Source organism: Ictidomys tridecemlineatus, chromosome 4, assembly GCF_052094955.1.
Source record: "Ictidomys tridecemlineatus isolate mIctTri1 chromosome 4, mIctTri1.hap1, whole genome shotgun sequence".
NCBI lineage: Eukaryota > Metazoa > Chordata > Mammalia > Rodentia > Sciuridae > Ictidomys > Ictidomys tridecemlineatus.
This window is the reverse complement of record NC_135480.1, coordinates 53,424,829-53,713,186: the sequence shown is the minus strand read 5'-3', so window position 1 is coordinate 53,713,186 and position 288,358 is coordinate 53,424,829. Positions and strand designations below refer to the sequence as shown.

The 288,358-nt window shown below is 43.5% G+C and overlaps 5 protein-coding genes and 1 pseudogene across 11 annotated transcripts; 2 read left to right on the top strand and 4 right to left on the bottom strand.

The window, feature by feature from the left end:
* Positions 1 to 308: 308 nt before the first annotated feature.
* On the bottom strand, positions 309 to 3,758 carry LOC106144936 (olfactory receptor 10A3-like; annotated as a pseudogene).
* A 14,738-nt stretch (positions 3,759 to 18,496) lies between these two features.
* Nlrp10 (NLR family pyrin domain containing 10) lies at positions 18,497 to 49,563 on the bottom strand. Its single transcript, XM_005326863.4, is given in 5 exon segments — positions 18,497 to 20,960; positions 20,963 to 21,568; positions 21,571 to 22,668; positions 42,285 to 42,698; positions 49,401 to 49,563. Coding segments are annotated over 4 exon segments (2,031 nt in total). The 5' UTR covers positions 42,574 to 42,698; positions 49,401 to 49,563; the 3' UTR covers positions 18,497 to 20,922.
* Positions 49,564 to 49,667: 104 nt separating this feature from the next.
* Eif3f (eukaryotic translation initiation factor 3 subunit F) lies at positions 49,668 to 57,361 on the top strand. Its single transcript, XM_005326839.5, has 8 exons — positions 49,668 to 50,081; positions 53,166 to 53,236; positions 53,481 to 53,560; positions 54,001 to 54,138; positions 55,684 to 55,775; positions 56,192 to 56,328; positions 56,456 to 56,569; positions 57,131 to 57,361. The coding sequence occupies exons 1-8, from the start codon at positions 49,703 to 49,705 to the stop codon at positions 57,206 to 57,208; spliced, it is 1,089 nt and encodes a 362-aa protein (XP_005326896.1). The 5' UTR covers positions 49,668 to 49,702; the 3' UTR covers positions 57,209 to 57,361.
* Positions 57,362 to 93,889: 36,528 nt separating this feature from the next.
* Positions 93,890 to 164,424, top strand: Tub (TUB bipartite transcription factor). Its single transcript, XM_040284808.2, is given in 14 exon segments — positions 93,890 to 93,940; positions 93,943 to 94,061; positions 94,658 to 94,705; positions 148,424 to 148,475; positions 148,992 to 149,154; positions 152,428 to 152,571; positions 153,835 to 154,002; positions 155,031 to 155,152; positions 155,595 to 155,792; positions 156,084 to 156,196; positions 157,049 to 157,166; positions 158,752 to 158,850; positions 159,081 to 159,252; positions 159,713 to 164,424. Coding segments are annotated over 14 exon segments (1,686 nt in total). The 5' UTR covers positions 93,890 to 93,904; the 3' UTR covers positions 159,847 to 164,424.
* Positions 164,425 to 165,675: 1,251 nt separating this feature from the next.
* Positions 165,676 to 204,330, bottom strand: Ric3 (RIC3 acetylcholine receptor chaperone). Of its 4 annotated transcripts, none has more exons than XM_005326835.5 (6): positions 204,129 to 204,330; positions 191,516 to 191,739; positions 190,416 to 190,488; positions 188,307 to 188,400; positions 179,252 to 179,400; positions 165,676 to 169,454 (listed from the first exon to the last, which is right to left on the bottom strand). In XM_005326835.5, exons 1-6 carry the CDS (start codon positions 204,250 to 204,252, stop codon positions 169,018 to 169,020), a joined length of 1,101 nt encoding a protein of 366 aa, XP_005326892.2. In that variant the 5' UTR covers positions 204,253 to 204,330; the 3' UTR covers positions 165,676 to 169,017. The 4 variants fall into 4 exon arrangements, with proteins under 4 accessions (XP_005326892.2, XP_005326891.2, XP_040140743.1 ...); XM_005326834.4 differs by having other exon boundaries at positions 179,252 to 179,397; positions 204,129 to 204,329; XM_040284809.2 differs by lacking the exon at positions 204,129 to 204,330 and having other exon boundaries at positions 190,416 to 190,549; positions 191,516 to 191,652.
* A 43,013-nt stretch (positions 204,331 to 247,343) lies between these two features.
* Lmo1 (LIM domain only 1) lies at positions 247,344 to 287,267 on the bottom strand. 4 transcript variants are annotated; one of them, XM_021727385.3, is made up of 5 exons: positions 287,069 to 287,266; positions 282,411 to 282,669; positions 252,484 to 252,697; positions 249,233 to 249,358; positions 247,344 to 247,752 (listed from the first exon to the last, which is right to left on the bottom strand). In XM_021727385.3, the coding sequence occupies exons 2-5, from the start codon at positions 282,433 to 282,435 to the stop codon at positions 247,647 to 247,649; spliced, it is 471 nt and encodes a 156-aa protein (XP_021583060.1). In that variant the 5' UTR covers positions 282,436 to 282,669; positions 287,069 to 287,266; the 3' UTR covers positions 247,344 to 247,646. The 4 variants fall into 4 exon arrangements, with proteins under 4 accessions (XP_021583060.1, XP_005326890.1, XP_077902659.1 ...); XM_005326833.4 differs by lacking the exon at positions 282,411 to 282,669 and having other exon boundaries at positions 287,069 to 287,267; XM_078046533.1 differs by lacking the exons at positions 282,411 to 282,669; positions 287,069 to 287,266 and adding an exon at positions 282,754 to 283,006.
* Between the last annotated feature and the right edge of the window lie 1,091 nt (positions 287,268 to 288,358).

Below are 288,358 nucleotides of genomic sequence, written 5' to 3'. Positions count from 1 at the left end.
CTGTATACATGTTTTAAAATGTCACATTATATTATAAGTATGTATAATTAACATGTTCTGATTTTAAAATATATATATGTTTTTAAAAATAAATAACACCAAAAACAACAATAAGAAGAAAACTATGAATAGTGGTAAAGAACAATTGATTATGAATGTTCCCTCTTTTCTCTATATATTAAAAGACTAACAAGTAGGACTTAAGCGGTTGCTTCTTTCCTTAGGTTTCAGCCTGCCAATCATATATAGTTAGTGTGGGACTTATTGACAAAGTTCCCTGAATTTCATGATTAGTGCATGCAAAGTCCTTATGCCTGTACTATGGTCTGCAGTTTTCTCTGAAAAACAAAAAAAAAGAAACAGACAAGCATCAAACCAAAAAATCTTCTGATTCAAATGTTTCAGCTGTGCCTACTGATCCCTGAGGCATGTCTTCAACAGCATCATCAACCCTCACTGAGAACTCGCAGCAAAAAAAAACCTTTAACAAGTACACAAGAAGGAGCTGCATTGCCTTACCCACTGACTCTGACTCTCATTTGCCTGTTACTTCAACAGCACTTTCACCGCTGATCAAAAGACACCTGTTCATATATGCAATTCAGTGGTTCACTGCACTGATTTTTAACCTCCTATGACACAGAATCATGTGCCCCAGAGAATCCCTCCAGAGAGAACGTGGAATGCTTCCCACAGACCTTCTCACATTTTGTATGAGAGCTACAGAGAATTGAAGAATTCAGTTCTGGGCAGGGAAGAAAGCTCAAGAGAACACACATGGAGCGCCAGCCCTCCATGTGTCCACAGGGATTGAAGGCCTTGTACACATGAGACTCAACTATAATGTGACTTCTCCCAGTAGGAGTTTTGTGAAATCAGAGGGTGAATGAATGTTGTAAACAGGGAAAGAAGGGAGGAGTCAGGGGAGGTGTGAGCAAAGGCAGGTAGCAGGTGGAGGATTCAACTGGACAGAATGCACAGTTTGGGCAATGGTGGGAATTAAGTAAAGCAAGAAGACTGAAGCTTTAGTATGTTACAGATGTCATCATGTATGTGAGTGCCAGTTCAAATTCCATTTCTTACCAAGAACAGAGAAATTCCTAAGTTTTAAATTCAGTAACCCAAAGTTGAGTGATCTTCCAATAAACTTGGAATTCCTCAAGGGCCAAGACTATTTCCCCAGAGACGTTCACATTAATCCACTCCTAACAGAATTGATTTATGATAAAAATTAAAAACTAAAAATTATAATAAAGATGTATCTTTCATTTTATTTTTGTTTTGCAGTGCTAGTGATCAAAGTCAGGGCCTCACACATGCCAGGCAAATGCTCTACCAATTGAGCTACACCCAGCCCAAAATGTGTATTTTAAGTTGTACATTGTTCTTGGCTTTTTAGCTTTCAAAAAAAAATTTTTTTATTTCTTAATAGACTCATTTCATTGATGTCTTTAAGAGCAATGAGAAAATTTCAGGACACCAATGGACAGAATCCAAAAACCGAATTGGCTAATAATGCTTACTGAAGGCTGTGATGGAAAGAATATACAACATTCAAATATTACTCAGACTGGTTTCAACCTTCTGATGAAATTGCTTTTAGTGAAAATCCAGTTCGTGTTATACCTCCACTTTTAATTTTGGGCAGAAATACTTGTAAATAAAGATGGCTTTCCCCGTAACTGAGTGAGAGCAAGAAAAAGAATTGTTTTACTCCTTTGTTGCTATCCCTAAAATTAAGGGCAGTACAGCTGATTTGATAACATAGTTGATAAACTGGTCCCTCTCTACTCTCTAAGAGAAACATTGAAACAGAAAGCAAGCATGAAATGTTGCAAATTTTGTAACCTTGAAATTATGCATTCTGAATATGTCACAAAATTAGTGATGGAACACAAGGGCCACAATTAATCAATTATATTTGCTTCCCACAATAAACGTCAAAAAAGAATTATTTTTTGTTATAAACAAAATATCTGAGGGCAATTGAAATGGTATGGTTATACAAAGAAAATCTCTAAAACAGTATGTAAGTGAAAATGATACCAACACTGGCAGGTGAGAACTCAGGAAACTTCCTATGTAGTTCTCTAATCAACAACATTACACAAAAATTCATAAAAGCACCAAGAGAAATATAGATTTAACCCCCCCCCCAATAAACATATTTTTAGTCTTTTCTGGAACCAAATTTTACTCCAGAAATAAAAATCACATCACCATGTTGGTCTCTTGAAGCTCTGTCAGTGAGGATCAGTAGGCCCTCAAGTGAAACTGAAGTAGTGATAATCATTTTGAAGATTAACCTATTACATTTCTTAGTACTCCTAAAATAATAGCTATTAAAATATATAAGCACCAAACTACTCATCCTATACATCCTATCAGTCCATCACACAGAAATAAAAGCATCAATACATAGAAACCTATTGAACTAGATATTTATTAAAGCATCATCTTAATCACAATACTCTGATAGTAACCTTGATGCCCATAATAGATAAAGGCATGAATAGACTGTTGTATCATGTGTTGTGCAAACTTCTTTAACTTTTAAGAACAAATGACAAGGGGCTGGGGATGTGGCTCTCTCTTTAAAAAAAAATAATAATAATTTAAAAATAAATAAATAAATTTTTAAAAAAAGAACAAATGACAAGATTACAGTATTAAAAGAGAAGGATCTCCTGATATATTTTCAAACTCAACAAATTCAACAGTGTGAACACACTAATATCAAGAAATGGAATCTGTTTTCATCATTTATTAAATTCAAATAGAGTTCACTTGGGGAATGAGCAAATCTCACATGGCTTCTCAACAAGTCAGACTGTAAAACCACCGCTCTCGGCCATAATTTCACCAAAGCTCTTTTCATCTCATGGTTTCGCAGGCTGTAGATAAGGGGATTCAGCAGGGGTGTAAGCAATGCATAAGCCAATGACCTCAGTTTCTTGGTTGCTGGTGAGTAGCTGGATTTGGGCTGTAAATAAGTCATACTGGCTGTGCCATAGAAGAGGGTGACTGATGTGACATGAGAGGCACAGGTGGAAAGGCCTTCTGCCTCCCAGTCATTGATGGCATCTTCAGGATGGCAAAGAGAATTCGAAGGTAAGACAAGAGTATCAACAAGAAAGGAAGCAAAACAATCAAAATGGTGCCTGTGAAGGCATAGATTTCAAACAAGAAGGTATCTGCACATACCAGTTCCAGCACTGGGGGAGTCTCACAGAACAGATGATTGATTTCATTGGGGCCACAAAAGGGAAAACTAAATACCCATGTGGTCTGCACAGTAGCCACCATGATCCCTGAGACCCATGAGAACATGACTAATTTCACAAACACTCTCTTGTTCATAATCACGGGGTAGGTCCAAGGATGGCAGCAAATCGGTCATAAGTCATTGCCCCTAGCAGTAAACATTTGGTCACACCAAAAAATAGAATGAAATATATCTGTGCAAAACAGCCCACAAAAGAAATTATAGTTCTCTCAGTAGTCAGGACCACCAGCATTTCAGGCATGATGGCTACACTGAAACTCACCTCCACCACAGATAAATTCTGCAGGAACAGGTACATGGGGATGTGGAGGGTCTGGTCCAGCAATATGGCAGCTATGATGATGACATTTCCCATCAGGGTCACCAGATAAATGACCAAGAAAACCCCAAAGATCTGCTTTTGGAGTTCAGGAAAGTTACAGAAGCCCAAGAGGATGAATTCAACCACAGAGCTTTGATTTTGTCTTCTCATTGTACTGCTAGAGCCCTATATTGTTTTTGCAGACATAGTAAATGAAAATTGAGATCACAGTCCAGTTGCTGAGAAATCAAGCCTGTTCTTTGAGTCAGAAGATATAATGACACACACACATTTTGAGAGAACATCAGATTGGCAGTTTTGAAGAATGGTCAATAACTCATAACAGTGGATCTTTAAAATAAGAAGTGAAGAATTTTAGCTCAGAAATCTTATTTAAAATGTACAGAATAATAGCAGATATTCTCTGGCAACTTTTTTGCTTTGAAGCAAAAAATTAAATCTATTCTTAAAGCATTTATGAATGTTGTATTATTTAGAATCCATTGTCCATTACATTCATGTATGCATCTGTGTTCTTTTTTAATTTTATCATCATATGTGCATTTTAAAATACAATTTCAAATTAGACAAATAGCAATAAATTCAGAAAAAATATAATTAATGATAATCCCAATTTTGAACACTTTTTTGGTCAATATTTATTATAAATACCAAAGTTCAAATGCATTTATATTACCTTATTAAACATGAAAAATAAAAATAATATACCCAGATATAAAAACGTTCAAAAGGAGTTGAATTGAAGATTTACTTTTCTTAGGTGAACATAAGTAAAATGGCTTTAAGGATATTGATTTTTAGTCAGTCTGGACTTGGCTACTAATATTGACATTTGCCTCAGTGAGAAAGTTTAGAGGTCTGTTCTCTATAGCCTATCAATAATTATGTCATAAGGTGAAGGTGGCTTTTAGAGCTACAGAAAATATCATTTAGGATCATTCTGATCCTGTGGTTTAATCCCTCTCTTTCCTTTTCTCTCTTCCTTCCCCTGTCCACAGCCCCCTGCCCATATATTAGGAAGCTCATTAATCATTACCTGCCGCAGTCTGGCTGGGCACAATTCAGGAGCCACTTGTCAAAAGAAACTAACTTTATTTTTACAACTACATACGCCAAACAAAACAGCTCCTCAGGGAAAAACCCTCAGAGCCCAACTGCCACCACCGGCTTCCACACGCCTCTCCCCCCCACACCAGCCTCTCAATCTCCCACAATCCTCCTGCACTTGAGGCCGATTGGCTGGGTTGCGTGGGCAGAGCCAAAGAAGTCCCCCAATGAGCAGCTCCGTGGAGGAGCCAATCAGCTAGATGTTGCTGGGGCCGCTGTGAGCCAATCATCAGCTGGCAGTCTGAAGGGCAGGGAAACAGCCCAATGAACATCACTGCAGAGGAGCCAATCAGCTAGATGTTGCTGGGGCCGCTGTGAGCCAATCATCAGCTGGCAGTCTGAAGGGCAGGGAAACAGCCCAATGAACATCACTGCAGAGGAGCCAATCAGCTAGATGTTGCTGGGGCCACTGTGAGCCAATCATCAGCTGGCAGCTGGAAGTTTGCTGGGGCCCCTTTGGCTGTGGCTCTCAACAATTACCTACTCAATGAACACTGATTTAGCAGCTACTGCAGAGGGCCTCTGTACACTTACATATAAACTTGTGCCATAAACTGAATAGTAAGGCCTTCCATGACCACACTGTATGCAATAGCAGCTCTTAATTCCCATCTCCCTGGTTTATTTTTCACCATAACACTCACCAACAACTGAAATAAAACATATTTATTTGAGTTTTTATGTTAGTATCTAAATCTTCCTTCTAGAATGAAGTAAGCTCCAGGAGGACAAGAACTTCCTTCTAATCCTTGCTGCCTTCAGAATGCCTACACCAGGTAGTAGATGACATAATAGAGGCTAAGCCAATATTTATTGAATGTATGGAGAAATAAATATTGAAATTTGGAAAACCCACACTCTAGCCTTTAGGAACATAATACCTGAAAGAAATCAAAGGCATTCATAAAAAGAGATTACATGTAATGCCAGGTTCTGTAGATGTTTGAGGGCCCTTGTGTGGTTGGAAATACTACTGAGTTGAGAGCCAGTCCTGTCTCTGCCATGACCTCCAAGATGAATCTCTCCCTCTCCCTCAGGCAAGTTTCCATCTGCCTGACTGGAAGCAGCCAAATAACCCTAAACAGGCTTTCTGGTTCTAATATGAGTATTTCTGATTTGTTGCTTAAAAAATATGCAGCTTCAGGGCCTCTGCTGCAATTAAACAGGGGTCAGGCTGAAGGGAGGATGGAATGGCAGTGAATGAGCACTTAGGAGGCAAACAATGCCTGAGTCATCTTGAACCAGCCATTCCCACACTGAGCTCACCATTATTCTCCCAATCTACTGCTCTTCCAGAGCCCTACTCTGGGGGCTGAAGATGGTAGAGCATAATCCTAGCATGCATGAGGTCCTGGGTTTGATCCCCAGCATGTATAAAAGAAAAGCCAGAGGGCCTTTCTCAATAAAGCTCTCCATTCTTCCTGCTATCATCCAGATCAATTCTTCCTGTCCCCAGCCTTCTCTTCACCCACAGGGCCTCAGCAAGTCAAGCCCAATCTCCCTGTCTCCTTCCCTTTCCCTTCCCTTCCTCCCATCTTTTAAGGAAGCCCCAACTGACTTTCTATGTTTTGTACCTTCTCCTACAATCTGTACCTCATAGCTTCATCAAAATAATCTCACTCCCCTTCCTTGAAACTTCAGGTCTACCCTGATTGGTAGAGTTAAATGTCCCCTTCTCAGGCTGGCACTTAAGGGAAACCAGAGTGATAATAACTGTTTTAGAAATTTAAATGAGGAAAAATTAATTCTGAATGGAAGACAAAGGCTTCATCACATGTTATCATGGAGAGAAGGTGAGTTAGCTTTCCATCACTGTGACCAAAATAACTGACAAGAACAACTCAGAGGAGGAAAGAGTTATCTTGGCTCACAATTTTAGAGGATTCAGTCCATGGTTTGCCACATCTAAGGCAGAAACATCTTGGAAGAAGGGCATGATACAGAAAAGCAGCTCAGCTCATGGCAGCCAGGATGCAGGAAGAGAGGAAGGGGCTGAGGAGAAGATAAATCTTTCCAGGGTACATCCACCTGCTTCCTTTAATGAGGTCTCACCTCCAGTGGTCTATTGAGCTATCAAGGATTAATCCACCAAATGGACTAATCTACTGATGAGGTCAGAGCCCCCACGATTTGATCATTGCCTAAAAGCCACACCTCTGAATCTTGTTGCCTTGGGGACAAGGTTTTCAACATGTGAGCTTTAGAGGAGAGATTCCAGGTCTAAACCATAAAAGAAGAGCCAGTAGGTAGAGACGAAAGGTTTAGGAAGGAAGTCTGGCCACTTAGGTAGAAGGTATTTCATGATATCATGGAGGCCTATTGACCTTTTTGTGAGTCTTTTAAAACCTGAAGAAATACTGTGTGGGATATAAGAAGCCAGGGACCAATCAACTGAAGACATGAAATGTCCTAAGTGTAGATCATTAGGACATTAACAGAGTAAAAAACAGATTGATTTATTGAGTACAACCATGATGATACATTAAAATCAAATGTCTGTAATAATATAGTGGGGATGTCAAATAATTTCCTAGAATAAGTAAAATGAACTCTGTAGGAAAACAACCTTTACGTCTGATTTCTAATAGACAAAAGGATACATTCAATTTCACACATATAAAAGAAAATAAGTTTGTAAAATAAGAAAATTTAGACCATTATTTAGGGGGCTGATAAGGTGAAATTATGAAACAAATCTAAATTAATGTCTTCAAGAGTGATTTTTTTTAAAAAAAACTGAACCTGAATGCTCCATCTTTTTCCTTTACCATGAAGGAAATGCTAATTTAGCTAATTCAATGACATGTTCCATGGGCTCTAGCATCAACTTTCTTTATAATCTTGGGCAAATAACTCCCTCCTCTAGGATTTATCTTTCTACATGATTTTCCTTGTGTCTTACCACTCTCGTCCTGTCCCTTACTTATATTCCACTATGAATTGATGATTTGTGCAAGCAAACTATCCTACAGCTCTAATTATTATCCAAACTTTATGTGAATATGAAAGGTAGAGCAATTGACCTTCTTAGCTGAACATTGAGTTATCACTTGATAAGTAACTCCAATTATCAGTAAGAGGATCTATAAATGGTAAACCCACTAAAGGTAAACAAGCAGAATCTTGGTTCCTTACCTATTGATTTTTTCATGATTTCATCCCATTTAATCAATTGTTTTACCTCTTTAGTTTAGAAATACTATCATAAATGCAATTTAGTGATTTGTTGCATTGATGTTATAACACTACATGGCACTGAATTGTATGTCCTGGGAAAAACTTTCCCTGGAGAATGTTATACTTCATTTATACAGACTTTCCTTTATGCAGATAAGGAAGCTTGCTTGGCTGCACAAACATGGAACCACTCCTCCAGATTTTTATAGGGAAAAATAAACATGTCTTCACACAAGATACCCAATTTCATCATGACCTCCCTCATTAAGAAAATGAAACCAGTGATTGAATGAACGTTAGTAAATAGGCACCAGGGAGAAGGGAAAAGGGAGGAAAGGCTGTGGGTGGGAGCAAGGACATGGTGGTCTAGAAAGAGGATCCGATTTGTTGGGTGGACAGCTTATACAATGATACCAAATGTGTGAAGCCCAGGAAACTGAAGTTACTTTGTGAAAAGCCTCGGTGTCATCATCATCAAAATTTTTATAATTTCTGATAAGAATATGTATGGAACACCAAAATTAGGGGGGGGGTCCTTTCAGAGATTTTTTTATAGGAGGAGCTTTTTAACTTGAAGTTAAAACATTAGGGCTAGCTTTATGATTGTGAGCAATTCATTTAACTGCTCTGGCTCTATTTGGTGGGGGAGGAGGGTAAAATAAAGATAATGTTATTAACCTCATAGGTCTATATAAGAACCAGGGTACTCAGGATTCAGCCTCAACCCACTCAATCACTCAATGAGACCATTGGCTCAATCACAGCAAAGTGTAGGTATAAATTGTCTGCAAGTGTGGCTTTATCCAAAGCTCAGGTAATGTGGCCAGGACCTGAGTTCCTTTTCTCTATTTCTAATCTTTGCTTTCCTAGAGTGGGTTCCATTCCCAAGATTTCTCCTAGTGGCAACAAGGCTGTCAACAAAACTTGCGGATACATCCTCTTTAACCATGTCCAGTGAAAAATGTACAATTCATCCTGAGGGAAATGGGTTTTCATTTACAAAAACTAATCCAAATATTCCTATTCTTCACTATGTTGGGATTATGTGCTCATCCACGAACCAGACACTGTGTAATTTACATAACTTCTACCCCATAACTGAGTGTGGCATCATTTCCAACTATAAGTAGCTGAAAATATTTAATGAAAAAAACACCCCCAAGAGAAATGAAAGTACTATTCATAGAGGAAGGAGGTCAATGAAAGATAGTGACTCAACACATTAATGACCTGTGCAAAGAGAAAGTGCACTGTATACTTTAAATTATTGTATGAATGCAGGAAGATAAGATAAAAGCTGAGGACCCATAAATCCACATTAGTAGTTTTTGCAAGAGAGAATTGATCGGAAATGTTAGATGGAGATAGGGCCTGGGGAAGGGATAGATAAAGAACACCCCTTAGGGCTCTCAGCTCCACCTAGAGCTCCTCAGTCCCATCTAACACACTGCCTTGACATTCTTTCTGTGAGGAAAATTGAGTCCTCTTACAATTAAAGAGAGGAAGTTAACAATCCACAAGGGGAATTCAAGCCCCTGAGGCAAAGACCCCATCTTGAACCTAGCTTGAGGGGCTGACCTAAGTTAACTTGTTGCTAGTTAACATATCATTTAGCATTGTGTTTGATCCCCCCCCCCTCTGTGTATTTTCCAGGGGAAAAAGAAATTTATCCAGGGGCAGTAGAAAAGAAATTATGTCAGTTGTCGACCAAGGTGCTAATCAGTCCCAGATCCACCTAAAAGAGGAGATCTAGCACAGCTCAGTAAAAAATGAGCTCCACCGTGTAGACAGGGCAGCTCGGCTCACTGTTCTCCTTGTGTTTTCTTTCACTTTCAATAAACCTCAGCCTGTCTGCCAACCTCTTGAGTCTCATTCAGTTCTTTGCTCAGGACCACAAAAACCTCAACCCTGAATACTCTTGCACTTAACACTGGTAACAGAAGTAGAAATAGGATGAAATGGATCCAGTAAAACAATAAATTTGCAGAAGAATTGTACGTGGAAGATATGAATGTAGTAGGTTAAGAAGAGAAGGTTTCAAATGCTGGCAAAAGAGAAGGTGAAGAATAACTAGAGACAGGGTCAAGGAAGTCTGTAAACAAATCACTTCAAAGGCTTTTCAACCCTTTGGAGTGATGGGGAAGCATCTTAAACAAAGTCAAAGGGTAAATAATTATATACTCCACGAATGAAGAAGTCTTTTTTGAGTTGACCTTTATTGAACATGCTGAAAGTCTGATTGTAGAAGGCATTCTATGAGCAATGTAGATATGTTCCAGTCCCCTTCTTTCATAGTAAGAAATTCCATTGGGACTCTTGAAGTGGGCAATAGTAAGAGTAACACACAGAAATTATCATCTTCCTTATGAGTCTCTGGTAAGCAAAGAAGGAAAGCATCAGGAGTTAGTCCCATCAGCAGGCAGCAAAGCGGGATCAGCAGCAATACATGTGGAGGGGGTGCATTTCTGTCAAATATGTAAAAAAAAAAAAAAAGAGGATACCCAGATACCCACGTTTATAGCACAATTCATAATAGCCAAACTATAGAACCAGCCTAAGCGTCCACCAATGGATGAATGGATAAAGAAAATATAAAGTTTTATTAAGCCATAAAGAAGCATAAAGTTATATAATTTGCAGGAAAATGGATGCAAATAGAGAACACTATGTTAAGTGAAATAAGCCGAACTCAGAAAGTCAAGGGGTATATATTTCTCTTATATGTGGAAGTTAAATAAAGGAAAAAGAAAGGTGGGTGGTGGAGATCGCATGAAAATAGAAAGGAGACCAGTAGAATACAGGAAAGGGTCCAGGGGGAAGGAAAGGGAAAACACTGAGGAATTATATTGAGCAAGTTATATTGTTATATCTTGTACATTATACAAATATTTAACAACAAATCCTACTATTATGTATAATTATAATGCACCAATAAAAGAAATACAGAAAAAAAATTAAAAGGAAATTCTAACTTGTTCAGAAGAAAGTATTGTCCAATAATGACTGTGACACAAAGGGATATAGAAAATTTCTAGTGCAATTCCAGAGCAGTCTTTAGATAAATCTCCCATGATTTTACTAGAGTCTGGTAGATGTTCAAAATGACACCCATACCAAGCACCAAGAATTGGGTGTAAGAGGGATGCTAAATTTATATGCTAAAGCCTTTTCTTAGCAAACTCTGATGGGCATTCAAGTGGTCAGAGAGCATCAGTAGATAAGGTGAAAAGTAAGAGAGAAGATGAAGAAGGAATTTATCAAAATAGATTAGAATGTGCAATTTAAAACCGTTTTAAATATCTTCCTCTCCTGTGTCATATGAAATGATTTCCTGTCATGGAAATTTAAATGATCTAATTCTATTTGGATTTTAAAAGCAGCAATCAAGAGCAGCAAGAATGCATATTAGGGAAGATTGTCTCTTCAATGAAGGGTGATGGGAAAACAAGAGAATGAAATAGGTCCCCTATCTTACATCATACACAAAAATCAACAAAAAAATGGATATGAGACTTGAATGTAAAAATCTGCAAACATAAAACTCCTAGAAGAAAATGGGGAAATCTCCTTGACATTAATAGTTTCAATGACTTTTTATGTTGCATCAAAACCTTAGGCAATGTAAGTTTAAAAGTTGACAAGTGAAATTTCATCAAACTGAAAAGCATCTACACCACAATGAAATGAACCAACCAATGATGCAGCCTATTGATTGGGAGAAAATCCTTCCACACCTTATATCTGAGAAGGGATTAACATCAAAATTATTCAAGGAATTCACATAAGTCAATAGCAAAAAACAAATAACTTGATTTTAAAATGGTCAAAGAGCTAAATAGACACTTTCCCAAAGAACACAAGGGGGCTAACAGATATACAAAACAGTGTTGATCAATATCATCAAGGAAGTGTGACTCAAAACCACAATGAGATACCGACCGCCTCGCACCTATTAGAATGGCCACTATTTAAAAGGTAGCCAGACAAGTGTCGGTGAGGTTGTGGAGAAAAGGGAACCCTTGTACGTTGTTGGGTGTGTGTGAATTATTACAGCCACTATGGGAAACAGCATGGAGGGTTCTTAAAAATAAAAATAGATATTTACCTACAAGAATATACAAATAGATTGATAGAAAAGAATAGCACATCAAAGCAGACCCATGCTGTTCCCTCTGCAACCTATCCCACTGCCCCAGCACAGCTGGGATGTGGATGAGATGAAAGGTAAGTTCATGTTGAGTGTTCTCACCACCAAAAGAGAAGAAAAAAAGGGACAAAAGGAAACTTTTAGTAATACTGCATACATCTCTTACCTGCTTTTGGTGATGGTTTCACACGTGTGTGTATGTCCAAATTCACCAATGTGTACACGTACAGTTTATTGTATACCAGCTGTGCCTCAGTGTGAGAGGCTGAGTAGCACGTGACTGGGTCCATCTCTCCTGCTGAGCTGTGTGGCATCCAGCAGCAGTCACGCTGCTGGATAGCCGGATCTTCTAGGGTTCGAGCCACTGTATCTCATGCATGGGCATGCCTTCCTACATCCCCATGGGTGGAGCTATGCTCACCGGTTTCTTTGTAGTATTACTTCTTGCCCTGTTTGGTATAGAATGTTCCATGGAATGCCTTTTGTGTGTCCCCTTCTCTTACTGTGCCCTTGGGTGTGGCCTTCCTAGATGTCAGTCAACCTGCTGATAGCAGACATCATGAAGCTAGACTCAGCCCCTTGAAACCTGACCCCTTCCCTCATTTGAATAGCTTCTCCTCAATAAAAGGGGTCCCCACTCGCTCGCTCTCTCTCTCTCTTTCTGCAGACCCTTAAGGTCAGAGTAGCCGTCACAGCACCCCCAAAAAAAGGTATTTCTGTCTCTTGTGTGGTTATTTCATGTGGCCCAGTTGGCCCAGTTCCCCTGGAGTGACCCCTGATGTTTTAGTTGCAAGCAACCCAGCACCTCAGTAAAGCTGTATTTTTTTAAAAGAATGTGCAAAAAGTTCCTATATACCTTCTCCACTATCACCATTTCTGCATGGATTCCCCTGTTACATGTATCTTGCATTAGTGTGGCACAGATGTTTAAGATTGATGAATGAATATTAACTAAAGTCCTCACTTTACATTAGGGTACACATTTGATTGTACAGTTCTATGGGTTTTGACAAACTTGTGATGTGATGTATCTATCATTTTAGTATCGCAGAGAATAGTTTCACTGCTCTCAAAGTGCCTGGATTGTCACCTCGTCACTGCCCACTCCCTGAAAATCTCTGGCGACCACTGATGTTTCTACTGTCTCCAGAGTTTGACTTTTTCATGTCATATATTTGGAATTATACCATATATTGGGTTCCAGAATGGCTTCTTTACTTAATAATTGCATTTAAGGCCCCACCATGTCTTTTATGCCTAAATAACTCATTTCTTTTATTCACTGGATAATATCCATTGCCCTGATATACCACATTGTGTCTATTCATTCACCTATTGAAGGACATTTTGGTTGCTTCCAATTAAGAATAAAACTGCTACAAATATTTGTATGCAATTTTTATTTGAACGTGTTTCCAATTCATTTGTGTAAATATCTAGAGGCATGTTTGCTAGATCACATATATGGTAAGATTACATTTGGCTTTATAAGAAACTGCCAAACTGTCTTTGAAAGTAGTTACATTATTTTTCCTTCCCACCAGTAATTAGACTTCCTATTTATCCACATTCTCAGAGAATTATGGTATTCTCAGCCTTACATATTTTAGCCATCTTTAATTCATGTTGGGGAAAAGTAACATCTTTATTCCAGACTTTGAAAAGGGATAATGAATAGGGGCATAGATATCCTGTCCATCTGCTTCCTGCTGAAAGGGGTGAAGTAGAGGGACCCTCCACCCCCTGCCGCCTTCAGAGTTCTAGGAGAGAATATGGAGATCCAGGGACTAAGGCTGAGGATGGGTGTATGTGGGAGGAAGACTCCAAGTCATTGGAGGCAAAGTCCCCTTTTTTTGTGGTTTCAGGGAGACAGATTGTGAGCGCAGGAGGAGAATGGCTTTGATGTGTTCCTGGGAAGCTGTTTGAGCTCAACAGTTCAGCTTACTAAGAAGCTATTTCTGTATAACATTAAGAATACAGAGGAGGAAGGTTATTATGAGAAAGATTAAGATTAACTGGCTTGCTAGTGTGAGGGAAACATTTTTCCCAGTGACAAAACAGGATATGTTCTCCTAAAATGCCAAGAAACATACACCTAAAGTACATAGCAAGTAATCAAGAGTCATTATGCCACACTCAGATTCAGGTTGCACTCTTTATGATCTCAGGAGGTTAGGTACTTTGAAGCATAGCAAGCATAATTAATTTAGGAACCATATTTTCCTGGTGGTTTAAACCTCACCATCCTGCTTAACAGATTATGTAAAACAAGAAAAGAAATAAAATTAACAGTACAGTTACACCTAGTACCCAGCTGCATGTATAGAAAAGTATTTAAAATGTGTAAGGGAAAAAATCCCTTTAGCCAAACTTCCCCCAAACCATTTTATTATCAAAATAGGTGTTTTTGCAGCCAAGTGTGGTGTAATTCCAGCAGTTTAGGAGGCTGAGGAAGGAGGATCATGAGTTCAAAGCCAGCCTCAGCAACAGCGACCAACTCAGTGCAGTGAGACCCTGTCTCTAAATAAAATACAAATAGGGCTGGTAATGTGGCTCAGTGGTCGAGTGCCCCTGAATCCAATTACCAAAGGGAAAAAAAAGTAGGTGCTTTTGCATTAGCCATGGCCAGGACCTGTAATTTTAACACATCCAAAGAAGCATTATGAAAAGGATCAAGCCCCATAGTAGGATTAATGGGCTGACCCATTTTTCTTAACTGTCCCTCAGTCATATCTGTTGTTTTCTTGACCTGCCCCCATAGCATGAGTTGTGTCTTCCAGGTTCAAGGCATTGACATTTTTGTCTGAAAAACCAGATTCCCACTGAATCCAGTAACAGCTGTTTCACTTTTCCCATCCTCTCCTCTTCCATGATAATGTTTGATATTATGACCTACAATCCAAACACAAGTATTTTCATGGTCAACACATGCCTACCCTGACCCATAGTTTTAGGATCTGGGATGCCTATCACTGCAAAAGAATCTCCCTCAGGACTATCATAATCAGCTAGTTCTCATCTCCACTGTTCCAGATGGTCCTGGAGCCATATAATCTTGTCTCTTAGCATTCATGATTGGTTTACATAGAAACAGAATTCTTCCTTGACCAGTTTTTCAGGATGAGAGATGCCAGGGAGTCCAACTGATTTCATAAAATCAGTACTAAGGCAGAAACCTGTTGGATGTCTTCAATAACCTGTTGTGATAACTTTTTATAGCAAGAGAATAACTTGGAGGGCTCTCCTACATCTGGCGTGTGCTGTTATTGGAGTGGATAGGCTTTGGTTGTTTAGGTCAAATTCAATTTGAGGAGTAAGGAAGATCAAGGTAGAGAGGCCAGTCCAATTTTTGGTAGGCAGCGGTAAATATAAGCCTCACAAAGAAAAAAATGCTTCAGAAATTCGGAGGCACCAGGGCTGTGGAGCTGACACAAGTTTACATTTTAAGTTCCATTAAAATAACTATTGTCTCTTCTTTTAAATGTTCAGGTATGGCTGTATTTTGGTTATAACTATTTTTCTAGGTGTTCAAAACCAATCTCATCAAACTGACCTTGCTCTTATCTATTATTAAGAGTCACCTGAGTTGCTCCCTAAATACTACAGCACAGGGAGAAAAGATGGCATGATCTCATATATACACGTTTTCTTTACTTTGAGAATCTTTACCTAAGGATTTCAGAGCTCTCTCATTTTTCCAATATCTGAACTGACTGTAATCTGAGCTCTTAATAATAGATAATGCAGAAAATTATTCTCAACTTTGAATAACTATTTTAATTTCAGGGAGGACATTTGCCAGCTTGTTGTGCCTTAAAATTTCTTACATGTTCCCTTTGTCCTTGGGGGTTCTCCTACTCACAGGACCATGATTTCATTTTATGCTCCTTAATTTGAAGTGGGAAGCAAGCCTGCTAGTGCCCTGGTTATCTTCACTTGAGAAAATAAATAATTTATATTCCTGAACTAGGACAGATGAGGGGTAGTTTTACTCTAATTAAGTGAGACAGATTTTCTGGTCTTCTTCTTGCCAGATGAGAGGAATGTGATTTTAAAGTTAGAATAGCTCTATCTTGAAAATCTCTCATATGAGTCCCTGTTTAAGAGGCAGACAACATGGACAGAATTGGGGCAGAAGCAGTCAGAAAAAAAAAAAAGGCCGATAGTTGATATTTGTACCCCTGAGGGCTCTCAGGGTCAGACTCAGGACATGAGCTCTTCAAGTGGCACCAGGGAGTGGCCCTGGCCAGCTGCCTTCAGTTTTCCCAAACCTTTCTCTGTCCAACACCAAATTTCTCGTACAGAAAAGAAACTGAAGCAAGTTAGGACCAACATTCCCAACACCTTGGTGAAGAGGAATCCATCCCAACTTTTGACTTTAAATTAAGAAGAGGGCTGGGGGTCGGGACCTTATCTAGGGGGTTTATGGAATGGGGAGTCAGTGAGAATTAATTGTAGAGCAGAGCGGAGCTGGCTTAATGAGCACTATGAGTGAAGGTAAGAGAAAGCTTGGAGGTAGGAAACCTCAGACTATTTGTCATTTTGATGGAGAAAATGGTCTAAATTTTGGAAAATTTTTGGATCAAAGTTCCCAAATTCTGAATTTGGACTATGGAATTAGGGGTCTAATTTATACTGTGGCCAGATCTGAGTACTAAAGTTAATGAGGCAGAGGTTCTTAAAATAATTTATGAAATAACCTAAGAGGGAGTCCTATGGAATGGGGGCTCCCAGGATGGAGAAATTTAACCAGGATGGCAGTTGAGATCAAAGCATCCTTTGAAGTCTATCATCACTGGAGCAGTTCCACCAAAGAATGAGAGGGTGTTCCCTGATACAACCTCTGTGGTACGGGGACCCCTGTGTCCAGACAAGCCAAAGGCAGAGGTCTTAGGCAGGTTGCCTCTTTGAGAGCCTCCAAGAAATCTTACTTCTCTGAAGAATAGGAAGGCTGGTGTTGCATGCAGAAACAAAGTGTCAAAAAGCAGTCTCTGATCCAGAGGTTTTAAGTGCAAGGAAGAGGTATAAGTACATTGGGGAATTGGAAAGGAGAGGATTAGAAGGAGGATGCCTCCAAATCCAATAAAGGACCCAATACAGATCCTTGCTCCCTTCACATAGCAATAAGGCAGTAAAAATATAGCCCCAAAATGGGGCCAGTTTCAGGTCATGTAACAGCCACTGTTTAGTCAAAGTGGACTGCAGAGAGTGTGAAGGGTCTCCTATAAAGGCTGTGGGGGAAGAGAGGGGCAGTCATTCTGGGAATTCAGCCATAGCTGTGCAAGCAGTGGCTGGGAGCTTCCCCAAACTAAGATTACCACAGAAGCGCTGGATGATCACTGGTCATTTTCCAGGTCTCATCAGCCATTTAACATGACTGTTAGGGAAGAGGTTGCTTAGGACAGGAAGGGATAAAGACTCCTTACTCCCACACCCGGTTTCAACACAATAATGATAGCAAAAATAACTGACACAGGGACAGACCTCGATGGACTGTTGATGCTTTATTAACTGCTGGAGGAGCACCTTTTTAGGAGAGAAAATTTCAACTGGTTACAAGAGGGGTCTGATTTTTATAGGGTTTAAGTGAGACTTGAATCATAGCAGAATGCATCAGTTGGGCAGTCAGAGGGAGCAGTTGTGAAAGTTCAAAGTTCATTGTTGCTGGGAAATGGTGAAAGTCCAGAGCCCATTGTTTGCCTTCTCCTGTCCCCCCTGCCCCAGACTCATTGTCCTCCTTTCTCTCTGGGGGTTGTTGTTCTCTTTCCTCCTGGGGGTTGTTGTTTTCCATCCTTCAGGGAATAGAGAGGTAAAAGCTCTCAGGAACAATAAGAACCATGTGTGATTTAGATATGAGGTGTCCCTCCAAAGCTCTTGTGTCAGTGAAGAAACATTCAGAGGTAAAATGATTAGATGATAAGAGCTGTAACCTAATCACTTCATCCTAGTTTCAATGCCACCAGGTCCTGAGCAATTTCCTTCCTCCACATCCTTCCCCTATGCTGTGCTGCCTCACTCTGAGCCTAGAGCAATGGAGTCAGCCCACCACAGACTAAATCTCTGAAGCCATAAGCCAAAATAATTTTTTCTCCTCTAAATTGTCCCTGCCAGGTATTTTGATCACAGCAACATAAAGCTGACTAACATAAGCCACAACCATGGATGTCTTACTCCTGTGGCTCATAGTTGCTGCCTACTCGACTACTAAATCTCCTCCACTTAGGGATTGCTAGATGGAGCAAATGGAAATACAGGATGCCTAGTTACACTTGAACTTTGAAATCTGGATAAACAACAAATCATTTTTAATATAAGTATGCACCTGCAAATATATATACACACACACACACACACACACACACACACACACACACACATATATTCACTGTTTATCTGAATTCAAATTTAATTATATTTCATTTGAAAACCTTCTTTCACATTGACACTCTGGAATCCCATTTTTCATAAGGGAGTCCCATAGTTGTTCCCTAAGGACAGAGTTTCTTCCTTTTGATCATGGCTACCTCTCTCCCTACCATCCAGAGGAGTCTAAGCAAGGAATGGATGGGCCCAGCCTCTCTGCACCAAGAATCACTCCTCCTTTTAACCACCACATTCAGTAGCCTGGTTTGAGAATCCTTCTCACCCCTTCTGCCCAGCCTAGTCCTCAGGGAACCCCAATTCATTCCATACTTGTATCTGTGTGACAGGTATTTTGAATGCCTTCCTTTGAGAAGCCATCCTTTCTCCTTCAGCCCTGGGGTTATGGCCATTTATCCAGAGGATATGATCATGTGACCTGAGCTAGGAGATCCAGTTCTAGCTGGTCAGGGAAGTCCATCTTCCAGGCCACAGTGTTTGAGGCTTGGCTCCTACCCAGGGGCAGGTCAGAATCCTCCCCTAACTTCCCTGCTAGAGCCATTGTAAAGACTATTCTCTTCCTCTGGAATTGTTGGCTGTAAGGATGGTTTAAACTGAGCGCAGATGCCATCTTCTCTGATGCATAAAAGTGGCTGTCTGGAATGAGGGTTAAAAGCAACTATAAAAGCAGCAGCAGAGAGACTAGTATAAGCCCTGATGACATTGTTAGAAAGAAACAGCCATACCCCAAACCAGAAATCAGATGGCTGTTTTTTTGTTTTAAATTTTTTTTAGTTGTAGATGGACACAATCCCTTTATTTTGCTTATTTATTTTTATGTGGTGCTGAGGATCAAACCCAGGGCCTCATACATGCTAGGCAAGCACTCTACTAATGAATAACAACCCCAGCCTGTTTATTTGTTTTTAGTGAAAGTTTGGGGTCATTTAATTTTTAATTTTAAATGAATATGAATCTTAAGTGAAATACTTATTGTAACATGCCTAATCCCCAATTAGATGTTAGATTCATGTTTCTTAAAAAAGGCCCCCTTGGCTCCAAGAAAAGCTCAGGATGTAGTTGAGCACTGTTTTATTACTCCCAACTTCTCCAAGACATTCAGGGACATTCAGAGGTTGATCTTCTGAGAACATCTGAGTCCTTTAGAAGGCCACACAGCCTAGATCAATGAGTGCTGATCTGCTGCTTTGGAAATCCAAAACAAACTGCTCTCTAAATAAGTATATGGAAACACACACACAATGTTTTGTAAGACATGTTTTATATCTATACCTGATTCATGTATTCAATGTGTCATTATATAATTATCAAATATCAAGCCACCAAATTTCCTGTGTGAAGAATAAATAGTAATAATTAGTATCATAGGGTCTCACATTGATTGACCATTCAAGACTGAGTTCCCTTGGAGTCAGATGTCTGGGCATGTCTAACAGATCGCTGGAGTCAAAAACATGTGGAATCACATGTGGGAATCCCTTACTGCAATTTAAAAAATGTGTTAAAAGCAAAAAGAGGAACATCTGTAGCCTCACTGTAGGGCCTGGGGGGACCTATCACAGCCACACTTGGGTCAGCAACAAACACTAGGATGGGGTAGGATTGGTGCCTGCACAGAGACTTTGGGACCTCTTTGAGACCAAGAAAAGCTCAGGATGTAGTTGAGCACCGTTTTATTACTCCCAGGACATTCAGAGGTTTATCTTCTGAGAACACTATTAGCTGAGGTATGGGAAGCAATAGATTTCTCTGGGGAATGCTAGAAATGAATGGGGCTCTTGACTGTACCTCAGTTTCCTCATCCATGAAATGAGCATGGAGAGTTGATCATACCTCCACCTAGAATCTCTTACTCCTTCTTTTCTTATACAGAGGAACCCAAATCAGAAAAAGATACTATTAGTCAATTCATGGAACAGACGAATCTTTCCAAAAAGAAAAGTCAGTTAATGACAAAGCTGCAGATGACAGTGACATGTTATTGGTATAAAATTAAGTTACAGTAGAGCTTCCAAGATCAAAGTTCAGGTCTGTGACAAGCAGTGGCTTATGTTCAACAAATGTAAATTCTCAAAGCTTCTAGAAAGAACAGAAGGCTGCTCTTTACTTAAGCAGTAGTTGACCACAAATACAGAGCCAGAGAGACATCCCATTATGCCACAGTATATTTCCCTTAAAGTGTGGACACAGATATGCTCCAAATTAATTCACTTCATGCTTGATTATTTTAAGTAGCTTATTTTATTTTTAAAAGGAATCAGATGCAGAATCAAAGCCTTGGTCATTGGCATTAACATATAAGAGAGCTACTGAAGGAGGACTCCACACTATAGACGGTCATAAACAGCCCCTTGAGGGAGGGGTGCTAATCAGCTATCCATGGTAAAAGATGATTGTTCCTAAGAACTCAGTCCACATGACCTCTCCCCAGATGCTATGCCAAGCCTTCAGACCCTCAGCAATCTAATTCTCTATTTGTTTCTCTGTCCTTCACTCTTTCTGCTACCCCTTAGTCTCATCTCTCATTTCTCCATCTTTTCACTCTGCCCTTCCCCATCCTCCTGTTTCTCCATCCCGTGATCCTTCTGATCCTTCATCTCCACTGTCCCCTTTTTCCTGCTTTCCATCCTGCTGCTTCTAACTTCTGAGTCTCGTTCCTCTGTCCCTCTGCATTCACCCTCAGGATTGCATTTTTGTTCCACTTTCTGACCTTTATCCAATCTGGTTTTGACAGAAAACAGCTTCCCGGTAGGTAATTTCCTTTCATTTGAATGTGACAACTTGACTTGGATGTCACTCAACTGAACAACTTTTGAAAGATTCTTTATTTTGGTATTATACAGGGAGAATTCAAATTCCCAACTCCTCTGGTGCTTTATAGATTCCATTTGTTCTTTAAAATGCATAAGATCCTGCAATACGGAGGGAGAAACTTCAAAGCAGAACTGAAGCTCCAAGGTCAAGAAGCTCTCTTTTTTCAATATGTCCAATAAAAACTGCGTACTGAGGGTCATCTCTTCATTCTTTTTCTGCTCCTTTGCTTCCACCAGTCTTTTCACTTCTCTGGAGGATGCTTCCCCCAGTTGACTTTGGCCTTCCTTTACCAGATAGGACATTGCATGAAAAAATTCCTGGAAACTAATGTGCGGAAGCTGTAGTACTTCTTGATGTCAAGTTCCTCTTGGTAATTGCTGCTGCTCAGGAAAGCAACAAGCCTGGAGCCATCTAAATTGTGCTTCCTGAGCTCATCCTCTTTAAATAGGAACCTCTGATGCTCGATCCCCTCAGTGGCCAAGGAGCACAGACCCCTCAGGACCCTGTGCCTGGTAAGCTCAGAGGAGCCCCCACTGTCATCAGCGGGCAGGAAGGTGGATACGTAGGCAGTGAAGATGTCGGTGCTGCTCCTGGGTGTCTCTGAGATTGCCTGGCCTCTTTCCATCTGCTCCTTCAGCCAGGAGCAGACCATCCAGCAGATGCCTGGAACCTGACACGCTGTGTACAGAACATCATTTCCTTGTACAAATTCAAAGGCATGTTTGGCTGGCTCTTCATCCTTAAAATAGAAGCTGAAATACTGCCTCCTCTCCTCCTCAGAGAAACCTAAAACATGAACATGGCGCCTTTGACCCAGCATGGGCTCCAGACTCCCCAAAGCAGGGGGCCGCGTGGTAACGAGAAGGGAGCATGTGGGCAGCAACCGTCTCCTAATCAAAAGGCGCAGCACGTTCTCCATGGGACTCCCCACCCTCTTCCCCAGCTGTCCATAGGGCCTCTGTAGCTCATCAAAGCCATCCAGGATGAACAGGAGCCGCTCTGGCTGTTTCAAAATCTCTGTGACAGGGGCTTGGTTATCCCCACAACACCAGAAGAGGAGCTGCTCCAGTTTGCACCCCTGCAGCAGGACCACTTCTCTGCAGCTCACATAAAAGACATAATCAAACCCGCCTGGGTACAGGGTACCAGTGGCCCAGTCCAGCACCATTTTTCTCACCAGGGTTGTCTTTCCGGTACCAGCAGAGCCTTGTAGCACCACTAAGGATGGGGCAGGGGAGGGCTTTTCCCCGAGATCAAATAAAGTCTCCACTGTAACAGAATCCAGCTCTTGCTCCAGGTCTGGGCTGGGAGGTGATCCTGGGTCCCCTGAGTTGGGTGTGGCCACCAGGAGCAGCTGGTTGTAGCTGTGGTTGACTCCCCACTCTTGGCTCTCCTCTAGGCCGCGCAAGTGCTCTCGGTATATTTCTCTGTAATCTGAGTCAGACAAGAGAGGTTTCAGATGAGGAAACAGAAAGTAAAAAGGGGAAATATACCCTTCAAACTCTAACTCAGTTCTTCAGTCTTGTAGAAGACAAGAGTTCTGGTTTCACAATAGATGGACTACTGTAAGTGTATGTGTGTGTGTGTGTGTGTGTGTGTGTGTGTGTGTGTGTACATATCTTTCTGAGTGTGTTCTGTGGGTGAACATTTGTGGGGTCTGAGTGCATGCCTGTTTCCACAGGTGTTCATGGGAATGTGCCAATGGAAGCTTCTGTATTGTGCAGGGAAGTCATGTCAATGTGCATCAGCAATACTGTGACTCCAAAAGTCTGTGTGACAGTGTGTGTGTGTGTGTGTGTGTGTGTGTGTGTGTGTGTGTGCTGGTTGAGATCCAACTGGAAGACTTGCATATGCTAAGCATGTGCACAACCACTGTGCTCTACACCCTTCCCTTGTTTATATATTCTAATTGTTATTGTATAGTTACTTCTTTAAATTCTTTTTAACTAATTCTGACTGACCTGAAGGCTCACTGAAATTCACTAACAGCTGTAACCTCAAGAGACCAAAAAATAATGGATGTGATTTTTTTTTCTGGAGAGAAAAATCTTTTCAACAAGTCAGTAAGAAAATGAATTATTGTTTACAGGATGAAATGAGTTCTACTTCATGGACTCATACTGGGATCATCCAAAACTGTATTTCTCTTGGTATTTATATATTTATGCAGCAATGCATATATTTTCTGGATTCTCATGTGGCAATATTAACTATTGTTTTCACTTGTGGCCACTACTTTAGAGACTTTTTTTTTATCTTCCTTTGTAGGTCAAAATGCCCTCAAATTGTTTATAAACAATTTTGTTTTGTTTTTTAGTTGTAATAGATCTTTATTTTATTTATTTATATGCAGTGCTGAGAACGAAACCCAGTGGCTCTCACATGTTAGGCTACCGCTGGGTCACAACCCCAGCTCCAGCTAGTGGTTCTTTTATTATTTATTTTGGGAAAATAATATGATTCATGAGTTATGCCTATTTTCTAGAGTCCTTGCATTTCCTGACTTACAGTGTGAACTTTTCAGAGTGAATAATTTCACAGGTGCAAAATCTGGAACATTTCATACTTTGTACTAATGTTCGTTCTATCTATCTATCAGATAGATAGATAGATAGATAGATAGATAGATAGATAGATAGATAGATAGATAGATAGATAGATCGATATAAAAAACCGGCATTGAACCCAGGGGCACTTAATCACTGAGCACCAGCCCCAGCACCTTCCCTGCTTTATATTTTATTTATAGACAGGCATTGCTGAGTTGCTCAGAGGCTTGCTAATTTGCTGAGGCTGGCTTTGAAGTTGTGCTCCTCCTGTCTCAGCCTCCCAAGCCACTAGGATTACAGGCATGTGTCATTGCACCTTGCTAATACTTTTTATTTTGTTTGTAGTTTATTGTGCATCATAGCTGTGAAGGAAAAGAAAACATAACTTGAGCATAACAATCATATCAGATCAGGAAAGTAGTGAGGATATATTCCAATTAAGTTTCAACATATAGATTTAGTATTGAATATTCAATGTTATTCAAATTATCATGGCTACTAAAGTATAATTTGAATAAAATTGGTAGTGTGATATTAATTAAGATTAGGCATACAGATTCTGCTACATGAAGGGTTTCTTATAATTTGCACTTGTTATTTGGGGATAAGCCATTCATACTTCTACTCATGAAATATCTATACTGTTCTTTTGGTTTATGATAATTAACCTAGACTAAATTATTATTTTCCCCTCATTCCTTTTTTATTTATTCAGCAAATATTTATTGAGTAGCAGTGGTAGGATAAATACTGTTTCAAGTACTGAGGATACAATGGAGCTCATTTCTCTACAGAATTGGTTCACCTGAGGTCTGATCCAACATTCCAAGACAGCTGGTGTGAAAAGTCAGAATGAAGTAAAGAAAAAGAGAGTAAATAAGAAAATGTCTTTTGAGGGATATTATAGAGTATAGAGGGAAAGCTGTAATGAAAGAACAGAATATAAAAGAGAGGGAAAAACAAGGAGAGGGTAACAGGGAGAGAAAGAAGGAGAGAGAGCTCTGTCAAGGATTTTGTCTATCATTCTGTTTAATTATGCATTTTTCCTATTTCCTTAGAACAGACTGTGTCTAAGTTGCAGCTCACGCAGGGAGCAGCAGTACCTGGCAAGACCCCTCCCTATGTGCATACAGCCTAGGCAAGAGTCCCGGAGGTAGGGATGTGAGAGACAGCCCTGGTACTCATCTGTCCATTTTAAGATGAGGCTTAGGGAGAGAGAAAAGGACACAGGAAGGTCGCTGTGTCTCTTCATCTATCCTCACCTCAGCCCCTAGGGAGACCCATTCTCCACTCAGCCTGATCAGCTTTCTAGGACTCGGCTGGAGGAGTGATGGACAGGAAAAGAAACAGAAAACAGAAAGAGCCAACCAAGCAGAGAATATGGGGAGGATGTGTTATTTTCTTGAGTATCACAGAAGTACATTCTCTTCAACCCTATTTCCCTCTTGATCTTTTTCTCCCACTTTCTATGTCATATTCACTGTGGGATAGCACAGCAGGAAGGCCCTAGCAAAATAAGGACTCCTTGACCTTGAACTTTCATCCTCCAGAAACGTAACAAGTGTCTGTTCTTTATGAATTACCCATATCAGGGATACTGTTATAGAAGCACAAAATGGACTAAGACACCAAGAAAGAAGTGACTCTCTTCTTTAGGCAAAGTAAACTTTCCTCTTTTGTTGGGAATTGCATACCTGTTGTCATCTATTAAATTTGAATGACCAGGCAAGTCCTCTTCTCCATCTCTTTGGGATCATTCTCAGTACACAAAAACTTTCAAGCCTTTCCTATACTTAAGAATGCCTCTCCTAGGGAGTGTGTCATTCAAGTGGCTTCTCTCAGGGGAAAAAAACAAATGGATAGGTAGAAATGATAACTAGGAAGGTTGTTTTCATTCTTTTTTTTAAAAAAGCCACTCCTCATTCTATTGATCCTCTCAGCAAGGCTCCATCTGCATTAGTTAGAATAAGCTGGGTTATGCTACTATGACAAACAGCCCCAAATTGAGCATAGAAATGCCCCAAATCTTTCTTCATTTAGGCAAGGTCTTCTACAGACTAAAGTGACTCCTTAGAGCAACTGTCCTTGATGCAGGGACCCAGAAATGCAAGCTACTCTAATCTAATGTGCCCACCTACTTCTCAAAGCCAGGCTTCTTCTACCTCTTGCCACAGCAGGAGAAGCAGTAACAACTTCTAAATCCAAGGGGCTAAGAAATGTTTTTCCTGTGTGCCAGGAGCAAGAAAAGAACAGAAAATAGATTAGAGTTTTACCAACAGCCTTAAATGCACATCCATTGTCTGCTGCCCTTGCTTTCTACTTCTACCTTAACTTTGCTTTGGTTTCCACCACTTGCCCTTCAGAGTGTGCTCACTCTCCCAGTGACTGATGGTGAACCTGGGAAACCTGGCTTTTCTTCTGGGATCACAAGAAGTTAGTCACCTATAGTATCCTCTTCCTGGACTGTGCTTTAATGATTTATTTTGGGCTTTTTTCTTTTCCTTTTCTTTCTTTTATTCCTTTCTTTTTTTAAAATTTATTTAAAAATTTTAATGGCCAGGCATGGTGGTGCACACCTGTAATCCCAGCAACTAAGGAGGCTGAGGCAGGAGGATCACAAGTTAGAAGCAAGATTGAACACATTTTGGTATGAATGTGCTGGGATTTTCTTTTATCATGGTAAACATACCTAACATAGAATTTACCACTTACACTATTTATAAGTGTCTGGTTTGCAGCATAAAGTACCTTCCCCTTGTTAAGTAACCATCACCACCATCCACCTCCAGAACTTTTCATCACCTCAAAGAGAAACTCTGTGCCCATTCATCGCTCCTCCTCCTTCCCTCTACCCACACTGCTCTACTTCCTGTCTTTGTATGACTATACTAGGGATCTCAGATAAATGGATAAATCATACAAGCTATCCTTTTGGGTTTGGTTTATTTCATTAGCATAATAGTATTTTCAAGTTTTGTCCATATTGGAGCATAAGTCAGAATTCATTTCTTTTAAAGCTGGATTATAATCCATTCTATATAGATGAATAAATAATATTCCACTCTATGTCATATTTTGTTATCCATTCATCTGCCAATGAACATTGCAGTTGCTTCTACGTTTTGGCTACTATAAATAATGTTGCTGTGAACGTTGATATGCAAATACCTGTTCAAGTCATTGCTTTTAATGCTTTCAGATCTATCTGCAGTAGTGGAATTGCTGGATCATATGGGAATACCTGCTTAATTCTTGGAGGAATTGCCATAATGTTTTCCATGGTAGCTGTACCATTTCATATTCCCATCTACTATGCATGGAGGGATCCAATTTCTCCACATACTTGATAGCACTTTTTGTTTGGTGGTGCTGGTGTTGGTTGGTTGGTTGTTTGATAATAGCCATCCTAGTGGGTGTGAAGTGGTAGCTCATTGTAGTTTTGACCTAAGTATTGGGTTTCTTTTTTAGTTGCAGGATCACTTTTTTAAAAAGAACAAAATTATGGCATTTGCCAGTAAATGGATGGTAATGGAGAATATCATGCTAAGTGAAAAAATCCAAACTCAGAAATTCAAAGGTCAAATGATTTCTGTCAAATGCAGAAGGTAGAGTAAAAATAAAGGGGAATGGAAAGATAGGATAACATAAAGAACCAACCAAATATAAATGAATACATGTTAATGTTTTCAATGTGTTTATTGCAAACATGTTCTCAGTTTTGTTGTTTGCCTTTTAAATTTGTGTAAAATTTTGAATGCAAAATGTTTGTTTTATGTGATCAAGTCTATTAATCATTTTATTGGTATCATCTAAGTTTACTTCTGTTTCCCTCTCCTTCAAGCTGATAAGTATTAGGTATATTGTTTCTTTTTTCTTTCAATTCTTTAATCTATCTTAAATTAATGTCGGGTAAGATGAGATAACAGTCTAATCCATGTGTGTTCCCCATGGTTACAATCAATGTTTCCAGTATGACTTATCAAGTAGATTTCATTTCCCGGATTCATGACCAACACTTAAACAGACACTGAGTTCTTCATATACACTCAGATCTGCGGAGTGGACCCTGTGAGGTGCCTCCCAGATTCCCCTCCAGAATGAAGAACTTACCTGCCCAGCTGCTGGAGTGTGGGTGGGAGATAGCCCCAAATCTGGGTCCTGCCTCCCCTTCTTCCAGGGACAGATTGTATCCAAGGAGTGGTCACTTCAGGCATACAGGCCCAGCCACTGTACCCCAAAGCAGGACAATTTTGAAGGGCCACGTGACCTTTGGGTTTGCTGAGCTTTTGTTGGGCCCTTATCTCAAGTGACTCCCCTCTGCTCAGTCTTGCATATTCTCCTCCACTTCCCTTCCTTCCAGGGGTGTTTATCCCCAAATCATTCCCCGTAAACATCCTGCATGTTTATCTCTAGAGTCTGTGTGTGGACATTTTGTTTCATTAATCTATTGATTTTAGCACCATGTATTTTGAATTTTTTTATAGCTTTCAAATACAAAAAGCTTTCTGAATTCTTGGTTGTTACCATCTGAATCCATAGAATTATGTTATGTAGTAAACAAAACCCCATACAAGGACTGGTGTCATGCGTAAGTGGTAAAGCGCTTACCTAGCACATGTGAGGCAGGCCATGGGTTGGATCCCCAGTACCACATTAAACCACCCCCCACACAAACATACAAACCATAACACAAAAAATTTACTTATGAACTCAAACATCTTCTTTCATTTAAAATTGGCATCTTGAGCCAAGCATGGTGGCATAGGACTGTAATCCCAGCTACTCAGTGGCTCAGGCAGGAAGACCACAAATTCGAGGCCAGCCAGAATAGTATAGTGAAACACCATCTCAAAAAAACAAAGCAAGGGGCTGGAGCTGTAGTTCAGTGGCAGAGCACTGCCTAGTATGAGTGAGGAACTGAGTTTGATCATCAACACCTTATTAAAAAAATAAAATAAAGGTATTGTGTCCATCTACAATTTAAAAATATAAATTTTTTTTGAAAGCAAAAATACAATAAGCCAATCCCAGAAAACCAAAGGCTGAATGTTCCCTCTGATATACAGATGCTAACACACAATAAGAGGGGTAAGGAAGGGAAGAATAGAAGTTCATTTCCCTTTGTGCTAACACACAAAGGATAATGAAGGGAAGAGAGGGAGAATGGGAAAAGGAAAGACTGTGGAATGAATTGGACATGACTTTCCAGTGTTCATAAATAAACACACCACCAGTGAAACTACACATCATGTACAACTACCAGAATGGGGAGTTACACTTCATGTATGTATAATATGTCAAAATACACTCTACTGTAGTGTAAACCTAAAAAAAAAACCCAAATTATTAATAACAAAGAAACAAAGCAAAACAATAACACACTAGCATCTTCCTTTCCCACCAATCTCAGCTGCCACATAAAATATTTTTGCAATGACAATATATTACAAAGTGAAATTCTTGCAAGAGGTAGTATTTCATAATGTCAATAGAACTGATACTAGAATTGCACTTAAATTCTTAAAAACCAATAACTAAATAGAATCTAGTCTAAAACAGCTAAAGGTAGTAAAGGGGAAAATCAACAAGATTGACAAACTAGTAGGCTCTTCTAAAGAAAACTATGGGATCCCTGGTAAATTCTACCAAAACTTTAAATAGACACTACTCCTTCTCTAAGTCTACCAAGAAGTAGAAGAGGAAGGAACAATTCCCAACTCACTTTACAGGACCAATATTACCCTGATACCAAAGCCAAACAAAGACATCACAGGGGAAAACTAAGACTAATACCCTTTATGAGTATTAAATACAGAAATCTTTTTTTAAAAAAAAACCTAACAACTGGGGTTGTGATTGTGGCTCAGCGGTACAGTGCTTGCCTAGCATGTGCGAGGCCCTTAGGTTCGATCCTCAGCATCACAAAAAAATAAATTAATGAAATAAAGGTATTGTTTTCAACTACAACTAAAAAATAAATAATTTTTTAAAAACTTAACAACCTAAATTCAGCAGCATGTTGAAAATATTATGTATCATCGGCACTGGGATTTATCCAAGAAATGCAAAAATGATTCAACATTTAAAAGTAGAGTATAGCTGGGCATGGTGGCACGTGTCTATAATTCCAGCACCTCTGGAGGCTGAGACAGGAAGACCATAATTTTGAGGCCAGGCTCAGCAATGTAGTCAGGTCCTCAGCAACTTAGTGAGACCCTGAGACTCAATAAAAAATAAATAGGACTGGGGACAAATCTCAGTGATAAATCATCCCCTGGTTAAATCCCTAGTACACTCCCCCCAAACCCAAAATGTTTTATAGGTGATAGTCTGAGACAACATTACCAAACTGGAAACTGGGGAGATGGCCAAGACTGACTCCAGCATCATTCAGGATCACCTTGGTGGTGCAATGAATGAAAGACACATATCAGACCTTGTCTCATCAGATCATTGTAAGAATCCACACTATTGGTAATCACACTTGTGATTGGGAAAAAACTACTCCAGACCCTAAAAAGCAGGCTGGGGTGAAAGAGTTTGAAAACAGAAATGATAGTTGCCACACAAAGGAATTAAAGTTTGCTAGTAGTTTACACTGAAATTTGGAATACCATTTTCCTAAGCTAAACATGGTTTCCTGCAGCTAACTACTATGTGTTGAAAGGTTTTATATTATAATGCCCATTCTTATCACATACTATGTAGTTAGTTTATAGAGTAATTTCCCCCCAGTTTCTTGAACATAGTGTATATCTTTGTGTCTTGGACCTGGTCAGTCAAGCTATTAATTATTAAACACTAAAACTTGTAGAAAATGTCAATTTGTAGTACACCACATTAATAGTGGAAGAAAAATATCATACATGATCATTTGGTGCAGAAAAAGCATTTGACAAAATCTAATACCTTCCATAGTTAAAAAAGACACACACAGAGATAAAAGGTAATTTCCTCAACCTTATGAAGGGCATTAATGAAAAATCTTATATTTATTAAAAGTTTTAGCCACAGAAATTAGGCATGAAAAATATTTAATATCCAGGTGAGAAAGAAAGAAGAAATCACTTGCAGGTGGAAAGATCTTGCATATAGAAAACCCTAAGATAGTCATGGCAGTTAACTCTTGTAACTTGGGAGGCTATGGGGGAGGCTGAGACAGGGGACCACAAGTTGGAGGCCAGCCTGGCCAATTTAGTGAGAGCACGTCTGAAAATAAAAAAGGGCTGGGGATGAAACTCAGTGGTGGAACACTTGCCTACTATGCATAAAGCCCTGGGTTTGATTTGATCCTCAGTACACACACAATCTCTCTCTCTCTCTCTCTCTCTCTCTCTCTCTCTCTCTCTCTCTCTCTCTCACACACACACACACACACACACACACACACACACACACACACAATTAAAACTACTAATAAATAAGTTCCATTTCTATTTTGTGGAGTAGTCTGAGGTGCACTTGGTATTATCCAGGCTGGTCAGTTTTCTCTCCTCTCATCTCCAGCCCTTGCCAGGAAGCCAGCCAGGTCAGTCACTGTGATTATTACTGTCGCCATATTTTAAGGAGGAGAGAAATGCTAAGTGTCTTACCCAAGGTCAAAAAGCCAGACAGTATTGGTTCCTGAGCTTGGGTCTCCAGAGAGCAAGGATCTTCTCCCCTTCCAGGAGGGCTCTGTCCCAGCCTGCCAGCCCTCATAGCCTCCCCACACCCACAGAGAAACACGCTTCTCTGAACATAGAATAAACAGGCAGAGAAGCGATAAAAAGCAACAAAAAATATATTTTATAAGGATTAGATAACTGTGGAGGTCATGGCACCCCAACAGGGGATTGAGTGGGGGGGCTCAGGCCCACGAGACCTCCGTGTAGGGCTCACATCCTGGCATCACCGGGTGGGATGTTGTAGCACTGGGCTGATGGGAAGATAAACACAGAGTCAGTACCTTGGGGGCTCTCTCCCTAACCTCCACCCCACTGCTCACAGTCAAGTCCCTCAGCTCCACGAGGCAGGAAAAAAGAGAGGGTTGGCACCACAAGTCATTGCAAGGGCCCTTGGGGGGCACTGGGGGATACCCAGCCCACTGCACTCCTAATGCTCCATTCCATCTGTTTCACATGGGACTGAGTAAAAATTTCCAATTAAAAAAAAAAAGAATCTCCTTTAAAACATTATAAGCTACTGGACTAGTCTCAGACTAGGAAGGTAAGGGACTGTCCCAAGGCCAACCAGCTAGTTAGCAGTGCAGTCTTTTCTCTTTCTCTATCCAGGGACACCTGGGTGTGCTCTGAAGCCCTGTGACCTGGACCCTGCACCTTCCAGGTCCATAATCTCACTCCTTATGCTCCACCTGCTTCAGCTTCAGGGCCGGCCCAACATCGGGGGCTTCCCCCCACACATATGCAACCACAGACCCCCATGTTCCAAAGCTCACCCCATACCCCTTACCTTCTATAAAGGTGCAGACTTACCTTGGGGGGCCTGGGTTGCAGACCTGGGCCCAAGGAGGTCTTTATGATGTCAGGTTGGCCTCCAGTTGGTGTCCTGCTCCATTTGAAGGTACACAGCCTCGGACATGTACCTGGGAAGCAACAGGCCAAATGCAAGGAGTCACTACCCACCTTGGCCTGGTCTCCCTGACCACACTCAGCCCTCAGCTGGGAAAGCACAGAGCCCAGGGCTCTCATCCAGGAGCCTTATCCAGGCTGCCATTCCCCTCTACCACATATCTTGGGGCAAGAACCTACAACACCAAGGAAGAGTGAAATTCCCAGAAACTCCCAGAGTGCCCTGGAGAAAACCCCAAAGAAAAGGAACAGGAAGTGTTAAGGCCTGGGAGCTGCGGACAGAGACCAGGGAAATAGACCCAGCTTCACCCCACCCCACCAGCCCCAGGGTCCACCACTTGAGCCCTTGGTTTACCAACTCACTTGGGTCCCAAGGATGCACATAGCGTGTTGTAGAAATTCCTTGTGCAGCCCTGGTTATAAGGGTTATCCTGCTGGAGGGAGATGAAAAAGGGAACAGGAGCTCAGAATCAGCAGGACTGGGCAAGGCCATCTCCCAGTGACCCTTGCTAAGTTGGTCAGTTAAGTCAGGGCTCAACCTGGGCCCGTGGCAAGGCTCTAAGAGTGACCCAGGGCCTCCTGCCTTCCCAGGCTCCTAGGAAGAGTGACCTTCCTCAACCCACTTGTGAGCAGCAGTCCACAGACAGTGCTGACCCAACACCCACCTCTCCTGCCTTCTCAGGGCTCCTCATCCCCTTGTGCCTCCCTTTGCAGGATCCTTGCTCTGTCTCTATTGGCCACACCTGTCCTCTCACCTCATCCTTCCAGGTACCTTTTAAGATCTTTCTAGTGCTGTTCTGCTCAACTGACCCAAAGATGGTGTCACCACTTTACTCTCTTACCTCTTGATTTTTTCTAAAAATCTACCTTCATTGAATTTCACTCTCTGGGAGGCCAGTGGCAGCAGGGGATGCCCAGACATATTTCCCTAGTCAAAAATCAGATTTTCCAGGAAAATCTGAGCTGAAGACCTTCAGTACACAAAGCAGGAAAGGTCAAGCTCAAAAGTCATGTCCTTCCCTGGACACTGACTGGCTTCTCCTCTCCCTTCTTCTACTTTCTCTTTCCCCTGAGTCCATTTGTCAGCCTCGACCCCTCCTCCTTCCAGACCAGGTTTAGTTTCACCCCAACTTCATAAGCTTTAGGTAGAAAATACTCTGTTATAATGGCAAGTGGCCCAGCAGCACTTCTATCCACACCAACTCTCCCATGGCCTACACATGAAGACTTTCATCTTCAAACACTCTTGTCCACCAGAAGGAAAGACGATTCCACATCAGAACAGCTCTGGAATATGTCCATAAAGCAACATGAATCATTGTCCTCTATGAGGTTCTGCCTCCTTTAAGGTGTTCACAGCACTTAAGAAATGAGTATACCACCAGGTGCAGTGGTGCACACCTGGAATCCCAGGGACTTGGGATTCTGGGGCTGGAGGATCCCAAGTTCAAGGCCAGCCTCAACAACTTAGCAAGGCCCTCAACAATTTAGTGACACCCTATCTCAAAACAAAATATAACAAGAATTAGGGATGCAACTTTAGTGGTAAAGCACCCCTGGGTTCAATCCCTAGTACCAGAAGAAATAAATTAATTATTGGCAGAGTATTAAAAAAAATCACAGAATTTTTAAACTTAGAGAAAGAATGTTTGATTAGATATATATCATGTATAGAAAATACTGATTGTACATAAAGTGTAGAAAATGCTTAAGGAATGATAGTTAATAAATATCTAAGAACTGAGCAGTAAATTTGAATACCTTCCTCCCCCCACATGGAACCCTATCACACACAACTAGAATCCAACAGCTCTGAGGCACCCAGACTAGCCTCTCTCACTGGCTCCACTCCTGGGGCTCCTGCTCCAATTCTGTGTCTCAAAAACCCTCACACTCCAGAGGACCAAACTCCAGCAGCATCTTCTTGCCCCATTTTCTGCCCAACTTCCTGCTGCCTCTCCTTCTTCTCCTTATCTTGGGGGATCAGGGCGCCAGGCTTCTCTCTGTTCCTTTCTCTCTTTCCTTCGATCCCCAAATGTTGATTCTTCTGTTTGTTGGTTCACTCATTTATTCAGATTTCTTTTCTCTGTGTGCTGGGAATTTAAAAATTCAGGGCCTTGCACATGCTAAGCACACACTCTACCACTGAGATGCACCCTCAGCCAGAAATATTTTAGGGCATTAAAAATGCTTCTGTCCAACCAGGCACAGTGGCACACACCTGTAATCCCAGTGACTTGGGACACTGAAGCAGGTTTGAGACCAGCCTCAGCAACTTAGTGAGACCCTGATTTACAAAAAGAAAAGTAGCAGGGACTGGGGATATAGCTCAGTGGTAAAGTGCCCCTGGGTTCAATACCGAGTAGCAAAAAAAATAAAGAATAGTCACTGCACTGGGGATGGATAGCATCCTGCAAACAGCATGACCAGCCTACTTTCAGTGGTGAGGGCAGCTGCAACACGAGGCACTGAGCACCGTGGGGAGTGGCCAGGGTAGAGCAGAGAGAGGTATCATGGGAACCATGTAGGCAACCCAGATCACAGCACCCAGGTGCATGCAGAGGAGAAGCCCAGAGAGTTAAGTGCTGAGATAGCTACTTCTGGTTTCAGAGGCTGTGTCCTCTGAAGATGTGTGCTGGTTTTGGCCATTAATGAGAGCATCATCCTGACAGCAAGGGCTGGGCTGACCTGGCCCAGGAAGTGAAGGGGGAGCTAGTGAACAAGGTCAACTCTTTCAGGAAATAAGGCCCAGAAGGTACAGCAGGTTGAGTGGAGGCCTGGGATATTAAGGCTGAGACTTGTATGGCTTTTAAGATGAGGCACAAACATGTGTAGATGACCACGGGAAGTAATGGTAGTAACAGTAACAGAAGCACATAGGGCACTTTCTGGTACCAACCACTGTTCTATGTGGTTTACCTGAATTAACCCACAATTCCCTGTTTTACAGATAGGGAAATTGAGTGACCAGGGGCTAGGTAGAGTGTCCCTGCTGGTCAGTTCTAGAGCTGTGATTTGAACTTATGTGGTCTTCACCAGAGTCTTTGCCACCAACCACCAAGCAAGTAACTCTAGGAGGAGTTGAAGTCAGGGAATGGAGTATGGTGGGAATGAAAGTTGGAGCATGGGATCAGTGCCTGAAATTAGTGCTGCCAATTATATAAAGGAGCCCTGTGTGGTGAATCTTAGTGTGCAGACCACATTTCGGTCCCTTGAGACTTGGGGATCCTGGACTTGGAGGGCCTCATTCTGAGTAGAGGAGGAAGGACAATGGCCTATGGCCTGATCTGGGGCTGGAAAAACCACAGAATGGAGGAAGGAAAAGGCTGCCAGGCAACTTCAATGATGGAGTGAAGCTGGAGAGAGAAGACAGGCAGACCACAGGGCTGAGGAATAAGGGCCAAGCACAGGAGTCACAGGTGGGAGGGAACCACATATGGTAGTGGTGGGGTGCTGACCAAAATGATGGGAGGTGATGAGCAGAGAGGATCCTCTGTCTTTTCAGCTGTCTTGGGGTCTGTAGCTTCCCCTCCCCCACTGATGCTGCCCACCAGTCTTCCTGAAAGAGCCTCTAGTCAAGTGAATGCCATACTAAAGGAATCCCATGGCAGAGACGCCCACTCCTATCATACCTAGTGGACGCTCAAAGAAAAAACAATAAAGACACACAGATGGGAAAGAAAGCAATAAAACTGTTCCCCACACAGGACATGAGGTTCCATTCAGAGTGAACAACAATGAATGCTGGGGAAGAAGCTCAGTGGTCAAGCACCCGATTCAATCCCCAGTACTGGAAAAAGAGCAAAACTAAGGACTCCTGCTCTATGGAAGATGCTATGAAGAAAATGAAATGACAAGCCATGAATTGCAAAAAAAGATTTGCAAAACATAGATCTCAATGCAGTATAGAGAAGTCCTGAACTCAATAAGAAAACAACACATTTTTTTTTAAATGGGCAAAAGATTGGAACAAACACTTCACCAACAATATACCCATGGCTGAGAAAACATGAAACTATGCTGAACATCATTAGTCATTAGGAAAATACAGACTGGAGCCCTAATGAGATACCACTACTCATTTATTAGAAGGCTACAATTTGAAAACAAAGAATAGTAACAAATGACAGTGTCAAAATCTAGTGAGGATGTGGAGCAATTGGAATTCTCATTCATTACTGGTAGAAAGTAGAAACGGTACAGTTGTTTCCTAACAAGTCCCCCAGGTTTACCTTATGATTCAGCAATGCCACCCTTAACAATTTACCCAACAGAAATGAAAACTTATGTCCACATGTCTATGCACCAATGGTTGTTGTAGCAGCTTTATTTATAACTGCCCAAAACTGGCTGGGCACAGTTCCCCATGCCTGTAATGGCTTGGGAGGCTAAGGCAAGAGAGTGGCAAGTTCAAAGCCTCAGTAACTTAGTAATTTAGCAAGGCCTTAAGTAACTTAGTAAGACTCTTATTCAAAATTTTAAAAATTTTTCAAAAGGAAAACATATGGGTGCTGGGGGTGGAGTGGGGTGAGGCTGGGATTATTGCTCAGTGGTTAAGCACCTCTGGGTTCAATCTCTGGTACAAACAAAATAATAATAAACCAACAAAAATACTGTGAAAATCTAGATGCAAAGTAAAAATCCTTCAATTGGTGAATGTATAAGTAATCTGTAGGGAAATACAATACTACACAAACAAAAGACAATAAACTACTGATCTAAGCAACTACATAGATGAATCTCAAATGTATCATGCTCAGTGAATGAAGCCAGACTAGAATGCCCACAACGCCATTTATGCATGATTCTGAAAATAAAAACCACAAGGACACAGGGAGAGAAAATTACAAGAGATGAAAGAATTTTCTGAGGTAATGAAACTGGTTAACCTTGATCTTGGTGGAGAGTACATGATGTCATTTGTCAAAATCCCTAACTATAGGCTAAAAAGGGTGAATTTTACTGTTTGTAATTACCCCTCAATAAATGACATTTTTACAAAATTTTACCATGGCTCCCAGGTTTCCACTTCTTCAAAACAAAATTCCATGCTTGGCTTTCTGGGCCTTTCTAATCTTGACCCCCATGGAGTCAACCTCATTGCCCATGCTACCTTGTGCTTGAACTAGCTCGTTTCTTCATCATTCTGTTGACACCCTATTTTTGGATTTCTGAGCCTTTCTGCAAAATTGTACCTCTCACAGTCAATGCCCTCCTGTCTGCCTCTCCAAAAGCACACCTAGGACACAGAGAGTGCCATGTTCTACTCTGCAGCGTGGACTTCACCAAACTCCCAGTTTCTTCCAGTCTACTACACCACTCAGGACTGACCCCTCGCTCAGAGTGTTCCCGGTGTCTCCGGTGTTATTCTGATGGCTGGTTGCTTATCAACACAAGTGCATGATGCACTTACCTCTATACCCATCCCTTAAATAACTGCCACCTACCACACCCAGCACACAGTAGGCTTCCAATGCAATGCACCCAGGAGGGAGAATGGCCACCAAGATCCAGCATATAGAGATATCTGAGCTGCATCTTTAGGGGTGGGTCTGGAAGAACTCATGAGGCACCATCAGGGCCAAGGGCAGTGGAGAATGCGCACAAAGTGCCTAATTCCAGAGGTGCAAGATGCCTCCACACAGCCAAGGGCACACGCACTCAGACCACTTACCTGATCTTCATAGGGTCGCCTGGCAGTGCCCACCGCCACTGCCTTGATGAACAACTGCACGATGAGAGGGAGCAGGAGGGCCCCAGCGGGTACAGCCACTAGGATGCTGTGCACAGGCTAAGAAGGGAAGCCATGGAAGAGCTCCTCCCTGGCCCCGCCTTTCAACCCGACTCCTCCCTCCCTCCCTCCTGCCCCAGCTAGCACAACCCACCAGCTCTCCCTCCCTGGACTGGATAGTTAGTCCAGTACACTCAAGGGAAACCTCACTCCACCACACTGTCCTCCCACCTTTCCCTTTCCAACTTTCATTACCCTACTCTGTGCCCCCCTAGATTCTTAACTCCACAGGCATCCTACCCCGCCCATGTCCCTGACCCCACTGGCCTTCCACATGAACTTCACAGGTCCTCTCAAGTGAGTTCTCCCTCTAGCCCCGCCCACGTCAGCCCCGCCCCGCCCCCCACCAACTGTCACTCCGCCCCGACCCCCCCCAACTGTCACTGCTCCCTTCCTAGGAAGTTTGCCCCTCCCTCCCCACCAGACCAGCTCTTCCCAGTGTGGGCCCTTGAGACTGTGTGGATACGTCATAGTTTGGTCCAGAAACGCCGTGGGCCTCCTGCGTATGATGAAAAGCACGCAGGTGGCCAGCACAGTACCCAGATAGAGGCACAGGGACACGAGGACTAGCAGGTAGAGCCGGATGTTTCGGTGCCCCACACAGTTATTCACCCAACTGCAATGGTGGTCGAACTCCTAGGAGAGAGGAATGAGGACTCAGAGTCCCCTTGCGACTGGTCTCCATCACCCCCTAATCCTGAGGCCCATCACCCCCTATTCCCAATGTAGCCCTCTAGGCCACCTGCTCTTGGCCCTACATACTGGTTCCCATCTCAGGGAGAACCTGGCATTTCCATGGTTAGAGCACAGTTAGGACCCCATGGCTCATCAGGACACCTGTCCTGCGTGAGGTCTTTAGAGACAAAACCTGCCTGGTGTTACTTGGAGCAGGATGGATAAGGATGAAAATAATCACCCTTGCCCTACCAGCTGTCTGAACTTGTGAACCCGAGCAGGGTGGGCACATCAGAGAAATGCACTCAGAACCCAGGAAACCCTCCAACTGGGACACCCAGACCAAGACAGGCAAAGATTCCCAGGACAGGGCAGCAGTCAGCGTAAAGGGCTGGGGATCTAGTATCAGCAAGCCAGGAGAGGGGACAGTCACTGCTTTTCCTCCCCCTGACTCCACCAGGCTCAGCACAGAGGGGATGCCCTTTGCATGTCAGCACCTGTGCAAGTAAGGCCAGCCTCCCTGGGCAGGTGCAGACACTGAGGTGTTGACGTCTCTATGCCACTAGAAGCAGTTTGAGAAGATGGTCTCATACCCACCCCCCGGCCCAGTCATGTCGTGCGGTTCCTGGTCCTGGCCAGGTGCCTGGGGATGGGTTGATGAATGGACAGGGAGGAGGAACACTCACTTCCACACAGATGTCACAACTCTCGCAGTGGAAGGTTCGAGGCAGGCGGTGAAAATTACAGGTGGGACACCACGGCATGTCGTATAACCTGCCATTCACTCGTGCCCTGTACAGGGCCTCAGGGTCCTGCTCGAAGGCGCCTGGCAGGGGAAGAGGTTTGGGCAGTGGAGGAGGCCCTTGTATCACTCTGATGCTCGGGGCAGCCCCATAGCATCATTGGGCAACAAGAAGGTGGGGAGGAGAAGGGCAGGGGAATCCCGGTCCTTGTTGAGCAAGCTGACCACTCAGATGGGCGGACAGAGACAAGGGCTTTCCAGCCACAAGAGCTCTACGTGGAGCTCCCCCCTTTGGAATAGTGATCAGTGCTTGGAGTCGGGTGTGAAATGGGAAGGAGGAAGGGTGAACTGCCTGGTTGGAAGAGCCTGCTGCCTCTCTTGCCAGGTCCTCCCTTCTAAAGCAACTGGAAAACCTCCAGGATTCTGTGTTTTCACACTTCAGTGGCTTGGGAAAGGAAGTGCCAGGGCCCAAGTAATGATAACAGGGTAAGAAGGGATCCTGAGGCCACAGGTAGGGTCAGCCCTTTAGAAATGGCCCCTGTAGGCACCAGCCCTTGGGGTGCCACCTCCCTCTCCCAGGGGTCTGAGGTCTTACCTCTGTGTAAAATTCCTGGGTCTGAGATGTTCATGGAAATGAGGCTATATAAACTGAGTAGGCAGAGAAGGCCTGAGGCCACTGGAAAGACCCACTCTCCATTTTGCACCAGTGCTCGGCATCTGAAACCAGGACCAGACTGAGTTCTAGTCGGGGGCAACCCGGAGCCCCCATGAGGCTTAAGGAGACAGACCCCATTCCCTCCACCAAATGTCACCAGCATTACCAGCCTCCCACAGTCCTCCCAAAGCCTCGGGCTCCCCACATCGCTGTGCTTCTCACTAAATATCCTCCTTCCCCTCCTGGCTTCCTTCCTCCTCCCTGCCTCTGCACTCTCACTGTCTATTTCTCATCTGTCTCTTGGTGAGAAACCCAACAGCTGGCTCAGAGACTTACGTGAAAGTGAAGTATATGGTGCTCAGGGACACCAGGGCTGCTACCATCACACAAGCCCAAAGGCTTGCAAAAAGCCAGGATCTGGCTGGGGGTTGGGGTGGGGACAATAAGTCGTCTGATACAGTCATGCTTCGCTGCCTGCTCTCAAACAAATGAGAGCCAACCGCTCCTTCTCCTGGGTTGGCACCCAGAGTACCATGACTACAAGTGTGACATCACAGGGGTTCCGGAATGGGGGCTCTGGCTCCTTCCAGTGCCCTCTGATATCAACCCTCCTCTGCCCTCACATACACACTTGTAGACTGAGACATCCTGCTCTTACACTGGTGGCTTTGTTGGAGCTTGTGAGGATGGGATGTAGTTTGTCCCCCAAAGGTTCATAGGCTGGAGGCTAGGTCCTAGGTGCAGCAGTGTTGAGGGGGTAGAACTTGCAAGAATTGGGGCCTAGTGGGAGGTAATTCGGCCACTGAGGATGAGGCCCTTGGAAGGGAGTAATGGACTTCTCATGGGCCCCCGTTAGTTCCTGTGAGGGGGGGGGGGTGTTATAAAAAGAACAAGACTTATCCTCCCCAGTTTCTGGCCATTCAGTCTCTACCCCTTGCAGGTCCTCCCACCATGATGCCATTCACCATGTTGTGATCACTCTCACCAAAGGTCAGTCTCAGGGGCTGCCAAATGTTGGACTCTTGAGTTAAATTAACCTCATCTCTTTATAAAGTACCCATTCTTGGGTATTTTGTTAGAGCAACAGAAAGCAGCTAATACAGAGACCATGTAATATGGTTTATGGGGAGACGTTTGGTGATGGTTATCCCCCTTTCAGGCCCAGTGCTAATAAAAGTAGGCAGTGCTCATTGCTGATCCTAGCTCCACTTCTTACTTTTTATTGTGACAGAACTCCAGTTTTAGAAAGGAGGTAGCAATCTATCCAACTTAATATCTTCCCAGTTTCCCTCACTTCTATGGTGGGCTTCATGACATAATTCTGTCTCAACATAAAAAAGAAAATGGGCTAGGGATGTGACTCAATGTTTAAGCAACCCTTGGTTTAATCCCTGTTGATGATGATGATGATGATAACAATAATAATAATAATATTGTACATATTTATGGCATACAACATATTTTGAAACATGTATACATTGAAAAATGTCTGAGTCAAGCTATTTAACATATACATTACTTCATATTCTTATTTGTGGTGAGAACCCTTAAAGTCTATTCTCTGAGTCATTTTCATGTGTATATAACATTATCAGCTGTACTCATCATCAGTCCACCAGCTCCTTGAACACAGGGGCACAGAAGACTATCCTCTGTGAGGAGCAGCCTAGCCCTCTGCCAAGAAGCAGCAAGAGACAGGTCTGACGCCACACCTACACCATTTGTTCTGCTTAGTAGAAAAACCTTCACCAACACTGCCTCCCCCATCTAAGCCCCTTTCTTCTCTCCCTCCTTTTCTGGCACAGCGACGGGAGGTAAGAGGTAGGGTATCATGGTCATAAGATATGAGGGTCTTTCTATAAATAAACCCCTGTTGTCCACTCAGGAGCTTCGACCAGCATTTGTGGGAGCCCTCAGATGGAGACCACCTGGGACCCTTGGGCACAGGGGACTCTCAAGGACGGAGGGCAGAGTGAAAGGAGGCATGAATTATAGACCATGGGAGTCTGTGGAAGTACCCCGGGGGACAGTTCTGGCACCACATGACCTCCCTTTCCCCTACCACACTCACCATTCAGACAAATGTGGCTGAGCTGGTCTACAAGTTCCAACAAGTTCATGGCCTTCAAGCCCTTGAGCACCACTCTCACAGCCTCCTGTTCTCCACACTTTAAAATCAGTCGCGATGCCAGGTCCACCCGACTCAGGCCCTCCAACTCCCCTCGGGCCAAGAGGGGCTGGCCCTCAGCCAGGGTCACATCCCGCAAGTGAAACTTTAATATCTTGAAATTGTCCTCCTCGAGGTCACTCAAGGCCCAAAGTAATGCCTCCCGAGGACTGCGGGCCAGGGCTGAGGCCATGGTGATGGGAGGTGGAGGTCAAGTTCAGACCAGCGACCTGGAGAAGGTGTGGAGAGGAGAGGTCCACCACTGGAGGAGAGCACTTGAAGGCCCCTCACGGCCTGGCTTCCTGTGCGCTTGGCAAGCTGTGCAGCAGAGACAGGAAGAGAGGTGATACATGCAAATTTCCAAGAAAGGGGAGTGAGTGAGCTAGCAGGAGGAATCCATCTAGTCATTCTCCCCTGCCTCTGGGTCAGACAATATGTGTGATCCTGTCTGCTGGAACCCAGGTAGGTATGCGGAGATGTTCCTCCTGTGTCTCTCCCTCTCCCCTCCTTTCTTCCAGTCGCCACCTCTGCCTCTCTCCTGCCTCTCTCTCACATGCACTCTATATTAGGCCTTGTGTGGTTCCTTGAACAGATGGGTTCAGAAAAAAAAATTATTTTTAGATTTTTTAAGTTTTAAAAGTCAACCTATTCCTGACCGAGTGAATGTTCAAATGGTGCACATTTGCTGGGACAGCTGAGGGGCAGTAAGAAGGTAAGGAGTATCCACCCATCATTCCACCAGCCCTCACACATCAGCCTCCTGGACTTGGTCACTCACAGGTTCCAAAGCTGGAGGTCTTCCAATTCAGATGAGGGGACAAGTTTAAATAAGAAGAAGAGGAATGGGCACTCTTGTGTGCCTAATTTGTGCCAAATAATTTACATGTATTATCCTTTTTGATTATCACAGAAATTGTCCCAGGTATTACTCCGGAGGAGAAATTTGGCAGTCAGAGAGAAATGATCTTTCAGAGTTTTCCAGAGGTAAACCACTGAGCAAAGAGACAGGATTTACACTGTGGTCTAGGACTGAGTAGAAGGAGACAGAGGAACTCAAAAGACATGGAAGGCAGACCCAGAAACAGAATTTAGGCTAAATACTACTAGAAACTAGAAAGACTTATAGATTCTCAAGTATCAGAGAAAGAAGAGTAGGATTTTTAAGAATGTTTAAAATATGGAACTAAAATGTAGGCAGGGCAGAGGTCTTTGAAAGAAGAGAAAGCAACAATTAACAAAAAAGCTTTTAGAATCCAGAATTATACCTGTTATCTAAGGCCAACGGGGAAATCCACCTCAGGTGTATGTCAGAGAATGCTCACAAGAGTATCTGGGAACAGTGAGGGCCACTGAGATTCAAATATCAGCATTCTGACTACATTATCAATAGGAGACAGAAAATGTTAGGAATATGTTAAGATACAAGGGACACGGGCTACAGGTCATAGGCCAGTCTGGGAGAGCAGAAACTACTTACCACAAAGCCTCAGCCTACTTGAGAAGACTCAGGGTTCCTCTACAAAGCTCTAATATCAGCAAAGCTAATACAGGAAAGAAGAGAAGGCAACACCAGAACGTGACAAGAAGATTCCAGACCAGCCTGTTTACCTCAGCTCAGACTTGGGGAACTGGAGGTGAGATAGGGATGACTCAGCTCCCTGGACAGAAGCCCAACAAACAAGGTGCTGAGGAGAATTGGAACAGACCCTTGATAGTAAACAGACAGGCCTACAGGCCAAGCCTGGGTCTTCTTTGCCAAAACCTACTAATCCACCGGTGGTATTCATATTTAAAATATAAGTGTGACCACCCCAGTGCCCACCCTTTGATTCCTAACAGGCCTAGTGCATGTGGAGCTAGAAGAGATGAAGGACCTTGCTAAGGCTTTGTGAGGCAGAAACATCTGTCAGTGGCATGAGCAACTGCTCATCAGGGAGAAACTTGACCTCATTCCTCCCAACACTGAAGTTAAGAAACAAGGGAGGAGCTGAATGCGTGAACCATTCTGTCTCCAAGAGAAAGAAAACCCACCAGATTCTCCATGTCCCTCCCTGAAACCTTTAGTCCTCTCTACAACTTGGCCCCAGTCCAGGCTGGAGCAGTTTGACTAGATGACAAAAGAACTGGATCATTGTCACCAACACACAGTCAACCGTTGCGCCATTTCTTTTGAAAAACCAGCCTCTATCTCAGAGCAAAGCCTGTCCAAGGAAGGGACATGGCCTTTGTCCTTGGAAAAACCCACAGAGCACTCCTAGGCACATTCCCACCCGGCTAAGTTATTTATCTACAAATAACAAAGAGATCTGCTGCGCCAGGTGTCCCTGACTCAGTCAGGCTAGGTGGGGACCCATAGCAGCCCCCTAGCAGCCACCAATCAGCATGAGTCAGGGAAATACCTGGGATGCCAGATGACCCTCCCAGTAGTTTATGGTGGTTGATAACATATTGGGAAACCATGTAGTTCAGCACGTACACCCCTCTTGGCTTAAACCAATCAGTTCAAACGAATACCCTTTTTGTACTGACCAATCACCCCTACCCAACTTGTTCCCGCCAGTGAATGTGCTAATCATGTTTTAGAGTTGTTATTTGATTTTCCTGCAGTGTGTGATGATTTGCTATGATGTATGTGAAGTCCCTGCCCTCTCCAAAGAATGTATAAAAATGCTGCAAACCCTGGGCTCCTGGGCTCGGGGCCTCTCAGCGTCACCAGTTGCTGTGTGTGTGCGCGGAGGACCGAGCTAGCTCGCAATAAACACCTCTTTGCTGCTTGCATCGATCTTGGGTCTCTGGTGGTCTTTGGGGATTCCGAATTCGAGCATAACACTTTAAGCTGGTGAAACTACTTCAGGATCTGCTTCATCAAAATGAAAAGGGAAGAAGGTGGGAACTCCATAAAACAGGAATCGAATTCTCTGGCCAGAGAATTGAGAATCCCCAATAGCCCTGGCAGAAAGAGAAACAGGTTTCTCAGGAAGAATGTCTCCAAAAGATAAAGAATAAAGACTTAGCAGTTTAGCTGATGCTAGGAGCCTTCTGAAAGAGCCTACAGAGAGATTAGCAGGAGGAAGAAAAACTAGCAGCAAGTCCCCCAGAAAACTCTATAAACAGAAGTAAAATAAGGAAACAAAAAAAAAATCAGAAAACTTGATAGCAAACTGTAACACTCATATGTGATAATGTTTACCTAGAAGTAATAATAGAACCACCAAATACTGATCTAACTAAAATTTATGACCATAATGAAAGGAAAGATGGTGGTGGAAAGTACTAAAGTCAATAGGTAATCCCTATAATTGAGATCTTAAGGTAGCAGTAAACACATCCTACTTAGAAATGCAGAGATGTTAGAAGAAGTAGTTAGAAATCTAAAATAGTTGCCTGGGGGAAGAGGGATGAGGATAGTAGGAAGGGGGACTACTATTGGGGGGCATGAGATTTCAAATGCTAGTTGACCTTGCAAACCACAAGCATTTATTATTTTGATAAAATAAAACTTAACGCAGCCAAGAAAGAATAGGAAGTAACCTATCCACTAAAGAAGTAGAGTTAACCTGTATAGACAAATCCTTCAGGAAGCTTGGCAACAGAAGGAATCAGAAGGTAATATGGGAAATGAAGCGTTGAGAAGAGCTCTGCTTTGTTTTCACATAGGAGGGAGGGGAGGAATATTAATATCCAACAGAGAGGTCAGGCTAGAAATTCAGGTGAAGGAGACACAAACCAGAGTGAGGACTGGGATAGGTTTCGAAGCAAAGACAGAAGATTGGCCTTTGATGTAAGGTGAAGGGAACATTCTCCATCCATATGTGATGAAAGTGAGAGAAAGGCAGATGTGTGACCTGTGGTCAGAAGATGAGCCTGGGCATTTCTGGTGAACCTTATATTCTGCATGAAGTAAGAGCATTGCCTAAGAGTGAGAAGACACCAATTAGCTGAAGAGAGGAGAGGCCATAAGGTGACTACTGCCAACTGTCTCCATAATTTCCGTACATTTCCTTCTCCTCCAAGACCTCTCATCCCCAATGCTCAGCGAGTACTCCTAGAATCCAGGAAGACAGGCAGGAATGGGAATTGGTCTTTCCCACAGCCTTAACCAACCTCAGGCTAGAGAGAAAACAAGACAACCAAGCACCAAGACCAAAAAACCAAGATAGAAAATAAAGAATAAAACACAGTCACATAAATAAGGGGATAGAGAGCAGAGAAGCCACTTACTGCAAAGGCTCCAGGTTTTGAGATCACAGGAGCAGAGATTCTGAGTCACACCTAAGAAACTAGAAATGAGCTGCGCAAGAACCGATTTTAATTGGATAGCGGAGGTAAGAGATAAAAATCAGCCCTCCCTTTCTGCTAACCCTGTCCTGGCTGGAAATAAACCTGGAAACTAGAGTAACTGAGCCCCAAAATAGAAGGGGTAGAAACAAAAGAATCAGAGACCAAAACACAGAAATCAAGTCAGGCAAAGTTAGAGAGAAACGGAGCGGGGGTGGGGGAAGCTAGCTGGTGTGTATAGCTGTCTCTTTCAGTTATTGATATGGGATGGGTCCTGTAGGTTGCTCTGAATTATGACACCATCAGCAGAGATGACCCTGATCTTTTCAGGCAAAACTATCAGGCATGTTTCCCGGGACAACCAGAAACTCATGTGCAATGGTTAATTTTAGGTATCAACAAAGCCATGAGGTGGCCAGGCATTTGGTCAAACATTATTCTGGGAGTGCCTGTGAGGTTGTGTTTTGGGATGACCATGATATTTGAATTGGTAGACTGAGTAAAGAAGATTGCCCTCCCTAATATGGATGAGCCTTACCCAATCTGTTGAGTGCCTCAACAGAACAAATGGGCCCACTTTCCTGCCCTCAAGAGGGACTCCCCTGATGCACTGATTTGAGATGGGTCGTAGGCTTCCTGACTCAGGCTGAAACGTTGGCTCTTCTTAGATCTTAAGCCTGATGGCTTTCTGACTGGAACTAGTACCTTCAGCTCTCCTCAGTCTCTCTTCTTGCTGACTGTAGCTCTTGGGAGTTCTCAGCTTCTACAATCACAAAGGCTAATTCCTGTAACTCAGAAGGTTCTTAATGATGTGCTGCCACCCTCCTGATAAGGGGTTCATCCTGCTACTCTCTCTTTTCCTCTTAATACTCTAGACACAAAATAACCTCCTCAAACACACAAGGCCTCCTACCTTAAGGCCTCTACACTAGGTGTTTCCTCTACTTGAAGGGCTCCTCCCCAAAAAAGCCCCAAGTGATGACTACCTACTTGAACCCCCAAGTCTCCACTCAATTTCACATTCTCATTGGAACCCATCCTGACCCCTCAGAACTCCTGATTCCCCTTACCCTTTGCTGAAACCCCTTAGTAATTGTCGTATATGATAGCACTTTTTAATATAATATATAATTTACTCATTGGTTTTTTTATCACCACTAGAATATAAACTTTTGCCTGTTTTGTTCACTTATATATTCTAAGCACCTAAAAGAGCATGGGACACATATTAAGCACTCAAATTGTAGACTAAACCACCCTATATACACCTTATGACACTGTCAAGAACAAAGCCCATTTAGCACTCCAGCATGTCAGCACAGAAACCGACTTCCTTAACAAGACTCCTAAAGCACAAGAAATAAAATCAGAAATCAATAAGTGGGATGGCATCAAATTTAAAATGTCCTGTACAACAAAGGAAACAATTAAGAGCCTGAAGAGAGAGCCTACAGAATGGAAGAAGATCCTTGCCACCTGTTCCTCAGGGCATTAGTATCCAAAATATTCAAAGAACTGAAAGAAAAAAAAAACTTAGCACTAAAAAAAAAGAATCCAATTAATAAATGGGCAACAGAACTAAACAGACACTTCTCAAAAGAAGAAATACCGATGATCAACAAATATATGAAAAAATGTTGAACCATTAAGGAAATGCAAAGCAAAACTACATTGAGATTCCATCTCACTCCAATCAGAACGGCAATTACCAAGGATACAAGCAACAACAAATGTTGGCAAGTATGTAGAGGAAAAGGTACACGCATACATTGTTGGTGGGAGTGCAAATTAATTCAACCACTCTGGAAAGTAGTATGGAGATTCCTCAAAAAAATTAGGAATGGGAACCATCATTTGACCCTCAGTATATAGCCAAAGAATTTAAAATCAGCATACTACAGTGATGCATTCATACACTGATGTGTATAGCACCACAATTCACAATAGCCAAGCCATGGAACCAACATAGATGCCCATCAAGATGAATGGACACAGAAGAGTATTAGTCAACTATAAAGCAGAAAGAAATTATGGTATTTGCCAATAAATGGATAGAACTGGAGACTATCACACTAAGTGAAATAAGCCAGTCCAAAAATGTCAAAAGTCGAATATTTTCTCTGATATGCAGAAGCTAATACAAAATAAGCAGAGGATGGGGAGTGAATTCCATAAATATAGAGGGAAGATCAAAAGAGTAGATGAAGAGGATTGAGGGAGAGGAAGCAGTGAAGAGAAAAGGGAAGAACAGTGCAATGAATCTGACTGAACTTTCATATGTACATACATGAATATATCACCCAACATCAAGTATATTCACAAGACACTAATTTTTTAAAACTATAAATAAATTGCAGAAAGATCAGTAAAGGAAGAAGAGCAAGAGGAGGGAGGAAGGATAGGGGGAAGTGCTAGGGACTGAATTAGACCAAATTATATTCCATGCTTTTATGACTATGTCAAAATGTACACTAATATTATATGTAACTAAAAAGAATCAATTTTTTAGAGACACTTTGATCCCATTAAAAACTAAACCAGGGGCTGGGGATGTGGCTCAGGCGGTAGCGCGCTCGTCTGGCATTCGTGCGGCCCGGGTTCGATCCCCAGCACCACATACCAACAAAAATGTTGTGTCCGCCGAGAACTAAAAAAATTAAATAAATATTAAAATTTCTCTTTCTCTTTCCTCTCTCACTCTCTCTTTAAAAAAAAAACCAAAACTAAACCAGGAATTGATACCTTTGCGCTACTCTCTGGCTTCATCTGGCGGCAGCTATGCAGAATATGTTTCGTTGTTTCCTAACATGGTCCCAAGTTTATTAGGAACAATTTGACTTGGCTTTCACTGTGCATCGGACCTAAAACAAGAAGCACAAACTCCGGAAGACATTACGAACAGCCGGAAATTGTCGCGCCCCAAGAAGTGTCATTGGTAACCAATGGGCACCGACTCCTCGTTCACGTGGTACATACTCAGCCTATGGAGTTTCTAATACTCGCAAACTCACTCCCTTCCGCTCCAGGTTTCCTTTCTCAACAAGATGGCCACACCGGCGGTACCGGCAAGTACTCCTCCCGCCACTCCGGCCCCAACCCCAGCTCCGACCGTCGCTCCAGCCCCAGCCTCAGCCCCAACTCCCTCGCCAACGCCTGCTCCAGCGCCAGCTGCGGCTGCAGCCCCGACTGCGACTCCAGCTTCACCTTCCGACGCCGCGGCTGCTCCCGCAGCACCAGGCCAGACCGCGTCCTCCGCGCAAGCCCCAGCGCAAACCCCCGCGCCCTCCCTGCCGGGTCCTGCTCTCCCAGGGCCCTTCCCCGGAGGCCGCGTGGTCAGGCTGCACCCGGTCATTCTGGCCTCCATCGTGGACAGCTACGAGCGACGCAACGACGGCGCTGCGCGTGTTATCGGAACTCTCCTGGGTGAGTGGTCAGATGTTATTCCGCACATCTCATGTTAACTGTTTCATCCCCCAATCCTTCTTCCAATCCACGCTGATCTTTTTGTTACCTATTTCTCTATCGCACTTTCCGGCTGCGACTTATCTTCCCAGAGGGCTTGAACACTCCCCTCTCGTGCCGGATCGATGTACTTCAAGCAACGCAAAATATAACAAGGAGTAGTTGTCATTTAATGAATAGCATCTGCCGAGTGACTTCCGTTTTTTTATGTGGTGCTGAGGATCGAACTCGGGTCCTGCCCGTGCTAGGCGAGCGCTCCACCGCCAAGCCACATCCCAGCCCCCGTTTTATTTTTTAATATTTCCAGCAGCGTTTTATGTCAAGAATGATAAGCCTCATTCTGCCAAAAATGAACTCAAAACTCCCAGTAGAAAGTAAACCTTAAACCCAGTGACCATATCCCACCCCCCTTTTATCCAATGACTGAATGACTTTGTTTTCCAGATGTTCACAAAGTTTTTTTTTAACCATTTGGCAAAGGATTGGGAACAACTGTAAAAAGGTTACTCTCAACAAGTAAGCTGATTTGCCTGGAACTTATTTAGGATTTTGTAGTATTTTGTTTTCCTGAACTTAGCCTGATCCTCTGTCCCTCCATCTCCCCTAATATTAGTTCTTAATACAATAAGTACAGCCCGGTGCCCTCTCTGATTTTACAATTAGATACAGTTTTATTATCTGTTTATAAATCTGTGTTTATCCTTCAGATTGAAGACTATATCTTACCTGCCTGTGTTACAGATTTGGGAAACAAATATTTTCTGTTAAAGTGGTTTGTAAAACTGGAAAGACTAAAGAGGGATTGCTGATAACAAATGCCTTTCTCCAGAAGCTGCTAGTTCCATTAAACTCATTTCTATTCTCAGTGACTGTTTTCAAACCCCTTTGTAAGTCTGCTCTACTTGAATGCATCATTTCTTTTTCTTATTCTTGACTTTGTAATAGGCCTTACACTATAGAAGACAGTTGGTATATTGCAAATAAGATGAAGATATATAGATAGATTTCACCAAATAGTAGCCATGTGCCTTAAGGCAGACTGCTTAAAGTCTAATTCCTTCAGTGGCTGCTTCAACAGAATTTTAGTGAGAACTCCCATCATTACAGAAAGCATCTAGCTGTGCTGAAACACATCAGTTACAGGTATAGGTTGACATCTACCACATCAGGCCCATGCTGTCCCAAGTGCTAGGGACTGAATTAGTCCCTGGTACATACATACATTCTCTGTCTCTGACCATGTAGCATTTTATAGAAACTTTAATTGATTCATTATCTTCTAAACATTATTTTTTCTCAAACCAAACCTTTATACTCTGCCACACATGCCTTCCTTGCTCTCCCTTATTTGTTTAAATTCCATCCATCCTCAAGGTCCCTAGCAGAAATATTAGCATTAATCTTCCATCCAATATACTCACCCTTACTCTATCCTTATCCTCCCACAATATGAAGACACTCTGTAAGTGCCCCATTGTAGACTTCTGCAGCAAATGATTTTTACATTACTAATATAGCATTTGACAGATACTTATCAAATTTTCCAAATTCACTGGAGCTATTTTTTTTTAAGATAGAGAATCTTTTTTTTTTAAGAGAGAGTGAGAGAGGAGAGAGAGAGAATTTTTAATATTTATTTCTTAGTTCTCGGTGGACACAATATCTTTGTTGGTATGTGGTGCTGAGGATCGAACCGGGCCACACGCATGCCAGGCGAGCACGCTACCGCTTGAGCCATATCCCCAGCCCCTCACTGGAGCTATTTTAAGAGACAATCTTATACCCATAGTTTATGCTAAAGTGCCCCAGTTACTACAATGACACACTAGTCAGATCAGCTGAATTTAGACCTTTAGATACTTTTGCAAACTGAATCATGGTACAGAGCTCTTGGTGTTAAGCATTTAAACTTTTATTAACAAAAACATTTTTAGGTCAAGGCCTGACCTAGAAAAGAAGCATAGAGTAAAAGATAGCAGAACTAAGATAGAACCCTGTCAACTGGAGAAGTCCCTGGAAGAGCCAACAGAAATTTAGAAAGAGAAGGAAGAAAACTAGAGACTAGTGTCATATCCCAAAGAAAAGAAAGTGTTTGTTGTTGATGATGATGAGGGGCTTTACCACTGAGCAACATTCCCAGCCCTTTTTATTTATTTATTTATTTGGGCGGGTGGGGGGGGCAGTGTCTCACTAAGTTGCTTAGGTCCTTTACTTGCTGAGGCCGACCTCAAACTTGCAATCCTCCTGGCTCAGGTGGTTGGGATTACAGATATGTACCACCATACCCAGCAAAAAGAAAGTTTTAAGATGAAGTCGTCAAGTTTTTTGAATGCTGTTGAGACATCAGATATCTATTGAGTTTAAACACATAGTTTGAAGAAGAGAACAAAAATCAGTAAATTGCATTAGACAAACTCTAGTACCCACTAGCAACATTGAAGTCTGTGGTGGATAGGGAAGCAAAGCACTTGAGGCCTAGGGCAGGAGGTGCCAGTAGATTAGAAGAAAGTAGAAAAGTCAAAGAACTAGTTGCTCAGTGAGGTCAAGGAATTAGTGTAGTGGGATATGTGATATCAACTAGAAAAACAAAGTTTGTGGTAAAGACTGACATTGATATTTAAGGTTCACGGATAGAGGGTTTCTGATAGAGTTAAATTGTGCTGACAGTGTGAAATGAGGCTGTTTTATTGGCAGTAAAATCTTCTAGGTAGCTGTGCAGATTAAATTATCGGGCAAGAGTCTACAGGCTGAAAAATGAAGATCAAAGAATAAAGGTCTAGGAAAGGCTGGTAATAGAAAGTAAAAGAAAAAAAGGAAATCTTGTGAAGGAAGAATTAATCCTGTTTGGTGATAGAGGAAGGAGTTGATCATTCCAGAGTTTTAGTTATCTGGAGAATCCTGGTTCTGTTGATGCTGAACTTGAAGCCACTGAGTTGGATTACTGTTCGCTGGCTTTGAAGGACCTTCTAAAGCATTTCAACAGTAGTCAGACTCTATTGGGAGCCCTAGAATTAAATAACGCATGGACAATTCTCTTTTTCACAGGAACTGTTGACAAGCACTCAGTGGAGGTCACCAACTGCTTTTCAGTGCCACACAATGAATCAGAAGATGAAGTGAGTAGGAATTTGAACTGCCCCTCTGCAGTATGTTGCTGTGCATTTGTCAGGCTCCCCTCAGGGACCCTCCTGCACAATTTATTGTGCTTATAACTTGAGCTCCTACAGCCTAAGAGTTTCATACCGTTGTATGTACTTCCCTGGTCTCTTCTGTCTATTGGGGCATGAGGGTCTGTCCTTTTTATTCAATTTTTCTATGAACTTCTATCTTCTTAGCTTCCTTTCCTGCCTTCCCTCTTAGGTGGCTGTTGACATGGAATTTGCTAAGAACATGTATGAATTGCACAAAAAAGTCTCTCCAAATGAACTCATCCTAGGCTGGTAAGTTGGGGAAGGGCAGGGCTGGATGGAAAGTCTCTCAGTGATTGCCAGGCTCTTCTGCCATCAGAATAAAGCTTGTCTTCCCCTTTTAGAGACAAGAGTATTAAAATTGTCTGATCTCAAGAAGCTATGAATTGACTCAGGAGGCTGAGGCAGAAGGATCACAAGTTTGAGACCAGCTTCAACAACTTAGTGAGGCCCTAAGCAATTTAGCAAGACCCTGTCTCAAAATAAAAAGCACTGGAGGTGTGGCTTAGTGGTTAAACACCCCTGGGTTCAATCTCTGGTCCTTTGAGATCAAAAATATTTATTTTGAATTTCAGCTTTGATTTGTAAGTCTTGTTCCATTAAGTATAACTACCATAGGGTTATTGAATACCCAGCCCACCATCGTGTTTGATGTTGATGCCATGAATCTACAACTATGTTTTATTTTCCAGGTATGCCACAGGCCATGACATCACAGAGCACTCTGTGCTGATCCATGAGTACTACAGCCGGGAGGCCCCTAACCCTATTCATCTCACCGTGGACACAAGTCTACAGAATGGTCGAATGAGCATTAAGGCTTATGTCAGGTGACCACAGAGTCTTGGGCCATAAGGGAATAAAAGGCTATGCAGCCCTCCCTAGATGACACCCCACCCTACCTCATGCAGGTTTAATTCCTTCACTGTGTATCTCACTGCTTCTTCAGGAAGCTCATTTCTTTCTCTTAGAAAGGAATCGGAAAGATTTCATTCTGAAGCAAAAACTGTCCCCATAATCTCATCTGCTAATCCTCCTGTACTCTAGATACCCCTTCCTCTTAACCAATTTTAAATGGCAACCCTTTAGGTATTTGAGCAAGTTTTCACGTTTCATGTCATCTTGTCTAGAATAGGCAGTCCTCGCTTGATATTCTTGTGATTCATGTTCATTATTCTGGGTTACTCTTTAGTTGTCAATCCTAGGACTTACTATTTATGGATTAGTGGGTGACTGTCCTTATTTTTAACACATCTATTAGCCCGGGATTGTATGCAGTTTTGGTGACAGTAACATTACAGTGTTTACACATTGAATTTTCAGGTCATTAAATTTCATGGGGATTGTTGGGAAAGGCCCTAGTGGCTTACTGAAGACAGGTCTGCTATGAGAGTTAGAAGAATTGTAACTTGTGGTTAGTGAATGCCTTTGTTAGTGCATCTCATTTGCTGTTTCATTTTGTGATATTTCTTTGGTGGGCAGGAGTCTGCAGAATGGCTGCATGAGCATCAAGGCCTGTCATGTGATCATTGAGTCTTGGACCATAAGGGAATAAAAAGTCTGACACTCATGTAGCCAGTTAACTGTTGGGCAATAAGACAAAGATTGTGGGTGCCAACCCCTCGTATACCAACTGATGTACCATTGAGCTCTAGCCACTGCCTAAATTCTAGTCTTTCCAGATAATTCATACTCCTCAAAATCCATTTGAACATATAGAGTCAACATAGTAAAGACATCTTTTTTTTTAAGAGAGTGTGTGAGGGAGAGAGAGAGAATTGGTTTTTTTGTTTTTGTTTTTTTTTAATATTTATTTTTTAGTTTTCGGCGGACACAACAACGTTGTTTGTATGTGGTGCTGAGGATCGAACCCGGGCTGCACGCATGCCAGGCAAGCGCACTACCGCTTGAGCCACATCCCCAGCCCCAAAGACATCACTTTTAATAACTTTATTTGTAGCATCCCAGTCTCGTCCTGATGGACCAGAGTCTATTTGTTTTTTTCAGTGCTGATGAGAGGCTCCCAGAAAAGATCTCTCTAGTCTCCATTTGCTGGGGGTGAGTGGGTGTCTCTGTAGCTGGCTCCACAGGGAAATTGAGAGTCCTATCCTTTCTTTGTTGACATTGCAATGTATGAAGTCATCCTCTAAAGGGACAGGCCAGTTCCAAAGGCTAAAGGTCCTTCTGGTGTATAGAATGAGCTAAGGGGAGAGATGAGTTTTGTTTCTTTGAAACCACAGATTCAAGTGGTCCCTGCCTTCTTGCCTCAGAAACTTGGAAGCAGTATTCTTGTTGTAACTGCTTTTCCACGCCAGGCTAGGTGTGGCAACCTTGCTGTCTAAACCATCTGTTTACCTTTTTCCTTCCCTTCCCAGCACTTTAATGGGTGTCCCTGGGAGGACCATGGGAGTGATGTTCACACCTCTCACCGTGAAATATGCATATTACGATACTGAACGCATTGGAGGTGAGTAACCTTGCCATCCACTCCTTAAAGACTTAAGCCTTTTCAAGTGAGGGGGCTATTGCTCTCTAACAAGGCTGAAGGCCTTAAATGACTTGAAGAGATTGATTTAAGGTTTGTGATGGCTTGGATTTCAAGAATTTTTTGAGAAATCGTTAGAGGTGGGAAATTATCAACTAGAGACAACTTGACCATTTGTATGAGACCAAAAGCAGTGATTAGCTTACTAGGTAGAGGAGCTAAGCTCCCTCCAAAGGAAAAAAAGCTAATAAGGACTGAGCAGGGAATTTGGAGAGCCAAACGAGTCCAGAAGAGGTTCAGGGAGGGTTATCAGATTAGTTAGAGACCATCTCCTTCCTAATGGCATGACTAAATTCCCTGTCTCTTATTGTCTACCCCTACCCAACCCACTCCCACAGTTGACCTGATCATGAAGACCTGTTTCAGCCCCAACCGAGTGATTGGACTCTCCAGTGACTTACAACAAGTGGGAGGGGCATCAGCTCGAATCCAGGATGCCCTGAGCACAGTGTTGCAGTATGCAGAGGATGTGCTGGTAAGAGGGAAAAAGGAGAAACACGGGAGGGGACGGAGCTCCACCTTGAGATCACCGAAGGATCTGCTGTTAAAATGACAGTGCCCAGTGGTGAATATTAACTATTCCTCTTTACTTTGGTGCTTAGTCTGGGAAGGTGTCAGCTGATAATACTGTGGGCCGCTTCTTGATGAGCTTGGTTAACCAAGTACCCAAAATAGTTCCTGACGACTTTGAGACCATGCTCAACAGCAACATCAATGTAAGTGCTAATCCTGGGTCTCTGGAAGCCTGCCTCTTCCTTCTACCTCAGCATAGACACAACTGTGAAAGGAGTTGGTGGGGTGGCTCAGAGTAGGATATGAGGATATAAGCTCCACCTTTGGCCACCTTGCAGACCAGGTTGGAGGGAATATGTACACATATTCAGAGGATCTCATCCTTCTGCTTCTTTGATTCCATTGTTTTGGGTACTGCTGATACTACTGTGACTTGTTATAGATTTACTATAGAAAGAAATACTAAAATTCAAAGATAATGAAAATACAGTTTCTTATTTTCCCCATCTTTGTTTATAGACCCCACCCCCACTCCTCTCTCAATCTTCCACTTGTGAATCTTACCTAAAGCACTGCTAGTCTGTAAGTGCATTGATAAAGAAAGAAAAGTATCTCCAAGCATTTCCTTCCTGTCTTCCATGTTTGACTCCTGCTCAGTCACTCCCAGCTGTCATTTATCCAGGATTGTTCTCACACCCAGTGTCCACAAATAGCTGGCCAGACCAGCCATTGTGCTCACTTATTATTTATTCTTTGTCTTTTAGGACCTGCTGATGGTGACTTACCTGGCCAATCTCACACAGTCACAGATTGCCCTCAATGAGAAACTTGTAAACCTGTGAATGGGCCCCAAACAGAACTCCTGCCAGTCTGACTTTCTACCCTAGGACTCAGGATGAAGTGAAGGAGAAATGGTTTCTTTGTGGTCTTGAGTCACACTGAGTCAGTCAGCTGCTTGTGACTCTGAATAAACATAGCCTACCTTTTGTAATTGAGTTTCATCTGATGTGAGTTTATTGCTGGGTGGAAGGGAAGAAACTATTCTAAAGCTTACATTTAAAAGCACTGTAGGTAGAAGTTGGTTATGTTTAAATGACTCATCATCAGTAGTTGTACCCACTGCCCAAGCCATTTTAGCTTCTCGGCACACTAGTTTTACAGTGGCATTTTCTTATCACTCTTTTTTCTGTGGTCAGAATAGTGATGAGAGAGAATAGAATAGAAAAAGGAAAGAGACAGATTTCTAAAAATTTGAGAAATGAGCATAGAAAAGGTAGTTGAAAGAAAATTAGATGGTAAAACAGTCCAAATGCATCAGTAGGCACAATAAATAAAAGGATTAAATTAGCCAGACGGGGGAATTTGAATATTAAAACAAACCCCCATATGCAGTTTACAGAGACATGTGAAACAAGAACACAGAAAGTTGTCCTGTGTGGTAAATAATAGTAAGGATGGATCTTAATGTTGAGTAAAGAGCTAGTCTCAGAAGACGGTGCATAAAGTTCAAAAACAAGTAAAACTAAACTATTATTTAGTAATATATGTAAGGTCAGTTTTTGTTGCCTCTGGTGGTTTGTTGTTTTGTTTAATTCAGTGGTGCTCTACCATTGAGCTATACCCCCTGCTCAGTTCATAACATTTCCTTCAACCAGTCAGTAAAACAACCTTGCTTCATGTGCATTTATGTTTTAAAGGCCTCTCATTTTGAGATACACATATGCACTCTTTGCCTCTTGCCATGTGATACTCTGCAGCTTGGGGACATTGTCAGCAAGAAGACCATCACAGATTCAGCTCCTTACCTTGCACCTACAAGACCATGAGCCAAAATTCACTTGTTTTCTTTATAGTGTTAAAAAAATTAATATAAACTCAGGGCCAAAAACTTGAATACTTGAATGAACCTTATCTCACATGTGTGTTTTCTCCAGAAGCCACATTACAGCACTTTTGCATTAAGAATGCTAGACAACATGCTTGGAGGACATTTTAAGCAGCAAAATCAGCAGACAGAAATACAAACACATGCCAGGCCACAGTAGTGCATGTCTTTAATCCCAGTGGCTCAGGAGGCTGGGGCAAGAGGATCATGAGTTCAAAGCCAATCTAAGTAACTAGGTGGCGCCCTAAGCAACCCAGACTCTGTCTCTAAATAAAATACAAAGGGCTGGGAATGTGGCTTGATGGTTAAACATTCTGGGTTTAGTCCCCCAGTACCAAAAATAAATAAGTAAAGATATAAAGTAGACTGAAAAGAACACTTGTTTATGAGAGCTGAAATAGCTGATTTTCACCTGGAAAATCATGAAGCACCTCAGATTTTCTCCATTTTAAACATATATTTATAAGTGAATGCAAAAGTGCTGATTAGAGTTATAAATCAATTTTAGCAAATGGTGAACTTTCAGATACAGAATCTGAACAGTGAAAATTGACTATGTAAAGTTATGCCACTTACATGTGATGTATATGTGATAAAACTGAAAAGCAGAGAATGATGAAAAAATTTGCAACCAGGTGCGATGGCACATGCCTATAACCCAGGGAGTTGGGAAGCTGAGGCAGGAGTACTAAAGGTTTGAAGCCAGCCCGGGCAACTTGTCAAGACCTTGTCTCAAAATGAAATTTTTTAAAAAAAGGATTGGGGATATAGCTTGCAAACAAAACCCTTGTATTAAAAAATCGTAGTGAGTGTTCATCTTGGAGGGGAAAGAAAGCAAAAGGAGGTAGATAAGTAGTGTAAGTTATTGACAATGATCTAGTTTATTTTTTGTTTTGAGGTGGTTTGTTGTTTTGTTTAATTCAGTGGTGCTCTACCATTGAGCTATACCCCCAGTCCTTTTTAAAATTTTGTTTTGAAACAGGGTCTTGCCAGGTTAGCAAGGCTGGTCTTGAACTTGCAGTCCTCTTGCCTCAACCTCCAGAACAGCTGGGATTATGAGTATGTACTACTATGCCCAGCTATAATGATCTAGTTTGAGATTGGACAATAGGTTCATGGGTAAAACTAGTCAAACAAACTTAACAATGACAGTGTGGTGTGTTTATCATTATTATTTAGCCTTGTTCTAGATTGATTACATTTAATCAAGAAAAACATTGATGCTAAAAATATAGTGAAAAAGAGGAGGATTTTTTAAATTATTATTGCCCAATTGATATTGTGGAAGAAAACTTGAAAATGCCAATAAGAAACATAAGAAGCAATCATTTGAAATGAAAAAAAAATAGGAAGGGAAGAATCATTTGAAGGCTTATCACATTATTCAATAACATCAACATTGTTTTAAACTGTGTCAGTTTTCCCTAAGTTAAATTACTTATTTTTCATAATTCCAGTAAAGTACAAAGATATCTTTTATTTGGGCAAGCTGTTTTTAAATGGGAAAATAAAATGCCCCTTTAATAATCCTTTCAACAAAGAAAAATTAGTCCTACCAGATAAAAAAAGTATATATTACCAAACTACATAACTGAAGCCATATGGTACTGGTACATAAAAAGACAAACCAAATAGGCAAATAGATCCAAAATGCATATACAATGTTGATGAAAACAAAAGAAAAGGAAACTCTTGAACACTGTTGGTAAATTAGTACAATCATTATTAAAACAATATGAGTCTCTCAAAATATTAGTATGGTTACCATGTAATCCAGTAATCGCCCTACTGGTTATATGTCCAAAGAAATGGAATCAAGTGTCCATCAAGAAATGAAATGGATGAAGAAAATACAGTATATAAACCCAGTGTAATCTCACTTGTTTCCAGCATGAGTGAACTTAAAAGATGTGCTAAGTGAAATAAACCATGTGATACCACATGTTCTCACATGTGGAGCAAAGAACTTTGAATTCATAGAAGTAGAATAGAAGGTTGATTCCACAGGCTCAGGGAAAGGGTACATAGGGAGCTGTTTGTCAATACTCAGAGGAATAAGTTTTGGAGACCTATTGTACAGTGTGGTGACTACTGAATGTATGCTTAAAAGTTGCTAAGAGATTAGACCTTGAATCATAAGTATGTGAGGTGATGGACATATTAAATAGTTTAATTTATTCCTTTCACAATATATACATGTTTCAAATATCACATTAGCCCTGGTGTAGTGGTACACATCTCTGGTTCCAACTACTCAGGAGGCTAAGGCAGAAAGATTGCTGGGCAGCATAGAAACTGCCTCAAGAAACAAAAGTAATTATACACCATTAATATGTATCATCTTTGTCCATTTGAAAATGTATATGGGAACTTTAGAATATGATAAAGTTGCTTTTTCAAATAAGTAAAGATGGATTAGTTAAGTAAGTGGTCATTTGGAAACAGTTGATTCCTGTTTTATGACTTGCACTAAAGTTATTCAAAATGGGCTAGAATGCTGTGGTTTGAATAAGGGTTGTGTTGCCTTACCATGAGTCCAAGCAATGTACCAGTGGATCAGGGACTGAAACCATGAGCTAGAATAAACCTTTCCTCCTTTTTTAGTTGATTATCTCAGGTATTTTGTCACAGTGACAGAAAATAACACAATGGAATAAAAATTTTAAGTATGAAAAGAACATGTAAATAGGGGAAAAGAATAGAGGAAAATGTTTTATTTCCTACGAATTGAGAATCCAGGAGTATTTTTAAAAAGATTGAGGGGGCTGGGGTTGTGGCTCAGTGGTAGAGTGCTCGCCTAGTATGCTTGAGGCACTGAGTTTGATCCTCCACACCACATAAATGTAAAATAAAGATATTGTGTCCACTTAAAAAACTAAAAAATAAATATTTTTTAAAAACCCAAAGATTGATAAAGGCAACATCTTTAAAAATCTTACAAAATGCACATGTACACAAATAGTCTATACAAATATAGAACTGGGGAAAATCTCACTGATAAAAATATAAAACTACCGTAAGATGACAGTTTTATTTATCAAATTGAGAAAGGGGAAACAACCCAGGCATGCCTTGCTGATGGGAGTGTCTTCTTCTCTGGAGGCCATTTTGAATTTGTATTTGACAAAATTAAAATGTACCTACCCTTAAGCCAGAAATTTCACTTCTGCTTATATATTCTACAGATAAACTGGCTTGATTGTGACATAATATATAAATAATTGTTGCATTATTTTGTTATAATAGCATAAAAATTTTGGTCAACCCAAAGGACTACTACCTGAAGATAGAGTAAACGTATATGTCCATAAAATATAATATTATGCAGCTGTTAAGAAGGAGACAATTCTCTATGCATTAATATGTATGGTATTCAGGATGTAGTAACTGAAAAAAAAGGCAGGAGAAAATGGTATCTATAATTTGTTCTTATTGCATGCAGGAAAATAAATGGTAGTAATGCCTAGAATATTTGTGAAAATATATTCAGGTAACTGCTGTCAGTGGCTGTGTTGGGAGAAGATACTGGATAAAGCACAAGGAGTGGAGAGATTTTATTTTTTATACTTGTATACCATGTTTATCTAATACTTTTCAAAATATAAAAATGTGAAAAAAATACATTTATGCAATAAAAAGGAAACATGCTAGTGAATGATCAAATCAAATTCAGGGTATTGACTTGGGGGAGCAAAGAAGGAAGAGGAGATGGTATTGGTTTCAGCTATATCTGTAATGGCTTTTCTTTTAAAAATTGGAAAACAAGAAGTAAATATAACACAATATTATATCTTTATAAAGCTATGCAGTGGATGTATAGGTACTTGTTATATTACCTTTCATAATTTTATGCAAGCGTATTTAATAATAAATGCTTGTTTAAATATTTTAGGACCAGGGTGCAAAATTCAACCTTCCCCCCTTTCCTTAGAGGCTACTCAGAACTTGGTAGACACTGATCCTTTTCTTCTTTTACCCAAGTCTGTAACTAACCCCCTCAACTTCCCAGAGAACTTGCTTGCTAACCATTTCCCCAATTAGAACCTCAAACTAATAGGCTTTATTTTCCTAATTATAGGATGAAGAACTGGGACCCTTACTATCTCTCAAAGCATGTAACTTGTTCAAGCCAAAAGTGACCAAAATCAGGATCTCTTCAAGAATTGAGACTATAAACTGCTAGAGAAGTCATGGGGAAGGTGAAATTCACTGGAGAGGTTAAATGAGCCCCTTAGAATAGAGCTTAAAGAGTGGCCTGGAGATACACCTGGCAGTGACAATAGACTAAGCAGGGCAGAGATAGGCTGTGGCCTGTCCTGGTGAAGAAAATGATAAGGAAGTGTCTGCCAAGTACAGATAGGGATAGGATGGTCTGTGAAGCACAACAACACAGGCAGCTTACGAGGACCCCTAAAAAGTTTTGAAGAGTGCCAGAGGTTCTTGTCAGGACAGTTGGACTAGTGGCCATCTGGAAAATGGATTTTAGTGGTCTAAATAAGCAGCAAAGGTGTCTTGAATTAGCAACAAGAAGCCCTGGAAATGGAGAGGCAGAAACATGAAGACAAGACAAACTTGCCACTTGCTCTGCCTGATGGTTCTTCATATCTTCCTACTCCACATTGGCTGGAAAGTGGAAGCAGTGAGCGGTGAGAACAGTTAAGGCTAAGATGGAATGTCCACAGGCTGAGGGAGAAAATGTGACAATCCTTCAATACCTATATCTAAGGTACTGCTCCAGAGTTGCCTAACTCCCCTTCCCACCCCCTGTCCACACTATCATGCTAATTTCCCTCTTCAGGGCTCTTCAGCAGTTTTACCCAAATCTGTAACGAACCCCCTCAACTTTCCAAAGAACTCCCTAGCCAGTCATTTCCCCAGCTAGGACCTCACACTATAATAGGCTTTATTCCTCAAATCATCCTCTGACCTGAGCTACCTAAATTAATGGATCCATTCAACTACTCCCACAACCATGCCAAACATCCAGCCCTTCCAAGCCTCTACCCCATTTCTTACTCTCTTCTCTACAGAAGTTGTTCAGCACCAGTTAACCCGTGTCTATGAACTTGATTTGATAGTTGCTGTAATGGAGAACAATAGCTTCATAGGCATAAAAAGTATATTCCTGTACTTCCCCAGTGGGCTCTGATTTACAGCAGATCACAAGAATGGGAATCCTTATCCAATGGATGGGCTGACAAAGTGATTTCATAGAACTCTGACCTCATGGGCATCTTGACTGGTGTGTGAGCAAGGCTCTGCTGGTGTCCCCAAAACATCAGGGCTTTGCTCCTAAGAGACCAGAAAAATCATGAAAAGCCAAACAGAGGAATCTCTAACAAGGTCCAGAAAGCTATAAACTTTGTGAAGAATGTCGTGCATAGAGTTCTGTGGACCCTTAAGGGGAAGCAAGTGTAGGGTTGTACTGGATTCTTGCTCTGGCCAAGGATTGAAAAAGTTAAGTTGAGTGTTCCCTGCCATGAGGCAGGAGAACAGGAGACAAGGAAATGGAGAAACCATTTCCTTCCAACACCTACACAACTGCCAACAACAGCACCAACAAACCTCATTAGTCCTTCTTGGAGTATAAAGGAATCAGTTCTTAACTGCAAATTTATTTGACACAGCATCTATAATATTAGGTTCTGGACATATCTAATGACAAAATTAGCATTCTCTCACTAGCCATTATTAGCTATTCCAGTAGTGTTCAAACAGGCCCCAAGTTGTTTAGGATAGGAATCTAGTTGCTTGTAACTGCCTTGCTTCTTAATGTGTAGGAATTTATGTACACTCAGTAACACAGGGCTAACAAAATTCCATTCATCCCCTCCCCCTTTCCCCAGTGATACTTCCCAGGAGGCAGTGAATTCTGTCTCCTATGGCAATGAATTATATCTGTCTCATGATGGTGAGTCCAATCTATCTTGGTCTGTCAGTCTTAAGATGGCATTTTTAAATCTCATTGGAATATCTTAGCTCTGTACTTACCATTTTGTTCCAAGATGATAGTTACCACTCTTATCACGTTCACTCTGTTTCATGGTGTTGATCCTTCTGTCCACTATAATGGGCTAACAGTCCTATAAGAAGCATCATTATGTGGCTGAGGTTTTCTCAGTTATTACCACTAGAGGGAACCCTTATGTCACATATAAGCCTCTGAATGCCACTTTCTTATTCTCTAGGGGCCTGAGCAGTTTTTGTTGTTGTTGTTTTTAACTTTTTAAAAAATTTTTATTTGTTTGTTTGTTTCTTTGTTTGTTTGTGGTGCTGAGGATCGAACCCAGGGCCTCACACATGCTAGGCAAGTGCTCTACTGCTAAGCCACAACCCCAGCCCTGCCTGAGCAGTTTTCTAAGGGCCTGCCTACAATAAGTACCTTTACCTTTGGAGACCCTGGAAGAGTGCAAAATGAGTGACCAAAGCTTCTGGAGATATTTCCCCTGGCCACCATTGAGCTACAGAATGATGAAGCCAAAATATCTTCTTTTATCCCCACCCCAAAGTCACTCCAAACAAGCGTGTATTTGAATTCAAAACTTGGTTTGGAAACAGTGTTGAGTAAGTCTCCTAGGATCCATTCCCCTTCCAATCTGATTGAAACCTACAAGGCCCTCTGAAGCTGCAACTTTCCAGGAGCAATCCTGCCCAGGATCTGACTGTCAAAATGAGGTTTCTGGAGATTTCCATTCAAGAAAAGGATGGTGTGGAGAAAGTACATGGCGTTGGGACCCTTATAAAAGAACTTGGCCTTTCCAAGTGGTACTAGAGTTTGGGGCAGGTAATTGAGAACCTCTTACCAAATTCTGGTGATTGGCCAAGTGAGAGGTACAAGATAGGATCAGACTCAGCAGTCCGAGTAAAATTGTGAAATTGATTGGGAGTGCAAGAGATGGACTGAAGTAAGGTTAACTGAGAATAGAAGTCCAGGTTTAAATATAAATTTAACTGTGTGGGAACACAGTTTGGGTCCCCTGAAAGCAGCACATGTAACAAGAACTAGGGGCAGAGGGGCAGGGGAATAGTGTATGTGCAAGGTGATCTGCATTCAATTCTGTGGCAGCCACAAACTTGATGGCTTAATACAACAGAAATTTCCTTTCTCATAGCTTTGGAGACTAGAAATCTGAAATTTAAGTATTTGCAGAGCTCTATTGTCTCGAAGGCCTTCTGGAAGAAGATCCTTTCCTACCCCTTCCAGTTTCTGGTAGCTTCAGGCATTCCCTGGCCTGTAGCTGTAGAACTTGTACCTCAACCTCTATTATCACATGGTGTTCTCCTTGTGTGCCTGTGTGCAAATGTCCTTCTTGTAAGGTCTTTAGGATAGGAATAAGTCATATTGTATTAGAGCCCACCCTAATGAGCCCTTCTTACTGTGATTGCATCTGCAAAGACGCTATTTCCAAATTAGGTCACATTCACAGGTACCAGGGGTTAGGATTTCAACATATCTTTTGGGGAGACACAATTGAACCATAATATGATCTAAGAAGCAAAAGTGAATGGAGACAAGGGCAAGAGAAACCTAATACAACTTAAAATATTAAGCTGTTATCTCTGCTGCAACAGGGACTCAGTTCCACTGAGGAACCTCCAAGGAGCCATGTTAAATACCCTTCAGAATTCTCCCACTGAAGTCCTGGAAGGCATTTAGCCAGTCCCTTGCTGGTTGAAGATTTCTGAAGAATGTTAACTTTCTCAGACAGGCTGCATCTGCAGGTGGGCTGGATCCTACCTAGCTAATTAAAGGACCCTGCTGTGGGATGTGAGCAATGTGCATGGACTATCCTTCACCACTGCTGCACTTAGGTCAGAAAAGAATCACAAGTGTCTGCAAAGTATACCCCTCACATTGCTCAGGTCTATAAATGCCCCCCAGTAAAAAAAAAAAAAAAAAAAAAAAAAAAAAAAAAAAAAAAAAAAAAAACTTCCAACAGGAATAAACTGTAGTCTCCTGGAGCAACTAGTCTTCAGTCATAATACTCATCAGCTTTCTTTCCCTCCACCTATTCTAGATTTCTCTCAGCCCTGGTCAACACTAAAGCTGTTCTGGATTGCTCATCCTGATAGTCTGAGTTCTTGTTTAGCCATTGTCACGCTTTGTTGACAGTGATTTCATATTCACTGTTATCACCAGACCTGAAAGGACCAAGAGATGGTCCAGCACCAGTTTCAGAATAATCCTCCCTAGCCCTGTTATGCAATAACATCCTTAGCTCTAGACATTCAGGATTAATTGCCCTCTTCGATATGGTAACTCTTTTTTTTTACCTGATAGTCCATTGACATTGGGAGCCCAACTAAAGTGTCCCAGCAGGAGATTCGGCTTCCTAAGCAAACCAGTGTAAGACTGTGTACTGGGAACCAAGGTTTTAAATCCAGCAGAATCAGTTACAGAAATGGGAAGCACAATTTCTGCAAGGAACTGGCTGAAGTGACAATGAAAACACACAATCCTACTTCCATCCCTTGGTTACTCTGGCCCTGTATATTCTAGGGAGGAACACAGCACTATATGTTGTCTGATCATTTAATGCATACATTTCATCCTAGAGGACGGAGACCAGTCATCTACTGTGTCATCTCAAAGCTGGTTCCCCAGCTGAGCTTTAATCAGCCATTCCCACTTTCTACCTTTTGCTTCCAGGTGATATAGGATATGGGAAGACCATTGTCACAACCCATTAACCATAAAACAGGCTCCTGAGCTAAGACTTTATTATGCAGATCTATTAACCATTGGGGAGGCACTCTGAACTTGGAAAGTGGAAGATAAACCTATATTAAGAAAAAGTTTCAGTAAGGATAAATTTCTCCCCTCTCCATTGTGAAAGGATTCTGATGTAATTAACTTACTACCAAGTGTGAAAGCAGTCTTTGCACAGAATGGCACCATAAAGAGGATGAGCAGGCACACTCTGCTCCTGCAGGTTGAGCATTCAGCAGCAGCAGCAGGTAGGTCAGCCCTGGTGAGAAGAGTTCTGTTGTTGGCCCAGGTAAAGTTTTATTCTTGCCACATTCCCACTTCACTTGTGAGTCCAAGTATTTAGTTGGTTAAGAACAGAAACTGACTGAGATCTACTAGATAAGTCATTGCATATACCCAGTCACTAAGTGCCTCCTCCACAGCAGATGCTTTCTGATGGACATTGACATGAGACACAAAGATCTTCACAATCTGATACCATTCCTACTAGTTCATCCATATGTCTCCTCCCCAGACTTCTTTATCCAACATTTCAATCTTTATGCAGGCCTCTGACCAACCAATCAGGTATATGAGTATTCTGACCTCAGATCATGCCTCCCTTCCTACAAAGTTGATAGCCAAGGGTACTACCTATGTGGAAGATGTCTCTCACCACTTACCTTAAGGTTTTGCCTCAACAGAGCCAATTGTAGTTGGGTATGGAGTATAGTTGCAATTCATTTTTTATTCATATCACTGTATCAAGACAACCCATCCATATGCTATGCCCAAATATTTTTCTTCCTACAGCAATGGTGGTAGAGAACTCTGCTACATGCATGAAGTCATAAATATCAGCTGAGGAAATAGGTTGGTGTGACAGGGGTATACATCATGGAGCCTCAATCGCCTCTGCATGAAATTTACTTGTGCCCTCTGTACCTGTTTGGATCCAGTTCTAAATGTACCACTTCATTTTACAATGAATTGCTAGCTTGTAACTGATGAAGTGGTAAATATAAATCACCCAGTTATGGCAGGGTAAATGTTCAACTGGTGTCCCAGACTACAATGAGTAATTTTAGTACTATAGTGTCTTGATGCACCACTGGCAGGTACCCATACTCCACTGGGGCCCAGTCTCATTATGAGCTCCTTTTTCAAAATGAGTAGTTATTTGTCACAAGGCATGGCCTAGCTCCTAAATTTGGAAGTCTACACTGCTTTCCAGAGACTCCACACGGTGCTGCTTTCTAACACAGATAACCTAACACTATTGAGTTGTCAGGTCATAGAACCATGGAGCTGCAGCCACCTCTTGAGCCTCTTGACAATGCCTTTCTTGCTTCAGTCCACATTTAGAAATTAAATAGGTAGTGGGTTCTCTGCTGTCATATAGTAAATTTATTCCATCCACTTCCCTGAGTCTTAAGGCCCTCAATAAACTATCAAGATACTTCCTTTCTTAGGTTAGGTTTTCCAGAAGCAGACTCTGAAATGAATACTCATATACAATGGATTTTTAAAGGAAGCACCCCAGTGGTATGATGGTAAGTGGTTGACAACTGGATATCTGGAAAGAAAAATAAACCTTTATTTATAGCATTTTTCCATTTTCTGTGAATACTCCATGGTGAATTCTCCCACCATGACAAATTTAAATCTAGCAACATGTTGTCTCTGAACATGGAATTTGGGAAGAGTTGCTAAGGATCAATCAGTTCTTGGTACTAGCTGGCTCTAGAACCACTGAAATGCTATTGAGGAGACAAGTAAAGTCCTGGATGCAAGAGAACAGAAATAGGAGGAAGTCATGTGTAAGGGAATGATCTCAGGAAAAGTTCCACAGAAGTTAGGGTCAAGATGTTCCTACAGGGAACCCCCGGAGTACTTTAGCGTGGTCCCACCCACCAAGGCAAGGATGCTGCCCTTTCTTGCTCCTGAACATGCAAGTATTAGGCAAGGGATATCCCTTCATGGAAGTAATTCCTAAGTACCTATTGCTCTTTGTATAGTTAAGCAAAGTGGCTCCAGAAGTCTTCTGTAGAAGAGGTGCGAATGCTGGGTTTTCTGGGCCCTGAGAATATCCTATATGATAAGAGTGGTTTTGTATACCTGAGGCTTTGGAACATGCTATACTATACCAGTTTGACCACATAAATGTATCCTAACAAAATGTTTTATGATGAACTCTGGTTTTTGCTCTGGGTGATGGCAATTTACTATGGTGGCTGAGGTCAGTCATGCAGGCATTGTGTGTCCACATGACTGTCTCTTCATTAAGACTCCATGTCTTGAGGGAACTTTCCTGACTGGCAACACCTCACATGTGTTGTCACATATTGTTGCTGGGGGAATTGAGTCTTCATACTAACCCACTGTGGGGAGTCACCTGGACATTTGTGTGATTTCTCCTATTTTCTCCCACAAGCCCTTTGAAAACAAACCCTTTACTGACTTTAGTCTCTATCTTTTCAGTATAATAAATCATAACCATGAATATAACAGCTTAAGCACTGTGAGTCCTCCTTGTGAATCATCAAATGAGGAGTGATTTCAGAGACCCCTGATACTCCCTTCTTTTACCAAACTTCTAAGAAAGGATTTTCTGTATCATTTTGATGCCTAGGGAAAGTATCTGACCCAGAATCATCTTCTCCATAAGAACTGGCTTGTCCCATCTGTTCCTTGTCATTCCTGTCACCTCCAATCAAACATTACCTCTCAGGGCACCAGGCCCATGTACTTTTGCATCCTGCTCACCCAGACATCAAAGTCCACTTGGGCCTACCACTCCTCCTAGCCATCTCATCTCACAGGGAGTCCAGAACTTTCCATGGTATTTTCTGGCACCAAGCCAAGGAAATGAAATTCTGTGAAGTTCTTGCTTTTAGAACCTTTAGCCCTTGTTGATTTCTCCAACATCTAGCACCATGCTGAAAGCAGGGCACCCATAGGATTCCACAAACTTTATTGAGGTTTATATTTTCCTAGATCTTCCTATTGTTCTGAATTTTATTATTTACATCTAAATATTTGCAGTTCAGACAGAAAATAGAGTGCTTTCCAAAGTTATCTAAGTAATTATTTTAATATTTGAATTAACCACTCATCTATTTTCAGATTAAACTTTTCAAAAATTTTAAATAATAGCTACATTAAATTAAGAACTTTCACAATCGTCATAAATATTGCAGCATATGATCATGCAATTATAAATATATGTGGTAGGATTTCAACCTAGAAAGCATATGAAGTGATTTTTCCCTCCAAGTTCTACCTAGAATGTTTGCCTGTATTTGAAGATATTTAGATAGTAATATAATAGCATATATAAATCCATATACATAGTAATATATATAGTATATGATAATAATATTAATATATATAATATATAATAGTAACATAAATCCAAACATCACACCTGTTCATACTATGGCAATTATACACAGATTAGTGGTGATGGTAGCCCACATGATCAAGTGGCTATTGATCATTTACAATTTCCAGGATGCCAGAAATGGAACTTAGTGACCTGAACTTTCAACAATGCTGAAGCCAAACTGTAGTCTGTAGATAGTTTCTGTCTCTGTTCCATAAAGTAGGAAGAAAAAACAGTAATAACAGAATAAAAAGGCATATAACAAGAATTTTCTCCTATTTTTTAAAAAAATTTCTTAGTTGTAGTTGGACACAATACCTTTATTTCATTTATTTTTATGTGATGCTGAGGATTGAACCCATTGCCTCACATGTGCTTGACTGCTTAGCCACAACCCCAGTCCTTATCTCTTATCTTTTAAGAAATGCAGAACCTTAACTCCTCATCCTTAAGCCTCTTCACTGCATAAGCAGTCCTATCCCTGCACTTGCTCTAAAAATGCTTAGTTTTAAAAATTATTGCCTCTATCATGAATTTTAAGATCTCCCCTCTTCTCCTGTGAACTAAAGGCTGAACCTTGATAGTGTCTCCTATCTTCACTCATTCAGCTGCCAGCCCCGCCTGGCCCTTTGCTGAGGCTTCCCCAGCAGGCATTGTCCCCACTCCCTGAGAGCTCTAGCTATCATGTGTGGAGCTACTTCCCTGGGGAGATCTGAAGTCCTGCTCCTTCTGCTGCCTCAGAGAGAAGAGTTAGGTGTGTCAAGGAAAAGTGCCTAACAGTCTGTGTGGACCCTTCAGATACCTATCTCCACCCCTTTCTAGCCTTGCAGAAAGTCCTCCTCCGAAGACTTGGAGGAGGGGAACAGGGAGCTCTGTGTGAAGAACCTCCTGCTACTGATGATATTTGGGGTAGAAACAATAAGAGTCAGGGTTGGCTTAGTCCATTGGAGCTGCCATAAAAAAATACTTAAGCCAGATGGATTGTTTCTCATAGTTCTGGAGACTGAAATGCTCAAGATCAAGACACTAGCAGATTCAGTATCTGATGAGCACTTTCTGGTTCACATATGTCTTCTTGCTGTGTCCTCACATAGATGGGCTAGGGAACTTTCTCAGGACTCTTTTATAAAGACATTAATTTCATTCACGAGGGTACCACCCTCATGACCTAATCATCTCCCCAAAGGCACCTCTTCTTAATTTGATCACTTTGGGAGTTGGGTTTCAACAAATGGATTTGGGGTTGGTGGTGGGGAAGGGACACAAGTATTCAGTCCACAGCAAGGAGATTACAATGTGGGTGTGCACTTGGGCCTATGGCAGTGAAACTCACTCCTTTGAGTGTGGAACTGGGAATGGCCTATCAATTGGTTGAAGTGCTACCTGGAGACAAAGTCAACCTCTCAGAGCAGAAATGGGCATCTTCATCTATTGACCTTGGGCATGCCACATGTCAGGATGTTTAAGGAAGAAGTCCTATAGAAAAGTCCATTTGAAGATGGCCGGAGGAATGATGCAGTGTCCTGAATTCTGCATTTATGTATTTTATGAAGTGGTTGTATTTTTTTCCTGTTGTCTTTCCTCTAGAATTAATGAGGTTTTTAAATCCTAGTTGCACCAAGGGAACACAGGATTGTATATGCCAGGGCCAGAGTGATAAAGGGGGAATAACTCCTCTTAGGGGTAAAACACAGTATAGCAGTGTGAACAGAAACTCAAGGGAAAGAGTGAGTCTTAGAGAAATGTAGAATGTTCTGAGCAGTAGTACTTTTTTCCAGTAATGCTGTGCTGCTGAGTTTTACTCTGGAGAGTATGGACCTTGTTTTATATAGGAAGTTATTTCCCTTTATAGTTCCTCATCTCTGCTGCACCAGAGGATTATTCCTTCCAGGTTTTATTCCATGAGACATAAACTCCCAGGTACTGTTCCTCCTTTTGCCATGGTGGACCCTTGACCTGGTTTTGAATTTCTCCATTGCTTGTCTGCTGTCCCCAAAACATGCTGGACAGCTTGGCCTTGGTAAGGCTGAGAAATTCCACCTTATTGTAGGGTGGCCAGGTTCCTGGTTCCAGGACTACCAGTCACACATCTTAACAGATAGGCCTTCCATCCTTCAAAGATTACATTTTCCTTTAAAATCCTAATAGACTCTAGCCTGCCTCCTTTTATTTGGGAAAGTCTAGTACTCAAGGATTTTCAAGAAAGGCTATGCTCTCCTGGCCTCCTTTGCCTTTATATTCCTGCTCCTAACTTAATTCTCAATCTCCAACAAGCCAATAAGTTTCCTTCTACTTCACCTTGCCCCACATGTGGACAGTATCCCACTTTTCACATTCCCCAAATCATCATTCATAGGAGGTGGCTATTACTGAAGGTTTGGAGATAACAAAGCAGCACCAATAAGCAAGAGGCAACTTAAAATAGAATGTTAGACATGTTCATTCTTTGATTTCCTTGGCTATCTCTGCCCAGCTATTTTCCATCTTGGATTCTAGCCTTCACAAGTTCTACTCAAGTCTTTCTCATGCTTTTTTCTATTCTCCAAACAGAGGACAACTTATAAATTCCTATTGCTTTACTTTGCATAGAAATCTAGTTTTCTTGTTGCAGGTCTCCTACACAGACTAATAGGGACCCTTCCTGTCTTAACCAGAAGGCTCATTAAGCATCTTTCAAGGAAAAAAGATCAGTTCCTCTAAGATGAGTTCTGTCTACCTGGCTATCTATGGCATAAAAACAACCCGCATTTTCATAATGATCACACATTCTATAGGTCAGGGAAGGCAGGATGCCTTGGAGCAAAGATGACTTGTCAATCCTCTATGATGTCTGGGGTTCAGCTGAGAAGACTCAAACATCTGGGGATGATCGGAAGGACTAGGGGCTGTAAACATCTGAAGATGTCTTCATTCATATGCCTGGTACTTGGTTGTAGTGACTTGAAAGCTGGGCTCAGCTGGGACTGTCAACTGAAGCACTTACCTGTCTGTTAGTCTCACAGTTGTCATGGTGGCTTAGGGCTCCAGTTGACAAGGGGACATCTGGGAACTTTGATACTTGACTAGAAATTGCACCACATCCAAGTTTAAGGAGGGTAACATGAGTCTAACTTCTCAATGAGGGTAACATCCAAGAATTTGTAGCCATATTTTAAAACTGCTATATGTCCTCTCCCACAGAATGCTGGTATATAACTAGCACTGATAAAGGTCAAAGGTCCTTTCTCTGAGGCTTTATAAAGCTCTTAATCTGCCTAGTTCAGAGTTATTCTTGCAATGTCTAGAAAGTAGCCTTTCCACAACTTCCAGCTCTGGCTCAGGACCTAACTTTGAGCTTATTTCTACTCCTGTACTATCAGAATATGAAGATAGAGGTCTGGGAGCTCAGTACACCTGATACTAGCTCTTATAGAATGATTATCTTGTGGCAACTAAAAGATTTCCTGGGAAGGCAGAATCTGTGTTTCTTACTACTACCTCCAGTGGCCTTACCCAGGACCACTGCAAGGGGCCTAGCAATCAGTGCTTAATGTCAGTTTCAGGAGACCTCTGTGACTGCAGGTTATGAGATAGTGTGGGTTGGAGTAGGATGATGCCAGAGAGCAGGATCTCTCTTCTGGAGGGAGTTCCTTCCCAGGTCCTATTACCTTTCTACCAGCCCTGTGGAAAAGGACTTCCTTGGGGCTTTCCTTAAAATACATGGGTCAGGAGCAATGGCTTCTTTTGTAGGTTCTATGGGAGACCTTGCACACTTCAGATAAAGAAGCTCCCCTTTCACCCCTTTCGAACAATGAAATAAGATACCACACAGTGACAACAATTTGGTTCTAGAGTCTCAATCCACTTCTCCTGAAGTCATAGGTATGTCAAAAATTTCACCAAGATGTGATTCGGAAACCATGGTTCTGTGTGGGAGCCATGGCTGCAGGTCAGTCTGTAAGCTCCACAAGGGGCAGTAACAGCAACTTCTTGGTATATGCAGCATTTTGCAAAGTACCTGGTTTGGGGCAACTCTGAAGGTTATTAGGGAAAATTCAATGGTTATAGAGGTGACTGTATTGTGCAATAGAGGCAAATTCAAAAGCAACAGGGACCAAGTAAATTATATGTGAGAAAAACTGGCCTGGTGGGTTCTGAGGCCAATAAAAGGAATTGCTCCCTCCCTGTCAGAATAATAGCCACTTCCTGCACTACACCTGCCATTCTGAAGTGAGCCCCAGAGTTGCCAGATTTTCTTAGAATTCAAGAGAGGGTGGAAAGCTGGATCTGTTAAATCTCCTTAGTTGTCAATTTATTCAATGAAAAAACACTGCAGGAACCTGACACCCTGGTGCATGCCTGTAATTCCAGGGACATGGGAGGTTAAGGCAGAAAAATCACAAGTTTGAACCCAACCTCAGCAACTTAGGAGGCCCTAAGCAACTTCATGAAACCTTGTCTCAAAATTAAAAAGGGTTGGTGATGTAGCTTAGTGGTAATTCATACCTTTGGTATTGGTATCCCCAATACCAACCAACCAAACAAACAAAAAACCACATTGCAGGACAAATACATTTACATATTTGAGGGTTGCAATGTCAGCAGCAACTTCTATAACTCATAAGACTCCCTGGAGCTTGGCAGGATCCTCAGATTAGCGCAGCTCAAACCCTACCTCCCTGCACTGCACCTCCAGTGTGCGTTGGCACCCCCACCCTGACCCTGACCCTGAGGAGAAGTTAGCATAGCCTTTCTACAACAGCTGCCCCAAAGGTCCTTCTTAGGCTTCTGTGACCTCTGCAAGAAGATTATACCTCTAAATCCCTGCGGCCAGCAGTCCAGGGTGGGGGAAGGGAAGGGAAGGGAGAGGGGCCTGGCAGACAAGAATGCCCCAGCAACTTCTCCCCGCTGCACCTGCCCCGCCCACGCGGCTCCTCCCTTAACTTTTCCTGGGTCCCCGTCAGCCAGGTCTAGACAAAGAAGACACTCTCCCTTGGGCCAAGACAACTGGATATTTTCCAAAGGATTTTTAGTAGTAATGAGGAGATAGCACAAAGGGATATAAACATAACGAGATGGCCTAGAAATGGAAGTGTTTACAGAGCCTTGATATTTGGAACCCAAGAGGGCCACGATATGCTAGGTAGCGGTGCCCAGGGAATCCAGTGGGGAGAGAGTGGATTTCACTTCTGGCAAAGAGGAGGGCAGCGTGAAGAGAGGAGGGGGCGGTGGTGAAAGAATGACTTGGCCTTTGGGGAAACAGGGGCGAGGAAATGGTAGAATCTAGAAAATTAGGGGATGTATTCCCATTCTCGAGGAGGTAACTTGTCGGCGGCAGGTGAGACGGAACAACGATGAAGACTCCCACGCCAGAAAGGAGGGCTCTCTCTGCAGAGGGGGGATTGAGTAGAGAGAGCGTATCCGGGATTTCCACTCGAGCAGAAAGAACCGCCTCTTAGCAGTCCCTGTCCCGGGAAGGTTTGAAAGCAGCGGTGTCCTAGTGACGCCAGAAAAGATGGAGCGGTTGCCATGGAGACAAGCAGCACACTTCGGAAATAAATAAATAAGCAGTCAGGCTGCCGCAGCCGCGCCCCCGCGGGACCCGCGCGCAGGGGAGGGGTTCCCACGGGCCCGGGTCCCCGCAGCCCGCGCGCTCTTGCCATTGGCAGAGCCGGAGGGGGTCACCCCCCGGGGGGCGAATGGTACAGTCCTCCGCCCGCGCCCCGGCCGGTAGCGAGACAGAGCTGAGCCCCGCGCAGCCGCTACCACCGCCCGCGAAGCCAGAAACCGAGGAGGCAACGATGGAGGGAGTCAGCAGCCACCGGACCCTTTCCTACAGCCGCTGGAGCTACGATAGGTAGGGCGCGCGCCGGAGGATGGGTTCCGCCGGGCCCCTCAGGTGGCGCCGCGTGGGCGATGCTGACGCTCGCGTTCCCGCGGGAGCAGCCGACATCCGGGGGTGAGAGCGGGCTTGAGCTCCCAGACCCGCTAGGGTAGGCTCGGGCGCTCGGACCCCCAGGCTGGCTTCCAGGACGCCGGGTCCCCAGGGCCTCGGATATCCAGAGCAGGAGCTCAGGGAGGAGAGTGTCCTCACATCTATAGGGCGACCTGACCAAGTAGTGCAAGCGGACACTGCGCCCTGGGAGCGCCGCCCCCGCCCCCACCCCCCCTGCCCTGCCGGCGTCGGTGGGCGCCCGAACCGCGCAGATCGGTGTGGTGGGGCTGCGGGGCAAGGTGGGGCTGCGTAGCGCGCCGGGAAGGGCGCCCCTAGATCCAGGCCATTCCCCGCCAGGCACTGCCACGGGTCTGCGCCCCTCTGGCCCTCGAGGGGACAGAGGCTGGTCCCTGCCAAGTGCCAGGCTCGCCGCCTCGCACCTACGAGTCTCAGTCTCTTGGGCCGGGTGGGATGGCAGCCCAAGGCCGGCTGTCTGGGCGCAGAAGGGGCGCCCGGAGCCGCAGGGTTGCCGGTTCCCGCCCGCCCCAAGGGAAAGCTGCTGCCAGCGTGGGCGGTTTGGAGCGTCTCTCCCCACGCACTTGTCCTGGAGGATGGAATCATCTTCCATGGCGACATGAGAAAAATAAGGACAACCGAATGAGTTGGTGACAAATGGAGATTTATTCTGAGATTAATCCATTGTTTTTTGGTGTGTTAAACGCTGCCCCTTTATTTACACTAAAACCATGTCGATAGTAGGTAGTAGTTATTAAAAAAAAAAAAAAAAAGTTCACAACCCCAGGACTATCTCCAGAATTCTGGAGCTAAATTTTCTGATCCTTGGCCCTAAATGGTGGAGGCTAGAAGAGAAACTTCATTAACTGGACTACGTTTTCTTGCTTAAAGTGTGGCTTCCTGATGCTCTCCTTCCCTTGACTCTGAGAAAACACACGCTGAATCTCTGGCAGCCCTTGTTTTCCTGGGTTCAAAGGAAGTTTCCCTCCTTCCCAAGGCTAATTCCCTTAGGACCCCCTTTTCACCTTCTCTAGGGCTGCCTCCCATTGATCCCAACTTCCCTAGAGTGATGATCTCTCAGCCTGTAAAGCAGCCCAGTTTATCCTGTCTCCCTCCTCAAGATAGGGGCACCTGGGCCACCTCTTTCTTTTCATTCATTACCTCTTTTGGGGGAAAATATTGTCAAAATTGTCTGATTTTTTTCCCCTCTTATCAGCCCTTAATGAATGCACAACTCTGGTAATCTGCTCTTCACAATTCCAGTGAATTTGCTCATTTGAAAAGCAGTGTTCTCTATAGAGCACTCTAAAATTATTGGAAGATTAAACTTAACAAAACCCACCAGCTTGTGTTCAGATCACAAATCTCACCTTCAGCTACTTAGTCAACATAATATAGAGAGAGTACAAACCATGTGCTGGGCACTGGACATAAGGAGATAAAAGACCTAATTCCTTCCCTGTTATGAAGTCAGGATCTAGTGTCTGTTTATATTTATATTTCTAAATAGTGTCAGTTTATTCGTCTGTAAAATGGGAAAATATATGTGCATTAAATGAGGTCCTAAAGGGCTTAGCATACTCCTCGGATCAGGAACCATGCAATTAGTGGTAGCTACTGCTCTTTTTTTTATCTGGGGGAGGGGGGGGAGGTGTACCCAGGATTGAACTCAGGGGCATTGGAGTACTGAACCACATCCCCAGCCCCATTTTGTATTTTTATTTACAGATGGGGTCTCACTGAGTTGCTTAGCACCTTGCCATTGCTGAGGCTGGCTTTGAACTGGATCCCACCGTCTCAGCCTCCAAAACCTCTGGGATTATAGGCGTCTGCCATCCTGCCAGCCTCTTTTCTTAATATATATTATAGATGTCTCTGAGAACCCTAGTATTCAGAAGCTTAGTTTAAAAATCCTTATTCTCCTTTTTAGACCCCAAAATAAAGACATTTCCTGGGGTCTGTCTTCAGAACTTTTTTTTCTCACATTGACAACTTCAACACCTGGGAAGCTATGTGAAAAAAAAAAAAAAACAGCTTCTTTGCCCTTTGTTCAAACTTAATTAGAATATTTAAGGCTTTGACCCTGGACTCAATATTCGTGTATAACTTCCCAGGTGATTGTGATACAGTTGGTTAGACTGTTCTCTGGAAATACTGGTCTATATTGCTCATTTCCATTTTCTAATTATACTTGGTTTTTAAAAATTCTAATTTGTTATATATGACAGCACGAACACATTACATCAGAATGAGATGGACGTCATTACCCTAAGTAATTGGTTTTTAATACATGAATATTGATTTATTCAAAAATTTATACAATTCTTAATAAAGTTGTTAAAAATATTACACAAACAACACAAGTATAAGGTACAGAAATACTAAAAGTAAAACTTTGTGATTCTGCTGTCTCTTTCCCAACCCCCAACCCTAAAAGTAACCACTGTAGTTAAAACACATTTTCCAACTCTGTTCTGTGGCTTCTCCCTTTCCATCTTTGAACCTGAAAACCACTCTTCAAGTCCCTGTCCAATTTGACATCCTTTTAATGTTTTTATTTAAGCTGCTTTCCCCTTGCTTCTGGAGCCAAATGTGTTTGGGTTATCTATTGCCGTGTAACAAAACACTCTTAAACTTAGTGGCTGCTGACACCTGTTTTAGTTAGCTCAAGCCATGGATCTGCAATTTAGCCTGAGCTCAGTGATAGTTTTTATGGTCTGGTTCAGGCTCAGCTTTGCTGGGCTAGATTTGCTTACATATCTGGTGCCTCAGGTGGGAAGGTCAGAACAGCCAGGGCCTCTCTCCATGTGCTCTCTCATCTTCCAGCAGGCTTTCTCTGTTCATATGGTGGTGGAAGGGTTCCCAGTGACAGATCAGAAGGTAAAAGGCTTCTTGAGGCCTTGGTTTGGAACTCACACTGTGTCGTCTTGTATTGGTCAAAATAAGTTATAATGCCATCCGTATTTAAAGGTTGAGAAAATAAGCCTCACCTCTGGGAGGGCTGCAAATAATATAAGACCTTTTTACAGCCCACTGCAATATGCTTCCTGCATTTTTAAGTAGCTGACTCCTTTTGGTACCCATTGTCCAGATGAGAACACATGGCAAAGTTCTCCTCTCTTCCATTCTATTCTCAGTCCTGTCCGTTTTCACCTTCATGCTTTTAACAAAGAAATCCATATCTTTAACCCCAAACTTTGTGCTGAGTCTTAGCCTTAGATCTCTAAGCACCTGTACATATCTCCATCTAGATATTCCACCAACACCCCAACTCAGCCTGTTCAAAATCAGACCTTTTGCAGATCACTTGCTATTCTCTCTTCAATATCCTCATAGTCCAAGATCTCCTTAACACTTTGACCTAGGTGGTGAGCTCTCCAAGTCTAGTTATTTTGTCTATCTGTTCTTATCTATGATGTCACTAATTATTATGAAGATAAAAATGAAACAATGTATATAAAATGACTGACATAAAGTAGTCCTTGGGTTTTCAGCAGCTTGGCATCATTTTGTCTTCACTCAACTCCAGGTATTTTTCTTCAGTGCCCATGTCAATGACCAAACTTCTTCACTTGCAATTTCTGGACCATTCCATTCTAGAGACTTTGCTCCAGTTATTCACATGATAAATTCCTAGATGTTGACACCTGGAATTGCTTCACTTCTGACCTCACATACTGTGATAGTCCATTCTCTAGCCTCAGGCACTGCCCTGTGGCATTGCTCTTGCCACAGCATAGGGCTTTCTAGTGCCTTCGTCTCTGTATTTACTCCTGGTCTGCTGGCCTTTTCCTGGTCTCTCTTCTTCTTCTCCTAGCTTGGACCACACAGTAGATTATTTGAATCACTCATCTAGCAGTTTATGTTTTCTTGCATATGCTCAGCACAACTCCAGCCCTCCATGGATCAGTGTTCTTATCCTGGCACCACAACACTACCACAAAAATGACACAGCCGTCCACATTGTCACCACTTCCATAATCTTCATCTTTAGTGGGCTACCTGCACCATCTTAGTCTTTTCTACTTCTTGGTAAGCTTCACTCCCTTTGCCCACAAAAGCTCTTCCAAACCTCCATCATTCTCGAGACCCCTTCCTGTGTGACCCTGCCACAGACTCTAAGAAAATGGCCTTGCCTCCTGCTCTTTAGAAAAATTGAACCATTGGACTTGATCTTCTGCCGCTTCCTGACTCAACATCACTTCCCCTCCAGTCACTCCCTTGGGGGGACTTTTTGTCATATTCAATTCTTTGCTATTATAAACAGTTCTATCATGAACATGATTGCATATGTAATATTTTCCTCCTTCCATCTGATTATTTAATTAGAACAAACTCCTCAAAAGGAGGTTGTTAATTTCAAATTTTGGCTGTTATCTGATTGTCTTCTGATTGTCTTCTAGAGGAACAAATTTGATTTCTGTTCCCATAGGCAGTCATTGTAACTGCCTCATTTTGAGCCCTTCCTAAATGCCAGGCAATGTTTTAAATACTGGAGACAAAGCAGTAAACTAGACAGTTGCTGGTCTCATAGTTCTTACTGTTCAGTGAGGGGAGATTGATTTAGACGATTATATATATATTACATGATATTATATAATATATATTATATATGATTGTCTATAATGTATCAGTGCTAAGTGACTTGTATAATAAATGCAGAAAACAAAGCAGAGTAAGAAAGAGTTCACCTGCAATGGGGGATAGTAATGGTGGCAAATTTCTCTGTAATACAGTGTGGTCAGGAAAACTTCTGATAAGGTGGTATTTCAGCAGAAACGTGAAAAAAGTGAGAGAATGAATCAGGTGGCTAATGGAGAAGAATGTTTCATGGAGTGGGAGCAGCAAGTAAAAATGTCCTGAAGTAGGAGTGTGCCTAAAATTTTGAGAACACCAAGCAGGCCAGTGTGCCCTTGCAGGCCAATGTGTCCTTCCTACTCAACTCCCAACTCCCACATCCTGGGCCAGATCCTCAGAGAATCACTGACTGATTCGTTTGCATTTCCTAGAATTTTGCATAAATGGAATCATGCAGTATATACCCTTCTTTTGATATTCTTCCTTGTTGCATGAATCAGTAGATCATATTTTTATTGCTGAGTACTATTTTATTATTGGGCTATACCACAGTTCATTTATCCATTCATCTGTTGGTAGACATTTGTGTTGTTTCCAATTTGGGTCTGTTACAAATTGAGCTTTTGTGATATTTAAGTACAAATCTATGTGTGAATATATGTTTTTATTTCTCTTGAGCAAATACTTGGCAAGGCGAATAACCAGATCATAAAAGTGTACATTAACTTTTTTTAAGAAACTGAACAATTTTTCCAAAGTGGGTATACGAACTGCTGTACATTCTCATGAGCAATGTATGAGTATTTCCAGTTCTCCACATCCTTGGATGAACTATTACAGTCAGTCCTTTTAACCTTATCCATCCTAAGAGGTAGATATGGAACATCATTGTGATTTTTATTTCCCTAATGACTAATGATGGTGAGTGTCTTTTCATCTGTTTATTTTCCACCCATTTATCTTTTTATTTGGGGGAAGATGTCTGTTAAAATATTTTCCCTTTTTTCAAATTGAGTTTTGAGACTTTATATATTCTGGATATATGTCCTCTATGTATCAGATATATAACTTGCAGTATTTTCTCCCAATTTGTTGCTTTCTTTTTATTCTCTTATGTGTTTTCAAGTGTAGAAGGCTTTAATTTTCATGAAATGTAGTTTATCAATTTGTTCTTTTATGGACTGTCCTTTTGGTTTTATGTCTAAGAAATCACTGCCTAATTCAAAGTGACAAAGATTTTCTCCCTAAGAATTTTCTAATTTTATACTTAGGTCTGTGCTATATTTCAAAATAACTTTTTGTATATAGTAGTTTCATTAAAAAATAATATCCCTTGGGGCTGGGACTGTGGCTCAGTGGTAGTGTACTTGCCTTGCATGTGTGAGGCACTGGGTTTGATTCCAGGACCATGTATAGATAAATAAAGTGAAGATCTATCAACAACAAAGGGAAAAACATCTAAAAAAAATATCCAATCTTTTCAGCACCATTTGTTGAAAAGACTACTTTTTCTACTTTGAACCTTTATTGAAAATCAAGACTAGGCATGTTGCCACAAGCCAGCTACTTGGGAGGCTGAGGCAGGAGGAAAACTTGAGCCCAGGAGTTGAAACAAGCAGAGGAAGAGGAGCCAGAGGGGTAGGGGGAAGGGGAAGGGGAAGAGGAGATTAGTTGTACTTATTTTCATTTATGTCTACACTCTCTAGTCTGTTCTATTATTCTGTTTGTCTTTAAAATGCCAATAACACACTGTCTTAATTACTCTAATATTTAATAAGTCTTGAAATCAGGTAGTTTAGAACCTTACTTTATTCTTTTTCAAAGTTGTTGTGACTGTTTTAAAATTTTTTCAATTTCACATTAACTCAACAATAAGTTTTTTTGCATGTACAAAAATTAAAAAGCCTGCATGGATTTTATGGAGATTTTGTTGAATATATAGAGCAATTTAGGAGGAGGTGACTTCTTAATAATATTCGGCCTTCTAACGCTTGAACATGGTATTAACTCTATTTAATAGATAGAGTTAGATATTAATTTCTCAGCATATTTTATGGTTTTCAGTGTATAAGCCTTACCTCTTTTTAAAGATTTATTCATAAATATTGCATATTTCTTGATACTATTATTATTTTTAAAGGGTTTTTAGTTGTAAACAGACACAGTACCTTTATTTATTTATTTTTATGTGATGCTGAGACTTGAACCCAGTGCCTCACACATGCTGGACAAGCACTTTACTACTTAGCTACAACCATAGTCCCTATTTCTTGATTATAAATGAAATTTTAATATTCTAATATTCCAGTTGTTTATTGCTAGTGTATAGTAGCGCGTCTGGGGTGTTTTAATGGTGGTAAAGTAAATATAACATAAAATAAACAATTCCAATGCTTCCTAAGTATACAATTCAGTGACATCAGTTACATTCATAATGTTGTATAAACCATTACCACTACCTATTTTCAAAACCTTTTCATCCTGAACAGAAACTCTACCTATTAAGGAATAACTCCTCATTCACCCTTCTCCGTATCCCCTGGTAACCTCTAATCTACTTTCTGTTTTTATGAATCTTCCTATTCTAGATATTTCACATAAGTGGAACAATATAATATTTTCCTTCTTGTTTCTTATTTCTGGTTTCTTTCACTTAGCATAATATTTTCAAGGTTTATCCATGTTGTAACCAATATGAATGAACCTCATTTCTTTTTGGACTGGAATAATATTCCACACACATATATACCACATTTTATTTATCCATTCATCTGTGGATGAATGCTTGAGTAGTTTCCACCTTTTGGCTATGTGAAAATGCTGTAATGAATATTGTTGTACAAGTATTTGTGTCTCTGTTTTCAGTTCTTTGGGGTATTTATCTAGGAATGCAGTTGCTGGATCATATGGAAGTGCTGTGTTTAGCTTTTTGGATAAACCATAAAACTGTTTCCTACTGAGGCTCTACTATCTTATATACATCAGCAATGTGCAGGGGTTTCAGTTTCTCTATAGCCTCCAAATACCTTTTAATTTCCGTATTATTACTCTAAAGTGGATCCCTCTTGTGGTTTTGATTTGCATTTCCCTAATGTAAAATAATGTTAGGTATTTTTTCTTGTGTTTATTGGCCATTTGTATCTTTGTGAAATGTCTGTTCAAGTCCTCTACCCATTGTTTTATTTTGCTTTGTTCTGCTTTAGTACCAGATTGAACCCAGGGTCATTTAATCACTGAGCACATCTCCTGCCCTTTTTATGTTTTATTTTGAGACAGTTTCTTGCTAAATTGCTTAGGGTCTTACTAAGTTGCTAAGGCTGGCCTCAAACTTGTGATCCTTCTGCCTTAGCCTCCAGAGTGCCTGGGGTCATAGACGTACACCACCATGTTTAGCACCTTTACCTACTTTTAAATCAGGTTGTTTGTCTTTTTGTTATTGAGTTGCAGGATTAATTATATATTCTGGATATTAAACTCATAAGATGTATGATTTGTAAATATTTTCTCCCATTAGTAGATTTTCTTCTTACTTTTTTGATAAGGTCATTTGAACACTTTTGAATTTTGATGACAACCAGTTTATTTTCTTCTTTAGTTGCTTATGCTTTTTGTTGTCATATGTAAGAATCCATTGCCAAATCCAAGGTCATGAAGATTTACCTTTCTTCTGTTTTGTGGTTTAAGAGCTGTCTTTAGGCCAGTGGTCTATTTTTAGTTAATTTTTGTGTGTGGCATGAAGTGGGGGTCCAATTTCTTTTGTGTGGAGATCCAGTCATCCCAGCACTATTTGTTAAAGAGACTGTTCTTTCTCTGAGTGGACTTGGCACACTTGTCAAAGATCAACTGGCCATTGATGTTTAGATTTATTTCTGGAATCTCAATTCTGTTTATTGGTCTTTATACATATCCTTACTCTACTACCTCACTGTTTTGATTACCGTAGTTTTGTAGTTAAGTTTTGAATAAGAAAGCAATCTACTTTCTGTTTTTATGAACATGACACATGTCTAGGGAAGGCTGAGACTGCTGAGAAAGTGGACCCCTGAGATGGCACAAAGGGACACTAGAACCTGAATCTAGGTATTAGATCTGTACACATCTCAGCTACACCTCTTACTAGCTGAGTAAATATGGGACAGTAAGAGGCAATCTTATTACTTTGTTGATTTAAAAAAATCATTTTTCACCTGTGAAAAGAAAAGAAACAAAGGTCAAACAATTTAGAAGTATATCAAATAGTTAATCTATAGTCTCAGTTTCCCCACCTATAAAATGGGGGTGATGAGATGTTACTTACAATGAAAGGCCTCTGTGAGAATTCAATGAAATACTGCTTGTGGACCTTTTCAGGTGGGCTGTGAATTAGCAGAAAGTGACCACACATAGCCACTGCAGGATTAGGTGAAGTAAAGCTTGAGATTTAATTAGCCTGGAGCTTATTGGTGACAAGGGAATCACACTGACCTACAACATACCTTGGTATAGCTTTCCTTGGCCTCTTGGTTTTCAAATAGGGTGCACAGTTGATGGTGCACTCCTTGTGCAGGCCAGTTTCTTTCAAGTTGAGGAAGTAGACAAATTCTGATGGTAAAAGTTGCCCTTTTGTACCATCTTGAGTTTACCATCTTGGGAGAAATGAGCACTAACAAAATATGTGCTCCTGTTCTCTAAAATTGGGTTCACCATGTTCTTGAACCTGATTTGGCACCAGCAAGGCCACATACTTTTGGCTAGAGGTAGGGCTGTGGTAGGAGGAGTTGGTGGAGTTCAGAGATGTTGTAACAGTGGTTCTGCTTCTGCTTTCTAGTGTTCCAGAAAGTTGTTCCTTCACAGTGTTCAGGTCATTGCACAGAGCATGTGCGACCTTGGGAAAGCTGCTTAACTGCTGTAAGCCTCCATTTCCTCATCTTTAAAATGGAGATGATGTGTCTCACAGCATGTTTTAAGGATTAGATGAGTGACCAGGTGCAAAGCTTAATAAATGCAGAGTACTTAAGACAGTGTCTGGCACATAATGAGTGTTATTTGATTGGTAGCTATTGTCATTATTACCTGGTACATGACAGGGTATACCCACTAATACCAGGACTTTTCTGGTTAAATCTGAAAGTTAGACTGCTTTTAGATACAGAGAGAGGGATGGTGATTCAGGCAGGCCTTTCCCCAAGGAAAATCTGTGTGGAGCGTGGGCAGGAAGGGGAGAAGGCTGAGAATATGGGGACTATATTTTGGAAAGTGGTCCAGAGTTTGAAAATGCATGAGAAAATGTTGAGATGGGTGAGAGGAGCACAGTAGTAGGGCCCCCAGGCCAGGGATGAGAAGTAGGGTCAGATGGAGACCCAGGGATTGGGGACCTTGCCAATGCCTGAGGCATGATGACAAGGCTCAACTCCTTAGTGAGGGACAGGGAGAGTGCTGTAGATCAGGACACTGAAACAGACCCTCTGTTCATAAGACTTGGACCCATACATAGCTGTTGAGAGACCACCACAGAAAGATATAAGGATGAGCCCAGCTCCCTCTCATTGCTGGAGAGTCAGAATCAGCAGAGGAGCTTGAGGGGACTGTAAAGCAGCAAAACAAGCCTGGGGACAGTCAGGCTGAGCACTTTGGCACTTGGGCTCACAAGCAGCTTATTTGGAGATGAAGTGATGAGGCTTTTACGTGCACTTGGTTTAATGAAGCAGGAAGATATCTTGGAAGGAGAACTGACTGGTAAGGGAGTCAGGAGTCTAGCATTTGATTCTGGCTCTGAGCAAGTCTTTGGTTTTGAGGGAGCCTGTTTCCTCTGAAGTTGAATAGGCTAGACAAATTGACTAAGTACATTGTTTGTTCTGATGTTCTCTGAGTACATGACCTGTGGCCTCACTATGTGTTCTGTGATTGGAAAGGCCAAAGAGGAGGGACAAAGATAGGACAGGCTGGGCTTGAAGATCCTTGCCATTACAGTGTTAGCTCAGAGGTTACTGGCAGGAGAGGCCCCCAGAGGTGGCTGAAGGCCCTGTGGTATTTCAGAGCCTTTGGAGTACAGGTGCTTCTCTTCAGATGGATTTTTAGGACCAAGACCATGGGACTGGGTGGGCAAATGGGAGTGGTGGTACATTGGTTCATTGAGGATTAATTTTAAAGGGCAGTGAGCAGGAGGATCTGTCTCCTTTGCTGTTTATCCTGAGCAGTTTTGACTCTCATAAAGGTACAGCAGTTAGATTTTGGGATTTAGGAGTGTGTTCCCAGTCAGCCTCCCTGGTCAGCTTTGGGCAGGTATCCTGGTCTTCTTATTGGAGATGAACAAAGAAAACTCTAAGGGTAGTGTGTTAGATTTTACTCGGAAATCAGCTGGCTTTAGGGAACAGCCTGTTCATGCTATTGCCCCAACAGACAGATTTCTACAGGTAAATAATGTAAGAAAATGGGAACTTAAGTGTCAGAATGAGGGGCACAGAGCTCAGGTCAGGGGGATGAGATCCCATTGTCTGGGGAGTCTTTGGAGTCAGGGAGGACTGGCACCAGGGTCATGGTAACCCAGGATTATCTCTTTATAAAGTCACATTCAGCAGACTGAATCCCAACCTAGCTACTCCTCCATGCCCCCTCTGGCACTGCAGATCAACTGAACACCATGCCAGGAATATCACAATTTATCAAGGGGGCACCTGCCCCCTCCATGCACAGCCTGATATTCTGAGTGGTATTCCCCCTCTATCTCCAGTTTCAGAAGGCAGTCATAGTGAGAAGTTGGGCTCCTCTGGGAAAGGCTTTTATGAGTATTTACATCTGTGTGTGCATCTGAGTGTGTGTACCTGGAAAGGTACATCTGAGGTGTGTATACACTGAGTGCATATTGATGAGTTTGTGGACTTTTGGGGAGAGGTTGTGTGTGCCACCTGGAGTGACCATGTGAATGTGTGCTATTGGTGTATTTCTAAGTGGAAGCAGGTGTGCAGGGAGAATTGAGTGTTTATGTAGTGAGAGACTGGCCAGCTCCCTCCCTCTTTTGCTCCTGCACTAAGTGGGAGAGAGGGTGGGATTGGAAAGTGGGGGATGGGTACACTGCTCTTCCCTGCCCAAGGCTAGATATGATGAGGGACAGGAGCTTGCTTGAACAGTCAACTTTTCTTCTACTGCTGGTGTTCTCTAAAAGTGCCGGTCGGCTAAGCAAGGTCCCAAAGCACCAGAGGGAACTGCTTAGATTGCTGGGCTAAATAGTCCCAGTGGGACCATAGGCAGTAAACTGCAGGGTGGAGGACCCTGCTCTGTCCACCAGGCCCATCCCAAAGGAGCTGGGAGAGCTGCTGTGAAGGGCTCTGGAGCATAGTGTCTGCTATGAGGGGCTCTGGGGGCAGTCCAGGCCGCATCAATGTTGTATGAGCCCACGCTGCCACCGTGCGGCCTGGATACCATCTTCCTCAGTCTCACTTTTAATGTAACTGGAGAGCCTAAGCTGGAGACTGGCTATCTTCTTGTTGCGGCGCCACCTGTGGGGGATAGGGGCTGTGTGGGGAGGCTGGTTCAGGCCCTGCCTGTGTTCTGGGGTCAGGGTAAGGGCTAGAGGGGCCCAGCCTCACGTGGCCCAGCCTCGTGGGGCAGGGGTCAGATACAGCCTGGCGTCTCCTCAGCCCCTGTCTCCGGGTGCCATGTTACACCTCCTCCCCCCTCATGCCACCTCTCCTTTGGGGTGTCATCTGTCTGGTAGCTTGTCCTTGGGGCAGTTCAGTACTATCCCCCTGCCTGGCTCTGGGGGTTTTCTGGTTGGGAAAGGGCTGGAGGGACAGCAGCCAGACGGAGAGAGACCCCCCAAGGGAAGGAGGGGGAGTAGCAGCAACAACACAGAGCCTCCCATTGCAGGTGAGTGTCCCTGACTTGAATGCTTGGGGCAAGGCTGAGGAGGGTAGGTCTGGCCAAGCTTCTGGTCACTCTTACATTCCTGATCCAGACCCAACCTCTATGCCTGGCATACCCAAGCCCCCACCCCACCCCACCCCACTCCACCCCAAGCCTTAGTAAGAGGCAGCACCTGGTCTTTGTTGGCAATGGTTATGGTGAGGCTATTACTGGTCTGTGGTCTCATTGGTCCAGTGGGAAGTGGGCAGTATTTGTGCTAGATCAGTGAACTGGCAGCCTATTTTTGTAAATAGCTTACTTGTAAATATTTTTATATTTATTTGTTCAAATATTGCCTATGGCTATTTTTTCTCTCTAACCTTGGGGTTGTGTATGGTTTATAAGCTGAAATATGTAGTCTCTGGCTTTTTAAGATAAAGTTTGTGAACTGTGAGAGGTTCCGAGTGCTGCCCTGCTACAGTCTCCCTTGTCTTTTCCCACCCCTATACCTGAGTACTTTCTCTCCCTTCTCCCGGTGCATCCTCCACACATCTGGCACACCCCACGCTGAGTGCTCTCCCTGCCTGGGAACATCACTTTAGGGACTGCTTGTCTCACATCAGGAGACTCCTTGCTAGCAAGAGAGGAAAATGAATGGGGCAGCAAACATACTAGAACCCAATTCCAGAACCTCTACTGAGGGCTGGAGGAGGACCCTTGCCTGACTCCAAGTTGTTAAGGGATCCTCTTCCTAGCCACAGGAGTCAGGTGAGTTCACGGATGGTGAGCACAGGTTCTCTGGGACCCCCACATCTCTCATGGCATCTGTAAGGTTAAGAAGTCCAGTTCTGGGCAAGTTTTCCTTTTACTTCTCCTGTGGGCAAGGCCTGGGCTGATGACAACTGCAGAGTGAGAAGATAATTTGAGGGCACCAGTGTGCCCTGGAGGGGAACTGGGAGTGCCAGAGGCTAGGTCCCTCCGGTGCCCGCTGCCCTGCAGTTCCAGACCCTGGGGCCCATTGTGCCCTTTTCCTCCAGGACCTATACTTTTCTTTTTTTAATTTAGTTTTTTAGTTGTAGTTGGACACAATTCCTTTATTCCATTTATTTATTTTTATGTGGTGCTGAGGATCAAATCCAGGGCCCCATGCATGCTAGGTGAGCACTCTACTGCTGAGCCACAATCCCAGCCCCAGGCCCTATACTTTTCAAACAAAATTAAACACTCTTTCTTGATTCCCCTTTGCCCATCTGAGTTCAGGTAGGCCATTTCAGGGACTGGGCAGGAGCAGAGGGAAACTAAGGGGCCTGAAGACGTTGCTTCTGCATTCCTGCTATTCTGCCACTAGGTGGCGGGCTTGAGGTGTCTGCTCCTTGTGCTAGGTGTTCTGACACTTGCCACATTCACAGGTCCAGGTGTAGCCTTGAAAGGCTGTGGTTACACACTCTGAATCCCATGGGCCTGACTAGCTCTGTCTGCCCCCAAGTCAGCACATCAACACCTCCAGACTATTTTTCAGGGTATTCTTACCTGGTTGGAAGGGGCCACCAAGGCCTATCTGCAGTTGCAATTTTTTGCTTACTGGTGCTCCCCCACTATGCTCTGAGAACAGGGACTTCTGTTCTGCTCTGGGCCCCTTGCCCAGTACAGGCCTGGTGCAGCGAAGAGGGTAGAAAGTGTTTGGTGGTGAATGATATGTGAACAGGAGAGAGCGTTGCCATCCCTGGTCATATCACCTTTGTTGTCCAGTGAATGTTCTTTTATAATCCATCTACCCTGTGGGAAGCCAGGGAGAAGGACCCAAGCATGAGTGTACCCCGGGGAGGGGTCAGTTCAGAGACAGGAGCAGCCTCTGGCCTGATTCTGGTGGTGCCAGCATTTTAGGGATTCCATAAACAAAATGAGAGGCACCAAGGAGACCCAGGGAGGTCTGGGCTAAAATAGTCTGCTATGAGGGGCTCTGGGGCAGTCCGGGCCCAAAGAATGCTGCTTAATTCCAGGTACAGTTTTCAGCTTCAGGAAAAGAGCACAATGGGCCCCAGGGTCTGGAACTGCTGGGCAGCGGGCACGGGAGGGACCTAGCCTCTGGTGCTCCCAGTTCCCCTCCAGGGCACACTGGTGCCCTCAAATTATCTTCTCATTCTGCAGTTGTCATCAGCCTGGGCCTAGCCCACAGGAGAAGTAAAAGAAGTCAGGAGCAAACAGGGACCAGAGATAAGAACTGGTATGGGCTCTAGGGCTTTGTCTTCCCAGTCTAACAGGATATATGGCTGCCCAAGGGTACCAGACATAGGCTTGGAGGGTTGCTGTTGTGTTGGGAAGCAGCCACTCCTCCATCAAAGCAACTGCTCTGACAGCTTGGGGTAGTGTCAACAAGGGATCTCTACCCAGCCCAAGAAGGATGACAGTGGGAATGAGGCCTGAGGTTGGACTGTGCTTGGAGACTGCAGATGGTGAGTAGGTTCCCTTGTGCACAGCAGGTCCTAGGAAGAAGTGTAGGTATTCCTATTGGCTGTGTCCCATTCAGTTGGATGAGCCTATGCTAACTTGTGCTCTTGAATGTAAACCCAGAAAGGTGTCTTCCACTGACATGCAGGTGCCATTTTCCTGCCTAGAACAGGCTCTAGAGTAAAAATGGCATCACTCACCAGGGTAATTACTGGTTTGGGTTCGATTTCCATTCAAAACAGTAATCCCAGCTGAACTGGGTGTCAGATCTGAAGGTTGATTATTAGTAACATTTATCAACAGCTTCTCAGCTTCAGGCAATTACAGCTAATCTGCCATTCCTGATCCTGGAGACTGCCAGCTTCTTCCCTGCCAGCCCGCCCCCTTCACTCCCCTCCCTCTTCTTCCCCCCACCCTTCACAGACAGCCTGAGGGAGGGCAGGAGATGGGAGCCACCTTATGAGTCACTGTCACCCTGTGTGTAGGGGGCCCTTGTGCTTGCTAGGCACCTGTGCCTCCCAGTCTTCATGTTGCAGAGTCATGTGAAATATGAATCGGATTCTCTCAGAACTGAGAGGAATCTCTGCATTTTATCAGACATAAACCAACCTCCTGGCTCCTTGACATACATTTTCAACTGTATCAGCGTTCCTCCTGCCCCTGACTCAGACTGTCCCCTGCTTCTAGGGCTCAGAGTAGGTGAGACAAGGGAAGCATTTACTTCCAGTGCAAAATGTAGGGACCTCCAAAAAGCTCAGTAATCAAGATAAGTAATATTTCAAATGCAGTCTTTTTAAAAAATCAGAATAATTCAAATGCATCCATAACAAAATCAAAATTTTAACACAGGCAGGACACAGCCCTGTACTTGCAGGCCTTGACCTCACTTGCTTCTTCCCGATCTCAACCCTGTCATATCCTTCCTTTGTTTAGAATGTTAATCTTTTTGCTTATCATGAACATTTTAAAATTATATCTCTCCCACTGAATTTTTGGACATGTCCTTAAATTCTACATCAGGTGAGTGCTTTATCCAGACTACCTAGCCCTGGCCCTGCTGCCCTTACTCCATCTGGGCCCTGACCCAGCAGCTCCCTTCATCTCTTATGCCTACTGCCTTGGGTAGAGTGGTTCAGCTTCTCTCTGAGCAGGGGGCCAGGGTAGCAAGGGACCAAGAGGACCCCCTCCAGGGTTTTCCCTACTGCCCATCCCCAACTTCATCTCTCTGCACCCTGATTTAGTCTTCACACACCTCAAAGAAGGCCTGAGGTTGCCATGGTAACTGCTCGGGGGGACAGAACATGCTGGTCTTGCTCCACTCTTATAATCACATCTAGCCAAGGCAGAGCAGGCACATCCGACAGTGCTCCTGACATGCTAATCTAAAAGGAAGCTGAGGCATCACTGGATGTGTACGGAGGTGGAGAAAATTACATCTGCCTGAATTCCTCCCAGGAAGAGGACAGCATGTGGCTGAAAGAAGAAATGTGATGATCTGTTTGTGACAGGGAGTGATTTGCTGAAGTAGACATGGGTGCCTAAGCAGCTTCCTGCAGAGGGTGGGTCTCACTGAAGGGCTCCTGCTGTGCTGTACAGGGTCTGTTAGCACAGGCACCCTAGGCCCCAAAGAACACCCTATTCTCCTGGTGTAACCCTATGGACCAAGGTATAAACCTGAGAGCTTGAGCACGAAGGGACCAAGGAGAACTTGAGAAAGTGCTGGCCTGAGCATCAACTTTGAGAGGCCCATTTACTGGAAGGATCCATTATGGCTGCAGCAGGACAGAAGACACCTGAGAGAGAGAGTTGGAGAGACAGAGGGTTGGGATCTTCAATTCCAAGTGCAAGCACACATACCCTGCCTCACCTGGAAGCTGCCCATGTTCGGTGATTCTGTGCAGTATTGGGAAACCTGGTTCTGTCTTGGTTCCAACCCTCCTCCCTTGGAACCTTATTTTGCCACCTATAGTATTGTCTCGGCTGACAGACTGTGTTCTGATGACAATGAGAGTGCTGTAACAGAGACAGAAGATACAAAATTAATGGTCAGACTCACAGGAAGTCCAAAACTTCATTCTTCAGTATGAGATGCCATGGGACCATCCAGAGTACTGTGTTCAGAGAACAGCAGAGTTAAGGAGAGGGCTAGGCCCACCATGCCTTATCTTGGATGTCTTGGATGTTCTCAGTGTAAGGGTTGGGGGAGGTGAAGCCCTGTGAGAGGGGATGGCATCACCCAGGTGCACTTTTTGATGGGGAGGAGGCAGCAGTCTGAGCATGCAGACAAACAAGTCCTAGATCCCCCATCAGCCTCTAAAAGGCACAGTGTGTGTACCCCCAGCACAGAGCCTGACCCCTGGTACAGAGCTCCCTACAGAGAGGGCAACAGAGAATGTGTCCTCTGGTTGTGGTTCCTCCAAACTAGGCCTTTGTCCTCAGTGCACTTAGCTCTGCATGGGTTGCCATAGTAACCTGCAGAAGCAAGGATACACGGTCTCCGTGTTGCCATGGAAACTAGCATTTGGCTGTCCCTGTGTGGCATGGCTGCTGAGACCTTGAGGATTCAGTCTAGTCCTGAAGGGTTTGGGAGGGGGACAAGAACAGCAGACAGGTTTCCATGTCCTAATTAATCAGTGATGGTGGTTGTTAGTCTGACTGTTGCCATGGTGATGAAGGGAGACACCTGAGTGGGCTTGAGCTGGCTTCAGTCCTAAGCTGAATACAAGGCATTTCAACAGGCACCAGGTCTTCAAGTGCAGCCTGAAGCAGGACCAACCCCCAAGTACTTCATCCTCTGGCCACCATGGGGGCTAGGACAACTTTATCTTCTTTCTGGGTTTGCACTCTTTTGCCGAGACAGGGATTTTGTCCCCAGGAGGCATTCCCCAGCCCATGGGATCTCAGCATTCAAAGCAGCACAGGAAACCTGGGCCCCTGAAACGGGGCCACCGAAGAGATCGGTAAGCACTCAACACCCTCCTACCTTTAGCCCGTGTACCCCACCCCTGTATTAACTCCAGCTACCCACCCTTCCCTTTGCAGTTCCAAAGCCTCCTCTGCCCCAGGTGCTTCTCCCTGCTCACCATATGGGGCTCCCTGCCTTTATCCCCAAGCCCCTGAGGCTCTAGACTGGTGATCAGGGTGCCTCATTACTTCAGAATCTGCCCAGGATCTCAGGGGATCCTCACCATTGGAGTAAAAGCCTCTCCCCCTTGTTTCAAGTCATCTGGCTGCTCCACAGTCCTGCCTCCATGCCTCTTCTGGCGGGCTCCTCCTTCCAGTCTCTTCCTGCCCCCACCCCCACGCCACACTTATTTCCACCGCCTGAGCCATTCGTGCCCTCATTCTGGCCTGCCTGCCTGCTGTGCTGGGCCCAGAGGGAGCACCCTGTGGAAGTCCCTCCACCCCAATTCATCACTGAACTCACTTCCTGAGGCAGCTGAGACCAGGGCACTGAAGGAGGCCTTGAGTGATCACACTGTGCCCAGACAACAGGTGGGGATGATGAGGTGAGGCTGCAAAGGTGTGGAGAATCACCCCTTCTTTTCCTCCTCAGGAGAACAACCAGGAGGAAGTACTGGAAGGAAGGAAGGGAGATCGCTGGGTGAGCTGTCAGGGAAGGAGGGAAGGGAGGATCATCTTCAGGGGATTGTGAGGGGAGGTGTGGGGAGGGAGTGGGTGGCTTGATGGCTATGGACCCCATATGAGCTGGGGTGTGTGTGTGTGACATGGGGTTAGGGAAGGGTGTGACCTCTAGGCAAAGTCTGCACTTAGGGTGGCTGTTGTGGGCTTGGTTAGTTCCTCTCAGATCCTCCTGTGCTCCTTTGCCCTGACTCCAGCCAGGTGGTGCTGACCAGAGCCCAGAGGTATGGGCTCTCTTCACCAGTCTGTCCTAGGACTCTCAGCCAGGCCCACCCAAGGAGAGGGTGTCTTTCACATGTGATCAGGCTATGGCCCCAAACCACTGAGGAGATAATGGTGCGGGAGCATCCAGCCTCATTATCCAAGTACCCAGGTCTGGATACGCCTTATCTCTAGGTGGCATCCCCAGGCCTGTCTTCTGAGGACAGAAGTTGGGTCTTTCCCAGGGCTCCTGAACAGAACCTTATTTGTAATTTATTGATGTTGGAGTCCTTAGGATGTATTCCTTGGCCCAATGGGATGGTCAGAAATAGCAGTCCTGGGAAGGAGAGGCTCCTCCCTATGTACAGATGAGGCAAGGTAATGGAATTCCCTCCCTCTGTGGAGTGGCCACTAGGGTACACAGCACCTGGAGGATCAGCCTGACCTTCAAGGTCCAGACAAAGAAATAGGGGACACCTAGGGCTCTGGTTTGGCCCCCCGCCCAAGGTTGTCAGTCCTGGAACACTGATGGGATTTGTGATGATGGTAGCCTTTTAGTTTTCTAAAAGGGAAACTCTGTGAAGAACCATAGGTCTCAGGTGTGACACTGTGTCTCTTTTTTTCTACACACAACCTCAGACCAGGTTGATTTTTTAAGCCTAAAGAACATCTCATGAAGACAAAAATGTGGTGGTGGAGTTTATCACTTGAACCTGGTGCAGAGGTCTTAGGGAGGAGCGGGGGTATTAGTAGTGTACTTCAGAGAGAGGGCTCTAATGAGACTTGAAGATTTTAGCTCATTTGTCTTTTGCAGCAGGTGCAGTTTGAATGATGTGAGATGATGAGTCTTTTTCCTGTATCTGCTAACCCATAGGCTGTGTCAAGTCTTCAAGAGCCTTTGAGATCCTATATCCAACCCTTTGTTTAATAGAGAAAACTGAGCCTTCAGGACAAAGTCACACTGCAGGTTCATGGTAGAGTTAGAACTAGAATTCAGGCCACCTGCTTAGGGTTTTTTATGTGTGGTAAAGATGAGGGAGCCTGCCTCACTTGGGAATCAAGAGGCTTACTGGGAGCAAGTGGCCCTTTGGCCATAACTTTACTTATATAAATGGAGGCCCAGTGCATCATGTGGACTGTATGTCTAAAGCTTATGACTGGATGTTAGGGATCCCTGGCCATACTGGGTTTCTGGGCTGGCATATTTCTGAAAGTTGCTACCTCCCTACTTTGTCCAGAGCCTCTAGTACCACTTTGGGTCTTCCATGTTGAAAGGCTCTTCTAGTAGCCCTTAATGTCAGGCAAAACTGCTGAATTCAAGATGGTACCAACAAGCATGACATTTCACTCTTGGTGACCTATTCTGTGTGGGCATACAGAGCTGTAAATAGATGGACAAAGGAATTGAGGAGAACTCAAACAGCCTCAGATTTGAGCGCTGAATTATAGGGACACATCACTATAGGTTGGGAATAGTTGTAATTGAAGGCAAAGTTATATGGTCCTTAGGGATATGGTGAAGCAAGAAAGACTGGACTCTTGGCTTGTGGTGTTTCATCTAGGTTTTCCCACCATACTGGGCACTTCCATGACCATTAGGATGGTGCCTCCATACCCCAACCTCTGAGGCCCTTGTCTTCAACTTGTTGAATGCCACCTTCATTTCATTGACCCATTACCAGCATCTTGTTGAAACTCTAAAATCTTAGTCTTTTTGTACCTCCTATGCAGTCTGTTCCCCCTCATTGCTACTGTGTCAGCTCAGAAAGACCTTCACCCTCAGTTTTTCTCCTCGCTTTGAATCATCTCTTGTTTCGATCCTATCTGAACCCTATAGCTTGTCTCTATAGCTGCTCACCATTTGCCGTCTGTCCCCTTAGGCATCCACCCCAACCTTAGAGTGTGGGAATGGTCTGCCTTCTCTAGTACTGGTATAGAGGGGTGAAGGGACCCCTTTGTGGACTATACTGGTTCAAATTCATGCTCTACAGTCCTCAGTGGAGCTGCCAGCAGACCTGCTGCTCAGGCTTATTCTAACCCCACAGCCACTTCAGAGCTCTCACATGACCCTTGATTTTTTCACACCACAGCTCCCCAACTCGTTCTCAGCAGTCAACCTAGACTCTGATTTTACTGAGAAAAGAAAACTTTTCAAAAGGAAGCTTCTTTAACCTCGCCTGTGCTCCAGACTTACCCATCTGTGCCTATCTATGCCCCTGGCCCCCATCATACCGAGAAATAGGTGTTCCTCTTCTGGTTAGTCTCTTAACTGGGGATCTAATAATCCTTCCTACATCCTGCCCCCACCCCAAGTACCTTGCTCTGTTGCTTATCCCTCCCTCCTTCTCTCCCTTCATCCCTCCCTGCTTACCTTTGTGTCCCCACTCTCCTGTCATCTTCCACTGAAAATTAGTTTAAAAAACAATCCCAAATTTCTTGACTTTACAACCCTTCCTCTCTCCTGTTCTTTTTCATCTATTGAAACCAACATCATGTCTGTCATCTCCACTTCCTCAGCTCCTGCTGAGTCCTCAGTCCACTACAGCCTGGTTTCTGCCTCCACTTCACCACCCATGCAGCTCATGCTAGTGACTCATATAAATCCAGCTGAAGCCTCTCAGTTCCTCCTCTACCTCCCAGCCACACTTGACATAGAACACACCCTGTCTCTGGTACGCTCTTCCCTTGTCTTCCATGACCCTACTTCTTGTTTGCTTTCTCCTATTTTGATTTCTTAATCTTTGTGAGAATTCTTTTTCTATCTTCATCTCTTTTCTCCCTTACCTGGGTTTCTGGTGATCCCATCAATGACCATAGCTTCTACTTCCATCTCTAAGCTGAAGACTAGAACTGCTCCCCAAACCTTTTCCTTAGTTTCTATTTTTTTAGTTTTTGTAGCTCATGTACTGAAGTTCCTTCTTAGGTGCCCAAACATTTAGGATTATTATGTGCTTTCAAGGAGTTCACCTGTTCACCAATACAAAATGTCTTCTTTATCCCTGGTTAAAAAAAAATTGTTTTGAGGTCTACTTGGTCTGATATTAATGTAATCACTCTGGATTTCTATTGATGACTCTTTGCATGGTGTATCTTTTCATCCTTTTACTCTGAGCCTCACTGATTTTATATTGGAAGTAGTTTTATTTTAGACTGCATTTAATTGTGTCATTTTTATCCAGTCTGATAGATTTGGTATTGGAGTGTTTAGATAGTCTAAACTTACTATTAGTATCAATAGAGTTGAGTTTACTCCCACCATCTTGCTATCAGTATTCTATTTGTTCCACCTATCACCCCCCACTTGCCACTTTTTTTGCTTTCTTTGGGATTAGCTATTTCTTTATGATTCTATTTTATCTTTCACTTTTATCTTATTGTCCATAACTTTTTAATGTTTCTATTTGTTTTTATGGTTGCTGTAAAGTTTATATATCTTCAATTCATACAGTCTTTCTTCAGATGATGATATCATGAATAGCATAACAACCTTGCAACAATATAATTCCATTTCTCCTTTGAGCTATTATCATCATGCATTTTGCTTCTGTGTGAAAAACCCAACAATACAATGTTATTGTTTTTGCTTTAAACATCCAATTACCTATTAAAACTAACATTTTTATTGGGATGTAATTCATCTATTTATAGTGTACAATTCCATGGTTTCAAGTTGTGCAACCATCACTACAATCAGCTTTTGAACACTTTCATTACTTTCCTTCCCTGTAAAACAACCATGCGCATTAGCAGTTTTTCCTTTTTACTACCAAGCCCAGCCCTAGCGAACTGCTCCTCTATTTTCTGTTTTTAGAGATTTGTCTATTCTGGACATTTCATATAAAGGTCATAATAAAATATATGGTGTTTTGTGATTATCTTCTTTCCTTAGTGTAGTGTTTTCAAGGTTTACCCATATTGTACCATGTATCAGTACTTCATTTCTTTATAATTGCTGATAATATTCCATTCCATGTATATGCCACATTTGTTTATCCATACATTAGTTGTTGAACATTTGGGTGTTTCTACGTTTTACTATTATAAGTAATGCTATTATGAGTATTTGTGTTCACATTTTTTGTATGTACATATGTTTACATTTCTCTTGGATATATGCTTATGATCTGTGCTCAATCTTCTGAGGAATCGCTAGACTCTTTTACATTCTGATTTTTCTATCTACATCTTTTCCAATGCAAGTTGTTATTTGTAATTTTAATTATAAGCATCCTAGTCAGTGTGAAGTGGTGTTATATTTTGGTTTTGAGTTATATTTCCCTAATGAATCATAACAACTAATATGCTTATAATCCATTTGTGTATCTTCTTTAGAATAATATCTATTCAAATACTTTGTTTTTTAAGTTGGTTGTCTTTTTTATTATTGAGTTGAAAGCATTCTTTATATATTCTAGATACAAGACCTTTAGTAGATGTATAATTTGCAGATATTTTATTCCATTTTGAAGTTGTCTTCACTTTCTTGACAGGGCCCTTTGCAAGAAACCTTTTGAAAGAAATCATTGCCTATTACATGATCACAAAGATTTTTGCCTATATTATCTTTGAAGACTTTTATAGTTTTAAATCTTATATTTAATTTATGTGTTTGTTTCATTTTGAGTTAATTTTTGTGTTGATGTGAGGTAGGAGTCTGTGTTAGTCAACTTGCTATTGTTACAATGAAATACCTGAGATACTTAACTTATAAAGAGAAAAAGGTTATTTTGGCTCATGGTTTTGGAGTTTCCAGTACAAGATCAGGTGGACCCATTGCTATGGGCCTCTGGTGGGTATACCAGATGCCAAGAGTGGTTAGCATGTGGTGAAACAAACTGCTCACCTCAGGAGCTAGGAAGCAAAAGTGAGAAAAGAGACCAGGATCTCACAATCCTCTTTAAGGGTATACCCACTGTGATAAAAGACTCCTCCTTCTATGGGTCCACCAAACCTCACATTCAATATCCAAACTATAGCTGGATCCAAACTCATTCTTTGCATGTGGACATTCCATTGTCCCAGCACCATTTGTTGAAAAGACTCTTCTTTACCCCATTGAATGCTTTTGGCATGTTATTGAAAATTAATTGACTATTAAATGTGAGCTTCCACCCCAACTCAGGGCTCTCAATTCTATTGTATCAATCAATATGTCCATCTTTAGACCAACACCATACTGTCTTTATTACTATAGTTTTGTAGTAAATTTTGGAAGTGTTAGTTTCCAACTTTGTTCCTTTTCAAGATTGTTTTGGCAATTCTGGGTTTCTTGATTTTTCCTAATGAATTTTAAGGTCAGCTTGTCAAATTCTGTGAAGAATCCAGCTGGTATTCTGATGAGTATTGCATTGGTTATGTAGATAAATTCAGGGAGTCTTGCCATTGTAGCAATATTTACTCGTCTATCCATAAATTCAGATGTCTTTATTTATTAAGGATGACTTAAATTTCTTTAGAAGTTTGTAGTTTTCAATGTCCAACCTTGTACTACTTTTTATGAAATTATTCCTTAATATTTCATTCTTTTTGATGTTCTTGTAAATTGAACTATTTTCTTTATTTCAGTTTTGGATTGTCCAATGAAAGTATATAGAGATATAACTTATTTTGTATGTTGATCCTGCAAACTTGCTGAATTTTTCATTAGTTCTAATAGTTTTTTGCTAGATACTTTAGATTTTCCTAAAACAATATCATACCATCTATGAACAGAAAATTTTACTTTTTCTTTTCTACTCTGGATGCCTTTTATTTCATTTTCTTGCCTAATTATATTATATAGAACCTCCAGTAAAATGGTAAATAGAATTTGATCTTAGGTAAAAGTTCATTCAGTCTTTCACCTTTAATATGATGCCAATTACAGGTTTTTCATAGATTATCCTTATCTCGGTGAGGAAACCTTCTATTCTAACTTGTTAAGTATTTTTTTTAATCATGAAAAGATGTTGAATTTTGTCAAATGCTTTTTTTGCATCTATTGAGATGATTATGTGATTTTTGTCCTTTATTCTCAATATATTATGTATTCTATTAATTGATTTTGGGAGGATAAATCAATTTTATATTCCTGGGATTGATTCCAGTTAGTCAAGATATCTAATCTTGATGTTACTAGATTTAATTTGTTTGTTTTTATTTTTATTTTGGGGGGTACCAGGGATTGAACTCAAGGGCATTCAGCCACTTAGCCACATATGCAGCCCTATTTTATATTTTATTTAGAGACAGGGTCTCACTGAGTTGCTTAGCACCTCACTTTTGCTGAGGTTGGGTTTGTACTCAAGATTCTCCTGCCTCAGCCTCCGAGCTTCTAGGATTATAGGTGTGCGCCAGTATGCCCGGCTGCTTGTTTTTTTGTGTGTGTGTGTGTATAAGAAAAAAAATACTTTATGTGCGCCTATATTTTTTTTACCATTTCTGGTATTCTTCATATGTATATTCAAATTTCCAGATTATCAAGAATCATTTCCTTTTTTCTGAAGGACTTACTGTAATACTTCTTACAGTACTGATTAAGTCTGTTTTCTTGTAGGAAGTGGTCTTTATTTTGTCTTCATTTTATGAACATAAATAAAATTTAAATTGAAAGGATGTTTTTCTTTCAGTACTTTCTGATTTGCTGTGTTTCTGGTGAGAAGTGTCTTACCATTCTTTTCTTTGTTCCTCTGTTTGCAGTGCCCTGCCTATGCTTTTCTGGATGCTTTTACGATTTTCTTTATTACTGGTTTTCAAGAATTTGATTATGAGGTATCTTCATGTTTCTTTGCTTGAGATCTTTTGAGTTCCTTGAATTTGTGAGTTTATAACTGTCAAGAAATTTGAAAAGATTTTGGATATTATTTCTTCAAATATTTTTTCTTCCTCCCCTCTTCCTTCTATGCCCCCAGTGGATCTTTAATTATATATATCTAGATTGCTTGATTCTGCTCCATGGTTCCCTGATAATTAGGTTTATTCTTGTCAATATTTTTCTTGTGTTTTATTTTGGAATATTTCTATTATTATTTAAATTAACTAATCTTTTCTTTGCTGTGTGTAACTCCATGCAGTGTACATTTTTGTTATAGGTATTGTATTTTTCATTTAGAAGTTTGACTTGGGTCTTAATTGTATCTGCCATTTCTCTCTCATTATATTTGTATTTTCCTCTACATTGTGTACATGGAGTAAATTTATAAAAGCTCTTTTCACATTTTTGCTCACTCTATCATGTGTGTCATTTTTAGGAAAGTTCCTACTTATATTGTTTTTACCCATGACTCTTCTAATACCAAATATGTGTGTTTTTTCCTATACCAGCAATGAATTTGACAACTTCCTGGATGCCAACAGGGCATCCTACAGTTCAATTCAATACTGACACTAACTGCTTGGAGTTAGTACAGATCCCACAGGTTAGTAAAAGTCTTAGTCACACAAGACTACCCCAATTTCGGGTATTAATAACAAGTCCCAGGTTGCCTCCTGTACTTTTATCCAACTGGCCCTAAATTAGGCATTCTCATGGTCCCCCTCCTCAAATATGAAAATAAACTAGAATGGATCACAGAACCTAGGAAAGCCATTTACTATTACCTGTAATTATCAAGGATACAATTTAGAAAGTGTCAAATTGAAGAGATGCACAGAGCAAGGTATACCGTTTACCTCTGCCATGCTCCTAGATGTGTTCACCAACCCAGAAGCTCTCCAACACCTATTGTTTAGGGGTTTATGGAGGTTCTATTACATAGGCATTATTGGTTAAACCACTGGTCATTGGTGGTTGAATGCAATCTCCAGTCTCTTTTCTCTCCCAGTGGTCTTGGGGTGGGATTGAAAGTTCCAACCTTCAATGGTTGGTGCCTTTGGGAACCAGACCCCATCCTGAAACCATCTGAGGGCCCACTAAGAATCTCTGCATTAGTAATAAACCCAGGTATAGTTGAAAGGGGCTTTTTATGAATTTTAAAAATATACTCCTAGCTGGGTGTGCTGGTGAATACTTGTAATTCCAGTGACTTAGAAGGCTGAGGCAGGAAGATCAAAATTTGAGGCCAGCCTCAGCAATTTAATGAGATTCTGTCTCAGAATAAAAATGTAAAAAAAAGACTGTGAATGTGGCTCAGTGGTCAAGTGCTCCTGAGTTTAATCCCAAGTACCAAAAAAAAAAAAAAACCATACACACACATACACATACACACACACACACACACACACACACACACACACACACACTTCTGTTATTTAGAAAATTTCAAGGGTTTTAGAAGCTTTATGTCAAGAACTGGGGACAAAGATCAGATATAATATATATATATATTTCTTTTTATTTTATTTTATTTCACTTTGTTTTTTATTTTTTATTTTATTTTTTTTTTTTTAAAAATGAACATGTTTCTTTTCTTTTTTTTAAGAGAGAGTGAGAGAGGAGAGAGAGAGCATTTTTAATATTTATTTTTTAGTTCTCGGCAGACACAACATCTTTGTTGGTATGTGGTGCTGAGGATCGAACCCGGGTCGCACGCACGCCAGACGAGCGCGCTACCGCTTGAGCCACATCCCCAGCCCCACTTTGTTTTTTAAATTAAATTTTTTAAATTTAAATTTTCATTTAATTTCATTGTTTAACCTGATTTAATTTAAATTTTTTTGTTTGTTAATTTATTTTTGAGACAAGAGTCTCACTCTGTTGCCAGGCTGGGCAAGTGATCCTCCTACTTAGTCCATCAGAGCTGGAATTACAGGCACTTACCACCATGCCTGCTGTATATTTCTTATTGTATCACTTTTGGGATTGATTTTTCTTCTGGTTATAGTTCCTATTTTCTTTTATTTTTTTCATGCCTGGTAATTTTTTTATTAAAAGATGTGGTGAATTTCTTTTTATCTCTGGGTACTGGATTTTGTTCTATTCCTTTAGATAGTGTTAGGCTAGGTTCAGTTAAATCACATAGAATTAGTTGACTCTCCTGAGGTTTTCTTTGTAGGGCTTTATAGGGCAGGCCCAGAGCAACCTTTAGCCCAAGACTATCTTGGCCCCCCTACTAAAGTAGTTCTCTTCTGAGAACTCTATTAATGCCATGAGTGTCAGGAGGTGGCCAGAGGAAATAAAAATTATTCCCTTCCTTCTGAGTATCTAGGATTGTTTCACCCACTCCTCTCTAGTGATTTTTTCCCTGACCTTAGGTAATTTTCTCATGTGTGCTCTGCTTTCTCATACCCTCTCAGTCCTGCTTGCATTCTTGCTCCCTCCCTCCCTCCCTCTCTCCCTCCTCCTCCTCTTTCCTTCCTCTTTCTCTTCTTCCTTCTCCTCATCCTCCCTATATAGCTCCCTCTTCTCTGATATTTTGACTATCAAATTCTAGTTGTCTTGGTCTCCCTGAACTCTCACCTCTATCTCCTCAACTCAGTGAGACCACCAGGCTCTCCTTTCTTCACTCCAAAAGCTGAGACCTGGAAACACTTTCCAGGTAGCAATTTTGGTCACATGTGTGGCTCACCTTGTTGCTTTCTGTTGTCAAGTGTCTGGAAACTATTGTCTCACATATTTTATTTGGCTTTTAAGTTTTAAGGCAGAAAGGTAAATTTAGTTCCTGATACTTCATTGTGGCTGCACGTGAAATTTCCTTCGGTTTAGGATCCCAAATTCAACTGCCTAGCCTGCATCCCCATCTAGCTATCACATAGACTCAATGGTTTAAACCAACATTACCATTCTCAAAATCATCTCTCCTCTTACATTTTCTATCTCCATCACCCCAGCTCCAAATTTTAAAGGCCACCATGACCTCTTCTTCACTTATCCCTAATATATGAATTAATTCTTTTCAATTTCATATTTCTGGTTATTAAATCTGTACCTGCCTCCCTCCCTCCCTCCCTTCTTCCCTCCTTTTCTATGCATCTCTATCTCTCTGTCCACAGATTACTTTAGACCTTCACTGTCTTTAGTCTAAGTTACTATGTAATAGCCTGAAAATGGCCTCTTTGCCTCCAGTCCTGTTTTATTACAATCCACTAACCACACTTAAGTCAGAATTATTTTCCCATAGTGCAGATATGATCACATTATCCCATACTTATCAGTTTTTAGTGGCTTCTCTGAAACCTTCGGGTAGAGCTGAGCATTTTTCATGGAGATAAAAAGGTCTTTCCTATTTGATTCCATGCTCTCCAGCATCCTCTCATGTCCTGCCTCTCCCAGTTACCATGTACACCAGGCCGTGAGCTCACATGCTCCTTTCCATTTCTGGGCTTCACCTGTGTTTCCTACCATCTATAAGATGTGTAGTGTCCTTTCCTGTCTTCACCTGGTAAACTGCTCATCATCCCTTAGGACTTGATATCATCTCCCCCAGGAAGCCTACTTAGATGTCCTCAATCACACGCAGTGCTAAACTCTTCAGAAGTCTACTTAGTATATTTACTGTAATCATGGATTATATCTGGCATGGCGGGTGGAAACAAGGAGACCCAATGCCAGTTTCCCTCCAGTGGCCTGGGTGTCAGCAGAACTATCAAGCCCAAAGCTGAGGAGTACTGAGAGGTTGTGCTATCTTCCTACTTCTTGCATAGGCTGTCTTTCGATGCATACATGTGTGCATTTCTGTGAGATCAATGATAGGAATTAAATTGTTATGCAATTATATGTAACATTAAATATAGGGTAAAATTAAATATAATACATATAGTATATATCATTGTAATATTACTATGTGCCAAACTCTGTGTTAAATGTTTTCCATATATCTTATTTAATATTCACAATTTTGTGAAATAGGTGTTTATAATCCCTGTGAATTCAGTAACACTGGATGCTGCCAGTTTTCCAGAATGGTTCTGTCAATGCATGTTCACCAGCAGGATATACATCCTGGTTGCTAAACATACCCAACAAAACTTGGTCTTTCTTGTCTTTTTATTTTAGCTATCTTGCTGAGTATATAGTACACAGTATTATGGTTTTACTTTGCATTTTTCCTAGAAAATAATGAACTTTAGTATCTTTTCATTCACACATTTCTTTAGAATATTTTACTTATATGCCCACTCCTGATAACCCTTAGTTCATTAAAACAAGAAGAAGGGCTGAGGTTTTGGCTTAGTGGTAGAGTGCTTGCCTCATATGGGAGAGCCACTGGATTCGATCCTCAGCACCACATAAAATGAATAAATGAAATAAAGGTATTGTGTCCTTCTACAACTAAAAAAAATTAAAAACAAAACAAAAGAAGAAAATGAGTAAGGCCAAAAAGCTGTTACCATAAAGCAAAACTATCCTGGGTAAAGAACTATTTTATTTTTTTCTCTTCAATGAAGTTTGTCAGCTTGAAAATAACTTTTGGTCTAATTAGTGGACCTTAAAGAAAATGTACATTTGTCACTTATTTTGTTCCAAGCTCTTTGTCAACTTAATTTTAACTTGTCCCACATACAGCATTTGCATCTTTGTTGGAATGCAGTGTAATGAGACATTGCATAGAACAAAGGAACAGCTCAAACTCAGGGTGAGGAAGGAAGCCTTTAGGAGCTAATGCCCAAGAACCAGTGTGTTTCCACTAGGAACTATCAGGAGGGAGTGGAGTTGTGAGCACTGCAGAAGAGATTCTAAAAATAAGGGTTTTAGAAATTTGTTTTGTGTTGTTGTTCTTCATTAGAATATGTTAATTGAAAAATGGGCTCAAATTTTACTTAGGTGCTATTTTAAAAATCTTGGGTTTATCTGAAAACTATATGATAGTCTTTATTTCCAAGTAACAGTTATATACATTTATGTGCATACATCCTAGTGAAATTGTGTGAACTGTTACCTAACTTTTTCATGTAACATATTTTCCCGTAATATTATTGGACAAATATTGTTTTTAATGGCTGTATAGTAGTTTTATGGACAATGAAATACATTGATTCATCTCCTTATCTTGGTTATTTCTATAATTTCTAAATTCTCAGTGATGAACATCTTGGTTCATAAATTTCCATGCTCTTATGACTATTGTTTTAGATAGTAAAATTAAAGGCTCTCAAAGAATAAAAATCTGTAAAGTTCTTTGATGATATGTTTTCGTATTTCTTTCCAGAAGGGCTGTCAATCAACTTCCGAGCACTATCTGAAATGCCTCCCTCACTGCATGTTTGCCAATTTCACATTCACTCAGTAATGTGTCTCTTGCCTAAGAGATAAGATTTTTACTTAATAAAAATCAATGCAGGGGAGTCCAACATGGCGGCGGGCGCGGAGAGATCAAGTCTCTGACCTCTTCAGCTGTGCAGGCATAGGGAGTCGTAAACAGCCTAACTCTGTTTGCTCAGGATCACTAGGCAATGCTGAGCTGACGTGGATCTGGAACGAGCAGTCTGGGCCTCTCAGAACACACACTGAACCTGGATCGGCTGAATTCAAGCTCCCGTTCGCCTGCTTCCCGCAGACAAACAGCTGTGACTCAGCACTAATCCATCCGGCTGAAACAACCGGTCAGCCCTTCTGATCCTACGGAGGTAAATGCCAACCGAGCCTTCATAGGTAGTGGCCACAGGTTTGAAACGGGGCTTGGGAGAGACAGTAAGGACCCACCCGTTGCATTGGTCACCCGGCAAAGGGAAACAAACTGTCGCCATTTGCAAGAGATACCACCATGGCAAACAACTGACGTCATCAGACTGTGGCGGAGGAGATAACTTCATTGAAACCTGCGGCTACAGGTGTGTGATTCGCTAGCCTTCCCTCTCCACACATCGGGGAAACCTTAAGGGCCAATCTCAGCTCTCCTGTAAGGGCCTCTCCCAGCTCTCCCGTGAGCACGGTAGCCAGACAGAGGGAATTAGAGGTGGCGCGGGACCCGCCAGCGCGGGACTACCGCTCCCACCAGTGCAGACAGCTGAGGTCTCTTGCACCAGCTACCGGGGGTGTGGCTACCGGAGGGGCAGTAAAATTCGCTGAGGATTCTCAGCCCCAAGCTCTACAAACTTAGGGTCTGAGGGAATGGCAAACTGGAAGAGTGTGCCCAGTCATTCATGACAACAGGGCTCCCGGGAGCAGCAGACCTGGTGTGTACCCAGTATTGTGGTGAGCGGCACCCGTGAGAGGGGCCTGGCTAGAGGAAAAGTGGGGAAGTGACTAGACACAAGAGGATGCCCTAGGCACCCAGGATTGGAGACTCGCCCAGTCTGGGAGGAGGAGCTGCTGCACAGTGATTGGTTTCCGCGTATTGATAGGAGAAACTTGGCCTGGTGGTCACAGCGCCACCTACTGGAAGAGAAGTTAATCAAACTCTAAGACTGCATTTATTAGTTTTTTTTTTGTTGTTGTTGTTGTTTTTTGTTGTTGTTATTGTTGTTGTTGATGTTGTTGTTTTAATTTTGATTTGGGGTTTTCTTTCAGTTTCATTTTTCTTGTTTTTTTAATTTTTTTTTACAATTTTTTTTTAAATTTTTTTTCTTCCAATTTTAATTTTTTTTTTATTATTTAAAAAAATTTTTTTTCTTTTTTTATTTCCTATTTTTTTTCTTTTTTTGTCTTTTCATTTCTTTTCAATTATCTTATCCCCCCTTCCTTGAATTCTACCTGCTTACTCTCATTCTCTTTAGTGACTTTTTCCATTCCCTTCTAATACCTTTCCTCCCAAGCATCAAATAAATTTATAGGAGTAAACAGTAACTCAGCAGTCAAACAGAACAAGAAGTAACATGAGCAGCTTCAAAAAGCAAGGAAGAAAAGGAGTACAAACAATGCAGGACAGCCTAAATATTCAGGAGGACCTAGAGTCATCAGAAAAATGGTCATATAAAGAACTCAAGGAACACCTTAGACAGATGGAATGGAACCTTAAAGAGGATACGAGACAGCAAATTCAAGCAGCAAAAGAACACATTGAGAATGTATTACACAAACAGATAAAAGAAGAAGTTAAGCACCTTTATCAGGAGATAGAGATTATAAAAAAGAATCAAACCATAATCTTGGAAATGAAGGAAACTATAAACCAAATTAAAAACTCAATTGAGAGTATCACTAACAGAGTGGAGCAAGTAGAAACCAGAACGTCAGATAATGAAGACAAATTATTTCATCTTGAAAAGAGTCTAGCCAACTCAGAAAGGCTGGTAAAAAATCACGAGAAAAACATCCAAGAGTTATGGGATAACATAAAAAAGCCAAACTTACGAGTCATCGGGATAGAAGAAGGTACAGAGATTCAAACCAAGGGAATGAGTAACCTGCTGAATGAAATAATTACAGAAAACTTTCCAGAAATAAAAAAGGAAACAGATATACAAATTGAAGATGCATACAGGACACCGAGCACACAAAATCACAGTAGACCAACGCCAAGACACATTGTTATGAAGATATCCAATATAGAGAACAAAGAGAAAATATTAAAAGCTACAAGAGAAAGGAGACAGATTACATTCAGGGGTAAACCAATAAGGTTAACAACGGATTTTTCATCACAGACACTGAAAGCAAGAAGGTCATGGAACAATGTATTTCAAACACTGAAAGACAATGGATGCCAACCAAGAATTCTGTATCCAGCAAAATTAAGCTTCAGGTATGACAACGAAATAAAAATCTTTCATGATAAACAAAAGTTAAAAGAATTTGCAGCCAGAAAACCAGCATTGCAAAGCATTTTGAGCAAAACACTACACGAGGAAGAAATGAAAAACAATAACCAAAACCATCAGAGGGAAGTGCCTCGGTAAAGACAGAGGGCGAGGGGGAAAAATAATCATGGAAAAACAAACTAATTTTTTTTAAAAAAAATAAAACGATAAATAATCAAACATGGATGGAAGTACAAACCATATATCAATAGTAACTCTGAATGTTAATGGCTTAAACTCTCCAATAAAGCGACATAGGCTGATATCATGGATTAAAAAAACAAATCCAACAATATGCTGCCTCCAGGAGACACATCTGATTGGAAAAGACTTACACAGGCTGAAGGTGAAAGGATGGGAAAAAATATACCACGCACATGGTCCTCGTAAGCAAGCAGGGGTGGCCATCCTCATATCGAATAAAATCGACTTCAAGACTAAGTTAATCAAAAGGGATAAAGAAGGACATTATATACTGTTAAAAGGAACCATTCACCAACAAGACATAACAATTATCAATATTTATGCACCAAATAATGGCGCTGCGACATTCATAAAACAAATGCTCCTCAAGTTCAAGAATCAAATAGACCACAACACAATAATTATGGGTGACTTCAACACACCTCTCTCACCTTTGGACAGATCCTCCAAACAAAAGTTGAACAAGGAAACTATAGAACTCAATACCACAATCAATAACCTAGACTTAACTGACATATATAGAATATATCAACCATCATCAAATGGATATACATTTTTCTCAGCAGCACATGGATCCTTCTCAAAAATAGACCATATATTATGCCACAGGGCAACCCTCAGTAAATATAAAGCGGTGGAGATAATACCATGCATTTTATCTGATCATAATGGAATGAAACTGGAAATCAATGATAAAAGAAGGAAGGAAAAATCCTACATCACATGGAAAATGAACAATATGTTACTGAATGATCAATGGGTTACAGAAGACATAAAGGAGGAAATCAAAAAATTCTTAGAGATAAATGAAAATACAGACACAACATATCGGAATCTATGGGACACAATGAAAGCAGTTTTAAGAGGAAAATTCATCGCCTGGTGGTCATTCCTCAAAAAAAGAAAAAACCAACAAATAAATGAGCTCACACTTCATCTCAAAGCCCTAGAAAAGGAAGAGCAAAACAACAGCAAATGTAGCAGAAGGCAAGAAATAATTAAAATCAGAGCGGAAATTAATGAAATTGAAACAAAAGAAACTATTGAAAAAATTAACAAAACTAAAAGTTGGTTCTTTGAAAAAATAAATAAGATCGACAGACCTTTAGCCATGCTAACAAAAAGAAGAAGAGAGAGAACTCAAATTACTAACATACGGGATGAAAAAGGCAATATCACAACAGATGCTACAGAAATACAGAAGACAATTAGAAATTATTTTGAAAACCTATACTCCAATAAAATAGAAGATAGTGAAGACATCGATAAATTTCTTAAGTCATATGATTTGCCCAGACTGAGTCAGGAGGATACACACAATTTGAACAGACCAATATCAATGGATGAAATTGAAGAAGCCATCAAAAGACTACCTACCAAGAAAAGCCCAGGACCAGATGGGTATACAGCAGAGTTTTACAAAACCTTTAAAGAAGAATTAATACCAATACTTTTCAAGTTATTTCAGGAAATAGAAAAAGAGGGAGCTCTTCCAAATTCATTCTATGAGGCCAACATCACCCTGATTCCGAAACCAGACAAAGACTCCTCAAAGAAAGAAAACTACAGACCAATATCTCTAATGAACCTAGATGCAAAAATCCTCAATAAAATTCTGGCGAATCGAATACAAAAACACATCAAAAAAATTGTGCACCATGATCAAGTAGGATTCATCCCTGGTATGCAAGGCTGGTTCAATATACGGAAATCAATAAATGTTATTCACCACATCAATAGACTTAAAGATAAGAACCATATGATCATCTCAATAGACGCAGAGAAAGCATTCGACAAAGTACAGCATCCCTTTATGTTCAAAACACTTGAAAAACTAGGGATAACAGGAACGTACCTTGACATTGTAAAAGCTATCTATGCTAAGCCTCAGGCTAGCATCATTCTGAATGGACAAAAGTTGAAGGCATTCCCTCTAAAATCTGGAACAAGACAGGGATGCCCTCTATCACCACTTCTATTCAATATAGTTCTCGAAACACTGGCCAGAGCAATTAGACAGACGAAAGAAATTAAAGGCATAAAAATAGGAAAAGAAGAACTTAAATTATCACTATTTGCAGATGACATGATACTATACTTAGAAGACCCAAAAGGGTCTACAAAGAAACTACTAGAACTAATAAATGAATTCAGCAAAGTGGCAGGATATAAAATCAACACGCATAAATCAAAGGCATTTCTGTATATCAGCGACAAAACCTCTGAAACGGAAATGAGGAAAACTACCCCATTCACAATATCCTCCAAAAAAATAAAATACTTGGGAATCAACCTAACAAAAGAGGTGAAAGATTTATACAATGAAAACTACAGAACCCTAAAAAGAGAAGTAGAAGAAGATCTTAGAAGATGGAAAAATATACCCTGTTCATGGATAGGCAGAACTAACATTATCAAAATGGCGATATTACCAAAAGTTCTCTATAGGTTTAATGCAATGCCAATCAAAATCCCAATGGCATTTCTTGTAGAAATAGATAAAGCAATCATGAAATTCATATGGAAAAATAAAAGACCCAGAATAGCAAAAGCAATTTTAAGCAGGAAGTGTGAATCAGGCGGTATAGCGATACCAGATTTCAAACTATATTACAGAGCAATAGTGACAAAAACAGCATGGTACTGGTACCAAAACAGGCGAGTGGACCAATGGTATAGAATAGAGGACACAGAGACTAATCCACAAAGTTACAACTATCTTATATTTGATAAAGGGGCTAAAAGCATGCAATGGAGGAAGGATAGCATCTTCAACAAATGGTGTTGGGAAAACTGGAAATCCATATGCAACAAAATGAAACTGAATCCCTTCCTCTCGCCATGCACTAAAGTTAACTCTAAATGGATCAAGGAGCTTGATATCAAATCAGAGACTCTGCGTCTGATAGAAGAAAAAGTTGGCTCCGATCTACATATTGTGGGGTCGGGCTCCAAATTCCTTAATAGAACACCCATAGCACAAGAGTTAATAACAAGAATCAACAAATGGGACTTACTTAAACTAAAAAGTTTTTTCTCAGCAAGAGAAACAATAAGAGAGGTAAATAGGGAGCCTACATCCTGGGAACAAATTTTTACTCCTCACACTTCAGATAGAGCCCTAATATCCAGAGTATACAAAGAACTCAAAAAATTAGACAATAAGATAACAAATAACCCAATCAACAAATGGGCCAAGGATCTGAACAGACACTTCTCAGAGGAGGACATACAGTCAATCAACAAGTACATGAAAAAATGCTCACCATCTCTAGCAGTCAGAGAAATGCAAATCAAAACCACCCTAAGATACCATCTCACTCCAGTAAGATTGGCAGCCACTATGAAGTCAAACAACAACAAATGCTGGCGAGGATGTGGAGAAAAGGGTACTCTTGTACATTGCTGGTGGGACTGCAAATTGGTGCGGCCAATTTGGAAAGCAGTTTGGAGATTCCTGGGAAAGCTGGGAATGGAACCACCATTTGACCCTGCTATTGCCCTTCTCGGACTATTCCCTGAAGACCTTAAAAGAGCATGCTACAGGGATGCAGCCATATCGATGTTCATAGCAGCACAATTCACAATAGCTAGACTGTGGAACCAACCCAGATGCCCTTCAATAGATGAATGGATAAAAAAAATGTGGCATCTTTACACAATGGAGTACTATGCAGCAATAAAAAATGACAAAATCATAGAATTTGCAGGGAAATGGATGGCACTAGAGCAGATTATGCTTAGTGAAGCTAGTCAATCCCTAAAAAACAAATACCAAATGTCTTCTTTGATATAATGAGAGCAACCATGAACAGAGCAAGGAGGAAGAGCAGGAAGAAAAGACTAACATTTAACAGAGTCATGAGATGGGAGGGAAAGGGAGAGAAAAGGGAAATTGCATGGAAATGAAGGGAGACCCTCATTGCTATACAAAATTACATATAAGAGGTTGTGAGGGGAATGGGAAAATAAACAAGGAGAGTAATGAATTACAGTAGATGGGGTAGAGAGAGAAGAAGGGAGGGTAGGGGAGGGGGGATAGTAGGGGATAGGAAAGGTAGCAGAATACAACAATTACTAATTGGGCATTATGTAAAACTGTGGATGTATAACCGATGTGATTCTGCAATCTGCATTTGGGGTAAAATTGGGAGTTCATAACCCACTTCAATCTAATGTATGAAATATGATATGTCAAGAGCTTTGTAATGTTGTGAACAACCAATAAAAAAAAATTAAAAAAAAAAAAAAAAAAAAAAAAATCAATGCATTTTGCCTAATAAAGTATAGTTTCTGGATTTAGAAATAGGATTAGATAAGTTTCCCCATTTACTGCTAAAGATGAAAATATTCTCTGATGTTTTCTACTTGTTATTTTCTTTTTTACGACTAATCTTCAATCTGTTATTTGTATTTGTGTATAATATGAAATAGGAATATAACCTTTTTTCCTCCACATGGCCAGCAAATTGACCTCTAAACCATTTACTAAATAATCCAACATTTCTTTCATGTTTTAAAAGTCCACCTTTATCATTAGCCAGTTTCCTCTGTATACATTGACCTTTACTATATTGGTACTTTTGGTCATTCTTATGTCACTATCACTATTTTGGGTACATATTTCTAGTACAGATGAAGATTATTATAGATTTATAATATAGTTTGATAGCTGGCAGGGCAACTGCATCCTTGTGTTTCTTTTGCAAAATGTCTTGTGCATCTTAGAAAATTGGTTTATTTTCCTAGATGAATTTTGGAATAAATTTGTCCAGTTGAAAAAAAATCCTACTGCAGTTATGATTTGAATGACATCAAATCTATACATTTATTTGACAAAATTATAATACCATACAGAAACAGAGGATCTGTCTCCTTTTATCAGGGGTGTTTGTGTATGTAAAAATTTGTAGTTCATTCTGTCAGAGTTTTCATGTATGTCTAGGACATTTCTTGTAAAGTTTTCTAGATGTGTTCTTTTACTGTGGTGCTTTTGTGAATAGAATCCTTTTTTATTATTTTTAACTAGATGTTTCTGATATGTAGGGAAACTATTTATGAATAGCTATTCTGTAATTAATCAACTTTACTGACCTATTCATGAGTTTCTTAGATTTTGCAAGGTAGTCCATCATTATACACAAATAGTGACCAGTTTATCTTCTGTTTTCTGTAAGTATGTGAAAAAGGATTATTGATAGCATTGACTGGAACTTATAAAACAATGTTGAGTTGTATCTGAGATAATCTTCATCCTATTAAGTAAATATATTTCTGTTCCTAGTGTACTAAGGCATTTCCTATAATTAGAAATGAGTGCTGAAATTTTACAAATCTTGTTATCTGTTTAAAACATATGTCATCTTATTAGGCTTATTAATGTGCTATTATTATATAAATAGAATTACTAATTTAAACTATCTAATTCTATAATAAACTCTATTTGATGCATATTATATTTTTCTTTTGATTTACTCTCAAATTGATTTGCAAATGTTTTAGATTTTAAATACACTTTTAATAAGTGAGGCTGTTTTATAGCAGAATTTTAGATTTTGAGGGGATTGACTTTGCAAAATTAGTTGGTCCCATCTTTTTTGTGTGTTTTTGAATTATTTCTCTAATCTAGTAATTATCTTACACCCAAATTTATCTTAGTTTAGCACCTTTCTTGTATAAAGCTCTTTAGCATTTTTAGTTTCTACTGTGGTCATTAATCTAATCAACTTTGTTTCTCTTTAAAGTTTATGTTTTCATAGGAAATTCATTTTGTGGAAATTTAAAAAAATTATTAGTCTAGAAATAAAGTAATATTCAGATGTATGCAGTCGTTTCTGCATCTGTGATTAGTCCCTTTTCAAGGGCTTGACTCTTTTAAGACATTCCACCTGCTCTTCCTTGGGCCTGATCAGAAGCAGGGACACAGTGTGTGCATGTGCATGTGCATGTGTGTGTGTGTGTGTGTGTGTGTGTGTGTGTATGTGTGTGTGTGTTTGGAAGTATATGCCTGTGTAAATGTTGGTCTTAGCAGTTATGTAGATTTTCTATTTTGTATAAACACTGTGTACATGTTCCTGAGTTCATGCACATGCATGGATCCCATGTGCCTGTGAAAATGTTGCTGGTAAGCATGGCTTATACCTATCTGGCCAAGGGGTGTCAGAGTTGTTCAGCATAACCTTAGTATTTTTGTGGCTTGTTTTCTATCATTTTAAACAGCTCAAAAAGGGCCAAAAGGTGAAGAGGAATGAATGAAGCTGGCAGGGCAGTGTGGGAGTGAGGAGTGAGGTGGAGTGTGGGAAGGGAAGGGAGATCCTTTGCTGATTGTGGTTTCATTTTGGAAATCCTCTCAGGGGAGGCTGGCTCAACCTAGAGTTGGTGAGTCTGAGCTGACAAGTTGAGGGTAGCTTTATTATCACTGAGCATACAGAGACACTGTGGCAAGAGGGTTGGGACTTGCCCTGGGCCACAAGGTGAGTCATGGCCAACCCAAGACTCAAGCCCAGGCCTGGATGCCCAGCTTGTATCCACTGGAAAGCTCTAGGCTAGATAGAGAGGAAGGAGAAGGGCTATTATAACTCATCCATCACTGAAGCTGACTGCTGTTGCCATGGAAATTTGAAGGCAGCATCATTTGGGAGAAGCAGGCTGTAGAATACAAAGAGATCAGAATGCATTAGGGGGGGCCAGTCTGGAGTGACCTGTCTCTGGAAGAGGAAGAGAGAATGAGAGAGAAGAGCTTTGAAGAGGGAGGTGCCCACTTCAACATTGCCCTTTAAGACCTCAGCCATTATTCTAGATTATTGTTGGTAGAAGGGGTAGTGTGCCATTGAGAAGGCTTCTCTATGTCCAGCAGGACTCACTCTGAGGCTATTAGTTTAGGCTGGGAACATCTCAGCAGACATGCTGGCATCTGCCTATTACAGGCCCCAGAACCCAGTCAGTATCTAAAGCACACTGGTTCTTTCCTGTTCAGATGAAGGGGTGGCCCAAGAGAGAGTCTTGGGGTAATAGGAATAGAGACAGACCCCCTCACTCCAGAATGCATCTCTGCTACTGACAGACTGGGGCTGGGTGTGGGTGAGGACAATCAGGGCAAAAGTATAGGATAATGGTCAGAGGACCCAGACAGGGCCTGCCCTTAAGTGGAGCTGAGGATTGGGACAGCCAAAGACAGCATGCCTCAGTCTGGCAAATTTTAGTAACTAAGGACACCTAAAGTCCCAGGTGTCCTGTGAAATTTGTACCTGGGCCCCTGACCTCCTTGTTCACCTTCTCATAGTCCCTGCCCTGCAGGATCCTTGCCTCCCTGAGTCAGGGCTGCTGGAGCTTGGCATTCACTACTACCTGAGCAAGGCCCTCACACTCCTTAGAAGCTTGTCCTCTACTCTCGCTGGTATGGAAGGTGCTTCAGGAAGCAGATGGGTATCTTCCTTTGGGACTTGGGTCCTAGAGAAAGCAGGAAAGAGGGGGGCTGCTGGAGCCACCTTCAATGCCTGGGACCAGATCTGAAGTAGTAAAGGTGATTGATTAGCCAGGATTCCTTGTTGCCTCTCTTGGCAGTCCTTAGTAGTCGCCCTATGCCTCAAGCCACAGGCCTGACCTCCACAGAAGCAAGATGACACTCCAGGGAAGTGCACCCCACCTTTTCTGCCTCATGCTGTCAGTATTTCCTTCACTGCTCCTTGATCTGGGGTGTGGGCTCAGAGGGCTGGCAGGGAGCCTCCTGTCCTAGAACAGGGGTGGGGGTTGGGGGACAATATGGGGACATCACAAGTGTGAGAGCTCTGCATTAGGATAGCCTGTGTGAGTGCCTGAGACATGTGAGTGTGAGGAGGAATGTAGGCAGATGGTGGACAGAAGCATGGTGGTATATGTGCTTATGCTGGGGGTGGGGATGTGTGTGGGGGGCATGTTTGGAGTGTTGGGGAGTGGCTGTCAGGGTAAGGCATCATTTACATGTGAAATGGGAGAGGTGTTTAGTGAGGGGAGCATGCTGTTAACTTTTCTTCACTCTTACCAAAATACCTGAGAAAAACAACTCAGAGGGGGAAAAATTTATTTTGGCTCATGGTTTCAGTTTGTGGTTGGCTGGCTCCATTGCTTTGGGTATAAGTGAAGCAGAACATCATGGTGGAAGGCATGTTAGAGGAAAGCTTCTCAACTTATAGCAACCAGGTAGCAGAGAGAATGCACAAGGAAGGGGCCAGAGACAAGATATATATCCTGCCAACACTCACCCTCAGTGACCTACTCCCCCAATTAAGGCCTCACCTCTTACAGTTTCCACAATTTCCCAATTATGCCATACTCCAAATCAATGGAGTAAGCCACTGACTAGATCAAAGCCCTTATGATCTAGTCTTTTCCCAACCTATCTTTGAACACTGCTGTACCTGAGTCTTTGTGGGATATTCCAGATCTAAACCATAACAGGGGGTATGTGTATATGAATTTTGTGAGGGAGTTCCAGGTACATTTGCCTGTGGGAGTATTTGTGTTGTGGTGGCTTGGGTATGTGGAGAAAGAGTATGTATGAGGCAGAGTTGGAGTGTCTGAAGTGGTGTGGGGGGAGGCAGCTGTCTATAGGTCAGCTAAAGTGTACATAAAGTGTGCCCACTCTGGTAGCAATAGCCCATACTTTGTTTTTGTTGTTAATTTAAAAAAAAAATAAATTTATTTATTTTACAGTAGAATGCATTTTGACATATTGTATACAAATAGAGCACAACTTCTCATTCCTCTGGCTGTACATGGTGCAGAGTCACACCAGTAGCGTAGTTATACAGCTAGGCTCTGCAGTATATGAAGGATGATATGTTAATTGTATGTGGTATGGTTTGAGAGGGTCAGGTGTATGTGTGTGCCCAAACTATGTGCATGGAGTATCCAAGTAATGTGTATGCATGCTGAGGGGTGGGGGAGATGATGGAAAAGATCTAGACTGTGAGTGTACTGAGTGTATGTGGAGGAAGCATAAGTGGGAGTCAACTTTCCTACACTTCATGAGTTGGCAGATATTAACTCTCCCACAAAGTTGAAGAGCCTGAGGCCTGCATAGTGGAAACACACTGCCTGGGTCACACAGCAGGGTCAGTTAGGCTCTCTTCTGTTAACACATGTTAATTGTACATGTTAACTGGGTTCAGTGGGATATTTCCACACATGCATAAAGCATGTCCACCCTGATAGCAACAGCCTACACATTGTTTTTGATTTTTTAAATTTTTTAAAAAATAAATTTATTTATTTTACATTTTGCATATTGCATTTTGACATATTGTACACAAATGGAGTGCAGCTACTCATTCTTCTGGCTGTACGTGGTGCAGAGTCACTCCAGTAGTGTAGTTATACATGTATATAGGGTAATAATGTCTGTCTCTTTCTGCTGTCCTTCCCATCTCCACAACCCCACCTCTCCCCTCATTCGCTTCTACTCAAACCAAAGTTCCTTCATTATTCCCTATCCCCCGGCCTCCGCCCCCTCAACTATGGATCAGCATCTGCTTATCAGAGAAAACATTTGGCTTTGGTTTTTTGGGATTGAACAGTTTATACTTTGGAGCTGTGGGGGAGGTAATGAGCCTCTCTGGTGGCTGGTTGGGTAATGCAGGTCATGTTTGCTTCTTTAGGATTATTGTACTGGAGTTGGCTCCAGTGACTCAACAAAATTCAGTTGCACAATGAAGGAAAATGTTTATAACCACCATTAAAGAGCTGTCACTAAGAATTTTAAACTATATAAAATGAAAATAATGTATGTTCAATTTAAATAACTATAAATCATATTAGGGTAACATATTCAAACCTATTTCCAAATTATTTTACTTTTTACCACATTAGTGCTCTTGAGGATGCCCTACTGTAGCTGTGAAGTGAAAATACTGTTAAAGCCTGCTGCTGTGCATCTCTCCCCCACTTTGTGCCCAGTCATGTCACAAAATTGGCCATGAAGAGAATGTTTAGACCAGAGAAGTCAGCGAATCCTGTAAATGAAGACTAGATTTATTGTTTTGTTGATTATCTAGACTTTAAGAAAGTGATAGAAATAAACGTTACCAACACAGAATAAATTTTAAAATGTTGTCATTGTAGCTGCTACACTGTGAATAGCACAAGGCATTGAAGAAATATTCTTCCAATATTCAAAATCATTAGCCAAGTTAGCAGTTACTCAAATCACTGTTAAATGAGTGAAGTTCTGTCTTTGTTGTTTCACTTTCCTCTTATATGTTAAACACAAATATCAATCAGCATTTAAGTCAGAACTACACTCATTTGTCATTGCAGCCATATGTTGGCCAAAGATAGGCAGAAATCAGAAGATGGATTGATTTATGGGATAACCAGTTTGCTGTATGGAACACACAGTAAACTGTATGGGATACTTTATTAGTATTTATAAATTGATATATAACCTTTATGTCAACAAAATTTAAAATAAACATGTTTTTATGCATGCAAACAATTTTTGGAAAGCTGATTGTTAAATATCACTGTTTAAAGTTACCCACAATCCCAGTATGCCACCTTTATTGTATGAAGGATGGGGTGAAAGGGAACAGGTGTCACTTGCAGAGGCACTTCTGTGTTTCCACAAGCTATGACTTGTTACTAGATCACCTATGACCTCCTCCTGGTTATGGTCAGTGGGGCTCATCTGAGGGTCCTATTCATTCATCACTAAGCCTCTTTTCTATGCCAAGGAGGGTAGTTACAGGTGGGGAAAGACATAGTCACTGCCTTTAGGGAGCTCACAGCCCAGCAGGGAAGACAAAGATCACTGTCAGCTTCACCCTAGAGAGTTTAGGGGCAGAAAGAGGCCCAGCTGGGGTAGGAGGGAGGCCAGGACAAGAGGCACTGGCTAATGGAGTGGTGCTTCTGAACATTTAGAACCCCTAGAATCTATATTAAAAATGCAGAGATCTCTTTCAATAGGTCCAGGCAGGGCTGTGTCTGGGAGTCTGCAGTATGATAGGGGATGATGAAACAGGTGACTCTCAGGTGACTTGGAGAAACAGTGATCTGGGAAATGAAACAGTGTGTGCAGAGTCAGGAGATGGTCAAGATGAAGCTGTGTGAGGAGCTCTGTAGGGAGTTTGAGGTTATCTGGAACACAGACTAGGCCAGGCAGGGTAGCCTAGAGGGGAAACGGCAGAGAAAGGAAGGAGTCAGGGCAGACCCTGCGGCCTTGCCAGCCTCGTGTGTGTGTGTGTGTGTGTGTGTGTGTGTGTGTGTGTTGGGGTGGTGGGTGTTGTTTGGTTGTATCCTGTAGAACAGGGCTGTGGAGGAAGCCTTGTTAGCCCACAGTGATATACTTAGACTGACTGACTTGTCAAAGCGGGATGTTCCTGGAGTGGTGGTACTGGAGGCAGGGAAACTGGAAGGAGGCTGGATACTGGAAGACAGCGTGTTGGGGAGGTTTTGCAGATCAAATCACAGGGCTAGTAAAGAAAAGGGTTAGGATGGCATCTGGGTTTCTAGAGCAATAGCAGTGGATGTGGGGCTGTTCATGTCACTAGAAAATAGGAGGAAGAACAGGTCTGAAGTGAGCTGAGGTCAGTCTTGGACCTGGACAGTTAGGTGTTGCTCTGCAAGAGCCGAGAGACATTTGGAATTCAGAGATGCCATCAAGAAGTAGACTTGGATGCCCTGTGGGTAGATGGGGGAGCAAATGGAGTAAGTGGTCACCCAGGGAGAACACAGGATGAGAAGAGTCTCTGAACAAGCTTCTGGATCTAGTCCTGAGGGACCAGAGCTTTGGTACCCAACTTGGGTCTCATTTCTGGAAGAGGTGGCCCAGATACCAGGTCCCTCTGTATAGTAGAGCCAGAGAGTGGGTGGGAGACAGTCGGAGAGAGAAGTTCATAGCCATGGGCAAGGTTGCTGGCTACATTCAGCTAGTACTGGGGGTATATGCAGTAACCTCAGTGGTTAGGAGTCACAGGGCCAGTCCTGGCTCTACCACCAACTTGCTGTGTGACCTTTGGCCAATCACTACCCACTTCGGGCCTCAGCTTCTTCATTTGAAAATAAGAAGGTTGGATCAGACCAGTGATTTTCAAATGTCATTTGAAGCTCCAGGATCATCCAGAAGTATTTCCAGTGAAGCATTGCGGGGAAAGGGAGAGGATGCGGGCATGGAACTCCAGCCACTTGATTATGTATTTTCTGTCCACCCCTTACCGTGAAAGGGAGTACTCTAACTGAAAACCACTGGGCCAAAGGATCTCTGAAACTATTGTACATATTTGGGATCTGTGAATCCTTGTTAGCAGAGATAACTGAAGAGTAATCAAACATAATGAGAAAACCAGATATCCTTCCTGCAGATACCATGTGAGGCTCTGGGCCCATTCCCAACATGGTACAGTCATGGTTATGTCCCTAGTTATGTTGGACTCAGCTCTGCCTATTCATGGGTGATTTCAGCAATTGATGCAGCTCACTTTACCTCCTCCCCCTGGTTGGCAGGCCACTACCACCAGCCATTAGTGTGCCCCGGGGTGACCCCATATAACACTGAACCCTCTCCACTGTACCTAGGGCAAGTACAGTGTATGGCTGGCTAAGAAGCAGCATGTTGGCCTCTCTGTCCTTTGATGTTCTCTGTCCCTTGTCTTTTCATAGGCAAAGATTCTCTGAACAGGACACCAGATAGTTCTTCCTTGGGCCTGGCATCAGTGAGGATGCTGTGTGTAGGAAAATTCCAAGGATGATGCCCTGGCTCCTCTCCAGCCTCACCAGAGCTTCCCTCAAAGCTCCCTGACAGCAGGGCGCTATCAGTGAACTGAGGTCAGATTGTTCCTGGACCAGTGTGTGGAGGTGTGTAGTGGGGAGGGAAGAAGATGGACAAGGCCCCAGGAGCAGAAATGTCCTTTCAGAGAAGCCAAAGCCTGGCTTCCTCCCCTTAGGCAGGGCCTTCTAGTTGGGAATAAACAGCTTCTTCTCACTCTTTTTCTAGGATCCTGTGGTGAGACAGTAGGATAAGTATAGTCAGCTCAGCGGCTAGAGATCATGTTGGTTTGTCCTGTGCCCCTCAGCCGCAGCTCATGTCCCAGGATAGATTGGACCTCCCCATTTCCTGAAAGGTTGTCCTGTTGTGCTTCTATCCCCTAAGAAATCCAAATCCTCAGACCAGGCTACACTAGGCCCCAGGATCCCACTCTCCAAGACAGTGCTTTTGAGGAGCTCTAGGATCCCCCAGCTGTCTTATTCCCTAGGAACAGTTTAGAGGGAGGTCCCAGCATAAGTGGATTTCTTCCTTGACATCACCTCCTTGACATCTCTGATAGGGCTTGGAAAGTTGCCTTAGGACCATTGGGAAGAAACATGCCTACAGGCCCTCCCTGTTCCTCCTCCTCTGCTCTCTCCATTCCCAGGACCGCAGAGCTCCCATCAGTTCTCATTTGGCAGGGAAGCTGGATGGGGGCAAGGTGACGACTCTCTCGGTGTTTCCTAACAACAGGCCGGGGGACTCAAGCACCAATGTGAAGCTGAAGAGTGTCGTGGAGACAGGGGGCAGTGAGACGGAGTCTGCCCAGGCCACGCCAGTGGCCGGGGTGTGGCCCTGGGCCTGGGGAGGGTCGCTGTTTGAGAGGAGGACGCAGCTTTATAAAATGACTCCGTAAGTATAGCCTGGGTGGGTGGGGCCACAGGCCCCCACTGCCCCACCTGGCATGGTGGGCATGGACCAAGAAGTACCTGCAGCAGGCAACCCTGCAGCAGGCTGTGGGAGACCCTGAAGAGTGTGGGTGGCCACCGTCCCAGGGAGATGCCAGTGCCTGGACTGAGGCATAGGCTACTCTTGGCCTTTGAGGGATGAGGGAGCCCAGATGCTCTCTGGGGCCTGTGGAGAACCCTCCCCAATATTCTAGGTATAAGCTGAGTCCTTTTCTTGCATGGTTTGTGTGTGTATACATGGGTGTGGGTGGTCTCTGCCATGATTCTGGCTGCAAGCTGGGTAGTGCCTGATGAACTCACCAGCCCAGAAGGGCAGGCTTATGACTTCTTTCTTAAGCAACAAGACTCTAGAATTGTGGTTTGCATCATGGTAGCCACTGGGGGTGTTTTAAAAATATATATTCCAAGACTGCCCCTAGAGAGTTCATTTGGGGCCCAGAAATCTAGTGGGTGGCATGTCCTGGGCCTGTCTGCAGTGTCACAGTTGGACACTCATATTTTGGCTCTGAAAGATGTTCTGGTCATCTGGACTCTCATGACAGTCTGCTTTTCAGTAGCCTCTTCTAAGGTTCAGGAGAGAAAGAATAGAGTACAAGGTGAGCCCTTGAGACTCTGGACGGGAAGGCCAGAGCATTGGCAGGGATAGCTATGGCAGGATGGTGTCTGGACTCAAGGAAGCTGAAGCCCTTGCAACTTCCCAGGGCCCAGGGCATGGATTCCACACCAATCCCGGCACTGCCCCTGTGCAGCCACAAGGGTGAGCCTGGCTCCTCTTGCAGAGACACAAGGAAGGAGATTATATTCAGAACTATAGGAGATAAGTCTGCCCAGGAATCATTAGGATATCTCCTTGGTGGAATTCCTTTTCAGCATTTTAAATATCTTCTTTAAAAAAAGAGCTCAGTTAATTCCAAATGACCTTTAGAAAAAGATAAAAGAAATGACCTTTAGAGCCCTCATAATTGACATGAAGGCTACTGACTTACTGAACTAGCATGAAGGCAACATGGCGTCACTGGTTGTACATTTCCATGGTGGAAGCTGAGTTGGTTTATTTCCTAGGGTCGTGTGTTCATTTCACCTGAAACTGCACATGTTCGTTCCTCCTAGCTGGAGAGCATCCCAAGGTGTTCACTTGACCCAATTTACTTAGTCAATCCCCAAGTGCTGAGCCTTTGGGCTCTTTCCAGCTTCTTGCTATTATAAATATCACAGCTATGAATATCTCTGTACAAATTACTTTCTTAGTATTTTACTGGGAAGCATTCCCCAAGTGGAATTTCTAGGTCAAAGGGCATGAACAATTTTATAGTTCTTGTCACATATTACTAGATAGTTATCCAGAAATATTGAACCCCTTTACCATGAGGCTGATTATGTTTGCCTGTTCCCCACAGTACTCCAATATCAAGATTCATCATTTTTGTTTGTCGAAAGCTGTTTTACTTGTTTATCTCCCTCCCTATGCCCTGCCATTTTGCCATATTGGTTAGGAGTAACAATGTAGAGTTGTTTTCTATGTGTGTTTCTGTAATAATGGGTGAAATTGGATATTCTCTAAAGAACCTTGAGAGGCTCATGGGTGTCATTTGTTCTCCAGGGATTATGGTGGGGTTGATCCTGAGCCAGAGAGCTGGGCCAAGGCCACAGGGCTATGTTGGCAATATTCTTGTATTTCTAGCTACTAGCGAGGCCAAGGCTGGAGAATCCCTTGGTCCCATGAGTTTAAGACCAGCCTGGACAACACAAGGAAGAGACCCTATCTCAAAAACAAAAACAACAACAGTAACAGATGAAATAGGGCTAGACTTACTCAGTCCTCAGCCTCCTAAACAAGAGGTCAAATAATGTGGTTTTGAAAAAACATCACTTGTCCCAGGGTAGAATACTAAAATGATGGAAGAGGGGAACCCTATGACCTTGTGCAGTTCCTCAATTTGGTGGACTGTGCCTGAATTTTACTAGGGCCTGTACAGCTAGCTACCGAGCTGTTTCCCATGGGTACATAAATCATCAGGTGGTGCGTGTAGCTATGGGAAGGAACCTGTAGTATACTTACCTGGGCTATGGGAAGGAAGCCTGTAGTATACTTACCTGTTGACACTAATGACTGACAGGGAATGTCATCAAGAGTTTATCTAGTACTTTTCAAATCACAGCTCTGAAGATAGCCAAAGAGACTGGGTAAAGCCAATAATGTTAGTTGAGGTCTGAACTCTTATGTCATGGTTGAAGTCTAAGAATGGGAGTTGTAGACAAGGATGGTATTCAGGAATGATGATACAGTAAGGTTTAGGGGCACAAAATCCAGTAATGGAAACTGGGTACCATAGCTGTTGCAGGCAATACAGTGGGACTTCTGGAATCTCAGAACAGGCAGTCTAGAGGGGAAAGGACATGGCTAGTCAGAGCAGACATGGCTCAGTGAGGCAAGAGGAATAGCCAGTCATGAAGTTAGCAGCTTAAATCATGTTTTCAAAGGACTCAGCAAATGAGAACAAATAAATACAGATTTTCAAGGATATTCTAGATAGAATGGAGCAAGAGGGTGATTTATGCAATCAAGGGGGTCTTATAGGCTGAGTGCCAAGGGCCTTTCCATGTTGAAGCAGGTCACTGGGGGTGGGAGGATGGGGTCAGCATATATACAGACAGTAAGGCCCAACATATTCGAGGAGAACTAGCAGAAGCTGGCTAATGGATCAACATCTGGACTTGGGTAGGGATGCTGTCTGTCAAGGACAAGCCAGGATCATGGACACCAGGCTGAGTGTGAAGTATGCATGTTGCTGGGGTGACAGGTGTCTTAGGCTCACCAAGGTCTTCCAGGTTTGGGGCAGGAATAAAATCCCCTTTCCCTCTCATTCTTAGCCTACCGTTCATGGAGTCAGGGCTGGTCCTGACACTGTACCTTAACTATGTGACTTCTGTTAATATCTCTGAGCTGTAGCTGATGCTTCTGTAAAATGGGGATATTAATATCCAACTTATAGGGGTTAGAAGATTAAATAGAAAAGAATGCATGACAGTGCTCAGCATGGGCAGTTGTTACTCATTTAATACCCCTTTTCTTCCTTTTGCTCTCCTGGTACCTATAGTAGGGTTGAATATATCCTAGTCCCAGGTAGAACTCCAGCCCAGGCCAAAAGGGCCTTGGGCTGGGAGTAGGGAAATGGGGGTGGGGATGGAGGAAGGGACAGCATGTTCTCTGGGAAGCCCAGGGGGGAGAGCTTGAATAGAACTTCAGCTTCTGGGTTAGTATGACTGGGGGTAAGGGTGAATTTAACCAGATGGATGTACATACAGCATTGAAAGCAGAAAGTGGATGGGTTAAAGACCAGCAAAATTCTGAGCCTGTGTGGTACATGCTTGTGATCCCAGTGGCTCAGGAGGAAGAAGCAGGAGAATCACAAGTTCAAAGCCAGCATCAGCAACTTAGCAAGGCCCTAAACAACTTAGTGAGACCCTGTCTCAGAATAAAACATAAAAAAGGGCTGGGCATGTGGTTCAGTGGTTAAGCTCCTCTAGCTTCAATCCCTGGTACAAAAAGAAAAAAGAAAGAAAGGGATTGGAGATGGGAGATAATTCTGAGTCTCAATTTCCTTCTCTGAAAAGGGTACATTAACATCTCAGTTCCAGAGGTCAAATTCCCAGGGCTCTGAATCACAATGTATCATCTGCAAGCTGAACCCGAGGCAAACCTAGCTTATTTGATTCTTTATGTTCTCTGCAAAATATCCTCATATGTCAGGCACTGTGCTGGTGCTGGGAGGGCTGGGAGGGGGCAGAAGGACCTGGTCCCTGGGCCACAGAACTTGCACCTAGGAGAAATTCTGGTGCTTGAGGACTTTCCAGGACTTATGAAAACACTTTGAAATGGTGTGAAACCACCTGGACAAGCTTAGTCCCTGCAGGTGTGCAGTCCCTAAACTCTGCAAATGGCCTCTAGTCCCTGTCGCTTTCAGATGGCTCTGGATCTGTTTGGACCTGCTTGCATCCTCTGGGTAAACTGTGCAGCCCACCATGTCCCCTGAATGCACACGTGTGCTTATACACACACAGCTATCACTGAGGAAAGATGATTTCTTTTTGAGATGTACTATACCTCCCAGCCCTGCTGACTGTACTCCTCCTCCTTCATCTCCTCCCATGCTCCCAGCATCTTGTCTCCACCCATGAGACCTGCTTCCCCAGTTCACACCTCTGGCTTCCCATCTTCCAACAAGATATAATAATAGTCATTCTTTGTTGACAAGGGAATTGGCACTTACCCAGCTGTCGCCCAGGTGTCAGAGGAGCACCTGCAGGGAGACCTGGAGCCCTGCATTTGGCCCTGGCTCCTTCTTACTAGCCATGAGAACTCAGCAAGCTTTTCTACCTTTTGAAACCTGTTTTTCTACCTATAGAATAGAAATAAGAACAGCACCTTCTCTATAGGATTGCCCTAAAGTTCAAATGAGCCCTATATGTGCTATGTTTAGCATGGTGCCTGATAAGACAGTAAACATTTCATAAATGTTAGCTACTATTATTATTTTGTGCCTAAGAAAGTATTTGGAGTGAGTGACTGGAAGAATTATCCTCATTTATTCACTCAGCAAATATTTATTGAGATTCTCCTGTGTTCCAGGCATTGCTCTAGGCACTGGGGTTACAGAGGGGACATGACATGAAAACCTCTGCCTAGAGGAGCTCACTTTCTCCTAGTCCTATAGCCACATGGGTCTTTACTATGGGCCTTTCTCTTCTTTCTTCTCTGCCTTCTGGCCTCCTGTGTCTCCCTTGTCCTCCTACCTTCACTACATGCGCCATCTTCAGCCTCAAATTGCCATTTCTGCTGCAGAGCCCTGTGTAATCCCCAGCCAGACTCTTTTGCTCTTTCCCTTGAATCCCCACAGTACCTTCACCTCTGTCTGGGCTGACTTCATGCTACCTGAGATTATCCTGTGTTGTGTCTGTGTCCATTGTTGTTCTCCACTAACCTTGATCTTCTCTGGCCAGCGCCTTGCCTCATTTATCCCTGAATCCCTCCTTGGTAGTATTAGGGGCCCTTCTGCAGCAGGAACCTTGATACTGAATAAGCAGAGCCAGCCTACAAGGTCTCCTGGTGATTTGGGGCCAGGAAAGGCCCAAGCTCATTATATGCTTCTATCTGGTGCTGCTATAGAAACCAGAAAAAGGGGAGTGATTCCTGAACTGTGAATCCCAGAAAGCTGAGTTGGAAAGGCCACTAGAGGTCATCTGCATTCATCTTTTGCCATTAAAATGTTGGGCCAAGGTCCAGAAAAGGGAAAGACCTGGCTCAGCAGGGGGCTATATCTGGAACTCAGACCCCTAGCCTCTAGCCCAGGCTCCTTTCTGCTTTGTCGCACAGAAAACCACATGACAAATTAACTTATACCCTTGGCATAAAAATTTTGCTCTCTCATTTTCTTTAGTATTCCTTTTTGTAATTAACATTTTAAGTTTTTATAGAGAATCAAGTTCTTAGAAAGATTATATCTCAGTATTGCTTATTTTCTGCCATTGACATTTCCTGTGAGATTTTTGTCCATAACCATACTGTTTTAGTTGTTGTTTTTGTATTTTAACATCTAATGGGACTGATGCTCCTCTCATTGATCATCATAATCAAAATTTGCTTTTCTCTTATCTTTTTTCTTTTTTTGGTAGTGGGGATTGAACCCAGGGTCCTTTACCACTGAGCCACATCCCCAGCCCTTTTTTTGTATTTTATTTTGAGACAGGGTCTCGTTAAGTTGCTTAGGGCCTTGCTAAGTTGTTGAGACTGGCTTTGAACTCAAAATCCTCTTGCCTCAGCCTCTCAAACTGCTGAAATTACAGGTGTGTACTACTGTGCCTGGCTGCTTTTCTTTTCTTTTCTTTTTAATATATTTTTAGTTGTATTTGGACACAATATCTTTATTTATTTATTTTTATGTGGTGCAGAGGATTGAACCCAGCACTTCGCGTGTGCTAGGCGAGCGCTCTACCGCTGAGCCCCAGCCCTAGCTCCTGCTTTGCTTTTCTTACCTGTGCCCTTTCATTTTTGTTTTGGTTTATTTTTTCCTTCCAGATAATCTTTACTAGGGTTATCTAGAGGAATTAGGGACAGGAAAGTAGTTTATCTAGGGTGCTGTGATCCTGGGCATCTACAAGGTCAATTCAATTCAGCATTCTTAATTCATGGGTTGGAAGTATGGAGCCAACTCACCCACTTTCCTCTCCACTGCCATCCTGGCTCAGAGGGCAGATGCCCAGTCTGTGCTCAGCAGGATGTGGCTGATGTTGTAGTCCCTCAGGGACTGTGACTTTGCCTGAGAATCAGACCTCTGCTTAGACTACAAAATCATAGGAGCAGGATGGGCTTATATGTCCTCTGTACTAGTATTGCCACCTCTAGGCAAGGGTCCAAGCTTACCATAGAAGGGTTTGTCCCTCATGGCTCATCCTCTCAAAGTTATTTAAAAAATCAACAACTGGCTTCTTATTAGCTTATTTATTACTAAAAACACTCACTTGAGGTACCAAGTAGACACCTAATTATAGCACTAATCCAACTGCTTTGTGAGACAAAATTCAGTAATGTGCCATTCTGGGACACAGGGCAGGATGCCCAAACCGTGTAGGCATGCTCCTGCAGCTAGTACTGGTGATCCACACTAGGCAGCAAGCCATTGGGCCACCTTGGCTTTCTCATCACAGAGCCCTGTTCACAAATCATCTGGGAGCTTACCCTCCCTTCCTTAATCACCAGGAGATTAAGAAATCTCTGTATGTTATCAAGTTTCAGAATCCCCTTAGAATTTTTCTTTGAATAAAACAAAGTCTCATTTTAGGAAAAAAATACTCTTTAAAATCACCTCTTTATCATGTAGAAATATATTAGGAATCTCCATTATTCAAGTTCTTTTTATAAATCTGAGTTATATTTTCTTCATAAGGATCACAAATTAGTCTCAATATTATTTTAAAACTTTTTCCTTATACATAATCTTTCCATTATAATGAGATACCTTTTTCATTTTGTTCTGTGAATGATTATTATGTTATATAGAAATGTTTTTTACTATTTCTTTTTATCTAGCACTCTTACTAAACTTTCTGATTCTGTTGATTTTCTTGTTGATTCCTCCAAGTTTTCTTGGGATCCCAGTACAGTGTGTATATCATTTTCTATAATAAAAATCATGAATCCTCCTTTCTAATATGGTAGACTAATGACTTCATCAATTCCCCCCTCAGAAACTTTAAGGAAATACAGGTATTTGGGTCCCTGTTCTATCCCTCTGCTTTCCTGAACCTCAGCCTCAGGCTCAGCTGTAGGACTTGGATCAGGGAGGGTGGGCATGGGAGATAGATTCCAGGCCCTGCAGAGAGCATTGGCAGCAGTAGACAGAGTGAGAGTTTGGCTTGTCTGAAAGCTGACCATTATGGCTGAAGAAAAGAAACTCGATCCACTTTGTAGGCACTTTTAAAAATTTGGTCTGTGAAGGATTTTAAGCAGCAGGTGCAAGGACAGATTTGCATTCTGAAAAGATCACTCTGCCATGTGAGAACAGACTGCAGGGGGCCCAGAGGGAAAGGGGGTGCGGATCATTATGTAACAACAGCTAACTCACACAGCCTGTTACAAGTGGTTTCCATATATTAACTAGTAAGTCTCCAGGACACACCAAAGTAGCTCATGGCAGAGCTTGGCTTGAACCTAGCAATTCTGGTTCCAAAGCCCACCCTGATGCACCAGATTATCATAGACAAGGATGGTGGCACTGGAGATGGTGAGCAGGACTTAACATCCTCAGAAACTGGTGATGGATTGTGTATTAGAGGAAAGGAAGGGAGAGGAGATATCAAAGCAATGTTTACACATACTCATTGGCTATTCAGAGTTCTTGTGTGACCTGTGTGCTCACTTTTCTGTTGTGTTATTCACAAGTGCTTATCCTTTATCCTTCTCCATGGAGGGGGAGGAAGGCCCACATTCTGGATTGCATCATGCACCTCCCACCTGTTTTCTGGGTGTGTGGTGGGGTGAGGGGCAGGTCTCTGTCCATCTGGTCTTTTCTTGGGTCTGAGCACCCCTTCCTCTTTTCTCTCTCAGGGTAGTTGGTAGGGGGAGAAGTATATATCCTTTTAATGTAGATCATCAGATGGGGCCCTTGATAATGGAACTGTAGTGACACTGGAAACCTTAGAAATTATCTAATCCAATTCCCTTATCTTATAGCTTGATACACTGAGGCCAAGAAAATTGAGGAAGGATGTGTCTATGGTCATAGAGGCCAGGGACTTAGACCTTAGGTTTCCTGACACAGAGATATTAACAGTTATCTTAAGAGCATGTGTGGACACTAGCTAATGACATCAACAAATGTTTTATTGCCTGTGAGGGCCAAAGTCTGTTAGAGCCAAGAGGGTAAGACGGGACACATTTACAGATAGTTTGAATTAATCCAGAAAAAATGGAAAATGGAAACCAGGCAGGCTGACATGCAAGTATGGTGAGCTGGGATACAATATAGAGACCTGAGGAGTGGCTGGAGCAGTGGTCAGGAGTCTAAGCGTAGTCTGAGCTAGAGGAACACATAGTGCTTCCAAGGACCCTTCCCATAGGGGATACAGAACTTTGAAGTCCATTCTGAGACTGGCTGAGCTCGCCAGTCTCCATGGAGACACTAGAAGTCCTGACAAATGTGAGGGATTGTACAGGGCCAGCTGGCTCCAGATGTCCAGGTCAGAATTGGGGAGTGACAGGACAAAGAAGGGGTAGGCTCTGTGATAGAAAGGAGCATGGTGACTGCAGAGCAGACACAAGGACCTGGAAGGAAGGTGGACTCTGATGAGGACCAGGAGCCAGGGAAAGAGTAGAAGGAGGTGGGCAAGGCAGAAGTGGCTCCTGCCCCATCCAGCCACCAGCTGTGCATCACCTCCTCCAGGTGCCTGGAAACACTGTGGCCCAGGCTTCCGTTGAAGCTGATTAAATCCTTGTGCTGTGACCATACACAGTGCTGTGTCTTTCTATATAATAGCTCCTCAGGTGGCTGTGAGCAATCCGTGAGGTAATATAAGTAAGTGCTTAGTATAGTGCTGGTCCTACATGAGGGCTCAGCGAGTGGGAGCTCTAATTACTATATGTTGTCCCATGTCTATTGTGCTCTGGACTTTTAACAGCATTCACAGGCTCACGTTCCTTCTCTCGGTTCAGCCTCACACACCCTGTGCAACAGGTAAGGCGTTCACAGTCTCCTTTTAATGGATAAGAAAACTGAGGCAAGCCAAGGAGAGTGGTCCCTCGTCCCCCAGTGAATTAACAGCCCAAAGGGGACAAGAATTCAGCTCTCCTAGGTCTTACCTGTCTACACTTCTGTGCATTTCTTCTGTAAGATGAAAGAATCCTATCCTTATTAAAGAATTGAGCCAAACTACAATGATTTTTTTCATCTCCTAACAGCCCTGCTGTAGAGTCAAAATATCTGAGAAAGCTAATATTGAAGAGTCTTAGAAATCGTCCTGATTTTCATGAGGCTTAGAAAGGGGACTTACTCAAGGTCACATAGCAATTAGTAACAGAGCCAAGACTGGAGCCTGAGACTGGTGTTCTTTCCTCTAAACCCTCTGTCTCTATAGGTCTTGGAACTTCTATCACCATTTCAGAGATGGAAAAACTGCCAGAGAGGTAAAAACTGCCCCCTCCTCCAGGTGCCTGGAGACAGGTGCCTGGAGCTTGACTATAATCCTATAGCTGTACAGTTCAGGCCTCTGTTTAGAGTCTAATGTGTATGAATTAGCAGCTGCTACAGGAAAGGGCCATGGAACAGAAAGATGGTATATTGTTGGTAATAAACTTTGTGAATAGTTTAAGTTGTATTTCAGGAGCTGATTCCTCTAGCTAGAGAGATTAGTTTAAGAATTCAGAGAAGGATTGTTTAAAATGCATTTCACATTTTAAATAACCTTGGTTTTCTTAGATGAAGGGGGAAAACAGGTCAAAAACAAACTCACAGGCTTTTCTGAAAGGTTACAAAATAAAATGTCCTTTGCTAGAGGATATAAAAGAAATGGCTCTCTGTTTGACAAAGGAGAGAGCTCTGCTAGATAAATCCTGCATTATGAACAAATGGGAGCTCTCTCCCTCTCTTCCTGATCAGCTTAATTCCTTTTTGCTTATCTGCAAATCCAATAATGCCAGTAAAACAAACCCTCCTGGAGACTGAGCAAAGGGGCCTGGGCCTCAGCCTCTGAAGCCCTCTTGCTATTTAAAACACCAGCCTTTGCTCCTGGAAGAGCTGGACTTGGTCGTGGGTGGGAGAAGCCGGCAGAAGGACTTGGCTAGGAACAGAAAGTGCCTCAGGTCAGGGACACTGTGTTTCCCTATGCAGGAACACTCAGCAAAAGCCCCCAAATGGTGAAGGGTAGAGTGAGTGAAGAGCAGTATCAGATCCAGCATCCTTCCTGATTCCCTCCCCTGCAAAATAATATCCAAGCTAAAAATTGTATGTTTCTCATGCCCACATGCATTAGAATATGGCCACGAAGATGTCACTTGGTAATATGTTATAATACATTAGATGACCAAGGATACTTCAACATGTGGCTTTAAAATTTTTATTGATTTATCAAATTCATTGTGTACCAACAGTATGTGTTTATCATCTAGGGATGTTGTCTGTGCTATTTAGGGGTCACTAGGAAATCTCAGGAGCCAAAAGCTAGAGTAAAGAGGAGCTCTGAACCCCTGAAAGAAGGGACCACAGGGAATGGAGGATGTGGTCCCTAGGGTGGCATAACTGATGACGCTAGATTGTGTCTCCCTCACACTGAGTGACTTTTTGTGAGACCAATCACATTGCCAGCTTGTAGAGCTTTTTAATAGCACATAACACTTCTCTACAATCTTATCCCATAAAATAGTATCATAAAACTGTTGCTCTGCCATTCAAAATCCCCCATAAAGGATGCTTAGTGATTCATCCTGTGAACTTAACCATGTTCCAATTGATAGACATTTTGTTTGTCCCCACCTCTGTTAAATTCCCCTATTAGAAACAAAACTTTAACGAATATCTCTCTGTTTCAATTTTTGACTTCATTGTGTGTTTCCTTTGGCTAGATTTCTGGAACAGGAATTAATGAATCAAGAACTAAGGCTCTTACCATTTGATTTTCTCTACAGGATGGTAGAGAAAACCTGTAGAATTCTCCACTGCCTGAGTTTGAACTCGAACTCTATCACTTACTATCTATATGACTTTGAGCAGTTTATGTACACCCTTTTGGTTGTTTATCTGTAATATGGGGATAATAATAGTACCTGCCTCATAGTACAGTGGTGAGGGTTAAGTAAGAAGAGCCATGTGCAATTAAACTGAACAGGCATGACTCATGAGATATCATCATAAAGCAAACTTTTTATTGTCTCTTACCATCTCTCAATTTATTTTTATAGGGCTCTTTTCCCCCTAAAATTAGATTATAATCAGGGTGAATCCCCAAACTTTTCTGGCCATATTTGGTTTCCAAAAGTCATTCTATTAGTCATTTACCTGTACTATTTAATTTTTAAAAATTCTTGAAACTTCAGAATCGCACCAACTCTTCTTACCCCACAGTCTGCTGTAGGGAAGCTGCTTATGGGGAGAAGGTCTAGCTTACAAATTACTGACTGACCCTTTTGAGGGCTCAAAATGGAGGGAGGAAGGAGGGGAAGCCAGGAGGGGCAAAGCAAGTTCTTCAGTGACTCTTTCCAATGAGATGCTATACATCCTCTGACCTTCTGTCTCATTAGGGTGCTTTTGTGGAATTTCTTCCTCTACCTCCTTTGATGTGGGTGATACTCTCTCTCCATAGCTGCTTTTCTCATTCCTTTCTCTAGGGTTGGGTCGTTTGCTTGCCTCTTCCTCCGGTATCACCTCCTCCCTCTAGGGAGTCCTTTTGCCCTGAATCTAAGCCAGTGACCTCTGATTCTCATGTTGGGACCCACAGGAACCATTCTTGTATCATTTGGCCTGCCAACCTGGGAGCTCACATCCTGAGTCAGCAGTACCTCTCTGCCATTAGGGCAGCAAACTCTTTGGATTTGTCAGGTATGAATCAGATGCTCATCCACTGTGGCCCAAGCCCACCAGAGCCACAAATTAAGCTCACTTAGGATTCTCTGTAAAGCCTCACTCTGTAGATTTGACATGAAGGCAATATTTGCGTCTCCTATTTTATTAGGGATCATTGGACCCCAAAGGCAATTCCTAAAATTCCTCCTAAACTTCCAACAACCCTCTTTTCAGCCTCTCGGAAGAGAGGTACAGACCCAGGCTTTTCTAAGTCCTGCTGGGTGTCTCCTACTTCACTTTGGAATCTGACATCTATTAACTCAGGGCTTCAACTGCAACCCAGACTGGAAGAGTTCCATTTCATCATGCTGTTGCCCAAATTTGTTTTTATGAAATACACAGAGGAGTGCCTGGCAAAGAGCATACACTTAACAAATGATGGTTATGTATGATCCAAGCTCAGTGGCTCTCTATTTATATTCATTTCATAACCATTATATTTGGTTTTATTCCCATTACCTTGTTTTATACTTTATGAGTCTCGTGTTTCCTGAACAATATGCTTTTGAGTGTGTATGTGGAGATTATTTGCTATTATATTCAGCAGCAATTTGGAAAATAGGCATATTGTTTTCTACTGATGGTTACTTATATTTTTTCAAAGATAGCCAAGTGCATATTTATTTCATTTTAATCATTTACAATGGTCTTTGTATATGCTGTAATTATTTAAGTAGGGATCACAGAGGACACTGTCTAGCCACTGACACACTACTGTCTTACCCTGATATCTACCCAACAATTTTGAAAAGATATTGGACTTTGGTTTAGGGCCTGCTCATCTGGGTCCTGGTGTTCAAAAGGGCATTCAGTTCTCTTAAACCTACTTCATTCAAAATTCCCAGCAAAGGCTGCTTAGTGAGCCATCCTCTAAACATAGAATTGTGGACTTATCCAATTCCCAACAGAGAGACATTTTGTTCCCACCCCTGCTTTTTCATCCTTCCTACCCCACTTTTCCCAGTAGCCATCTAGTGATTTCCAGTACCACTAGCCTTGTCTCCTCTCACCCTACTCCTAATTCTGTCTTTCTAAAGGTTACATCTGGGCACTTGATTCTTAAAACCCTATAGTGATTCCTCATTGACTATAAGACAAAATCCAGCTTGGGAAGCAGGGTGACAGATGATCTGGCTCTAATTTAACTTTGTAGGTCCACTTACTGCCACACCAAACCACTCACCCACATGGCACCAAACTGATTCCACCCTGGTTTTCAGGTACATCGATCATGCACTCTCATGTCCTCATGACTTTGTTCATGTCCTGCTTTGGAATGAGCACAGTACATGGCCAACCATAGAATCTTGGTGACTGTTAAGTTTCCCCCATCCTGTCTTGTCAGCCTATGAAAAGCCTACTCATTCTTCAAGGCCAAACTCGACTGTTAACCTTTTCTATTTATAGGCAAGGCTTCTCCTAATGTGACCTAACTTCTTCCAGTACCACTGACTGCCCCTCCGTATGTGTACACCTATGTTATAACATCAACACCTTGATGCTGATATGGTTGCTATTTCTCCCCATCTCCATTGCCAGACTGAAAGCTCCTTGAGAGCAGTCCTGCACCTGACCTCTGCCAAAGCTACCTCGGCCCTGCATTGGCCTTTGAGTCCAGTATAGTTTAGTTCATTTTGATTTGAATTGCCTTCCTCAGTCTTCAAGGCTACAATGCCAAACTACCATGTGTGGCCAAATCTGAATAGATATATTTATTATTCATATCCCTTTGTTTCCTAAATTGGCAAGAGGTGACCCACACTCAATAAAAATGTTACCTTAGGGATAGAAGATGTAAGCCTACACATGAAAGTGACAAGGTTCCAAATGCTCATCACCTTCCCTGGGGGAACTGGTCTTGTTGAGGTGAGTTGGCATTGGTATCCTCAAATCCAGGTGACAGATGATAGGGTGTCCTTCATTCTCCCTCCCAAATGATTGCCATGTCTGCAGATACCTAAAATTCAATGGGAAAAATTTAAATCATTACAAATATCTCATTCTTGCAAGATTTGGACAGGTGGTAAGGAAGGTGTGTTGGGATAGCTGTGTGGTAGTGTTCTAGCAGAGATGACCTTGTTCCTGGGGCTTATTTTGAAAAGTTTGGACATCTTCTTCAAGGTCACCATATAGCTCAGTTGTAAAAAATGCAATGTTTAACTATAGCCTAATATAATAATTTTCATATGACTTTATGGAACTTTTTGGTGGTAGGGATTGAACCCAGAACCTAGTGCATGCAAGGCAAGCACTCTACCAACTGAGTTATATCCCTAGCCCTCTGGAACTTTTTGATAAAGTCAAGGACATAAACTTAAAATGTCAACCAGGGAAGCCATGTGAGTGAGAAAAAATTTGAGTTGAGTGTGCACACACACTCTTAGAGTATGCACACCTCCCCCCCCAACATATATCAATACATGTTCAACAAATGTTCATGTTCAGACCTGTTCCAGTTGCAGGACCATCTCTCATACACATTCATGTATACTCTTATCATATAAGCATATAGTCCCCCTGGCTCTCTAACATCCCATGTACATACACATAGGCCTTTTTGCACATGTGTGCACACACATATGCATTTACCAGCACACAGACCCCTTGTTCCCTCACATCCTGTGTGTGTACATACAGCCTCTGCATGAAGGGACATGGAGAGCTGTCTTATTTCTGCACCTCTTTCTACCTCCAGATTTTGCTCCCTTAGGACAGCCTAAAGTGTCTATTTAATAGATTCAATTATTCCAGGCTCCTGAGACCTTCCAACTTAATTCTGATTGCTTTAAGGTGTCAGATAATTTGGGAATAAAGGGGTGAAAACAGACTCAAATTCTTGAAGAGAAAGTCTTCTAGGCTGTAATCATCTCTGAAGAGGTAGCTGCTGACTGCTGCTTTGGGAGGATTGGCCTGGAGAAAAGGGTCTCCAGGGATCAAAGCAACTGTCTTCTTTCTTTTAGGCATGCCTCTGTCCTGAAGAACAGAGGCTTCCAGGGAGGGGTTTTACTGCTGTGCTTTGGCCTCCAAGGCAGGGCTTAATCTTTTCTGCTACCTTTCCAGGGAGACTGGGTGAAAACAGAGGCAAGGCAATGGCCCTGCTTTCTGCACTGCACCCTACTCCCACGTGGTTTATTTTGTCTGTTCTTTCTGCAGTGACAGTCATGGCTCTTGAGGCTAATAAATAATCAGAAATAACAATGTTTAAATAATGTCACTGCTGTGCCAGACAGAGATAGATCAGACCAGTCCTATGCTCGAAAGCCTGGAGAGGAGGCTCAGGGTGTGTGCATGTGCACTTCGTGGTCTGATATGCAGGAAGAAGCTGAAAGTAAGGGCTGTGGACCCAGACTCCTTGCATGTGAATGCTAGCTTCACCATTGACCAGCTAGGTGACTTTGTGCAAGATCCTTGATTTCTTTGTGCCTCAGTTTCCTCCACTCTAAAAGTGAGATGATAATAGTACCTAGCTCTTAGCGTGATTGTGAGGATTAAACAAGTTATAGTGTGCAAATAGCACCTAGAACAGCTTCAGTTCCTGATGCTCAGCAAATGTCCAAATATGTTGATTATTGTGTTTGATAGTTAATGGGCCAGGCAAGGCAAGGCTGAAAAGCTTGGGGAGTCCTGGGGTGGTGGGGATGCTGGCTTGGCCCCAGGGCAGGGGATGAGACCCCTCCCTCAGGCCTGCTGGCAGTTCCCACACTGTTTTCTACCCGGTCGTGATAGCACCAGAAGATCCCCCACGGAAACTCTTCTGGCATGGTTGGTTGCTGAATCCACGGTGATCATGAGGACACTAGAATGTTGTGCAGGAACTGTGTTCCTCTACAAACCCTTCCCTAGACCCCTGCTTCCTACCCCCAAGCCCCTGGCAGGCCCCTCAGCCTGCTGTGTTGCTGAGTGCCTGGCCTCTCCTCCCTGCTTCCACCACCCTGACTTCCTTAGAAATGCCTTGTCTGGTATTAAAAGGGTCCTATCACAACCCGGACCACATCAGCACTCAGACGTTAAGTGGATCTTTGCTGTTTTTCTTCCCATCAACTGACCCTCAGAAAGGTCTTTGGAGGGCAGAGATGCTGGTTCAGTTTCAGCTCCTGTCACTTCCTAGCTTTATGTCCTTAGGCATTTTAACAATCTTGGGGCTTTATTCTCTGGGAAATGGGTAAAATATTTACCTCTCAAGGGTATTGTGCTGATTAAATACTATCACTTTGTAAGAGCTGACAACGCAATAAACCTTGACTGCTGCAGCTTAGATGTAAGGTAGCCCTGCTTGAGGAAACACCTTCTTTGGCTTTGGCTCCCCAGGTGGGCAATGTGAGACATTCTTGATGAGGAGAAAGCCCGCCTGCCTGTGTGCTCCACCTGGAGGTTCTCAGGACCTCTCTTTGCTCTACCGGCGTCCCCTTCCCTTACCCCCTGCCCCCGCCCAATCTGAGCAACGGTTTCTCATCCCTTAGTGGAGATATGTAGGTTTTCGAATCCTCCCGCATCATAGAGGAAGAAACTAAGGCTCAGAGGCCTGGAGACCGGCCTGATGCTGGCAGAGCCTTTATTAGCCCTAGATGGGCGCCGGCGCGGTACGCGAGCCCTGATCCCAGCGATTTCAGGGAAGGGGCTGAGAGCGGGCCTGGGGGTGGGGTCTCCTCCAGGGCGGGGCCAGGGAGGCGGGGCGGCCGCGGCTGCCACGCAGTGCTAGGGCCCTGGGCGCTAGAGGGGGTGCCCAGCGTTGAGGGCGGCCTCTCCCGCCTCCACGCGCGCTCCCGTCAGCTCCCGCCCGTGAGCCTGCTGCGGCCCCGCGCACTCCCGCCGCTTTGCCCACCGCGACGCGCAGACAGCCGCTCGCCAAGCCCGCGGCTGGGGCCCTGGCGTGCAACGCGGGCCTCGGCGGGGCCCAGCGCCCCGGTCCGGGAGGATGCGGCCCGAGGCGGCCGAGGAGCTGAGTAGGGCCCCTGCGTCGGCCCCTGCTGGTCCCGGCTTCCAGAGCCGCAGCCGCCGCCCCGCCCCCGAGAGACATGACTTCCAAGCCGCATTCCGACTGGATTCCCTACAGGTATGCGGGCGCCGGCCCCCTTTCTTTTCAACTCGCGGCGCGGGCAGGCCCACCACCCTCCAACGCTGAGGGCGTGGGGCGGACCGAGGGCGCCTGGCCAGGGTCATCCACCACCTCAACTTGGGACGTGGGGCCGGCTGGGGGTACTGGGCAGCGCTCAGGACACCTATCTCTCCGCATCCTTTCCAACACTGGGGACGCGGGCTGGAGGCACTAGTCTTTACTATACCCCAACTTTGCCCAAGCCCACCTACCCTGCTTCACTCCCTAATCGGCCCTGGATGCTGGAAGGGGCCCGTGGCCTTGTTGGGTCCAGCATGTGGCCGCCAGGAGAAGGAACGCAGACTGCTGTGAGCCCCCTCCTAGGCCTGGCACCCGGTTCACACGCCTGTATAGCTTGCATGCACAGACCCATACATCTGCATGCTTGCACCTACAGGACATCCTCGCTTTGAGCCAGAAATTTTCCTGCTTTTTATATACTCAAAGCATGAATTTTATATACTCAAAGCATGAATTTGTGAAGACAGCTATTCTGAACCCAAACCACATGGGTGTTCATATGCACATGCACCTGTATATCTCTACAGACACCAATTTTGGGGCTCACACAGGTGCATGCCTACCTATCTGTGTGCATACACATCCTGTATCTGGAGAATACTTGACACTTATTATCCCTCACAAGTATTACCATGTTTCAGGGACTTGTTAAAAGGATGATACCTGGGTGCACACCAGCTCACAATACATAGAACTGCCCTAAAATGCACAAAAGCACTAAAGAACCCAGGTACACTTAGGGAAGCCAACCTCCCTCTGTTCCCAGACACTGTGATCTGACCCAAGGATGTCCTGGCTTTTCTTCTTGTGAGAGGGTTTGGGGTTAATCTGAAATCCTCACACAGTTTCAGGCTTTCCCCATCCTCTCTTTTCCATTCTATTACCAGGGAAAGGAGCTCATTGCCATGGTAGCACCAGATCCTTGTCTACCCATTGGCTCCTTGGTTGCCATGGGCTACGGGGCTGTCTCTAGGCCTCCTGGAGAGGCAGGAGTGTAAAAAGGGTGCTGGTCTGCTAAGGCCCACTTTTTATTGCCAGTCCAGGTGCACCTGCCTTTAGGGATAGGACCAGACCCTCAGGACCAACATTATAACCCGCTGCTCTAGGAAAAGAGCCTGGATTCCAGTCACTAACAGAGAGTAATTCTGACAGCTCTCTTCCATGAGTATCCAGACAGTGTCCCAAATAGAAACCAGCTGAAACTGCCTGAGGCTTGTTAAAAGCAGATCTTTCTGCAAACAGGCACCTGTCACTGGCTTGAGAATTCAGGATTTCTCTTAAGAATTGTTGTTGGCCTCCAATCTCAGCTCCTGTGGGGGTTTCAGGGCTTACCAGGTTATTTTGCATCCCAACACCAACACACACACACACACACACACACACACATGCCAGGTGTCACCCATAGAATCTCCTGGAGACACGTACATACACATCTCATTCTCACATGCATCAGGGAGACATGGAGCTGTGCTGACTCAAAAGAGCATTTACCCTGGACAGACATCCAGTTTAGAGGCATAGGTAGTCTCTAGATTATCCTGGCCTTTCTTGGCACATGTGGGTGGAGGATCTTGTAGAAGATGAGTATTGCTGATCATTTTTAAGCCCCACAGAAGTGCCTTGGCAGTGCCCATGGCAGTGTTGTGGAAGAAACCTGTGAGGGAATCCAGATGTAAAGTGGTGGCCAAAGACTGAGGAGAGTTGGAAGGGACAACACATGGCTATAGGGATGATAGTGTGTTTAGGATCTGGCACACTGAAGGCTGGGCTGAGCCAGGCCAGGTCACAAAGAAGCTTCTTCCGGGAAGCCAGGGACTAAAGTAATTTGTAGAGCTAATGCCTGGTTCCTTGGGAAAACCTGCCTCATTCTAGGGAGGTTTTATCCTGTTCCTAATAAAGGGGACCCCATGGAGGTAGGGAAATGACTCTGTCCTCCAACAAGTGCCTAGGACACTGGTATCCTAAACAAGAAGTAAATGGCACTTGATCAAGCCCAGGTCCAATTCCTCCTCCCACACTCAGCCTAGAGCACCAAATCTTGCCATCCTAGAAGCCTAGCTGTGAGGAGCAGCTTGGCACCTTTGCAGTCCTACACTGCTTGCTTTCCTTATTCTTCTGCCATCCTGCTGTCTTGTTATGCAGTAAGGAGGTAGGTATCAAACTGGAGGTGGGCTGTAGTCAGAAGTTCCAGGATCCCTCCTGCCCTGCCTGCTGGGTATTTCTGGGAGTAGAGTCTGGAAAAACATTGAACTTGGGGGGTAGAATTCTGCAATGGAGAGACTTGTACTCAGAGAAGGAGTTTCAAATTGTCTCTTACATTAACTGGGCTGCTGATTGCAGGCAAAGCCACAAGCCTGTCTGATCACAGAGAAAACTGGGGCAGAAAACAGACAAGACATTTTATTTGTAGCTGGGGGTGGGGCAGCTGCATGTGTGCATGTGCTTTGACTGGCACGAGGTTTCCCTAATGTCACAGCTTGTCAGAATTGGAATGTGACATTTTGTTTGGGAGAGAAGGGTTGGCTGACATCTTGTTAGCTCTGCTGGTGGGGTTTTACTCTCTCTATGGTGGTTGCATCTTGCATTCCCTGGGTCTAGCTCATTTTCTTGAAAGTAGTGATAATTGGTGATAATCTTCTTATGGGTAATTTTAACTCAGTTTATAATGATCATGGATTAATCTCACATTCTGACTTAAAGCCGTTTAGTTTATAAAGTTGAACAAAAAGAATTATATTTTGCCTTTTGTTTTTTCTACTACTATAGTAATTTTCATTTCTGCCAGTTTATTTTTACCTGTATCCTTTAAAAAAATTTTAGAAATTTTGGTGTATTAGTTATACATAATAGTAGGGTTCATTTTGATATATTCATCAATGCATATAACATAGTTTTTTCCCATTTCTTGAGGAGTATTAAATGCCCATAGTACATGGCTTTACAACTGTTTGTAAGTTGTAGGTGGATGTCTCTCTGAGCATGAAGAAGGACTGTGGCCATAGATGTCTTATGCTGAGTGCAGTTGATGGCCAACTCTGTACTCTTGTCTGCATGGTCTTGAGGCCAGTGTGTGGTGTTTCCCTCATAAGGCCATGAAATCCTTGAGATCAGGGATATTACATTGTTCCTGACTGTGTCTCCAACACACGTAAGATGGCCTACTTCTTTGAATTAATGTGGCATCCCCAGGTAACTTTTAGGGCTCCTCACCTCTCCTGGCTCCACATTTGGGTTTTCTGCACACCTGAGGGATACAGTACTTTCCCAGCACAGTAGGGCTACCCGGAACACTGCTTGCCAGGTATGGCTCTAGGTCACAGAGACTCTCAGGCCAGAAGCACCCATGCAGATCGTTTTGTTCTTTGTGTGAATGCCCCCAGTAGCATCCCTGCCAAATGCCTTCTACCAGCTGGCTGTGATGGTGGAGAGTTCTTCCCTTGAGTTGAACCTGAGCATGGATCTGGGTTCCTCCTCTTTTGGGCCCTTGTTAGGTTCCTCCTTCCACTTGCTCACTTTGCTTTCTAGGGAGCAATATGATTCATTGCTGGTTGAGCAAAACTCCTGACTACTATAGTTCTGCTACTAGGTATAGCCTTAAAGGTACCCTGCATGTTTGGGGTTACTTCTTTACCTCTGGCAACTCCTTCTAGCAACTTCCCAATTTTCTGTTCTCTAGAGATCACAAGCTGTGTCTCATGGTTTCTTTTTGCATGGCAGAGTGTTAGAATTACCTATGGTACTTGCTTAAAAAAATAAAAGTGAGTGGGGAGCGCACTTTGATTCTGGGGCATGTTCCTCAGCAGTTCTGAATTACCAAGTCAGGGCTAGTGCCCCTTATAGTTTTAATGCACCTGATATGTTTAGGAACTACCAACTAAAATGGGGACAGCCCATCCTAGAAAGCCAGAATTCCTATGAACAGCATTGCCCTTTTTCCTTCTGGAGCTGGCCCCATTCTCAGTGTGTTCCAAGCAACTGCAAAGTAATGGAAGTCACAGATGTGGACTTGCTGGGGTCTGGCATTGAGCACAGGGTTGCAATCAGATACTCTGAGTGGCCTGCTTCCCCAGACAACCCACTTCTTGGATCCCTGGGTCCGGCAGGGGCAGCTTCTACTGTGACTGGGAGAAAGAATAAGGACAAGAAGAGGGGAAGTTGAAGTGGGCATGGAGAAAGTATCCAGATGGTTAGGTCTGTCCCCAGGCCTCTGGCTAGCACTGATGAATTAGATGGAGTTTTTAAGTATAAGAAGAATGATAGAAACAGATTTCCTAAATATGTTGGCCATGTCTGTTTTTTTTTTTTTTTTAGCCTACACAAAAAGTGCCCCTGTACTTTTTATCATCTTTTTGTCAGTCATGATTCACTCCCCAGGAATCTGTCAAGTACCTCTGGGAGAACTGAGTGGAGGCAGCAGGCCCTGGTCCTGAGTAGAGCAGTTGGATTGGTAGACATTGCAGATGAGATCCAGTGGCTGGTACTTTCCTGCACCTCCTTGGTCTGGTCCCTAGCAGAAGGTGACTGTAATGAAGGAGTCTCCAGGTTCAGCTGGAAGACCTATTCATCAGTACCCTATCTTTGTCCGAGCCTCCTGGCGGGGCTGCAGCTGGCAGCCTGGGTTTGGCAGTAATTCCATTGTTGGAGCTCTAGTGATTAAAAAACCATTATTGTCTCCTTGCGTGGTTTTCATTTAGTGCTGCCTAGAATGGTGCCCATCAGAAAGAGGCAGGCTGGGGAGGTGTTTTTGAGAGAGATCGACCCTTAGGAATGGTGCTGCAGTGGAGATGAGGAGGCAGGGCTGGCTGTGGGGGCGGAGAGGGAGCAGTGCCTGTGAGGAAGAGAGGAGCTATGGTCTTGCTCTCGCTGGAGACGGCCATCATTGTCATTGATCTCCATGACCTGCTGCCATCTGCTGGGGGATTCTTTGATATTCACCCGGGAGAGACATTGTGTATTTGGATGCATTGTCCTTAGGCAGGAACACCCTTCTAGTACAAGCTTGTCACTGCCAGGTGAGTGTGGTCTTTTCATAAGGAGCAGCTCTCCAAGAAACATGTGCTTCCCCAAGAACCTGGTTTCACCCAGTGTTGTGTCCACTCTCAGGGACTCCTAGTATCAGTGGATTTATCATAGGCCTCCCAGGTGGGTCTTGCTCAGTCAAGCACATGTTGCTTCCCTTCCGTCCTGCCCCTTCCACGCATACTCCCTGCCTTCGAGGGTATTCTTTCATGTCTGGTGTCTAGTGAGGTGGTGAGCAGCTCTTTTGGGTACTTCTGAGATATCTAAAGTTTATAGAATCTCTTTGAGAAACTTCACCCTTGTGTTCATCCATCTTACTCTGAAGGCCACACTGTTTTTTCTACCTGTAATTTTATCTGGTGATCAGTGTTATGAAATCCTATGGCTCTCTGTCCTTTTTCTCCTAACAAAATGGAGATGGGTACAGAGAGAGGAAATAATGTATTCATGGAAAGCAGTCTCATGCCTCAGACATAACTATGTGAAGTCCATAGAAGTGACAGTGCTGTGGTAGGAAAATGTCCCCTTATTAGGGGCACAGAACAGTGAGACTTCTGTTTCTGGAAACAGTTCATGTTTCTCAAGCTACTACTGTAACCCAGCATTTCTGGAGGTGGCTTTGTTGATGTGACCTTTATCTCTCAGTTGGATGGCCCCTTTTCTAAAGGACTCTACAAATACACATATGCACTGTGGAAGGTATCTTCTTTGTCCTGCTCAGCCAAGACCACTGCTGTGGATGACCCAGGTGACTGCCTTATTCCTTGGCACTGCCCTCTGAGAGTATGTATGACATCCCAGTCAGCTATGAAATGCCCTGTCCCTCTGGCACCAAGGAAACCTTGCACTGTCTTACTGAGGTCATACAGAGACTTCTGTGGCCAGACCACTAGCACATGACTGTGAGGAGTTACAGGATGTCCCAGGCTCCGGCCCAAAGCTCAGCAAGCAAAGTCCAGCTGATTTTCAGACCATTGCTCCTGTGAGCCAGGTGCAATGAACAGAGCCCAGACTGCATTTTAAATCCGTATTCTGGAATTAGGGGAGTGACTGTGCACTGCTCATGCCATGATGCTCAATGAGGTTTGGAAATCAGTCTGTGAGCAAGTACTTTGCCCTTGGGTAACTCAGTCAGGCCTTTGACTTGAGGTACAGAGATGGTGGATAGCTGTGGCCTCTCAGACCTGGCCCAGGTGCTAGAGATGCCCTCAGGAAGCTCCAGATGCAATTGTCCCCTCTTAGGGCTGTTTTTTTGGGAGACTAGTACCTAGAAACATGTCTTTTGAGCAGTGTTTTCTCCTGTGCTTCAGCAGCTAGGGTTTGGTGAACAAAGATGTTGTGCACACAGCCCTACATGACAGTTGGGGCTCTTCTTATGTGCATAATAGCATAGGAAAGACCTTCCCAGATGTCAAATAGGTAGGACAGATGCCAGCTAAAAGGATGCATAGCTCTCAAAGGTTGTTGTGGGTGAACTGTGATATGTGGACTTCCTTCCATCCTCTGGCTGGCTCCCTCAGAGATATGAGTAGTTCAAAGATCATATAAGTCAATGTTTGTTCCAGCTAGAAAAGGCTAGCTGTCAGGGAGTAGAAATGGCTTTACCTTGTCTTTGAGGTGATAGGTCTCTCTTTCCCTTCCACACACCATACTCACATTTACACAGGTGTCTGCATGCATGTTTGCATACATACACAAGATGTACTCACACATTCCTCGTAGACCACAGGAACTTAATGCATTGGGGCCTGCCTGAGCAGGGACCCACACAGAGGTCTGGTTTGGAGAAGGCTCCCGCATAACTGCATCAGGGCTGCCTGGGACTTCCCAGAGTGCAGGTTCTTAGGATTCATTTCCACTCCATGCAGCTGTCCTGACTTTGGCTTTTATAGAATTTGGGCCTAGGGTGTCTTGGGATAGCCAGAAAGCTAAGTGGTTTGAGTTGCCAGCTTCCTACTCATGTTCTGCCTTCCTGGGAAGGAATGCCAGGCTGGGTGAGATGAGGCTTCCTATCATAAGACTGGTCAGCTCCCTGTGCTGTTTATGCCACATCTGTGACCAGGGAAGAGCTGGTGCCTGATTGCTGGGCAGACATTGACCTACTGGGGCCATCCTGAAGACATCCCCACCCAGCCCTAGACCTGCTCTGAGAGAATAGTGGATTTCTTAGCTTCCCTCTCCTAAATGAGGAGGACACTCTACCCTCTAAAGGAGAGTGGGAAGGTGGGTGGTGTCTGCCTACCTGGGAGCCAGGAGTTTGGGATGGGAGAAGGGAATCTATCCCAGAGGACCCAGCCTTCTCCATAAAGGATAGAAAGGAGGAACAGGAACTGGTGAAATCACCATAGGAAGCTGGAGGGAGCAGGCCCCTGGTTTGAAGGCCAGTTCAGGTCTAGATTGTGGCTGATGCTTCTATGTGGGTTTCCTAGGTCTTACTCAAGCCTGCCCTGTTTTGGGATCTGAGAGGAGAGGCTCATTATATTCTTATTGGGTCTAGGCTGGCTGGGAAGTCCTTGGAGCAGTTAGTCCTATCAAGAGATGAGCTCCTGAAGTGTCAGAAATATGACTCACACCCTTCAAAGTGGTTCTTAGATGGCAGCTTCCATGCTTCCTCCCTCCACCAGTTGGCTCATGGAATGACAGAGCCACGACTAGAGGGATTTAAAAGACTCATATGCTGTGGGGTGGACTCTACTCATATCCTGGTACCGGGTGGATGGGCTCTAAAGACCCCTCTCTCATTCTGCAGTGTCTTAGATGATGAGGGCAGCAACCTGAGGCAGCAGAAGCTTGACCGGCAGGTGAGTGAGGCTGGGACTGGGTGCAAGGGCAGAGTCTGGATTGGGTATCCTCAGGCAGAGAGGGAGGGCTCTCTGTCCATGGTCCCTGGATGTTCCTATCAGATGGGGAAGAAGGGAGCCTGGGAGACTCCTGCATTGAGGCTCCACACCCCAACATGGCTTTAGAGAGTCCCTCAGGGGCTTTCTGCTGACCTGGGTAGGTGAGGGGTTTATCCTGTTGGGTTTGTCCAAGCTGAGTATGTCACCCAGCCTAGGTGAGGCTTCTGCCAGGGAGGCAGCCTGGACAATTGCATTTGGAGGGCTGAGTTGCTGTGCTGTGGTCTTCCAAGATAGCCAGGCCTGAGTTGTGCCACCCTTTCCTGGACCCCAAGTTTAGGGACGCTGAGGACATGAGGCCTTGACACCCAACCCAGTCAGCAGGGCACTCTCTCTTACCCCGCTGTGGGAGCCCTCCTGGTAGAGGCAGGGGTGGGTGGGGGGACAACTCACCTCTGTGTCTTCCCCGTGCCTCTATAGCGGGCCCTGCTGGAACAGAAGCAGAAGAAGAAGCGCCAGGAGCCCCTGATGGTGCAGGCCAATGCAGATGGACGACCCCGGAGCCGGCGGGCCCGGCAGTCAGAGGAACAAGCCCCCCTGGTGGAGTCCTACCTCAGCAGTGCTGGCAGTACCAGTTACCAAGGTACACCCTGCTTCCTGCCCCAGGGACAGCCAGCCTGGGAGACTCCTGCACTGAGGCTCCACACCCCAGCATGGCTTTAGAGAGCCCCTCAGGGGCTTTCTGCTGACCTGGGTAGGTGAGGGGTTTATCCTGTTGGGTTTGTCCAAGCTGAGTATGTCACCCAACCTAGGTGGACAGCTGAGTGGGGTGGGTTAGAGACACCGAGCCTTTGACCTTGTCAGATGCTGGGGCCAGAAGGCTAAAAACGAATCTGGAAGTTGAAATTTCCAGGTTTCTGATGTGGAATATTTGAGATCAGGAGGCAGCTCTTAAAAGTAGAACAGAGCCTGCTTCTCTCCTCCATTCTCTTCTGAGAGGAATCTCTCTCAGCATTGAGCACCACACCAGCTAGGGTATCAAGGCACAAATACCTGTTTCCTTCCCATCTTGAGCTCTCTATACCTTCAGTCTATCTGACTTCTGGCCTGTAGGTCACAGTCCCTGGCTCAGGACTTCTTCAGAGCTGTAGTGACCTGTAGTCTTCTGCTCCCCTCCTTATACTCTCTGTTCTCAGCAGAGCCCACTTTGGGAGAATTCCCTACCACTTATCCTGCAGAGGGATGGCTCCCTTATATCCCTGCACCTAGGACCCTCACTTCTGCTTGGGTTAGGTTGAATATGCCAGGCCAGATAGTGGGTTGGTCTCTGAGATAGAGGAAGACTGAGTTGTCACTGCCCCCTGCTGGTATGGTGCTGGTCATGCAGGTGGCTATTCCAAATGCAGTAGTACCTGTGAGAAGATTGCAGGCATCTGACTTGTAGGTAGGAAGAACCTTAGCAACCATAATGCTCCCTCCCTCTGTGGCTTCTTTCTGACCTGGAGCCTTCAGCCACATGTAGCTTCTGGTAGTTTCCTTATCTCAGGACTAACCTCCATCTAACTGCTGGCTTTGTCCTCCTGCCTCAGAGTTTCTCAGGTTCTCTGTGTTACTATAACAGCCCTTAGCTCACCACACTCCCCTAGTCTGTGCTTTAGAGGGCAGCAGCCATATGAGTTAGAAGAAAACCACTTCATTTTTAATCATAGAAGTTGTCTTTGGACATTTGCTAGGGCTAAGCATGGGGCTAGGTGCTTTACCTGCATTATCACTTCATTCTCAGTGACTCACTAACCCCACGTTTGACAAGGCCTGGGCTTGGAGGGGCTCCACAACATGTTCACAGTGTGCTGCTGGTCACAGATTAGACTTTGGTACTAAAAGGTCTTTCCACCATGTTATGTTGCCTCCCTGTTAAAATACTCCTTCCTGGTAATTTCCCTGTGTATAGCATCCTGGCCACACTTAAAATATCTGTACTCCATGCGAGAGGCCCTTCAGGATCCCCCTCAGGGACCTCAGCCCAGCTCTCTCAGGCAGCCCCAGCTGCTCCTCATGGAACTGGCCCTTCCTGACAGCCTCTTCTCCACTTCCCCTCTGAGTGCCGTTCCAAGATGGTGCCCTACAGAGAAAGCAGCCACTGTCCTGGGTTCTATGGAGCCTCACCTGCTGCCATGTAGGCATCACAGCTCCAGCCTTTCCAAGCATCTGAGCCATCAGGATTACATGTGAGATGGGAGCCTGCACCTATGATTTGGGGCCCTGAAACTTTGTGCCAGAGGCTACATTTTGAGGAGTCCCTGATATAGAGGCCTTTGGCAGTGTCTTTTAAATCCTGACTGGGTGAGGTGGTGCCAGGCTGGCAGGAGACTGCAGTAAGAGCAGGGGAGCACCTCTGGGGTCATGCATGGCTAGAACAGAGTTTCTGGTCCTACTTCTCCATTACCTGCTCACTTGTGACTGTGGGCAAGTCACTTGTGGTCTCCAGGTCTGTATTCTCCGTATCCAATAAGGAAAAATCTGTCTTAGGACTTTGAAAATTGAAGGAACTGTAGTGTGTTCCAGCATGTCCAAAACCAGCTGATTGCTGTTCTCTGCTGACTCCAGGCCAGGGCAGGCCTCCAAGGGCCTTCCCTACAGGGACATTTGATATCTGTGAAGTGTGTTCCCCTGTGCTTGACTGGGGGCTGAATCTTTCTCCAGCTCTGAGTGGTAGACAAAGCTCTGGTAGGCTGCTATCAGCTGGTTGGCTGCCCTGGGCACTGGTTTCTGAGACTACCCCCACCCCTCCAATGGCATCAGCTCTGCCCTCTGCTGGCTCTTGGTGTTAACTACAGGATCATCCCAAGGGAGTTTGACATGGTTTATCCCAGTAAGGTGTTTGACCTTATATTGGCTGTATTTGTTCATTCTACACATTCATTCATTTCTTAAATATTTATTGAGAAACTACTTGGTGTCAGGCTCTGGATTAGAGACAGTGGTTTCCAGGCAGCACAGGTGGGTGTAGTCCTGCTCTTATGATCCAGGTGAGGAGAGTGTTAAATAGGTGACAGCTGTGCTCTGTGGAAAGAGATTGGCTCAATGAGGGGATGACGGGGCAGCTGCTCTGACTAGGGAGCTTGGGACAACTTCTCTGAACTGAGATCTGGAGGATGAGTGGGAGTTAATCAGGCAGCAAAAGCAGTACAGGTAGTGGGGACAGCCAGAGCAAGGGCCCTGTGACACAGGGGAGTACAGCACATGTGCATGAGAAAGCCTGCTGTGGCTGGAACTCCTGACTCCAGGTGGTTGAATGTGTGGTTAGACCAAGGGAAAAGGAGATGGAGGAGCCAGATGTGCAGGACACTGTTGGTCTTTATCTTAAGTTCAATCAGAAACTATTTGTGGATTTCGAGCATATTGGAGTTTTGCCATGTGGAGAACATGGAGGCCACCAGCTGTCACCTTTCTGAGACTTCCTCCCAGGTGTGTGGAGCTCTTTGTATCCCACAAGTGCTCCATATTCCATGTTCCCACGGGCCTGACACCTGAGGGCTTGTGCAGGATCCTTAGAGTACTTGCCCTGGCTGTGGTCCCTGCCAGAAGATGCAGCCTTTGCATTCTCCTCTGCCATTTTCCCTGGTGCATATTTTCATGGACACATTCTACATTCAGAATAGTGTGTTGGACCAGAACTTTGCTGACTAATCATGGCTTTGGCCTGTCATTGACATCATCACACTGGGCTGATGGTGGCACCAGCACGCCCTGCCCAGCATTTTTGCATGGTAGAAATGAGTGGGTCTGACTCTGGGCACAAAAAGTGGCACAGGGGCCCAGGTGGGAGTAGGGGTAGGAAGTATATTCCAGTGGAAACTCTAGCCTCACCTAATATCTGATTCTTTTTCTCTGTTTTGGGTTCTCTCCTGAGCAGTTCAAGAGGCCGACTCACTTGCCAGTGTGCAGCTGGGAGCTGCCCACCCAACAGCACCAGCCTCAACCAAGAAAACCAAGGCAGCTGCTGCATCTGGGGGCCAGAGTGGGGTCTCTAGGAAGGAGAAGAAGGGAAAGCACAAAGGTTAGCTTACCTGCTCCACAGTCCTCCCCAATAGGCCTGCCTGCCCCTCCACCACCGCCATGAGGTCAAGGGTAGCTTCCCTTCCTAACTTGGAGGCAAGGTCTGGGGTGAGCAGTCTCAGGGATATAGAATGGCCAACAGACCTTGTCCAGTTCATGGGGTATGTGGGCTGGCCTATGAGTATGGGCAGACTCTCCATACTGCCAGGAACTGAAGTTCAGTTCAACTGTTGCCCAGGATCACCCCTTCCTTCTGCCATGCTTTGACCCAAGCTCCCTCCATCCTGATGCTTAAGCCAGGACATTTCCTTCAGTGGGGGCTCACTGTATCTCTTGCAGCCTGCCTCATGCTTGTGCAGCATTTGCTATTTGCTCTTGCACTCTACTCCTTGCTCTAGCCCCAGTTCCACCCTCTGAGCCAAAGAGCAGTCTGTTCCCTCTGCTCTTCTCTGTACAACAAAGATCCCCAGAGGTCATGGACAGTGATGGCAGCTCATGCCCCAAGTCCTGGCTCCTGGCTAGACACCCCATTTCCTCAACTCTGGGTGATGGGCAGTGATTTCCAGGCCACTGCATCATAGTTGGACAGTGGTATGTCAGGGTCCATGGGCTTCTGGAGCTGGCTGCATGACCTCAGCTAGGCAGGGCAGCTGCCACCAGTGTAGGCTAGGCCTTGCTTCTGTGTCTGAAGCTGTCGTGCAGCAAGATTGATGTGGGATGGGAGATCCTCTGCCTAAAAAGGCAGTGTATGAAAACCAATCTTTTCTCAAGGGCCCTTCTATGTTTTTAATGATGTATGTGAGTTACCCTAAGTGTGTGTGAGAGAGACAGACAGACAGACACAGGCAGAAACAGAGTTAGAGAATATAAGCACTGATAACTTGTAGCTGGCCATGTCCGTGAGTGATTGTTGGCCTCAACTATGAACTGTGGTCTGGATCAATCCTTGTTCTCCACGTTGTTTTTTCTACTGTGCAATTGGTTTTGTAGATGGCTGCTGTCTGTCTTAAGCATGTGGGGTATTTCAGATCAACTCTTGGTAATTAATGTGGGGAAGAGCAGAAGAATTAAAGCCCATATCCCTTCACAGCTTACCAATCATTAACAGGCTGACAGCAGTTGTTAGTTTTTTTAAAAATCAGTTTTGTGAGTAAAGTTTTGCAGAGGGTCTTCTCTCACTCACCCCTCACTCCCTTCATGGACGTCTGAGAATCCAGGCCCTCTTCTCCCTCCTGGAAGTGACTCAGGAGTGTCTGGCCTACAGGCACCGGCGGGCCAGCAGCACTGGCAGAAGACAAGTCTGAGGCCCAAGGCCCAGTGCAGATCCTGACTGTGGGCCAATCAGACCACGCGCAGGATGCAGGGGAGACAGCAGCTGGTGGGGGCACCCTGTCCAGCCAGCAGGACCTGCGTGCCACGATGCAGAGGAAGGGTGAGCCCCGTGGGGGCCCAACTGGAACCAAAGCTCAGTCCCAGTTTCTCAGGTGCACCCTTCTCTGGGAGCATGGCCTTCCTGGGTCAGGTCCAGCTCCTCCCTGACCATGGGGGAGGGGACATGCCTGGGGACAAATGACAAGTATGGGACAGGGGCCTTGATAAGGCCAAGTTAAGGGAAACTATGAACTGGGATAACCAACCCACATTCCAGCCCTATCTCATGCTCCCAGGAAGCCCAAGTTTGGGGGCAAATTTTCTTTCCCTTTTGTTTCCTAGAAAAAAATTTTGAAAGGAGTTGCCCCTTTGTCTGTTGAGCTAGAGGGAGCAGGGCCAGGATGCTAAGAGGCAGGGTATAAAACCTGCTGCCCAGTTTCCCCACCATGAGCCCTGGTGCAATGTGGCAGACAGAAGAAGCCTGGCAGTGCCACCCACATTGTGAGAAATCAACTCAAGGATAGCTTCTTGGAGAAAGAGCTGTTGAGACAATTTGAGAGATGGGTGGCATTCCAGGCAGGGGAGGGGAATGCGGAGAAAGCTGAGATAGAGGCTCAGAGCAGGCTGGGAAAGGTAAGTATGTGGCCCTGCACACCATGCTGAGGGAGAAGCTGAGGCCTTTTCCCTGGCAGAGTCTATGGCCCAATCCAGGCAAGGCCTCTAATAGGCTCAAGGTCAGAATAGAGGTTCCCTGTGAAGGCGCAGCGCAGATAGGCTGTGATGCACAAGAGATGGGGGCAACGCTATTGCTAGAGTGGAGAGGGGAGCTGACACAGGGACTGAGCTGAAACTGGGTGGTGGGGATGTATCCTGAGGATTGTAACCAGCCCCAGCTCATGTGTGCATCTGAGAGAATGTTCCTCATGTGTATCTGTGTGTGTGGGAGTACATGTCACTATGTGTGTGTACATATGGCTGTGTGTGTGTCTGGGTACAGATGTCAGTGTTTGAAAATGTCCACATGTGACGAATCTACTTTGGAAGGTAGATCCTCCTCACTCATCCTCCCTGTTCTTCTGCTCACCTCAGGCATCTCCAGCAGCATGAGCTTTGATGAGGAAGAGGAAGATGAGGATGAGAACAGCTCTAGCTCCTCCCAGCTAAACAGCAACACCCGCCCCAGCTCTGCCACTAGCAGGAAGTCCATCAGGGTGAGTGAGGAGCTTCTCAGAAAGAAGTTGGATGGCAATGTTCAGAGGACTGCCTTTCCAGAAGAGGTGGACTAAGTGTGTGAGGACATGATGGAGATACCATGATAGCTCTTCTGGGGCCATGGGCAGGACCTGGTGCCTATCAGGTGCTTCTCTAGCTGGGCCCTTCTGCCCTTCTACACTCCCTCCTAATATCTTCAACCAAGCTATGGACCTGGGGTGTCTGAGGACCTGCCTTTATATTCCCATCTTTAGCCCTAGGAACTGTTGAAGATCAGGCAGGGATAAGGAGATAGCCTCTGACCCTAGGGCAGGATGGCCAGGCCAATATCCCAGGGATCCTGCCCTGTCTCCCACCACTACCACAACAGGATGCGGATTTGGATCTCATACTTCCAGCTTTGGCTGGTGAGGCTTAGGTGCCTTCTCTCCTTGCTCACAGGACACAGCCTCAGCCCCCAGCCCAACAGCCCCAGAGCCACCAGTGGATGTTGAGGTTCAGGATCTCGAGGAGTTTGCCCTGAGGCCAGCACCCCAGGGAATCACCATCAAATGCCGCATCACACGGGATAAAAAGGGGATGGACCGGGGCATGTACCCCACCTACTTCTTGCACCTGGACCGTGAGGATGGAAAGAAGGTGAGGTTGCTCTGGGCAGGTGTTTTCGGCAAGGCAGGCTTGAGGGCCTGGGAGCTAGAATGACTGGAAGCCTCAGCTCAATACTGACCCCTCAGTACTCGAGAGAAACCAAAGCCTCCATGCCTGCTTAGTACAGAGCTGTGTGTTTTCCAGTGTGTGTGTGCACACACATGTGCACTTGGGAGTTGAAGCAAAGGCAGTATTTGTGTGAATGAGGGTTTGTGAATGGTACTTATGATTGTGTGTGGACCACAAGCTGGGTATGAACATGACCTTGCTCCATTCCCTCAGGTGTTCCTCCTGGCAGGAAGAAAGAGAAAGAAAAGCAAAACTTCCAATTACCTCATCTCTGTGGACCCAACAGACTTGTCTCGAGGAGGGGATAGTTACATCGGGAAACTGCGGTACCAGCACTCCCCCAGGATGAAGGCGGGAATGGGAGGGAGGGGCAGAAGAGGCTCTCCATAGAGGGCATTTCTTGACCTTGAAGATTTAAGGCAGAGTTGGATCCTTTGGCAGGATCCTCTATCCATCAGACCCAATCACAGTCCCAGTCTATGCCCAGCCTAGGGCCAGACTTGAATTAAGCAGTTCCCAGGCATGCGGGTTCTGGCCCATCATGGGAGATGGATCACACCCAGGATGTTACTGATGTTGTAGGGCAGCATGGAAGAGCTGCTTGGGCCCCATGGTTAGTGCCAAGGGACAGGGCTTGAGAATAATCTCTTGAGGGAAGAGCATCTCAGCCATCTTAGGGAGACAGAGGGGCAGGGAGGCTTTTAGCAGTGCCTCATGGGGGCTTAGGGTTTGCCAAAGTAGAGTACCAATTTGGGAGGCATAAATGAAGATTAGAGGTAAGTAGCTAAAGCTGGAGATGAGGCTGGATGGAACAAGGCAATCGTTTTATTCAGTCTCCAAAGGGTAAAAGAGCTCTAATTTTCCTGGATACCATCATGCTTGCCCACTTCCCATGAGGGCAATCCTGTTCTCCCATGGAAATCTTTGGAATTTTGATTTACCTCCCTAAATTTCCTTAATTGAAATCAGATTCCCTTTTGAGTAAACTCAGACCAAGTCCAGGTGTTCTGCTTAAGAAGCACTTTCAACACTGTGAATTCAGTGAGCAGTGTGCCCCCTGAGGTCTGCTCATGGCCCAGCTCAGTGTTTTGCAGGCTCCTTATGGGACAGACTATGAGCTGTTCCCTGCCCCAGAGCAGTGAGTACATAACCCTATACTGATTGTGCCTTTCCTTCAGGTCCAACCTGATGGGTACCAAGTTCACAGTTTATGATAATGGAGTCAACCCTCAGAAGGCATCATCCTCTACTTTGGAAAGTGGAACCTTGCGTCAGGAGCTGGCAGCTGTGTGCTATGTGAGTCCTGGATTCCTGGATCTCTGGTCTCCAAGTTCAACCCACGACTTGCTGCCTGATCTGGGGGCCATCCCATCCATCTTGGTGGTAGCCAAGGCTGTGTGGATAGGGGATTCGCCCTTCAGAATGATCCCTGCCTGGGACAGGGGCCCTATCCCTCCCCTCTCATCTTCAGTGATCAGGTGACAGCAGACTCTTCCTAGGGACCACTGTGAACCATTCCTGGCTCTATGCAGCCTGGAAGTCTCCTGAACAGGAGATAGGAGGTAGGAGGCCTGGGTTCTGTATGTGCTTGCTCTCAGATCACCTTTCTAGATGCGAGGTTCTGCATGAGTCGCAGGGCCCTTTGCACAATCATCTACCTAAGAGGTAGATCCTATTTTCAGTATATTTAGGAAACTACAGCTAGAGTTTGAGTCATTTGTTAACAACACAAGCCAAACTGGAATGCAAACACAGAGGACTTCTCTACTCTTTTGAAGCTCAATTTCTTTGTTTCTAAAAATGAGGGATGGTTGTCCTATCCACCTACCCTGAGCATGGGCACTTCTTGGAGGCTACTGGGAATCCCCAGCTAGTTTGGATGATCCTACGGTGCCACCTACTGGTCAGTTTTGGAGAGGCAGCCTTAGTTTTTCAAGTACTGAATCTTCTGTCTGTATTCTAGGTCCTGTTGAGTAGAGAATATAGTAGTGAACAGACATATATGTCTATACCCTTATGGGGTGTCTATACTCTTATGGGACTTAAACCCCTAGTGGGAGATAGAAGTTCTAAAACAGACATGTAAGAGGCATAAATATGTTCCTGATCAATGCTAAGAAGGAAAAAAAGTAGGGAAGGGGGCTATGAAATGTCAAGGTGTGTGTGTACAATTTTAGGAAAGATGGTAGAGAGCATCTGACCAAGGTAACTTGAGTAAAGAAGTGAAAGCCAGTTGTGAACATGCCTGCATGACAGCCAGGGCAAAAGTCGTGAATGTCTGGCCTGAAGAAGGAATGGGAAGGAGGGAGAGTAAATGCAAAGAGAGTGAGGAATGGGGGCCACATCATGCAAGGCCTTGCAGGAAGAGTAAGAGCTTCAGTGGACAGCCACTGGAGGAGTTTTAGCAGAGGAAAACCTGACTTAACAGGCTGCTGCCTTTCTGTGTTGCGAACAGACAATGGAAGAAACCTCGGGCCAAGGACAGAAACAAAGGGTCCAGTTAATGGCTATTAGATTTTGGTGAGAGATGGTGGTGGTGAACAGTAAGGAATTCTGGGTGTAATCTGAAGGTAGAGTTGACAAACTTGTTGATGGTTAGAAGTGAGCTGTGAGAAAAAGAGAAGTCAAGTATGACTCTAGGCAGTTTGCTGGAGCAAAGGGAGTAACTGAGTTGCTGTTAACTGAAGCAAGTTAGTTCGAGAAGCAAGTTGTGGCAGAATAGAGATCCAGGAATTCGGTTCTGGACATGTTACATTTAGAGGTGCTTAGTAGACTTTTAAATAAAGATAGTACAAACTAATATTTATTTCCTTCTCCCAGTTTCTCCAGGAGGTAATGACCCTCTTCAGGTGGTCAGTGCTGAGTTCTTTTTATTTCCTAGGAGACAAATGTCTTAGGCTTCAAGGGGCCTCGGAAGATGAGTGTAATTGTCCCAGGCATGAACATGGTTCACGAGAGAGTCTCTATCCGCCCTCGCAATGTGAGTCTTTACCCCACCCTACCTCTACCCTATCATCCCAGCCTCTGCATGAGCTTCTAAGGGCAGAACTCTTAACAGGTGTGTATATGTGTGGGGGATATAATTTGAGAAGCCCTGGAGGTCTAGAGGAATCTAAGAAGTCCCATTTCTGTGAAAAATCCCTCCTTGGGGTGGGGGTGGGTTCATGATGCCGAGGCTTGGGCCTGACTTAGGCAAGGCTGCCCTCCCAGGAACATGAGACACTACTAGCACGATGGCAAAATAAGAACACGGAGAGTATCATTGAACTTCAAAACAAGACACCTGTCTGGAATGATGACACACAGTCCTACGTACTCAACTTCCATGGACGTGTCACACAAGCCTCTGTGAAGAACTTCCAGATCATCCATGGCAATGACCGTGAGTGTCTCTGCCCCTCCTCATACTGTTGTGTGATATCTGGGGCCCTTAGTTTTGGGTTCAGCTCACCTAACCCAGTCCACATCAGCCAGAGTTTAGGATGTGGGTTATATGGCTTAGATGAGATGTGAAGAATATTCTAACTATAATGACTGGGAGGCTAGAGAAGAATCTTCTTTGGAGCCCTGGCCCTAGATTCTGTGTACTCGGCAGAATCTCAGGCATGGGAATACCCTTTAAATGGACTTTTTCTCCTCTCTGTCTCCTGGTGTTTGTATGCATCTTTCTCTTTCCTTTGTCATCTGCTGCCTCTCTCAATGATCCTTTGTTTTACCTCCTTTGGGATTTCCTTGGCATCTCTGCTTCTCACTTTTTCTTCCTCTGTGGCTCGGGTGTCTGTGCTATCCCCACCATCCCTGCTGTTTTGTTTTTCTGTGTCCATGCTTGTGCCTGGCCCCAGCGGACTACATCGTCATGCAGTTTGGCCGGGTAGCAGAGGATGTATTCACCATGGATTACAACTATCCGCTGTGTGCACTGCAGGCCTTTGCCATTGCTCTGTCCAGCTTCGACAGCAAGCTGGCCTGTGAGTAGAGGCTTCCTTCAGGGTTGCCCAGCCTGGAGTGGAGCTTGCCTGCCTGCCTGCCTGTGGAGACAGCCCTGCCTGCCCTGTTTATAGGCCTTCTGCCAGATGAAGCTTTGGCCCTCAGTGGGCTCCCTGAGGAACTGGCTCCTCTGCCTCTGCTGCTAGGGCAAGGGAGTAGTGGGTAGGTGGGAAGGGATGAAAGTCATTCTTTCTGTGCCCCCAAGGTCACCACACACCCCATTCTTGGGTTAGTATCCTGCTGTAATTGTTGGCCAAGCTGGGCAACCTCCTTAGCTGGGAAGGCTGCAAGAGGCATAGAGAGGGAGGAAGCACAAGCAAGGCTGCGGTAGCCCAGCTGTCTACTCATCTAGGTGTCAGATGACAACAGGTGCCCCAACAGGGGCAGAGAGTGTATATGTGTGTGTGTGTGTGTGTGTGCACGCACACGTGCGTATTTGCATGTATGAGTAGGGCACATTAACTTATGTAGCAGAGGGCTTGGCAGCCAAGCCTGGTCCCTTCAACTGCAGAAAGCCTTCCAACTTCAGAAGGCCCCAGCCAGGCCTGAGGGAAGTTAAGGGAGCAGTGGGGATAAATGAGTGCAGGACCAGCCACTATGGCAGGGGGTTCCCTATCTGGCTGTGGCAATCAGCTGGTGGTTTAGAGTTCTAGCTAATTTTTCTCCAGGTTTGTTCTGTGCTTGCAGAGGCAAAGGGAACCCACCTCTTAAGGCCAAATATCTTAGTAGATGGGTACTACAAGAGGTACATGAATAGGCTCCCTGGACAGGGCTGTCCTGGGGGCCCTGCCAACTGGCCCAGGAGCTCTCTGCTGAGCAGCCCCAGTGCAACCCCTGGGAAATGCAGATGGGAACCAGGTCACCAGCCCTTGCTGGAAAAGTACCATTCCCAAGCCAAGGCATGCTCCAGGAAGAATCTTACCTCTCTCTGGAAAGACCCAGCTGTGGGTGCTCTTGACTGTGTTTCAGCTCTCACTGCTGTCAGCCAAATCATGGTTGTTGAAGGCTATGCATGGTTCTTTTTGGAAGGGAATGGGACAGGGTGAGGAAAGGAGAGACTATTTTTAAATCAAGAGATCAGAGGTGGCAGGACACTTAGAGATCAACTTGTTGCTTTCAGTGAATCATGTTGAAAAACGGGACTTTCCCTGGGTTAGTTAGCTGGTTTAATGACTGAGTTCAGAATCTCAAGTTCCTTCATTTGTTTCCACTATCCCCCAAGAAACTAGTATCTATGGCTCTCTGGCCTTATGGAGCCCATTCTGCATGCCCTTTTCCCTTCCTGATTCAAGAGATTTAGACACATCCTGGTTGGTATACATGACGGAAGCCATTTCTGTAGAGAATTGGGTATTTCCCTGTTGGAAATTGTCTGGCTTTTTACATGTCAGTCTGATCAGGATTGGCCTTTGCCCGGCCCCTCCATGAGGACTGCACAGTTGTGAGCAGACCTTAGCAAGCTGCGACACATTTCTCTGTCTAGATGTGACAGGCAGCCTAAGTGTTACAGGACTTGGCCTAAACGTTCCCTCCACTGCCACTATTTCTTGGATGGCACCATCCACCCTATAGGCTTAGGGACTCTAAACTCTTGTTCAGGCTGTTTACCTTGACAGAGTCTTCTTACCCAGATAGTGATCAGAAATCTGTGGGAAGCAAACAGCAGTTGGACCTTGCTTTAGAGTAGAAATGTTTGGAAGGGCTAAGTAGAAATTTTAAATAAATACAAGACATACTTTAAACATATTAGTGAGGCTCTATAGGTGAAGTTGTTTTAACTTAAGTGGAATTAGTATGCTCTCATTTTTGTAACCAACATTTTTCTATGTGAATGCTTAAAACAAGGCACACCTGCTTTTAACAGGAGCTGCCCACACCTAAACCATACATCTCTCAAGAGGCCCCTCCTGTAACCTAGCCTTTGTTAACATGGTCTGGTTTTTAGAGAGCATCAGGACTTTCTGTTCTGGTGCTGGTTCACTTCCTGATGAAAGATTGTGGTGCCATCCTCCCTTCTGTAGTTCTCCTTTGGCTCTTCCTTCCCTGACTCTGGAGACCTCTTGATACTTTGTTGGAAACCAGATGATCTCTAAAGTCTGACCAAGCTGTTTCTTTATAGGCCTATGACTTTAAGGTAGAATAGGCTGAATCTGGAGTCTAGGAAGACCCCAGTGGCAGAGTGAAATAATCAGAAGCACAATGGAAATACTGTGGGCCTCTGCTCTCTGCTTCAGCACACATGTAAGGGGGGTAGCTGGCTATTTTGGTAGAGTCAGGAGATGTAGGCTGAGCTTTCTAGCCTGGGAGTAAAGGGGAGCCTTAGCACAAAATCTTCTGGGCACTGGTGACAAGCAAGAGCAGTTGAGTCACTTAATTAAGACCAGCCTCACAAGGTCAGCTCTTAAGACCCCATTCCTGGTGTTGCTGCCTTTCCTTGACCACTGGCCCTGTGGCCAGGGGCCCATGGACTCACAAAGCTGCCAAGGCCCTGGAGACCACCTGGGTTTAGCCTCTTCATGGTAAGAGTTCCTGCCCTTCTGCCCAGATGGTTTGATTGGACAGTGAACCAGTGATAGGATAAGCAGTTCCTAAAGATGTAGGGCAGCTGGGACCTTAGGCAGCTCCTCTATACCTACTTCTGGCTCTGTACCCCAGAACTCTATACCTTCTGCCCCCAAATGGTTCCTCTCCTCTCCAAGTCTAGCTCCCTCACCCCTCCTTCTGGCTCCAAGGTGCTCTGTGTCCATCTGTGGTGTGTGTGTGTGTGCGTGTGTGTGTGTGTGTGTGTGTGTGCACACGCGTGCATGCACACATCAGCATGTCTCTTGTATCTGGGGAAAAGGGCAGCAATCTGCAGTCAACTGAGGTTTCTTATCATATTTCTAAGGATGAGTAGGAAAAGAATAAGGATGCAGTTAACAATCCCTGTGGCTTCTGTCTCTTCATTTCATGCTCTTTGAAAGAAAGTGTTCCTGGGAAATTACCAGCTTTTTATCCCAAGTTTCTGAGTAGGAGGAGACCATCTAAGAAAGTTGTTAAGTCATTCAGTTCCCACCTGGCATTATCAGAAGAGATTGGTCTGTTGCGTACATACTTTTCAGATGAGTCTGAATATATTCTAGTGACGGTGCCTTAAAAATCACACTAGTTCAGGGGAAGCATGTAAGGTCCAGATCCATGAGGACAGGTGTTGGAAGTCAAGGGGTGTGATGAGGGCAGGCTAGAAGAGAACTCTTGAAGCCCACCTCCTAACAAGACTGTAGAAGCAGTTTTTCTTCATACTGGAAACAGCAAGACATTTGCCACTAAAACACACTTACCACTTATGTAGAGGTAATTCTAAATTTAACAAGCAATAGGGGTGGTTTTAGAGGAAAATATTCATGCTTTGTGCAGATGGGGTCTGCATTGAGTGAAGGTGCTGGGATAGCCTGTCTATGGCTCTGTTATGCAAGCACAAATTCCATCTCTTGGATGGATGCCCTGGTTTTCCCTTACCACAGTAACCTTGACCTTCCCTTCTCTATAACTCCATGCCCCAGCTGGAACATCCCTGTGACCTCAAGATGCCAGGTGGCCATCAGAGCACACTCTTCCAGGGAGCTGAGTTTGCTTTCCTATGATACCTAGCACTGTGATTGGGGCCAGTTACATTTCCCTGGGCCCTGGCTTGTAAGCTTGTCACAGCTCCCAGTAATAGGCCAAGGAGTGGTTTCTTGTTTGAATTTTGGCAGCCTGTCTTGTGTATCTCCAGTTTGCAATTTCCTGTCATCTTAAGATATACAAGGGAGAGACAGAAAAGAAATATTGACGAATTGGTTTTAAGTTTCCAATGAAATGGAAAGATATGTTGGTCTTACAGAAAGTAGTACTGAACTTAGTAGCTATATGATTTTGAGCAAACTGCATGAATTCTCTAGGTCTGTTTTCTTAAATGAAGATGCTGGATTATCAAAGCTTGCTGTAGGATTCAGGGTGAATGAAATTTATTTTCATCACACTACCTTTTCTAGCTCATCATTGTGCCTTCTTTCTTAAGAAAGACAATGCACCCCTCTCCTTTGTTCTCCTGTCCCCCACCCCCCATCAAGGTCCAGGCAGAGCTGGAGGTGAGGCTAAGGTCCAGAGTTCTTAGAGAGCAACTCAGAATGGCTTAGAAGGGGAAGCCCAACTCTGGCCTCTTCAATACTACATTTGAAGATAGAGGGGACTTGGTCAGGATGGGTAACATTCCTCTTGCTGGGAACACATATTTAGCCAGTTTTCATAATGCCTAGAATGTGTATGTCTACTTGCACAAGATTGTCTTTTCCTCTTTTGGAGTGGTCAGACATTTTATTTTTGTTCAAAATTATCTGGAGTTTTAGACAAACTTGCAAAACTGTGCTTTTATTAAGTGACTTTTTGAATAAACTTTTTTGGTATTCTGAAGCAAATGTATTTATTTATTGGTATGTGCAATGACAAACTTGGTATTTTCCCATATTGACATTATGTATGTTGTAGAATGTAGTGTTTGTCTGAGTTCATATATCAGCAAATTAAACTTGAATTGTTTCAACACAAATGTGTTCTTTTTTTTTAATAAAAGGAGAAAAACATGTCTCTTTCCTTAAATATTTTTCTACACCAGTTGTTTCTAGGAGTCTCAAGTGGTTAGATGGGTGGTAATAACAAAGGGATCATATAGCTTGTTTAGAACCACTGATGTGGATCAACACAGCCTTCCCTCTGGCTATGCCTTTTAAGTTCAAGGATCATCAGAGCCACACTCAAGAGGTTGCTGAAGGGCTCAAGATAGGTTAGAAGATATTTAAATTATAGCAGTCCTTTTCAGGGTCAGTGGTGACATCTGAAGGAACCGACTGGGAGTTCCCAAGTATCCCTTGTGAACCTGGCCCTGGGGAACAGGATTTTAGGGCTTAAAAAAATGTGAGAAAGGCCCAACAGATATAACATGAAGACCCAGGCACTTGACTCCTCAGCCTTATTCATTTTAACAGGATTTGCACATGCATGAAAATTGTTTCTGCAGCTGTGGCAGATTTGAAGTCAAGAGAACAGAGGCTAGAGTTGAGCCTAGAAGCAGACATGAAAAGCTAATGATCTGATCCTAAAGGAGAAGATCACAACTAAACTCGCCTAGAGACTACAGAATGACTGTCAGCCATTCCTAGCAGTCAAGGTAGCTGTAGAGTGTCTAGTGTGATGACTCAGCAGAATAGGACTTGAGGACAGAGTGATGACTTCTGCTGTTGTTGTCACTAAGCACTCATCCTGTGCTTCATGCTGGGAGGGACACTAAACAATATCTAATCCTAATAGCCCTGAAAGGTGGGTATTATTCCCAATTCATAAATGAGGAAACTGGTGCTCTGAAAAGTTAAATTATCTAAGATAACATTTTTTTCTACTTTCTTTGTCCAAGAAAATGGTGAGAGGTAAGTACATAACCGAGATGATGGTATATGTGTCATTCATGTTTTTCTCAATATTGCCGAATAGCTGACATCCTAAAATTTCCTTTGGAATACAAATTGTCTAAGTAATTTAAGAGTGTGGTAATGAGTGGGTTTTTTCCCCCCACAATGAGAAGTCTGATGTGACTAAGGGCATTTCCTGCCTGAATCATGGCCTACCCACTGTGGCTTCTGTAGAAAATAGCATATATAGGAAATTCTTAAAAAGGAAAGAAGTTTTTGTTTAGGCATCAAATTGAAGAAGCATCTTCACTGATCAGACCTATGTCCAGGGTAGCACTGGTCAAATTTTAGTCCCTTTGACATAATTATTATTAAAGCTTCTTTATCACAAATAATCCCAGTTTGAACCATAAGTTTATTTGATCATTCAAGCCCACAGTGCAGAGAATGAGGGGTTTTTTTGGAGGGTGGGGGTGATACCAGATATTGAACTCTGAGGCACTCAACCTCTGAAACACATCCCCAGCCTTATTTTTTGTATTTTATTTAGAGACAAGGTCTCAGGTCTCACTGAGTTGCTTTGAACTCACAATCCTCCTGTCTCAGCCTCCCAAACTTCTGGGATTACAGGTGTGTGCCACGACACCCAGCAAGAATGTGGTTCTTAAAGCCATTATTTCTAGAGGCCAAATATACTTCTTCAGCATACTTCTCTGGACCCAACTTCTGGAGCAAATAAGATGCTTTCCTTGTGTTGCTGGTGTGACTAGGATAAGGGATCTCCTGGCTGGATTACCTACTGCTTTACCAAGCATGATCCCAGATAACGTATTGTTGATTAGGCCAATTATCTACCCCCTAATTGATGCTTTGTGTACTCTGCCACAATACCTAAAGGTCACTACAAACCTAGTGCCAGGGGAGTGATCAAATTTTAGTCCTTTCATTCTGAGAAATGAAGACACATCAGTCTCATAATTTTGGTAACCCTAAGTTTTTTACACACACACACACACACACACACACACAGAATTGTCATTCCTAAAGGATAAAATAATTCAGAAAATCCAAAAAACATTGTCTAAATCCTAAATAACTAAAAGTTACGCTAAAATTTTTGATACAGAAACAAATATATTCCTGATAGTTGGTTTATCTAAGATCTAGGTAGCAGGAGCCATGATGAGGGTTTAATGCTTTTGGCAGGAACTATTTCCATAAGCTATTTTTCCCATAGGGTATCACAAGACTGATTATGCAACACTTTACACACCAGCCTCATCAAGATACCTGAATATCCAAATACTTTCTACTTCATTGCTTTTGCTAATACTATTTCCTTGCCCACTGGAGAAATTCTTGGCATACCCCAAGGTCCACCTCTGAAAAGTTTCTTGGAAGCGGTTTTGGCAATATTTCTCTTTCCTTAATGTTCCTGTAGTTTTGGGTCCATACCAAATCACAGCATAAAACACTGTATAATAAAACAGCTATTACTCAATGAGTGGTTATCATGCATGAATTAGAAGCAATGCCATTTTAAATGCACTGATGATTTCATTTAATACATAAAACCTTGTGAGACCTGGACTTTTATTATACTTTATAGATGAAAATGCCAAGGCTCAGACTGCCCAAGGAGCTGACCCAAGGTTCTATAGCTAGAGTATATAGGGAAAGATCATGACCCATTTTCCTCTGCCTGCAGAATTCACAATCTTGAGTCGTCTCACAGTTCATAGTTCATTTTATCTGTCAGGCTCCTATGTTAAATTGAAGTGGGGTTTTTTGTCTGTTTTAAAAGTAGGAACTGAATCTTCTGTTCCTAGTACCTAGCACTGAGCAGTTGGCTGTTAAGTTTTAAATGAATTCATTCTAAATGAATGACTGGATGAATAATTGAAAGGAAAACAAAAGTACTTATTTCTAGTAAGGGAATCACATCCTAAGGCAAAAAAGAAATTTAAACCAGAGACCCAGGGCTTTACTTATAAATCAGCCCCTCATGGTGAATGAAGGAAAATCACACAGAAAACAATTTACCAAATGGTGAAGAAGACCCTACATTATTTTTACCTTTAGTATTACATAGCATTCTAGGTTGTCTTCTGTACATTTCAAATAGCATTCTTTATAATGTAAAACAAATTTTCTACACAGAGATAAATGCATTGTGGTCTTCTTTCTAAGGACTCAATCTTCATTGACTTTTATGTACAGTTCAATTAACAAGTAATGCCTTGTAGTAACTGACATACTTTCTGACAGTAGTCTAAGCTTACACGTGTGATTTTAACTATATTCTGGGCATCATATTTGTGCCAGGCACAAAGGAACTCTAAAATCTATATCTACCTTCATACAATTTCCTTCTTTCCATCTTTCTCATTTTTATAATGTGATAAAATGTCCTCAGGAACATGTCCTCTTAAACTCTCAGGTCTTACATATAAACTGAATTCACTCATCCTTTTTGTCAGAATTCATAGGTGCCATCTTGTCTCAAGAGCTGAATGGTAGCTTAAAACACGTTTCCAGCCTGGTCAAAATCTTCCCAGTCCTAATTTACTTCCTACATTCCCCAGCTCTCTCAAAAGACCCAAACATTCAAATAGAGAACACATGGTTTCTTCCCCAAGGCATGGCTATATTGGTTCTCTGTGATGGATAACTGTGCAACTTCCCTGCTATGTTGGCACTTTGTGTACAAGCTCAGTCCTCATTTCTGTCTTGATTCATGCCGTTTTGAGAACACATTTCCCAATGGGCACAATGTTAAGAAACAGCTTTGAGGCAAGGACTATCCAAGAGTGCACAGGTTCTCTTATTACTGGATCCCTGACATTCTGAGCTCTTCTCAGCAGGATCACTACACTTGGGCAGGCCTTCCCAGAGCCCAAACAGCCCCTGTAGGGCAGGGACTAAAGTCTCTAAAGCTTCCTCTGGCTGCTGAAGACCAGAGGTACAAAGATGCCTCTTGGTTTCCCTGGTCTTTTAAGCAGAAAAGGGGATAGAATAGCAGAATAGAAAGGAAGCTAGAAAACCAGGCCATGTCAGAGCAAAACAATACCCAAATAGGCCTGCAGGCTCATTCACAGGTCAGTGGTAAGTCTTCCATTATTCCGGAGAAAAGAGGATGTTTGTTTGAGAAAAGAGAATGTCTGGGCATCAGTGTTTTGAGAAAGACCCTCACTGAATGAAGAAGTTTCAGCTCAGCCAGCAGAGTCTTGCTCTGCTCTAGGACCATGGGCCACACAAAGAAAATGATCACTTCTCCCCAGAGGACCACTATCCTGCTCAAGACCCAAAGAATAAGGCATCCTGAAGTCCGAAATCTTCACTTTTACCACCTTAAGTCCTCATCATCTGTAACTGACTTCATTCACAGGTAAACCTGTTGCTCCTAGCAGGAAGAGTCAGATCTTTTGATAGTCTCATATGTAACTATATGGTAGACCAAACAATTATTCCATGGATCAACTTCCCTGATGGGGGAAAAACAGGAAGAGGAAGAGTGAGTAAAGCTATCCTGTGTTTATACTAATGACTATGTTTTACAAGGTGACAGGTGTGTAAGCACCAGGAAGGATACATGATATCCATGGTAGTGGCCTGATAGCTATGACATCTGAACACAGAAAAGAAAGTACAGGGCATGACGCCAAGGATGAAATCAGAGAGAAGAGAAAGGTCACCTTGGGACTAAAGTAATGGATACTTCACCAAACTGGCTGCTTTCACTCTAAACCCTGGGGATTACGCTTCCTCAACACGCCACTTATAAATGTTTTATCAGCATCAATGCCCAACCCTTCATCTCTAAAGTCTTCAGGAGAGTCCTCTTTGGAGGCTTCCTCTTGCTCACTGTAGCTATCTGCACTGAATCCAGCATTCTCTGCCAAGACAGCAGGATCTTCTTCATGAAAACAGCAGGAGCATGTTTCTGGCTTTGGGTCACACAAGATAACAGAATTATCCTCCTGGGTTCTTGGGTCAGTGGGCAGACCTTCCCAACCCAAGTGGTCTGATTCTTCCTCTTCCATCACTTCCATTCTTTCAGCTATTTCTTCAGCAGAGGGCTCTTTTGGATCAGGGTAATCCACCAGGATTGTTTCTTGTCTACGTTTGATACAGTCTGAAAGGTCATAAATTGGATAAGTTTCTTCTGGGTAACCTAGAGAGAAAAGCAGCACAAAATCTTACAAAGACTGTCTCTTCAAAAAAAGGATTAGGCTCAGAGGGGATTCTCAAGCAATGGCCATCATATCCTAACAAACACATTCAAGAAATCTCTAAGATGATTCTAATAGTTCTAAAGTTTCAACTGAACAAATTCCTAGCGATCTAGCTGACTATCCCAGGGCTCTCTGAAATACAAACCAATTCAGAGGAAAAATCCTTTCTTAGTGTAGGGTGCTTGGGACAGAGTTCAGTCTCACTCCATGTGCTTTTGCAGTATTGATGAAGACTGAACAAATAACATGAGCCTGCAGTTTAAAAATGCATCAAATACCAGATGGAGAGAGCTTAGCTTAAGGCTAATGTTTATAATTTCTATTTGGAATCATTTCCAAATCTTCTGAGGTGGGGGTGGGAGGAGAAGAACACTAAGCTCTTTGAAAAATACACCATGAAATTTTCTACTTATCAAAACAATTGAAATGGCTTGCAAGCATCAGAAACAGAGGGCACTTTAGCAATACATGCCCAAGATCCCAAAGGACAAGCACTGCATTTTCAGAAGACAGAAGTCCATTGTTGGCTTCTTCATCTTCACAAAATGGAAGAAAACAAACTGGTAAGCAAAATGAGTAACACTGATTCTGAATCCTAGCTATGATAATGAGAAAAGAGAAAACATTGCCAAATTAAGGAATGAAATGAAATAAATCTGTGTCAGCCAAGCCAAGCTTGAGCAGCAGATGGGCCGTGCTGGAGCTCATATGCCTGAGCTGGCAACATGGGCCATACTCACTACACAATGTGAAAAGCTGGAGAATTCAAAATCCATTTGCACATTATGATAACTGGCAAATTCAACTCTAACATAAACCACTTTTTGCCCACCAATTGTGAAAAATAACAGTCTTTTTTGGTTCAGTGTAGCATATGCAGAGACATTTTTATAACATTTACTGTTTTTTTTTTCTGATTATAGAAGGCATATAGACTCACTGCAGAAAATCTGAAACAATACAGACATGTTTAAAAAAGAAAACAAATCACCCATAATCCCACCACTGATGATAATTTGTTGTATTTACCTCTGGTCTTTTTACCATATATAAATGTTTATACATTTTTTTTTCTTTATTTAAATAAAGGATCATACTGCATATGAAATGTTGAGTTTTCATTCAACCTTGTTTCATGAACATTTTCCAGCGTCATTTGAAAGATAGGCATTTGAAAGTTTGCTGCAAAATATTTCATCATGTAGCTATACAACTGACATGATTTACCATTCTTCTTATGTTAGACATTCAGATTCTTTTCAACTTTCCCCTATTATAAGTAACATAGCAGTTAAGAGCTCTGAATATAAATTCATGTTCACTTTCCTGATTCTTTAAGACAGACTTCTATAAATATGAAAACTAGACCAAAGAGAACAGACATTTTAAAAGCCCTTTTAATACTCTGCCAAATTACTTTCCAGAAGAGTGGTATAAAAATTCAGTCCTACCAGTGATGTAAAAAACTGTCCATCTTATCACATTCTTGCTAGCACTGACAGTAGTAGAATCTTGCCAAAGCAGTCTTTATTCCCAGGATGAAATTAGTGTGAACAAAATGCTAGTTTAACAATTCCTGTGGTCTAGGTGTTTGCCCCCTCCAAAACTCATGTTGAAATTTAATCCCCAAAGTCATATGTTTTTAAAATTTTATTTATTTATTCTAATTTGTTTTATATAACAGCAGAATGCATTTCAATTTATAGTACACGTATAGAGCGCAATTTTTCATATCTCTGGTTATACACAAAGTAGAGTCACACCATTTGTGTCTTCATACAGGTACTTAGGGTAACGATGTCCATTTCATTCCACTGTCTTTCCTACCCCCTTGTCCCATCTCCTCCATCCCCTGCCCCGGCCCTATCTAAAGTTCCTCCATTGTTCCCATGCTCCCCACCCCTGCCCCCACTATGGATCAGCATCCACATATCAGAGAAAACATTTGGCCTTTGGGTTTTGGGGGGATTGGCTTACTTCACTTAGCATGATATTCCAACTCCATCCACTTACCTGCAAATTCCACAATTTTTATTCTCCCCAGTCATATGTTAATTGTATTTAGAGACAAGCCATTTGGGAAATAATTAGAATTAAATGAGGTCATGAGGTAGGGTCTCCAGACTGGCATTAATGGCTTTATAAGAAGAGTAGGCAAACTTACTCAGTCTTTACCTTTGACAACATGTCAGATCCAGTAAAAAAAGACTTCACCAGATGACAAGCAGATGCTGACACCATCATCTTGTACTTCCAAACCATGAGCTAAACAAATCTCTTTATCAATTATCCAGCCTGTAGTATTAGGTTATAGCAATAGAAAATGGACTAAAACAGCTACACAAGGCCTTCACCACCTACTTGGTCAACAGCAGGGCTAGGGAAGCCTGCTTGCTAGTTAGGTCTCAGCTACTAAATGCTTCGGAGAAGTCTATTTGCTGTATGTCCTTTCCTTCAGCCTATACCTAGAACAAAGCTTACTTTTGAATTTTGACTATGGTTTAAGAAGACTTGGGCTCTAAGTGCAGTCCAACTACCCAGTTCTAGGCCAGGCCCCATAAGACCCACCCATAAGCTAGCCACTATATCTCCATAGTCCAACACACCCAGGATCCAGGCCCATCCCAACAGACCCTAGTGCTGGACCAGTCCCTTTAACACCAGACCCCAGGATCACCTCTGTGGACTCAGGTTCTAGGTCAGCCTTGCAACACTAGGATCCAGGTCAGCCCTCATGGCCCCAGTTTTCAGGCCTATCCCCTGCATATATTCAGGCTCCAAAACTGCGCAGCACCAATCCAAGCTGCAGACTCAGGCTCTAGGCTTATTCCTGAGGGACCAAGCACCAGGCCCACCATAGAACCTGGCTGCCTTCTGCAGTCTCAGTCTTAAGAACAACTCCAGCCCCAGGTCAGCCACTTGGACTTAAGCTTCAGGCCAGACCACCACAGATAAAGATTCTAGGCCTACCCTTGTAAACCCAGGTTCCAGGCCCATCCCCTAGAACTCAGTCAATAGGGTGATGCCAGTGGATCCAGGCTCTAGGCCCAACTACAAAGACTCGGCACCAGATCAGTCAGCCTGAAGACTCCATCAACAAGCCCACCATGGACCATGACAAATGGCCTGTCCAGAAAAAGTCAGTACACAAAGACTAGAATAAATCTGCTATTCAAGTAAGCAGACCAACATACAATGTGTTGAATATATTTAAGAAACAAAAGACCCAATTACATGCTGCCTACAAAACACTTCACCTTTAAAAAACACACACAGGTTCAAAGAAAAGGATGTAAAAAAGACAAACAGCAGATGCTAATATTTAGATAAAACAGATGTTAAGTAATAACAAGACAAAGAAGGTCATTATATAATAATAGTCAATTCGACAAAGAGATATAGTAAATTGCTAGATATATATAAATATTGCTATATTTATACATATATATATAAATTGCTAGATATATACAAACTACCAGGACTGAATTAGAAAGAAATAGAAAATCTAAACAGACAAATAATGAATAAGGAGATTGAATCAGTTAATTAAATAATTTCTTAACAACAATCTGGATATATCCACATGCAGAAAAGTGAAATCAGACCTTCATCTCACATCATATGCAAAAATTAACTCAAAATGGATCAAAGTCTTAAATGTAAGACCTGAAAATATAAAACTACTAGGACTAAACAGGGAAAAAGTTACATGATACTGGTCTGGGCAATATTTTTGGATATGACCCCAAAAGCCTAGGCAATTATATGAAATTAAAAAGCTTCTGCAGGGGCTGGGATTGTAGCTCAGTAGGAGAGTGCTTGCCTAGGAAGTGTGAGGCCCTGGGTTTGATCCTCAGCACCACATAAAGATAAATAAATGATATAAAGATATGGTGTCCATCAACAACTAAAAAAAAATATTAAAAAAAAGTTTCTGAAGAATGAAGTAAACAACAGAGTGAAAAGATAGCCTAAAAACAGAAGAAAATATATGCAAACCACATATCTGATAAGGAATTAATTTCCGAAATTCATAAGGAACTCAAACAACTCAAAAGCCTGAAAACAAATCACCCAACTATAAAAATGGGCAAAAAAATTGAACAGATAATTCTCACAAGACATGCAAATGTCCAACAGATATTAAAAAACACCCAACATTACTAAGCATTGGGAAAATACAACAGCTATTAAAATATGACTCAGATGTTTAAGAAGAAAATATGAATAGATAAGGAGTGAAATGAAAGATATGAAGTGGAAGTTCCCAAATGGAACTTCTAGAGATAACAATACAATGTTAGGATCAAAAATACATTGAATAGGATTAACAGCATGTTAGAGTACTATAGAAGGAAAGAGCAATAAGCTGGAAGATGCAACAAGAGACACTATTCAAATTAAGCATGGTGAGTAAAAATGACAGAAACAAATGAACAAACCATATGTGACATGTGGGGAAATAGCAAACATGTGTACCATTAGAAAGCTAGAAGAAGATGACAGAAACAGACTACTAATGAAATAATGGTTAAAAAAAAAAAAAACTGATCATGGATCTAACCTTCCACCTTAAGAAACCAGAAAAAGAATAGCAAATTAAACTCCAAGAGGCAGAAGAAAGGAAAGAGAAGTCAATGGAATAGGAAACAGAAATAAAATCAAAATACAGTTCTTTAAAAAGATCAACAAAGTTGATAAACCTCTGGGCCAGTCTGATTAGGAAAAGAAATAAGAGAAATATAAGAAACAGAACAGGGCACATCCCTACAGATATTACATACATTAAATGGATTACAAGGGACTATTACAAAAAAACTTTACCCTAACAGATTTGATAACCTGGATGAAATATGTAAATTCCTCGAAAGATACAAACTATCAAAGTCCATTCAAGGAAACCTAGATAACCTTAATAGCACTATTTCTATTATAGATATTCAAATCATAGTGAGTTTTCGATAAAGAAAACTCCTGGCCCAGATAGCATCATTGGAGAATTCCACCTAATGTTTATGAAAGAAATAATGTTACCTCTACACAAACTCTTCCAGAAAACAGAATATATCCCAATACATTTTGAAAGGCCACCATTATCTTGAAATAAAGACCACTGACATTACAGGAAAAGAAAATCACTGATAAATAGCCCTCATAAACCAGACATTAAAAAAAATCTTTGCCTATTAAATAGCCATTTATATCATCACATCAAAATAGGGCTTATCACAGGAATACAAAACTTTTAACATTTAAAAATCAATGCAGGGGCTGGGAACTTCAATCCCCAGAACCACAGCCATTTTTTTAAAAATGTAATTCACCACATTAACTGACAAAACTATAATCATCTCAGTTGATTTTTTAAAAATTCAATACCAGTTTATGTTTAATAGCTTTCAGAAAAATAAGATCAGAAAGTAGCTTCCTCGACCTGAAAAGGAGTACCTAAGGAGCATATGAGTGCTTTTCTCCTGATACCAGAAAGCAAGGAAATTTGCTTTTACCATTTCTGTTCAGCATTATTGTGGAGACTTAGCTATGCAGAAAGGCAAGAAAATAAATAAACAAAAGGGATATAGGCTAGAAAGGAAGTGAAATTCATAGCCAATTTGATCATCTACACAGAAAATCCTAAGGAACTAGTCTTAAGTGGCTGTGTATATTTTTTAAAGCTATCAGAACTAAGTGCATTTAGCAAGGTCACAGGATAAAAGGTCAGAATACAAAAATCAATCGTATTTCTACTGCTCTAGTAGCAATTAAAATTTTAAAAATATCATTTATGATATTACTACTTAAAGACAAATTATAAAGCATGTGCAAGACCTATACATTGGAAAAAAAGACCTATATACTGAAAACTTCAAACATTGCTAAGGGAAATTTTTAAATATTTAAATAAGTAGAGAGATATAACAAGTTCATGGAATGAAGATTCGATATAGTTACAATATCAATTCTTACAAATTGATCAAAAGATTTAATGCAATATCAATCAAAATACCATCAAACTTTGTCATCAAACAACTACCTTTGACTATAAATTCATATGAAAATGTGAAAAATCTTAGAATAGCCAAAATAATTTTGGAAGATAATTAAAGAACCTGTAACTACCTGATTTCAAGAGTTAGTATAAAGACACAGTAATAGAGGCATTGTGATACGACAGAGATCAGTGGAACAGAATAAAGTCCAAAATAGACATATATACACATGGTCAACTGATTTTCAATCAATGTGCCAAAGTAACTAAATGTATCAAAAGAAACTGGAGTAACTGCTACTGATAAGTAAAATATAAAACTAGGTCCTGATACTTCATACCATATATAAAAATTAACTCAAAAGAGATCACAAGCCTAAGTATAAAAGCTAAAACCATACAATTTCTAGAAGAAAAAAATAGAAGCTAGAAAAATCTTGGATTGGGCAAAGATTTCTTAAACAGAATACACCAAAAATATAAATTATTAAAAAAAATAACTAGACTTCATCAGAATTAAAAACTTCTCTTTTTTTAGATTTTTCTTTGTTTTCATTTTAGCATGGACCTTATGTGCTGGACTGAATTGAGCAGTTCTGAAGAATAACTTACAGGGAAAAACAAAGAGAGAAAAAAATCTATATACATTAAAAACAAATACATTAATGAAAAGTATTTCCTTGGACCCAACTGTCCAGCTTCTTCATATCAGCAAAACCAGGTATCAACCTGTATACCTATTTTCTATTTCAAGTATTAAAACCAGTCATTTCTTTCTTTTTGCCAAAAACCTGAAAGTTTTTGTTTCGTTTTGCTTTTATGACAAATGCTAAACACTTCTAATACCTTATTTCATATATATTTGTAGATACACGATACCTTTATTTATTTTTATGTGGTGCTAAGGATCAAACCCAGTGCCTCACCCTTGTGAGGCAAGCACTCCACCACTGAGCTACAGCCCCAGCCTTTGATATCTTATTTAAGTATTTTAAATTTCTATAAATTAATGTCTTTAAATGTCATTATTCCAAATATAATTGATCTTTGAAAATTCTGTTTACTGTCCCCAGAAACTATTTTTTAAAATTTGTTCTTTTAAGACATATATGACAGAAGAGTGTATTTTGAGATACTATAAATATATGGAGGATGTGGGTACCACATTCTAATGGTTGTACATAATGTGAAGTTTCAGTGGCCATATATTCATATATGAACATAGGAAAATTATGTCAGTCTACTGTCTTTCCTATTCCTATCCCTTCTCCCTTCCCTTCATTCCTCTTTATCTAATCCACTGAACTTTTATTCTTTCCTCCTACCTGATATTGTGTTAGCATCCACATATCAGTGAGAACATTTGGCCTTTAGTGTGTGTATGTATGTGTGTGTGTATATATTTTTTAGTTGTCAATGAATCTTTATTTATTTATGTATATGTGGTACTGAGGATTGAACCCAGAGCCTCACACATGCCAGGCAAGCACTCTATCACTGAACCACTACTCTAGCCTCTTGGCCTTTGGTTTTTTGGGGCTGCCTTATTTTACTTAGCATGATAGTCTCTAGTTTTATTTACCTGCAAATGCAATAATTTCATTCTTCTTTATGGCTGAGTAATATTCCGTGTGTATATATAATACGTTTTCTTTATCCAATCATCTGTTGAAGGGCACTAGGGTGGTTCCAATGCTTAGCTATTGTGAACTAAGCTGCTATAAATATTGATGTGGCTGCATCATGTAGTATGCTGATTTTAAGACTTTTGAGTATATTCAGAGGATTAGAAAATTGGGTCAAATGGTGGTTCCATTCCAAGTTTTCTGAGGAATCTCCACACTGCTTTCCAGAGGGGCTGCACCAATTTGCAGTCCTACCAGCAATGTAAGAGTATGCCTTTCCCCCCACATCCTCACCAACATTTATTATTACTTGTATTCTTGAAAATTGCCATTCTGACTGAGATGGAATATCAGTGTAGTTTTAATTTGCATTTCTCTAATTGCTATGCTATACAGGTCGCAGCATTATACCAAGATTGTGGTATGATTACACAACTATATACACTTGTCAAAACTCATCCAAACTGTATATTTAAAATTAAATTATTATATTATATCTCAATAATAGAATTGAATTTTTTCATACATTTGTTGACCATTTGTATTTCTTCTTCTGTGAAGTGCCTATTCAATTCCTTTGTCTAATTTACTGGTTGGATTATTTTTTGGGGGTGTTAAGAAAGACTTCTCCTCTTTTAAAAATGTTAAGAAAATAAAAAAGCAAGCCATGGATTTTGCAAATATTTTGCAAATATTTGCAAAATATTTAACTGATAAAGGATTGTATTCAGGGACATACACAGAATTTTTGCAACTCAGTAAGAACATAATGTCAATAAGAACATAATTTAAAAAATGGCCAACAATTGGAATGAACACCTCATCAAAGACATACAAATGGCAAATAAGCACATGAAAAAAATATTCATCATCATTAGTCAATGGAGAGATGCAAATTAAATTCACAATTGAGATACCACTATATACTCACTAGAGTGGCTAAAATTAAAAAGACTGATAATACCACAAGTTAGCAAAGATGTGGAGTAAATGAATTTTCACACATTGCTGATGAAAAGGGAAAATGTTAGAGCCACTTTGGAAAGCAAGTTGACAGCTCTAATGAAGTTAAACATACACTTACCACAAACCTTAGAAATGTCACTCCTAAGTATATATTTCAAAGAAATACCAATTTATGGCCAAACAAAGCCTTGCATATAAAAATTTTGTAGCAACTTACTTATAATAGTTGAAAGCTAAAAACAACCCAAGTGTTCCTCAATTGGAGAAGGGATGAACAAATTATGGTATGTTCACATAACAGAATACTATTAAGCAATAAAAATAAAGAATTACAGATACATTCAACAACACATATTAATCTAAAAATCATTGGTTAAATCAGAGAAGCCATAAGCCAAAAAGCATAAACAGTAAGATCTATTTATATTATACAAGCAAAACAACAGGAACAGAAAGTAGTTCAGTTTTTGCCAGAGGTAGAAGGGAACTTTCTAGGGTGATAGAAATGTCCTATACTGGGGAGAGCAGATGAGCCTGGTTATTGGATAATCCTGTGGTATAGGCAAAAGCCAAGCCTGGGAAACATTCCTTGCCAAAAGGCAAGGATGCAAACAGCCTTGATACCTGGCTTTAATGCTAGTGATAGTTATCAGACATTCCAGTACAATGGGTTTTCTGGGTGCCACAAAAATGTTTCTAGCTCTCTAACTTTTTAGTACACAAAGAAGCCTCCTGATAACTCACAAGCCTTGAACAATTTACAATACCACTATAGTTAAATTCCCTGATTATTAGACCCTATAAGATAAACTTGCAGAGCTAGTTCTGGGTTACTATTCTTCCATCAGAGGGCACCATCCCACCTGGCCCCAGCTTTGCTTAAAAATATCTCTCTTTTTCTTTGTCTCCATGTTTTTCTTAATCTCCTGTCACCCCTACTAGAGATCCTTTGTTTATGCTGTACAGGTCACAGCACTATACCAAAACTTTGTGGTATGATTATACAACTATATACACTTGTCAAAACTCATCCAACTGTATATTTTAAATTAAATTATTAAATTATACCTCAATAATAGAATTGAATTTTTTAAAAAATTGTAAGCTCTCTTTTCTGGGTTGACAACTAATGAAGAAATGAAAAGAGACTCCTTACCTTCCCAGTCCTCCATGTAAGGGGCTTCCTCAGCTTCTTTCTCTGGAGTGGGTCTGTCAATAAACTTTCCTTCTTTCATGACCCTGGTAATTTCTCGGAGCTGATGCAGCAATCGTTTCTCTTGGTCAGAAGTCACAGACTGTACTCTGCTTAGAAAGTATCAGACAATCCAGCCATTTAGCAGTAAATACTCTGAGGTAATGGGCAGAAACATCACTATGATCTGTCTGGATCCTAGAACTGCATGACTAATGTTAGCTCAACATTTTTATCTTAAAAATGGGAAATCTAAGGCCAAGAATAGATCAGGGAAGAAAAGGGATTACCCAAGTCCCACAATGAGTTAATGTCAATACTGGGGATAAAACCCCAAATGTCTTAGCCTTTAGTCCAGTGATCTTTCAGTATAACTCACTGCCTGGATTCCCTAATCCTAGTAAATGGCAGCATTATAACCAAGACTAATGTGATTTCTAATAGTATTCTCTGTGTGTGTTGCTCAGGATCAAACTCAGAACCTTATATAAGCTAAGCAAGTGCTCTACCATTAAGCCACACTCCAGCCCTTCTGTGCAATTCCTGAAACACAATGCTCAGGCTCCACAGTTCAAAAAACCTGGTTTGAGTCTCAACTTGGCTGTGTGGCTCTAAACAAATATTTGCAAAAATAATATGAAGCTCAAGAATAACAGTATGATCAGTTCTTTAAGAAAGCACTATATCACATGTAAAGACAGTTGAGACCAATTTTATCTAGTGGCAGGATTTCAGATTTCAATTTTTTATTTTCTCCTTTAAATCTGAACATTCCAAATTAACATAATATTCTGTGCAATTAACATAATAATGTCTGTGTGAGCCTCATGAAGGTGCCCTCTATTCTTCTCACTAGTTTGTTCTGGGCCTACATTCATGTTTTATGATCAGCTTAACAAATTTTAGCCTTAATGACTAAAAGAGAAAAGGAAAATCTAAAAATCTAAAGGATATGAAAAATGACAACCCCCAGGTTGACAACAGGGAAATGACAACAAACCCCCCAAAACTGTCTGACCCAGAGGAAGATGGAGGAGGAAGGCAATCATTAATCCTCTCCCAGTAAATCCTTTCCCAATAACAATGGGCCCCAGGGAAAGAAAGAAAACTTTCATCCCTTCCTGGGCTTCCCCAGCATCTCCACCAAAAGCAAACATTCATCCTTTCCCAGCCACAATGGGTCCTGAAGGAGGAGGCGAATACTGAAATGCTGGGCCCTGAACTTTTACCCTTTCCCATTGCTGATGAGTCCTGGAAGAAGAAAAGCAAATAGTAATGCTCTGGGTAACAATGGGTCCTAGAGGAAGAACATAAGCAGTGAACACTGAGTTCTAAGCTTTTCCCAGTGACAATGAGTTTTGTACTTTCTACAACTTTTTTCCTGACTGCCCACACTTTGCCTCCGTCACCAATCATTAATTCACCCTCATTGTAAACTATAAAACCGAGACTCCTTCATTAGTTTACAGCTTATTAATTAAGATAGTAAATGAGGAAAATGAAGGTGTGACATTTCTACCAGTCTCAGTGGGAAGAAAACAAAAACACCATGATGAGCTCCAGTCCTTCCACACAAAATGGCTTCAAAATCTTGAACTGAAGAATCTATCCATTCTACTTTCAGCTAGAATCTTATAGGATCTTTTATAATTCTATTCATTAGTACAGGAGTCCTAACTCACCAGGACTGAACCGGGGCCTCACAAAGCCCCTAACTCTTACTGCTGAAATAACCCACTCCGTAGAAGTAGTCAAAGGTAGACCAGAAGAGCCTACCTCAGAGTTCTGGCCTGCAGGCTTCACAGGCTACTTCTCTAGACTATATGCAGGAGCATTCTGATGTTTACTGAATGAAATAATCTTGAATCTCTGCTTCCTAACTCATGGAAAGTTAGAAATCCTTAAACAAAAAAGAATGGCTAGGCTCAGAGAAACAGGAACAGACAAAAATTCCAAATAAAGCCATCCTCTTTTAACTTGGAACAAGCATACTCACATTAAATGTATTAGTCAGTTAACTATGGTCCACATTAGAATGTCTTCTGAATTTCCTACAATGAATGTTTTCATGGATTCCTTATTTCTCAACTTGAATTGATTGTCTTGGAGGGCAGTGATAATATGTTCACAACAAAACAGGCACAGTGCCATGATCATTTTAAGTGCTTAATAAGTATCTATTAATAGTTGGACTGGTTCCCAAAATCCGTACTGTTTTCTTCCACCTCCCTGAAATCTGGCTTCCATCTCATTATTTTCACAAAAACTTTAAAAATCATCAGTCACCACTTCTAAGCCCCAGGGTTTCTTTCTCCCAGTTCATTCTTTTTGGCTTTTCTATACTGTAAACCATCCTTCTCATGAAACTCCTCACCTTCCTTGGCCATTGAAATATCTGCATTCTTCTCACTTCTTTTAACTATTGCCTTTAACTTTAATCCTGGCTCACCTGTAATCCTTCTTTCACCTAAAAATGGTTTTCTCTGAGGCTCAATCTGAGAACTCTCACTTATCCATTATAATCCTTGGCCTCAAGAAGCTGAACCAATATCAAGGAATAAATCTTTACCTCTACGCAGAAGATAACCTAATTCAGGCTGGGAATGTAGCTTGGTGATAAAATGCTTGCCTAAAATGTGTGAAGCCCTGGGTTCAATCCCCAGCAACACACACACACACACACACACACACACACACACACACACACACACAAAAGTCCTAATCTTACTTTTTATATACAAAGATCCATCTTGGAACTATCTCCTGGGCATTTCCACTTGGTGGCCTTGTCACTATATTACACCTTAAATTAATCTTAATTTCACTATTCAAAACCAGGACCCAGCTGGCCCAGGATCACAAGCAACAGAATGAACAGCAGCCTGGAAAGATTGAGTATGGCAGATTTTGAGATGCTAGTAAAATGAAAAGTAACAGGTGGGAGATAATATCACAGACTTTTAGCCAAAATAGTCATTAAGTTCTGAACTCAAGAGTTAAATAGAGAGAAAATAAAATAGACTCTAAAAACACCATTCATAGAATAATGTAGAATAAAAATCAAACAGAAAGAGACTGCAGTCTACTACAGTAGAGTATGAGAGGCCTCAAGGATTTGGTGATCTCCTCTTTCCCCATAGTCTCTATCTCTTACCCCCAGCAAATGACTTCCAAACCTAAGTCCTTTGTTCTGACCTCACAACCCAAATTTACTACTGCTATTATATATAATATCTGGATATTCTGATGGTATCTCAACCACATTCAAAGTTGAACTCATGCTCCCTATCTCGAAGTCTTATCTTCTTTCTCCTATGGTTTATCTTGGTTAATGCCAGAATCTCCTTCCAGTAAAAGCTGAAAATCTTTAATTCATTTTCTTGTCTTTCTCCTCCTTTTCTTCTCTTACCTAGTTAGTAGGTTTCCTTTGCAGACCAACTTTTCTTCCACTCATGGTGCAAAGGTTAAGTAAAACCATTCATCCCCTTACCTCTCCTTTGAGGGTGGCCAAGTGGCTATTCATCAGATTCCATCCTCTCTTGGCTGCAGTGATTTTGATTGATTGATAGATCCAGGATCAAGCTGGACCAACTGTACTTTCTCCCAAAACTGGATCTTGAACACAGTGAAGCCTGAATTGAATACTTTTGGTGTTAATATATCTTGGTAGCTAGTCTCTGACTGGTCTATTCATTACTTTTGAAGACTGTTTCTTTATTCCTGCCCAAGAGGTGCTCTGGTTACCACCCTTCCTAAAACCTGGATATTTAGCTGTTCCTTTTTTTCCCCCTTCCGTTTTAATACATTTTAGCTGTTCTTTTGATATTGTAAACTATTTCATATTCTTCCAATATAATCTGCCCTCTCTCCTACAAATTTTTGCTAGCCAGAGTTGGTTGCTTACAACAAGAAATCCTGATAAAACCTGTGATTTTGTTCTTCCATGAAATCCCCTTCATTTTCTACTCTGGTCTATTTATTACCTTTTGCTAGAAATGTTTAAATAACCTTCTAACATGTAACCATTCTACATTTCATTGTAAGATCAATTTTTCTAAATATAGAATTTCATGACATTTCTCTTCCAAAGTCTTCAGAGGTACCCCTCTATAAAGAATTAATTCTAAATTTCTCAGCATACTATTCAGGACCTTAGTATATGGCTTCAGTTTACTTTTCACATTCTCTCAATACCTACTTACCTCTTTACCCATTTACCCCATCCCTAGTATATTCTACCCCCATTCCTTAGAACTATTTGCTATTCCAAAAACTTGCTTTGATTCTTCTACCTTTTCTTCTTGTGCTGCCTTCTCCCTCTGAAACATTATTTTCCTATACTCTGCCTACAGCAATCCTTCCATATTGTAAGGCTTATTCAAATTCCTCTTTTCAAATTCTCTTCTATAAAACCTTTGGTGGAAAGCAGAATAAGACCCATCTCAACTCTCCAAAGATATCCAGGTCCTAAACTCTGTAATCTATGAATATGATACCTTACATGTAAGAGAAATTAAAGTTGTAGATGAAATTAAATTTGCTAATCAGCTGATTTTATAATAGGGAGATTAACCTGGATTATCTGAGAAGGCACAATGTAATCACAGGAGTCCTTAAAAGGGGAAGAAGGAGGTAGAAGAGGTCACAATGATATAATGTGAAAAGATTTGAACCTACTGTTGATATCTTTGAAGATGGAGGAATGGGGCTGGGAGCCAAGGGGTATGGGCAGCTTCCAGAAGCCAAAAAGAGTAAGCAAATTCTGTTCCAAGCCCTTGAAAAGGGAATGCAATCCTACCAACACCTTGACTTTCATTCAGTATAAAAGACTTCTAACCTACAGAACAATTAAGATTATAAATATGTGTTGTTTTAAGCCATTAGGTTTGTGGTAATTTGTTACAGAAGCTAATTCAGGCTCCCACAGTACCTCTTTTCCATACAGGTCTTTATAGAGAAAATAATACTTGCCACTGTTAACCATACAGGACTGCACAAAGCAAATGAAAAGAGGTTCCAAAGAAGATATTTTTACTTCCAAAGCCTCCTGCTTTAAAGTACTTTCTCTAGATCTACCTTATTCATTTTTTTTAAAGATATGTGAACATTGTCAGTTTACAAGGAATATAAACTTGGACAATGAAAATTTTCTGCCCTTAAGAAGTTTACTGAGCATTAGAGAAGTCAGAAGTTAAAAGAAAATCAGAAAGTAACATGATGCATATAATACCCAGCAAGACCAGGTGGTGTGGAACCACATGGGAGGAATAACTAGCCAAGTTTTATGGATTCAGGGAAGGACTCTCAGAGAAAATAATGTCTATGTTGAGATCTATTAGACAAGCAAGAGTCATAATAAGTGTGCAGTGGTGATGGGGTGATGGCAAAGGAAAAAGTACATGCAAAGTCTTCGAATCAAAGGTGCACAGGTGTTTTAGAGAATCAAGTGGTCAGGCTGGCTGGAACATAGAGAAAGTGACAGAGAAAGATAAAGCAATAGAGGTATGCAGGACTATGTAGGTCGTGATAAAGATTCTGCACTGTTCAAGATCAAAAGGCATTTCTGAAGGTTTAAAAAATTTATATAATACACCTTTTTGGAAAGCAGAAAGTGACCTGAATGGAGACAAAACTAGAGAAAAAGAAATCACATGAGATAGTTCTGACTTATGTCAAAACCAAAGCCATCCATTCTTTCTTCCATTTCAACTATACTTTTTTAGAGCTTATTATGGGTCTGTGCTAAGCTGTAGAAACTAAGAATGATAATCCTTACCCTCAAAAAATTTACAGTCTTTTGCACACTGAATGTATTACCAATTAGGAGGAAATGGCAAGACCTGGTGATTAATAAGATAAGGGAAGTAAAGGAAAAGGTGGATCAAGCATGATGCTTAATTTCCACTTTGGGCAACAAAGTAGATGGTAGACCCATCTGCTGAAATGGGAATATTAAAGGCAGAGTAGGTTTAGATTGGGGTGGAAAATAAATTCCACATTAGGACATTTATCTATTCAAGAAATTTTTATTATTTGATGAGGCTAACAACAGGTACCTACAAGATATGTCTGTCCAGTAGAGTTATGAATAAAGAGTTCATCAAGGAAAGAAAAGAAATCCCAATGGGAAATGGCTATGCTTTATTCTTCTATCATGAAAATAATGTACAAAAGCTTATGTCAAAAAAAGTGGATATCTATTCTTATTTGACAAGTACATACTTAGTACCTACTATCTGAACACACTGAACAAAACAGAATAAGTTTATCCTCAGAGTTTATGTTCTAGCAATCCATGCCAGAAATCTACCAGCATTCTCAACACATATTCAACATGTCTACAACAGCTCTTCGTTATCAGAGGTTGCTCCCTCATAGTTTTCCTTGTGACATGCCATGTTTCTAGCACGTAAATAGTTACAATTGGGCATATGACTCTTGGAAGGAAACTTTGCTGATCCTAAGGACAGAAATGAGGGCTTCTGGTTCCTGGATCCTTCCCTTATTCTGTATTCCTGAGCTAAATGTTATTCTTAATATGAGCCTAATAATAGCATAATACTGACTTCCAGGAGGTTTCATTAAAATTTGTGTACAGACTTACACCACTCACAGGTGAAAGCTGTCTGAAAAGTTTTATTAGACAATATTAAAAACCTTTCCCATATTCCTATTCTTACATAAAATATATAAGATAAAGTTTTAGACATATTTCTCTAATTTAAGCCAGCATCTCAGAGCTATAAATGAACCACATAAAAGGACTTAGGAGGCTATAAATGAACATATCTTTTTTCTCTTAAATCTCCTTTATCCCCAGAACTCTGGAGCTGTGATAAAATCCTGATCTGATAGAAAAAAATACTGGAGTATTTTGGGCTCTTCTAATCATTACAGAAGCATAGATTTACAAAAGAACAAATGCCACAGAAATGAAGGTTAAAAGATATAAACTATAAGAAGGAAAGCAATGTAGAAACATGGGCTTCCTAGTCTTCAGTTTTGAGTATGGAAATTCCTAAAGGGCTTACTGGTAAAGATAAAATGTGTTGGCCTAAGGAGGGTCATAGAGAAAGTCACATCTTATGGACTAGAAAATAAGAGTTTGGGGAAGGGTGAGAAGTCATGCTCTCTTTCATGGAAGAAGAGCTGCCCCAAAGTTCTTGACAAGTACTGCGGAAAATTTTTTACATATTCTTTCCACTTTGGAAGCTAGAATCAATGTTTTCAAGGAGTCAACACCTCAACATCTTGTAAGAAATAAAACACTCTAGCTTGGGACCTGTGATCCCAGAAACAATGAGATGGTAAAACTCTGGCTGCTGTGCAGGAAAAATTTCCTTAGCTCTACACATAAAATATAAAAATTAATCCTGGCACAAGAGGACAGATAGTAGTTAGAGACTATAGTACACATTCCCGGCTTGGGCTATAGACAGATGGTATGCATGGGTTGGATGGTAGATTATTTCATTTGGACTAAGGGAATGTGAGTACCGGTGAGTAATAATGAGAAAATATCTTCATGTAGTTTTTTACTCCAAAGCCCAAAGGGCTGGGTCTCACAAATCAGGGCTCTGCCCATAAATATTCACCTACAGTTTTCATGACCCTATGTGTGGCATGGGATTTTCAACGGCCCAGGTAAAATTTTTTTCTTTTTTAGGGCATGAGGGTCTATTAAAGCCTGGGTAACTGTGAGTAGAAGCAATCGGGTAAGGACAGAAAGGCCAGAGAAATATAACTGATGTGTAATTAGTTTTGTTACGCATACAAACAATCATACATTGGATAATTTATATAAAACAATTACCTCACAGCATGGTCTTTAGTAAGTACTTAGTTAAAATCAACTATTATTTATATACTCACACAGATATATTGTATATATACTCTTTAGAGAATATTCTAGATAGTAATAAATACTGCTTTCTGGACCACAAGAAGGTCAAGGCTCCTGGGCCTACATTGAGGCAAGGTTCATTCTCAAAAATATAATTTTGGCAGCACTATAGATATTATAGGGAAATGCCAAGGCAGAAGCCTGCAACCTAAGAATGGCCACTCATCTACCCAGCCAAAGATGGGGCCAGTGAGCTGAAAAAGGGACATGGGGCACTAGTATCATCAAGAATGACAAGTGGGGGGCTGGGAATATAGCTTAGAGGTAAGGTGTTTTCAATCCCCAATGTATCTATATTCTCCCTGCCCCCAACACACATGGAATGGAAGAGAAGGGTAAGGTAGAACACCAGCAATTTCCTGGGGCAAAGACTCCATAAATGTGCCCATGAAGCTGCAGAAGGGACCTTTGATACATCCTCCTGCATGAGATTTTGCACTCACCCCAAAGTTCTTCCAACATTGTTGTTAGAAGGCCTAGATGAAACAGAATCCCTCTTTGTCCTTAATCTTACATTCCAGTTTTACTGCCCTGGATCTTCCAATATTTATATATTCTTAGTTATTGCCACTTCTATCAACCTCTTGCAGCCACCTTTTCAGATCCTTAGCCAGCAAGGTAACAAAAGGAGTGTGCCTTCTCTGTGGGGCATCTTAAAGGGCTAGTATGGTTCTTGACACCTATTTTACATGTCTAATTCTCTATGGGCAGTCAGTCAACACAAAACACAAATAAATGCCTAATGTGATGATAGTTGCTCTCTTCTGTCATCTGGTCTCAAACAGAAAAAACAATATTCAACAATCTGGTTTTAATTGAAATTACAATTTTTTTTTAAGATAGCCAGGAAACTGTCTTTCTTAAAAACAGATTATTTTATCCTTTAGGATTTACTCACATTTTTCCTTACTCTGACAATAATTTGTGACACACTAAACTCATAAAAATAAGTTGCTTGATAGTATAAAAATAGAAATGTTCAGCAAGATTATGTAAATAACAAATAATTTTACAATTAAACAAAATGAAAATAAGTGGTCTATATTACAAAGAAATGAAAAAAATTTTTAATTGATTCCCTAAATGGGAAATGAGTCCTATTAGATGAAAACCTACCTCTCCCCATTAGGTCCCACTCTGTTGATTAATTTTTCCATGGCTTCCTCTGTCTCTTTCAGTTTTTCTTGAAGTTGAACAAGCTCAAAATTAGCTGCAAAAAAGCATCAATATAAGAACCAGCAACTGTATACTCCCTAAGCCCTTTCATGAAAAACCTAACCATGACACTACAGTAATCCAGGCAGGTTCTGAGACTGAGAGAGACCAGGAGTCTCTCCAGTTAATCTAATCAGTACAAAAAGAATACAGAGGTCGATATACCAAGATCTATAGAATAGATGTTTAGTGAGTGGTGAATAAAATCACTCTCTAATAGTGATATAGCAAGACAAACTAAAGAAAATACCCAGGAGTGAAAACATATCCCTACATAGCCACACAAGAAGAAACAGACAATAACTATACATTTGTGATCTAAATGATGTTTAAGGGTAAAGTACAAAAGCTATAATGTACTTTTGAAAAGGAATTAAGACATAAAATGAGTACTATTTTATCTGTAAGTAAGGTCTGAAACATATCTGTAAAAAAACAGTTTAAACATTAGACTTCATCAAAAAAGAATTCCTCAACCAGTGCTAAAACCTCTGCCCAAAGTTTTCTACCTTGGTTATCTGGATAAAGAGCATGCTATGCTATGTAACTCTGATTCCCAGATGCAATTTTTCTCAACCAGGGTCAGTTGGAAATACGTATATCTATTGAAGAGAAAAAATGTATCACTTAATCAATATGTGAAGTAAACTTTAATGCAGTAGGAAAATAAAATGCTAAATGAAATGCTATTCATTATGTAGGTAATCTACTTTTTCTATTTCATACTTGAGTACTCTCTTAACCAAATATATTGAGAAGGTCATTATAAATATAATATTTTAAAGGCCTTTTAATGCTTTTAGAACAAACTCTCATGCATACAGTTAACATTTATAAAGTGTCTACAGGACATAGTGCTTAATAGGTTATTTTTTTCCTGCATGATTCAAAATTAAAGGATAAGAAGCTATATTAAACTATTACCATTACTACAAAAGAGCTGCTCTTATAAATTCATTTGATCTACTTCTGTCTCAAATGCATTATGTGACAAGATATATAACTTGCTACTCTGTAAAGAGCAAATTTTTTTAAAAAATTACTGATATATTTATCATCACTCTCTCTCTTAAAAACATATAGCTGCTTTCTCCAAGGATTCCTTGACTAAGTTTCCAAAAAAGATGCAGAATATGACTGAGATATCTAATTTCACAGAGAATCCAGGAGAATCCAAAGCCTTTATATACTAAGCAAGATGCCTCTGTGGCTCAGCCTCATTTCATTTTGATGATACCTTTCTTTAAAAATGTCTGATGAGGCTTCATTATTCAAAGGAGAAAGTAGCAGTCTGGTCTTAATCCACTCAAGATTTCTTTCCCACAGCTGTAGTACATCAACACCCTCTAGACCTCCATAAGCTCAAGAAATTGTATTTGCCAATATCTTACTCAAGCCATCTGATTGCTCCTTCACAGCCACCCAAACTGATTTCCCATCGTGCTTATGGTAAGTCCCTTCTTTCTAAACTTTTCACAGGTTATTTTTCCTGATGTCCTTTCTAGTCTATAAATTCTTAGAGGAAAAAGTTATGCTATATACATTTCATCTCCTTAGAGAGCACAGAACACTCTAGTTTGGCAATAAATATTTGATGATTATGTTTCAAGAGCCTCAAATCTTCACTCTTTCCTTAGAGCTAATAACTGATTTGGACAATGATGTGATTTCTCTGCCTCAGTTATCCTCTCTGTGAAATAAAGGTATCTGCTATCAATATTTTGAGGTATGGAAATGAGAAGTAACCCATTCCAAATGTGAAATACTAATTTCCCAATACAATAAAACAGTAAACTGTCAGTTTTGTACTTTCTGTAGCATCCTTCCCTTAAACGCCCAAAAATCAATAAGAAAACTTTTGAGAATTCCCAGAGCTAAGATAAAAACAGCATCAGATGAATTTGGAACAACGTTTGAGAAATGCTGTTAAAACATACCATTGTCCCTCTGACTATATTACTGCTGTCTGACTCAATAACACTTGTGAATTTATTCAGAAGAGACACTTACTAATTTTCCTGTGGGTGTTTCCAGGTGTGACACTAGAGCATTTCCGATCCTCTGCAGTTTTCCCCTTTGAGAGCTGAGAATTGAAGGAGGTACAGCACATCAACAGCAGCTCAGAACCTCAAAGTCATGGAACCCTCATATTAAATGGAAAAAAAAAAAAAAAAGGTTGGGAGACAAAAATTAAGTCAGAAATCAAATGAAGTAGCAGTATTAGAGAAACATCTCTTTTTAAAAGCCACTGAGAGATTTGAGAAGGTACCCAAGTAAATATTATTAAGGTACAGGGAAAAAAAACAACCTTCCAACAGGTCATTTGCTTTGCCCATGCTTATCTTAAAGGGGATGCTAAACCCCAGGGGCATTCTTGCAGAATCAACTCTGGTGGTGTGCAGCATTCTTGGGCAAGAAGAAACTCAAATCACCTAATCTTACTCTAGTTAGGAGTACAAAGTGAAGCTTCTGTCTCTACTTGATAGTGCATAGGACTGTGGCCTACAAAAGCCTGCCCGGAGGTGGAATTTAATTGGAAATCTCTTTTTAAAAGACCCACACCATGTCTCCCCAGAACTAGGAAATATCAAGCTCAGTTTCAAGATAAGATAGTTCTGTCCTAGGAGAATTACTAGAGAGGATATTAAAAATAGCGATGGCATATTAGTGTGGGGAGAAGGAAAACAAAGTCATATTAGTACAATCATTATTTGGTCTCACAGTGGCTACCTGGAAATCACTGTGCCAACCCTAAGAATAAAGCTCTTCAGCTTGCAAAGATACTCAGTCCTTTTTTTTTTTTTTTTTTAATTTGGCTTTGAATCACATTTATCATTGGACTAGAAACTGGAAGAACCAGGCCCAAGTCTTGGTTTTGCCTTTTTAGTTGTTAACTGTGGGGCACTCGAGTTCTGAGCCAAGATTTCTCATCAGTAAAGCTGAAATAATGGCTATCCTAAGTATCTCAAAGAGGAGGCAAGGTTTAAAGAGATGATGGACTTGAAAGAGTTTGATAAACTTTAAAGAGTTTTAAATGTAGATGATTTTTATTAGACTAATATTAGATTTTCTCTCATAAAATATGATATAATTAAGATGATTCCACTTACCTTAAATAGAATGTACAGTATATATAAAAAAATCCCAAAGCCATAGATTGGAATAATCTGCCCCATCAGGCCTCTTCCACTACTTCCTCCAGTACCTCCACTTGATCCTTTGGCTTTTGCAAATGCCTCTGCAAGGTGAGACCTCTGGAAACGAGCCCCAGGGGTTGGGCCATCTGAGGGTGCCGTGTGATGATGCATTACAGGTGGAAATCGGCCCAATTTTCCTGAGAAAACAAATTAATTGATCTTTATCTCTTCTACTATTTTAAATACATTTATTATGAAAATACCTCATGCAATGATGTACAAATAACAGAAGCTAACACAATTTTAAGGAAAAAAAAAAAAAAAAAAGTCAAGCCCAGGGGCAAATGCCTATAATCCCAGTGACTCAGGAGACTGAGGCAGGAGGTTCAGGAGTTCAAAGTCAGCCTCAGCAATGGTGAGGCACTAAGCAACTCAGTGAGACCCTTTCTCTAAATAAAATATAAAAAAGGGCTGGGGATGTGGCTCAGCGGTTGAGTACCGCTGAGTTCAATCCTTGGTACCAAAAAAAAGGAAAAAAGGAACTTGATTAAAGGATACCAATATGGTATGGTAATTGCTGGCTGCTCACCAAACCCATTTTCTCTTCCTTCTGGGTCCAAAGCTAAACCATATTTTTCAGCCTTCCCTAGAGTTAAACAAACCATGTGAATATAAATGATTGTGCTAGTTCAATACTTGGCCTATTAAATCTCCCAAGTATTCAACTTTAGGGTCATAAATAGAATAAAGAAAAATGAAGATAAGGAGAAGATTTTACAACATTTAAAACTGAAGGGATTACTCCTATATGGCTAACAATATATAAAATGATGATTAAATTCAGAGTAAAGCAAATGAGTAAAATGCAAATTAAAATAATGATACGGCACTTTATACCCACCAGAAGGGCAAAAATTAGGATGGTAGATATAGCAAAGTTAGCAAAGATGTGGGAAGGCAAGAAATCAATGCACTGTGGGTAAAAATATAAACCGATACAGCCACTTTGCTAAGTGATCTATTTATACTTAGTGACATTAAGCATGTATAGGCTTTATGATCCCGTGATCCCTCTCTGGGGAATAAATCCCTAAGAAATTCTCAAATAAGGTTATATATATGCAAATTACATACTATAGACCTGTGTGAGAGTGTTCACCATGATGATAATGCAGCAGGAGCTTGAAGTAACATTGATTTCCATACTGGGAGCATGAAAAATCAACATGGAGTGGATATAAATAAATAATTCTATGTAGCTTTTAGAAATCACACTTTAGATGTGCCTATAAATATGAACACATCTTTAAAAATTGCTAAATATACTGATTTGGTAAAAATAACAAATGAAGACTGAACACATAATTATATATCCTGCAAGCAAATATGTAGGACAAAACATAAAACATATAGGAGTGGATGCATCTGAGCTAGGAAAGGAATGAATATGTGGCTTGAGGATAAAGGGTTAAAAGCATAAGAAAATAACTTTATATTGACAAAGTTAATGAAGTGCTAAGAACTAAGGACTATCTTCAAGCCAATTCTCTGCTCTTGTGGTAAGAAGGAAGAAAGGAGGAAGAAAGGCAGAGAGGCAAGATAGCTAACTCTTGATCTTGGAAGATGCTTTCTGCCTATGTCCTTCTCAACCAAGCTCCACTCTAATAATCCTTCTTTCCTTCCCAATATTGACTTTGGATGACATGAAAATTATGGAAAGAAACGCTTTCATTTAAGAATGAGTCAGCAACAGAAGCACAGCTTTGGACAAAGAATGAAACCATGAAATCACCATCTCTTATTCTGAGTGTTGGTAACTATGTCTCTTTTAAATTGTGGAAGATCTTATTATTATCACATAGTGAGACACTTTAAGGTTATTACTCCTTTAAAAAAATGCCTAGCAAGCGGCTGGGGATGTAGCTCAAGCGGTAGCGCGCTTGCCTGGCATGCGTGCGGCCCAGGTTTGATCCTCAGCACCACATACAAACAAAGATGTTGTGCCTGCCGATAACTAAAAAAAATAAATAGATAAATATTAAAATTTTTAAAAAAATGCCTAGCAAGCACACAGGAAGCTAACCTCTCTCTAGAGAATCTGATATATTGAGAAGCTAGTGTTCAATAAACCAAATTTAATATTTATAGTAATGTGTTGTCAAATTTCATTTTACTGTATTGAGAACACTGTCTTTAAAACCTGGCATAAAATTTAAAAAATAAGAAGTTAAAACCAGATAATGACATAAAAGGCATAACTTTGCATTTTTAAAACTGAAGAAAAATAATGCTAAATATTACACATCTCTTCATAAACTTTTCTAGATCTCTCAGCCATGAATATTTATTTAATATTTATTATGTTCAAGATTCTGCCACAGGCCTGGCATGGTGGCACACACCTATAATCCCAGTGGCTTAGGAGGATGGCAACTTCAAAGCAAGCCTCAGCAAAAGCAAGGCACTAACAACCCAATGAGACCCTGTCTCTAAATAAAATACAAAACAGGGCTAGGGGTGTGGCTCAGTGGTCAAGTACCCCTGAGTTCAATCCCCTGTACCCCCCAACACCTCCCAAAAAAGATTCTGCCACAGGTAGAAAGAGATCTATAAAAAATTATAGAAATAATAGTTCTTAAATGGAATAATGATGTAAAGCCACATGTCCAAAAAAAGATCAGCATCAAGAGCAGGATATCATGGACTTTATTATATCTAGACAAACTAAATGTTTAAATGTTAAAAGGATGCAAAAATGTAATTTTAAAAAGAGTCAAATTAAGTCAGTCATTGAAGGGAATGAGAGATTAAGACCAGCAGAGAAGTTAAGGCACACCAGGAGAAAAGAGAGTACATAATAAGGAGAATGAGAACAAAGAAACCAATAAGTAGGGTTAAATACCAAATTAATTTGGCTCCATTTAGGGAAGTAACAAAAGGAGAGGAAAGTAAAGATTGAAAGAGTGCAAAGAAATTTAAATGCTAACTTATGTGGAGTATAACTCTACTACCACAGAACATTGTTCAGGAAATTGATATAATCTGAAAGGTACTTGAGGGGGATTAACCTAGGGTCTGGGAAAACAGCAAAAAGTCTCTTGCAAAGGACACACCAAGGAAAGAAAAATACAGACCAATATCCTTGATGAACTTAATAAATACAAAATACTTAATAAAATATTAACGAATCATGTTCAAAAACATTAAGAAGACTATACAACATGACCAAGTTGGTTTTATTCCAGAGATGTAAGATCAATAAATGTAATTTATCACACAAATACAAAATTAAGGACAAAAATCACTTAGTCATCTCAATAGATTCAGAGAAGGTCTTTGAAAAAATTCAACACCCACTTATTGTTTTAACACAACACTAAAGAAACTAGGAATAGAAGGAATCTACTTCAACATCATAAAGACTAAATATGAAAAACCCAAAGCCAATCTCATAGTAAATGGGAAAGAACAAAAGCATTTCCTTTAAAATCTGGGACAAGATGCTATCCTTTCTCCATTGCATGCTTTTAGCCCCTTTATCAAATATAAGATAGTTGTAACTTTGTGGATTAGTCTCTGTGTCCTCTATTCTATACCATTGGTCCACTCGCCTGTTTTGGTACCAGTACCATGCTGTTTTTGTCACTATTGCTCTGTAATATAGTTTGAAATCTGGTATCGCTATACCACCTGATTCACACTTCCTGCTTAAAATTGCTTTTGCTATTCTGGGTCTTTTATTTTTCCATATGAATTTCATGATTGCTTTATCTATTTCTTCAAGAAATGCCATTGGAATTTTGATTGGCATTGCATTAAACCTATAGAGAACTCTTGGTAATATCGCCATTTTGATAATGTTAGTTCTGCCTATCCATGAACAGGGTATATTTTTCCATCTTCTAAGATCTTCTTCTACTTCTCTTTTTAGGGTTCTGTAGTTTTCATTGTATAAATCTTTCACCTCTTTTGTTAGGTTGATTCCCAAGTATTTTATTTTTTTGGAGGATATTGTGAATGGAGTGTTTTTCCTCATTTCCGTTTCAGAAGTTTTGTCGCTGATATACAGAAATGCCTTTGATTTATGCGTGTTGATTTTATATCCTGCCACTTTGCTGAATTCATTTATTAGTTCTAGTAGTTTCTTTGTAGACCCTTTTGGGTCTTCTAAGTATAGAATCATGTCATCTGCAAATAGTGATAATTTAAGTTCACCATCTCTAGCAGTCAGAGAAATGCAAATCAAAACCACCCTAAGATACCATCTCACTCCAGTAAGATTGGCAGCCACTATGAAGTCAAACAACAACAAGTGCTGGCGAGGATGTGGAGAAAAGGGTACTCTTGTACATTGCTGGTGGGACTGCAAATTGGTGCGGCCAATTTGGAAAGCAGTTTGGAGATTCCTGGGAAAGCTGGGAATGGAACCACCACTTGACCCTGCTATTGCCCTTCTCGGACTATTCCCTGAAGACCTTAAAAGAGCATGCTACAGGGATGCTGCCATATCGATGTTCATACCAGCACAATTCACAATAGCTAGTCTGTGGAACCAACCCAGATGCCCTTCAATGGATGAATGGATAAAAAAAATGTGGCATCTATACACAATGGAGTACTATGCAGCAATAAAAAATGACAAAATCATAGAATTTGCAGGGAAATGGATGGCACTAGAGCAGATTATGCTTAGTGAAGCTAGTCAATCCCTAAAAAACAAATACCAAATGTCTTCTTTGATATAATGAGAGCAACTATGAACAGAGCAAGGAGGAAGAGCAGGAAGAAAAGACTAACATTTAACAGAGTCATGAGATGGGAGGGAAAGGGAGAGAAAAGGGAAATTGCATGGAAATGAAGGGAGACCTTCACTGCTATACAAAATTACATATAAGAGGTTGTGAGGGGAATGGGAAAATAAACAAGGAGAGTAATGAATTACAGTAGATGGGGTAGAGAGAGAAGAAGGGAGGGGAGGGGAGGGGAGGGGGGATAGTAGGGGATAGGAAAGTTAGCAGAATACAACAATTACTAATTGGGCATTATGTAAAATTGTGGATGTATAACCAACGTGATTCTGCAATCTGCATTTGGGGTAAAATTGGGAGTTCATAATCCACTTCAATCTAATGTATGAAATATGATATGTCAAGAGCTTTGTAATGTTGTGAACAACCAATAAAAAAAAAGAAAAAAATAATAAAATAAAATAAAATAAAATCTGGGACAAGACAAGGATGTCTACTCTTATCATTCCCATTTAAGAAAGTGCTAGAAATTCTAATCACAGCAATTAAGCAAGAGAAGGAATAAAAGGGATAAAAATAGGAAAAGAAGTCTAATTATCTATTTGTAGATGATATGTCTTATACTTAGAAGATTCAAAAAAATTCACCAAAAGACCGCTAGAACAAATTTTTTAAAAATTTGGCAATGTAGCAGATTATAAAATCAACTTACAAAAATCAATAGCTTTCTAATATAACAAGAATGAATCTGCTGAGAAAAAAAAACAGAAAAACAATTCCATTCACAATAACCTCAAAAAAAAATAACTACTAATAAATCTAACCAAGAAAGTAAAAGAGTTCTACAATGAAAACTAGAGAATAAAATTGAAGAAAGAAATTGAAGACTCAGAAGATGGAAAGACCTTCCATGTTCATGGATAGATAGAATTCATATTGTTAAAAAGGCCATACAAGCAAACCAATATAAAGATTCAATGCAATCCCCATGAAAATAGCAAAGACATTCTTCACAGAACTAGGAAAAAATCCTAAAATTCATTTGGAAATAAAAGACCCAGAATATCCAAAGCAATTCAAAGCCTTTTATAAGCAATGCTAGATGGAAGCATCATAATATCTGACTTCAAATTAGACTACAGAGCTATAATAACAAAAACTGCATGGTACTGGCATAGAAACAGACACATAGACCAACAGTACAAAATAGAAGACACAGAAACAAACCTACACATCTACAGTCCTTGACAGATCCCTGACAAAAGTGCTAAAAACATACATGGGAGAAAAGATAGCCTTTTTAACAAATGGTGCTGGGAAAACTGGTTATCCATATGTAGAAGAATGAAACTAGATCCTTATCTCTTACCTTACACAAAAAAGAACTCAAAATGGATCAAAGACCTAGGAATTAGACCAGAAACTATGCAACTCCTAGAAGACAATATAGGTCAGAATTCCAGCTTTTAGGAACAGGCAATATAAAGCTCAGGAAATAATGCCAAGAGTGAATAAATAGGATAGCATCAAATTAAAAAGTTTCTGCACAGCAAAGGAAACAATTAGGAATGTGAAAACAGAACCTATACACTGAAAGAAAAATCTCTGCTAGTTATTATTATGACAGAGGGTTAATATCTAGAATATATAAAGAACTCAAAAACACTTTACACCAAAAAAAAATCAAACAACCCAATTATTAAATGGGCAAATGAATTAAACAGACTTCTCAAATGAAGAAACAAATATGTGAAAAACTGTTCAAAATAACTAGAAATGCAAGTCAAACTACACAGAGATTCATCTCAATCTAGTCAAAATGACAGTTATCAAGAATAAAAACAATAATAAATGCTGGAGAGCATGTAGGGAAAAAAATCACATTTTACACTGTTGGTGGGAGTATAAATTAGTACAACCACCATGGAAATCAGTGTAGAGGTTTCTCAAAAGACTAGGCAAGGAAGCACCATAAGACCTAGCTATACCGCTTCTTGGAATTTATCCTAAAGAATGAAAGTCATCATATTATAGTGATACATGCATATCCATATTTACAACAGCAGCACAATTCACAACAGCCAAACTACAGAACCAGCCAAGGTGTCCATCAGCAGATAAACGGATAAACAAAATGTGGTATATAGACCCAATGGAGTTTTATTCAGTCATAAAAAAATTATGTCATTTGCAGGAATAAGCCAAACTCAGAAGGTCAGGGTCATGTTTTCTCTCATATGTAGAAGTTAGAGAAAAGAAGTTGTAGAGGCTGTATTTAATTCCACATTACTTAAGGTATATACAAGGATAAGAGCTCTGACTGCCTCTTTCTCACCAGTTTCCTCCAAGGGCTCCATCTCCTTGTATGCCGCTTCTACCTAACTCGCATTGTCTGCTCATTTTTCATCTTTTATCAACTTCCTGACAACCACTTCACTCAATATATTACTGAGAGAGATGATCATGTGTCTAGGTTACTTAGCACAGGGCTTAGCTCATGGACTCAGAATACATTATCTATCACTGTTTTATTACCAGGGTAATCGTCAAGCATTATTCCAACTGGTCTTGTCATTTTGGTTTCCACTAACACAGTAAAAAGCTATGTTGCAGCAGAATGAAGGCAGCAGAGCGAAGGAGAATGACCATCCTTTCAGTTAGTCATTGGTTAAGATCCTAGCTATGAAATGGCTTGACACTCACAGCTAAGTCCTGTCAAATTCCTTTATTCATAAAGAATTTCAGCATATCAAAATCAAAGAGGGCCATTCTGTGACATGATGGATAAAAAAAAAAAAGACCACTCTGTCTAAACACAGACAAAACATGAATATTGTCCAAGCTACAAACATCCCCTAGTGCTAAATAAGTGACTGTCACTTCTTCAATTATAGCTTTAGCCTTTTTCTAGTCTGTCCTCCCTTAAGACAAATCCTATTAAGATACTCATCCTCTACTCTATTGGTCTTCCTTCTATTTATTTATTTTTAATTGGTGCTTTATAAAAACACAAAGATGAAATTTACTGCAGTATACTTTTACATGCATGTAGTATAATTTTGTTGAATTTATTCCACATTTTCTCCTCTTTTCTTTCCCATCTCCCCAGGTAGAAGAAGGAAAACAGGTGAATGGAGGAGGGGGCGAGAAAGAAGAGGTACCATGCATGTATGATTATCTCAAAATGAATTCAACTGTTATGTAAAACTATAATGCACTAATAAAAAACACTTAAAAAGATACCCAGTCACAGAATTTGGCCCACTTCATCCAATTTAGAGCAAAGCCCCAATCTTTCTCAAACTCACCTAACAAGCCTAAATCTTGTAAGGTTTTTCCTAAAACTGTCTTACTGAAATAATTCTCAATGGTTTGCATTTTCCCTTACTGCAACAAATACTAAACGCAAAACGTTCAACTATAGGTATGTTCCTGGTAGTCTCTAGTCAGAGGACAAAAATGAACTAAGAACTTATTGAATAAAAGTTTAGTGTTTTAATTATGTTTGAGTTTCTCCCACAGGGCATACTTTGGGTCTTGCATGTTGAATTTGTTGAACTAGACTGGATAAATAATACTGTTGCCTCAAGATCCAACCTAGTCACTTGCAGGGCTAAAAAATAGTTGTTTTGTTGTTGTTTGTTTGACCTCATTATGCTGCCAGTTTTCAATTTTGCAATTTCTAGAAAAGAAAATGGCAATGGGGATTACTGATCATTACTATTTTCTTGGAAAAAAATGCCTAATTTCATGTATTTACAAGTTCTCAAACTGCTCCCATTGTTTTCTCTTCATTTACATAATATATTAAGAGAAAAATGACCTTTTGAAATCAAAATAATTTTCTAATTTCTTTCTCCTTTGAACTTTCCTTTAGAGTAGATCTGATGTTTCACTAGGAAAAAAGAAACGTTAAGGCACCAAAATAATACATTTAAAATAATACATTTGTTCTCAGGCACTTATTGGCCAATATATAGGGAGTTAATTTAAGACAACAAAGAATTATGTATATGTGTTATTATATATGTATGAACACATATACATAAGTGTGCCTTTGTGTTTCCATAGCTCAGAGAGATCAAAACTCAGTAACATAGGATTCACTTGATAAGTACATAGTGACAAAAGAGTATGAGCTATTCCAGGAGAACAAGGCCACTGGAAAGTGATAGAAAAGGAACTCTAAATGTTCAAAGTGAGGTGCTCACAGGAAAACATGAACAGGAGGGATGCCAAGATATGTGATTATGGGAACACAAAAGGCTCCCAGTCCAGTGCAGGTGGTAGATAGGACTCTCCTGAAGCCAACTATAACATAAAAGCAGCACACTCTTGGAAGACCTCACCTACCCTGGTACCTATTCAAAGTCTCATTCAGCTAACCCTGGAACAAGTGACAAGTTTTTGACTTAACATGCTGACATACTTTTATTCCACTCAAGGTATATATGGTAAGCAGAGGAACTGCTATTCTGCGCAAAATGGTTGATAAAATGAAAGGAGGACTTTAAGAGAATGAAACCATGCCATCTTAGTATTTGTAGCAACAAAGGTAGGAGTTGTGTGGAATAGGGTCTGGGAAGGCAGATGAAAGTGTTGAAAACAAGACATTCCATGGCAAGAAACTCTTAAGAGGAAAACTTTTAAAATGCACTTCTGATTGGGTATTTCAAAAATTTTCAAACAGATAGGAAAGGGGGGAAATAAAGCACATTTTCTGTGCTTTTACAGATAATTCCTGTAAAAGCACAGAAAATGTTGAACAGAAAAACACATAATCAACACAAAAAAGTGACAAGACTTGGAAAAGCTACAAGAGAAGGCCAAGGTCCAAAATAAACTAAGATTTACAAAAAGGCTAGCAAGAGTAGAAGAGGTATTTTTAGTGATGTTCAGAGAAAAAGTCCAATTTGCCCCATAATAAAATGTAATTGCTGAGAAAGCAGAACTTCTTACTCTTCACTTCTATGCTCTCTATCAAAGAAGATGACTATGAGTTAAATAGGGGGGAACTGTCAATTCTAAGGTACCAATATATACTACATTGAGGAACCCTGAAAACATGTTAGGTTAAAAAAGCCAGTTACAAAATATCATAGGCAAATTAACAGAGACATGAAGTAGATTAGTGATTGCTCAGGGCTGGAGACAGAGCAACAGAGAAGTTGGGGAACTATGGCCAAAGGTATAGGAAATCTTTAGGGATGATGAAATATTCTAAAGTTGATTATGGTGATGAGTGATGGTTGCACAATTCTGTGAATATACTAACTCATACACTTTAAATAGGCAAATTGCTTATGTGAATTAGATCTCAAGAATGCTGTTACAAAAAAAAAAAAAAAAACCTTTCCTCTTCTATGAGACTTTTGTTAAAACCCAATAAAACGGACCCTTACACATATGTATCTTCCCCACGTAGATTTGAATTGATGCCATGTCTATTTTCTTATACTAAACTTTAGGTTTCTTGAGATAAGGATTTGCCTCATTTTTCTTGAAATGCACAGTGTTATTATGTACATTGTGTGTATACTATGTGATAGTATACATCATAATATTTGTTAAAACATTCTTAAAGGCTGTCATGTGGAAAGGGGACTGTATTTTTTTTTTTACACACAGCAGACAAAAATGAAAGTACAATGAAACAAATTTTATTAATTTCCAAATAATTGGGACTGCCCCTTTCTTCAAAGCAAGGACTTCCAGGTCTTTGAATTCTCTGAATTGATAAAGTTTTGTGTGTATGTATAAATAGTACACATTTTTTTCTAGAGAGAAAATACATAGCTTTAATCAGATTTTATGTAACCCAAAAATAATTAGGATTCATTGCTTTAAAAAATGTTAATGTACTAGGAAAGGAATTTTTAGGTAGCAAACCTCAGGTACTAGCATGTATCATTCAAGGTAGTTTTTTACCTAGTCAATGTTACTTAGTAGTTTTTAATATAAATGAAAACTGACAATACTAGTAGCTTCACAATCTTAAACATTCATTTAGATGTTTTTATTGACTTCCCACTACAGCCAGGTGTTAGTAGTAAATGAATAAGATAAAATCTCTACCTTTGCAAAGTTTACATTTTAGAAGGAAGAAAAAAACCAAGTAAACAAATAAGAAACTTTCATCTCACATATTATATCTGTTATATGGGAGAAAAAAAGCATAATAAAATAGGAAACAATAGGGAAAGAGAGTTACTTTATCTGGGGTCATCCGGGAAGATCTCTTTAAAGAGGTTAAATCTAAGCAGAAACTTGAATGATAAGAAGTAAGCTGAGGGAAGAGCTTACTTCAGGAATAAAAAGAACTGAAAGTGGAAAGATCCTAAGATACCAGCACTGGAGTTCTTAGGGGAAGAAGCCATATCTAATTTCCACTCTAGACTCTCTATTACATTCAGAAGAGTATTTCCCACTCACATGTGATAATACTTGTTCAAGATAATTCACCAGCCAGACCTGGTGGTGCATGCCTTAATTCCAGCAACTCTGGAGGCTAAAGCAGGAGGGTCATGAATTCAAAACCAGCCTCAGCAACTCATCGAGGCCCTAAGCAACTCAGTGAGACCCTGAATCTAAATACTAAAAGGGCTGGGGATGTGGCTCAGTGGTTGAATGCCCCTGGGTTCAATCACTAGTATCCCCACCCCCTGCAAAAGATAATTTGCCATAATGAGAATCCAAACCAGTAAAAACAAGTATTTTAGAAGAATCTTCATTGCTCAGGGTCATCATGAATTTACTCTTCTTCTAAGCAGACAAGGTTACTGGATACAGTGAGAAAACCTTTTGAACTTTGCAATAAAGACAAAAAAAAATCAAATATGATAAGATGTTTCAGAAGTCTAGTCTAGGCATAGTCTTATAAGCATGAAGACTATCAAAAAGACTCTGTTAACAAAATCATGCCCTTCACTCCTGGAGCTAAGTGCTATGCACGCAGCACAGTATTTGTAATGATGCTTATGGGAAGATGGAACTACAGCCAACATGCACAAATTAGAGTGAACGGGATTACAGTTCAAAAGGAACTGTCCAGCAATCAACAAGTTAAACATTAGAGAAAGTGTTCAGAGACTTTAAAATCATGTCTCAAGGATTTTACTGGGATGATTTACAAGAAAAAGTTACCGGCAGAACTTTATGACCTAAGGAGACTTGTTTTGGTTCCTTCTCCCAGCCTTCAGCATATATGCCTTTACATTGATTCTGTAGAGCCCCCAAATGCATTCAAAAAGGCGGATTTTTAAATATCACAATCATGCCAATAACAAAGAATTAACAGATATTTAAGTACAGGAGACGTAGTATTTTGCTAATCTACTCCTCAGGAAGTGAAACTTGATTTATTAAAATCTTCAAGTTCTATTTTTAAAAGCACAAAAACAGCGCTCAACATCACGTTAAAAACCACCGATTCCAACTAATTTATTTTCTACAAAAGCACGACAAAGAACACAAACCCTAAAGGAAACCCTACTGACCCAAACAAAGCTCGTGAACAGATGATGATAAACTGAGTTGAGCAAGCCACTGAGTGAAAAACGAAGGATCTGCAAGCAAACTACCGCGTGCGAGGCCCCCCGGGAAGGGACCCCGGTATGTGTGCATTCCTGGCCACGCGTGTGGAAGACCCACTGGGGGTTCCCGGGGGCAGGTGGAACTGGGCTGCCGCCTGCTGAGGCCCAGAGAACCGGCCAAACGCCGTCTCGCTTACCCTCTCTGAAGGGTATCTGGGCGAAGGCCGGAGACTCCTAGCGTCACCTCGCTCAAGCAGCACTGGCAGTCCTCGCCGGGCGGTTGACGGGGAATTAACTGGTTCTTACCTTCGGGAGCTGGCGGCGGCTCCTGCCGCTTTCCGCGAGACAGGAAGGCCTTGGGCAGCAGCAGCGACACAGCCAGGATGAGCCCCGAGGCCAGGGCCACTCTCTGCACTGTGGAGTACGCCATGGCTGCTCCCTGTGGCCTCTCCCCGTGGCCGCAGGTGAAGACTCCAGTCACAGCTGGAACCGGAACCGGAACCGTGGCGCCGGCGCCCGTCCCGACCAAACCGGGGGCTACCCGGACGGCGTCACGCGAGGGACAAGGTGCGCGAGGCGGACCTGACCTGCAGCTCCCGAGTGGTTATCCGTCACTCTAAAGGGTACCCTCACCCTGGCGTTTATACTAACTGCAAAGTCCTGGAGACCCTCATTGTTACACAAAATTACATATAAGAGTTTGTGAGGGGAAAGGGAAAAAAAAAAAAAACAAGAGAGAGAATTGAATAACAGCTGATGGGGTAGAGAGGGAAGATGAGAGGGAAGGGGAGGGGGATAGTAGGGGATAGGAAAGGCAGCAGAACACATCAGACACTAGTATGGCATTATGTAAAAATGTGGATGTGTAACTGATGTGATTCTGCAACTTGTATTTGGGGTAAAAATGGGAGTTCATAACCCACCTGAATCAATTGTATGAACGATGATATGTCATGAGCTTTGTAATGTTTTGAACAACCAATAAAAAAAAAAAGAAGATGGAAAACAACGGAAAAAAAAAAAAAGTCCTCCTTCTCCCTTATTCCCCATGCCCACCTGTCACCGAGTTCTGTGCATTCTACCGCCCAAACATCTGGCAGTTTTGCCCCTCTCTCTGTCCCACTGACACCACCACTTATCCCAACCCCTAAACCATACCATTGATTTCCTCCCTACCGTGATGAACTCTGTCTTCCAACTTCCACTCATGGCCCCTCGCGTCCATATTCCATCTATAGCCAAAGATGATAATACTAAAATAAAGAAATAATTATCTCTCTCCCCAACTTAAAAATTTTCAATAACTCTCCAATATCTTCAGAACTACAGTTAAATGTCTTATGACCTCAAGGCCCTGCATGATCCTCTTTTATCAATGCTCCATCCAAACTGGGTGATTTGCTACTTAGCATATTTTTTATTTCCAGAGAACTTTTGCTCATGCTCTTGCTTCTGCCTGGAAAATTCCTCATGTCATCCCTACCTGTCAAAAACCTCTGAAGAAACAGATTAAAACAACTAATTTCATGAAACTTTTCCAGTCATCCTCTTCATTCACTACAAAACCTTCCTTATTTCTTATTGTCTTTATTCATTTGTTTAACAGTCTTTTAGTGTTTAATTATGTACCAAACCCTGAATCTGGCACTACTGATGAATAAAATGGGTTCCCTTGTGGAAGAGATAGATATCTAAACCAGAAAATTCAGGAAATATTCTGGACTCTGGGGCAGTCAGCTCAACTGGAAGGAGGACAGGTCAAGGAAATCTCTTAAAAATGGTGAAATTTTTAGTCATGTAATAGACAGGTGAGAGGAATTAGAAGGGTATTAGAAAATGGCTCAAAGCTAATATATGAAAGCTCCAAGATTCCTATTTTGTTCAGGAAATCATCAGTAATTTATTTTGGCTGGACCATATAGTTGGTGACAGGACACAGAGTGAAAACACTTCAGTAGGAACTATGTTCTAAAAAGCTTAGCTAGAACTTCCAGTTAACCATGTCAGATCTGACACTTGAATTTATCTTCGCTTGCCCAAGACACTTCTCAAAAGTGAAAAGTAAAGACATAGTGTATAACCACAAGATAGAAAACATGACAGCTGATGAGAATTGTCAAAATTATGTAAAATGCACAGCAAGACTGTATAATAGAAACAGTAATTATGTTAGAAACATATGTAATTATGTGGCATTTATACACAATGGAATATTACTCGGCATTAAAAAAATAACAAAATCATGGCATTAGTAGATAAATGGATGGTGTTGGAGAAGATAATGCTAAGTGAAGTCAGGCAATCCCCCCCAAAAACAAATGCCAAATGTTTTCTCTGATATAAGGGGAGTGACTCATAGTTGGTTAGGGAGGGAGAGCATGGGAGGATTAGATTAATTCTAGATAGGGAAGAGGGGTGGGAGGAAAGGGAGGGGGAAGGGGATTAGCAAGGATGATGAAATGTGATGGTCATCATACAAAGAACATGTTGAAGACTTGAATTGTCAACATACCTTATATACAAATAGAGATATGAAATATTGTGGTATATTTGTGTATTAAGAATTATAATGCAAAAAAGTACATGTATAATGGCATAAATTTACATGAACATACTTTATATACAGAGATACGAAAATTGTGCTCTATATGTGTAATAAGGATTGTAATGCATTCCACTGTTGTCGTGTATTTTAAAAAATAATAAAAATCAATTAAAAAAATTCTAGTAGCCACATTTTTAAAAAAGTAAAAATTAACAGGCAAAATTCATTTTAACATAGTTGAATTTAAACCAATGGATCTAAAATAGTATTTCAAAATGTGTTAACACTGTCACATTTCAATGGCACAGAAGCCATGTGTGATTCATTGGCCACCATATTGGATATTTCAGGTGTAGAGGATAAAAAAGTGACCACAGAAGAAAAGCTTGTGAGAAGCACACTAATTTTCCCCTAAAAACTTAGAAAGTCTTGGGCGGGGGATGTGGCTCAAGTTGCAGCGTGCTCGCCTGGCATGCGTGAGGCATTGGGTTCGAGCCTCAGCACCACATAAAAGTAAAGTAAAGATATTGTGTCCACTTAAAACTAAAAAATAAATATTAAAAAAAACTTAGAAAGTTTTCAAAACTGGAGACACTGCATTCCTTCAAAGTCAGGGGCATAGAGTGGGGTTGAGAAAAGAAGGACTGGTTGTTGAAAGTCTAGTTTAGAAACTGTTGATAACCTCCAAATCTCTTTCCTAAATTTATGAGTCAGGTGGTTATCACTTCTTACATCATTCAGACATCATTATTGTTTATGTCATCAATATCACTGAAAGTTATTGAGTAGTTAACTATGTTCCAGGCATCTTACCTATCATAACTCATTGGATTCTCTCAACAATTTTATGAAGTAAGCAATATTATCATATACCCATTTTACAGATGAGAAAATTAAGATACAAAAATCTTAAGAAACTTGTCAACAACTACAAAGTTATGGGTGTGAACCCTAACATACTTACTCTAGAACTTGCACTTTTAACTACAAATTTTACTCTCTGTAGAGATTAAATCAGAGAAGCTCTGGACTTATGAATAACAGGTGCAGTTTAGGGAGGAGGTAATTGAAAGTATGTGGCCTCTAAGAGGTTCAGAGGAATCTGGAATGCCCTCAAAATTCTGGCTTGGGTTAATGAGTAGATATTAATTCTATAAAACAATATTTTTAAAACAGAAAAAGAAATAGGACTGTGAGAAAATAATGAGTTTAGGTTTTGAGTTTGAAATTCCATGAAACATCCTTGTAGAAATCACCAATTGGATACATGGGTCTGGAGTTCAGAAGAGATGTCTGAAGTTCAGAAACAGGTATGGAAGTCATCAGCCCATCAATAGTAAATAAAGTCTGAGAGAAGATGACATTAGCAAGAGTGCTCATGTAAACAATAAGAGGCCACAATGGAGACCTACGTTACAGTGTTATGTTGAACTTCTCACACACAATGGCAGAAATAGGGAAGAAATAAAGACAATAATACAGGTGTTAAAAACTTGAATGAAAGAGGAGTTACAGGAAAGTTAGAAGGTGCCAAGTACGGTTATAATGAATGGACTTATGATATGCTCTTCTAAGGAAATGTAGCTTTTTAAAGAAGAGGGGAAAGAAACAATTTGGAAGTATCAAGAGGTAATAAGTTGTATATCTATTCTATTCCATGAGAAGAAAAATAACTCTTGCTTAGGGATGACTGCAAAGGAAACAGAGACCAGAGGGAGCAGCCAAGTGTCCATTAGAACAAGAAAATTAAGAGAAACTTCAAAGAAGTAGAGGATGGTAATTTTTCTGATGACAGATCTTGAGTCCAGAAGAAACACTAAGTAGAAAGCTTGAGAAGTTGGAGAATGGAATAAAAGATGGAGTCAGGGTAAAATATGTACAGCAGTATGGAGATGAGTGACCATGTGAAAATAGATGGTTTTGGAGGATTGGACTTCAGATGGTGGCCGAGGTGAACCATGTGAGCAGAGATCAGGTTCACAGTACTTCTGGAAGTAGCCTAGAGAAAGCTGAAAACACAAAGTTGTAGTGCAGAATATTTAGTTAGGATCATATTCATTGTTGCAGCCAGGTGTAATGTGGGCCTGGAAGAGACAGAAACCTACTTGGGAGAAGGAGACAAAGCTGTTGGCCATGCTGTTGGCCATCTTGAGTGGAACCTGGGCTGGCTGCTCTCTCTGGTGGTATCATGGAGCCAGGGTGCACTATAATTCAAATCCTCTTTTTTTTAAGTTGTTGTATATGACAGCAGAATGCATTACAATTCATATCACACATATATCAAATGCTCTTGAAAAATGTCAGGTTTTATTCTCAAACTGAGAGCTTATTTTTTTTCAAATAAAATATTGAAGAACTGATGTTAGAAATCTGATGATTATAGGCTGACCAAAGGAACAAATGACAAAGAAGTATAGATGGAAAGTATGTTCCACTCTCTATGGAACTGCCGTGAAAGGAAATTATTAAAGATACAATAATAACTTGAAGGTGGCTGAGAGTTGAAGAAATGTTGTTCTTTCCCAAATGAAGAGATAGATGTGTTTATACATTTAGGAGGGAAACATCCAAAACATGAAGGTGGGAAATGTAATAGCAAAGGGGACCAATATTGAAGCATCAGATATGAGAACCATGGAGGAAAGAGGGAAAAGACCAAGAAGGAAAAAATAGATATGAAAATAGCCTTTTTATAATTTCCCTGGTCATTCACTCCTGGCTCCAACACAGTGTGCTCCAACCTCCAGACTAGGCTGAAGTCTAGGCCCTGGAACCTCTTCTGCTCAAAAGTCTCAGTGATTCCCTTTTGGTTGCCATATTTAGTCCCAACTCATTGTCCTCCCTTTTTTTAAAAAAAATTATTTAATTTATTTATTCTAATTTGTTATATATGAGGGCAGAATTCAATTCAATTTATATTACACATATAGAGCACATTTTTCATGTCTCTGGTTGTACACAAAGTAGATTCACACCACTTGTGTCTTCATACATGTACTTGGCCCATTTATTTATTGAGTTATTTGTTTTTTTGGTGTTAAGATTTTTGAGTGCTTTATATATCCTATTGATGAGTGCTCTATCTGATGTGGGTGTGATAAAAATTTGCTCCCATTCTGTAGGCTCTCTATTCACCTCACTGATTGTTTCTTTTGCCGAGAAGAATCTTTTTAGTTTGAATCCATCCCATTTATTGTTCTTGGTTTTAATTCTTGCACTATAGGAGTCTTATTAAGGAAATTGGGGTAAATTGACCTCCCTTTTAAGGATCAATATAATTCATCCTTTTGCTCCAAATCATTTCCTCCTTTCCAAGCCAACACAAACTTTGTTCATCCTCCTCTCAGAATGCTCACTCACTCAATTTCATTCCTTCCTTTCCTTTCACAGGAAACAGTCCCTAAGATATAAGGCCCAAAAGAAATCTGAAACTCTTCCAAGAAGTTCTTCTGGACTCCAACTCATGACTCTTCCTTTCACTGGATTCCTGGGGATGCTGTTTCTTGTGGGTTTGTTGAGTCTTTTCACCTAGAAGAGAGACCCTGGAGGATAGGGTTGTGTCTTTTCACAGGGTATGGCTGAGCACAGAACTGGTTCACAGTAGGCATCTGGTAATTCCTGGGGTTGCTAGTTTCATAAGCACACCACTGCTTCAAGCAGCTGGTCATCTTTCTAGGAATCAATAATTAGAATTTCCTTGAAGAGTCACCCCCAAAGAATCTCATTTCAAATGTTACTGATTTTTCCCACCAGAGTAGACTCTAAAATATCTACCAAAATTTCCCCTAAAGGACTGTGATAGTTAATTTTATGTGTCAAGTTGATTGGTACTCAGTTACATGGTCATATTTTGGATATTTCTGTGATGTTGTTTTGGGATGAGAGTAACATTTAAATCTGTGAAATTTTAGTAAAGTAGATTGCCTTTCATAATGGGGTGAGCTTTATTTACTCAATAGAAGATGTGAATAAAACAAAAAATTTGACATCCCTAGAGCAAGAGGAAATTCTGTGCTGACTAAATTTTGGAATTAAACCACACCATCAGCTCTCCTTGGGTCTTCAGCCTGTTGCAGAGTTTGAACTTGTCAGCCTCCAAAATCATAAAAAACAAGAGAGAGAGAGAGAGAGAGAGAGAGAGAGAGAGAGAGAGAGAGCTCTCTCTCTTTCCCCCACTCCTCTCCAATTGGTTCTCTTTCTCTAGAGAACCCTGACTAATACAGTGACCTTGGCAATTTCTAAAAATTAATTCCTCCTATAATTGAAGCTTTTCCATCTTAGAAGAGATTCTAAAGATCTTCTCAAATGGGGAAGGGTGGGCAAAGGTTAGGAGGGAGAAGGCAAGGTGAGAAGACCTTACTGCTTCTCTACCAGCTCTCCTCATGGCCTCTGCCTCTGAAGGATGCAGAACAGAGAGAAGTCACAGTTGGATACCTTGCGCCTTTCTGCCTCAAATAAGGAGAAATAGTATTTGGCGCCAATTAATTAAGCAAACTGATAGAAATTCTCCACTCAAGTCACACTTTGCATATCTATAATCTCTGCACTACATTTTCTGTATACTTTACCTCTGGGTAAAAATTGGTGAACATTTAAATGCTTCCTCACATAATCCTGCTAAAGCACACTCTTGCCTATAAATATTCATGCCACTGCCAAAACATTTGCAAGCTTTCCCCAAAGGTGAAATGTGTGTAATGTACTTTGTCTTCTGGGTATAAATATTATCCAATACATTTTGGTTAATATGAATACACTAATTATTCCTGTAACCCTTTTTAAAAGGGTCATCTTCATGATGTGAATTTTTAAAAAATGTAATTACAGTAATTGGATACTTAATCTAATTAAAATTTGCTTTATCTTTAATGGAAATTTTTCTAAAGAGGCATAATGACAATTGGCTTTTTGATAATGACTGTTTTCTTTCTGCAGGGGGATCAAGTTGGTGAAAACTGGAGAACTAGGCAGGTTTGTGCCCTGGCTGCTGAGCAGGGCAAGGCCAGTCTTTCTCTTTCTTATGATCAGTACTTAAGCAGTGAATATGGGTTTTAGTTAATGAAACAGATGAAGCTGCCTCTCTTCCACCATGGGCATGTGACCTAAGCCTGATAGATGCAGGTTCCTGTTGGGCTTGCTGCAGCTGGAGATAGAGAAAAAGCTCCATGATGCTTTGGGAGGTATCATGCTGGAAAGAGTCATAGTCATAGTGGATGTTATAGGGGGTCCACCCATATTCCCTTGAAGTCACTGTACACGGTTCTTATACACAGTAGTGATACTGGGTCTCTTTGCATAAGGCCATTCCCTGGCCTGGGAAGCAGACCAACTCCAAACAAGAAGAGTGTTGGCAGACAGATTCATCACCTTTCTTGCTCCTCAGGGGAACAATTATGAGGGGTGCTCCATACTTTCTTTTTAAAGCATCCTAATAGGATTGAGAATCTAGTTGATCCTGCTATAACCCACTCAATGACACCCTGTTTGAACTTTCTCCTGCCTTATGGTGTTTCTTGGGGTCTCCTTCCAAACAAAGTACTGCACCTGAACTTTTGCCTTAGCATTGCTTTATGGGGAGTTCAAAGTAAGGTAGATGCAAAGTTAGGGTTTCCAGGTAACTGTTTTCTCCACCAGGTGGAGTAGCCCTGTCTGAAGAAGGGGAGAATGAAGTGCACATACACAACAGAAGTAGATGGAGAGTGTTGAATCCCTGTTCCACCTCCAACACTCTCCATGCTCTTGCTCATCCTGTTTCTCTGCCCTGAATTCTTCCAAGTCATGTGAGCCAATACATTCCTACTCCACTTTTTTTTTTAATAAGCATTAAGCTTGTTTGAGTCGGATTTTTTATCTTTTGCACCTGAAAGTATCAAGACTATTTCAAAGAATAAGTGAATTCACATGCAAAGCATTTCAAATGGAGCCTGCTTTCAATAAAATAATGTTACTACTATTAAGTGGGTATTATTATTTAATGACTGACTTACTTCCAGCTGGAACTGTGGATCTAGAGCCTAGAAAAGAGCCACAAAGAAGTTTAATTCTACCTAATTCCTCCCTTTTGTCTTTTTTTATAACTTGGTGATCTTCTTACTCATCACTAATAATGAGAAATTAAATGTTATTCTCTTTTGCTTAAGGGTCAAATTTGTTTTACACAATTATGTCACAAAAATCTGAGAAACAAACCATTCAGGGTGAATGACCCAGTTAAGTTTGAGCCATGGCAGGTTCTGTCGAGTTTCAGGGCCTAAGATACTTTTGTCTTTATGGATCCTATCCACTACAAAAACTATTTAAAATTGTATTTTATGTCTGTGCTGATATAAAGACAAATATGTGAATATTATATAATAAGACATATTCTTTGACTTAAAATTTTGTTTTTACTTCCAATTTTAAAAGTTCAAACATTTTAGGACCCTCTTTGCCAATCATTAAAGAGGCCCTGCCTAGCTGAATGTACACCTGATGTTTGGTCAGTGACTCCCACTCCAGGAAGTGGAGTGTATAGTGAAGAAGAGATATGGCCCTTGTTTCCCATAACATTTCATAGGTTTTAATTGTTTCAAGCATCACAGAAATAAATGTTGCCATTTTTTAAAAAAAGTCTCCAGCATATGCTTTTATATTCTAGGGATGGTGGGAGAGAACTTAAAAATGTTTCCATGAATCTTCTGGTTATACACAGACACCTCCCAGAGACACGTCCATCTGGACTGAGTAGGGATTAAGACAAAGAAGATGAAGGAACTTTTCAGAATAAATTAGTGCTTTCCTTCAATGAGAGGTTGTTACATTCTAAAAGTGGGAACTTTCTCTCTAGTGGCCCAGTACAGGAATTTGACTGCCTGGAGACTAGGGAAGAGAGGGCAGCATTGAAAAACTGTGTCTGTGGGGGAATGGGGCCCACCAGGGAGTCAACTGGAAGGAGCTCTTGGGGGCGGGGGAGATGGCTGGTGAGTTTCCTCAAGGAAATACCCAGGTTTTCCTCTTACATGGTTTTCCTCTTAAGGTTTCTTCAAGCCTGTGGAAAAGCCTGTGGCATACCATGGCCTGTGCCAGTAATCTTGGAAAAAGGGAGGGAACTGTTTCCTGCTCTTCCTCCTACAGGCCTACAGAGCAGCATTGAAGGAGTGAATTATGCTCATCCTGACCATCAGGTGACTAGTAACTGTAGGTGGAGGGCTGTGGTGCAGCAGGAGCAGGCTGCAGCTTGTCCAGGTCAAGAATGCACTTGGGACAATGTTCTAATACTCTGGAAGTCAGTGATCCTTGAATGAAAAGAGACAAGGAGAGAAATTAGATTCTGCTTTGATATGGTTAGGTGTCCCCAAGCAGCAGAAGTTTGTGAACATCTTCACCTCTCTGAGCTCACCTTCTACAGTTTCTTGGCTTGCAGCTCCAGACACATTGGCATCTTTGCTGTCATCAAAAGCATGCCTGGGGAGCACCTACCCTGAGCCTTTGCACTTGTGCCCTCTGTTTGGAAAGCTGTGACCTCAAATATCTACAAGGCACAATCTCACCCCCTCCAAGTGATTGCTCAAAGATCATCTTTCTCAGTGAGGCCTTCCCTGACCCACCAATTAAAAATATGACACCCATCCTCCAGCCCTGCTTTATCTTTCTCCATTGTTCTTACCACTTTCTAAAAACTTATTTGATTGCCAATTTCTCCTCTGGAGTATAAGCTGTAGGAGGGCAGGACGTTTTGTCTCTTCTGCTTACATCTGCACCCCCAGTGCTCAGAACAGTGTCTGGCACATGGTAGACTGCAATAACTATTTGTTAAATGGATGAGTGTGTAGATTTTGCAGATAAAGTGCTTTGAAAAAGCTCCAAACTGACTGGAAATACATTTATATGTATATTACATAGCAACTGAAAACCACAATTGGGTAAATGAAGTAGGAACAGGTTTGCATTGAATGATTGATTACCCACATTCTCACATTTGGCCTAGATGGTATTTATCAAGCTGTATGTAGCTGGGTGGTTTTTAAATGGTGTTTTGTAGAAACAGGTACTGCAGGGCTTCCCTCAATGTTGTCCTTTTTTTAAAAAAAAATCTTTTTTTAAAAAAAATAGTTGTAGATGGACAGCATGGCTTTATTTTATTTATTTTTATGTAGTGCTGATGATCAAATTTAGTGCCTCACATGTACTAGGCAAGCACTCTACTCCTGAGCTAGCCCCTCAATATGGTTATTAATTTTATTTTCAAATATATTTTTAAGTATTTTGAGAATAAAGTACAAGCTTGAATGCAGGATATAGCAAATTTGAATATATTGACAACTTCTGAAGTCTTAGCTAGAACTGTCGAGTTAATTCACTTTTTAAAAAGATAGTTTGAGAATAAAGATTATCCTTCCATTTCCATGGATGTATTTGGATTTCTTATAAATGTGCTCTTAAAAGTTTATTATAAGTTTGGTATTCCTCATTTGTGAAGATTTATTTGTGATAAAGAATGCAAGCAGTTAGATCATCCTAGGGTTGTTCTATTGGAACAAAAACAGCTTTGTAGTGTTCTCTTTGAAGTTCTGAAGCAGGTTAATTTTTTTTATCAGTACTGAGGATTGAACCAGGGCCTCAAGCATGCTTGGCAAGGGCTCTAGCACTGAACTACATCCCCAGCCCTTGAAACATGTTGATTGAAGATTGAGATTTGAATGGTGAACTTAAAATACGTTGTTATTTTTTTCTAGTTTCTCGTATGTTAATTATTTAATTGCTTCTTGTCTAATGTTAACTGTGCAGTTAAGACAGGGTTCACTGGATATATATGCATTTGTTGTTCACCCATATCTCACAGCATCGCTTGAAATTTGGTTTCTCCCATGTGACTGGTTCCAACCAATGTACTTTCAGCAGAAGTGATGTATGTCTTGTCTGTATTGAGACAGTTAAGAATTAATATATTTTCTACCTCTCTCGCTATCCATGACTAAACACTCCAGGTCACTCCAGGTGAACTGGGCTGCACAAAATAACCACAAAGAGACAGAGAAATACCTTTTTCTTTGGGTCCTGTGATGGCTTCTCTCATCTTAGGAGAGAAAAGCATGTGCTGAACTCTTTTATGAGGAAGAAGCCATTCAAATGAGGCAAGGGGCAGGATTACAAGGGAAAAAGTGAGTGTAGCTCAACCCCTCTGGGTGCCAACTACTCCTAAGGCCACTCTCAGGACCACACCTTATTATCTAAGCGAGGGAAAAGACAGAGTCAAGAGTCAGGGCACTACCATGCCGGACTATGGTGATCTTTCAGATCCCCGTGGTGCATCAGGACTTAAAGGTGCATGCATTTGGAGTGGCTCCCCACATACCTCCTCTTCCTTTCCCTTTTATCCGTAGTCTTGTTTGCCATGTGTTCCAGTGAGAGGAGATACCATCCTCAGTTGCCAGGTAGAAGATCCTTCATCAGACTGCGTTGCTATTGGGTGAAACGTGAACAAGAACTAACATTTATTGTGTTAAGCAACTGTGATTTTTGGAATCTTCCTGTGGTTCAGCTATTAGTTACTTACTTTTTCTAACAATGAGATTGAGGCAATGAGTTTTCCTCTGAGCAGAGCTTTAGACATATTCAAAGGTTTTGATGAGCAATTAAAAGAAGATTTGGAGCCTTTTCCCTCCTTAGTGATGTACATACTAATTTTCTTCTGGTCATTCTCATAGCTGCAAGATACATCTACTTCAGTTCAGTTCTTGAAATCCAGTCTGGTCAGAACTCCAGGCCTTCTGGATCCACTTAAGTCAGTCTATAAAAGCAAGTTGTAACTGTCTCCCAGCGCCCTACCCCCAGGACATGTTGCATTTGTTCCTGACTTGCTTCTGTTCAAATAACATACCCCACCAGATTATCAATTCTTGATTCCATCTCTCCTTCAAAAATTTGCTTCTTCAGGGGCTGGGGATGTGGCTCAAGTGGTAACGTGCTCACTTGGCATACGTGGGGCTCTGGGTTTGATCCTCAGCACCACATAAAATAAAAGAAAGATGTTGTGTCCGCTGAAAACTGAAAAATAAAATATTAAAAAATTCTCTCTCTCTCTCTCTTCTCTCTCTCTCTCTCTCTCTCTCTCTCTCTCTCTCTCTTTCCCTCTCTCTCTCTTTAAAAAAAAATTTGTTTCTTCAATATCCAACACTTTGCCTGAGGCTTTCCTATAGACTAATTTGAATTCAACTCAGGTGTTTCAGGTAGCTGGTGCCGCATTCCAGTCCTACCTGATTAGCTTGGTGAGAGGGTGTAGGGGAGATATCTTCCTCAGTTTTCCTGGAAGAGCCTCACCCTCTCATTCCTCCTCCTTCTCATGCTCCCTCTATTGAAGGTGAGATGCACATGCTGCACTGGGTAGGTGCTGGGGGGTCTAGGTAGTCTCAGCTTGGCACAATGAGAACATTCTGCAGCCCGTTGGGAGGTCTGAGGGAGGATGGAGACATAGTGCTGCTGCTGCTGCTACTACTGTTTTCACAGCTTCAGAACAATCTGTATTCTTGGGCTTTTTCCTTAAGAGGGAGTGTGGGAATACATATGATTTATAATGTAAACAATATACACTGACAGGATGTGAATGAATAAAAGATGAGTAAATAAAAGCACAGAAATAAATATGCCTCCTACCTCATCCCTCCTCTGAGCGGCAAGAGAAATGGTGGGAAGCATCCCAGCAGGATGGGGCACCCAGAGTCTGCTGCCTCAGCATTCCTCCTTACCAGAAGCCTGTGCAACCTCCCTGCTCACCCACCACTCTCCTACCCCAGAGTCTCCTACATTAGGAGCCAACCTTTCCACACTGGGGCAGTCTTGTGTGCAGAAGAACCTCGGCACAGATAAGCACTAGTGTTGCAATCTCAGGCCAATCAGCCTCCCTCCCTCCTGCTGAGCCTCCAGACCTTGGTTTTCCCAACTGTATGTGAAGGGATTCAGGAATATGCTTTCATAGTCCCTGATATTGGGAGGGTCAGTGTTATGTACCCTATCTCTCTTCTTCTTCTTCTTTTTTTTATGGACACAATACCTTTATTTATTTATTTATTTATTTCTCAGGGGTACCAGGGATTGAACTCAGGGGCACTTGACTACTAAGCCACATGCCCAGCCCTGTTTTGTATTTTGTTTAGTGACACGATCTCACTGAATTGCTTAGTGTCTCACTTTTGCTGAGGTTGGCATTGAACTCGCAATCCTCCTGTCTCAGCCTCCCAAACTTCTGGGATTACAGGTGTGTACCACTGCATCCGGCCCTTTATTTTTATTTATTTATTTTTATGTGGTGCTGAGGATCAAATCCAGTGCCTCACACATGCTAGACAAATGCTCTACCTCTAAGCTACAACTCCCACCTGATTACCTTATTTCTGAGCCTCTGTTTTCTCATCCACACAATGGGGAGTTCTGATAGGCATTCTTAAAGAACTCTTCCCTTCCTGATGCTCTTCTAGGTGGCTCTGATTCCTCTAACTTGTACTTAGAGTTTGTAAGCAGGTGTACACAGCCTCAGCCCCAGCCCTCTCAGCTTCAGTGCAGCTCTGGAATGGGACTAGTTGTTACAACCCTTGGGCAGACTGGAGACAGCACATCCATGAAGCTTCCCCTCCAGATCTTCAACAGGTTGGGCCTCGTAGCCCCCTCTCTCCTGGTTGATGCATGGCAGAGGGCACAGGCATCTCCTCCTGCCTCAAGTGGCCACATGCCCCCCAAAAGCCCTCCTGCTGCAGTCCTTAGCAACACTGTGGTGAGCCCCTCTCTGCCCCTGCTCTGTGCCTGCTCTGTGCTTAGGATGGAATTCATCCTCAGGGATTAACTAAAGGTTAACTAAGGTGAGGAATTGGGGAAGAGGAACTCAAGATAGAGAAGAATTGATACACTGAAGGGATGTGAAAAACAACTTGGGAGGCCAGAGGAAGCAGGCAGGCAGGCAAGTTGCTTCTCTGTAACTCCAGCAGATGGCAGTGTGCGTATGGGAACCAAGGTGACAGTTCCTGAGATCACCAGTGGACAATTTTGCATGCTAGAGAGCAGGAAGGGAACAACTGTCCTTCTTGTCAAAGAGCTGATAAGGGACCATTTATTCTGCTGAAGAATCACTCATTACCCCCATGAACTGATAGGGGGAGCTTTTCTGGAAGTGCTAGTATTAAGGTGTCAGGGGGTCCAGGCAGGCCTCCCTACTCTGTGTGGGCTTAGATGAGGGGCAGGGTATCAGGATTGGCTGAAAGCCCCTCAGAGTATCCCCTCACTAAGGAAGCCCACCCCTGTGCAGCTCTGTGGCTGCAACTTTGTCCCCAGCTTTCAAGTTAAAGTTGCCCTGGGTAGCTCTCCCAAGTCCATTCCATTCTGTGTCCTATGACATGCAGCAAAGGTAGGTTGTATGGGCCTTGAGCCTGTTCCTGGCATTCCCTGCAGTTTGATCTCATGGACATGGTCCCCTTCTACATCCACCACGGTGCCCTGAAGAACAGGATCGAGAACAGCAGCTCTAGGTTGTCTACCCTGTCTCCCAAGACCTGGGCTGACTCCCTAGCCTGAGCCATGAGCTCCCACAGTTGCAAACTAGCCCCCTCTCAGTCCAAATTTCAGAATTCTAGACTTGTACAGAATCACTGGCACTACCTAACATGGAGAGAAACAGAAGATGGGTCCCTGGACCCTATGACTAACATGGCCCAAGAAAAAGTGCTCTACCATATCATATACAACCAGAAGAATGAGAAGTTATACTCCATTTATGCATGATATGTCAAAATGCATGCTACTGTCATGTAAAACTAATTAGAACAAATTTTAAAAGAAAGAGAAAGGGGAAGAAACAGAAAAGAAAAGGTGCTCTAGCATCTGTTGGTCCTCAGTAGGCACTTCTCTGGAACCTCCAGTTACCTTTTCTCCTTCAGCTGCATCACAGAAAGAGCCAGGGCCATGGAATCAGACATGATTTTTAATAGTCATTCTATCAGTTCTCATCTGTGTGGTGCAAGCAAATGATTTCTTCTGTGAGCTCTAATTTCCTCTTCTGCAAAAGTGAGAGTTTTAGTAGTACCTACTCCTATAAAGTTTTGATGGGCACTGGATGGGTTCCAGCAGGTGGAAGCTGCTCTGTTCTTGGTGAACATCAACTGATAAACACTCTCCAATTAAGAGAGAGAAAAGGTAGTAGGAGACTGGGTTCAGACTTGACTGGGTTCAGACCTTTTATTCCAGAGCAGATCTTAGGCCTGGAAGGCCAAGACTCTGGTGCTACAGCTAAGGGAAAAGAACAACTTTCTACATGCACTGCCAGCATGGGAAGAAAAAGGCTGATCATCACAGGTGTCCCAATTTGTCACCCTCTGGAAACCTCTGAGGGTATCGAGGTCCTGGCTCTATCATTGACTCTGAGCTGGGCTCTGGGTTCCAGGCTCTGGACTTGAGCTGTGTTGACCCAGAGAAAATGTTGAAAATTATAGTACTTGAGAGAATCATAGTTCAGCTAAGGTTTGTTAAGTATAAGGCTTGGCACTTGATGAGTGGATCAAAAAATAATGAATGCACACCGTAGTTCATTGATTGCAGTCTCCTAATAAATCCTCTCAACTGGTTGGGGATCTTTTCAAACAGGAAGGAGGCAGGAGATAAGGGTTCCAATTCCTGCTCCTATCTTTCGTTAGTTTCTGTGACTTGGGGGTACTTTCCTTTCTGAGTCTCTGTTTACTCATTTACAAATGGGACAGAGTGCCTCTTTAAGGTCTTCCAAGTCTGGGACCACTGGGTCCTAAAGGGAGAGCATAGCAGGGACAGAGAACATAGAGAATCTCTCCTGAGGAGAGGACTTTGGATGTGGTGGTGGTTCCCCAAATGTGAGTATATCCTGGGGGTTGGAATAGTGTTTTCCAGGGTTGGCAGGAGAGAAAGGCATTATGGGCAGGATCAGGAGTGTCAGTGGGGTCTGGATATTAGTGCTACAGCTGCATCCTAAAAATACATTTCATTTGCCCTACAGCCTCACAACCCGATGACCTTGGTAGCCATTTCTCCTAGGTCTGTCTACCTGGGTAGGTACTGGGGACCAGAGAAAATAAGGTTCATGGATAGGCAGTGATGATGTTTGTCTGCTTTTGTACCTGTGAGGTCTCAGGTCTTGGGAGATAAGCTTCTGTTTTATTCAGGGGTCATTACTGTACAAGGATCAGAGTTTACTCAGGTCAACTCAAATAAGTGAGGTGAATAAGAAGGGAATCTGAGCTTTCAGAAACTCAAGGATAGGACCCAAATGGGGAATGGGCAAATTCTGGTTCCTTAGAAGCCAGAGGACTTCAGTGGCAGGGGCTTACACTCCCTGTAGCACTATTCTGTCATTAACCAACCTTCTCTGCCATTAACCTGTGTATCTGCTTTTCCTCTGTCAGTTACCACCATTTTTCTCATATCCTTCTTTTTGATTTTCATGTTTCTAGTTCATATTCCCTTGTGGCTTTTCAATTTCATCTTGCCATGACCCTCTATGGCCCTTAAGACCCATGTCCCCTTACTCCATTGTAAGACCTTACTAGATGCACTTTTTTTTCACCTTCTACTCCTACTACAATTTATTTTCTTCACATTGTATAACCCCGATTTTCAAAAGTAAGAATATGGTTTGCCATATCCTGGTCAGAAACCAAGTTCTTGTCCAATTAGCTATATTAGGAGACAACATAGTACAACACTGACTTCCCACAGAGGACAATATTAAACTCTTTGATGGCACATAAGAAGCCTCCTTTCAGTTAGGTAAGTTGTAGGTCCACAAAAGTCTGACTAAGGAGAAAAATGGGGGCTATCTCCTATTTTCACTCTTGGCAAGTCATGAACCATTGTGTTATGGGTTGAATCAATCCAGAAGGAGGGAGAAGAAGGTGGGGCTTTTGCAGAAATATGGCCCTGTGGTGTGTCCTCTACTGATTATCACATAATCATTTTATTTCTTAGGACAATGCATCTTTTATCGCTTCTTCACTCAATCTGTATCTTCCAGGATTTACTACATAACAAACCAATGCTCCACCAAATTTGTGGCTTAAAACAATAACAATTTATTATTTCTCATGGATCCATGGGCTGGCCAAATTCAAATCCTATTGATTTGAATCTGGTTTAGTCAATCCAGGCTAAGCTTCTTCATGGAGACCCAGCTGGATGGAGGATGGGTCCAAGATGGCATCCCTCAATGGCTCACAGTTCTGCTTCTGGAAGTTGGCTGGATGCCAGTTGGGTGTGCAGAGGCATCTGGTTTGCATGTTTCCTGTTAATTCGCAAGCCAGCCTGAACATGTGCACATGGCAGCCCAGGCTCCTTTTGGTCCAGGCTTAGAATTTGCACAATGTCTATTCTGTGGTATTCTCTTGACCAAGTCACAGAAACCATCCCAGATTCAAGGGCCAGGAAAAAAGACTCTTGATGGGATATGTTCCAAGTCACATTGCAAAGGGAAAAATGGAGGAAGAACAGTTTGCAGTCATTTTTGTATTCTATCACACATCACCAATTTAGCCACGATGTTCCATTGCAGGCAGGGAAGAGGTGACCAGAGAGGGAGCTAAGCATAACTCAAGGGAGCTCTTGAGAGCAGACAAACACATGGGCTTCTCCTAAGTTTTGCATATGGATTTGATATTCTTAGATGTGGGCTCAACTGGGTAAGGAGTGGAGCAAAAAACCACAGTGCTTTTTTTTTCACTAAAGCACCCCATATCTTTGTTCTCACAATTTACATAATGTGAATCCTCACAGTTGCTGATTTTTCCATGAAACTTACATCTCATAGAAACTCTTAGGCAGCATGTGGGGAAGAACAAAAGACTATGATATCTGTGGGGAGAGCTTTCTCTATACCTTGACCTCCCAGTTTCTCATCTTCCTTCTTCCTTGTGCATATGTCTCCATTCCTTGTCTCCTACTACTTAGCAGCTCTTGCCTATGGACACAACCTTGATCTTGTCCTTACCCAAACTGCTTTACTCATAAAGTATGTGACTAAAGCCTCAAACTTTTTGGATATTCACACTCCCTTGCCCTGGCTTCTACTGTTCATATCTTAATTGGACCTGGAAGCTTCTCAAGTCCTCCTTTAATCTAAAAGTCTTTCAGTCTTCTCCTGGCACTATTTCCTTATTATCCTTCCACTGATCCACTACATTTACCAGTGTCTTGTCAACACACTTAACTCCATTGTCCTCTATTTCCCCACTTCCATTGTTAGTAAACTCCAGATCAATCCTGGACCAAACCAAGCTTGTGTCTTTCCTGTCTCTGCACATAGGGAGCTGAGTGCTAGTTTTTCAACTGACCGAACACAAGAATCAAAATCCCACAAACTATGATGCCCTTTCTGCCAGGCTCTCGACACTGTCCACTCACCGTCTGCCCCCACCATCTGTTTGCTGCTTCTCATAAAAACTATTTCAAAATGTATTCTCTCTTCTCTAACCTCCTCTTGCACCCCTTGCCACTTCACTCATTATTTTAAAAACCCTAAGAAATAGAAGCATTCATATGGAAACTCGTTTGATGCCCTTCTCTAGCAATAACAAAGTACAACCTCTCCCTGACTGCTGGTTCTGACTCTAAGTAGTCCTCAGACTACATCTTTTCCTTCCTCTCCTAGAAGGTGAGCCATTTCAAAGTTATGTCCACCTCAATTGTCTGTTTAGCTTTAGCTGGAAGAGGACATAGCATATGGGTAAGGAGGTCTGGGTGCCATGTGGGGGCTCCTATTGAAGGTAAGACCAGGGCAAGCTAAATCAGACCCCATTTTTGGGAAAAGTCAAAGTCCATTCACTAGAAGCACCCAGAACAAACTCAAAGTCCAATAGGATAGTGGAAGGATCAGAGTTTTGGTTGTAGGGGCAAAAATTGAGTCACAGGGAATGGCATCATGGGAAAAGCAGTTTAAGAAGGAACAAGGAAGAATAGATCTAGGTGATTTCTCTAAGCAGCCTCAGAATATCCAGATAATTTTGCTTGGGCTTTGAATGCAATATGCCAAAATACAGGACCATAGATTGATTTAAATGTGTAGGAGATGGAGGTCACCAACTTCCTTTAGGGCTAGGGTGAGAATAGGTTTTTCCTGGATTCTCCTAGAGGAAATGAGGATATCCCTGAGAACAGAGTTGCCTTCCTGGCCTGTTCCACTCCTTGACATCTGCACTGAGCTGTCCATGGTACCAGGGCTCTGCCTTCTCTGAGTTGTGCCTGACTAGAGTGTGGAGGAGAGGAAGAAGGCAGTACCTGGAGATATGGACACAGCCTTGACTTTGTCCTTACTCAAACTGCTTTACCCATGAAGCCAGTGACCATATCCAGGATGTTCTGCAGAACAGTTTTTGGCACACAAGAGGACCTCAGTCAATATTTGTTAAATGAACAATAAATGACTCAGGAAACTGAGATTGTCTGGAAGATAAGTCATCCATTTGTTGCTTTCATCTATCCAGATGAGGCTCTTTTGGACTCTGGCTCCATGAAGATATGCTCTCTCAGCAGATCCTAAAGGGCAGATGAGTTCTACCCCTTTGTTATCAGACTGGATCAATCATGGCAGAGCCAAAGTTTTCTTTCTCTCCCTACACCTGTTCCAGGATATGGTGTGCTTTTATGAGAAGAATTCTGCACTAGGAATTAAATACTAGTGACCTGGTCCTTTCATCATCACTGACATTGAGTGAGCTTGGGGGCCTGCTCTTGGGGCCCCAGTTTCCTCTGGAGATAACTAGGTTAGTCAGATTTCCGTCACTACAATGAAATACCTGAGATAATGAATTTGTAAAAGAAAAGGTTTACTCAGCTTGCAGTTTTGTCAATTCCATTCTTTGATCCAGTGGCTCCATTGCTTTGGGTTTATGGTAGGGGTGCCAAATAGCAATGGCAGGGAGTATGTGACAGAGCAAAACCATATACATCATGATCCAGGAAGCAAGAGAGAAAAGGAAGAAGAAAGTGTACTCCCAGTGATCTAAAGATCTCCCACAAGGCCCCATCTCCTGAAGGCCCACAGCACCACCCTGGGAACCAAGCCTTTGGAGGACATTCAACATCCAAAGTATATCAATAATTGTCTCCACTCTTGTGAAGTTATTGCAAGATTGAATGCACTAATGAAATTAAAGAGCTTTGCAGATTGTAAAACATTTTGCTTGTGGGGTAGAAGTGGGATGATAATGAGGCTGAGCATGTCATTCATAAGGTCTTGACAAGGCAAAATATGCAAGCTTTTTGAGGGCAGGGCGCATGGGTAATTCTTCACTGTAGCCCTGTGGGACCCATAAGGGCAGCATGTAGATGTTGGGTAAGTCATTGAATAGAACTGAATTGACTTCTTCAGAAGGTTCTTGGTAGTCACCTGAATCTAGAGGTTTAAGGCTCAAGGAAGGTACACTTCTTCATCATCTGCTCTTCCCCCATGCCTCAAAGCCTCAAAGAGAACCTGGAATCTGAAATTCATGGACCTCCCCCTCTGTACTCCTATTACTGTGGACTGCTATGATTATTAACAGGTGCATTGTGGCTGGCTGCCTGAAGGGAGGCAGATTCACAGCATTAGCATCTGTAATCTATAATTTCCTTTTGAAACTATTACTTAATGCAAAACTCCAAGCAACAGTTATGATGACTTTACCTATTTCTTATTACTGGAATTCAATCAAGAGGGCAGCTTTAATTGTGCATCTATATGTCATTTTATAGTTTTCAATTTCTTGTTATGTTTGTCCAATAATTTACTTGTAAATTATAGTCCAGCTCGCTGATTCATACCATGAATGAGATCATGGGATACTCTCCGGAATACACACCATGCCTTTTCTCCTTTTACAACTGGCTGCTGAGGATGTCTAACTTTAGTCCCATGGGCACTGTTAAGGGCAGTGTGAAGGGAAGAGAAGAAGCTATGGGTTTAGGTGACTATGAGAGGGCAGGTTTGACCTGAGCCCAGAGAACAAACCTGAGAGCAAAGACTCTATATGGTCAGGAAATGATGGTTGTGTTAGAAGGATTCTTTGATGTTAGTGGACATTTTATAACATGTTTTCTGCTGGATTGGGTGAGCATGCATGTGTAAATTCAGATCCAGGAAGGATTTAGTTCTCCAAGCCTACCAGCAGTGGCTCATGATATGACTGATCTGTTATTCTCTTCTCCCTTTCTCTGCTCCTCCAAATGACTTCCCTCCCCCCGTCCTGGTTATCTGTCTTGACATCCATGTTATCCCTGGATCTATCTCCTTTCACTCTTGCACTCCTCCAGACTTATCTACCTCCATAGGTAACTCTAGGAATGAACATGGTAAAGGGGGTCAGATTGGAAGAAGATAATGTGAGGAGCCACAAGTGGTCTTCCAAGGCCTAACATCATCCAGTTTGCATGTTCCTGTACACGATTTTGATGTTGGAGAATAAATTCTCTACTAATCCATTTATTTAATAAATGTTAATTGAACACAAAACATGCATTAGGCTCAGTTTAACCATGTTCACTGAAACAGGTGAAATACTCACAGGAACATTTTTTAAAATATTTATTTTTTACATAGAGGTGGACACATATCTTTTATTTATTTATTTTTTATGTGATGCTGAGGATCAAATCCAGGGCCTCACATGTGCTAGGCAAGCACTTTACCACTGAACCACAATCCCAGCCCCATCACAGGAACATTTTGAAGAAAAGTTAAATATCAGGGCTGGATGTCTAAAGACTTACAGCTGTCTGTCTTCAAAATATGGCTCTATTCACTTGCTCTGTAATTTGGATAAATGGTTAAATTTCTCTGTGTCTCATTTTCTTAATTTGTAATATGGAAAGACAAATAACCATGGTAAGGGTATGGTATGAAGTTAGGTGGGTCCATATGAAATTGCCACCATGTAGCCATTTGTGAACCTCAAAAACATCAATTTCAAATGGTTTAACCTTCCAAAGTCCTTAGCATAGTGTTTGGTACAAAATAAACTGCTTAGTAGGTGGTACCTCTGCCTATTATTTACATAATACGAGCCTAACAGTGAGTTTTCTTACCTTGACTGTTTGTCTTGTGCTAACATTTGGATAGGAAGCTCTTTCTAGTGCTACCAGGAAGGTTTTTAAATTTTTAAATTTATTCTTTTAAGTTTTACATGATAGTAGAATGTATTTTTACATATTGGACATACATGGAGTGTAACTTCCCATTTTTGTGGTTGTACATGATGTTGAGTTACGAGGGTCATGTAATCATATATTAACATAGGAAAATTATGTCTAATTAATTCTACTGTCTTTCTCATCCCATCTCCCCTGTCTTCCCCCAACTCCCCCCTGTCTAATTTGGTGAACTTCCACTCCCTTCTCCCCCACACCTATTATTAATCAGTATCAACATATCAGAGAAAACATTTGGCCTTTGGATTTGGGGGATTGGCTTTTTTCATGTTAGCATGATAGTCTCCAATTCTATCCATTTACTGGCAAATGTTGTAATTTTATTCTTCTTTATGGCTGAGTAATATTCCATTGTTTATACATACCACATTTTTCTTGTATATATGTACCATTCATCTGTTGAAGGGCACCTAAGTTGGTTTCATAGCTTAGTTATTGTGAGTTGAGCTGCTCTAAACATTGATGTGGCTGCATCACTATGGTATGCTGATTTTAAGTCTTTCACCAGGAAGGTTTTGACTCAAGGTTGACATGCCCAGTGGATTAATTTTACACCAAACTGGGGGATAATCATGTCAGTGATTAACAACAGTCATAGACTAGCCAAAGAGCTACATAATTGTGTCTAGGAGTTGGTATTTCTTTAGGTCTCATCCAAAGTAGTCTCATATACATCATTCAAAAATAAAGTTAGCTATTAATGCTAATTCATATTCTTTCAGTTATTTTAAGAGTTCTATCTATAGAAAATCATAATGGAGTGGAAATTTTCTCTGTTCTTAATAACAGGTAATGTATCTATTAATCTATTAATCTCTCTCTCTCTATCTCTTATCTGTGCGTGCGTGCACGTACACACACACGCACGCACGCACAGAGTCATATATTTAAGTGAAGTGCCAGGAAGTGGGAGAAGCAGGACCATGTTACCTGTAAGCTGAGGAGAGAGCAGACCTAGTCCTAGAGGGACAGGAAGAATCTGGGAGGTAGAATCAGATTTATGTTTTCCAGAAAGCTTGAATTCAGGGGAGCATGGAGCCTGGGAGCCAGGACCCTGGACTAAGCCTTTCTGCTCACAGTATCTTCTGTTGAGTGAATCTTCAGGCAGTACTTTCACTGAAGACTTCAAAGCTCTGTCCTGCCAGAAACCAGCCCCTAGGACCCTGTGTCCAGAACTCCTCCCACAGCAGCACTGGATCTCTGCTCCAAAGCCCAGAGGTGAAGAGCTAGCTGGCATTCAGACAGCATTTCCACGAGCACCTTGTGAGCAAGACAGGCGTCTCAAGCCTTCATGGATTTTGTCAATACCCATCGAACTCTACTATTTTCTCCAGTCAGGACCTAATTCCCAATTTTAGAGGAACTGAGGCAAGGCTGCTAGCTCTCAGGTTCTGGGGCCTTTGGAGTTGACAAAACAGAAATATATCAATGCTGCTGTGACTGCGAGCCCTCTCCTATTTTTCCTCACCTCCCTTCTCCATCATGTATCCAGTCTTTAGATAAAGTCTGAGGGGGACTTACCAAAGCATCTAAATTTTTATTTACAGTCAGTGTGAAGAGTGGCAAAGAGAAAGTGAAAATACACTGTGGTTTGTCAATCACTGTAGAAAAGGAAAGCCCTGCCCACATGTTGCACAAGAGGCAATGGATGCTCAGAGAAGGGGAGGGGCTCACCCAAGGTCACACAGCAATTCTCTCTTTTCCTTGCTCTAATAAGCTTTTCTATCCACAAGACCATATTAAGGCCAAACGGTAGGCCACCCTCAAAGAAGAAGAACTAAAGAACCAATCTCAAAGTCTGCATCTCAGCCATAGAACCCTCTGTGTTACAAGGCCCTAAGGAAATGCAACCCCCCAAGTTTGAAGTGAGGAGGCCCACTCTTGAAAAATCAGTTAGAATGCTGTCCTTTATGCACATGCCAACTTTGACTTCAAAAAGACTTTATTCCCAAGGATAAACAACCCCATGTTTGTGTAATATAATTAAGTGAAGGCATCTTTAAATGTCATACTAGCTTGTGCCCATTTCAAATTGTTATGCATCAACAGAACTTAACGAGATAGCCAAGCCTTCCCCTTGCTGTGAGACTGAGATAAGCCACAGCACTGTGGGCCCTTTAATAGATTGCCAAAATAAAGCATTTTCTATGCAAATTATTCATGCAGTGGGACAGCTAATCGCTTGCCAAGAGCCCGCCCACCGCCTCTCTGCAATTAGTCGTGAAGTTGAAGGAGCTCCAAACTCCGCAGGCGCACTCAGGGCCTCCTGCTCCTATGGCTTGTTTTCAGGTTAGCAGGAACTTTCTTTCCTCCCATGTTAGGGCTCGTACACCCCCACAAAGGAGAGAGTTGGGTGTGTGGGGAAGGGGTGCAGTAGGCAGAGAGCTAAAGGTAAAAGAGGGAGGACTGTCCCTGGATTTTCTTGGCCCAGCTGCTGACCCCAATGTTTACAGTGTGTACTCGGGCACCTTTGCACCCTGAACCTTGGTTTCCTCATCTATAAAACTGGGGTGGACACTGGTCTGAGGGCTCCAATATTCTTGAGGACAAGTGGCAAAGAGAATTGGGAGTAAGCTCAGCCCTCTCCCTGCTCAAGGAAGAGGGCTCCCAGGAAACCAGATACTCAAGGTCATTCGAGGGATTTGGAGTCAAGAAAAACCAGTAGGGTACCAACCCACCACCAATCCCATCCAGGAAGCAGTCGTTGGGGGTATTGCGTGTCTCTGTGGCAGCCAAAGGAGAGTCCCAGATAATCCAGACAGGGATAGGAGATCTCTCTCACACAAGCCTGCCAGCTCTCCGGAGGCCTCTCTCTGCTTCTCTTGTTAGTCTATCTCTGAGTCTCCCCATGACCCTCTCTCTATAGCCATCTTCGGTCACTGCCTCTAACTACCTCTTACCAACAACTGCCTGGGGAGCCCTTCTGAAACAATCAGAACAGATTTGACCTGGGGAAAGAAGACCAGGTTGTCTGGCCCCTGTACTTGCTTAATGCAGGGCCTCGTTCATGACCTGGAGGCACATTCACTCCCCAGAGAGACTGGGCTCTAACCCAGAGGAGAGCAATTTTGGGCTTCCTCTTTCAAGATTCAGTGAGATGGGCCAAACCCAAATTGTCCAAAGGAGCAGACTTGCTTGGTGAGGGATCAAGGAGTCCCATGAGAGCTAAGGCCATGTGCCTGAGCGGACGTGGGAGAGAGAAGAGAATGTTTTTGGTGCCTGGGCAGCTAGGTTACTTGTTTACTTGCTAGGTTAGGCCCTGAGCTCACCCATGGGTTCTCAAGTCAATAGTTTGCTTATTGAACAGACAGCTGTATTTCTTATTAGAATTCATCACATCTGAATGGCAGTCATTGAACCTGGCAGAGCAATGACTGATGGATACTTGCCTTTGATATTCTTCAACAGCCTTATGATACACCGAGAGCCTCAGGGAGGGCACAGATGAAAGGATCTTTTGGTTGGGGCCATGAGCATCAGCTATGCCCCTCCTCATTCTGATGGCTGTCGACTCTGGGAGCCCACACAGTCAGAGCATGCAGCTGAGCCTCCCCTGAGGCCTGGGGCAGATCTAGAAGTGCCTGTTGGTCTTCCCATGCAGGACCCCATTCCTAAAGGGAAAATGACCTAGGAGGAAACGTCCATTAAGCCTGTGTTGCAGGTTCCCATTAGAGACAAAGGAACAGATCAGAGGGCCAGCTACCTTGAGAATATGTCCAGGAAGTAGAAAAGACTTTCAGCAGCTCTTGCTCTTCATTCTAGTCTCACTCAGTGTCACATCTGGAGGACTTCAGGACTGATGACTTTATTCTAATTGTTTTGAGGCTGAAGGCTCTGATGGCTCACTTGTCCAGGACACCATCGTCCTAAGCTTAGAGCTGTCCTTTGCTTAGACCAGTGTTGTCCCACCATACCCCACAGATCCCGTGACTGAGTGCTGTCGCCTTTTAAAACTCAGATCCTTACACGTGGCCTGGATTTAGGAGCATGGTCCTGAGTTCTCTCACTAAGCTCCACCATTTGCAGAGTCCTCCCCCTACCGTGTTGATAAGGACCACAGAGGCTGAGTTGAGTTATGCTTGGTATTTGGCCTTTACTTGGGGCCTCCTTGTTCCTGATGCTGGTCTAGCTCACACACAGCAGGTAAGAGAAGGTGGAGGGAGAACAAGGGGTATTCTTTCTACGCACCTCATCCTAGGCTACCTTGAAGTCCAGATCCCTCTATGGCCCTTCTGCCTTAGTGATCAGACTTGCTCCTTTACAAGAAGAGACAAAATCAAGGGGGTCCTCTAGTGCCCATAACTCTGGATGTGTGGGTCTGGGTTGGGGGAAGTTAAGGAAAAGGCAGAGCTCTGAGACTCTGAGCCCTTCCAGAGAGGGCAGGCCTGGGAGGGGGCCATGATAGAGAATGAGCTAGTGGGGTGAAGGGAGAAGATGGGGCACCACAGGAATATAGGGCCCTGAAGAAACTTCCCATTCAGGAAGTAGCCGAATCTTTATCCTAGGCTTTGAGACTTAGTAAGAGTATAGGTAAGCCCCTTCTACCTTCTTCTTTCCTGATTTTCTACTTCGTTCTCCAGGCTTCCTGATCCTGTGTCCTGATCCTGTGTCCCGCTCCTGTAAAATGGATGTGCTGAAACTCAGCTCTACTATGGGTCTCACAGTATCTGGGGGCTAGCTTGGAAAGGTACCCTCCCGTGGGGACCCTAGTTTCTATGGAAACTCATCCTGGCTCCCAGTGGATTTCTGGAGGCAGAGCCCTGTGTAGCCAGAGCTTGTCTCAACTGTTGGTCATGTGCAACCTCATTCCATACTGGACAGGACCCCCATGGGCATGACCATGGCAGCCTGCTTTTCTGCCTCTTTGATGGCCATCCTATTGTTCCCAGAGTGCCTTATGCCTACCAGTGCTCAGGACACATACTCCATGACTAAAAAAAGTGTAAGTCTACACTGCAGGGCCTGGGAATATGTGTATTTAATCTTCACCCCCCACCCCTACCCCACTACCACCACCACCACCCCCAGGTGATTCTAAGACTAAGCCAGGAGTGGAAACCCTGATCTTGTCAACTGCTTCTTAAACTTCAGCATGAAAGTCTTCTGGAGAGCTGGATAAAACAGACTCCTGGACCCCATCCCTATAGGCTTATATTCAGAAGATCTGAGGTTTCTACCAAGCTCTTAGGCAATAGATTCTACAAGTTCATGGGCCGTACTTAGAGTAGCGAGGATCTGGGCCAACCTCTTGTTTTCCTGAGAAAAAGACTGAACAATGATCAAAGCAAAGCAAAGGATGCTGGCCACCCACCCAAACACCCAAGTCTATAGGGCTTAGGTTCCCATTTAGGATGGCAACAAAATTTAGGCCAAACCCAGTGGGCCATGTTGCTGCATGTTGGGCTCTGGCCTGGCCCAGATGGCTGGGGCATAAAGAGTGTTAGCCACTGCCATTGGCTGATCCCTCATTGACAGGTTGTCACTGACTGCAGAAACCTGGCCAATGGCAATCAATCAGGGGGCCCGCGCTGCCTTAAATACCAGCAGAGCAAACAGCCTCAGACAAAGCTGTGCCATATATCAATTACCAAGAGGCTGCGTGCTCCTCTGGGCGGAGGCAGCCTGAGTGAGCGGCCAGGGCTGCTGCCCCAGCTGATAAGGGCCCGCATTGTTCGGGGACAGCTGGCAGCCCGATAAGGGCCTGCTTGCTTGAGATAATGGCAGTGGGCAGGCGCCTCGCGGCAGTTTAGAATTTCTTGGGTCTCCAAGAAAGGTTCTATTAAGCCCACTGACCCCAATTGAATATTAATTAGCTAATTAACGGATTTATTGTTCCACGCCATTTCTGGAGAGGCCATTTTTTTCGAGTGCCATTATTTTTGTAAATGATTTTTCGCATTGTGCATAATTGAATCTTTGCAGCTGCCAGCATCTTCTGCATGATTTGGCAAAAAAAAGGAAGCAGAAGCACTTAGGGTTTTCTCCCCCCACCCTCTCTCTGAACAAATGTTTTCAGCTCCTCCTGCTAATGCTGGAGGAGGGGGAGCAGGGGGACTGTCTCTGTTTCACAGGTTTGTTTCTTAAGCTCCACTGCAAAGTCCACACTCCTTTTTCCTGCCTTTTGTAGGCAGCTGAGGACTGAGGCACTCTGGGCGGTCCCGTACCAGCCCTTTGTCTGTTTGTCTTCAAACTGGCTGGACTTAGCTTTTCTCAACCCAAATCCTTAAAGCATTGTGCTTTCTATTAGGAGGTAGATAGAAGGAACAAGGCCTGAGCTTGTCCTCCTCAGAGCTCTCCACAGAGGGAGGCCAGCTCAGAACTGCGGGAGGATGAGCTCTGACCAGCAGGGGAGCTCTACCCGGGTCTCTACCGGGGCTCCCCTATCTACCTCACAGTTCCTTACTGGAGCCTACCTTGGGTCTGACTGCTCTGCTCTGTTCTGGGGGAAGAGAATTCTCATCCCAGCGCCTCTCTGCTACTCTTTAATAAGTCTTTGCTCCAAATTTCACATCAGGGTGGCCTGATTCACTGATACTGGCATCTCCCCATAATAAGTTGACCTAGATGGTCCCACAGGCAAATGACTGATTGAATCAAGCCCATTCCTCTGCAGAGGGTCTGGAAGGGAGGGTATGTGTGCTGGGGTGGGGTTGGGGTGGGCGACTTGGCAATATTCTCAGGCAGCATCAGGGAGCCCTGTTGGACCTCTTGGCCCCTTCCGCATGGGTAATGAAGCCAGGGGCAGACAGAGGCTCCAGGAATATTAGTCAGGGCCCCCCGGTGGGCGGATCCAAAGAAAGCTTGTGCCCAGGACCTGCCCCTGGCCACCAGGGGCTGCAGAGCTTTATTGGGATTTTTTATTAAGCCACCTCTTCCTGCCCCGCTCCCTGTCCCTATCCTGTTGTTTTGTGCTCAGAAGAGGAATTTTGAGGACTTTTCTGAGCAAGGAGATAAGTCATAAAGGAGTTCTTGAGTCTTCCTCTGCAGGCACTGGCTGGGACCACCTTATCTATCCCTTTCTTTTCTTCTGGGCTGGAATAAAGTTTAACAGACAAATGGAGAGAGTATCATGGGCATCTCATCCAGGTGCAAAAAGTTATGGAAGAAACCACATGAAGTAATACATATATTAATTACCTAGATTTAGCCCTCCTACAATGTATGTATAGAGCAAAACATTATGTTGTGCACAGTAAGTACATGACATTTTATCTGTCAATTTTAAAAAGTCATATAAAGGATGACAGAAGTCTACTTAAGAACTGGTGGTAACCCTTAGAGTTGGCTCCCCAACTCTAATGGAATGAGAAGCTCACTACCACCAAGGCAGTTGATATTAACCACTATGTGCCACATGCTATACTGGGTATTTTTCATATATCACCTCTTGTAGTCTTCCTATTGTCCCTGTGAGGTAGGGAGGATTTTGAGGCACAGACATAAGAAGTAACAGATGCAAGGTCATTAAGGAAAGTAACACCACTGAACACAAAACCCAATGTTGACAAATGCCAGACTGCCCACTTTTGACCACTTTGCTCTATGGTGTGGAATGCCAGGATCCCGAGGCTGCACTCCTGCAGGGAAAATAAGCTTAGCTGCTATAGCTGTGCCTCCATTGAGGTCTTTGTTGTTCTAGAAGGAAATCTCCTGGTCTGGCCAGGAGAGAGCAGAGTGAGCCTGTCATCTTCCACAGTTTAACCCCTATATTCTGTTAATAAATCCTGGGTTAGAAATAAGGTTCTTAGCAAAGGGTCACAATCCTTCACAACGTCCCCTCTCCAAAACATTAGACTTGATGGGTTTTTTTTTGTTTGTTTTTTTAATAAAAAGCTAAAAAGGTCACCCTCTCTAATCTTCTGAATTGTAGAAAAATTTGGTCAGATTCTCTCTAGGATGCAGAAGGTATAGCTTTCCCTAGAATCTGGACAGGGATCCCTTCTCTGATCCTAGTGACATCTGTAACCTTCCTGCTGGGGTTAGTAAGAAAAGGAGGCCTCCATCCAGGAGGCCAGGGAGCGTGTATAGACCTGGCCTGCCATTTTATTCACACGGTGAGGACCATCCAGCATGGGCAGGATGCCTCCTGCTGGCCTCTCTGGGGTCCATGAGCCCCACCTTTGGTCATGAGGGACTTTCCTTCAAGTTGAATACTTACAGAAGAATTGGGGCTCAGAGAGGGAAAAAGAACTATTCAAGGTCACTCAGCACTCCAAGGAGCCCAGACCATAGCCTATTCTTTGCCTCTAGGAAAGAGCCAGAGGAGTGTTTGGTCATGGATGTGGGAAGCCAATGGTCATGAGTGGTTCAGAGGACAAGAATTGGGAGGCTGGTTCTCTGGAGAGGATACCTCCTGGCCACTGGCCACCCTAGTCAGGCAAGCTGGAGTCCTGTCCCTATTCCCTTGGCCAAATTCCTGGAGTCAGTATCATTTAAACCCTGCCCCTCACACTCTGCACTTCAGATGTTCTCAAGGCTCTTAACTCATTAGATGAAACAACCTAGACTCCATTGAGCCAATCTCTGTTCCCTGGTAGTGTCACCACTGACAGAGCTTCAGCGATTGTGCTGGGAGTCAAATCCATGCTTTTTGACTCACAGTTTAGGGGACTTGGGCAAGTCAACATCTCTCTGAATGTCCATTCCTCAACGATACAGTGGTGATAATAATAATGATGCTCATCCTCACTCGGTGAAACTGTTGGAAGGATTGAACAAGAATAGGGTCTGTACTGCCATGCAGGAGTTTGTCAATGCCACAGAATAGGCATAGGCTTCTTCAATAAACATTTTAAGTAGACAGGAGCTTGAAATATGTATTTTGAGAAGCATGTATTATGCATTGGCAGGATGGTTATTACCTTTGATAGGTAGTGCCTGGAAGTGGGCACTGGGGACTTCTGGCAATATTCCTTTTCTTCGTCTGGGGGCTGGTAATATAAGTATGCTCCTTTTGAAAATCTACTGTGCTCTATTTTGATTAGAGTACTTTTGTTTATGTCATACTTCAGTAAAAAAGCTTACTTTTAAAAAGATATATTATCAACTGATATGCAAAGATGCACATGAACTTTAAGACATAGCATGAAACTTAAAAATCATCTTGCATATATGGAAGATAACATTCCTCCAAGGTTCCCTGAGAACTCTGATAATTGGGACCCTTTAGAGGAAAATTATGAGGTTCACATATAAGGGAGCTGGTACAAGGGGGTGGGGCCTCCCCATGGCTTAACTACAAATGGTAGAGCTTGGGGCTTCAGGCAGATAGATTGAGGGATAATCTGGAATGTGGTGGAGCCCTCCCCAGCTCACAGAGATAGGCTCCCATCTCTTCTGTAGGCAGGACCACTTGCAAGCATCCAGGTACCAGAAGGCAGAAGACTCATGTTCTAAGATAGGAGAATGTGGGATAAGCGGCCTCTGGCTTGGGCCAGCAAAGGCCCTGTGGCAGGCTCTTCACTGAGCCCAGCCATTTTAAAGATGACTCAGATTTTACTGAGGAAAAATATCTTAGCTACAAAGTAGGGAGACATGGAAAAAGAGGGGTGAAATGGTCAAAGAGAAAGAGAGAGACTAAAAGGGAAAGGGAGGGAGAGACAGAGATGAAGACAGGGAAAGAGTCTCAAAGGAGAGACAAAGAACATTGCCAGGGAAAGGGCTTTTCAGTGGACCAGGCTGGACATCAAAGCCGCCAGCATGAGGCATCAGAGTCCCTTTCATGCATCCAAAGCAGGAAAGAGAGGGAGATCAGTTGTGATGGTTCCTGCGGTCCTAGCCATGCCATGCCTTGGAGCCAGGGCAGGACCTGCTTTAGAGAGCCTCTCCTGGCTGATGCTTCAGCCCTGAGGAAAGGTAGATTCTGGGTTTTGCTGCCTGTCAGTTGGCCCCTTGTTGCACTGTGCTGGGGTCTCATCTGGGCTCTGGTCCCAGTTGCTACCTGCATGTGCATGACTCCTCTCCTCAAGTTATAGGGTCGGGGAGCAAGAATGCTAGAGTAAATGGGAATGAATACAGGGGTGGATTTGGAGAGAACATCCATTCTTTATCTGCAGTACAAGCCTCTTCTTTTTGGCTCTCAGGTGAGGTGAGTGCATGATCCTCTAATACTATTCTCTTGAGAGGAAAATCAGGAAAATTGTCCCTGGGCTCTCAGGACAAGGGGTGCTGTCTGTGGTCTGAAATCCCTCTGGGGAGTGATGTCCAAAGGTATCTGAAGGAGGAGAAAGTCCTGCCCTTTCTCTCAATGCCAGGATACATACCTATGTCCCCCCAGTCTTACTCATGCTCAACTCCAATGGGTGTAAGCAATTATATCTATTGAAACCTTCAGCTAAACACCGCAAATCAACCCAGAGAGTTGGAAAGACCAGGGCACGGCATTTTATGCAGCCATAAACTTGTACCACAAAAAGGGGCAAAAAACTTCACTGTTGGAGTCCATTATGGGGTGTACTAGTAAAGGTGCTTTATGCAGAGAAACTTGGGAGCTGAGGAACCTGAAAAATAGAGGCATTTTGAGGTGGGTTGGGTCCCAAGTATGTGTAACAAGCAGCTTAATCAAGCCACCAAGGACATAGATTTTTTCATTCCTCCATTTTGCCTTTGTTGGTAGAATCTTGATTGTAAGACTGATTTCCTTTTTGGACATAGATGGCTGTCAGGGGAATATAGAACTACCTGTTTCCTTAGTCATATATGGACAGGAAGACTGAAAACGCCTCCAGTCATAGAATATTCGTCCTTAGTCTGATTAGGGCAAATTGAATATCTAACCCTTAACCAATAGTAGGTTTCAGGCATCCTTTTAGACAGATCTGCAGAATGGAGATGCAGAGTCACCCAAATGTCCACCAGAGGGTGTCTCAGGGAGTTGCTCCCTTGTTCCTATGCATGAGGAGACGTTCGTGACTATACTGTGGTTCTGCTTCTCAGCTAGGCATGGATGCCTGGATCCTCCTGAATTTACCTAACAGAAATTCACCACTGCTGCAAAGCTGATTTTTTTACCAGAAGAATTCATAATCCTGCTTACCTGGTTTTTATTTCTCTTCAATAATTATTACCTGGAACTATTGTGCAAAGTACTTGCTTCATTTATGACCAAGTTTTTATTACAGTTGGACTCCTCATTAACAAAGAATGCCACCATCTGGGCCACTTGGGAATACTGGCATCATTCTCAATTCATTTCTCATTGAGCCCAAATTGCCCTCATATTGGGGGGATGAGGAGATGGCCACAGTTCATTTCATCTTATAAGAAATTATTTGCCCAATCTAAATAGCTTTCCTTTAGCCATTTTATTATCTGTGATTGAAGATGCCCTAGGAGCAGAGAGTGGATAAAAGTTCCTGAGAAGAGATCTGGAGGTTGTGATTTCTGAAAAGGAAAAACCGGATCTAGGAAACACTGATTGGATGGGAGCATTTGACCTTCATATCCCCAAAAAAGTTCTAGTATATATATATATATATATACTTTTCAATAGACATAAAAACAAAAAGTCTGGCAGGGGCTTATTAAGAGGAAGTTGTGCAAAACTCATTTTTTTTCACATGAACAGTAGAAGCTGCAGGTGTCCCCACCCTTGCTGTCTGCCCTGTCCCCACCCCTGGCATCTGCTCCCTCTGATTTGCCCTTTATGTCACCCCAGAGTGATGTCTCAAAAAATACAGATCTGATCTTGTCCTTGTTCCACTTACAAAGCGTTGATATTTCCCTGTTGCCTTGGGGATAAAGGCCCATCTCCCTAGCCTGGCACAAGAGCCCCTGCCAGCAGCCTTGCAACTGTCCTTCAAGGCCTCTGTGTTCTGTGTTGCAGGCACACCAAGCTCTGGACCAACTTCCAACCAAGCCTCACTCTTTCCCACTTCTGTGTCTTTACCCACTGCCGGATGTGCTCATCTTCCTATGTTTGAAGTGGTTCAAATATTCTTTCTTCAGATACTTTCCCTTCTCCTAGGCTTTGAGTCCCCTTCTATCCTTCTTTCTGAGCCTGTGTTCAGAGCTCCAACCTGACACTGACCACACTGAGTTATGATTTTTTAAATAGGCTAGCTCCTGACTCTCCTCCTCTCTCTGATATTTCTCAAGGGGGGCCTTTGTTTCCTCTGTCTTTTGCATCTCCTTTGCCTTACAATCTATTAGACACTCAACATACATTGGATAGATGTAGAAAGTGGGATGGAGGGAAGGATGGGTAGATAGATGGGTGGATGAATCAAATCAACCTCACCTTTTTGCCTCAGTCACCAGATTGCTCAGGGATGCTTTTCCACTTTATATGTGAGGAAATAAAATATGCTGCACTGTAGATAGATGGTACACAGGAGAGAATAGAAGTCAGTTCTACTGCTTCTTGGGATGGGAACCTGCTCTGTGTACCTTAGGTATAGACCACTAATATGAGTAGTACATAGGGGGAGTGGATGGATAGGAACTTTGTTGGTAGAATTATGATGAAATGATGGCTCATGTGGCAGAAAATACCTGAGAAGAGGCAGATAGGAAGCTGCTTCTTCCACAGAGAAGAGCTCAAGATATGAAGGAAGGCCTTTGGGGTAGGAGAGGGTGGTAGTCTGTACTCTTGACTGGTTGATGCAGAAGAAGGGGTTGGGAAGTGGAATGTGTTTAGAGTTGAAGTGGGGGACAGTAGGGGGACCTGGACATCATCCAGAGGAGATCAGGAGCCTGGAATCTCTATCTATTAGGGACATTGGAATTGACATTCCTTCCTCTGCATGGAGTTCTTATCCTTTCTCAGACATTTACTTGCAAATATCAAAAGGCAAAGCTTGAAGACATACAGGACTGGTAGAGTGTAGGAAGAGGCTTCTGTGCTGGAGGTCACAAGAGACAAAAAACAGTGGTAAAAGGTTGAGTGTGATCCTTGCTTGGCCCAGAGCATACACTGGGGAGGCTTTGATGTCTCCAAAAGAGCAGATCGTGCTGCTTTTTTCTTCTATTTTCTCTCCAACAGTCTCGGTTATGAGCTACACATTGATGTTGGTGATCTGCTGGTGAGCCTGGGAAGAAGGCCTGAAGGGTCAGCTCACACCAATTGTCCCTTGGAAGGGGAGTAATGGGAAATGTGGGAGGGGGAGGGACCTTGAGGACTATGTAGCCAGTCAGTCCTCAATGAATTCAGAGAGAGCACAGCCAGATGGAGTCCAAAGCCTAAGTTAGAGGCCCAAAGTTAAAGAAAAAGCATTATGAAACTAATTTAAATATAGGCTAAAATTAAGAATGCACAGTCTGTTTTTTTTAAAAAAAAATTGGATTTCCTATTTTCTGATTCCAGACAGGGGACAGAAGGAGAAAATACAAGTGTCACAATGAGGCACAGTGTCAGCTTCTTTTCTGTAGTCAGAAGCACCTGAGCAGGGGCCTCCATTTGTAGACTTGGGCTTCTCTGGTGGTAGTGAGCTCCTGTTTTCTAGAGAAAGGGCACCTCATAATCCCAGGAGCTGCTTCCCACCACCCCTTTCATTCTGAGCCTTTGCTCATGAGACAAAATGCTCTGTTCGGGAAACTTCAGGACCATGGAGAGCTCCAGGAAGCCCTGCAGCCCTGACTTGTTCCCCCTCAACCCAGCAAATTCAAATATTGGATGTGGGAGGGGTAGTTTGGCAGCTCAAAGGCCCCAGAGGCTCTCTTGCCTGCCAGCAGTTCAGATCTGCCCCCTAACCCCCGTCTCAGCACCTCTTCATGTCACCTGCCAGCCTCAGCCATCCTGACCTGACGGGGGTGTCTGCCCAGAGGGGAAAGAGACTGTTGCTGCCTGAGAAAGTTCTGTGGGGAGCCACTGCCTAAGGTGGGGCTGGGTGGAGGGCAAGAGCAAGGTCCCTCCTCAGAAGGGAAATGTTTAGTAATTAGCCTTAATGAGGAGGGAAGGGTAGCCCATTTCACTGCAAGGAAATGGGATTTTTAAATCATTTCAAGGGCTGCGTCAGCTCTAAATGGCCTGTAGTGGGGCTCACAGGGGCTGGTAATTAGCTCTCTTGTCTCTAATCAAAGCAGAGGGCAAGAGAAGGGGGTCACTTAATGAACACAAGGATTAGCTTCCAAATAGGCCCCAAATAAGAAGGCAGGTGGGGGTGGGTGAAGGACAGGCTTGGGCCAGCTGAGTACTAGGTGGAGGGGCAGCCAGTTCAAAGGAACATGGAGAAATAATCCATGTTCTCCTGAGTCCCATGGAACTAGTGACCACCCCAACCCTACTTTGTACAAATTCAATCTCACTCCTTCACTGTAAGAGAGAGGCTAGGAGTAGAGGGTAGCCCCGTGTGGCCCCAGACCAGAAATGAGGGGCCGACTGTTACCTTGAGTGGAATTTGAAAACCCACAGGTCTCCATGAAAGCCTAAGTGAAGCAGGCAGGGACATCCAAGGGGCCAGACAACACACCCTTCCTTCCAGGGGGCCAGCTATGCAGCATGTCATCGACAGCAGATAGGAGCCAGCACATCCCAGCCTGTGAGGCACAGCTAAGAGAAACCCAGAAGCTTCATCCCATTTCTGGACCCCAGAAGCCAGAAAGGTTCAATAAGAACCTTGAGGCTGAGGCTTAACTCAGAACTCCTCCCCTATCAGAACAAAACATCCAAGCTGAGAGAGGCAAGGGTGGTCCTGCCAGCTCTCAATGTCCTATGTCCCACTGGGCATTGCAAATTCCTGCTTTTATAGCAAATTGTCTTTTTCCCTAGAAAACTAGTCATGCAAAGTCTGCAGAGAAACCCGCTTTCTGGATACATCTTCTGTGGAGGGCAGTAATTCCAAGTGTTCAGAACCATCACACTAGAATCCTCAGGAGAAGCCCAGAAGCCATAGATCTAGCCAATGTGTCCCTAGTTGGTGCCATTATGGGATGGGAAGACTGGTGATGGCAGCCAAGAACCCAAACCTAATTTCTTGGCATTTAAGGAATAATATTTCTTAGTAACCTGGAAAACAAAGGGAGAGAAGCACTGAGCAGGTGTCAGAGATGAGTGGAGCTTCCTCTTCTCCTCGCACTAGGTGCTCAAGCAGGATCATAAGCTGGAATGCAAGTCACAGGTTGAAGGAGGCAGAGCCCTGGGCCAGGAGATTAGGTCCCCAAGCTGGCCAGCTTACAATGTGTCCTTGACCATTGCTTCCTCTCTGGGCCTTAATTTCCCCAAAGCGAGTTCATTTGTCTCATCCCTGTCCACTCTAAAAAGGCTTCCCTCCAGCCACTCCCTGCCTGCAGCAATCTTTACCTTGTTATTATCTATTTATTTTTTTATTGTCTCTCTCCCACTAGACTATAAACCACCCAGGGTCCTGTCTGCCTTGCCCACTGATGTTTTAATTTCTCAGCACCCAGCACCATGGCTGCCATGTGGCAGGCACTTGACTCCCCTGTTGAGTGACTGATGGACTGGCTTCCGACTGAATGGATGGTGCTGCTGCATTGGGCCCCACCTCACTGATAAACCTCCAGCCCAGAGACTGGGCACACTGCCTGCACTGCTTCTCCTACCCAGCACAGACCAGGCTTGGTGATATGCTCAGGACATGCCATGAGGATCAGAAATGTTCCAGGATCCTCCCCATCCAAGGACCAAGCTCTCAGTGGCGTGTGGGTTGTAGAAGAAAACAGGGATTTCCTTCTGATAGCTTCATTAGGAGTAAAATCTACTTCTGCACTCCCAGATCCTTCTGTTGTCTGGGGCTGCCTCCAGGAGGCAGTTTCACTTGGGAGTTACCTGATGGAATTTTTTAAGTTCATATCCAGATTCTGTTACTTACTAGTACAGCAGTTTGAGCCTCAGTTTTATTCAAATGCTAGTCAGGGCTGGATTTCCCCATGGCTCTGGGGTCCAGTGTCTCTCTGCAGAGAGGCTGCTGTGGTGAGTCAGTCCTCCTGCGGGAAGTGGGGCCAGGATCAGATCAGCATTATGGGAATGGTCCCAGCAGCAGCTACATTCATAGGGCTCACGATGAATCAGTTATGACTCTGAGCACTGTCCATATGATGATCTTCTAGTGCAAACCCCAACCCAAGTGTCACAGGTAGCCAAAAAGTTCCTGAACCCCAAAAGGGCCCAAACTTTCCTTTCAAAGGCCATAAGCTCTGCAAAACCCAGAGTCAGTGAAACAGTTGGGGACTTGAATGTTTGTCTCGGGCAAGTCACAGGATGCAGGAGGCAGAGCCCTGGGCCAGGACTGACTCCCCAACCTGACTGACTAGGTCCCCAAGCTGACTGACTCCAATGTGGCCTTGATGATTGCTTCCTCTCTGCCCTCCACAGAAAATGTATCCAGAAAGCAGGTTTTTCTGCAGACTTTGCATGACTAATTTTCTAGGGAAAAAGACAATTTGCTAAAAAAGAAGGAATCTGCAATGCCTAGAGGGACACAGGACATTGAGAGCTGGCAGGACCACCCTTGCCTCTCTCAGCTTGGATGTTTTGTTCTGATAGGGGAGGAGTTCTGAGTTAAGCCTCAGCCTCAAGGTTCTTATTGGACCTTCTGGGGTCCAGAACACATGAAAAAAAATCAGGGTCTGAACAGTAACCACTGGAAGCCTCAGGTAGGTGTGTAGCCTGGAGTCAGGAGAAAAGAAGGCACTTGTGTTATAGAGAACACCACAGCATAGAGGGTTTCTACCAATTCTCATGAAAGAAAAGGATGGTGTCCAGAATAAAAACCTCTTGGGAGAGTCCAAACAATTTGAATGCAATTCTATCCCTGCCTACCGCATTGGAAGTGAGCTTTAAAAGTCGATTTCTTTCTCCTGAGTTGAGTTCCCACCTCCCTGAGCCTATCAAGGCATGATCCAACCCCTCCTCCTCCTCACCCCTTCTGACATCCCTGTAGACTGCTTTGAGCAGCAACTGTCTTCCGCCTTCCTAGGTCTGCCTCAGAATCCCTGCAGGGAGGGTCATAAGGGTCTAACTTAGATACAAGGAGCCCCATCAAGTGATGTCCCACCTCTAAGAAGGGGATACAGGTGGCAAAACTTTTTACAGGGAGGAAATAAGTTTGATGTAAAAGAATTTTTCAGTGGAAAAAAAGATGGAAGAGTTTTTCAGTGTTGAAGATACTTGTGTTTTAGGGGAGGTTACCACAGTGGTAGCATCAAAGAGATGCTGCTAAATTGGGAACAGACCCCCTGGTAGAATAGGCTGGTTGTTGCTGGGTGACAAAAGGGATACCAGAAAGAAGGAGTTCTCATGATAAGCCAAGATGAACCCATCTTCATATCAGCTTATCTTTTAAAATTCATTTCCAGGTAATTCTAGTTTCAGAGGTAAAAGCTAAATATTGACTCACAGAATGACATCATTCTCTCACTGACATTTTTTCCAAAGGTGATTCAAAAGAGTTGCAGCTACAAAATATCTTTCCCAAGCCTATTTCACTTAGTACCATTGGGTGTTGTTGAGGATTACTCAGGGCCAGATTTGGTTAGCCTGTCCGTGAGTGGTCTCTGACAGCTGTAAGGGAGAGAGCAATTGTGTTTGTAGAGATGAGATCTCCCAGGCAGGAATGGCACGTGGGTTTTGTCTATAGCCCCTACATGTCTCGTGATGTAGGGAAAGATTTCTGGGACCAGGCCCAGGAAGACCATGTGAGGTTTCATGATGGACTCTAAAGTAGTGTCAAAATTGGAATTGATACCTGAAACTCAAAGGTGGAATGTCTTCTCTCATAGTAGAAGCTAGAGTAAAATAAAGGAAAGGGGGAGGGAAGGGTAAGATTACAGAAAGAACCAATCAAATACAAATTAACAAATAAATGAAAGGAAGCCTAGTAGAGGAAGAAGAAGGGGAGGGGAGGGAGGTTGGGAGGGACAAAAGGGAGGAAAAGGTGGGATCCTGAACTGAAACTGATTTCCATGCATGTCTGAGTTTGTCAGGAAGAACCCAACTACTATGTGTAACCATTAAGAGCTAATTTAAAAAAATGGAATTTAACTTCTTTCCAAACATGGACTATGTGGTCCAGCTTTAGACCAAAGACTGAGGACACAGCAGATACCGTATTCCATGGGGCTTAGGTGCCCTGTTATGGTATTTCTGATACCAGGCCACCAAGGAGGTTAGGGAGGGGAGATGGGGTTCTATAGGCTGTTTATGAGAAGAGGGGATTTGTGTACAGCTGTAATGCAATGCCTGTCCACATCCCCACCACCCATGTGCCCCAGGATCTAGTTGCTACAGCTTCTGATCTTCTCATTCAGCTCTTCTTTTCCTCTTCCCCCTAATCATTCACGGTGGCATGCTGTCCCAAGGAGAACCAGTTCAGAATAATTCATGCTCTAAACTTAACGAAGGTTTTCCTAGCAGTGTCTAGGGGTGAGGATCAGGCTTTGCCCAGGTCACCCTTAGAGGTTGTGAATCCTCCCCGGGTGCATAATCTCTAGACTCCAGTAGGTGTTCCAGCTCTGCTCTTGTTGAACCTACTACTTAGAAAGTGTGGCCTCTGCTCTCTCCCAACCCTCTGCCTTCCTACTGGTTTCAGACCAGTTGGTTGATGCAATCAATGCTTATGTGCTTTTTCTTCAAAGCATCTTTGGACTGATCTAGGACTTTCTGGTGAGGGGTTCCCCAGTCAGGACTTCACAAAGTCCAGGACGGTGACCCCAGCTCATCATGTAAGTGCGATACTTCACCTTGTAGATCTGGGCCATGTGGCTGGCCTGGGAAGCAGATCATCCCCATTTCCTGTATGAGGGTGGTGAAATAATTGGTTCCAGGATGCTGGGCTTGGCATGTTCCATGTCGTCATGTTGAGCAGTGAAAGCTCCCCGATGGGGTCTGGGGTGGGTAGTGTGGGGCTAGGGTCTTCTCAGAAGACCAGCTCTGTTCCTGGGGGCTTTCAAACCCTGCCTGCCTGTGTTTGAGTCTATCTCATTGTGAGTGAATTAATTGTTGTGCAACCTGGAGTGGTGAGACAAGTTAATTACATAATTACTGCAAAATGACATGTTATTTCATGGCTGCAATATGGTAACTCTGTTGGAAACAATTGTAATTGCCCAGAAACTGCATTCGAGTGGCTCCGTTATCTCTCCATAACCATGTAATTAACTTGTGTTACAACTTTATCTGGAGCAAACTCTTAAGTTAAAAGTTAGGGTCTTGGGGTGGGCATGGTCATCCTAGACCTATGGGTCCAGGAAGGATCTGGCACTGGGCGCTTTACTATAATCCAGGGAAATAATTTGTTCTTCCAAATAGAGCAAGAAAATACCTCATTATGGACTCCAGTCCTTCATGTCTCTATGCACTCAAACTCATTCAAAAATTTACATTGCATATGATAATTATCATTGTATATGATAATTTCCTAGTCCCACAGCCACATCAAACCCACATCACACAAAAACACCCACTGTGGCCAGACTGACTGGCTCTTTGCCTCTCTTCTCTTGCGTATACATGGGTGCAGTTCCTTTATAGAAGACAGATGCCCCCAAAGTTAAGAACTTTTACCCCAAGATCCCTGGCCCTAGCCATCCCTTCCCATGGACTGGGCCTCAAAACGATAACTTTCCAAGCACCCGTGAGAGCCAAGTTGTCCTCCCACTTCAAAGTGGAAGAGCAGGCCTGGGGACAGGGTGCTTCGAGAGTGTAGCCCAGCCCAACCAGTTCCCTTCCCAGGAGCAGGCAGAGCTTCAGGCCATAGTCCGGCTATATCAACCCTTAGCTTCCTGCAGTGGTCAGGCTGAAAATAGCCCCTGGGAAAAAAAGAAAGCAAGCTGCCTGGTGGTGGGTGGGGAACCCATTCTACAGTTTTCCCTGTCCAGGTACTAGAATTTCTCTTTTTAATACTTCTTAATGATATGATAGCTTCTCAGTGATAAGCTCTGTGCCTGGCCCTTGGTGTCCCTGCTGCTCAAGGTGAGCCTGGCTCAGCCAGGAAGGTGGAAAACACCCTGGTGTCTGCCTTTTTTGCTGCAGGTCTGGTTATCTTCTGGCCCGGGCTGAGTGCCTGCTGGCTTGACTGTCTTCCTGCCTTGCCGGCACCTGTGTGTCTGTCTGACCGTGTGTCCATTGGCTCATCTGTCTCTGACTCTCTGGCGTCATTGCAAGTGGTGGTGTCTGCTGGAAAGAACTGGCCTGTCCCAGGTCTTTACAGTGTTCTGTCCTCACCATGCTGTGCTTTGTTTACCTGGCTTGGTCTCCATCTCTGGCTTTGCTTTCTAGTCCCACAGCAAGCTCCTCAGAGGGCAGGGGCTGTGTCCCATCTATGATTCAACCTGTGTCTGATTTGCTTTGCCAGCCCACTCAGCATAGGGTTGAGACAAAGTAGATTAAGGTTTGCTGACTGACTGACTGTCTCCAGCCAGCATGCGCCAAGTTGGAAGGAAACAGAATTGGTCTCACTCACTGAGGAGCAGAAAGTAAGACCCCAGGTCAGGCCCAAGACAACAAACACTGTCTGTCATCCTGAAAGGGAAGAAGGGTTGTAGGAAGGTACTTCCATGATAAGAGGCTCAGGATTTAAGGTCTAACTGTGGAGCAAATCAGAGCTAGGTCTCCATCTGTGCTCTTTCTGGGGTCTCAGTGGGGGGTCTCAGGAACACAGGATCATCTTGCCCTTCTTCTTAGAGGCCTGCTTAGAGCTAGGGTATATATGTTCTCAGCAAAGGGGAACACCCCAATTCTTGCCTGTGGCTGGGGATGGGGGACTCTGAGTTATTCCTTCCAGTTTCTTCCACCTAAGGCCACCGACCCCCACCCCCTGCTTGGCAATAGCACATGCTGGCCATCCACTCCATACTCTACCCAGGGGGAGGGGACTCCAGGTTTGTGTCAGTCATGTGAGCAACACAGAGTAACATCCCCGGAAACATTCATAAGTTTAATCCACGCCAGTAATAAAATCGCATTACATTTCTCATAAAATAAATGTTCCCATTTATATACAGAAGACAGACTGTACAGGCCCAGCCCCAGCCCTAGAAGGGGTCACACACAGACAGGCGGCAGCAGTGGAGGAAGTGCCGCCCTCCCATTGAGGATGGAGAAGTTCTATGTCGGCAGGTCAGTGGCTGGCCAGCCCTTGCTGGCAGAGTGGCTTGCCGGCCGGCCTGCCAGGCGGATGGCAGACAGACAGATGGGCCTGGAGGCCAGGCGCCGGGCGTTACTGAACCTGGGATTCAAAGGTGCCATTGAGCTGCCCCTCCTCATAGTCCATCTGACACAAGATCATGTTGTTCTTCAGGAAGAATTTGTCTCCCACGCAAAATCTAGAAAATCCAAGCAAAAGAGAGAGAAGCCATGGGAGGGATCCTAGTGAGTGACAGGACTCAGTGTGGCCCAGAAGGCAGGAGGTGGGGTCCTGGGATATGTTTGCTCCTTGAACTTTCTATAGGGGAAAAGTCCCACAGAAGGCCTAGTTAATTACCCTTAGCCAGGATCTGCGGTGTGGGACGCAGGACAGACAGGCAGGTCTCCTACCATCAGGTCTCCCATGTGTGGGGGCATAGGGAGTGGAGAGGTACAGAAGTAACTTATCCCAAGGAAGGGAGAGAAAGAGAGCCCAAAGAAAGAAAAAGAGGAGAGGTGGTGAGAGATGGAGATAGAAAAGGGAGGTACAGATAAAATAGTTGGTTTTCCTATCTCTCTGTTTCCCCTCCCGTACTTAGGAGAATGACTTAGTCGAGGGCATGTTTCCTCAAATAAAATCTGTAGGCTGCCTGGAAAATCCTTCTAGGATATCCTATTCTATCATTTCTTCTCCTACCCAAGGGAGGCCATGCTATGAATCTCTAGCCCTTTACAAATATTGGGGGATCCCAGCCTTTCACTCAAAGATGTCCCCAGGGTGGCTGAGGACTTCATTGAGCCCCAGGGTCACTGGCCCAGTCCCAGCAGATCCCAGTCAAACCACCAGGTGGCGATATAACTTCACCAACTCCTCATAGTGGTGGGTCTGGCCAGAGCCTCCAGCCAGACCAGAGTTCCCTGAAGGTCCCTATGGACCTCACCCTCTGGGAATACTTGTGAATTCCTACCTGATCTGGGGGCTCCTGAGAAGAGGGCCTGCTTTCTGGTACTAGGCCCCTGTCAGGGGTGAAGGGCTCTGGCTCTTTAAGTACCCAGGGCTTCCCAAGGGATGGGGCACTGAGTAGGGCCCCCCCAAATCTCAAAAGCAGTGGGGCTAGAATCAGATTCACAGGAGTGGGATCAGGAATGAATGACTAGTCCCTGCAGGTCTAGACTGTACATAAACTCACATGCATGTATTTACACATAAGGATACTGTGTACACATACCCCTATATATAAACATTTGAAATACATTCACAGGCATACTCATCTATGTACACACAGTACACACACACCCCTTGCACACGGACTAAAAACACACACATGTACATATATGCATATGTGAATATTAATTCCATGCATATATACCCACTGTACATAGACATAGACATGCATACTATGCATATACAGTAAACTCATGCATACCTTATCATTATATTCATACAGAAATGTGCCACATGTATACACCCAGTATTGGGGTATGCACATTTCACGTCAAAGCTTAGGCATACATAAAACTCACGCACATGCGTGTTCATGACAACATGCATACTCAGCCACACAACATGCGCACAACCCACATTTGCATGCCCACCTCCACAGCACTCCTGGCCCACCCAGCATGTCTCAGGCTGGGGTCTGGGGAGTATGTTGGGTCAGCTACAGGTCCAGCACTTACCTCTGGTTGCAGAGCTGGCAGGCGAAGCAGTCCAGGTGATACACATTGTCCCGGGCTCGCATCACCATTTCGAAGGCTGGGATCAGCTTGCTGCAAGCAGCACAGTTTCCTGTTGTGCCAAACAGCCTGCCACAGAAAGAGCACAGAGGACTCAGAAGCTTGCCCAGGAGCTGGAGGATAGGGAAACTGCCTCTACCAGAGCCACTCCCAGCCTGGGGGCCACAGCTTGCCTGGGAAAAGGGTAAATGAACTAATGTCATCATGTGGATCTTGCAGAAAAATTGGCACCCTACTCCTAGCGAGACTGTGGAGGGAGATAGGGATTGGCTGATACTGCCCCCCAAAACCCTTCCCAGGTTCCCACTAGGGTCCATCAAGCACCTTGAGCCAGCAGGAGACCATTATAATGGGCTCTGGGAAAAGGCTCCAGACTCACATAAGCCTGAGTTTAAGAGGCAATCTGCCCATCAAGGGTTGTATGTCCTTAGGCAGGTCACTGAATCCTCTTGAGCTTTTCTGAGCCTTGTTTACCACAACTGTCAAACAAAGACCAAAACACACTCCTCACAGGGTTGTTATAAACTAGTCACAACTCATTTGGCAAACACCTGATGGGATTTCCATGGGTCAGGTACCACTCTAAAAGCTCACAAAGATGACCTCATTTGATCCTGACAGTAACCCTGCAAGGTGGATATTTGTATTAACCTCCATTTTCAAGATAAGAAAAATGAGCCAGTGGCACATGCTTATAATCTCAGCAGCTGGGGAGGCTGAAGCAGTTGGATCACAAGTTCAAACCCAGCCTCAGCAACTTAGTTGAGGTCCCAAGCAACCTTGTCTTGAAATAAAAAATAAAAAGGGCTGGGGATGTGGCTCAGTGGTTAAGTGTCCCTGGATTTAATTCTTGGTACCAAAAAAAAAAAAAAAAAAAAAAGAGGAAGAAGAATAAGAATAAGAATAAGAAGAATAAGAAGAATAAGAAGAATAAGAAGAATAAGAAGAATAAGAAGAATAAGAAGAATAAGAAGAATAAGAATAAGAAGAATAAGAATAAGAAGAAGAAGAAGAAGAAGAAGAAGAAGAAGAAGAAGAAGAAGAAGAAGAAGAAGAAGAAAGAAAAAAGAAAGGGGAAAAAAAGGAAGAAGAAGAATGAGTCCCTAGTAAACAACTTGCCAAGGTCACATGGCCTGGATCTAGGGGGAGGGAGGTTCTCTATACCACTATATGATGCAGCCTCCCCACCTTTAAAATTATAGGGCTTGATTAAACCCTTTTCCTGCAGTGAATTGTGTTACTTGCCCAAGTCTCCCTTTCTTTCTCTGAACCTCAGTTTATACTTCTGTAAAACCGGAATGCTGGACCAGATGATTCTTTCTAAAGATGCATCTAGATCAGAACTGATGCCCAGAAGATGTTCCAAGGGCATGTAGCACAATGGCCTCCTTGAGGTTGGCACCTCTCCTCAACTGCTGGCTGTAGAGCTCTGGGGAGAGAAACTTCACTTCCTCCCCAGGCAGGCCAATCCATGGCTGGATGCTCCAATGGTCTGAATCAACCAAGCTCCTCCTTGCTTCTCTTCTGCATAGAGGCAGGACAAGCCCCAAGTGAGGCAAGGGGGCTGAAAGGCAGGCAGGAGGCCCCAATAATCCCTGATTTGTCCAGCTCAAGCTCAGGCGCCTGCAGACGAGCTTGGTTCCATTATTCATCAGCCTGAGCTGCCTGGTGGCTCAGATAAAGGCAGACAAAGGCTATGTCACAGCATTTGCCTGCCAACAGGGGCCTTCCTGCTACCAACCCAAGGAGTGGTTGCTGCAGAGGGGCAGGCTCAGGACAGCCATACCTTTGGCTGAGCAGCTCAAGAAAGTCACACCCCACCCTGGCCCACTGGTCTACTGGCCCCCAAAGTCATTCTGTGTCATTCCAGAGTGCAGGAAAAAGATCTTTCAGCTCCTGGGAGCTGTCAGAATAACACAGGCTCTTTGGTTCTCCTGACAAGCACATCAAGCTCGTTGGTCCTCCCTCTAAAAGTCCTTTGGATGGTCTTCCACCTCTCCCTGGCATGGTAGGTTCAGCTGCCCAGGTGGATACCCTAAACCTCCAGACTTGAAGACCCTTTCTAGGTCCCCAAGGGGGGTGATTCCCAGGAGCATCCTTTACCCCTCCTCCTGGCCTCAGCCTCTTCACTCCAGCCCCAGCCAAGAGCACTAAGCCAGAGATCCTGTTTCATTGCATCATCTTTTTAAACTCCTGCAAAAGGCCGGAGTTAGAAGAAAAAGTACAGACAGGTAAATCTCAGCCTCTTCAGGGAAGTAGGGGAGCTTCCACTGATAACCCCACCCTGTTCCAACTTGCCCTGATTTTAGTATAGGAGCCCCACAGCCCTTGTCCCAACCTGTTAATTAATGCGATGGGCCTTCCTTCCCTACAAGGCCCGGCCACCATCCAGCAGTCTGTGACAGAGCCAAATGCAGGTGCTGGGTCTCAGCCAAGGCCCCTGCTTTGTGGCCTCCTTCCAGCCTTGCTGATGTCATAAATGGCCTGAGGGAGAGTTAATTGGGGGACACAGCCCCAGGGGATGAGATCCAGGTTGTGGGGAGGGGGTGTTAGAGCTCTGAGGAATGCAAGGCAAGGAAGCAGGATTCTTTTCACCACTTCACAGGGAAATAAACTGACCTCCCTACCCCAGAAAGCTAGAAGACAAAGGTTCAGAGCTGGTTCAAACCCAGGTCTTTAAGCTCCAGCATTAGCTTGTCCTAGGGTATGCAAGGCTACCTGCCAGGCTCCAAGGCAGATGGGATACCTAATCCCAAGCACCATCTGGAAAGGGAGGGAGTTGGGCACTGGGAGAGAGATGGGCAGGAGGCTCCATCAGAAAGGAAGGCCCAGGCAAGCCTGAGCTTCCCCACCTGCTCCTCAAAACCCCTCTGAGGTGTCCCCTCCCAGATTCCAAGAAGGGGTGTGTCAGAAACACCTGGCAAGGGCTGGAGCCAGGCTGGTGTCCTTGGGAAGTTGCTACAAATGCCTGCCTGGACCAAGCTGGCCCCAAGACCAAGGAGTTAAAGATATGGGCCAACCCTCAGGTGGCTCCTGGGGCATCTGGGAGATGCAGGGCAGGGGTGAGGCAGTGAAGAATGGGCTGTGCCCAGGGGTGCTGTGGCTAGAGCTGTGGCAGAGTCACGCTGGACCTGGAAAGATGGGGGTGCTCTCCAAGCAGTTCGGGGCTGGGGAGGCTCTGTGAAGGGGCCCACCTCAGATAGTCACGACGGCACAGGATGAGATTGGCCTTGGTGTAGAGGGTGGAGCCCACCTCGCCCAGGCGGCAGTCACAGCAGGCACACTTGAGGCAGTCTTCGTGCCAGTACTTGTCCAGGGCCTTCAGCAGGTAGCGGTCCTTGATTTTGCGGTTACAGCCTGCACAGCCCTTCTGTTTCCCTTTGGGCTGGACGGAGAGCATCGGCACGCCTGTGGATGGGCAGAAAAACAGATGGACACAGGACTGGCTTGTGGCTCTGGGAATGGGGAATCTGCTGCTTCTTTCTGCTGCTTCTGCTAGGTTTGGGGCTCCCAGGAGCCCTCACTTTCCATTTTCTCTGTGGTAACTTTCTCTCCTGGCTCTGGATCCTGCCCTAGGAGCAGCATGGCCTGGCCCGCTTCCTGCACCTATGAAGAGGCTGCAAGCAGCAACAGCGAGAGCCCCGAGTCTGCTCTGCTCCAGGGCACACACAGCCTCCTTTCTGGCCTTAATGAGCCACTCCTCCTCTTTCTGGCCACTGCCCCTGTGCAGTGTGATCTGGAGAGGCTGAAAGCCCTCTGCACACAGCCACCATCTCATGGACTTCCAGCCACAGGCCTAGGAATAGGGTCCATTAGAATTCCCAGATCTTTCTTGCCGACTTGTGTGTTCCTCACTGTGCAATGGACAATGTGAATTGAGCATTCCAATCTAGTCAGGCTAAACCTCTTGGTCTACAAGTGCAGAACTGTGGGAGTGTCAGGAAGAAATTGAGTGCGATTAAAATACTCCCCAAAGAGCTCATGTGTTAGGCAATGGAGCAATGTTCAGAGGTGAAAAGACTGGATTGTGAGAGCTGTCACCTCATCAGTGGATCAATCCACTGGATAGATTGATAATTTGAATAGGTAGTAACTATAGGCAGGTGGGGCATGGTTGGAGTTAAGTAGGTCACTGGAAGCATGTCCTTGGGGACTATACCTTGTCCCTAGCTCCTCTCATTTACTCTCTGCTTCCTAGCAGCCATGAGCTGAGCACTTTCCGGCACCAGACCCTTCCACCAAGTTGTTCTGCCTCATCTTGGGCCCAAAGTAATAGAGTTGGCCAACCACAGACTGAACCTCTAAAACTGTGAGTCCAAAATAAACTTCCTCCTCCGAGTTGCTCTTTTCAGGTATTTTGATCACAGCAATGACAAAAAGCTGACTAACCTAGTGAGAGACTCCAGGGACACTCCCAAGAGGGAACAGGAGCTTCTGGAGTCCTAGTGCCTGCAGAGAGGTGGGACCCTCTGGGGGTCTCCTCAGGATGCTTCAGCCAGAGTCAAATATCTACTTGCCCTCAGCTGAGAGGGATGTTTGGAGCCTTGGGGCCTTGAAGGCCGGGAGGGAAATGTGGGGGTTCTCAGGAACCTGGCCTGAGACTTTGCCGGTGAGGTGCCTGTGAGAACTGCCTGACAATCCACCCCTCCTGAAAGCAGGGGTGGGGTGGAGGCAGGTGCCTTCCCTGACAAAGGCACAGCTGGATGGAGGAGTTGAAGGAGCCTCCCCTGCCTGCCTCCTCCCCTTTCCAACAAGGCCTGAAGTCTCTAAAGGACCACTGCTCTCTCCTGGGCAAGAGTTCAGCTCCTGTCCCCTGGTTATCACTCCCATCCCTGGCCTTGCACCTGCCCCCACCTAGGGGTGCTAGGCCAATTCCCCTTTTCTTTCCCTCTTCAGGCATGGCTTTCCTCAGGCTTCAGGGGACAGTCAGTCATCAAGGGGTCTCAGTCTCAGAATCTACAGATGTCAGTCAGAAGGCCCTCAGTTCTTCCAGTCATATGCTCTTATTCTACAGATGGAGAAGCTGAGGCCCAGATGGCTAGAGGGGGCCAGGGTAAGCCAACCATCAAGCTGGCCCTGCAACTCTTTCCCTCTCTTATGCTCTTTTTCAGCCCAGCTATATCCTCAGACTTCTATAGCAGAAGGGGTTGGCCCTTGGGCCAGAGCAGCCTTCTCTGCAGGGAGGGAGCCAGGCCTGCTGCAGGAACAGCGGGCAGGTGAGGGCAGGGAGGAGGCACCACAGGCTTCTCTCTCCTCCCTTCTCTAATGCCCCCAGGGCCAGTCTGTTAGCTGGGAAGTTTTGCTGCTTAATTTCCTTAATGCAGCTCTAAAGGTTAATTGGTCTGAGAGAGTGATGGGGCTCAGGATGATGCTGTCCTCAGGCTTGCCTATATCTCCTCTGGTAGGTCCAGACTGTCCCTGTCACAGAGCTCTTGAGGATCCCATAGAGCAAGTCCCCTAAGAGCTGAGGGTCCTATGAGGCTCCGGGGCCTTGCCTATAGGGATAGATAAGGTATAGGAAAATAAGGGAGAAGTTAAAAATGGCTGGATTTAGGGAAGGCCTAGGGTTCAAAGAGTGGGACTTTTGTCCCTGAGACAAAAAAAGAGTGGGACTTTTGTCCCTGAGTACCCAGCCAGCACAGCTCTGCATGTAAATACTAACTCTAATCTCTATCTTGAGCACCTATAAGGCTGATGTCCTCCTTGTTCACCTGGGCTTGCAGCAGGCCTGGCTCCTCCCTGCATCAGAGCCCCTGCCAGGGTTCTTTATTTGTGTGATTATTGGCAGGTGGGTGTCTTTATCTCCTCAGGAGATATCCCAGCCCACTAAAGTATACCCCCAAATTAAGGGGACCAGTGGAGACCCCAGCACTAGAAGAATCTGTCCCACTCCTTCTCCTATCTGGGTAGATTGGCCTTCCAAGTTCAGGCTCCAGCATGCCTGGCTGCAGAGCCAGCAGGCCCAGCTGTCATCCTAACACTCTGGGGTGTGACACCTAGAAGAGCATGTGGAATTCCTGAGCAGCAATCCATAAGCTGTTCTTGGTTCCTTCTCTCTCTGCTTGTGCCTAGGCAGGCCTGCCACATGCAAGTTATCTAGAAAGTGTGGGCACCCCTCCTGTGGTGTGTGGAACTCTGGTTTCCTACGCACTGCAGAACTCTAATAGAAGCTGTGTGGCTTCTGCCAAAGCGTCCCATGTGCCCCATGACATGAAACACCAAGGCCAGAGCAACGGGGGACCCTTGAGATTTATCTGCTTGGAAAGGCCAAGGTCCTAGGAGAAGCTGGTCCCAGAGTGTGCCTTTGGATGGACCTGGATTGGACTCCATATCTGCAGCTTCTGGCCAGGTGGTCCGAAGCTGGTGTCTGGTCTTCCTGGGCCTCAGTTCCCTTGCCTTCCCAGGAAGGAAAACTGAAATAATCCTTTGTTTCCCTCTGAGGATGGAAGAACTCTGGGAGTCACACAAGACAAGGGAGTCTTTCTTTGGTCCTTAAGAAGCACTGCATGTGGCTTGCTCCACTGGGCTAGTCCAGGAGACTCAAAAATGCTCCCAGGAAGGTGAAGAACTTTAAGCGAGGGAGCATCTTCAGTCTCTGACTCCCCAAATGGAGGGGGATGCTACCCAGAGGGTCCAGGCTCTCACTCCATGTCCTGCCTCCCAGCCCCCCACCCAGCGGGCCAGCCTGCCCCCTGCAGACCCTTCTTCCCTCCCTCCCTCCCCGCCTGGCTCTGGAAGCTAAGCCTCAGGCCATGCACTTTCCATTAAGGAGATAGCATCCCTTTGCTGAAGTCCATTTGGGATCCATTTTAGTGTTATCTAAAAATCAAATCTACATGGTAATCCTTTTAATGTACTCCTGACTTCAGAAAAAAAACAGCTTTGCGCTCCTTCAGGAAAGGTTTTAAAGCATTACCCAGTAATTACTACTCACCCATGAAAACACTGATATTTTTACAATGGATGATGTTTGTGCCGACACACACGCCCGGGCACACGCTCAGGCGCTCACACAGCGTTCAGCAAAATAACCAGTTCACTGGGCCTGTGTATCACCCCTAAATTTTAGGGTATAGGGGGAACAACATTTAAGAGGAAACAAGTCAAACTACAACCCCTACCTCTATCAGGGTGGGGTGGTGGCAGGGTAGCTGGAGAGAGGCAGCCGGGCTACAGGGACAGCCTCCTGGTCTGACTCATCGGCTGCCAGACACTTACCCTCAGTGGGTAATCTGGGACAAAGCCAGACAGCCTGGGTGATGGGCAGGGACTGCCAGAGGTCATTGTGTCTCACCTGCATTCTTGCTCCAGTTAGGAGAGAAGCTCTTTTTACACGGACCTCCAGAGTTTCCTGCCAGGGCAGACTCCAGGCCTTGGCGATGCCTATCCACCTAGCACAGCCCAGGCTGCCCCACAGGCCCAGCATGTGAACTTTTTCAGAGGCCAAGCCTGTGGGCTCCCAAGCCCAGTGGTACCTCCAGCTTGGCCAGTGGCATTTGTTGCTGTTACTTACTCCCACTGTCCACCAGTGAGCTCTTCCAAGGCCAGTCTTCCACCAGTGTGTCTATTCCTCCCAGCTCCAGGTCATTCCAGGCCATGCTCTGGGCCTCCCCTGCCAGGGACCACTGTGGCCAGCACTGGGGACTCTACTGGGCATCTGGGAACCCTCCCACATGCCAGTGCGTCCTGCTTGGCACTGCTGGACTGACTCCTGGCAAAATCCTGGAACGCTGTCCTTTCCATCCCACAAGTGGCTCTCGTTTGCTCCTGTTCCAGGCCTGCACTTGCCACTGCTCCAGGAAGAAATGCCTCTGTCCTGTCCACGACCTCCCTTCCCCAAAGGTCAGAGTCAATGAGGGCCCAGGCTAAAAGCTCAGACCTGAGAGAGCAGTAGCCCTGGAGCAGACCCCATCACCTTTCTGGGGAATGGGACCATATAGTCCCTTTCCACACAGACTGTAGAGAGGCAAGAAGGAGTCACCACCCTGTGACCACAGCACAGAGGTTGGCACCAGCTCCACCCAGGGGATGCCATCCCTGCTTGGCTTTTTATTCCTGCTTTTTTTTTTAAAAAAAATGTACTTTTTAATTTTAGGTGAATACAATATCTTTATTTTATATTAATTTGGTGCTGAGGATCAAACCCAGTGCCTCATGCATGCCAGGCAAGCGCTCTACCACTGAGCCACAACCCCATACCCCTGCTTTTTTTTTTTTATCTTGATGTAATTTCAAACTTTCAGAAAAATTGCAAGAACAGTAGAAAGAATTCTGTGTCCCCTTCACCCAGATTCCCTAAATGTAAACCTTTCATCACAGTTGCTTTATCTTCCTCTTTCTTTCTACCTATCTATAATTTCCTCCCAAATCATTTGAGAGGCTCTCTACCAGAATACTTTGGTGTGTAAATATTTTGCATAATCACAACATAATAATCAAACCCAGGAAATTATCATCCAAGTAATATTCCCATCTAACTACAAATCTTATTCTGATTTCAACAATGCTCCCAATAACATTTTTTTTCCTGGTACTGGGGATTGAACCCAGGGCTGCTCTACCACTGAGCTACATCCTAGCCTTATTTATTTATTTAGAGACATGATCTTGCTAAGTTGCCCAGGCTGGCCTTGAGTTTGTGATCCTCCTGCCTCAGACTTCTGAGTAGCTGGGATTACAGGTGTGCCCCTCTATGCCTGGCCCAATAATATTTTTTATGGCAAAGTTTTGGGTCACACATGGTGTTCAGTTGTCTACTTAAACATGGAAGAATTTCTATGCCTTGCCTTCAAACATAGGTATGTTTGAACCCTATAGGCCAGTTATTGTATGAAATATCCCTCAATTTGGGTTTGGCTGATACTTTTATCCAGATGACCTTAATTAACCATGTGCCTCAGTTGTCTTTTTGCTAAAATGGATAGGAAAACCATAGTTACAGAGTTACCATTAGCTATAAAGGAGTTAATGTATGTGACATCCTTAGGACTAACCAAGCCTGACAGTAAAGTTAGCTCTAATGAGTGTTACCCCATTTAGCACTCAGGGGAGGACAACCCCAGTCACAGCTCCATCTCAAGTCTCCAAAATAGTGAGGGATATTTATTTTGCAGAGTGATAAACTGATCTGAATGTGCCACTGTGGTTAAAAATCACAGAGGCAGTGGTTAGAATCTGGTACCACCCAAAAGCCAGTTTAGTGGTCAGTGCATGTGTGTGCATAAAGTCAGCCCTCTCCATTCAGCAGGTTGGCCTAGTGATCACTCAAGTGTGAAGTGATGGCTGTGGCAGCTCAGAGGGCAACTCAGGAGGTCCCTCTGGAGGTGTGGGGAGACCCCTGGGGACACGGGCAGGTATAGCGTTGGTATTTCTTATAATCCCTCAATGTACCTCAGTCCTGAGTTCCATACCAGTGCCCAGTCTTCCCTGGCCTGGGATGAGGAGACTCAGTTGCAGGCCCTGCTCAGAGCTCACAGAGCACAGCACAACTGCTCATTGCAGTTCTGGGGCTCCCCTTCCTCACCACAAGCAATGCCTCTGACCCCTGGGACAGAGACGGAGCCTGGGCTGAGCAATCTACAGGGAGAAGATGCTGATTGAGTACCCACCAGTGTTCAGCTTCTAAGGGCTTTGTTCATAGCTGCCTTATGAAATAGGCAACATTTTAACAATGAGGCATGAGAAGTTCATAACTTGTCACAGTTAGTAGAAAACAGCTGCAGTTTGAACCCTGGCAATCTGTCTCCTGGGCCCAATCGCCTGACTCATCTGCTAGGTGGCAAGGCTGTATGCTGAGATGCTTAGAGACACAAACAGGAGACTTTATAGAGACTAGGAGACATAGGAAGGTATGCAGTTGTGGGTCATACAGCCACAGGACACATGCACAGAGCACACAAATACTTACCCATGTATGTGTGATCACACAGGTACAAAAGGAGCACACAAGGAGAAACTGTGTCTGTTTTTTCACCCCACAATAGTTTTATTCCAGTGCCCAGACAAATGCTGGCATATACTAGGTGCTCAGTAAGTTACACAAAAATATACGTCCATGCATTCCAAGCATGTACGTGCATGGTGTGTACAAGCATGCATTTGGTGTATACACCTTGGCACAGATGCACACACCTGCATGGGCTGTCATGGAGATGTTTCCTGTCTTAAAAGTCTACAGCTCCAAAAAAGGGGATCACAGCTAAAAATAAAACTCTGATTTTAACAAACCCCCAAGTGGCCTAGAAATAGAAGGAAATGGAAGACAATGAGCCCCTTGGATTCACCCAGGTGGATCCACATAAAGCCTCGGAGATTGCCCAGAATTCAGTCCAAAAGCCTCACATCCACCTCAGCTGCAAGGGTTTGGGGGTAATGGGCTTGAGAGTTCTGGGTCCCTGCCAATGGCAAGGTCCTCTGCCTGCCCAGGGCCACACCTAGACCTGGAACTACAGAGCAGGCTCCCAACAGGCAGCCTGCTCCTGAGCATCAATCCCCTTTAATAAGGAAATTTGAAAGTGTAATCTAATTCTGCAGAATCTCTTTAAATCTCGTTTTCTCAGAAGTAACTTCATTTCGCACGGACACATCCAGCCTTGTGAGAAGGCCTCCATTTCACACCAGTTTTATCTCCACAATTTCTCGTCTCGCTGCACTCCTATCCCAGGGTCTTGCCATGTGGCAGGCAAGGCCTGAACTAATAGCATTTCCTACTCATTTGGAATCAAAAGCCAACGAGAACAACTGTTGAAACGCGTGGCCACAGCCACCTCGCTCACGCTTATTACTGCCTCCTCTACGCACCCATTCACAGAAGGCTGTTTACTGGGTCGGATGAGGGAGGGAAATGGGGGGGTCCCATGGCCTCCAGCCCCTCACTGGGGTAGGGAAAGGAAGTCTGGGAGGCTGGACTTGGCTCACAGAGTGGTGGTCTGCTCAGTGGAGGGACTGGCACCTTTGACTCTGGTGCTTCCCCTAAGGGGAGTTACAAGAGGCAGGTAGTATACACTTATGGACCACGGGCCCTGTGGACACATGGCCTCAGCTTGAGTTCTGGCTCTGTCGCTTCCTAATTTTGCCTCAATTTACTCACCTACAAATAAGAACAGCCTATTTTGAAAGATCATTTTGAAGATTAATTTAAATAATAGGTGTAAAATACTTATAATAGAATTTGACATAATAGTTTAAAACAATCAGCTAAAAAATTTTATATATATTTTACAGCCCAATATTTCTATTCCTAGGTATATGCCCAACAGAAATGAGAGCTTATATCTATCAAAACGGATAAAGGAATGTTCATAGAAGATTTTTTTCTAATAATAGCTCCAAACTGAAAACATGGAAACAGATAACAAATTATGGTTTATTGATGCAATTGACTACTATGCAGCAATAAAAAAGAATGGATTATTAACACACACTACCTGGTTGAATCAGACAACATAGAGTTAAATGAAAGGAGCCAGACACAAAAGGTACATACTATATAGTTCCATTTATATGCACTTGCCAAACAGGAAAGACTGATGTGATGTCAGAATAATGCTTACTTGAAGGGAAGGGGACTGCATTATAACCTGAGAGGAGATATGAGGAAACCCACTGTTTAAACAGGTTTACACATGTGTAAAAACTCATTGAATGGAAGGAACATTTGAGACTTGTATTTTTTATACATTATACTTCAATTATAAATAGAACTAAGATGGAGACACTCTCAGACAGAACTCTGGATACCTATTCATAAAACCCACCATCTACTCAGCATTTCCTGGGCCAGATGCTGGGCTCAATTATTTCAGTGAATCCTCATATGAACTCTGAGTTACTAAGTGATTACCCACATTTCACAGATGAGAAAACAGAGGACTAAAAAGGTTGGGGCCCTTATCCAAAGTCACCCAGCTCAAAGACTGCAGGGTGACAATGAAATCCTGGACCTCAGGCTCCCATTCTCATTCAAGCCTGCCCCGCTGCCTCCCTGAACAGCCAGTGTGAAGAGGCTGAACTGTTCTCCAGTGCAGCCTGGATGCTGGAAGACGCTGAGGGTGGGGGTGCCGCAAGCTTAGGGCAGTGTGGAGGTTCCGACCGGGAGGAATGGCTGTCCACGCAGGGCACTCACTCCATGTTCTGCAGGTGGGAGGGCCACAGGTTGTTTCTGCTCACCTGCTGGTCCTTCAAAAGTTGTGGCTGCTGTGAGATCTTTAAAGGGTTTCTAGGTGTGGCCAGCAAGATGACAAGGGGACAAAAACTAAGAGGACCTGGGGCTGGAAAGGCAGCAGAAAGGTCATGCAGAAGCAGAGCCAAGATGTTTACATTGCAGCCTTGAGAGGGACAAAGAGGCCTTGAGATGACACATGATGCTTGGGAACAGACCCAGCTATGGCGGGGCCGGGTGGGGAGAGCTGGGGGGCCCAGAGCTGCAGTAGGGGAGGGAACCTTAACCAATGGCCAGGACCTTGTGTATGAATGAGGGGAGGTGGGGAGTGGAGAGGGTCCTGAAGGGGGCCTGGCACCGAGGAAGACAGTTAAAGAAGTACAGAAATTCTCGCCTTCTCTAAGGTGCAAAGGTTTTCCTGCTCTCTCTAGTCCACCACAGGAGGAAGGCCTATGGGCAGGTCTGCTCAGTCCCACCCTTAGCATCAGCAGCCACTGTCCTCACATTCGACTGGATGATAATAAACTGCATCACCCCTTGCTGAGTGCTACTTCGTGCCAGGAGCTTTACACTTGTTAACTCAGCTCTTCGTGACCCTGAGGTTGCAGAAATGATGCAACTTGCCTAAGGGAGGCCTGGGAGTGTCCAAGTGAGGCCAGAAGTACATGCTGCTGGCCAGGAAGTGCCCTGTGCCCTTCCTGCTCTATCCTAAAACCAGAGGTAGTACTGTCACCTTTTTTTCTAAGCAATGGGAAAGTGAACTTACACTTGGACCTGGTTTGGATCCTGCCAAAAGAAGATTCTAAAATACCCCTGGCAGGGATATGTCAAGGCCTGGTAGGCTGCCTGGCCCCAGAGGCTGAACAGATTGGAACCCCTGGAGGGGCCATTTCCTGTGAAGAAATAGGCAGCAGTAGGTATTTTCACAGTGTGTTTTGGTGGAAGCAAACCTGATCTTAGCAATGTTGCACCTAAAGCCTAGACATGCTATGACCTTGGAGTACCCAAAGATGAAGGGGCTGAGGTATTTCTACTCATGTCTTACAGGCCTTTGTTATGGAGGGAAGTGAGCCCAGTAAAACCCAGAGTGGACTGTCTTAGTCCTTCTTATGGATCGGATGTGAGGTGTCCCCCAGAAGCTCATGTGTGAGACAATGCAAGATTTAGAGAAGAAATGATTGGGTTACAAGAGCCTTAACCCAATTAGTGATTTAATCACCTGATGCGATTAGTTGAGTGGTAACTTGGCTGAGAACTTGCAGGAAGGCCCAGAGGACACTCTGAGTGAGGGTCTGGGGCAGGTTCACATGGGATCTGCTCTTGCAGCCTCATGAAGTTTTCTGTGGTTCTTTAGTGAAGAACCTAGACACACAGGAAACTGCATGTGCTCCTTTTGGAGGCTCAAGTTAACTACATAGTCATCTGTGGCATGGGAGCAGGCATCCTCTTCTAATTCCTCGGTGTGCCTATAGCCTCAGATTTATCTCAAAAGCAACAGATCCAAAAATGGGACTCCTGACTTCCTCCCTTGAGCCGAGCCCCTGTGCCCTTGTCCCTGGCTTCCTTCTTGATACCCACACCATCATCCACCCAGAGGCTCCTGCAGAAACTCAGCATCATCCTCATCCTCTCCCCCTGCCACTTTTGGTACCCACGCCACCTTCTTCCTGTTTCCAGAACTACTGCCATCTTTCACCACACGATAGCAGAGCCCCCAGCAGCCTGCTGGTGTCTAGTGCCTACCACCCCATCTTCATTAGTGTCCACAAACCAGTCCTCATTCAGCAGCCGGAGAAGTCTTTCCAAACAAATCAGGGCAAGTCACTGCTCAGCATGGAACCCTTCTTCCATAGCTTCCAGGGGCTGAGCATAACACCTCTACTCTTCATCTAGCCTACAAAACCCTCATATGGTTGGGCCCCTGCCTCCCCGTCGAACTGAGCTCCAGCAGCACTCTGGATCTCCTTCCTGCCTCAGAGCCTTCAGATGTGCACACACCTTCCCCGCCTCTTCAGTGGTTGGCACCTCCTCATCCTGGAGCTTCAGCTTAAATGTCTCCTCAGAGAGGCCTTTCTTACCTCATTTCTTCAAATGACTTGCCCTCCCATCCCCTCCACCCCTGGTCACTTCCTTCAGAGTTTTGAATCATAATTTGTAATTATTTCATTTTTCTTCAGTGTGCTTACCAGAAAAGTGATTGGTTTCTCTTCAAACAGCAGAAGTCCCATGAAGGCCTATTCTTAGGCCCTTGTCTATCTTGTCTATCACTGTATCCCCAGTGTTGAACCCCACAGCGGTGGCTTTTAAAAAATATCAGTTTGATTAGTGAATGAAGAGACTGGGTGGAAGCTATCCAGATACTATTGGCGAGAGTTTGCTGGCCAGAGTGGGCTGATTCAGAGTGGCAGGCTCCCGAGAGTGGGGCCTTGATCAGGCTTGTTGCTGTCCCTGTGTCACACATCCTAAGACACCTGTGGCTCTATGGCTGTAACAAAACATGCAGGTCCAACTGCCTCAGCACCCGGGTCCCACTGCAATAGCAACCAAGGTTTTTGAGAGGCACATTCCAGGGCCTCAGCTACAAAACAACAACACTCATAGGAAGTGCAAACCCTTTATCCCTTCAAAAAAGGAATAGCAAAATTCTGTCCTTTAGCCCCTGCAGACCCACGAGGAAGGAGACCTCTGCTCTCTGTCTACTTTATCCATAAATACTTCATCCACCCCTCAGGGAGTGGCAGGCAGAGCTTAGGTCTGGATGTAAGGCCAGCAGCTCAGTCTTTTCCTCTGCAGTTCTGGCCTGGGCTCCTCCTCTCCCAGACACAGACCTAGCCTCCCTCACTCCCTGCAAGTCCTGTTTCAGCCTCTGGGGGCCAGTGAGAGGAAATGAGTCCTGGATTTTGTGACTGAAAAACCCCAGGTCCAAGCCTTTCTCGGTCTGGATCCCCTATCCCCAAGCCATCCTGGGCTGCTGGAGCCTGTGCCCAGGTTCCTTAGCAGGATGCTGCCTGGAGCTACACAGGTTTGGGGACCAGAGGGAAAGCATCTGGAAGCTGTGTTCTCCAGACAGCAATTCAGGTGCTCCCTGGGCACCCTCGAAGCCCACGTCACCCATCTAATGAAATAGGGCTCCCAAGGGGCCTGCAATCTCCTCAGAGGAGGAGGACACAGACTCTCAGACGAGTCTCAATTTCACAGCATCAGAGATGTGAGCACCAACGCGCTGAACCAGAAAACGAGAGTCTGGCGGGAGCTGCAGACACACCGTGAGCGCCAGGGGATCGGAGATTAGGGCCCTTCAAAATCAATTTTGAATTCAAACTTTTAAATGTGTTCTCCAGGCACAAAGAGGGGACCCTCCAGGCAGGTTGGCCTAGCCAGCTGCTGGGTCCTACTTCCTTCTCGATGTAGCCAGAGCCCATCTGCTAGCCACTGGGCTGGCCAAGAGAAGGGAGGGTATGGGGTGTAGGGAGATTCTGTGCCCTGCCCCCAGGACAGCAGGGATAGGAACCCCTTGGGTTTCTGCTCAGATAGCACTGCTCTGGGGCTTCCTGTGGAGGCCCTGGAGGCTGTTGCAGCCCTGAAGAAAAGAGATAAAGACAAGGACCCCATGGATTACAACCTGGCTGAGAAGGCTCATGGGGCACCAATGAATTAAGCCATTTACAGTTTGGGTTTTGGAGTCCAACAATTAGGGATTTATATTCTAGACCAGCCAAGAGCTCTAAGGAGAAGATCCTTGTTCACAAGTAAATATCCCTTTTGGAAAACTGGCAAAAGAAAACCTAAAGCTCCCAGGGAACTGAGAGGGGCCTGAATCCCTGACATGGGAGCCAGCAGGGCATTCTGGCTGCTGGTTGTTTGAGCCACTTCGTGGTTTCTGCAGCCAGGGAGCTGACATCCGCACGGTCTGTCAACTGTCAAGACATGCCTGGAGTACTGAGTACCAGTACTGTGATGGACACGGCCCTGTGATGTCACAGAGATGCACAGGGCAGTGGGTCACATTGGAAACCTGAACAGAATACACTGCTCAAGTCAATCCCTGGCCAAAAAGCTGCAGGGCCTGAAGGAGGAAGGTCTCTGAGCCTTGAGTTGACAGAGGATGCTCCAGGAAGTCTAAGCTGTGGACCTCTACTCCTGCTTGGTTACTGGAAAGCCATGTTTGTTCTTCCCAGCCTATGATCAGCCCTCAGCTGAAGCCTTCCCAGTCTCTGGGTGGGGAAGCTTGTCTATATATAGCAATATTCTTTGACCCCTCACTCAGGCCCCCAGTTCTCCAAACCCCAGGTCATCTCTCAACTTGAAGCCACATTCCTGAAACATAAACACACGGGACTGGGAACCATTCTGCAGGTGAGAGACAACAGGATAGGTACCAAGGCCTGGTCCCTGAAAAGGCTTCACGGGGAACCCTCCTGGACTGAGCAGTGGGAAAGAAGGATGGGGCCCCCAGATCACACAGGGGAGAAGAGGCTGGGACTCCCCAACCCCTCCCACCCCCTAGCTCAGGAGAGGGCTGCTGGCTTTGCAAGGAAATTACAACGTGGGCCTGGGTAATGCTCCTTTTAGTTACAGCATAAACTGCGGCAATAAAGCGTACCTGGGGAATGTTTAGAGAAAGCACTAATGATTTCTTCCCCAGTGGTTAATAAATTCACTTCCAGATCAATTTGTTCGCGATAGAGCCCGGCGAGCGGAACCCGCACGGCGGGCACAGCCGAGTGTGTCTTTTTCAGTATAAATGATTTATTACGATGATTAGCGGCACATAAACAATTTAAAATACAACGCTAATTAGTTTGGGGAAGAAAGGAGGGGAAAAGCCACCCTGCCTCTCTCCCCATTATGTTCTACTTCCCTAAGTGTGTACTTTTTAATTAAATCCAAATGTCACAATAAATTTAAAGTGTTTTATTACCACTCGGGCTAACTGAGGCAGTCATGCAAGCCCCCACTCAGGCATCTGCAGGCAGGGTGGGGGCAAAGATTGGAGCACCAGCAGGTCTAGCCACAAGCTCTCCTCAAGACAGAGGTCATTCTAGATCCCTGCAAACCCCTCCTGTTTTCTGACAGCCCCAGGCTGGAAAACACTGGGACCACCCAAGGGACCTCCCACCTTCTGCTCACCTTCCTGGCCATTCTGAGTGAGATCTCCTTAAAGCTTGCTCTGACCAGCCCAGAAGCTAGTCACTTCTCCTTGGTGGTCACACAACACCCTGCAACCCTCTTCAACCCTTCTTGTGTGTCTAGAAACTTCTTCTACCTACTACCTTCTGTGTGCCTGGCACTTTGTGTCAACTTTTTACCAAATGCTGGTTCCAGTGCTCTAAATAATATTATTATATTAATAATTATTGCTTTGATTATATGGATGGGGAAACTGAGGCTCAGAGAGATAGAACAACTTATTTGAAGCCTCACAGCTAAAAAGCAGACTTTTGCAAAGTCTCCTTCTATAGTGAACTCTACCTTGGAGCTCACTGAACCTGACCATTTTGGGGCCCTGATTTCCCAGCTCTCAGGTTGGGGCAGAGAACATGGCAGCTGCTCAGGCATGGCCTTGTCTTGCCCTGAGACACATCCGAGGAAGGGGCCTGGACGCTGATGTGTGTGGGTTCGCGTTCAGGCTGTACCACTGACTAACATGGTCAAGTCCTTTAGCCTCTCTGAACTTTGGCTTCCTCACGAGCAGAGCTAGAACAGGTAAAGCAGAATTTGAGATCCTTGACAGGCTGTGGTAGTAGTACATACTTTAAAAGTCCTTGAGATGAGACAAGATCAGGACTAGCCCCATTTCATAGATTGGAAAACTGAAGCCATCAGAGGAAAGGACTCACCCCAGCTTCCGCAGAACCCCAGGAACCCAGTTGGGACAAGGCTGCCAAGTAACTTCCCTTCTGGAAGTTCAGACATCCAGGGATGGTTTCTCTCCTAAACTCTCTTGCACTGTTCATTTGAATTTAAAAACAGATATCCCTAAATATAGAGTGTTCATATGATCCAGCAAGTCTACTCCTAAGTATATGCCCAAGGGAAGTGAAAAAAACAGTTCTACACAAAATCTTTTACATGAATGTTCACAGCAGCATTATTCACAAAAAGTAGAAACAACCAACATGTCCATCAATTGACAAATGGATAAAATATTGCACATACACAGAATATTATTTGACCATAAAAAATAATGAAGTATTAGCATATGCTGCAATAGGGATGAACCTTGAAAATATTATGCTAGGAAAGATGACAGATTAAAAAACCACATATTGTGTGATTCCATTTATATGAAATGTCCAGAATAGGCAAATCCATAGAGACAGAAAGTAGATTAGTGGTTGCCAGGGAGGGAGGATTGGGGAGAGAGACTGCTAATGGGTACAGGGTTTCTTTTTGAAGTGATGCGAATGTTCTCAAATTAGATAATGCTGATGATTGTACAACTCTACAAATATACTAAAAGCCACTAGATTGTACGTTTTAAAAAAGTTAATTTTGTGGTATGTAAATTATACCTCAATAAAGATGTTATATAAAAATCATAAAATAAATATTCCTTTGAGAACAGGAGAGACTGGTTCATAAAAAAAATTGAGTCCTAGCCTTACAGGACAACCATAGGGAGACAAAGTTTCCAGAGTCCCTCTTTCCTTTCTATTCTCCAGTCTTCCCTCCCCATGCAAAAATCTGACTCCACCCACTTTTCCAGTCTCACCCCCCCCCCCCCCGACACTCAGTCAGACCTTACCGGATCCAGTGCTCTTCTCTGATCCATTGCTTCCACCACTGCATTCATGTTTTATCTTTCCAAATTTGTTGAAATTTCTGCATCTTTCAAGGACTATGCCCTGTCTGGAAAGTAGCCTTGCCCACAGGAGACAGGTCCTTCTTTCAAGACTGTGAGCTTGTCTTATGTGGGGTGCCACAAGTGACATGTGCATAATGGCATGTGCACAATGAATAGGATCACAGTGGAAGCTGGGGATGGAATGCTGCCCTCTCCCAGGACCTGTGAGCCCAGCCTGGGGCAGGGTGTGCGAGCTCAGATCCACTGCATGGCGCCAGGAAGGAAGGCACTAAGGATGCTTTTGGAAGAAGCCTGTGTCCAGGCTAGGGATGATGCCCTTTTGTGACTAGTCTGAGAGAGTGACTCAAAAACATGGAATATCTAGGCTATCAGGGGGAGCAAGGAGAACACTGTAGCAGGGCATAATCCCCTACCCCCTACATTTAGGGAATGTCAGGGTCAGGATGAGAGTAGCAATGGCCATCCAGGCCTCATCTCAGCAGAGAAAGGCCAGTCTCCACATCTCTTGCATGTGGAGAGGGCCCAAGATAGAACAGGACAACTCTTGTCACTTGAGAGGGATAACTGGGCCTTGAGGCAAAGGGACACATGCCCATTTTCTAGGCATGAGGCTATTTCATGAGTCTCTATGGATTCACCATGGAGTGTTATCTTAGGAACTAGCCTCTAATTTCTGGGGAGTTAGGACTGAGAAGACCTCTCAGGGGTAAGGGTGGAAGGAACAAGTGTCACACGCACCCTTGCTTCCTGCAGTCACTGTGTACTCACCAACAATTCTTCAGGTGAGCACAGTGCTGCCCAGCTGACAAGATGCATGAAAGCATTGTTTTTCATTTGAGTTCTGGGTGGGAGACAGGGAGGATACCCTAGGCCCTAAGTTATGTATGAGAAAACCGAAGCTCAGAGAGTTTAAGCGATTTGATCAGGGTCATGCAGCAGTAGGTGGTAGATCAACACTTGCCTGAGATCTCATAGTCAAGGAACAGCAGAGCAGGACTGAGATAAAAAGTTGTATGTGTTGCCAGCCAAGCCCAAAGCAGGCTGCCTCTGCAGTAATTAGTCATGCCCTCATGAAGCTGCTGTTTCTTTTAAAGAATTCTAAAGATTACAAATCTATGTCTCTCCCCTTCAGCCATAGGCTCCGACTGCAAGTGCAGAAAGAAACTAAAGGAAAGCCGGAAGGAGCCTGGGGCAGTCAATTAGGGGTGTGAGGGGAGTCACCTGTAAGGCTAAAAAGGACCTTCCACACATAGTGCCCTTTTCTAGCTTCTAGTTTTATCACTTCCAATATATTCTCCATAGAGTAGCCCAAATAAGCTTAATAAAATGTCAGTTTGATCATGAGTTTTGATGCTGCCTAAAACCCTTCAAAGACTTCCCACTGACCTTAGTACAAAATCCCAGCTCCTAACCATGGCCTACACAGCTGTGCATAGGGTGACCCTGCCAATGCAAACCAAAACTACAGCCATGTCAATGACACTCTGGGCTCCATCCCCAACGACCTCGCTGGCCACCAACTCAGAGTTCCTGTTCTCTCTCTTCTCTTTCTCCGGGACAAAGGAATCCTTATGATTTTCTCTTTTACCCTTTGACCTCCTTTACCTGTTAACTCAGTCATTTACTCACTATTCAACAAATATTTATTAAGCATCTGCTATTGGCTGATGCTCTGGAGGGTTCTTCAACTACTTCCTCTCTGATGAACCCAGACCAACCAGACCCCTTCCTGCCCCCTCCAATCAGGCTTAGAATGCCAATGCAGAAAGAAGGGAAGGAAGGCAGGAAGGAAAGTAGGGGTGGTCCCTGACACTTGTAATTTGGTTACAATTATACCAGTGATGTTTTTTCATCAAGAAATAGTTCTTAATAAACTATCAAGTCGACTTATTTTCTTAATCAATTTCATCTTCAATAGTGTTGAATCATTTCTACCTCTACCCCTGTTTTTAACTTATTAGCATTATTTTCTTTGGGATCAATGATTTTAAAATTTTTATGTGACTATTTTGTTCATGATCAGTTTTGGCTCATGTCAACTCATAAATTAGGCTTTTGCTGCTGTTGAGATTTCTTATGTGGCAATTATTTCTACCAGAAAATATTTCTGGAGCCAACTTCTGCAGATCTAAATTTTGTCGGGAAGCTTTGATTCTTCTGTCAATTTTTAGTCAATAACATATTTTACCAGGTGCAGTCTTAGTGTTGCCAGTTTTCTTTGTGTTAATTATTTCAACCAATTTTAATTTTTTCCTGGATCATTTTTTTTTGCATTCTTACTAATACTAATGAGATATTATTCTCATGTATAAGGCATATTTTCACACTGATCTGATAAAGCAGTCTGAAGATCAAAGAGAAGTGTGAAAACATCCCTGGGGGCCAAAAGGCAGGTAAAAACATTGCATTCTGTGCTTGGGTGGCATGCCAGGCTGGAACCCAGTGCCCCAGGGAGCCCTGCCCACTGCCCACTGCTTCCCAGGCTCCTGAATGTGCATGATGCCTCACAGATGCAAAACAGATCCTGACAAGGGAACACAGCTGCCTGGAACAGTCAACCTCTAACTGACAGGCAGATATGGGCCTCAGGCTGGGCTTCACACAGCTTCTTTTGAGCCCTAGACTTTTCTACTCAGAAAGTATCTCAGACACAGTGAGTTGAGCAGGATTCAGAAGCTTTGGTATCTCAGTTTTCTTGGCCATAAAAGGAGGGAAGTGACCATTGTGCTCTCAGCCCGGCGTTGTAACTTCCACTTCTTGGCCTTGAAGCTTTGGACCTGTTCCAGGGGACCCCTCTGCCTCCTAGTTGAGATTCTATACTACCAGAAAACAGCAGGGTCTAGAGGCCTTGGATCTGGACTCAAATGTGGCGAGACCAAGTGTAGAGGGCTGGGGTCGGGGAGGAGGCACAAATGCTCTCACCTGTGAACTCTGTGACCCCCAGAGACCAAGAAAGAAAAAGAAACCTCCAAGGGGTCCTTTTCCTGCTGGTCTCTTGCCCTACACTCATGGTCCAATATCCAACAGCACAAGGAATCAAGCAGCACCCTTGGCAATCTAAATGGGGAAACCAAGGTCCAGTGAGGGGAAGGGACCTGCCCAAGTACACACTCAAGGTGGTGCCAGTGCCAGGATGTGGTTGCAGGGGTTCTGCTTCTGGCCTCGTGCTTCCTGGGCAGCTGATGGGAGTGCTTCATCCCACAGGAACCCTGCTCCCTCACAAGGAACTGGGGAAGCCGCCTCTGCCCAGGTTTCCTCACAGACCTGACTCTGCCTCACCTAGAAACATGCAGGGGGAAGGGAGGCCCTCTGTCAACAGCTGTGGCAGGCTGGCTCACAACAGTACCATCCCCACCTCCTTCGAGGGTCTGGTGAGCAACCACTAAAGGAGAAGAGAAGCCCTGAATGGATGGTCCACAGGCCTCTACAACCTTGGCACACTTATCATCTATAAAAAAGGGAATCGAGCAGTTCCCAGTTCCAGCCTGAGGGTGTGAGTGTGTGAATGTGAGTGTGTGTGTATGTGTGTGTGTGTGTGTGTCCCCACACACAATCAATACCATCCCCTCTCACCACTAGGGCCAGGAAAAGCCTAAAAGTGTCCTTTCTACCACCTCCCTAGGCTCATAGCAGGCAGGGGCCTTGTTCCTCTGAACTCTGTCACATGCCAACTTACTAGGGTAACCAAGGCAGGTGTCTATGGGTACAACCTACTCCTCTGCAAAATGGGGCTAGCTTATATTTGTCTTGCCAGCCTCCCAAGGTGCTATGAAGATGAAATGAAAGACTATGAGACATCTGTAGCTTCCTTGGTTGGAACTGACTGGTGACACTGGTGACTAGGCCTTCCCTAGTCATGGCTGATGACTCCAGGGGAAGCTAACCTGTTGGACACTTGGAGCAGAGGTGCTACTGCAGAGGCAAACCTCTTATGGCAGACCAGTTGCTAAGACAGTCACCACCAACCCTGTCTTTGGCATTTAGGCCCTTGTGTTCATTTACCCGGCTTCCTCAAATGTGGGCTAGACCTATTGACTTGCTCCCAAGGAAGAAAACACACCAAAAGTGATGGAATATCACCTCTGTGATGAGGTTGTAAGACTGTGACTTCCTTTCTTTTTTTTTTTTTTTTTTTTTTTTGAGTTGCTTAGGGCCTCACTAAGTTGCTGAGGATAGCTTTGAACTCCTGATCCTCCTGCCTTAGCCTCCCAAACCACTGGGATTACAGGCATGCACCACTGCACCAGGCTTATGACTTCCTTCTTGTGAGCAGCCATTCTCTCTTGATGGTGTTAAGAAGCACACTGCCATGCTGGAGTGTCACGCATGGCATGGAGCCAAAGGGCAGCCAGCAGTCAACAAGGAATTGAGGCTCTTAGTCCCCAGCCCATGAAGAACTAAATCCTGACAGCAGCCAGATAAGTGAGTTTGAAAGTGGCTCCTTCCCCATGGATCTTGAGAAAAGACTGTGGCCCCTGTCCAACACCTTGATTACAGTCTGTGAGAAACTGAGGGCCCAATTAAGCTGCCCCATGTTCCTGACCCACAGAAATGAGAGACTAAATGTGAGTTGCATTAAGCTGCTAAGTTTTGAAATAACTTGTTACTCAGCAATAACTAATCACTAATACACCACCACATTGGCCTGCACACTCAGGAGAGGAAAGACCTTTCTTCTGGCCTTTCAGGGGCAGAGATCCCTGCAGACAGATCTCTGCCCCACAGCCTACATTGCTGTGAGCATCTTTGAAGAGCACAGGTCTTGCTAGGAAGTGTTGTGAGAGAGGGGCCCAGAGGACACAACCCTGTCTCCAGCCCACCCCAGATTCCTGCCTTCAGTGGGCAGACTAGGAAAGAGGGTAGAACTGACCTACCTCCTCAGGGAGTGATAGCCCTGAAGAGCTCAGAACCTTGGGTGGGCTGGGAGCAGAGCAAGCTTGCCAAAGCACACACCACTTCCACTTTCTCTTTGTCTCTCACCAAAACCCTAGAAGGTTAGGGGAATTGTACCAACCATCCACAAGACTGTCAGACCTTTGGCTGATAAAGTCTCAACAGGCCTTAATGGTGGCTGTGATCATACCAATTTTATAGCTAAAATGACTATTAAAATCTACTCACTAGAACTACTAAGCAGAGAAAGGATTAGAACCCAGTCTATGGAACTCAAAGCCCATGCTAGCCACACTCATTTTACAAATGGGAAAACCAAGAAAGCAGAGAGTTCACATATTCTCGCGACACCCACAGGCAATAACTACCCAATTGTTCCCGGAAAAATCTGTCATCAGAGATGGGGGTTCTTAAAGACCCACGAGAGAGGGACGGTGGGATGGAACAGAGCAGTTGTGGGCCACAGGAGCCCAGGCCTGTGCTGCTCCCACTCATCTGGGAAGAGTGCGTCTCCCACCCCCCACCAAGTCATTGTGCCAACCAGCAAACTTGAATTATTAAAACTCCCTTCTGGGGTACCACACGGATTTCTCTCCACTGAGACTCAGAACAGAGGGGTGGCCGCTCCCGCCACACGATATTAAAATGTCAGGAGTTTAAGGCCTGCGTTGGCTGAGTCATAAGTTATCAGCACCCAGTGAGGGCCAACGGAATGCCTCCCTTAAATTATTAAGCAGAAAGCGTCAGACTGTAATATTTTGCTAAAACCAAAGTACAGACACAGACAAAGATGTCATTTCAATATTTGAAACCAGCAAGTTTAATTTAAAATAAGAGCAAACCAATAAGCTCAGAACATAGCGGCGTATGAGAGGAAAATTATACTGTGAGAGGGGAAAAAAAAGTGGAAGGACTTAAGAAATTTATAAAAGTAATCTCCAAGTGGAAATTAGAAATCAAGGCCTAGAAACAGAATAACACAAAAGAAATATTACTGTCCACTTTCTAAATCAATATAACACTGCTCCACGCCGGAATTACCATGGTAACTCAAGTAAAAAGAATCAAGCAATTCTTATTATTTCAAAATAAAATCACAGCCTGAAGCCTGGGTTTTATTACAACCACTGATAGATCGCTGGCTTGTATTTATCTGAAATATTGCTTTTCAATCAGCTGGTTTATGAATGTACACAGGCCTCTCACCAGCCCACTTACCGCCCCGTTTTGAGGCGAGGGGCCAACCAATGAATTGATTCTTGCCAGACCAAATCTGCATATATGGTCGGTTTAAGTTACCTCTGCTGACCACAGAGCTTCACCCCCTTTCAAAATGTCTGTCCAGTGGCTTTGAAAGACAGAGAGGAAAAGCTGGAAGAGGAGGCTGATCATATGGTCCCCTCCAAGCTTGCTCTTGGAGAAATGGGGACAGGACTCAAAGGCAGTTCCCTGACAATCTGCCCCCATAGCAAGTTCTCTCCCACCCCCAGTCATCCTCTGGAAGGCTCCTTCTACCCACTCAGTGTTCCTCTCCCCAATTCCAAGTCTGACTGTGGGAAAAGAAAGCCGGCAGAGCACAGAGAATGAGCACACAATTCTGTAGTCAGACCACCTATGTTCTTAGCCACCGCAGGCATTAGAGAGCTGTGGGGCTTGGGAATAGTTACTTAAGCTCTATGTACTACACTTTTCTTATCTGTGAAATGAAGATAATAACAGTAGCTTCTTCCTAAGGTCAACACGGGTATTAAATGAGATCATACAAGGAAGATACATGGCAGATTGATTACAAAAATGGCCCCATCCTCCATCATTTCCAGTATCCCTGCCCTTTGTAATATGACTTCTCGCTTCCTGCCTTCAAGAGTAGAATCTGTTTCCCCAGTCCTTGAACTTCGGCTGGATTTGTGATTTATTTTGGCTGATGGAATGCAGCAGAAGTGACAACATCCCCATGCCAGACCTTGGCCTCGGGAAGCCTTGTGAGCTTCCATTCTTCCTGGACCCCTCTCTGTCACCAAGAACAGGCCAGATGAGTCTGCCGGATGATGAGGGGTATGCAGTCCTGTCTCCCCAGTATTCCACTGAGCAGCCATCCTCCATCCTCCAGGTGTGAGTGAGAACAGAAAAACTGCTCAGCCAGCACAGCCTAAATCACCGACCCACAGATTTTTGAGCGAAATAAATGCTATTGTTTTGAACCTCTGAGTTTGGGGTGGCTAGTGATACAGCAATAACTGATACATGTACATATTCCAATGCCTCATTTTAAAGTAAGCTTTCAATAAGATGAAAGCTACTTTGTTTTTATTACCTCTGAAGACACAGAGGCTGAAGCCAAAGAGATCACACTGCACCATGCAGAAAGCAATGTCAATTCACACAGGCAAGAGGCTTCCTGGTATATCATGTGTATATATGGACAGTAGGTGCCAGTTAGGTGTTGCTCCTATTGTAGAAAACTGAGGTTCAGTAAGTTGTCTGAAGTCACACAGCACTCAGCTGGGACTAGAACCCAGGTCTTCTGAATCATGCTAGCAGACTGCACCTGGAGACAGTAGGGCACTCAGGAAAGCCTTTGTGATCTCCAGGGGAAGGGGAAGCAGGTAGGAGCTGATGACTGAACTCAGAAGACCTCCACATTGGGCATTTACCCCTGTAAGCTGCTTCAGCCTGCCCACACCTCACACTACCTGCTTTTAATTTCCCAGGTGTATCAGCGACTATGGGCTTCCATGATAGAGCACAAAATAACATATACCAATCAATGAGAGACTAGCTTGTTGTTAGGTAGGTATTCTCTGAGTATGGCCAACTAAAGGGTGCAGGGCATACCAGGCAAGGGGGACAACAAGAGCAAGGGTATAGAGGCAAATGCCAAGTTTCCATGGATCACCAACCACTGTGGTCATATTAGACCTGCATAGCTTAGAGTGATGATAGAGGTGTCAGTCAGTCTCAGGTAAAATGCCAGGGTAGCAGAGGATGGTTCAGTCTGTAATGAGCATGAGGAGAGAGAGAGGGTAGGTGGAGTGCAAGGATGGAGATAGCAGAACAGTAACAGGTAGGTCCAGAGTCCTAGGTGAACATAATCCAGTGATGTGCTGATGTTTAACTATCAGCTTTCCAGGAAAAAGCCCTGATTTGTTTCCATGATGTAGATAGTCCCACCATGATGATTTCAAGCTACTGATGTGATATTACTGAACTCAGAAATGGGAAGACGTTCACAAACAAGCCAATGCAAGTTGACTCCATGGTGTAGTTCTTGAGAATGGACCTGCCAGGAAACCATCCTAGTAGCACTGTGAAGAGCTAAGTCTGAAGGTAGGAGGATATCCTGCATGCCTCAATATCCTTCACTCCCTGCATGTGGGGCAGGAAGGCTGGAAGTCAGGCAGGATGGTGTATGCACTAAATGCACCTCTAGGGTTCTCCAGTCTGAAAGGCCTAGCATGGACAAGTGCCCATCAGCATTTACAGCTGAAGACACAACAACATTCCCTGGGCTGGCAGTAGGCTAGCTAAGGCTATGAGTGGGACACCCAAGCATGCCATCCTAGTCTAGCTAATGTTCCCTGTCATCAGAGTTTTCTAGCACCCAGTCTCATCATGCCTTGGGGCAAGTACAGAGGACATGACAGCTGAGAATGGAACCCAGAAAGATGCTTAGGCTCTGCCACATAACCCAGGCAACTCTCTTACCCTCTTTTAGCCTCAACCTTCCCCCTATGAGTGAAGGATTTGTGAAGAGTCATCTTGGAGGCCTTTCTCTTGATGATCCCTGCCCTGAGGATCTGGGCAATGTTGAGAAATGAGGCCAGCCTGCTTCTCATTCAGCAGTGACCAAGGACCACGGTGGATGAACTGGAGGAAGGACAGTGAAGAACAGTGCTCATCAGTGAACAAGGCACTGGACTGGGTCCAGGAATATTTCATACCATACTGAAACTGATCAGGGGGCAATATTGCTTCACACAGCTTTGAGGCTTTCTGTGGATCAAGGGGGTACATGAACAGTATCTCACCTAATCCTGATAACAAACTTGTTAAATATGGCTGTTCTTATGGTAGAGGTGAGAAAGTATGGAGGTAAAGCAATCTCAATGTTGAGTGAACATGAAACACAAAACCAGTGGACACAGTAGCTGCACAGCTTAGCATAAAGGTAGAGGTAGCAGAAGGTCTAAGGACACACAGAGGCATTTATATCCTTTTATCCACCTTCTGTCCTAATTCTTTCCAATCTTCTCAATGACCCTATATCAGGGCTTTCCAGGAGGCTACGTGACCCCCTGGAGATAAGTCCAAACATCCTTGGCATCTGGGCTGCATGAAAGTAGCACTGCCTTCAGTAAGGCGCAGCTCTGGAAGAGGCTCCTAACTCTATGCACCCACATCTGCTCAGGACCCCAACACACCTCAGGTCACTTCCTGCTCAGCCTCCTCAGGCTGCACTACCATAGCCCATCCAACCACAGCCACTTCCCAATTTGGGCACCCTTGAGCTGGCAGCCTAGCTGAGCTGAGGCTGAACTTTGTGTCTCCTTTGCCCATGACCTCAGAAGGTCAGCTGTCAATGCTCATTGATAATCATCTATCTGTTCCAAGGGCATGAGACCAAACTAGGTCTTCTCTAGGTCCTGCTCACTAATGGGGCCTGCTGAGAGGAACCTTAAATAAAGAGGGTAGGACAGTCACCTGGTCTGACTCTGGGACACAGGAGAGGGTAGAGAATCAATTCTCAGGAGGAAAGACAGGCCCCCAGCTCTAGGCAATTACACATTTCCATGTGCTAAAAGCATCTTCGTGGGACATGTTCAGAGAGACAGCAAGAGAGAAAAGCAGTTCCCACAGCCACAGAGGCCAAGTGAGTGGCCATGTCAGCACTGAGCACCGGCATGCAAAGGGTGAAGCTTTTAGGCAAGCAGCGGCCAGTGATCTCAGCTTCCCCAGTCCTAATGCTCCTGAAAGGCTCTCTCCTGCTCCCTGTAATTGGGCATCAGTAGTTAATGCAGTATTGACTGCATTACACGCTCCCGTGCCTCCCCTCGCTAATGCCAATTGCATCACCTTGTACAGTCACCGGCTTGCTTAGCCAATAGCCGTTAAAAGCAATCCAAATCATGAATCATATGGGAAACTTTTAGCAAGACACCGCCATCCAAGGAGACAATTTACAGTTGAGTTAATCTGGGTACATTAGCGAGACATGGATTCTGGACGACAGACCAATTTATGTTGTTTCCCTGTCCCCCCCACCCCGCCCGCCTTAGTGCAGGCAAATGAATGGAAGTGCAGGGAACCGAGAGGCACCTGCCTCTTTACCCAAAGCTCCAGAAGAGGGTAGGGGAGACCCATCTTTATAGACTCTGCCTGGCTGAGTTTGGGCAGGAAGGAGAAGCAGCTATATATGCTACCCAAGATTTCTGACACCTCATTCCCACCAGTGAGGAGATGCTGCTCTTGGCACTAGTTATGGTAGATGCAGATGGAGACAACTCCCACTTCTAGGTACCCAGTGAATGCCAGGTCTGGTCCCTACCCTGCTGACCTCACAAGGCCTTTATTAGCCCTCCTCAGGCAGCAGTGCCTACTAGGGTCTGCCTTCCTGCCCTGCCAGCAGGCTGGGGTCTCTGGCATGGAACAGCATCAGGGCCCATTCTCTGCCTCTATCTGCAGGGCCTGGTGGTCCAGACCTCACTGTCAGAAAAGGCCCTGGGACCCTCTGTGGTCCAGGCTGTGATGGGATATCCATGGATGTCCTGCTGGTGGCTGAACAGGCGCTGGTCAGTAGCTGAACACAGCCAAGTGCCTGTCTCTTAGACAAACCAAGTCAGCTGTGGTGGCTGTGCTCCTAGTAGTCATTAACAATTGAAGACTCCTCTGTCTGGTCCTCCTGAGCCCAGCTCCATTTTCCTTAAGCAATTTTTACTTATTAAAAATGCTTTAGGAATCATGTCTGGTGTTTAGTTCCACAATCTGCCTGCTGCTTCCTGTGGTCACCCCAGCCGTCCTGCTGGGCCTTTACAGAGGCGGTTTATACGCAGTCTTGCCCTTCTCCTGCATGAACCTGGGAACATGCCAGTATCCCCAGCTGGGTGCCCTCAGCATCCTCTCTTGCCCAGGCCCACATGGCTCAAGCTGTCACTGTTCTGTCCATCCCTATGAAGGGCCTCTTCTTCAATAGCTGAGGCCTAATTTGATTCTCAGGGTTCAGTATAGTACCTCCCTTTGCTCCCCTGGGACTTCAAATCTCCTGGCAAAGGCACACATTCTGGTGCCAGCCCAAACTGCAGGTGCCAGGAGAAGACAGGCTGTTTCTCTGGGGAAGTTGGAGCTCAGCTCCCTTTCGCTGACAGGCAGACCCGGCAGCGTTTAGAAAGCCCGGACCCTGAGTTCCAGTAAAGTGGAGATAGCTAGGCCAAGAGCAAGCGTCCAAATGAAAGCAATTAATCTTAAAACTCGAAGTTTAACCGTTTGCAAAACAGATCTTTCTGTCTCTGTGGTGACCCTTCACTGCTCGACCTAATGGATTACTTTATTAATAATGCACTGTGCTTAAAAGCAAAAAAAAAATTTTTTTTTCTGACGATTCAATACTTCAGAAAGTCTCTTAAACCCGTTGCTACGGCAAAACGATTGATATTTTATTATCTTTCAGAAGTGCAACATGAAAGCCCTGCAGCCCAGCAGAGCAAAAGCTTTGGTCCTCAGCAGCTGGCAGACCCGGCTTCAACCAGTGGAGCCCCAGCCTCTCCCGACAAGATGCTGTCAGGTGGAGAAAAGGCATTGGGGGTGGTTAATAGGAGCCGGGAGTCCCTGCTGCAGCCAGACAAAGGGTGCTGAGTAGAGTCCTAAGGAACATACTCCTTAGGACCTACAGAGCCAATATAGCCACCCAGCTCAGATGGCCACTTGCGGTATATAAGAAGTTACTGTGGGTGTGGACAAGTGAGTGAATCCAGAGTCTTTCTCCCTCCCCCAATGAAAGTGTGTGTACCTTCAAGGTTTCCTGGAACTAGGGGAGGCCAGACTCTAACGGGGAATGGAACATAGAGTTATGAGCAAAAAGGTTGCTTTTGAAGGACAGTTTTAGGCTGTGAAGGACAAGAATTTGGTGGTTGCTCACGACTCCAGTCATGTGTCTTTTTTGTGCTATAATGGACCCCAGAGCCTAAGAGAGTCAATGGTAGCAGGCACCATATTGTTTAGAATGGATAGGTGGAGGGACATTTTGAACTCTCCTTTGCAGCTCTGGCTGGGACTAGGGCAAATACATACTCTGAGGTGTACTGCAGTCCAGAGGCTCCAGAGATCCATTCCCACTCAGGGATCATTTGAAACTCTTAGTATTATCAGAGCCCAAGGAACTCTAAAGGTCTGATCATAGATTCAGCTGCAGATCCTAGTTGGAGGTGAGGGTGCCATCTTGTTGGCACAAAATCAATCTCCCTGGCCTGAAGCCTCCCTTGTACAGAACTCTGGTCTTCTGGATTCCTAGCTTAAACCTGTGGAACCAAGCACATAAAATAACCTCAGCTAAAGATGCATCCTGATTTCCACATGCACCCCACAGTAAGAGTCCCTCCAGGCACCAAGGAAGGACCTTCTGTGCTGGCTTCTGCAAGTCCTTCGTGTTTACTGAGAGAGAGAAAGACAAGTCTAGGGATGGACATGACTGATCCAAGGTAACACAGGGTTAGTGACAAAAGGAGCCAAATCAAGGTCTTTTCCCTGCCTGTCAGACCTGACCTCAGACTCCTTCTTCTCCTTTTCTTTCTATGTAAAATGGCACCATCCCAGTCCTCTAATAGTTCACAAAGGATTTGGGGCCGGTGAGGGGAATCAGTCTGTGAATTCAGAAGATGGAGATGATATCACGCTTCAAGCAGCCTAAAAGGATTTAGTTACCCCACCTGTTTCCTCTTTCTATATGCATGCCAAGAATCAGACTTATGGGCTTATCAGCCCCAGAGTTCCCCTACATGTTACCTCTAAGCCAGACATTTTAAAGACCCCCCTCAACTCCTGATGTTTCTGAAGGCATAGGTAGACTGGGGCATCCGAGTATGGTAGTGTCAAAGTGAACATCCTGTGTGACCTTGAACAAGTCACTTAACTTGCTATCTTTACCAATGATCATGTCAATAACACTACTGCCTGAGTGAGCAGAGGGCATAAGCCCAGTGAAGGACAGACACCACACTCTAGGGAATGCTTGTACTCCCAGCAAGCTCACCTTTTCAGGTTTGCATCAAAGACAGATGCTAGCAGCAGTACAGGTGCCAAAAATCATGTCCAGTTCTCCCTACAAAACCACATGAGCCTCACCTGTAGAGCAGGCCAGAGGATACCAGAATACCGCCACTCTGCAGACCATGGGGGCCTTAGGTCAGAGGTCATGCACAGGGGGACTGAGGTGCCTAACTTTGTATGACTCTTAGGCAAAGCACTCCCAGCCAGTAAGTCTTTGGAGTTTATGGAGCCACCTGCTTGCTAGTGACCTCCAGCATCCATGGGCACCTGTGTTCTGACTTTTTGGCCCTGAGGTCTGGGGAGATGCACCAAAGCCCTTGGTCCAAGGAAGGACCATGTTTCTCTCAACGGGTTATCCAGCAAGCTACTGGACTGTGGCGGGACACTTCCTCTGGGCCAAACTCCCGCCCTGCGCTCCTGGACAGAGCTGGTGGGCCAGCACAGGAGGTGTCCTTCTCACCAACAGACGTTTGTCGTAGCTGTGCCCAGGAGGGCCCAACCGGTCTTTCCCTCCCGTACTAGGCACCCTGGCTCTTCACGCCATCCTCCCGCTTGCCCCAAGCTCTGGAGTCTGATTCTCCCGAAGCCGCTGATTTGCTTTTGCGCCAGCGCCTCTCGGGTTACGCGGTTGGCGCGAGGGTGATGGCTGCGGTGAGAGGAGCAGCCGCAGAGACCAAATGCTCAACGCGAACCGCCACGGCGCGGAGATCCGAGGGCAGCCGGAGCCTCCACGCGGCCCCATCGCGCATCACACGGCCAGCGCACAGCTCACCAGCTCTCGGCCGGAATCCCGGGGTGGGGGTGGGGGTGGGGGTGCGCGCGGCCCCGGGCTCCTCCACCCCACCCTGTCCCACCCCGGCCCAAGTCGGTTGTACGCTGCGGGCTCCGCGATCCCAGCTGAGCCCAGCAAGTGTGCGCCGTTGCCCCTGCATATGTTCCCGCGCGCCGCGGCGGGGGAGGGGGGAGGGTTGGGGGCGTCAGGACCCCCGCCCGCCACCTACCGTCCTCCTTGTCCAGCACCATCATCTCGGGCGCTCCGTGTCCAGCCGCAGCTCGGCTCGGCCGGGAGAAGGGCGCCGACTCGGGGCACGCTTGGCGGGGCGGCCGGTCCTCGGGTAGCGAGCGGGCTCTAATTACCCGCTTGTCCGGCTCTTAACCTAGATTGCACTCAGCTAGAATTACATTCAGGAGTGAAGCACTTCGCAGATACAAAAGCAGTCTCACCTACTTTTGTGCCTCAGAATTGCAAGGAACTACGAACTGCAATTTAGAGAGAGAGAGAGAGAAAGGGAGAGGGAGAGAGAAGGGGGAAGAGAGGATCAGAGCCGTTTCTTTGATTCTCACCTTCTAAATGGCTCAATTTGCCCAGTATAATCTGTCTTAATGTAATTGCATTTGATAGCTCATAACCCTGGCTCTGGCAACGACACAGCTTTCAGCCTCATAAAGTGTTTTCCCCTCGGATTTAATCTGAATCTCAATCTAAAATTATATTCAAAGAGATGGGGGAATCTCGGCGGCCGTCTCCCGCTGCCTTTCTCCCTCAATGTATGAGGTTTGCACTCCTGCTACTGAATAAATGCACACATTTCGCGAGGTCCCCCTCCCTCCCGGGTTAATGGGGAGTGGAGACGCGCGGCTGCCCGGCTCCGCAGCGCCACCTGGAGGCCTCTCGACCTCAACTCGGCGCGTGGCTCCGCTCTCGTCCCAGGGTCTGGTTCTCCGCTGTCAGTCTGCTGGACAATCCGGGTCTGTTACTTCCAATCCCTAGGCCTTGAGTTCTCTCTCTTCACAGAAGGGATATTTCTCTGATCCCGCCCCCTCCCTTCCTACAAGCCCTGCCTGGGGGTTCTGGTTGATTCTGGGATTGTCTGGCAAAGTAAACCCTCTGCAGGATACAAAACCTCCCACTGAGTCTAATAGCCTACCCTTGACCCTAGCAGCTCCAAAGAACACCCTGATTCCACGGAGTGGAGGAAACTGTCTTATCTTTTCTCTGAGCATGGAATGGCCCTGAATATTTTCTCCTTCCACTAATATTTATTGAGCATGTATTTTGTGCCAAGCACTAGTCTAAAGCACTAAGGATACATCAGTGAACAACAGCTTCCTGCTGCTGTTACGCAGCTGACAATTTTTGCTCTGTAATTCATAAGGCAGGAAGGGGGTCAGACTGTGCCCATCTCTTTCCTTAGCCCTGATTCTCCTCAGAGCCCTGGGGCTGGTGCCCTGGCTGCCTACTCCTGGAAGGCCACCTATTTTTAAATCCCAAGAACTTCCCCACCCCCACATATAGTACAGAGCTCCAGGGTAAAGTGGAAATAATGCTTTTCCTCCAGAGCAAAAAAAAAAAAGGCTCCAGATATATGTGCTGGGAATTTGGTCCTGGCAGCCACATCTAAGGACTAGACCTAGGCAAAGGGAAGGAAGCTGAAGTCTTCGGAGTGCCAAAGAGCCACCAGATGGGATTCTAACTCATCTCTGCCAATTAATGATGGTGGACCTTAGTAAGTCAGTTTCTCCCCTTGGGCCTCAGTTTCTCTGTATGTGAAGTGGGACGCCTACTCTTCCTGGCTCTAAGACAGCTGTGGGGATCAGATGAGATAATGCATGTGAATGTGCTTTGTAAACTGTGGCACTCTGGACAATGGGGAGGATTATCTGGTACAAAGGAAACCTGGATGCTAGGTCTGGCCCCTTCTACCCTGAGAGGCCCCAGTGCTTGACAGGGTGGAGAATTAGGGGCTGAAGCCCATCTTCTCCTCTCCTAGAAAGGGAAGTCAGGCTTTGAGGAAACAGAAGAGTGGCTGCTTCTAATGAGATGCCTCATCTGCAGCTCAGAGGGTTTCGCTTTTCCCTTCATCTTGAATACTTAATCCTAATAGTCCTTGAGTATATTTGATGTTAAATATATCATTTTGCTCAGATTCGCTGTCCCTCAGGACTACAAGCTTGATCTCTCCCTTGCCACTTCAGCCGGAGCCATGCCTGCAAGGGCTGAAGGAGGCTTCAGCACCACTGCCACTGTCAGATTTGGTGTCAGTTCCCAACCCTGACCTGTGCTGGGGGCCAGACAGTGCTGCAGAAACCCCTGTGCTGCCTGAAGGCATTCACTCCACAAAAGCTGCAGCATTACTCCTGACCTCCAGGGACACTTCTCCTCACTTTTAGGGTCTGGCCCTGACCCACAAACATAGGACTTGACTAGCTGGTGCAAGACCCAGCATCCACATTTCCACTCTCTTGTCCACATGTTGTGCCTGGGCCTTTTGGGAGGATACCCAAAGAGGGTATCCAATTAACAGCAACACGGCTGCCTTCGCTTTGGGGAGTCAGGACCCTGCGTCTCCAAGTACTGAGGAATGGGCTGCAGAAGGAGATAGGGCATGTCAGCAGGAGATCAATGTTGTGTTTGAAGGCTTCTTCTGCCCATAAGCAGCTCTCTCTCAGCTGTGAGCATGACACTTTCAAGCTGAGCCAGAGAGGTTGCCTTCACAACTGGGTTACAAAACTGCCTAACAAGTCTCAAAAGGTTTGGGTGGCTTAAATTCCCAGCTAGGAAAGGGCCTGCTGGGTTGAGAGAGCCAGACAGAAATTTCAATCATTGGGCAATGTTCTCCTCAACCCTACCCGGTAACTCTTACCTCTATGTTCACCCCCACCCAAGCAACCTCCAGGTCCAAGGACACACCCACAATGAAGTGGAATCCTCAGATCCCCTGGGGCTGGAAAAGGCAGTTTTCACCCAACACATTCCACAGGTGATGAGCATGTATTCTCACTTCTACATGCCAAGAGTGCTCCAAAATGCCTTTGGAATGCCTCTGGGGATAGCAGGAGGAAGCCAATTGATAAGTCCCCAAGGTTACTTTGAGGAGAAAGGGGGTGCTATTAGCTGGCATACAAATTTCTGGGCAGGTCTCAGCATTTTGTCCTTGGCCTGGTAGAAAAGTCCTGAGAAAAGGTTCCTGCAGTGGGGGTTGGGGGCTGGTAGGACTCCATACCTGAGGACCCAGACGTACTAGATATTCCAGAGCTCTTCAGTGGAGGCTGTCAGATGTTTCAACCTGAGGGCCCTGCTCTCAACACAGTGCTGTTGTCTCCAAGATAGGGTTTAGGCCTGGCCTTATAAGTAACACTTAGAGAGCTATTCTAAGTGACAAGGGTTCCTTCCCTGTGGCCACTATAGTTTACAGAATAGAGTGAACCTACAGTCTTTGCAGTGTGATCAAGATGCCTGCTAAGTTCAGATGCCCTGCCCTACCCCTGAAGCACACAATAGCAGCTCATGCACAGGAATTTGCAACCAGCTACCCTAAAGAAGTGCACAGTCTGCAAACTTTCACTCTTTTGATGTCTACAGAGCCCAGATAGGCCTTCTGAGAAGCTGTAGTCATAAACTGTTAGGCCTTGTGAAGGCCTAAGCTAAATCTATACCTCAGAAAAGAAGTCTAGCTTACCCCTTAAATAAGTCTTACCCCCTGAACATCAGTCCTGAAAAAGTTGTAGGTGCTGGCTGACCCACTGTCCAGGTTTGCCCTAGGACTCAGAGATATCCAGTGCTGCAAATGGAAAGAGTCTTGGGCAAACCAGAACAGCTGATAACCATAGGGAATATGGTAAGGTGGGACAAGGGACTAGTGGGGCTAGAAAGAAAATCCAGGCAGTCAGATCTTTTCCCTGCAGACCAGCAGCTGCCTCCGGAATGCAAATTTTCTAGCTTCCTGCCCCACCACTTTCTTTTTCAGGCATTACTGGACTGTCCCAGCCCCTGAGGCTGGTCCATGGCCAGCCAGATCTTTGAGTTCTACCAACATACTGGCAATGTAAAGAGTGTCAGTTGGATACAGGGATGGATCATTTTTGTGAAATCCAAAGTTGGCTGCAGTTTAGGGTGGAGGTTCTTTAAGCAAAGGAATACAAGATTATTAATACAAAATTACCAATACGCATCTGGCAGCTGAAAGACCTTGAGGACCCCAAACTTCCTTAGCTTCAAGACAAATATGCCTCAGAATGAACCTGGTATTGTGAGCTATATGGTTCATCCACCTCCTCTAGCCAGCAGGGCACCTCTCAACACCAGCTGGGTGAACTGATGGCATGCTTCCTCCTGGGCCCTGCAGGGGTGGAGGCAAAATTAACCCTCCCGCAGCTATGAAGTCCCTTGACCTAAGGAACCCCACGATCATGCTGCTTTGCACCCTCAACCCCAAGTTCTCTGGGAATCCCCCTGGGGATCACTTCCGCAGTAGGGGGACAAGCAGACGCTCAGGCCCAGAGACTGCTGGCAGTAGTCACTGTCGGGAAGCCCGCGGCTCTCGGGTAGCAGAGGCGCTCCGGATGCCTGCAAGGCGGCAAGAACCGGTGAGAAAGTTCCCAGCCTGAGCGTGTAGGGTTGGCGGGCTCCAGGTGGCGGAGGAGACTTCCTAATCCTGTCGAGGAACACCGGGGACTGAGCCTGGCACCCCGGACACTCACACCCGCGCACACATCCAGCCGCCGAGCTTCCGGGGAGCAGCCAACCCGCCTGAAGCGGCCCGAGCGGGCTCTGGAGACACTGTCGCCGAGAGCGGGGTTGTCACTGCAGAACCCGTGCGGCCGCCCTCACCGTGTGCCCACGCGTCCCGAGTACCGGCACCACGCGTCGGTCACCTACCGTCCTCAGGGTCCAACACCATGGTCCTCCAGCGGCTCCAGCCGGGCACACGCCGAAGACGCAGAGGGGCGCGCGGCTCAGGCTCCCGCCGCCGCCCGCTAGCGGAGCACTCGCCAGCCCAGCGCCGGCTCGGCGTCCAGCTAGCAGCGGCCGCCGACCCGCGCGGACCGACCCGCGCTCGGAGCGCAGCCCGGGGGGCAAAGAGCTCGGGAGGAGGGAGCGAGGGCGCGGCGCGGCGCGGGGGCGGGGGCGGGGGCGCGCCGGCAGGGCCGGGACGCCGGAGCCGCGGGAGCAGCCGCTGCCCGGGCCGGGCCGGAGCAGAGCCGGAGCCGCAGCGGCAGCAGCGCGCGGGTTTTTCTCTGAGCCGGCTGCGCTCGCCTCAGCAGAGTGCAGCCTGCGTTTCCCAGGGCCCCTCAGATTCCCCTGTTAATTAAATCAATTCATTATGCTCAGATCTGATTAGCGGCCCTTCCCCCCTTTGAATCAATTATTCAATACACAAACATAATTGCTTGGGCCAGAGGTGCCCGCCATTAGCTTATTTAACTCCAAGGACACTAATTACCCGCAGGGCACGGGAACTTTTCTCATTAATTCTGACAAAACACAAAAGCACAGCCAGAGTGTGTGCGAGTGAGGGAGTGTGTGTGTGTGTGTGTGTGTGTGTGTGTGTGTGTGTGTGTTCGCATGCCAGAGTGAGGGCTGTTTGGGGTGATGGGCCACTGTGTGAGAGGGGAGGGTGGCATGTGTGATCCCGAGTGACAGTGTGCAGTTTTCAGCCTGCCACAGTGCAGCTGTGAGTGTAGGACTCCCTGTGTGTGATTGTGAGGCATTGTATGAGTGCATCTGGCTGGGTGTGGCTCTGGACTGGACTGTCAACCGAGGTTGGAGACCCAGCACAGGAATGTGTGTGAGATTGTGAGAATGCTTCTGTGTGACTTTGTGAATGTGACTCTCTGGCTATGGTGGCAGGCACTCCATCCAGTCTCTTTTCTCATTACTGCCTAGCCATTGTCCACTCCATATTCAGATCCAAGGGGGCAAAGTACAGACCACAGAAGAGAAACCAGGGAGGGTCAAGAGGGAATAGGTGACACAAGAGCCAGTCTGAGCCACAGTATCCAACCCCCTCCCCAATCACCTGTTCCTGCACTGATTGGTCTATGCTCCCCCCACACACTATCACCCTACCTCACTGCCCTGTTCAAACCCCTGCTTTCCTTGCCCTCTCACTGTCCCTCCTAGTTCTGCCTCTACAGTCTCTACTTTTATCTCAAAGCCCCCTACACT

Bases quoted from the DNA above. Each gene is read 5' to 3' on its own strand.
- Lmo1 (XM_021727385.3), bottom strand. From the start codon at position 282,435: ATGATGGTGCTGGACAAGGAGGACG. The intron at 249,359-252,483 runs GTGGGCCCCTTC...TTTCTGTGGCAG, and splicing joins TGCCGTCGTGACTATCTGAG to GCTGTTTGGCACAACAGGAA. The intron at 247,753-249,232 runs GTAAGTGCTGGA...TGGATTTTCTAG, and splicing joins TGCCAGCTCTGCAACCAGAG to ATTTTGCGTGGGAGACAAAT.
- Eif3f (XM_005326839.5), top strand. From the start codon at position 49,703: ATGGCCACACCGGCGGTACCGGCAAGTACTCCTCCCGCCACTCCGGCC. The intron at 50,082-53,165 runs GTGAGTGGTCAG...TCTTTTTCACAG, and splicing joins TGTTATCGGAACTCTCCTGG to GAACTGTTGACAAGCACTCA. The intron at 53,237-53,480 runs GTGAGTAGGAAT...CTTCCCTCTTAG, and splicing joins ACAATGAATCAGAAGATGAA to GTGGCTGTTGACATGGAATT.
- Ric3 (XM_005326835.5), bottom strand. From the start codon at position 204,252: ATGGCGTACTCCACAGTGCAGAGAGTGGCCCTGGCCTCGGGGCTCATC. The intron at 191,740-204,128 runs GTAAGAACCAGT...TTGTTTTCTCAG, and splicing joins GCCGCCGCCAGCTCCCGAAG to GAAAATTGGGCCGATTTCCA. The intron at 169,455-179,251 runs GTAAGGAGTCTC...TTTTCTCTCTAG, and splicing joins TTACATGGAGGACTGGGAAG to GTTACCCAGAAGAAACTTAT.